Here is a 288,358-nt window from a genome sequence, read left to right as displayed (position 1 = left end):
ATTTAAACACATCGAAAAATGCAGATATCTCTAGGATGGTCGGAGTTAATTAATTATAAAGCATATGATCTCTTATCCCCTCGGCTTAAAAAACACTTATCTTACACTTCAGTACACTTCGGTCTGCACTACTGTCTGTTTTTATTGGGTGCGACCACAAAAACAAATTTAGAGAACCTACATGTATGACAGAAAGAAGTTTTGCGCCAAATAAAAAAAATTTCCAGCCCTTAGCACTCTCCGCCCCGTAATCTCAAAACTGCCGAGTCACGTTTCATCTCTTTGTAACACTGCTAACTGCCGCGTTCCGGCGTCAAGGCTGACATGTCGCTGGCTCTCGTATCAAAGATGGGTAGGGCTGGCCGCTGGTACAAAACTAAAAGAGAGAACGAGGGAGAGAATCGCTCCAAAATAACGGTCCTTAATTACCCTAATTTTATGCCTCTCGGCCATGACTCAACATACGTTTGCTTTGTCAAGCGAGGTGGCTCGTAGAGTTCAATGTACTCCGCTCTATTCATGAGTGGAATGTCCTTAACGGCCGGAAGGTGACGCCGCGGGGCGCACAGCCTCGCTCTGACTGTTCGCAGCGTTGGCCGAGCGCTCTGGGCTCTGACGTCAATGCACCGTGCACACAGGTTATCCCTGCAGCGAAGGGCTCGGCAGGAGTTTCGATGAACTCACGGTGATTCTGCGGTAGCAGAAACGTCTTTGTGGAGGAACATAGGGTGCATTTGTTGTCGAGAACAAATGAAATGTAGACCGGACATGTAAATGGGGAGAAAATGGGACGACGAGAAAATTTCAGTTCAGAGAGATTGCATTTGCTGGATTACCACTTCGAAAGTGTGAACACAGCTCTTTGAAGGGTAATAAATATCCCCTTTTGCATTTCTTGCCCTTCAGTTGTTGCTTTTGTGCTCTTGTGCTTTCGTTTGAATTTTCTCGTTTGCATGTTTGCCCTCGATAGTAATTATCCATACGACTCACTCACCCACCCACTCACCCACCCACTCACCCACCCACTCACCCACCCACTCACCCACCCACTCACCCACCCACTCACCCACCCACTCACCCACCCACTCACCCACTCACTCACCCACTCACCCACTCACTCACCCACCCACTCACTCACCCACCCACTCACTCACTCACTCACCCACCCACTCACTCACTCACCCACCCACTCACCCACCCACCCACCCACTCACCCACCCACCCACCCACTCACCCACTCACCCACCCACCCACTCACCCACCCACCCACCCACTCACTCACTCACTCACTCACTCACTCACTCACTCACTCACTCACTCGCTCGCTCGCTCGCTCGCTCACTCACTCACTCACTCACTCACTCACTCACTCACTCACTCACTCATGCACGCTCAATCCCGCTTCGCCTATGAGGTGGAGCGAGAGGATGACTATGAAAAATGGGGCCAACCAGCGAACAGTACTGCTGCTGCCCTTATTCCCCTGCTTAGTTGTCCCCATACGTGTTTTTGGTAGCTCGGTACATTGGCTGATATCACTTGATACTAAATTTGCAGTGGAAGCGCACAGTTATAGGAATAAGAATTAAAGTAACACGTGATAATTGCGTATTAACACACAAAATTTATGTACTCGTACACTGCAACATTGGAAGTGTGACCATCAACGTCCTCCATTATAACTCTGGTGTAACAATGAATACCAACCGTTTGTCCGAGCTAGCAGGTGTGTTGTGCATAAATCACTATATTAATGGTCTGCAGCTAAAACCACCGCCGCTAAATCATAAGGTAAGCAGCAATGCCTCCGTTGACACAGAATACGCGACATCATTCAACACGTCTGTTACTCGTCCAATTGTTCAATCACTTGTTTTTTCTAAAAATGACCGTGGAGCCAATGTGCGCCCTATTAGTGTAAAGGTGTAAAAGTATTGGACCCTCGAGGTACGGAGCGAACGAAGTCGTTGCATGAAATGCTCACACTCTTAACACTGCGTTTTTTGCCCACATTTGTTGCCCGATGCCCACATTCGTAAATTCGAGAGCTTAGCTATGTGTTTCGGTGTTATTTTACACACTGCCGCTTGCAGCAGATCAACAGGAGGCGTAAATAAGTTGAATCCAGTTGTTGATAATCGCATGTGAGTTTCACTACTAACCATGATAGTACAGATTGGCGCCCAGCACTTCAAAGGCTGCCGGCGTCCCCCAGTACCGCGTGGGGCAGAAACTGATCTTTGTTCGAACAAATACAGGTTGAAAATAAATCCATAGGTGAAGATAAACAGCTAGATGAACTGGAAAGAAATGGAAGCAGACATGAAGCGATACTGGCCAAACAGGAACGAATGGGTTTCTTCTACACGCAATGCAACGCTCTACACGCAATACTGGACAGTGTTTGCATATACGCACACGCAGAAGCTCGTATCATTACCGTTGTATCGGAGAGCTCGTAATCACAACCAAGGGCAAGAGCCTCTCTGTATAGTATACCGGCGAGCAAGGCAAACGGCCTGTCGCCTCAAGGGTATATACACCCGATCCGACTTCCGGAGGCTTCACCGTAAATGCTGCAACGGCCTAGGGAACAGCAGCGTCTGAATGCATTGATAGCATCGCGCCTTTCCATGTAGTCGCCGTAACACCTAGCGAGTAATACGATGCCCGGGAAGAAAGGCCGGAAATCTGAGACCTTGCTCTCAGATGGAGGACGCGAGGGCTTTATCAGCAAAGCAACGTGTCCTAGAATGTTCACTTTATCTCGAATCATTAGATGAGCGATATCGCGAGGCCCGTTTCTCGCTCTATACATGAAGCCACGGCCGGTTATCGAACCATCAACTTTTTGCTTGGTATGTGATAGCCATAGGCGGAATTGTATAAACCATGGTGGGTCACGCTATCGAAGAGGCCTTGTGACCACGGGGCAGCAGTATTCAGTTGCCATCACTCTTCGTTTTGCCATGAAAATATACAAGGCGTTGGGTGTTTCACCTAAGACTTTGCCCGATTTCTAAAAATAGGCTTTTTGAGCTAGAAGAGCGCTTTTTCCTGCATAGCATTGTCAGCACTTTGTTAGATCAGGACACAGCTAAGAAGTGCTAACTAGCAGGCTGGTTAACTAATATTCAATAGTTAACTTTTAACCATTACTGTTAAGCTCCTTAATTGTTGTGAGGCTGCAGCCCACGTTAAGTAATATCCATATGAGTTTCTAAAATTTTGAAAACGATCTTACCCTCGGCGCTGTGGCTCAACAAATTTTGGTTATTTCGCCGAGTTACGTGCACTGGAGGGTTGCTTTGCCTGCAAGCTTCTCCAAAGCGCCTGCATTTTGGCGCGATGCAGCCAGAATTTGTTGGCCCACAGCGTCGAGGGTAACTGAGTTTTAGAAATCCTAAAAACTGGTACAGATCATTACTTGCGGTTTGCTATATGTCTCTCAATAATTAAGAAGCCTAACAATAGTAGTTAAAAAGTTCGGTATTGAATATTAGTTAACCGACTTGCTACTTAGCACGTCTTAATAGTATTGTGATGTACTACACGCTGCCGATGCTATGCCGAAAGAAGCACGCTTCTATACAAACGGCTTGCGATACCGTTTTGGACAAATTAACAGTCCGCATTGTGACAACTGTGCCTCGATAGGAACTGTGGAACATATCTTGCTTGAGTGCCCTGCGTATGCTAACGAGCGTGCGTACTATGAACATTGCATGCAGAAGCTCTGCCCAGTGCCCCTAACAATGGACAAAGTTTTAGCTCCCTTAGCCTGCCTTAGGCAACAGAGACTTGCAGTGAACTTTCTATTTACATATTTAAAAGACATTGGACATCTCGATAAGCTTTAAATTCACTTGCACGTTACCTTCATGCATTCTTCATGCAGTAAACTTCGTCAGCCCATTTGTCGGACTATGCGCTCCATCATTCCATAGGTTACATCAATACTCGCCATTGCATCCTTAGTACCCATTTCATGGCCGCATTTTATCTTCGTTTTTTTTTTACCTCTTCCACACTGCTCTCCTTCTGTCTTTATCTCCCAAATTCCCCTCCCTACGCAGAGTAGCATGCCAGCGATTTTTTAACGCGGGCTAAATTCTCTGTATTTCTTTAAAGAGTCTCTCCCTCTCTCTCTCTCTCACTCTTCTAACTCAAAGTGCCTATATTTAAAAATTATGTAAAGTCACCCTGTATAGCGCACCACAAGACGATCGAAGACAGCGAAAAACGATTGGAGTGCTGTTGTGTCTCCTGTCGTTCTTCGCTGCCATCCTTTTATGCTACATGTTTTCATGACATGTCATGCAACAAGCCCAAACTTCCAAGACTTAACAAAGGAGCAAGAACTCCCCCTAAGAGAGAGATTTGATATATGCAGGAAAATTATGCTTAACCTCAACTTTTAAAGATGTAAAAGAAACATGTCCTTTATACGAGACCCCTGCTCCAGAATACCCACTCCCGGACGTACCCATAATTCTAGCCTTGGTCAAGAGGGGCTCTCAATAAAAGTGAGCATCGGCATGTAGGGGATAGCAAGGCATCTGGTTTTTCCCGCGGTCTATCTCTCTCAACACTTGATTCTTTCAACTCTCTTCTGTCCACTTCACATAGTCACATTCCACCGCTGTGAGCAATCACTACACCGACAACCTCTGCGACTACCTCAGCGGAAGTGGTCTTCACTCCTTCTTTTAACTTTCTATCTCCTGCATTCTATTCCCCCTTTCTCAATTTATGCCTCATGGCACACTTCTCCAATAAAAAAAATACAGACTTTGTTCTGTCCTCACGAGGCAGTGTTAGTGCCCTATTGGTGCCAGTTGGCAGGCCTGTGCGCTTTATTTTTTTTTCCTTCTTACACACATTTCCATCGTACAGTCCTCTACGGACAGGGGGATATTGGTAACTGGGGTATCTGCCCCTGAAGCACAACCGTCGTAGTCGATTCAACAGACACGGTTGCTACATGCGACGCGCGTCTTTTCTTTCGATCTTTACGCATCTATTCTTTCAACTTCCTCCCGTCTGCAGCGGCAGAGATAGCGGCAGAACACTCTGAGAAAAGTGTTCTAGCTGCCGCGCAATAAAGTACTTCACAGCATTCACACCGCTTCTTTCTTAACAGTACCCACGGACACCGCAGTGAACCTTGAACAAGGTGTCGTGGGCACCATGATGACATTTCCTGCCACAAATAGCTTTTCGCTGGAATAAGCCACGTTAAGTCATTAGCATAACCATTTCTGCAATTATTTACGGATTTCATGGGAGCAAGCTGAGACCATCCGCGGCAGGTAAGGTATGCAGGTGTCGTTGTTGTACGTGGAAAAGAAGAAAGACGGACTCTTGAGCACAGTACATGCAGCTTACCAAGGCTCGCTGAATGAGGTTGCGTTGGTGATAGCAACCTTATGCCCCAGTGGGGCAAGATAAGCAGGCTCCTCTCGGTGTAATCAACCCCTCTATTCTTCTCAGTTCAATTCCATTCGTTTTGTTTTTACCTGTAAGAATGCCTGTGCAGAAAAGATGTTCAAGGCAGCTTGACCTGGCCGAGGAGGCCAAAAACTGGCTTTATTAAATGAACCTTTACCTCCTCCTTACTTAAAAAAAAAAGGCAATGCCCAAGTTTGTTCTATCCACTTTTTCAGTCAAGTATCCAACGAAAGATATGCCAGTCATATCAGAGTACATAGCAGGCTTCTGGCTCTGAAACACGCGGCGTTGTCGGTGAGTTTTTCTGTTCTGTGTGGAGATGTTTTCCTATCCGAGCGTCAGACGCTGTTCCCGAGGCGAGTGGCTATGCAGCGGAGTGAACGAAACAGCTAAAGGTAGATGCTTGCATATTTAAGTGCGTCTCTGCGTGGAAAGGCAGTGGCTGTGTCAAGGCGCCCAATATGGCGCCTGAGATATGACCCCGATTTCCAATGACTGAAACGTGCGCCATCTGCATGCTCGGTGCGAGTTTATATTACTTGGATGCAAGTTGCATATTTTGTTTCTATCTTTTATTTGATTCCCTACAGCGTAGGCTGTTAAATAGGGTCACATTAAGCAGGACAAGGACATGATAAGATTTCATGGCTGAAGCTGGGTGTACTGGCGAGGCTGTAAGCCAAATGTTCCCCATTCGGGGGTGCAGAGCTAGAGAATAGCGACAATGAGGTGGTCTGTTTGTTCACACGACATAAAAAATAAAAGTCTCGGCAGTCACCTCCTCACGGGAGGAGCATTTTAACAGCAATTGGTATTGAGGAATTTTTTTCGAAGTTAGCGGCTCAGATATAATATGTCGTAACAAAAACTCGCTATTCCCAGCTTGCGAAACAGCGCTACCTAAGTGGACCTTACCCGTCGTAGTGAATTCGTGGCTTTGGCGTTCGGGTGCTATGCCCAACGTCGCGGGATCGAATCTCGTCCACTTCGGCCACATTTTGATGAAGACGGAATGCAGAAGACATCCGTGCGCTGCGCGATGTCAGCGTACAGGGGCACCAAAAGTAAATCGGAGCTCGCTAGCGGTGGCCGAACAGGTAAAAACTGCATGCCAGCGCGCTCTTTCAGCAGATGCGCAGCAGAGAGTGATGGGGTGTCGGCACATCCGGCTGACCCATCTAGATGACCTTATGCTTGTCTTATCGCTGACACCAGGGAAGCCCCGCTGCTACGATCACTGCTTGACAGAAGCGCTTTCAATGCTTCAAGCAAGGGTATATTGTTTGCCTGCATCGTGCAGTAAAGCTGGCTTTAGGCGGCGTGCGCTTTCTGCTGCGTCAGGAATGGCACCATTTTCAGTCTGCGTGACCGCCGTGGTTTGCGCTTCACTTGGCGGCGAGTTTGTTTGGTAAATAGGGTCAAAATTTTGCTTCGATCTAGGGAACGCACGAAAAAAGACTAGCACGCATGTATTGCCTTCGTTGTCTTTGTGATACAAATAGATGTTCAGAATATCACCGATCGAGGCCGATTCAAGCAGAGACGTACTTATTTTCTATGAAAATTTGTTCAACATTGTTTTCTCCCGTGTAAGAAAGCCAATTTGTGCTGAAGCAAGTGGTCTTTGATTACCTCACTTACTACGCCGTTAAGCATATATTTATGTCATAAAGTCAACGGAGCCAATATATGCATGCTAATCTTTTTTTTCATACCGAATTTGCGAAACCGATGCAGAAGCGTTTATATTCGATAGCGCAGCCAACCCGCCGCCAAGTGAAGCGCGAACCACGGTGGTCACGAAGACTGCAAATGATCGCATTCTTAACGAAGCAGAAAGCGCACGCCGAAGGCCAGCTTTTCTGCACGATAGCCTTAAGTCTCGTCGTACGCACAGTGAAGTGTAAAAAAACTCAGTGCGCGGGCGACAGGAGTCGGCGCCAAAAGCCGCTGTGGGGCGGCACAGACAGATGAAGTAGGCGTGTCTAGATGCTCCTGATCTTTGAGGAAGTAGGTGGAGCGAGGAATAAGGTGCGCGGAGTTGATGGCTGTAACGGCATTCGCTGCCATCAGCATGGTCTGTCAGACTGAAAGTCGCTGGCTCTATTCGCGAAATACATGTCTTTAACTGTCTCGGTGGAAATAATGGAGGCCTAGCGTAGTTTTTTAAATGTAAATTTATCTCTCAGGGTGCGTGTGTATGCAAGGGGAATGCTAAATTTCAATTACACCCTGTCGTCCTCTTAAATTAATTAGGCAAGTTCCTCTACGTCAACACCGAGCGTGGCTGAGTAGGCGCTACCAGTACGGGGAGGGCCAAAAGAGTCGTTCGGTGAGGATTTTCTCAAATATGCAGACATGCAAATGACGTGGAAGGTCTGGCTACCACATCTAGATTGTGTGTGTGTTGGTAGGGATTTGACCCTGCCAGCTGGAACATTGAAACAACATTTTGTAGTTTGCCCGAAATCATAGTATTTGATTGCCTTTGTACTTCAAGATTTCATTTTCAGATGTGCGGTAGCCATACGTAAAGAGGGTAGCAGAAGTCTACCGGATAAGCCTTGCGACATTTGCCTATCAAACAGCTGCATTCTCATTTTCACATCTTCAGTTTGCACGTGTGATCTTATTATAACCGCACTGTGGACCTAACTCAATATTTGGATCACTGTCAGAGAAGAGAGGCTAAAAAAGTTTGCGTCTATGCATTGTTCGATAATATGCTATATACCGGGAGCCGCAGTACAGCTTTGTCAAAAGTGTTTAGCACTGAGTGCTTCAATTTTAAGCCCATAAGTACGGGGGTTTGTAGCATCCCTAGAAGCCCTAAACAAAAGAAGGGAGAGGGCGAGAGTGCATCGTTCCTTCAAGACATTTGGAACCCTCGGGATGAATAACGAGCTACAGGGCGTGGCCGATAAGCCAACCCCCCACCCCCTTCCAGTGGTCTCTAAACTTTTCTCAAAGGCTGTACGTTCGCAATGACGTCAATGCCCGCCACCTGTACGAAGCGTATCACAGCGATCTACTGCTTCATGAGTAACGTCAATGAGGTTTCAGAGAACGCCGAGCGCTTCCCCGAACGCCGGGAGAAAAGACGAAGGGGGGAGGGAACACTCAGGAGCCGCAGGCTTCTGACGCAGTCGATGGTCAGCACGCACCACGTTATAGCGTGGACGGCGCAAAGCCCGTCGCAAAACGCCCAGTCTTCTCGTCGTGCAGACCGTAGAGCCGACGTGTACACGTTCGGCTCAATAATATCGAGCGACAGCTCCACCCACAAATGACGTGGCAAGACGTCATATCCACGTCATCTGGACATCGGGGCGCCGGTATAAACACCTGGTTCTGAGGAGGAACAATGTGCGTTAGGCTAATTGCGGTTTCGTGAGTGCTTTTCGTTAGGCGTTCTTTTCCTTAATGCGTGCTCACGTGGCGAATGCGTTATTCCGGGGAACAAAGTAGGGCGAATAAAAATAATACGTTAGCGTTTGTTTATCTGTCGGGACAACAAGATCGTGTGCGCGTTTCGTTGCGTTCGTCGTGTGCGGGGAAATTACCATTGACATCAAATTAAATCTTGTTTAGTTAGATGTGGTTACATTGTTGCATACAGAAAGAGGGCCCAAGGTCGGCGACTGTACAGGGACCTCCTGTAAACGACATAAACAGCCAAAGTGTAAAGCAGCAAAGACAGATACTAACATAAGCAATACGTGCTTACAAAATTCATTGCGAAAACCAGATAAGGTTATCTCGTAGTTTTGTGATAGCGTGAAAAAGATGTGCAAGACATGAGATCGAAGTAACATCACTTCTAAGAAAAAAAAAATGGACGGAAAGAATACATACAGCCGCACAACACACAATGAACTCAGCTCTGGAAATGGGCCGAAGGGGTAATAGGAGTACGAGAGTATTGAAGTATGTAAATAAAAAACAGTAAACAACGATCATCTGGATATTACAAGTCATTTTCTCTAGATAAATAGAAACTTTTAAGTCTCGAAATAAATTCCTTCTATTTAGTAACTTGATGATGAGGGGGACGAGTTCTAGAGTGTGGTAGTTCAAAAACGAACATTTTTTTTTATTGCCATAGTTAGTGTGAGCTTTCAGTTGTAAATTATTAGTCCTTGCGAAGCGTGCTTGTTAATTAGTGAAACTTTCAGGATAAACAATGCTGAAAGCGCGCCATTTTATAACGTGTACAAGAATATGCCTATAGGATGTATTTGACGAATCCAAAGACTGTCAAAATGTGTCATGTAGTAATCGTTTAGTATTAGGGTAGTTCAAGTTATAAGTATGTGCGCGGTTCTGAATGACCTGAAGAGAGATTTCGTGTGCTGTAAGTGTTGTCCAAGTTTGACGCAGTTAATGAGTGGGGATGAGTGCGTAGTATAAAGACATCAGTGCAGTGTGAAAAGAAGGCACGGGCCTTGACTAAAATATATATTTCACATGCTAGACGGGTTTTGATGTGCAAAGTATATGGATAGAATTTTAATTTCGAATCTATTTTAACGCCTAACGCAGGGACCACTTGCTCGGATTTTGCGGTGGTGAGCCCGAATAGACGCGGGGATTCCCTCATCTTGTGGATCTTATGGTAAAAAACATGAATACAGTTTTCAAGAAATTAAATTGAAGTATGTTTTGATGACAACAGTTTGAACATGAACAAGATCATGGATTATGTTGTTAACAATCGTTACGGATTGGACGGAATTGAAAATTGTGGCATCTTCCACATATAACATTCAATTACAAGAGGCAGTTTTGCAGGCCGTTAATGTAAATTAAGTTAAAATGTGGGCCTAATATAGAGCTTGATGAAACTTCTATATTAATTATGTTTTCTTCAGAGTAAGCTCCTGAAACACTTAGTGTTTCAGGACACTTAGTGAAACACTTAGTGAAAGACTTGGTCAACACTTAGTCAAACACTTAGTGAAACACTTAAGTGTTTCAGGAGACGAGATACGACCCGAGCCCTTTTCTCCTGTTTTCTGCGCTGCTTAAGCATGTACCCATACCAACTCGCCCAGTTTTCCTTTCTCGTGAACCTCATCTTCCCGCCACTCCCATGCTGAATATGTGCTCATTAGGAAACATGCACAGACGTTGGTGCCTCTTTTCCCTCGTAGTAAGTTTGAGAAACTCTCTGCCAGGTCCGAGCTCCCCTACATAACTATAAAAATCACCCATGTCGTTATTAGTGTCAGTGCGTATTTCGCCGAGCAATACATGTACGGCTGCGCAGGTAGCATGATAGGTTATCCATATATCCAGGTGAGCTTGACAGAAGAGGAAGAAGTAGTAGGCGAAGAAGCAGCAGACGATAGGGGTTAGCTATGACGAACCTTTGTGAGTCTTGTGGCGAAACTGAGTCCATAGATCGCTTTTCCCCTTCTTCCGGCCGGCGGTTCGCTGCTCTGCGTAGAATTTACTTGGAGATCCCCCTCGCTCGACTATGGCTTCCTCTATCTATTCCGATTCTCCTCTACTTCGGGGCACGCACCAAGGGATATGCGAACCAGTGTGCGATTATATTCACGACTATACAATTACATCAGGTAGATTCTTCTGCTGGAATGAGAATTCACTGCTTTTTCTTTTACCTGCATGTTTTTTTTATTTTGTACAAAATTTGGTTTTAAGTCCCAAAACTATCCAGATATTCCACTCCTTGCACATGAGTGCGTTTGCATCCGCTATGCACCTTAGCCAAGCTAAGGTGCATAGCGGTCAACCAAGATGACCATGAAAAAAAAAAAAAAGCGGAGACACACGCGAAACGTTGGGTGCATGCAACTGCTGCAGAAATGCATTCCCGTCGATGATGATGATGTCCTCAGGCTTAATGCACCTATGCATTATGCTATGCACCCAAGCTCAGGTGCATAGCATAATGCATAGGTGCATCAAGCCTGAGGACATCATCATCATCGACGGGAATGCATTTCTTCAGCAGTTGTATGCACCCAACGTTTCGCGGGTGTGCCTGCATTTTTTTTTTCAAGGTCATCTTTGTTGTCGGCTCTATACTGTGCTCTTTTTTGTGTGGATGAGCGCCGCCCTGCGGACCGTATAGGCAACCTGCAGTGTAGTTTGCAGGTACATGTGGCGCCGTCTCGTGGCCGAAGAGACAAGCACTGAGTAGGCAGCTCGGCGCGGCCCTGACCGGCTCCGCTTCCCGAGGAAGGCGCAAACAGCGAGTTTGTGCAGCTTTGCGGATTTTCTGGAAGCTTTACCTCGGCCATCCTACGCCATGGATGTCGGTCGCACTCGGGAAAAAAACCAACCGGAGATACTGTTGCGTGAAGGACTGTCATACCCGAGAGGGGAACGGAGACGTGAAGCTGTTTCGTTTCCCTGCAAGGCCGTACGGGTCAACCCGGCGACTGAAGTGGATCGTCGCAGTGCGTCGTGTCAAGGAAGTTGCACTGGTGTTATAATTCACGTGAAGCTAAGAGGAGAAAAAAAGTGTAAATGTGGAGCGGCTGAATGAAGCTATAATATTGAGCGTTCATTAAATTCGCCGCTAGTAGTTCTCTTGCTTGGTATCGTCGAATTGCGGTCGCGCTCCCGCGTTGAGAAGCCGTTTTCTGGTTCTGTCAGAACAACGGTCTTCAAATCAGGATTCGTCGCGTTCGAAAGCAGGGCTCTTGGTCGCGGTTTTGTCCTATACTGGTACTCAAGTACGTGCGCTCAACGTTAGCGCGTACGTGTCGAGGTACCATGAATTAAAGGCAGCACGCCTCGCGGGGTGAGTCGCAGGTGATTAATTCAGGTCCCACTCCCGTATGTCGTTCCCTTATGTGTTTGCCCGTCTCGCGCAGATTTCCATGCTTTGCCTAAGGGGTGAGTTGATTTTGCAGTGCTTTGTGTCATACAAATTTGGTTGCATTATATTTTAGTGGTGAAGACTTCTTCAACTGCAGCCCAAATGACAACGCAAAAATATGTTCAATTGTCCGTGGTGAAAACAGTACCACTGAAACGCATCCCGGTTATCTCCCGACAAGCAAGGTCATACATGAAACTGCCCTAACATTATTAACAACCTTAATTCAGCTGTAAACACCTCGATACCGCGGGAGTCATAAAGAGGCTCACTGTGTGGTTGATTGGACGTTCAGTCTGGGCTCGATAGATGCAATTCTTTCTGTACACCCACCACTGTTTACTGTGCTTTCGATTACACGCTACGGGAAAAATTCACATAATCACGGGTCCCGTGCATCTAAACTTTGTCCCTTTATGTTTTTCAAAATCTATTTTCCAGATCAGTTACCAATGCAAAGCGGCGAGACGGTTGCTTACACATGCACTGTACATGCACAAGTTGAACGTCGTACACGTGTTTGCCCCGCTGAGACTGACACTTCGCCGAAATTTCAGCGCCGTCCGTTTCCTTCACTGAGTGAACATGGTTGCTCTCGTAAAGGCGACATCTTTTTAGAGCTCCGGTCGCCGAAAATACACACCGATGACATCAATAGGCTTGAATCCGCAATATAAAACAACCGACATTTTCAAATTCCTACTGGGCATGCACGCCGCAAAGAACGACCGCCTACCCAGTACCAAAAAAACATATGGTGGCGGCGCTGTAAGCAGCGCGACAGCGGCGCCGCCTGGCTATTGCATGTTGCCTATACCAGGTCGACGCACCGACAGAAACAGCAGCAGCTCGGAACTTCCTGAAGGTCAGACGAAGCTTACGCAAGCGACCACCACCGTCCGCCTTTTCAGTGGCGATACGTAAGTAGTTGTGGAAAGCATTAACGTCAGGTATTAGGGCTGTTGTGTTTCTACCCCCCCCCCCCCCCCCTTAACTCTCTTTGTGTGTTCCCGTCACACCTGTGTCCACTCGGACCACGTGGGCCCGATCATGCAGCTACCGTGAACATTCATCGAGGTCGACAACCTCGCGACGACCATGGGAAGTTGGATGCTTGGAATGCCCCTCCGAGCCTCAGCGGATTAGTGTGGCAGGAATGTCAAAGGCCATTGTCAGCAGTAATCCCAGCGAAATTCCTTGAGCAGAGTGCAGCGGCGACGAAGGCAGGCGAGGCCCAGGAGCTATTGTCCGAGCAACCACCGTGAATGCGGAGGCGACCTGGCGGCGCCGGTCACGCTGGCGGATAATTGAAGAATTCTGTGTCCCCGACTCGCGTTCTGGGCAATCGGCGGGGAGGCAAGTTCATTCCCCTGCTGGAGGACTTCGGGAGATTCCTTTCCCGCAGTGCTGGATGAGTCAGCATTCTCCCCCTCTCATCGGCCCAGCTGTGGGAGAGTGGAAAAGCTCGCACCTGCCCAGCCGTGGGTGGTGACAAGAACGTCCCCTTCGGTCCATCCGATTGGACAGTGCTCGTCGACCATTATTCCCCAGCCAGGGATCTGGGGAAACCGAACGATATTTAACTCGGCCGTGAGTGTGGCCGAGGGAAGCCTGCTAGCTCCAGTCGACTACGGTTGACGAAGACGTTGCCCTTCCACTGAGAGCCATTCTCAGTCCCGCTCTATGTAAATATTGTAATTATGTGAATACAGTTTTTTTCCTTCTCTTCCCCTACTCCCCGTCTCCGGCCCACGTTTCCTTCCTCCTTCGGCACTGCGGCGGTGCTCCTGGACCCGTTGCCTGGTGGGACACACAACTAGCATCGACAAATATATCAACTGGTTGGCAGCGGCGGGATCTTCCACGCTTGGTCCTGGCTTCAGCAGTGGTGAGCGCTTGACTTTCTTTGAGAATCTGCCAGGCTTGATAACTCTGGAAATTTATCACTACCTGTAGATTGTTTTTCTGCACGTGCTCGCTTAAGCATTTCACGTAGCAGCTTATTTTTGAAAGTCCTCGTTCGGGAATTGCCATGGATTTGAGCAAGCTAAAGAAGCCAGAGTTGATGTTGCTGTGTGAAAAGCTGGGTATTGAGGCCAGGAAGAGTCACAGAAAGCCGCAGCTGATTGAGGCTATTAAGGAATGTGGTGCTAAGGAGGGAGACAAAATTTTGGAGACCTGGGAAGTCATTCAGGAGGGAATCAGGAGCGCTAAGGAGGAGGCCGACAGGGTTGAAAGAGAGCGCAAGGAGGAGTCCGACAGGGTTGAAAAAGAACGCCTTTACCGCAAGGAGGCCGCTAAGAAGGAGGCCGACAGGGTTGAAAAGGAACGCAAGGAGGAGTCCGACAGGGTTGAAAAAGAACGCCTTTACCGCAAGGAAGCCGCTAAGAAGGAGGCTGACAGGATTGAAAAAGAGCGCAAGGAGAAGGCCGACAGGGTTGAAATAGAATGGCAGGAGCAATGCCGTAAGAGACGCGCTGAGCTCGAGGAACTACGAAAACTAGAACAGCAGGAGCTCATACGTACGACTCAATTTCTCAGACGGAAAAGGGCCCGAGATCGGTTGCGGACTTTTCGGAGAGGCGAGAGCTTCAGAACGTTCCTCGCGAGTTTTGAACAGATATGTGCGGAAGAAGAACTAGATCAGGGCGAATGGTCAATGATGTTGCTGGCCATCCTTCCTTGCGATGTCAGCGCCGTATTAGCGCGACTATCCGATGAGGATGCCAGAAACTACGACAAAGCGAAAAGTGCCCTCTTCCGACACTTCAGAATTCGTGTACAGACCGAGTCTAAAATCCGAAGTGATAGCAGCGAGCAGCGCCCCCATCAGTGCGTCAGCGACCAGCCAAAGAGCCCCGCTTGGTCAGCTACGCACAATGTAGTTGCTCAGAAGAACAGTGGCAGTCGGGAAATTGATGTGATAATCTGCGGCACAGAGCGTCGTTGTCTGCCACCTGACAGCGACTGTGGCGCTCCAAGCCAGAGCGCGGCGTTAGATGAAAAGCGCGATGCCGCGCAGATTTTCCTTGCAACCCAGATAGGCGTAGGCGCAGCGCAAAAAGGTAGTCCTCCAGAAAGCAGTCGCGCGCTGAAAGTGGCAACTGCAAGTTCTATTGTAAGCGAGGAATGCGCCTCAGCGCTGCCTCGAAACAATGATCAGCTCAACGATCAGGGAACGACAGCCGCTCGCGACCAAACACCCGAAAATGAGTTATGCTCCACTGAAACCAGCGTGTCTTTGCCCATTGCCAGCGTCGCGATCGAGAGCCCGCTCGGGGTGCGTCTGACCGAGGCAGCCGTCTCCCAAAACCTGCCTAAGCAGCATCCCTCGATTTTCTCAAATCGCTTGGATATGCTGCCTAAAGAAAAAGGCCTTTGTTTTGGAGATAATGCTGCGCAGGTCCTTACCATTTCGAAGGCTCGTGAGGTCGCAGCGCCAGCAGAACACGTTGTTGAACAGGGCAAACCTCAACCTGTAAGCCCGAAGCCTGTAAATTCTCACGGTGATGAGCTAGAGCAGGCTTTGTTACAAACAGACGATGAGACGAACGCCGGCGATGTAAGCTGTGACGGCTCCGCGCTACCTAATGACGAGCCAGCCCAGGACTTACTCACTTCTAGCACAGGGGTAAAGAGTACCGACAGTAGTGCAGGCTATACTGAGTCTTCCGAAGCAGGCGCAAGTGATGAGCTGGGGCTAGGTGAGGAACTGATTACGAATCTAGTGTTGCGCCACTCAGATGGCTTTCTCGAACTCCTTCGTGTGGACAGAGAAACGTTCACCGCTGAGCAAGAGAAAGACCAATCTCTAAGCAAGTTGAGTCCCCAAAGTGACATAGGTGTGTCACGGGAGAAAATACCTTTCCAGCTCCGTTCTGGCCTGCTGTACCGCCAGTATAAGGATAGGAAGGGTATCCAACACGACCAACTTACTGCCCGCGTCGCGATCGAAAGCCCGCTCGAGCTGCGTCTGACCGAGGCAGCCGTCTCCCAAGACCTGCCTATGCAGCATCCCTCGATTTTCCCAAATCGCTTGGATATGCTGCCCAAAGAAAAGGGCCTTAGTCTTGGAGATAACGCTGCGCGAGTCCTCACCGGTTCGAAGGCTCGAGAATTCGCAGCGCCAGCAGAGCACGCGGGTGAAGAGGGCAAACGTGGCCCTGTAACCTTTATAAACTCTCACGGTAGTGAGCCAGAGCAGGCTGGATCACAAATTGGAAATGAGGCGAACGCCGACGACTTAACCTGTGACGGTTCCGCGATGGCTAGTGACGCGCCCCGCAAACCAACAGCGAGGGTTTCCACAGAGCGGCAGCGTATAGAGGTGGCCAAACGGGGAATGTTAATGAAGGGGAAAGTGCGGCCCTTGTTAACTGCTCGACTGAAATCCGAACCGCGTAGCTGCCCCAATCTGGCACCTCGGTGCTCAAGAGTTCGCACCCGCCCCGTGGGAACACAAGCCAAGAGAACGCAACGCGCGAACCCAATCCGAGAGAGACGGATACGCTGGCACGGCATTCGCACTCGTTCGCTCCCTTCTCGCATTCTGCTTTCTGAGCGTCAGCTAAACTTCAGAACCGCGAGACTTGGACGAAGAACAGTGCAGGGTCCCAAGCTGAAGTTCCTAGCCTTGTGTAATTTTGCACCTGCTAGAGTAGCTATCGGACCGCGGCCGCGCAGAGGGCGGCTGAAGAATAGGAACCAGTAAATTCCTCTAATCGTAACGCTGTTTCTGGACGGTTTCGAGGAATAATCCTGTTCAGTTTTTTGCTTGTTTCTTTTTGTTCATTTAACTCGCCTGTACAGAAATTCAAGCTGGAATTCCTAGCATTATGCAATGTCTCATCTGCTAAAGCAGCTGTCGGACCACGGCCGCGCAAGGGGCGGATATGACGCATAATCTTATATTGAGTTTAATGCTTGTTTGTCTTTTGTTCATTACACTCTCCTATGCGAAATGAGAGCGAAATTTTGGAGCTTGGCATTGCGGGACTCAGTTCACTGGCGTTGCAGAAACGTAAGAGATAATGGCAACGCTGATGGCCTCAGCCGAAGCTTTCCCGTGTAATGCCCTTTCCTGACTCCCCAGACGTTAATCCGCTATGCAAATTTGTATTTTGTTTTTTTTTGCTTTAGCGGGAATCATTTTTGTCTGTTTTGTATGTGTGTTCAGCAGCTCCACCTTCCCTTTGTGCTCTCACGGGCGGTGGCTTTCTGTGACATAAACCGTGCTACGGCACCCCCCCAAAATTTTAGGAAATTTTCCTCCCTTTTGGCTAAACAAGCTCTGTGTATTCTGGTTTGGTCAAACATGTCAACTTTCGGAGGAGGACGTAAATTTCACGCTACAACTCATTTTCTCTAAAGAGATTTTGTTGACCGAAAACAGCTTGGCAGTTCTTGAAGTCAGTTTGGCGCTTTCTGCTTGTTGGGCTTTGGACTTTGCTGGTTGAGCTCGTTACAGCTGTCAACGAAGCAAGAAGAACCTTTGGGCCCAGCTGTGACCAAAGGCCGAACGGACACAACTCCAGGTCTCTGCGCGCAGCAGCGTTGGCTGCAACCACTACGAGACCTCTTCGGGCGGCGGACGTGCTGTTGTGTTTCTACCCCCCCCCCCCCCCCCCCTTAACTCTCTTTGTGTGTTCCCGTCACACCTGTGTCCACTCGGACCACGTGGGCCCGATCATGCAGCTACCGTGAACATTCATCGAGGTCGACAACCTCGCGACGACCATGGGAAGTTGGATGCTTGGAATGCCCCTCCGAGCCTCAGCGGATTAGTGTGGCAGGAATGTCAAAGGCCATTGTCAGCAGTAATCCCAGCGAAATTCCTTGAGCAGAGTGCAGCGGCGACGAAGGCAGGCGAGGCCCAGGAGCTATTGTCCGAGCAACCACCGTGAATGCGGAGGCGACCTGGCGGCGCCGGTCACGCTGGCGGATAATTGAAGAATTCTGTGTCCCCGACTCGCGTTCTGGGCAATCGGCGGGGAGGCAAGTTCATTCCCCTGCTGGAGGACTTCGGGAGATTCCTTTCCCGCAGTGCTGGATGAGTCAGCATTCTCCCCCTCTCATCGGCCCAGCTGTGGGAGAGTGGAAAAGCTCGCACCTGCCCAGCCGTGGGTGGTGACAAGAACGTCCCCTTCGGTCCATCCGATTGGACAGTGCTCGTCGACCATTATTCCCCAGCCAGGGATCTGGGGAAACCGAACGATATTTAACTCGGCCGTGAGTGTGGCCGAGGGAAGCCTGCTAGCTCCAGTCGACTACGGTTGACGAAGACGTTGCCCTTCCACTGAGAGCCATTCTCAGTCCCGCTCTATGTAAATAATGTAATTAATGTAAATACAGTTTTTCTTTCACTTCCCCTACTCCCCGTCTCCGGCCCACGTTTCCTTCCTCCTTGGGCATTGCGGCGGTGCTCCTGGACCCGATGCCTGGTGGGACGCGCTTCTAGCATCGACAAATATATCAGGGCGAGCAGATTTTGTGCGGCGGAAAGCGCGAGGGAACTGACTGCGCGCCCACACTCCTTCTGTGAACTTGCGAAACGGATGGCGCCACAGAAGTTGCGAAGTGAGTTTTTGTGTCGTTTCACAAGCTTCGCTCCGCGCGGTCTAATCCTGCGTGACTCTCATACCCTTTGCAAGTACTTACCAGCACGCACACACTGCGCACGCCGAGAGGCAGGCGCCGTCCCTCCGTCCTCGTGCTTCTTCAAGGCGCAACTGTGCGATCGCTGACTCCGCGCAAATCACATGATGACGTAACGAAAATCTCGCTTCCCGGAGCACGCATGGACAGGTTATGCAAAAAAAAAGCAAGTTATATTTCATATGCTGAACCGGTGAGCACAAGTTTGCCTGGGGCAACAAAGTGATATATTGTGCTATGTCCTGGTTACAGGGTAGATTAATGTGATGTATGATTATCGTTTCCGTTAGAGCTTATTAATAGGCTGAAACAGTTTATGCGCCGCGCTCCAACGCGTTCGCACTAGCGTATTTTACCGTGAGGCCGAGACGTAGCTGACGCAGGCCGACGTAGCCTTGGTGGCGTCATATTTGCGAAGACGCCTTTAACTAATGAAAAGCAGAACTATTGAACGAAGTGCAGGATATTCTGGCGCGAAAGGCTTTGCCGCCGCCGACAAAATCACAGTACGTCAACTTTGAAGGAGATGCAGTCTCACATCTTAGTGACAGATCTATTGTGCTTTGTAAAACATTAAGATGAGGCCTCAGCTGCTACGGGTGTGCGCAACGCTGGAACTTCCTGTTATTGTATCCGGGAATGAATCATAATGTTAAAGGAATGCCTGGTATCTACTTATCTAGTTTCTCAACAGCACATGTTCCATGAACAGATTGTAGATACGGCAATCAAATTCAGTGGATAAACTCCAGGACGCTGAGCACGTTGAGGTTGGCCTTTATCAATAGGGTACCCCATCCCGATCACGAGAGTTCTAATCACAAAATAAACGTGTCTTTTGCTGCGAGATAAACATCAACATATGCAGAAAAAGCCAGTTAACCAATTTTTACTGAGACCAGTAACTGTATGGAGTTGTGCTCAGTCTCCCTTAAGACCCCTGCCCTTTACCTCGGGTTAATTTCGAGGTAGTCCTCATTCGCTGATGAGAAAATCTCCTCCCGTGCCCTTAAATTGTCTTTACTTTGCCACTTGTTTTCAAGTTTACAGGTGTCACCAGTAGTTAGCTACATTACGTTTACCACTGTGTCGTCTCGTCTAAAAGCTGTTTATTCGGTCGGGACGACTTGCACTGTCATTAACTGCTTAATTCACATTTGTAATATGGCTTTCATTGATTACGAGATAGCATTTGACTCGGTGGAAACCTCAGCAATCATGCAGGCATTCCGGAATCACTGTGTAGGACAGTCTTATGTGAAAATATTGAACGATATCTGCAACGAATACACAGGTACCATAGTCCTCTATAAAGTTAGCAATAAAGTTCCGATAAGGAAGGGTGTCAGGCAGGGAGACGCGATCGTGCCAATGCTATTCACCGCCTATTGGCCGGAGGTGTTCCGAGGCTCGGATTGGAGATAAGAGCTAATGAAGAATACCTTAGTAATATGCGATTCGCTGATGACATTGCTTTGTGAAGTTACTCAGGAGATGAACTACATAGCATGATCAATGAGTTAGAAAGGCAGAGCAGCTTGGTGGGTCTAAAAATTAACATGCAGAAAACTAAAGGAATGTTCGACAGTCTCGCAAGGGAACAACAGTTCACAATTGGTAGCGAGGTGCTGGAAGTGGTAAGGGAATAGGTCCAGTCAGGCAGGTAGTGACCACTGATCCGCATCATAAGAGGGAAATAACTAGAAGAATAAGAATGAGGTGGAACGCATTTGGCAGGTTCCCGCAGATAAAGACTGGCAGTTTACCAATATCCCTCAAGAGGAAAGTATACAACGGCTGTATCTTACCGGTACTCACCTATGGGGCAGAAACGGGGAGGCTAGCAAAGAGGGTTCAGCTTAAGTTAAGGACAACGCAGCGAGTTGTGGAAAGAAAAATGATGTGTAAGGTTAAGCGACCGGAAGCGGGTAGAGTGGGTGAGGGAACAAACGCTGGTTAATGACACCCTGATCTAAATCTAGAGGAAGAAATGGGCTTGGGGCAGGGCATATAATGCGAGTCAAAGTAACCGCTGGTCCTTAAGGGTAACTGTGTGGATTCCAAGGGGAGGAAAGCGTGGCAGGGGGCGGCAGTAAGTTACGTGGGCGATGAGATTGAGAAGTTTGCGGGGATAGGGTGGCCGCAGCTGGCAAAGGACAGGGTTAATTGGAGAGACATGGGAGAGGCCCGTGCCGATGATGATGATTAGTCTGGGTTTGTTTAGGTGTGCGGTCGTAACCGGTATGGTTTTGAGGGTGAGGATGGATGTGCGAGTAATGGAAGTTGTCACTTGGTAACCCTTTAAATATTTATGTTGATGGTTTCTGTTTCTTGTAGGGAAGGACGTAAGGAGTTGCTGACCTGTAGAAGCAGTGACCCTGGAGGGGGGGACAGTGGTTCCGTAGCGTCCGTTCTGGTGCCATTGGTGTCCCTGGGTGGAAGAGAAGGCGGACAGAGGATGTGTCGGAGCCATTGTTTGCCTGCTGAGTGGTACGTGAGGTAGAGTCGCCTATTTTGTCCTCCAGTTTTCCTGAAGGTAGGGACCTATTGGAGGGAGGAAAAAGATGGCAAGTGGTTTGTCTGATTGTCTGAAATGCGATGGGGGGGGGGGGGGGGGGGGGGGCGAAGGAGAGGAGTGATGGGGTAGTTCAGTTGGTTGGCTGAACCCTGGGAGTCGTGGGCGGCGTGGATGTCGCCCCTGTGGTTGAGAAGATGTGTCAGTGTTGTGGTGCCGCGTTGTGGAGGACCCTCGCGCTTGGTCCAAATGGGCGATCGACGGTTTGGTAGGTTTGGCTGGGTTATGGTCGCTTCTGCCTGAGCGGGTCATATCCACTGTTGCGTGGTCATCTTTGCCACAGGTGAGGCAGTGTGGGTGGGCAGGTGGTATGGTATTCATCAGGGCTTAAAATTCCACACGTAGGGCATCGCCGTTGAGTAGTTTGGACATAATGTCTCGTTGGTGGCCCAGTTGCAGACAGAAGGTGCAAATTTGGAGGACCAATTTCGCATCTGTATTCGCCACCTTGAAGGTAGACGTACCGAGGCACTCGTTTACTCTCAAAGGTATAAAGTCAGGCTCCTTTGCTTCCGAAGGGCCAGGCTTGGGGAATAGGAATGCCTGCAGGGTAGGCCGTTGTGTCGCGAAGCTCCCCTTCATGGGGAATCAGTAGGATTTTGGATATAATACCCTTGCGTGAGTAATCCGGGGATGCCACACGTATACCGATACCGGATATTCGATGGCGTTCATGGTTATACTGGCAACCTTGCAGAGTTGTTCCGCCAAGCTGGCATCAGATCAGATCAGATCAGATCAGATCAGATTGGTCACCACAGATGATAGTGTCTGCTAGGAGGTGTCCTCGTAGGGCGATTTGTATTGCGGTCCGTAGCAATCGTGCTGATTCCACTCGGAGGGTGAGGCCGCCATGAACGCGGAGCGCAACCTTGTGATCGGAGCTTGGGAGTCGGGGTAGACATTGATGGATGCGTCATTACTTCTACGTGTACACAAATAGGATACCGTTACCAAATGCTACCGTTACCCATGGGTAGTCGTTGATGGATGCGTCTTTACTGTTGCGTGTACCCAGATAGGGTACCGTTGCAACATACTATCGGAAACATCTCTGTCGCGCATTTTTGTGCATTTTCATTGGCTTCTCGTTCCTGCTCTCTCTGCTCCACTGAGCCCCACCGCACCCTTCCACCTCTTTCTTGTCTCGCCCAGCTTCTTTGTCACACCGCGCAGCAGCACTGCACCCTCTCTGGCTAAAACGGCGCAGCAGCTTGGAGAAACCTACGAAGTGCTTCGAGACGGTCGCCTTTTGCAGAGCCGTGAGTGGTGCCAAGTTTGCACAGTTCATACACAGCGTGTTCGTCTCCCGATAGACTCAACAAACCATTTCGGTTTCACCTTGTGCCTGTACGCCGTCAACAGCTCTTCTTCCGGTGAACAAACAACGTAGAAATGCGTGCGCCCGGCAATATATAACACGGCGTGCTTCGAAACTCGCAATGACTTTCCTGACCGGCTGACGCGAAGCGTAGCTTTGGTTACGCTGCACGCTTTTACCGGCGGAGCGTAGGAGCCGCCGTCAGACGCGGGACGCGGGGCATGCCATGCGCACGTGTCCTATTAGCGCAGCGACCGCCATTAGCTCGGCGGGGAAGAGGGCGCGCCGTGGGATCCCGAGGCTTTGCGCACGCACGAACAGCGCGTCTTCGTCTCCAACGGGGGCCGCGGCGGCGGCTTTGCCAAAGAAAACAAGCCCAGGCTGAGAGAAGGCGAGAGCGGCTCAGCCGCCCGTGGCAGACAATTCCAGGACTCTCCACTCTTATCGCCCCCCCCTTGGTCTCCCCGCTGGTCGCTTCGCAGTGTGTGCCCGCCTTCAGAGAACGGCGCTGCTCATTCATGCGCGGAGCTGTGCACGCACGAACTGCCGCGCTCCGCGGAAGATCAAATGCGCCATCGGCCTTCGATGAATGCGACCGGCGGAAACGAGGGGGAGCTATGCGCACGGGTGGTGCAGAAAGTCGGCTATCTAGGGGACATTAGCGTTAGGAACAAGAACCACGATAGCGATCATCATCACGGTGAATACGACGATGATAGCGATAGGGGGGTTGGATGGGGTGGTGGGAATTATGGTTGTCATTCTTGGGCAGCAGCGTTGCCTGTGAGCGACATTCTCTGGCTTTTAAGAAAAAGTTACGTCATAGAAATTCAGCATCCGCCTCGTTTTGGGAGATCCTCTTTATTCGAGTCATGTTAGCGCCAGGAACCCGCTCATTTTATACTTAATGATCAAGCGGCCCGTGTCCTGGAGCTGAGCTTCCCACTCCCCCTCGTTTAAAAGATGATAAAATAACATTCAACGCCCCAAAATTCCTCACCTACACAAGCAGACCTAAAAAAAAAAAAACCTTACACAACTGAATATGTGTGACTACACTAACTGCGATTTTTGCAGTGGCGTGATAACATTCAATGCAGAAACTGTGTGGGAGCAAGAAATACCAAGCAAATCAGGAATTTTAAATATAGTCGTCCAAAACCAGAAAAGTGAGCTGTTAAACCAACGTACAGAGGGGAAAAAATAATCAAGGGAACAAATCAGTCCAGAATGCAGTTCAGATAATTCTGGAGAAACTTAAGCATGTAGAACTTTTCTTTTAACTCGCGAATATTTAAGTGCATTAGCTGCTGAAAAATTGTTTTCATTCTTAAATTATTGGTCATCGTGCCTTTACGTGCAGAACCAAGTTTCAACGCTAATACAGTGCAGGCCCAGTAACAAATCTGCATTCTCCTTGCCCTGACTCCTCAAAGTAGTTCTTCCGAACCACATCATAATCATCATCAGCCTGACTACGCCCACAGCGGGGCAAAGGTCTTTCCCACGTCTCTCCAATTAACCCTGTCCTTTGCCAGTTACGGCCACCGTATCCCCGCAAACTTCCTAATCTCATCCGCCCACCTAACTTTCTGCCGTCCCCTGCTACGTTTGCCTTCTCTTGGAATCCACTCCATTACCCTTAAGGACCACCTGTTATCTGGCCTTCGTATTACATGCCCTGCCAAAGCCGATTTATTCCTCTTGATTTCGAATAGAATGTCATTAACCAGCGTTTGCTCCCTCACCAACTCCACCCGGCCTCTTAACGTTACACCTATCATTTTTCTTTCCATAGCTCGCTGCGTTGTCCGGACCACATCGAAGGGCAACGAGCAAGGCTGCTAGAAGCCATTGTAGACACCCACAGAGACTGAGGAAGTAATGTCCGACAGGGACCTCTGGCGGTCGCAACCGCACGCTTTGTCCGCGTGGTCCTAAAAGGGTAATTTCTTGACTGCCCTTCGAGTTTTCCGTACACAATGTGAGCGATGCGAGACCAAGGTAAACGTTATTTTGCTAAAGGCCAGTGGTGATTTAATGTATCCACCACATATGGCTGCTCGTCGTCGTGGCTGACACCTGGAGGTTTGGAAGTGAGGCAGAGTCACAGGCGATTGCTTTCTTTCCGCATTTTCATGCACATAGAGGCCCGTGCAAAACGCAAGGGGACTCTTAGCTCACGGTCAAGAACCAAATTTATTTTCAGATTTGTGAACGACTTGAAAAGGTGGTAAAGGAATCAGGCGTTTAAAGAAAAATTAGTCCGAAAATTACAAGAAACGCGATTGCTGCCCACGCATGGATAAGTTATCGCTGAATGCAGAGCTGAAAAAGTGCTTCCTTCATACTGATTCAACCTGTTCATGATTTTTTCTCCTTCGTGCCATGCACACGCATGTCCTTATCTGGCGGAAATGCGTTACCTGTATCATATCACTCACATCATTTCTTTCCAACTTTTCATTCATTCTCGAAGTGCAGTCAAATTACTCGTATCAGAGAAGCTGCACGGATGAGATATGTTTTCTTTGTTTAGGTAACTTATTTAACAAGGCTGCGTGTTTTTTCTTCTTTTTATCAATAAGATTGCAACTGACTACTACTCGTACTAAACGTGCTGGTGGGCATTGGGCACCTGTCATGGCGTCGCTTCCTCAATGTAATGGGCTTCCAAGAGCGAGCGGGACATCCGTCGCTATGTGAGAGTGATCAGAATGAAGTACATTGCCGTGTCGAGTTATGTATCCGGCTGTGAGGGCTCATTGACACATCATGCGCCATAAACAACAATGTTGCTTTGGCGAGTAAGTATTAAAAAATTGGCAGTAGTTCTATATATCGCTCCTCTCTTCGCCACGGCTTTCTTGCTCTACAGGTAAAGCACGTGGCGATGAAAGCAACTCGGCTGCTTGAGCAACGGTAAAACATTTTCCATGTACCGCGGCGCCAGGACCCGCGTTATATTTCAGCTCGAAAATAAAGCTCATGACCGTATCCGTGCTTGATAGAATCACAGGACGTTTACGCTTCGGGCGTAAGTTCGGTTGGCAGAATGTTTTCTTGTTGAATGCCCAATTCCGTTTTCGAAAGCATCCGTGGAATTCGTTTTTTCTAGCTTACGCAAATATTTCGCATAATTTCGCATAACGTGCCCCCATTCGGCGTCCTATCCGTATTTTGAACACAGAATAGCTCTGGCTGTGCTCACCAGCAAGCGGCTTTGAGTATGTGGTTTCAAATTTCCGCCACTGGCACCTTGTTTTAATACTCGAACAGGGTGAGGTCGAAATATAGATATATAGTTAATAATAAACGAACGCTCGTATCATGCTGCAGGTTCAGCTATATCTAGCAGTCTGGATATGGCGAGGAGGCCTTTTCGCATCCTCCATTTCGTCATAAGCGGTCTGCCCCAAGCCCGCTTTCAAGAATTTTTTATTTATTTTTACTCGTTCGACATGAGGCGTGCAAAGGAATTTTTGTGCCGGACTATTTCGGGTGCGGCCGGCTTTCTTTGGCTTTCGGCGGGTGGCCGCAGAGAACAGCAACTGGAAGGCATTTCGTGCTTTACTAAACGGCAGGGGAAGTGCATCGCAGTGCGCAAAAGCAAGACGGACGCCTTCCCATCGCGTGAACCCAGCTCGGCGGACGCTCGATATGTGGGACAGGGCCCGACCCTGAGCCAGATGCCGTGCCTGAGCGGTAATAAGCGAGCGAGCACTCACAAACACACGCACGACACCGGGGCCCACAAAGCGGCGATCAGGCCCTTCCCGCGCCCTCTTTTTCGGGAACGCGGGCCGAATTCGCGCCGCCGTCGACCGACCCGGCCTTGACGTCAGCGATGACGCTCGCGACGCTAGCAGTGTGGTTGCGGCCCCTTCAGTGACGTCGTTAGACGCGGGGCCGTGGCAGAAGGGCCGAAGGAGGCGGACGCTTTTCGGCCAGACAGCCCAGAGGGAGAGGAGAAAGCGTCGATGGAACTAACCGAGGAAAAAGAGAAAAAAGCGATTACGCGATTTGTTGTTTTTTCGTCGTGTGCCTCACACTGCTCGCGGTTCCAGACTATAAACATACGGTTGCTATAGTCAGCGCATCGTCCTGTGCATTTTTTATAAGGTTTCTTCTTGTATGAGCACTGTTTTCTTCTACCAAAAGAAAAATGACTATGCCTCTACCATTTGCACCGCCGTAATATCGCCGACTTACTATTCTTGGTGTTAATGTAGATTTTATCAAGACAGGCAGAAAATTGCACTAGGCACCAGAGCGAACAATACACTCACTGTCGATTTGATGACCGGTGCGGGAACGCTTTTGCAAGTATTTCGACTTACTGGCTAATACTTCAGTGGGACACTCTACACTGTAAATACATTCATACGATTACATCCTATCAAATTTATATTCTACACACCATGCTTGTAGATAGACGGGCAGTTAATCTGAAATATCAGAGCCGCCGGATCCACTATTGCTACTGTTTGTTATAGCGTGCCTTGCTGCTTCAGACAGAAAAAAAAAAGCTTATGAAAAAAATAAATAAATAAAGGCACCGAAATGAGCCCGAAACGAACTTGCTTACAACTGGCCTCAAAATTCAACCATATTTTCCCTCCCAGTCTTCTTACTTGAAAGCCTACAAGTCATAGCTCACTCGATTTTTACTTCTTGGAGTGATTATGCGTCTAACGAAAAAATCCGCACCTCCCCCCGCCCCTTTAGAAGCTCGGCGCAGTAGCCATGTCTAAAGCCAATGCGAATTTCTGGACAGTAGCAAGATAACTCTCCGATCTGCACCTCGTAGCATATGGACCCGAGAAAAAAGAATAGTTCAAACACGAGCGACTTGCTTTTCAATCCTTGATTTCCCCAAACTGGACACAGTACATCGTTTTGTTTAATAAATATATTCGTTCACTGATTCCAGTTCCGACCTGTTTTGTTCTCATATGCTATCATCGAGAAGAAAAGAATCGGAGAAGTGGTGTATAATGCCACTGTCACAAGGGTCAGTATAAAACAAAGATTATTTGCATTCGATTCTATTGCATCTTGTATTTGAGCGGGGCCATGGTGTTGCTTGAGCTAAGAACAGCAGAAAAGGATGGAAATGGAATATTGCTGCAATTTATTCGTTATGTTAGTGCGGTCCATGCCAGCTACAGCAGCATGCACGCGCTGTCGACCCGGACGCCGCCACGCCAGGCGAAGACGGGACGAAGCAGAGCCGTGCGAGACGTCGACGTGCGACGCGGAAGGAAGGTGCAAATCGCTCGATGAGCCGCGAGGGAACGCAATCCTCCCCTTCGTTCCCGCTTCCCCCTTTTCCTCTTCACCGTTTTCCTTCTCATCGTCCACGCTTCTTCCCCGCGTATCCCGCTACTTGCGCGCGATAGGGAAGCGTAAAACCATTCTTCTCTCTTTCCGTCTCCAGAAAAAACAAAATAATAGGCTGAGTTCAAGCGCTTTCGTCTAGTCATGACCAGACGCCATTTCGATTAGTTTAGCCCCTGACGTCAACGCCCGCGAACCATCTAGCGCGAAAGGTCACGTGTTAGGCAAGCAGGGAGAGCCGCTCGAGTGGTGTTCAGAAGAAGGCCCCGGAGATTAAAGAAAACAAAAAGGGCAAAACGAGTTTCGGAGCCAAGTATAACGAGCTTGTCCGTGCTGTGGAACGTGCGTGTTGTTGCATTTCCTCTGGGAGCGCAGGATTGAATTAGAGAGCACGCAGTGAGCTCGACGTCTCATGGAACACCGTGCGCTCGTGTAGAAGTGCTTACTCGTGAAGAGATTAACTCGCGGAAATCTTGGAAGTATGATAGGAGATACGGTACGGCTTCATTTTACAGCACCGACTCGAAAAGAGTAAAGGGACGAGGTCCGCACTCGCATCGTACTTGGCACAACGTTCAAGCACGTATACTGCAAGCTATCTGCGAGCAATTAAGGCCGCCATCAGTTTGTTAGCAGCACGTGAACCAAGTTGCCTGTAATGGCACTCAAAAGCAGCGTTTCACCATCACCGACAAGCTAGTGCCAGAACATTCCGTTTAACAGTGAATTCTACAATGAGTAGATTCTTAACAATGCGCATGTATAAACATAAGGCACAGTTCTTCACATAACATAAAACAAAGTTAATAATCTGTGAAAATGAAGCTGCAACAGTACCGTATTGCTGATGCTCGTCTAATGCACATGATTTTTTCCCCCACAATTTAGTTACGGTTGATTAACTGATTTATTCCTGAACTTTCGCCCTTCACAAGGGCGAAAATGGCCGCAGTAGTGCGATTTCTTAATCGCTCCCTTTTTCTTCATTATTGTGTTCTTTGTTGTTTTGTAAGAATTGCAAAACAAAGAAAAAAGATTAATGCGAAGAACCGAACTGAACTGACCGCGTGCCTGGCGGACGGTTACGTAAACCAAGGCACACCCATCCCTTGTGTGCCTTCTGCCGGCGAAGCGGCAAGCGCTGCCTCTTTCGACATCCCTTTCCAACGGAAAAAGGGAACGTAAGAGAGAAGATAGGAAGCCGCGAAACGTATACTCGCAAGGCCGTACCGAGTACTCGGCGCTCATTTACAGCAAGGAGACATGACGGAATGAACCCAGTGAAAAACAGACAAAAAAAAAAGGACTCACGCCTGTCATTGAGTGCTAGTGTGCGCAAAGGGTGGAGGTTAGTATGGGCAGAAGGAAGTAGGGGGGGGGGGGGGGGGGGAGGAGAGAGAGAGGACTTGAAGAGAAGACGCCCGCATTCTCCTAGCGAAAGGCCAGCGTCGAGAAAACAAATGAAGCGGGGCGCTGGCGTCGCCGCAAGCAAGACCCCCTTCCTCTTCTCCGTCCTCTCTTTGCCCAACCCAGCCTTGAAGAGGCGCGCCGCCCTGCCTTTGTCCCGCTCAGTTCGGGCATCCATGCGATCCGTGACCGCCTGAATGGCTCCGGGATCCGGGACACGGGCGTGCGAGGGCGTCCTTTGGTCTCGACGTCGTAAACAACGCCGGGACTCGTGGACGAGCAGAGGCGTAGAACGCGAGACGCAAGTCGAGGTGGCGTGGGGGTGGTGAAGACGACGGGCGCGCTCGCAGCTAATGACCCACGCGCTACTAACGACCGCTAGCACGGAGACCCGGCACGAGGGGACGAGGCTCGGAAGCAGACGAGCTCCTCGTTTAGGTCGGGAAGGAACGACGAAACCCGAACGCTGAAATCTGCGTCCATCGGACAACGCGGAGGAATTTGGACGCAGTCATAGAGAGCGCTTAGCACGTAGAAAAGGTGCCGCATAAATTGGCGAAGCGTAACCCTGCCGGGTCTGCGTGCAGCTGGCATCTAAGCGCCGCTTTAGGAGCTCACACCACTGGAGGCGAGCGTAAAAGTGTGAACGAGATGCTCAGGTCAGCAGATTGGGATCGTTAATACGACACCCTTTGGTTAAAAAGCTGAGGCTACGGTCAGGAATGGATAAAGGCGTCAGTTTTTCAGAGGCTGTCCCGGTTGGAAAAGGGTAGCAGAGGCACATTTTTTTTTGCGCTGGCAAAATGGTTCAATAGCACCAGCTACTACTGGTACTGCTACCAACACTACCTCGACTACCAAAATCACTGCTACCATCAACATCACCGCCACTACTACTGCTACTACAACTACTACGACTGCTACGCCTACTACAACTACTACAACTGCCACTACTACTAATAATAATAATAACGTTACTGTTACTACTGTTGGTAGTACTTCTACTGTTGTTACTACTGCTAGCACTGCTGCTGCTAGTACTAGTACAACTACTACTACTACTGTTGCTAGTACTTCTACCGTTGTTACTACTGCTAGCACAGCTGCTGCTAGTACTAGTGCAACAACTACTACTACTACTGCTACTAATATTATTGATGCTAGTGTTACTACTATTATTGCTACCACTGTCACTCCTAGTAGTCGTAGTAGCAGCAGAAGTAGGAGCAGCAGCAGCAGCAGCAGCAGCAGCAGCAGCAGCAGTAGTAGTAGTAGTAGTAGTAGTAGTGGTAGTAGTAGTAGTAGTAGAAACAAAGTATTCAAGTTGCCTCCACTAGTACTCAGTGACACTCAGATAGAAGTTGCTAAATCTGTGAAAACATTAGGCGTCTATTTTTCAAAGAATATGACGTGGGATGCCCACGCAGAAAATTTAGTCATCAAGCTATCACGCATAATTGGTTCCCTACGCCAATTTGCTCAGTATTTCCTCTTTCAGTTAATACTTTACTAGCTTTAGAATTCACTCTTTTCCTGTATTGCTCATTAGTGTGGGCAACTACAACAGTAGTAAATATCACAACTATGTTCCTAATTTCATGCTATCATACTAATCTACTTACCTCACGCACACTGGGCCAATAGTTATGCAGCTGAAAATCGTTAACCTGACAACTTTGTACAACTACAGACTTCCCCTGCGATATAAGTAATTATCGAAAACGACAACACACTAACACTATTAGCACCGCTTCAAGAAAACGTGAGTACTTACAGCCCTCGTAAGCCTGAACGTTGCCACGTCAATGGCTACCATACGTACTACCGCAAACAGGTGCTTCGCTTGAGGCTTCCTACATTCCAAAACTAACACTACCCCATAATGATGGAGATCTTACATTTGTTCCAATAAAAGAGCTCGTGAAATGTTTTAATGAAAGGTTGCGCATGTTTCGATCTGAGCTTTTGCGCTGGTTTTATGCTGTCCTACTACTACAAGCATAGACTATCAAAATGCACAATTCCACAAAGAACACAGTACTTTCTCGTACTTATTGAAGATGTGTTTTTTTGCTACCGCGCTCCGGATAAAAGCTATTTCCAATAGTTAGTGCACGCTCTTTTAAACGAACGTTGTTTTCCTCCGCGTGTTTCCTTGCATTAGTTTCATGTTTTTTGCCTTAGGTACTTCGTTGTGTTTCAGCCGTAAAATACCGTCAAATACAGAAGCAGTCACCCCGTCAAGCTGCTCTTTGCAGCAGGTTTCTCGCGGCTGATTCTTTCCTTGTACCCCAAGAATAAATAGATAAATAAATAAGTAAAAATAAATAAATAAATAAATATAGTAGTATTGTTGGAATTGCACAAAAGGGGGTACCAGCGGATTCAAAAGACGCGTGAACAAGAAAAAAATGTTATTTTTATTCAAAGAATGTGAAAAATCTTGTAACTTCGTTATTGCATATTTATTCCACTGCCATTGCTTCTCTGTTTTCTTGTAAGCATTAAGCAAAAAAAATTTCAGGCAAAATTTGTTTTTAAAGGAAGGATTGGCGCAATGTATACAATTCCAGTGCTTTCACTCATCCTAGTACAAACGAAGTGGCTTAAGTTTAGAAATTAATTTTTGCGTCGCCGATTTAATTGTATGGGGTTGCAGAAAGTCCAAGTCGTAAATATTTGCGCTGCATCCTCCATTCCTTACGTACCTTCTTTTCGAATTTGACATCATGCTCAAATGTGCACAGTGTGCACAACCCATCTCCCAACAGTTATTGCTGTTTTAGATCTGATAGGATTTTTCTTAGAAAGTGACGTCCCTTTAGCCCCTCAAGAGACTTAAGGGCACAGTCGTATTCGTGGCCTCGTCCTTCTTGACCTTCACTGTCAAGATGGCGCTAAGTAAGTAATTCTACAAGTGGGACGTGAAAATTCTACAAGTGCCCCGCCCCGGTGGCTCAGTGGTTACGGCGCTCCGCTGCTGACCCGAAAGACTCGGGTTCGATCCCGGCCGCGGCGGCCGAATTTCGATGGAAGCGAAATTCTGGAGGCCCATGTGCTGTGCGATATCAGTGCACGTTAAAGAACCCCAGGTTGTCGAAAGTTCCGGAGCCCTTCACTACGGCATCCCTCATAGCCTGAGTCGCTTTGGGACGTTAAACCCCAATAAACCAAAATTCTACAAGTCGGACGCACACGTGAGCCTGGCTCGTTCTCGTAAGATCGCGGCCGATAACTTCTTGCAAACAAATCTGATGTTTACATCAGCGCCGCTATCATAAGTGCTCAAAAAAAGAAAAAAAAAACAGCTCGTTTCCGAGAAGCGCCGGCCCATTGTTGATAGCCTAGATGCGCGCCAGAAGCCAGAAACAGAATTTTTTTAATAGACTTCAGCTTCCTGTCGAGTAAAAAAAAATATCGACTGACGAATTTACGTTGTGTTTGCCATGAAAGCAAATCCGGATCGGGCTGGATGATCGTTGCTCGTGATTGGAGACTTAGCTACAATCTGCCCGATCTCCTGGGGGTTAAATGGCTAGTGCAAAAGTGGCCCCATGCACCATAACTGCCTTACTGAACGGAGGCTATGTACGGCTGAGTTATACCGTAACCAGACCGACTGAAACTGTCCGTTCGTAGCAACATACATGGTGAACACAAATCAAACTCTAATACCAATTAATTTAAGAGCTCCAACACACCGATTTGCCCAGCAGCAGAGCTGTTCCTATCGGCCTCACTTGCGTATTTCTTCAAGCTACGCATATTAAAAACAGTCTGGAGTTGGTCTAGTAGGATAATTTGGCTGGCTGACATTAGCGACACACACAACGCTGTATTTGCATCGTTTCTCTCTTGTCCCATCTCTACACGCCATATTTTCCTGTCATGCATACGCATAAGGGAGTAATTACTCATTGGCATCCACCCAAGCGCAGCCATAAGGCTACAAAGGAAAGCTATACAGCTTTCTCAGAAACTTCGTAGTTAAAGAAAATTTCGTCCTGGTCCGGGGTTCGAACCCGGGACCACCGCTTCACCGGAGTAGTCGCTCTACCAACTGAGCTAACCGGGACGGCAAGCTTATGTGTAATATGCATATTACACATGAGAAATTTCATTTTTTCGGCGGTGAGAGACCCACAACTACATTGCTCGAACAGAAACGTTTACCCCAACTGCCCCCTCCAACAGGCACCCATAAATCTGTCTGTGCAATGGTGCGGGTGAAGCCGAACGCCACTGTGTAGCAACTGCTAAAGCTGTTCAATTTGGCTGCCATCATTGTAATGTCGGAATCCCTGTACGCGTGACCAGCGTCGTGAAGTTCTATTTGTCTCCTACAGTCTCCAATGCGTTTCAGATTACTTACGGCAGCTTCTCCGCCGAGCTTTAAAGCTGGTGGGTGCAGCATAACTTGCATTAGAGCAAGGCAGAAAAGTTTACCTCTTTCTTTCACCTTAATATAAAGGAGTGCGTAAAAACTACTGGGGTGCGACACAGGCACGCGTGTAAAGTAAAGTAAAGTAAAGTAAAGTAAAGTAAAGTAAAGTAAAGTAAAGTAAAGTAAAGTAAAGTAAAGTAAAGTAAAGTAAAGTATATACAAAAGAAAGATAATTGATTAGGCTTCTGGCGGAAGCAGAATTTAAACTGTCGAGCTTTTTTTCTTGAAAAAAAAAAAGATTTTGGAGTGCGACAAAGAATAGCATTTTTTTTATGAAACGAAATCAAGAGAAAAAAGAAAACAAGAACTGCTTGTTTTAAGCTTAACTGGTATTTTATGTAAAGAAACACCAACAAAATGTATCTCTTCCACTTAAATTCTAGACGTTTTATGGCAGCCTGCAGAACTGCTGCCCAGAGGAACAGGAAAAATTAAAAAACAAAAAATCCCGTAGCCTACGTATGCTTCCGTTTCCTACATATGTGATAGAAATTTGTTGGAAATATAGGTTTCATGAGAAATCCTTATAGGTTTCAAGAGAAATCATAAAGTAAACGCCTTAGCGACAGTACCTGAGGATACTGACCTTGTTGGGGCCCGCTTGGTCACGTACGAGCGTGCCTGTAGCAGCTAGATCCAGCTAGTCAGAACGTATAAAAAACAGCGCTATTGGTTTAGGTGATTGTGTGTATTGCGAATTCACCGTGATTTCAATTTCACTCCCAAAAATAGAGAAAATTTCTGCAGGTTTTATGCTAACGGCAATTTTTGATTGTAAAACATTTTATTCGCCTGGAAGAGCTTGGCAAGAGGTCGCGTTAAGTGGTCGAGAGCACATAGCCCTCGACGACTTGCAATGCAATGCAATGCAATGCATTGCATTGCATTGCATTGCATTGCATTGCAATTCAATGCAATGTAACGGCAATGTAATTCGTCGAGTATGGAGTTCGAAAGACGCGGCAGCCAGGCGACGCGATGGCGTGTTCTTGACGCCACACGAGGTGGCGCCATCGGTCCGTTGCCTAACCGGCGGCTGGAACGCGGGCAGTGCGAACTAGGACGGGCGGATCCGGGATCCACGTTACCAGAATAAACTGTCTGGGATGCCTTGCACGCGTCGCCGTAGAGGCCATACTAGGAGACGTCAGATGGTCATCCTTCAAGTGAAAGAGGCCAGCAGCAAGCTAGGACGCAAGGAGGTAACTTCAGATGTTTCGATACCTGCAGCACTAAAAGGTCTCCAAATGCAATGTTGCACCAGTGTAAGAATTGCCCATTCCACCCGAGGGGCTGGGAGCTGGACTAAACAAAAGCAGTGATAGTAGGAAGACACTGTTCAGTAGCAGACCCGACTTTTGTGTTGATTAAACAAACGCTGCTGCTGCTGCTGCTGTACCCAAGCCATAGTTCCTAACCTATCTATAACGCTCTAGAAAACTGGTTCTTTTAGAGCACCATAACATAGGTAGAATTGCTCTTGCTTCAAAATCAGCTGTAGCTAAAAGTACATCGGTCGTACTTGATACATTTTTTTTTTTTCGAGTACGTCGCTCGGATCCGATCGTTGTGTTTTGAGGCTGAGGCTGCAGACCCGCTGCTTTCCTGAGTCCAGTGTCAACCCCAGGTCCCAGAGATATCTCAATCATAGCTACCCATTCTCATCTCTTCTGGTACTTCCGAAGGATGACCTAGGGATATCCTTGTCTTAGATGCAGGTTATCCGGTGAATATCACCCTCGGCCTTATTGCGAGTACATTATACATCATAATGCCCCCAGGTGTCCCCGGGCGGCGCCCAGAGGACGAAGTGAGGGACTCGTGTGCTCCCGCATCTGGGACTCTGGTTCTGTGCTTGCGGCCCGTGCCTAGTCCTTTTGATTCCGGTTCTATTTGTGACAAAATAATCCTTCTTGTATTTCTGCGCATATATATGTGATATTTGATTCTATAACACAATCGTTGTAAATGTTAAAACTGCAAGTCATGCATTACTAGGGTGCGTGGTTATGGCTATGGGCATTAAGCCATTAACGCTATCGCGCCATACTCTTAAGGCGAAGCTTAATTAAGCTTAATTAATCTCAATTCGTGGCCCAAAACAACATAAATCATTGCTTTGAATGTCTGGTTCCCTTTAGATTGCCGAGGACATACCAAACACCGGCCAGAGTGATGTGTATGGGATGTGCCCAGATGATTTCAGGATCTCCCTGGGATATCCGTATGTTCTTTCAAGACATCCCGCAGATGTCTGTTGGATGTCAGTGTTCTCACTGCCGTACATCGCACAGGTCCAATCACAGCTTTTCAAAGTCGGATGTACCTCACAAAATTTTCCGGTAAGGTCAGTATTACGGATAAGGTGTGTTTCCGTCCCCAACTTTTCATAACAGGGCAAATTCAAATTGACACGGCTGCATAATGTTCGGGTCGTGTGACAGAGTAAGTTCGTTTACTCACTGCATTACCCATGTCAACCCATTGCCTGGAATGGGTTGACTGGTGTTCGGTGTGCGTATTCGAATGCACACCAGCAGTGCAATGTTCGTGCCGCCACATGCATGACAGACACCATGTCTTTCGATTCGATGGTCGGTTGGTACACATCGTTCTGTAGCAGCGCGCGAACTGCAAAACTGTCCTGGCCTTTTTCCAAGCAAACATGAGTCACATGTGATTTTATGCCGTATGCCGAAGTCCGCTTCATGAACATTGAGGGTCCTAGCAGCGAGCCAGCCGTGTTCTCCAGTAGTTCAGTGCGCGCCGCATCTCTGCTCGCATGTGGTGACGACTGAGTGGGGACCGTCCGTCGGACTCGCGCTCACCCCGAATCCGCTGAGGTATAAAGTCCATGTACGTGAATGTTCGCGCGAAGACAAAGCTTCGGGCTGGGTACTTGCCTAGCCTCTTCCAAACAACCCAAACAACGCCACTGTTTACCCGGAAGAAGATCGTCATACACTCTTCGGGCTTTCCTGTTGCTCCCTCGTGCATTGTGGTGGAGCACGTCTTCACCTGCGCAGGTTCGCCGGCCTGGTCATCGCCGCTGAACAAGGGCAGTCTTCAAATAGATTCGACATGCCCTTTGCCATGGCTGGGAAGTAGAATCTTTTTTTTTAGCGATATTTCTTGCAGATTACCACGTATTACGGACGAGTGTTCTTCACGATTAGATGCGTGTTCGCCGGGCATGGGTGCTCGATGCCCAGTACGTATTCATGATCCTCACAGGTGGGTGCAAAACCGCAGACGGTGCAAATAAAGTGACTTAACTTTACTTTATTATAAGTTAAGGTCACTCAACTTTATTTTGTTATAAGCGAACTATCTTTTGCAGTTCCTCGAAATCGCGAATGTAGCGTCTAACTTGCGTGCGCTTTGCGGGGTAGAGCACGTAGCAAGTATCATGACGAACCTACGTGCATACCGTTGCACGTGACGTTAACCCTGGGCCTACAGCGACGTCTTCTGTACCTTTAATGAGAATCGACTGGGTACGCCGAGCGTATCTTTAGGCGTTCTGTTCAAAATTCCGTAACAAATTTGCAGTTTTTTCTCCACGGTGGCAACACCGTATTATAGTCTTTCGCTTCTCAAGAATGTAAATGAATAAACGAGAGGCAAGGGAGAAATCCCTGACTGGAGTCTGAAAAACAAAAAAAAACAGCCGACGAGAAAATTTACGGTTAGACAGACGAAGCGTGCTTCGGAGAGCATTCAAAGTTGGCGATATCGACGATGAAGACTCCTGTGCAGCGGATGCACGACGCAACGTAATTTTCTGCATGTGGTGCCGCACATAAACAATACCCAGCGATTATCATAAGCCTTACGCAGATTAAAAAAGTTGGCCAGCCATTATCGCTTGAGTTTGAACTGATATGGCAGCGCGCTTTGCGTTTCGTCGTGCTCAACTAGTGTTATTAAGCACGTTATGCTTTAAACATGAGTACAAATTTCTAATGGTGTGTACCGGCAGAAAGCGAGAACAATGAGGTCGCCTTTTCAGCACAGTGTTTTCTCGGAGGAGTTAACCGCGCCTTGCGCCCTCAGCGTGTATGTAAGCAGTGGATGGACGACACGCATATTTTCAAAGGCTATCCTAGTCCATGCAAACCGTCTTTTTAGGAATAAAGGCTCGATGTCTGATAAGAATTGCGCTGTCATAGTCTTGGAAGGGTTCCGACAACGAAAAATCTTCTTAACTCCATGCTCTATTTGTTGTGCGTTCACCAGACAACTCACGTAATGACACTTAGGAGTTGTTCTATCAGATTAACTGGCAAACGTTCACGTAACAGCGCTCCAAGAACATAATTTTATAGAAAAATTCTGACAACATCGTCTTAATGTGAACTGCGTGGCATTGCTCGCGGCGGTCCTACTTGGACTAGTTAGCGGCGCCGGGCGGCGTAGCTTCGACTTCGTGAAAACCGTCAATAGAGGCTGCGCTTTTCCGGGCATACGGAGAGAAACACCAACTAACGAAAAAATTCGTTCTCCGTTGTGAGCGACTGCAGCCCTTTCAACCAGAGGGCATTACCATGCGCCAAGCGCTGGGGGGATGGGGTTCACCACACCATGCCTTATGTTTTTCCTTGCCTGCTCTATACGTTTCGAGAACTGAGGCTTTGAAAAAACACTTGTGGTCGCCCTTTACAAATGTACGAGGCGTATCGTAGTCATCATCACGTACGACGCGCCGACAGGCAACACCGCCGCCTCCCACGGGAGAGCTGGCATCGAGGTAACCTGGCTGAACGAAAAAGTAAAGCACCTTGATTTTTCCTTGAGCAAATGACATTTCTATTCCCGAATCACATTTTGCTGCAATGAGGAACTAGGATTAGTGGGTAAACATTTTGAATGACAACAAGGGAGGAAAAAAAATCATGCACTGAACATCGGCCGAACTCCTAGCCACGTAAGTAAAAAGTCATCTACAAAACCAACACGCAAAAACTTGTCACACGCTATAATACTTCAGAAAGGTGTCCAAGCAAGGAATCACACTGATATATCGTTTTCCGGTCATGCACGACGAATTATGCGCTAAAAATACGTTAACGACCGTTACGCTTCGATTAACGAACAACAACACTACGTACTCCCCATAAAAGCAAGGAATACGGCTGTCGTGAACACGTAGCAATAACTCACTGCGGGAAGACTGAGGGGAAGCCTCGGCACGTAACAAATCGAGCACTCTGTCGAAGAAAAGAAAAAAATAAAAGAGGGAAAAGGAGAAGCGGAGGAATAGGCCGGAAACGGAGCGGGCAGGGTTCCTCTCTCTCTGTTTCCGCTTCCGCCGTCCCGGTCGTCTTTTCCTCGGGGCTATTTTAATAAAGCGGAAACGGAGGCGCATGCTGCTCCCGCGCTCAAAGGGCAGTCGCTCCTCGGCGCGTGCATCTCTGCTCCCGGTTTCCTTTTCGGAGCCGCCGGTGCAGATGGAAATCATCCCAAATGTCTCCGGGGGCAAGCGCCGCGAACGTAAATGTTACGGCGCAGGTGGGATCACAATGGGCGGCCCTTGTTCTTCTGCGGGAGCGATGACAGAAATATAGACGGCGCGTGTTTTTTTTTTTTGTAATTTATTATTTCTGCGGTTCTACGCCTCATAGAGCTCACCATCAAGGGTCATTTAATCTTCGAGTAACATCAGGATCAAGCTAAATGTGCAGTAATACGCAAACTTTGTGCCAGAAAAAAATTACACAAACAAACGCGGAACGCTGAATGCAACTGCGGCAGAAATGCAATCCCAGCGACTACGCGCATGAAGCTGAATCTCCCTCTTTATCTTGATCTAATTTTAAGCTCACCTGGATATAACCCGAATAACCTATCCAGTACACCTATATATGTTAGGTTAGGTTAGGTGTGGGGAAAGTGTATGTTCATAGAGACATGGATGGTCCTTATTGTTACCCAGGTAAGCTTGAACCAGAATTTTCATCCAGAAAAGCCTGTGCACTGCGAAGGGAAAAGTGTTGCGGCGAAGGTCGGTCGCAAAATTGAATCCACAAAAATCTGCTAAAAAGCGTGCTAAAACTACTTTCGCCCCGCCGCGGTGGCTCAATGGTTACGGCGCGGGTTCGATCCTGGCCGCGACGGTCGAATTTCGAAGGAGGCGTAATTCTAGAGGCCCGTGTGCTGTGCGATGTCAGTGCACGTTAAAAACCCAGGTGGTAGAAATTTCCGGAGCCCTTCACTACAGCGTCCCTCATAGCCTGAGTTGCTTCGCGACGTTAAACCCCAATAAACAACCAAAACTATTTTTGTCACGTGATTCATTGGCCCCGTCTGAAATGAATTCTGGCCAGGGCATCTTCCCGAGCCTCCACATGCAAAGGCTGCCTGTCAACATAACCGTGGTGCAGAGTGACGACTTTACTTTCTTGGGTTACTTGTTGGTCTAGCTGGTTGAACCCCGCTGGGAAACAAAGCTCAACGCAGGCTTATGAACGAAGACGAAGACGGACAGGCACTGCGCTACGGGTTACGCCGCGCGTAATGTAGTTACAGGCTATCAAGGTTACGTCGCCACGTCTCCTCTTTGAGCGCGGGTTCTTTGTCGCGACAATTAAGGAGACGGGCTTCCGATATGAATTGTCCTTGCTATAGCCCAGTAAGGGCCGTTGTACGATCGCTTTTGAGCAGATCCGCCAGGCAGGCGGACTGGCGGACCGCCCGACCAGACAAAAGGCATCCGCCCCGTCCGGCGGGCGGAAGGAAAGTTGGTCAACTTCGTCTTTCGGGCGGATGAGCGGATCCGCCTGGAGACCGGATTGCAGCGATTGGCTGCTTTTTACGTGACGTCTGCCTCCGCTTTTGCCGGTGCAAGATGGCCGTCCGTCGACTGAACTGGGGATCGAGGCGTAGCTGGTTGCAGCTATGCCGCGAAGCATATTTTATTGGCCCCATGTTGATAATACGAGTGTTCAGAGCGACTGTGAACTTCTCCGCGTGCAGCAGCGGCGAGCGACAGTTTCCCGAGTTGAATTCTGTGATCATCGACGCTGATGGAGTTGACAGAGCGCCTCTTCAAACCGGCGCAAGGCCTACGCGTTGGCGGTGTCACGAAGTGTTTTTATGGAGCTGTTTGTGGTTGTTGCAAGCGTTCCTAATTCCTGCGAGGGTCATCACGCACAGCGGCGAGTAACAGCTGCTCACAGTGAACTTCTGTGCGTGCATGAGCTGCCTAGCACAGTTACTGGCGTCCGCGTAGTGAAAGTGATTGCGATCGGAGCGAGTGCTTTTACGCCAAGGCAGTGAAATGTGCACCTGCGAGAGCTCACTACGCACGCCGTGCTTTCCGAATGCTGAAATGAACGTGGCGCTGTGCAGCTAGTCGCATTCGTTGCGATGGTTGCAGTGATCGCGACCAAAGCGTGCACATGACGTTGTTTCTGCTACGCATTCATTACCATTTTGATCGCGATTTGTGTTGGCACTGTGCTTGAGAATTGCCGTGTGTGCGACGTGACGCGAGCTTGGCTGCACGGCTGTCGGACTGTTTTCTGCGGCAACAACAGCGATGTCGCCACCCATCTGCGCCTTGGTCCTCCATTCAATACATTTTGTGATGATGGGTGCTCGGGTTACGACTCGCCGGAGGAACTGTGTAACCTGTGTGAAAACATCGGTACAGTGCAAATATATCTTCGGGAGCGCGATTTCTTTTTATTTCCTGCCGGCTGTGCGCACATTTGCCTGCAATAAATATATCGGCGTGATGAATGGGTCACTGAACACTTCCTCTAGCCTTTTCGGTTCAGGTTGTGACAACATGGTATTATGCGATTACAAGAATCACTGCCGCATTTAAATCATGGCTGGTTGACAGTGTACAAATCTCTAGTACGTGCCAACTCATAAGTCTGTTTTTCATGAGCATTTCAATTGATATAGCGCAGGAAAAAAAAAGTATGGCAGCAGCTTATGCGATCAAAACTGTCCACAGAGCAAGTTGGGCATAACGAGTCTTGATGAAAAACGAAAAAGCCAATATTGACAAATGTCTGGCAGTATTAAGTTGAAGTGGGATGTTGGTTTCCACTGCAATCAGAAAAATGCAGTGGTCTTGAAACGCCTTTTGGGCAATGACAGTGTTTGTTGTTGATTTTGCTCACGGTCCCTTTCAATCAGGAGATCAGCGGTACGAAACTGGATGTGTTCACAATGCTATAGTTGCAGAGTTGCTTGCGAAATGGGCTTTATTGGTGTTAAGCGGTTGTCCAGCCGCACTTCCTGGGTCAGCCACAGCAGTTTGTTCAACAAGACATTCTTGAAGCCTTGAGATGTCGTCGATGCACTTGCATATGTCTATCTGCTACCTTCATTTGCCCGTGAATGCTTGCTGCAGACATGATTACTTGCAGAATGCAAAATAAGCCCTGTGCAACTGGTAAAGCTATGCTAGGAACAAAGACGACGGTAACTACAAGGGTAGCAATTATTGCTCTGTCGTCGTCCCTTAGCACAGCTTCGACATGCCAGCTTGCCACCGGTGCACCCCACAGTACGCTATGATCAACTTCTGTGAAATTTACAGAAAGCAACAACGGGAGAGGAAGCAGGTTGTGTAGTCATGTCTAGTGCATGCTGTGCAGATAGCTTCCTGCCTTATCATAGCTTGGTCCCTCTGTGTTTCTTACCCTTGATCACCCTATTTGTGGCATTGGCATGTGCTGCAAATCACCAAACACATTTCATGCTCTTGCCCCTGCTAGATTAATTGGCCAATTAGGTTGTTTCATCCAAATTGGCAAGCTTTTAGAAAACATTTCTGCAATAGCCAACTTTCTCTTGTTCTTCACGATATGCACCTTGTCAGCAACATCCCCCTATGATGCTTTTTATGTTTGCTTTCAAAAAGCCCTTATTTATGTAAGGCTTGTTTTCTCGTGCTTTAACTTGCATCCAATAGCTCTAAACTGGATCCAAGCTTAAACACCCAGTCGTCAGCAGATTTCTCTTGCCAATTCTTGTGCATCCTGCATTTTCCTGCAATCTCGGACGTCCCCCGAGGCACTCCCTTGGGCCTCAGTTTTTTATTGCTTGCATTATTACCTTCCCTTCAGTGTTTTGTCACATGCCTTCACTGACAGCTATATGGGGTCTGCCACATTGCGATCAATACCAGCATTTCAGTTCTCTAAACAACATCTCTGGATTGGCTTGTTTGCTAATGTTACTAAGAATGCACTAATTTTTTTTTTTATTGTCAGGATTACATTTTGCCAACTTATAAGGCCTTCCCATAAAGGTATATTCACTGTATACTGGTTCAAATACTCACCTAATAATCCTCATACACCCACCAACAACCTATGATATTTACACCACGACGTGTCCTTAGTATCACCGTCTTCCAAGTTACTTGCGTTCAGATCCCCTGTGTGGCATTAACTTGGGTATTCTAATGGCACATGGCACAAGTCTAACTTAACTAGAATCCTGGAATGAGTTCAGACCTGAGCCGCTTGTTTTATTCTCCGACTATTTTTGTAACAGCACTAAAGGTGAATCTTCAAATTTTTGCATGTCGTGCAGAAACTGCAGTTTCTTTAACTGTTTATCGTCATGTAACCAACTAATCTGTTTCGACTCATGTTTCCTTCTGCACTAGTCGCACAAGCAGTGTTATGCCTCAGTTAGCTCATGCCACTGCATTTCAAGATTCACTTTTGGTTTTGCCACAAAAGGCTGGAATTGCCTTCCAACTCACAGGGTTTACTAACCTCTTGACCTTTGAGCTAGTCACTGCAGAAATCCATGCAGTTGGGAAGAAAAAGATGGACCCCTTCGCTGGACGCCGATAAAGAGGACATCATCATCATCGCGCAGATCGTGTTGGTCTTGGTCGCCCCGCTCCATCGCCGACCTCGACGCCGTCCCCGAAGTCCTTCTTCTACATTTGGTGGAGGTGCTGCCTGGTCTCCTTGCCTCACGTATGCCAAGACGAGCTCGTATGGCTGAAGACGAACAGCCCCCAGCCGCCCCGATGACCCAGCCGGTTGTCTGCTCTGGCTCCTTACGCCAGCGCGACCCTGCGCTCTTTAGCGGCACCGACGACACAGACTGCGACGACTGGCTCGCTTCATACGAGCGAGTGAGTTCCTACAATAAGTGGGACGACGTCACTAAGTTAACAACTGTCATCTTTTATTTGACCGGAGTTGCCAACTTGCGGTATCGAAACCACGAAGCCGACATCACGACGTGGGATACATTCAAGGCTAACCTTACCACCGTGTTTGGTCGTCCTGCTGTACGCAAGCTCCGCGCCGAACAACGCCTGCACGATCGATCACAGCGGCTCGGCGAAACATTCACAAGTTACATTGAAGATGTGGTCCATCTCTGCAGTCGCGTCAACGCACAGATGTCCGAAAAAGACAAGATCAAGCACATCCTGAAAGGCATCGAACATGACGCCTTTCAAATGTTAACGTCCCGGGATTTGACTTCCTTCCTTCTACACAGTGAATGTTGATGTTCATCCACTGAATTAGGTAAATCCCCCAAGGTGAAGATTTCTGATAAGAATTGTGAAGATTGTGAAGATTTGTGATACTCATTAGCATCAACTCAAGTGAAGCCATAAGGCTACAAAGGAAACCTACAAAGCTTTCCTTTGTAGCGGTATGGCTGTACTTGGATGCTAATGGTTAATTACTTCTTATTAGTAAATTACAAACTCATCAAGTTCCTACTTGGCGTATCATGTTAGCTCACCACTCAAGTATTGCCATTTAGTACTGTTTAGATATAATAAATGTAAAAATAAGTTCTTCTAATGAAATGCTTAGCCACTTGCTCAGATCAGCAAACCAATACAATGCTATCTCATGCGTAAGAACTTTCCTCACAATCTATTTCAAGTATTATAAGGGCATATTTACACAATAGTTTTGTCGGACGGTATACAGTTGTATTTAGGCTAACTTACACGCTGCACAAGCTAGGTCTAGCCAGCTAAACTCGTGCACTAAAAAGCTAAGCATACATTACTGTCCCTATCTGTGTCAGACTTTCCTTGGCGCTTCTCTTTTATCGTCTCTTCAGCTAAGCAAGACATCGACTTCATAACATGGCTCAGTCAGAATGCTGCAAATGCATACTTATGCATATGACTTTTATATATTCAGGATAGTGTTAACAGGACTGCTGGTTCATATTAAACACAAAAGCCGTCAACTTCAAGTTGTAGTATAGAGATGCCAGAAACGACATATGCCATCACTGCATGCTTTTCTGTTTTCCTTCGGCCTAACTTCATATTGGTCTTTTCCAAATTTCTGTTGCCTGTCAATACCTCAGTTAATTTCTTTCTCTGAAAGCAGACTGGCAATGATATAGGTATATTTTGCTGAACATGTTGATAGTCAGCAACTAATACACTCTAAAATTCAGCATATGTTAAGTGGTATGAACATCAGTTAACAGTTCGCAATGCTCACTTTTGCTTGCTACCTTGGGAACTGGTCATCGTTACATTCAGCCATTCTACATTTTACTGATCAGTGAAAATAACTTCAGACATTGCTTTAAGGCTGTATCAGATAACATATGCATATATACCCGTCACATACTTAAACGGCTTATTTGTAGTTTCATTTTATTGCACGACATCATATCTCCCTTACTGGAAATCCAATTTTACAAATTCTGCTTGAGATGGTAGTGTTTGCTCGAGATAACCAGATAATATGGTTATTGTACCCTGTTTCCCTGACTATACAAGTATTTTTTCTCAGCCGAAGCAGGGAGCCGTGGCCATGTAAACCCTTCAAATTGGTTCTTGCATTTACTCTACCTGTAATCAAGTTTACTGGCTCCGACATCTCATTATATTTACATTAATGAGAATGGCGTGTACAGACTTTTACGCAATACAAAGGCACCCACTCTGTTTTGCATTCACAGCGACATTTGAGAATGCTTTGGAGTTGCACAGAGTATATGCCAGCTTGTTTTGTACATAGAAACAATGACATGGCCTTTAGCAGAAGTTCCCATACTTGTTTTCAACACTGCATTCAGGCTTGTGCAACTGCAATATGAGCTCAGGAAGGAATGCTAAACCACAACTAGATGGCCCGCTGTCACTGTGCAGAACAAAGCCATACACTTTTAGCAGCCACATAGTGCTATTTTTGTTTTGACTTTAATAATGGCCGGAAGAACATGACAAAAATAAATCACTATTGTTGTAGTGTAACTGTTCTGTGAAATGCAGAACTGCTTTAATTACTACTGATTTTACCTGTTCCAATTAGCTGGAAACATAATTTCTCATGTCCAATTTGTGTTTGACAGCAGTGTTGTGGTAAACTGTGAATGTTAAATGCATGCAACAGTATAGGGAGGCAAGGAGAAGACTGTTTACATATTACAGTGACTGTGCAAAATGCTTGGGAAACGCCGCAAGTGCAATTATTTTTTTTTTTCTCTGTAAGCAATTCAAAAACACTGCAGTGCTATTTTGAATGACTAAAAATTTTAAGCATGCAATCTTAACTGTTTAAAAAAATGTGATTATACCGATTGTAATTACGGACGGTTGTTAGCAGCCTGTACTGCGTCGGGGCAGCGTAACTTTCAGAACAGGCAGAATTCTGTTATTTGGGGGCAGAAATCACGGGCCGTTGTGAGAACGTATCGTCGAACGAGGAGTACTCGATTGCGATGTGACGCGTTTTTCAGTCTCTTGGGTAGAAATGGTCCAAACACGTATCGTTTCCGACGAAATCGCTTCAGATGAGCAGACTCGCCTTCGATCTTGCGAAGTTTTGTAGCGAATTGGTTCGCGGACGTCGGGGCCATCTGAACCGAGATCCGTGCCGTCCCAGCCCAAATTACAGCCTACCACGATTCTACCTTCGACGAAAATCCCGCAGCAAAAGAAACGTTGACGCAACGGATATTGTCTTGAATATGCCGCAATTAATATGGGTAATTTCTACCGCAAGATATCTGCGTGTTTCGTTACAAACACATGCCTGTACCGCTGCAGGCGACTAGACGGGCGGCACTGCCGGGAGCGCCAATCGGAACGTTCGAACCATCCGTCTCGTCCGCCAGCAGCAAAGTGATCGTACAACACCACTCAGCCCCAAGCCCGGGCGGAGGCTGAAAGCGAGCCGTCCGCTCGCTGGCGGATCCGCCCAAAAAACGATCGTACAACGGCCTTAAAGCGAAGCAGTGCGGTAGTGTTGCATAGCTGGCACGGTCAGTGGAAGGCGTGGCGTTATCGCGAAGGTTCGGGTCCAACCAGTTAGAACGACGACATTTCAAGCAACAGTGAGGTCTCCTCCTCCCAATTTTTGGTATTTGTTCATCATCCAAGTTTCTATCTAGTGATGAATTCATTTTCTAAGCAACTCAAAGGCACGGCATAGAAAATACCGGGGATTTCATTTATTTTTACAAAAGCAATATATTTTGTTCTTCCAAGTTCTTGCGGATGTTTTCGCTGGAAAGACCTTTTAAAACACAAAAATGAAAGAAGAGCTAATAAATGACATCCTGTCTGTGAACTTGTTAGCTCTACCTAAGCAGTACCGAGTTGCTCTGTTCTGTCGTTGACACCATGACCGACACGAATTCGTCGGGAAAAGGGTTCTCAGCGCATCCGGGCGGATCGGAGACGCAGTAAATTTTTTATCAGGCTCGCCCACAGTGCCATTGTCAAGGTGATTAAAAGAAGAAAACGTCGTTTACTTCAGGATATCCGTCCAAAAGTGGATTATTTCTGCGGTTTATTATGAGGCTACATTTTTTTTTGCGTTTGTGGCTCTACTGAATAAAAAAAAAGCCTGTTTCGCCAGTAAGTGGGCATATATATACGCTTTCTATATGAGCATAGATGGACGTGACACGCCGTGTGCTGTGCATTGTCAACTCAGGCTAAAAAAACCGAGGTGGTCGGAGTTAGTACGGAGCCCTCACTTAAGCGTCCTTACTAGCCCAAGCCGTCCGGATAAACATTTCTTGGATTGAAACAATTTGTTCATGTGTAGTTAAACCTGTAACGCCCTGCTATAGTGCCCTACGGGGCGATGCAGGTAACTAATAAAAATAAATAAATAATAATAGTTTCCACGGCTGCCAACAGGAGCCATGTTAATCTACTCAACGTTAATGTACGTACGTGGACGATATAGTACTATATTAGCTAATAGCCAGGAAGATTTACAGACCGCGTGGTTAATTCTCGTGGATACGAAGAGGGTGCTCTAGGTTTCACTTCTTGCGCAATCATGTCTGATGATTTTCAGCGATTCCACTGATCAAGTGCTTGCAATAAAATGTCACGAGGTAGAATACAAATATCTGGCAGAGTACAAATATCTAGGGGTATGGGTAAACGAAAGTCTGATTGATATACATGGAAAAGCACGAACAGACTGTTGGCGCGAAGGGGCGAAGATATGCCGCTGAGAATTAGGGGGTACAAGTATGAAGTACTGAGAGGTATTTGATATTAGGCGCGCACACGCGCGCACACACACGTATACATACATACGTACATACATACATACATACATACATACATACATACATACATACATACATACATACATACATACATACATACATACATACATACATACATACATACATACATACATACATACATACATACATACATACATACATACATACATACATACATACATACATACATACATACATACATACATACATACATACATACATACATACATACATACATACATAAACCAAAATACAAGCCCCCGCGACCCCCCTCCAAACAAGAAATTTTACATAGAAAAACCACGCCGAACCTCATTTTTCCGCCCAAAAAGTCGGAGAAATACATGGCACATGCGGGAGCGATAAATCCGCCCCTGTTCCATGCCGGCTGCCCAAGTGTTAAATATAAATTTCGATGCCGCGCTCTGGGCCAGGAGCTGTCAGCGACGATGTTTAGCGCTTGGAAATGGCGATATATGCGACTCATTTTTGCTTGCTTTACGCATCCGACTCATTTTTGCTTGCTTTACGCATCATTTGGAAGGCCATTCACGTCCATCATCCTCCTAGGCTGGCGCCCAGCCTGCGCCGGCACATCCTGCTTTCGTTGCATGATTGCTACGCAGGCAGCTCTGTTTACGCGCCAATGTACGCAGACGCACACAGCTGCATTCGACTGGCGATGAACACAGCTGTTACCGGCACGCAGGCTTCGCGCGCATACATGAATTTATTTCCTTCGTATTCAAGGCTCCTTTCTGCTTTGCCTTTTGCATACTCGGCGCAATTTATTTTAATCTGATCACCGCTTCCGCCCTCGATGGTAGCATCCGTTTCCTGTCCGAATGAGATTATTTTCCGAGGTTAAGAGACGACAGTTCATCATCGATGTTCAGTGGACAATTGAGAAAAAAGAAGAGAAGACAGAGTGCCCCCCCCCCCCCCCCCGGTATTTCTTTTTGCGTTATCATGTCGCAGGCAGCAGTCACGTAGAACGCATTGACATACTCGAATTGCTTTGAACAATTGGACGATCGGACGACGTGTCTAGAAAGCATGCACCGCACTATCAGTATGCAATAACTCAAGATGTATGTACTATAGCCTGCGTCATCAGGAGTTTGTCGGCAGGCCTGGCATCGAGGGCTAACTTTTTGCTGGAGCAAATTTTCGCGCATTACGAATTTAACCCCGTACAGTGCAAATATTGCATGGACCGCTGAAAGTACGTGAAAAGTTTGTTACAGAACCACACAGAGCATCAAGGCACCTCCAAAGGTGTAGACGTGCGCCCTCAAAACTACTTTTTTTCCTAAATAAATTTCTTGTACCCAGCCGACCGTGTAAAATCTCGCTAAAGATCCATATTGAGGCCGCTCACCAAGCTCACACATAGAGCGAATGCGTCTGTTCTCCGTCAGGTAGTGACGCGCAGTGACCGAACGCTCCGCGTGTGCTACCTTGGATGATTATCAGCTGGACGCTGTTGCGACCTGGGTAGCATGGCCGGGGACCGGTGATGGGACGAGGAGGATGGGAGGCTGGGTTTAGAGGAAGGTAACGAAAAACTTTATTCAGTTATTTACATTATTTACATAGAGCGACTGAGAAAGACTCTCAGTGGAAGGGGAACGTCTTCGTCAACCGTAGTCGACTGGAGCTAGCAGGCCTCTCCCGGCCACACTCACAGCCGAGTTAAATATGGTTCGGATTCCCCAGATCCCTGGCTGGGGAATAATGTTCGAAGATCACTGTCCAATCGGATGGACCGAAGTAGAGGCTGGTGTTACCACCCACGGCCGGGCAGGTGCGGGCTTTTCCACTCTCTCGCAGCTGGGTCGATGGGAAGGGGGAGATGCTGACTCATCCAGCCCGGCTGGAAAGGAATCTCCCGCAGTCTTCCAGCAGGTGAATGAACCTGCCTCCCCGCCTGTTGTCCAGAACACGAGTCGGGAACACAGCAGTCTTCAATTAACAGCCAGCGTGACTGGCGCCGCCACGTCGCCTCCGCTTCGCTGTGGTTGCTCTGACAATAGCCCCTGCGCATCTCCTGCCTTCGTCGCTGCTGCCACAGTCACCTGCACTCCGCTTCCGCTGGGGTTGCTGCTGACATTGGCTCCTACCTTCACCGCTGCTGCCGCGGTCCCCTGCACTCCGCTACACTAATCCATTTAGGCTCGGAGGGCGGCATTCCAAGCAGCCCACTTCACCACCGCCATCGCGAGGTTGTCGGCCTCGTCGATTGTTCACGGTTGCTGCTGGTCGGGCCCACGTGGCTAGAAGTACGGTCACGACAACGCCCCACTCCAGCTATACTGCGCATTGTTTCGTGCGCGCGTGCCCTTATTCTACTTTATAATCACGCCCGCCCAACCTGTATATATGTTAAAATGTAAATAGATTACTTGTACAGTGCACCTCTCCTCCCTATACTTTTCTAACTGTTCCCTCACCTCTTTCATTTCATTTCTCCAGTCTGCCTTCTATCCCTCTATTTCCGCTGCCCCAGCTCAGGCGCTTCCTGTAGCGATGGAAGATGCCGGGGTTAGCAAAAATCTTTTCCTTCCTTTTATTATTATTTTAATAAAAGCACTATTACTACTACTTGCAAACATGGCGACTTCGAAATCGAAATTTCTCTCCTCATATTCCGTATAAGGCCGCCGTTGCAAAACTGCGCGCTGAAACTCGCATTTTTTGTCAACCGCTACCATTCTTTAATTGAGACTTCTGACGTATTTCTGAGAGCTAGAAATGCTACACGATTATGCTTTCTCAGTAATGCGCTTGACGAACGATGGTGTCTGTGCCTTTTCGGTGTACGGCGAAATGAAGGCACGCCACCAACAACTGTGCGGAGCGCGCACGGATGGCTCCTTGCTGCCGGTGCCGGCAAGTCCAGTAATGTCACCGGCCACATGACGTCACTTCACAGTCACGTGATTTTACACCAACGCTCGACGCCGACGGTTACGCCAGAAATGAGCCACCGCTAAGCTTGCGGGCTGGTTCCTGATACGCCTGTATCGCAGTATATATTCTAAATGGAGTAAGTACCTCCTCTTGCCGGTCACAGTAACAGGAAACTTCCCGTAGCGGCACTGCGTGAACGGGATCGTCATTCCTCAGCTCTGCGGAGAGATGTCAACGTTACCTGCGTTTCCCGCACCGCTAGTCACGTGTCACCTCATCACCGGCAACATTATGCTGAATCGCCATTTGCGAGCACGAGGGGACTGCAGCCGGCACTAAACGGTGGAAAAAGCGTCTCTACGTAGCGAATGCTGTTGCCTCCCATTGGCTATTCTCAGCTGCAGAATGGGAAAAATAGCTCCTGGACCCGGGACTTTAGCGGAGCTCCAAAAGAGGTCCATGTGTAAAGCTGTTTAACTTCCTTAGTGCGCTACTCATGGGTGCGAAAAAAATCGTATACAAAAGCTACACATGCAAACAGGGCGCATATTCTTGCAGTATGTTATTCAGGCTTGTAAATACATGGGTACTCCTTTGATACCCAGGTAAGCTTAGACATGTATTGCTACGCTGCTATCTCCACGTATTATAGCGTTATCTCTATAATACACTTTAGTCTCTTTCACGTGGTTCGGCCTCCGCTCATGTGCAGAGTAAGGGTACAATGACCTTTGCTCAGGTGCCCACCTATGAACCTGAACAGGCGGATTGCCGAACGAAGAAAAATGAGCCGACACGAGAAACTCAACAGGGAAATGTCAAAAAATAACCGCAAGATGATTTTCATGCATGAACGCTATTTGATTTGTGTTAACAAACTATGCATCCAGTTAAACACAGGAAGCACTCCTGAGTCGCCAGGGAAATCGACGAAAGTGATGTTCAGCTCCTACAGGCTCACTTACTTGTTTCAATAACATTTAGGCTCAACTAGCATGATATACTCGGTACTTGAGCAGTCCCTTTGCACCCAGAGCACCGCTCCTCAGAGCGGGCAGGTGCATAGATGACACCCAGAGGTGAACGTAACATCAGCTTCCATGAGAAGGAGGTTGAGGCGAGGAGGAAGAAGAATGGCGTTGTTGTTTTGTCTAGCGGCTTCTCTTCCCTCTTTCTCGGTGGTTCAGCTCCTTCCAGCTACGGCGTTAGGGAGCAGCAAAAAGTTCGGGAGAGAAGGGGGCGAACCGCGCAAAGGGTTTATCGGAGCTCCCGGGTTCAAGGCACCCCTCGGAGACCCTCCTGGCCCCATTTTGCTGTCGTTGAACCCGGCGACCTTCGATACACCACCCCGCGACCGTACGCCTGGGTGCGATGTCACGCTGCTGTGGTAGCTTCTTAGCGGCCGAATTAACAAGAAGAAATAGTAATGACGCCGAAATCGGGTTACACACGCAAGTCTGATGATGCCTTAGCTGTCCACTATGTATAAATGCTGTTCCACACGCAGCTTGCAGAATTATGCGGAAAGTGAACATGCTCTTCTACCGGGCAGGTCTCCGTGACAAGTATCCCTGCAAATTCTCAAAGCGCTGGCAATTGCAACTGCACTGGTGAAATTATTGCCACTGCCTTAACTTCCATAGTAGGAAATAAAATCGGGTAGGAAAGCACCTGCATGTGTTTTTATGGGCATCCGTGTCGTGTGTGTGCGCGCGCGAGCGTGGAAGCGTGCATGATCTGGAGATTGCAACAAGAAATCAATAATGTCTGCGATACCTGCCGGTGAGCTCGCATCTCAGTTGGGTGCCTTCTTCTTATACAGACCTCACTTCATGTAGCACTATCGTTTTCCTTCACTGCACCTGTATTAAGACGCCGCTGAATGAGGCTGTGGGCAGACTCGGCTCCTAAAGAGAATGGTAGATAGACTTGACGCGCCTAGTTTGGTGCAAGGTTTTCTAGGTGACACATGGCATCATTTGAGAGAAAGAGCGGCGAGCCTCGATAGATCTTGCGAATGCATTAGCATTTTCTGTTGTTCCTGATCCTGCTGTAGCTAATGCCCATATTTTGAGAATTGGTCATTCTCTACTTTACATTCATAGATCCCTGGGAGTCCTCATGTCACTCCTGGTGCAGTGGTGATGCGCCACTGCCCCTTGAGGAGGCTGTTTCAAACAGAGCCACCAGTGGGAGTTGTGAGCACCAGGTTGCTGTTCCCAAGCAACATCTCACGACCAACCATTAACTGCCACCTGCCACGGTGGGCAGTTTTATCACAATCCGGTGGGCAAGTTGCCATCTGCCACAGTTGGCAGGTTGTGATGACGTCACAAGGTTCGTCACAAGGTTGCACAGACCCTTATAATCCTAACACATTAATGAATTTCAAACCACCGGAGAGATAAAACACTGCGCGAATACGCGGGTGCGGCTTACACCAATCCTTCAAGAGGACTTCGCAGTATGGCTCGAGAACTGGGACGTCAAGTATGCGAGTTTCACTGAAGGCAAAACGTGGGACAGAAGTGAGGTGTCGTCGCCCTGCACGTCGGCAACATTTAAAGAAAGGTCGTAACCTTTCCGAACCAACGTCGCCAACATAGTAAGAGGCTCCTCGGCGTTGCCCACGGCGCAATCGCACAGATGACACACAAAGGTCAACGTAACTTCCGCTCCCATGAGAACCAGGCCGATGCGAGAAGTAAGAAGTATGGCGTTGTTTTGTCTAGCGGCTGCTCTTGCCTCTCTCCCGGTCTTTCAGCTCCTTCCAGGTACGACCTTTAAGGAGCAGGAAAAGGCCCAGGACAGAAGGGCGCGCATCACCTCTTCCCCTTGCCGAGAAAGGGTTCGATCGGGCTCTCGGGTTCAACGCACTGCGCAGCAAATCTCCGGGCCCGCTCCGCCGCCGTTCAACCCTGCGTCCTTCGCTGTGCACGCGGCGACCGAATGCACGCGTGCTACCGTGCACTCCTCCATGCGTCGGGGATGCGCGAAATAAAAAAAAAAGAAAATGAATGGTGGAGGGGGGGGGGGGGGGGACACCAAACAAGCGCCCCATTCTGGGGGAGCCGTTCAATGCGGCGCCAGCACATCTTATGCATACGGCACGCAAACACAGCGCGTTGATGTTCTCGGGGCCAAAAGGGGGAGAGGAAAGAAAGAGCGGGGAAGGGTCGTGAGGGTATAAAGAAGCGACCTTTAACAACGGGTCACCAGCAATTCGCGAGCTGTTGTGTGTCGACCGCGCTAAGTAATTACCCCCCGGGTCCTGGGAGCATCTCTCGCGGCTGCCCTCGCTACGAGCAGCGGCGGGTTTTTGCTCGCGCGAGGCCTCCCTGACCCGCACCGACGCCTGCCGACTGCGGGCCACAAGGTGGCAGATGGTGAGCGCGCTCCAGGCCTTATGCCGTGCTTGACTTACGAGCGCGGTCCTTTGACCCCTCCAGGAAAAAGAAAGCCGAGAAAAAGGGGCTTTAAATTTGCTCTTTCAGCGAACCTGTCATCGCGGCAGCAAGGTTAAAAGGACGGAAGAGATAAGAGCGCTTTCAACTACAACTGGAGAGGACAGATGAAAGGTTATGAGAACGTGTTGAAGCTGGGAAATGCAGACTGCTGTCTCAAAAGCGTAGCTGGTCAAGGCGCGGAGCGCGCGGAGATTGTTTTCTATGTAACAGCGACTATCAGTGTTTCTGGAGATGATAGCGTCTGGCAGAATATTTTATGCAAGTCAGGGAGAAATCTGACTCGGACCATGCCGAAGTCAATGTGCATACCTAGAGCAAATTGTAAACTCGCACAAGTATTCACAACTATCGCGATTTGCCTCGAGATACTTTCTTTCTGCCATGAATTCAAGCCTTGATTGAAGTTTTGAGCACTCCAGCCTCGACTGACCACGCGGCCGGGCGCAGTATAAGATCCGAGACTGGTTTGCTGAAAAATGCGGTAACAGAGCCATCAAGGACTGTCCTGAGGCTGAACTAACTGGCGGTGAAATCCGTTCCCTTCATTCTGTTTTACAGCGATAGTTATAGCTATATACACCTATCGTAACCTAAAGCTCTTGTGTTCACGTGCACGAAAATGAAAGTGCTAGCCCGCCGAACCTCTTTCTCCAGTCCAGCACACCCTGTCGGTTCTACCGAAGGGCGTTCCGCAACTGCTCGGTTTTGCGTATTGAAGCCGCATAAACACCTGGAGAAGGACCTTCATTCGACTGCTCGACGAGTAGCCGTATGTCCCAAGATCGTCTTTTACTGCGCATCTTCACCTTCCAAAAGCACATCTGTACGCTGTAGAAGACACCTTTTGGAAAGAGCGTTTTGATTAATTATCCCACTTCGAATCTTTAATAGAGGCTCTTTAGCTTTTAACTGACACTGAGATGCTGCCAGTGTGCCATAACTTCAACTTGCGAAACTGTGTTCATAAAAAAAGAAAAAGAAATACGGAGAGCACTTAAAACTGCTTGCGTGCTTTTAATGCGAAAGCATTGTCTCATCGTGCGCTCTGTTGCGAGGCTCATTAAAGATTCCTTCCTTTCTAATGACTCTTTGGTATACAGTCGTGAAGAAACGTATACACTACGTTCACCATTATTCATCAAGTAACGCGGTTTTGCGGCCTACTTATTGGCGAATAAAGGCCAGAAGCGGTGCTCCCCGTTCCTGGCCGCTTCGCTGCTCCAGGGCGAGCGGGGCAGAGATTGTCGCGTGGTACATACGTCACGGAGTGACGCCTGCGGGAGGTGTGGGGTTCGATCCCCAGTGCCGCCGGGTACCCACCGGTGATACAATGGGTACAAACTTTCCCCTGGCCTGGTGCTCGGTTTCTTTAGGGTGAAACGCTTGGGAAATGGGTCTTTGACCCCACCTTGAGCAAACGGAAATACCTTGTGCCGTGGCGCTCTTTGGCCTCAGATGCCCTTGCGCCATAAAAATTCACAGTCATCATCATCGGAGTGAAGTGATATAATTGACGTCGCTTTGCGCTCCCTGCAGACGAGCGGTTTTCGAATGACGCCAGAAATAGCCCAAATTAGTTGAGCCACAGCGACGGCGGTAATAGCTTTTTCAAAATTTTAAACTGATATGGCCATTATTAATGGCCGGCTACAAATATCTAATTGCAATCAGGCGCTTATGGTAATAGTTAAAAAGGTTAATATTAATTTAGTTAATCACTTTACTAGCTTACATGATCTGTCGGTCTTTGACGTTCGCCAACACTGGTACTGCTATGCCGCACAAAGCTTCTCTTTATCTGAAAAACCCCATTTATAAAAATTAGTGGCCGGCTTTCCTGAAACACTCGGTATATCCTATGCGTTAACCCTATTGAGCATTGCCAGACTACACAGTAGTACCTGCAAGTGCTGATTACAAGCTATACAAAAGTTTTTTTATCTTGTTTTTCTGAAGATCGCCGGCAAGCAGAGAGAAATCAAGAGAAATTCCAACTCATGTTTAATTACTTTCTCATTCAACATTGGCGAGTGTATCAGTCTGCACAGTTAGAAATGCGCCAGAATGGGTAGCGAAAGGACTCGAGGCGGATGGAAAGAGTATACATTCAGTGTACTCCGTGTCCGTGACTCAGCATCCCGAGCGTGGAAAGTGAGAGCTCACGACGTACGTATTAGATTCTGTGATCGTATTGTCCACCTGTAACACTACAATAAAGCAACTCGCAATCGTGGAGACCTACTCCATCAAGTATAGGCTCCAATGGTAGAAATTATCGGAACCGCATGTGGAAGTTGCATCCATTCAGTTGCATCCAAGTTGCATCCAAAAGTTCTCTGTGATACGTGATCCTGAAGAAACGAAAATGAATGGCGCTTTGCGAAGCAGCCAGTGCTGCTTCCCGTGAAATCACAAAGCGAGCATATCGTTCCTCGCGTCGAATAGCAGGCGCGTAGCACTTCAGCGCTTCCGTTCTTGCGTTCTTTTGTGATGAAGCGTTCGCCGACGAGCGAAATGTGTTCCTCACCGCTCCACCAGAGTGCCAACTCAAAACTAAGTCGATCTACGAAAGAGCTCTTCGTTCATCATACTGAGACGCAAATGAGTTCCTGTTCTACCGAAAAGCAACAGCCAGCGACCGAAGCGAAGGCCCATGGCGAATCGGCAAAGCATGCGAGTCTGTTATGACAGAATACGTGCCTGAAACAAGTTAGGCAAACTGCGACGCCATGGCTGTCACGAGGGCCGCTGCAAATGGTGCGCTTCCGGCAGGTGCGAGCAGCATCCGCGACTGTTTGCGTCACGGGCGCTCCGACTGCAAAGCACCCCATCTGACGGAGTGGCCATGGGCTCTCTTTGTGCGTGCTTTTCCTGCTTACGTGGATGTTGGGCGCCTCTAATGACTGAGAAGCCCTTCAGTCGGGAACCTACAGAGCATCTCCTCATGACGCGCGCATGGCAACAAGCCGGTATAGGGCACATTTCGTACCGCAATGGCAAACCCCGCCGCGTCTGCACCTGCTATACGCATAGCAAACGGATGCGCAGCGAATGCCGGAAGCGCAAAACTCCACCCAGCTTACATTTTTCTCTTTTCATATAACCAAGCGTGCATGTAACTAGCGCTGAGGTGCACACGGTCTCAGTTACAGTACGACCCTTAAAAAAACCTAACGCAACAAAAGCAGTGAATACGACACATCCTCAGCACTTTTTACAGTTTTCGGACGAAAACCACCACCTTTTCATTCTGTTCTAACGTGATCCATGGTCATCAGAAGTTTAGTGCTCTTTTGGGCACATCCTTTGAGGTTCGTTTCTCTGTATACGGAGCCCTGCAGGATGCTGCTATACTGCAGCCACACTTAGCAAACTGCAATTTTAGTAAAGAATCCCCGGTGGCATTGCCCCACGTCTACAATGGGGCTCCTGACCGATGATTTTCTAGGGCTAACAGACGCAAGCAACGAGCCGTTATATGAGCCGACCCGTTACGCAAGCAACGTTTACATGAACCCTACAGGCTAATTTCAGCCCGACAGATCTATTCCACCCGCTATTGTTGGGTTCATGTAAACACCCAGGCTTTCAAGTAAAGGAGCTGGATTGGAGGGAAAGGACAGAAGAAGAGGAAACATGTCTTGCACAGGCGCCTGCACTCATCTTAAACTGTACCTCTGTGAAAGTGGCGGTGCATCGCATCATGGACAAAGCCTTTCTACTCTCGCACTCTACAGCAACATGCCGAACTATTCGCGCCGGTCTTGAATCGCCTTGAGAGCGTTCATATAAACACGCTGTCGCCGAGTTGGCGTAGCCTTGCTCATACCGACGCTTGACTCGACCCACTCCTGGCGCGGGTTCATGTAAACGAAGGCTGGGGAGCAGCTGATTTTAATAATATGACGCCCGAATCGCGTGGTTCAGTAGTAGGGCTCAAAATTTCCCACCCCAGACGAACGCGATTAGCTTGTAAGCTACTTATTTTGATGGTTCCAAGCAGAACGGAAACTATTTAACGCGGAGCGGTGCGGAAATATAACCCGCGTTCAGTCTTTGCAGACACCATTTCCAGTGAGACAATGCAATGGGACATCGGCGTTTTCTGGAGCGCACAGAAGTCGGACCCGTGTATGCCCACGCTTCTCAACATCCACCTCCGTTCTTTCTCCTAAGATTTTTTTTTTCATTCGGCAGTTTCCCCATGGCACACACACGTATACATTCACGGACATCAGGAAACAGACCGAATGGGACGCAACCTGAACGAAAAAGGGACCGGGGGTGCGAACACAAAGGGGGAATATAAAAGACGCCAGGGAGGGCATCAAGAGCGCCAAGGGAGGAGGAGAGAGATTAAATGCTCTCCCTCCCGCAATCCTCCTTTTTCTTCCGCGGCAAAAGAAGACGAGGCGGAAAGGGAGGAAGGCTGTCGGCGGCAGCGTTGCTTCGCGGAGCCTCCCCTCTCAAAAATTTGGCAATTCTTGCTTCGCGCGCACAGACGCACCTGGACGAGGGAGGGGACCGGCGCGCGTGGCCCCACCGTGCACCCCCTCGCGAACAAAGCTGACGGAAGGCGCAAGCACCGGATGCGGGGAGGACCCCTCCCTACACGTCTTCCTCCTCTTCTTGCATCCTTTTCCGCCTCTCCCTCATATTTTTGGTGCGCTTTTACACCATTCCCGTCGCCTCGCTAACGCGTGTACAAGCCCCTCTCCTTGTCCTCTTTACGTTCCCTTACCCTCTTATTTTCTGTGTTTTTTTGAAGTGCTCACCGAGGAAGCACTTTCCCTTTCTGCGAAAGCACCGGCTTTGCCCCCGGACTATTCTGAGACATCACCTATACCCCTCAAACTAGCTCCCCTGCAGGCTTGGCCCACCGCGTCACATATCATTTTAATATTTTTTGCTTGAACCCATCAGCTCTACAGACGCACGCACGGACGAACTTGTCCCGCGGCGTCGCACGGGCTCGCTTCCCAGGCCGCGGCCCCCCGTCCCGTCCCTCTCCGGCCATCCGCTCCAGTCCCGGGCCACGGTGGGCTGTTGCTACGATCTCGGCTGAAACCCTTCGGGCGCTCCGAGGACCGAGACAGAGCACCGGAACTCTCTCCGCGGTGTTCGATCGCGAGCGTTGATTCCGACAGATCTCCGTTTCCCGGAGTCTGGTGCTGCTTCACTGGGACTCCTCAAGATTTGAGCAGTTCTCTTCGCCAACGTCAGGGCGTCGGGATTTTGTGTGAAGCTCCAATTGCTTGGGCCCTTACAGCTAACTGGGAAGGAGCGTGCAGCCGCACGGGACGTCCTGCCTGCCTGACTTCATTAGCAGCGAAGTGCACAAGACGTCGACCGAGGAACGCGTTCCGCACCGTGCATCGCAGCGAGCAGTCTAAGCCGAAGGAAGCCTCGCGAACTCCCCGCTGTTAGGAGTAGAGGCGACGACGAGTAGAGGTGAACGGAAAGAACAAGCGGACGCTTTCCTCCGCCCCGCTGACGCACTGCTGCATTGCCACGGCCGCGTTGTGCAAGAACTGCGGCTAACAGGAAGTGACTGTCGCGTGCTCTCTTGGAGGGCGCTGTGATTTCCCCTTGGGGCCGGGGTGACAGCAGCTGCTGTGCGGCTTGCTTTCCGAGGAAGGCAGACGCGAGGACATTCTCGTGAAGAAATTCCGAATCGGCTTCCCAGCTCGGCTGCTCGCCTTCCAGAGTCAAGCTGGAGCAAGTCCTCCAAGGGTCGGCTGGTAACTGCGCCCACACGGACATGGTCCATAACGTAAGTAATATCAAGAGGATTAATTTGGGAGGACTCTCTTATGGTTTTAACGTATTATTTTTGGAGGATTGCCTTCTGGTTTTAACGCGGACGTTAGTTGCCTACTCCCGTACTGTTTGAGCTGGTGCTGTCTACGCGTTCGGCGTGCAAAAAGGAATAATAATACAGACCTGCTTCCAGCTTGTTGTGACACGTGCGTACGTACAGCCTTGGTCAAAAGACTTCGGCCATACAGTCTGCTTTTGAGCCGCGGCTCGCTTAAACCCCAAAGATCCCTGAAAGCTTATGCAATGGTTATTCTCGCCTTACATAAGTTTACATCTTGACGGGTGCCGTGAATGCCTCACTGCATGACATGGTCCTGCGGCCTGACGACTTTTGACTTATTGTTTTCTCCCGCAATGAACACTATGCGCGAGTATCTGACAGAGTTCCTAGCGGCAGCTACGCGAAGCACGTGCGTTTGCTGTGGGTACGACGCTTAAAATACAGAGAGAACGAGATAGAAGAATTCATCTTAGCGCTTCCTTACGGCTACAAGTCGGAGCTACGTAGCCTTCTCAAAACCAGCTAGAGACCAGATAGTGCAATGATTGAAACCCAGCTGGGAAGTAGTGGCCAGTTAGTCGTGTCCGTTAACATAATTACGTATATCCAATGGGCTTCAGCAGATGGTCTCCAATGTAACGCTATAGCGTTTAAAAATTCACTCTTTTAACCGATAAAATAATTTCAAATGGAGTCATTTGCTTCACTTTGTTGCGAAGGAGGAAACAGCCCCAAAATGAAGCTAATGAAGCTTCTAAGGTGGCTTGGCCTGGTGACAGGAACTAAAACGGCCTGTCACTCTGTACATGGGGTGCCGAGGGCGCTTTTAGTGCGAGTTAAAGCCGTTGAACGGAAACGCAAGCTGCACTGCAAACGGCGACCACATTGAACGACGAGCTTCATCCCAGGCCGCTATATGCATCGTTAGCGCGTACACGACTGGTGTAACCGTCATCGTGGTATGACACACACGCACACACGCGGCAGCCCACCGGAAGAGCCCTTTTGATCACCGGAAATGAAGCGCCGGAGACGGTGCTTCCGTTCGGACTACAGGCCCGCCTTCCACCATGTTTCATTTTTTTTTGTACTTGTTTCCTTTCGCCTCTTTCCTCTAGCGCGCCATGCAACGGCCGCTAAACGCGCGCGACATTACTGCTGGCAGTCCATCCGATGCGCACTGCGGGCCGACCGCCCCCCCCCCCCCCCCCCCCTTTCGGTTTCGCTTTCCGCTTATAACTGTTCGGCCAAGGCGACGCGCTGTCGCGACGCAGAGAGAGCCGCGTTTATTCAGTTTTATTATTTATTCTCTCTTTTTTTTTAAATCTCTGATGCGTTGGTGTAACTTCCTCTGGACAGGCAAGCAGCGCTGTGCATCCGTTACAACAGCACCGGCTGCTACTACCCCAGAAAGCCCGCGGAAGCAGCTTGAAAAGAAAACGACCGCTTTATTGGGCACGACCGGAAACGAAACGCTTCTTTACAACGGCGCGATGTTTTACGCGACGTTTTAAGATCACCGTGGATATGTTTGGTAATTTAGGGAGAGAAAAGACAAATAACAACGGTAGACATGTCTTACACAGGAAGGAGGTAAGTTCGAGAAATTCGTTAAATTTTTCCAGCTCTTCCGTTAGCAAAAATGGCAGTGGCAGTGGCAAAAACGGCAGTCCCTGAAAATGAATCACCTCCAAAACCGTTGCTTCGCTTTTATAATGCTGGAGAGGGTGAATAAAGGTCGCACTTGAGTACTTTACAAGACTCAAATAACTGCACGAAACCAGATAATAGAGATAGAAAGAAAAAAAAGAAATGGCAGAAGCACGCACGATTGCATCGTTCTCCGTAAAAAAATATGATGAGTGGTGCGATGGTTATCTCACGATTTTGCAGGACTCGTGCACTTTGAACAGGGCTTTGAACATACAGGCTTAGTATTTACAGGCCTCGGTCTCCCCTTCAAAGCAAAGCTATAGAGCTGTACTGATGACCCTACTTGTAGGATCGTAGCCTTCTAAGGCAAAGGCTATCTGACTCGCATTCATCGTCAGTATGCCGTCAAAGCTATGTAAGCGGTGAACACTTCTTTGCCAGAGCTACATAGAGATTGCTGCAGCAGGTACGACCACGTGACCAGGTTTATATTTGTGCCTCATCACATCTTCGTAGAAAATTCGCCGATTCTTGCCAAAAAGTCGAAATCGCCAGTCGTTGCAACAGCGGGGGCTGTGCAGAATGAGACAAGCATCCAGTGGCGGCCGCAGCAGCGTATAACGTGTAAAGGGTTCCTATCCGATTCGTCGAACTTTCAAATTAGTAATTCTGTTCATCGATTACCTTGGTACTCACCCCTGGTACATGCAGTGCTAAATATGCTCGAGCGAGACGGTCGTGAACAGCGATGAATATATTAATCGCCCCGCACGGTTTTAAGTTCTGTAAAGGAAAGTGACTGGCTGAGTGACTTGTCGAGTTCACTGTCATGTTCTTAGGGAGTAGGCTGTGATGCAAAAATAAATACGCACTCAGTTCAAAAACGACGAGAAGAAGGCGAGTGCGTCTTCAGGAGGGTACGCAGGGAAACGCATCGCGTTTTGTAATATACATTGGGAGGACCGGATTCAAGCTGCCTCAATGAACAAGAGGGTTCAGCATTTCCGTTTGCCTTCGCTAGCAAAACCCAGCCGAAAGGCGCCAAACCGGCTCACAACTGCCCACATGTGCCCGCCCTTAGAGCATTGTGACCACTGACCGGCGCCAGTGGCCGCCACACATCGGCTGTAGAAATAAGGGCGCCGGTTAACGCACGGCGGGGCGGCAGACGCAACTATATCCGGAACACCTATTATATGCAGCCAAGTGTGGCCCACAAATGTGGGTCGCCAGTCGTTCCACATTCGGCCGCGGAGAGACGGCAACCAAGGAAGCGGGAAGAGAACACAGCAGCCATCCAGGGAAGGAGCCAGTCAGGCCCTCGCGGCCGCGAGAATTGAACGGGGGGCGGCACGGGGAAAAAGAAGAGGTCTCCGAGAGACGTGTTGTGCAAAAGCAACAGTCGGCGCGACCGAATCTGCCCGCGAGACGAGGCGAGGCCCATCTCAAGAAGAAAGAGGTCGGCGCGTGCGGAGTTGTTCAGGGAGCGCGCGCACAGACAACAAAAGAAATGGCGGGGGACGAAGACGGAAGTGGTGCAGCAGCAGCACTGCACACAGCGCACCAGAAGAGGAGGACGCGGCTCGCACGGCTTCCCCTCCGCGTGTCCCTCCGGCGAGGAGCGCGCGCGCGTCTCCGGCGACAGCTGTTCCTCGCTGCGGTGGCGGCTGCTGAAGCCACGTGACGTGGACAGGTGGCCCGGACGCAGGCTGCTGCCGCCTCTGCTGCCAGGAGCGCCAGCTGCCCCGGGCGGAAACCGACCGCGGCCCCGCGGCTGTAGACTGCGACGGCCAGCGAGTAACCAAAAGAGCAAAAAAGGAAGCGCGCACCTATGGTAGGGTGGAGAGAGGGGTGCCCGGGAGAAAGAGAAGAAAGGAAACAAGCCAAGGAGGAAACAGCGCAGCCAGCGGCGAAGGAAACGAGAAGAGGAGAAGGAGGAAAGCTGGGTGAAGCATGGTAGCAGCCCTCAACGGCAACATCAGAGGACGGCAGCAGTACTTGGACCCGTGGTTCGCTGAGGAGAAGTCGTTGGGAGCTGCCCGGTCCGGAGTCGGCGACGGCGAGACGCGAAAGCGGTTACCAGTGTCGCGGTGCCCACGAGGAGGAGGACGACGGCGCGTTTTTGATCCAGTGCATCATCGCGCTTCTTCGGACAACCCAGTACCGGCCTGGATGCGTGGGGTCGAGAATATCCTCCGCTCACTTCGAAGATAGCGGATCGTTCTACACCCCACCGGCAGGAAAGCCCGTTTCATCGAGCCTGCCTGTTCTGTATGAACTGACATCCCTGGGAAAAAGCATTGGAAAACTCTCTCAGGATGTATGACGTCCAAGTTCACAAGCAGTGCGCGATGCCGGTAAGTTCGTCTGCGGGCTGCAGTCACACTGTCTTTTCGTTTGAAAATCTAACGTTACGACGTGACTATAGAATCGGTGTCCGTCGAGATACTCAAAACATGTGGTGCTTCGCTCTAATCTGGTCATCTTTACTGAGGCGCTCGAAAAACAGCGGAAACTACGTAGAACGCAGCGGACCACCGACCACAGAACTGTACAGCGAATGAGAAATGCTTTATTATAACGGCTCCCAGGAGTCTGGAGCAACTGCGGTAGTATCGAGGCCAGGGAAGCATGTCCCGAAGAGAACGCGCGGGAAAAAAGCAGCCGATATTACTGTATGCTACCGCTATCAGCTTCCGCATCAACACCCATGCCGGCGGAAGTCATTCATCACGCGCCGAGCGATAACCGCCGGAGCTGACAAGACGCGCGCGCCTCTGCTTGCCCAATAGACTGGGGACTCATCAGTGCCGGCCCAAGAAAACAGTTCCCTCCGTTCGCTTATGCTTATTTGCAGTTGTCTTTTTTTTTCCTCTGTATTTTTTTTTAAACAGGAGCTTAGCGTAGACATGCCAAACTGATGCAAACCGTACGCAGGCAAGGAGGTCACAATATTTCTATGGTAACGAGTTTCCCTTAGTACCCACTAAAGCCATTTTAGTGGGGCTTTAATGGATACCCGCAGGGGCTTTGCTACCTTTGATAGCACCCAACATTGACTCAAGCACCCTCTGGAGAGCGCTAGCGCCCCCTATCCTTTCCGGTGACCCAAAACTTGCCGCGCACCCAGTCTGCGGGTGACGATGGTGTTCGTTGCTCTGCCACGTCAAGTGACAGCGTCTTGCAGAAGCTCCGAGTTTATATCAGACAATCTGAAGATCTGAGGTAGGCTGAGGAAGGCTAAGAGGCTAAACAACTGCCTGGCAAACAGCCCCCTCCCCCAGTGTACACACGAGTGCAGAGCCCAGCCCAAATCACTAGAACAGATAACTATTGGTGCTGATAACAAAATAGGTGAGTAAATAAATACAAAAATTCATTAGTAGACTACAGAGGTTGATAACAAAGTGAACTCAGCACTCACATATGAACAATGCATATGATACGTTGTTGAATACAAACCGCTGTTTGCGCACTCGGATGATTTTCTTCATGTCTGTTGTTGCACTTTGCCCGGGAAAATCTGCTAACTTGAAAGTCTAACCACCATTTCGAATGTTCCCTTTGTTCACGTCCCCAGCAGCACCCGAGTGGTTTTCCTGCCGCCGACGAGATCTGATGCATGGTTATATTCGTTCATGATCGAGTACTATCGCCAACAAGCGCATGGTATCAGCATCAGCGCGTCATTAGCTTTTGTACAGACAGTGGTATAAGCGGCTGAATAGCTTTTCTAACGGAAGACACAAAAAGTGATAGCTGCAATCAGAGTTAAGGCGTAGTCGAACCCGGATATATCGAACTCGAAGGGGGTCGCGAAATAGTTCGACATATCGATAATTCAATACATATTAAGTATGAATAGCTAAGCCTGGCTGTAAAATTTAGAAAAAAGAATACGTTATACCAAAGCTAATTATCCGTTTCTTGCAGCGGCGCGCTGCATGCTGCGTGCTGGTAGCGCGCCGTTCGCTAGGCGTTTCTAATGCGTACTAACCATGCTGCACATCGAAGCCGCCGGGTATGGTGTTTTGCGTGTTCGATATAGACAATAATTCGAAATATCCAGGTCCGAAATGTCCCGGCTCGACTGCAGCACTACCGTGTGTAGAAGCGTAGTATTAACAGAAGCAACCAGCTTTAGGCCAGTATAAGGAATGGCTCAAAAACTGCCTCTCGCGAATAGGGCATACCAACCGCGACGCTGTGGGTAGCGGGGAGGTTGAAGTGCCTGTGGCCTCACTATATTCGTCACAAACGTAAAGAGAAGGGTAGTGGTAGAGGCTACTGGTCAGTGCCTCACGTCTCCTCCACGAGTGAAAAAAACGCAGAGTTAAAGGAGGAGCCGTGGTTTGTTTATTATTCACTAAATCTAACTAATGTGTCGCGAATCCGTCACGCGGCAGTGCGTCAAATGAGCAATGGGTGCGCTGGCAATGCCTAGACCTTTTCCGACGAAACCTCCCGCGTGACAGAAGACATCACGCATGTTCGAAGAAGTTTGGCTGCAATTGCTCTATTCATTCGCTGTACGTGTCCAATGCCTTGGAAGCCGCGACCTCATTTTATATTCTGAAATGTTGCTCAGTTTGAAAACGCCATCTAGGCTCAATACTGTATTCGAAGGGAAAGCTATCGGCTCTTTGAATCTCACCGGCGTATTTTCTTCTCGTGCAAGAGCTGGCGCAAATGCTGCTCGTGTCGTTTTCCGTTGCTTGGGAGAGGTAACTCCTGATATGCTTATTTTGCAACGTCGCTGGCAGGTTTGCACGAAGCCAACGTTCTTATCAGGGCAGGCAAATAAGGCTCTTTCGAGAGAGCTCTGTAAGGACCGGCCAATGTAACTGAGTGCAAATGTTGTTCCTTTGCCGAGGTCGAGGCTGCACCTCGATGAGAGCGCAATGCTGAAACGCTTTCTGGTGAGATTTGGGTTGCACGTTAACTTCTCCCAATCTTTCGACATGACACCACTCACGACGTTCCTCGTAGGCTAGTTGGTTCCAGACGCAAAAATCTACCGATTACTCTGTAAACGCGCAGTTAATCACTCAATGATTAAAGCCGCCCCTATCTCACGCCATCTAGCTGCTGTTTTGACAATAACATCGAAATAATAATAATAATAATTGAACTCTACAGTGACCGCACTTTGACATCAAAGGCTTGAGAACAAATTTAAACTGACATGTATCGATAGATTACTGTATTCTGATTACAGACGCAATGGAGCTTTTATAAGCGGAAGAGATAAAAAAAAAATGAAATACAGGTGTCGCCATGAGCGACCGTTTTCGTAACCGGTGCGTTAAGACAGCTTTTGTCGTGCGCTTATCTATGAGGAGAGGCTAAAGCGTCATTTGCTTCCAAAAGATGGCTACGGAGTCCGGTCTTGACGTCACGGATTTTGAATCTAGAGGCAGGAAAATTTTCAAATCAAAATGTTTCTCCTCAATAAATGCGTCCTTTGCGGAAGAACAAACGTAAACACAGCAAGAAAGGCACGTAGTCGATTTTTACTGAGAACAACAGTTGGATCGAGATCTCCTCAGCGTCCATGCGAGCACTTTCTCTACGTCAGCTGCGCATCCTTTAGAAACACAATGGGTGCTTGAATTCATGTGGATACTCGATGGAAGGCACCTAACCCTTCGCCCGTCATCTCGCCTTTGTGCAGGAGTCGTACCAGAGGATGAGTCCGAGTACGTGGTTTGGGCCGGCAGCTGGCGGCTCTCCCGAGCAGCCACCTTTGCCGGCGTCCGCCTACCGAGGCCTGTACGCGCTCACCGTACGCTGGCAACCGCCCGTTCCTCGCGGAGAGGCGCCCCACCATCGGAAGGACTCCGCGGCACTGCCCACAGGTGAGCCCCTTGCATTCTGCTCTCTATGCAGTGAAGTGCTCTAGTTTGATTTGGTTTGGTTTGGTTTATGGGGTTTAACGTCCCAAAGCGACTCAGTCTGTGAGGGTCGGCGTAGTGGAGGGCTGCGGGAAATTTTGGCCACCTGGGGTTCTTTAACATGCACTGACATCGCACAGTACACGGGCCTCAAGCATTTCGCCTCCATCGAAATTCGACCTCCACGGTCGGGATCGTACCCCCGTCTTTCGGGTTGCTGTAGTTTGAGATGGGGCCAAAATTCGTTGTCGGTCATAAAGTTTGCCCATTGGCTCGAGGAAAGTGACGTCACCAGATCAGAGCATTGTCATTGACTGGAGGGAAGTGACGTCACGATACCGGAGATAACGTAACTTCCGATAAATTGCCCCAACAGCTGCTTATGCTATCACATTAGCATTAGCACATGGGATAAGCGGTCCATATGAATTTTTTCTTTGCTCTTTTCCGCGATGTTTACTTTAATTCATTTCGTGTAAGGCATTAAAGATATTTTGCAATCATATAATGCATGGTATATACGGGTATTGATTACAGTGGACCTTTTCACCAACTTAATGTGGTTACTCAGCCACTGATGGTATCTACTATACATGGCTGAAAAATGGTACATCAGGAGCATTTGAGCCCATCTCCACATTTATCTCGAAACGGTAGGACGATATACGCGTTTGTGAAAGTGACCTCATAATGGCTACTATATGTAGTTATGATAAGCACGAGGCCGCGTCTATTCGATTATGATACCAAAATGCAGAGAACTCCCCATAATTTTTTTAGGTAGCATGGAGCTCAGAAATTGGCTTCAGCGCAATCCATCAGGTCTAGCTCTACTGTTCAATGGTGACGTACGAGCGCGGTTGTAATTTCATTCGTACCATAAGCTTCACATTATCCACCGTGCCAATTCTGAATTCACCAGCCGATTAAAATCGGTCACGCAAACATTTCTCATCAGCTGGCGGCCTCTATCTGTTGCTGCAAACAGCTCCAACTTACCCGCCACGTTTCGTATCTTTCGCGCCTTCATTCGCCAGCCATGTTCCACTAGGAGCCGACAGATGGCGAGCCGAGTATCAGAAGAAAAGCTGAGCAGCCAACCGGCGCGGTTCTCAAAACAACGGCACTCGCGCTTAGCATGAGGAAGAGGCCCACCATGGAGGTGGAAGGACTACCCCTTTTCGTGACCCCAAATCTTTCTGCAAATAAAGTTGCTCTATCTCTCTCCATCTCATGCGGATGGCAGCGTACTGCTATGATTTAACTGTGTATGGGCATGTCAGTGGAACAGGATCCTAATTATCGTAGCACGCACGTATATACATGTTAAAGAGAGACTGAAGACGAACTGAAGTTGGCCTGTATTGATTGATTATCGCATCCTAACGACAAAGACGCTGTTTTCACTTTCTAGCTTTTAGAAACTAGAAAAGACCAAACATTTAATACAGGCGTCATTACCAGCTGAATTCGAATGTAAACTATGGTGCGTGGACATGGATTAAAAAAAAAAAAATCGCGGTCCTCAGTGGCCATGGAGGCTACACCCGCCATTTATTTCCAAACGGTAAACGCCGAGTCTTTTCCGTTCTTGACGTCACGAGTTTGAACCTAGGGGCGAGAAAATATCTAAATGCAGTTTTATCAGTAATAAATAGTTCTTTTGCTGCCGAGCTAGCATCAACATACACAGAAAGAGCCACACTAGAGACGAGTTTTACAAAAAAAAAAAGCTGATGGAGTTTTCCTCAGCCTCAATTCCCTTTATGTTCAGGTGTGTAGCAGTTCTAGCTCAGTCATTAACCGTTCGTGATTTTGTTCTCTTCTGTTCAGATCCTCGCCAGTGGAGCCGGGACGACGTGGCCGTGTGGCTCGTGCACGTGATGGACCAGCACCGGCTGCCCGCCGTCTCCACCGACCGCTTCCTGATGAACGGCAAGGCGCTCTGCCTCATGACCATGGAGATGTTCGTGCAGCGTGTGCCCCTTGGCGGAAAACTGCTCTACAAGGACTTCCAGCTCAGGCTCAGCAACGTGCTCTACAACTGACGTGCGCTGGACTCGCCTCTTCTCCTGCACCCTGCCGCCAACAGCGAGAGCTACCGTGCGCAGCACAAGCACCAAACAGTTCTCCGCGCCAACTCGAGCGCAGTCTATTCTGCCGTGGGTCCGACGTTCTCTTCTTATCAACCAAACGCGGAGGTACACAGCCAAGAAAGAGAGCAAGATGTCACGTCTAGAGGACTGCAGCACTGGCATGCCTCCCGCTTGTTACGCAAGTTCCAAATGAACCCCTAAGGGAGGCGTCATGGCCTACAGATCACGTGAATTGCGGCCTCTGTAATGCGCATTTGGGATGCGTTGCCTCGTGACCCCTTTAGGGGTCCCATCTAGTCATGCTACTGTGGACACTTCATCGAACGCTGCCTAGCCGGGTCCGTGGGTGCCACTGCTGCACTCTGACTGCGACCAGTGCATCGGAACTTGTGGGTTCACGTGTAAATAGGGGAAAAAAATATGCGTACACATGTTCACAAAAGACTGGTTCCATACACCTTTGCTCATCAACATATTTCTGATTAAATCAGGGTCTCATCGTTGCGGATTATGCCGTCCTTCAGTATACATCAAGTTATTTTGTATCATTGTCTATACCAGTGCTTTGGAAACCGTGACTACGTCAGCTTTGTACAATTAGCGAGCTTGGAATTTGATGACCATGTAAATAATGCGGAAGACGTTTGAGTGTGTGTGTGTCGTGAAGGAAATGTGAAATTGTTTCGTCGTGGATGAATACTTCAGTATTATTTCCGAACTGACTTTTCGCAGTGAGATGATGTGTGTACTTAAAACGGAGCGGTCGCACCTCACTAAAGTGTTCCATATGCACGATAACACAGTACCTCATTAACTGCAGTAAAACTCTTCGAAAGCCTGTATAGTTTGTTGAGTCCACCTCATTACGAGCAACAATGGTCGCTGGTCAACATCAGCGTGATGTCACCTGTCCGCTCGAACGCACTGCGATCATAATCGCAGCAGGCAGCATCGGCGAAAGCTTGACACTAGACCGTAATGCATGCTTTTAAAAATACCACGGGAGATTTTATGCTATAACAAGTTATTTACTAAAATTACAGCCCATACTCACTGAGCTTAAAATGCAGCTGCTTCACGAGAACGCATCCCTCAGTGCGTTCTTAGAATGGGAGTAGGCGCCATCTGACGTAAATATAACAAATCCGACGGGCCATTTTCGAGTAGTACTTATTCTTACACTAGCCATTGTACTTGCCTGCATCGACAAAAGCACCGAGAGGCGCGATGACCTATATGTCAGCATTCGATCCCTAGTGCGTTACCATTGGTAGAAATTTGACAGGGTTCGAAACGACATTGCTTGATAAAGGTTTTCGAAGAAGGGTACACCCGTGACGGCTTGGATAAGATCATGCGTTGCTGTATATGGCAACTTACTCAGGTTAAGATGGCCGAAATAACACGCGAGGTATTGCGACGCGATCGCCAATGAAGTGACGTAACAGTGTTTGCGCCAATCCTGCGTTTCTTAAAGAAGCAGCAGCTGTGGAGTGTGGCCGGGCAGTCTGACAGTTCCTTAACAGCTTATCCTATAATACGCAGACACGTATGATGTTAGTTTAAGTGTGACCTGCGTACCCTGTGCACGAGAAAATGTTTTCTTCACCGCAGTTTTCCAAAGCTGCTGCGGCACACTTACTGATTTAGCTTAGTGTCAGCCTGACCCCTACCATTATTGTACTAAGATGCACATCAGCGTTAGCCACACACCAAATAGCTGAGTGTTCAAAGGCGAGGCTGCTTCTGAACACGAGAGCGCGTGCAAAATGAGAGATCGAGACAGAGAGAGTACACTCCACCGTCCACGTCGCAAGAACTTGTCACTTGTAATTCTGAATAGTGGAAGACGGCTCCAGCGCTCCTTGCTTCAATTTTATTTTGTTTGTTGATGACAAATCAGGTCATTATGAGAATTAGCCTTGTCACAAACAATAGCACAAAACTCCCATCAAAGATGTGAAAACAGCGTCAAATTAGTTCAAATTTTAATAAACTTCAAATGGATAAAAAAGACAATTTTATTACCCATGCTTACGGTAAAAAAACAATTGAATTTATGCCTACTTGAAGCATTTGCAGTGCACCAATTATTCTTCAGAAAAGCGCTTTCAATACGACCGTTTTTCTTGCATTGCATTTTCCATGCATTCGAAGCCGTGCTAACGTCATTCGCGACTTAACGAAAGTACTACTTCGCACCGACAAGCGAAAGGTTATTTTTCACAACAAAATGCTGCTTGGAATGATAAGTGAGAAACTAGCAAAACAGTTTTCTAGAGAAAGTACTGTTTTTGACAGCAGTCAAATGTACTGATATGTCCGTGAGGCCCTGCTTCGCTTGCAAGATTGAGGATGTCGTTATGAAGAAAAGAGAGGCTTTAGTCTCCCTTTTATTCATAACGACATCCTCATCGAGACATTCGAGAGTTGCCCATAGGTAACTATACAACTACGTGGGAGAAGTGGTAAAGAGGATGAAAAACTGTGTGCGTGTGCGTGTGCGTGTGCGTGTGTGTGTGTGTGTGTGTGTGTGTGTGTGTGTGTGTGTGTGTGTGTGTGTGTGTGGAAAGGGGGGGGTAGAGAGAATGGGACGTGCATGTACACACCACGTCGCACGGCCTATGTCCTGCGTCCCACCTATGCACGCTGCAGTTAGTGACAAAATGTCGCCAAGTGTAGTAAAAGAAGGGGGAAAACGATTGACGAACTCTATTAGGTTTTACAAAAGAAAACTGCGAGGAGTCCAGAACACGGCGTTAGCATCGCGTGCAGCTGTGCAGGTCAGCAGAGGAAAATCTTGCACCAGAGGGTTACCAGGCCCAGTACATATGGTGTTCAGAACCCCGGTGGGCCACCGGTAAGCAGGGCTGCTCGGTGACCAAGTACTGGGTGGGCATGCACTCGCTCCTGGCGTTGGTCGATTCCGGTGACTTGTACGAGGCGAGTGACGTGACGACAGTCTCATCGGAGCCCTCGATAGGACGGTGGCGAAGCGAGCCGCACAGGGTGAGCGCGAGCAGTACGCCCGCAACCGTGATTACCACCGACGAGACCATGGTCATCCTCTGCGACAGGGAAACCCGTGAAAGTGGCGGAGTTGCACAGAAGAGGTAAGAGCATATTGTCGCAGCTGCTCTACTCAAGCCAATTAACTTCCGTGCGAGATTGGTCTCAACACTTCCAGGTGTCTATACGATGAGCCCAGCATCCGATCCCTCCTGCCCTGCCCCAGAATCGGTTTGCAGTAAACTACAGTAGACGTACGCTAAGTTGCGCGGTCTGTACTGAACATAGTGCGCTCGCACTTGATGAGGTCACGGGCAGGAACTGGGTTTTCGTTGTCTTAGCTTCCAGGCTTCAAGGTTGTCGCGTTATTTCCCGCCCTCCTTCCCACATAGCTCATTTTTTTTCTGCCTCCTCGGGAAACAGGAAACACGTAACGAAGTTGACTAGAAGACGAGACACGGGATGGCAGCGGCCCTGTAGGGCATGACATGGAACAGCCTCTGCGAGCATACATTAAAAAAAGCAAGCGGGCACGCAGGAATATGGTGCTTTCTCATAATCAAAGACGATAGTTGAGCTAGTTGGTGTCTGTTGAGTCATTCAGACGTGGTAGCGAGAAAAACACACGAGGAGGGGAAGAGAGTTTATAGTGGACGCAGCTAGTTGCTTTGATAGTTATTGCATGCCCCGGCCGGTTTAAACCATTCTTTTCGTCCCTGTTGTACTCCCTCAGAATTTTGGCGTCTAGGATAACCCGCCCAGTTCAATAGCGTTGTGTTACGATTCATCTTGAGACCGGAGATGAAACGTGGCGGCAATTTTGACGGGTCGTTGTACTTCAACTTGACCCCACGATGACCTCGCAGAAAAGGGTGACTTTCTGGGAAGTGGCCGACGAGGCTCTTCCCACACTCGGCTCGGCGAAAACGACCTCCCCTTCGAGAAGCAACCGACGACAGGAGAAGAAAGGGTGTCCCTCGTCTTGAAAAAAGAACCCGGAACGAATCAGAGGAAGCCTGCGCAGCTGCGGCTGTGACGTCAACACGACACAATGCTATAGGAATGCGGACTGCGGACTTAGGAATGCGGACTTGCCAGTTCCCACGTGCGGGCTCTAAACAGGTGTCTTGGCCAGCTGCGTCTGTGAGGTGTGGTGGCGATCTTTTGTGCCCCATGAGTTACCGCCTAGTGAGGGGGCTCAACAGGTCTTCGATGGTGGTGCTGGTGCCGATCTTTTGTGTCGCGATGGAAGGTCCCCTGGTGCAGGGGCGGAGTCTTGGGCTATATAACCTGCGACCAAAGTGGGCACGAACGCTCTGGACCTTCGGTAATAGGTCCATCCAGTGTGGCTCTGGACCTACGGTAATAGGTTCATCCAGTGGCTCTGAGCCTTGGGTATCAGGCTCATTGTTGTGTTTCTACACCCCCCCCCCCCCCCCCCCCTCACTCTCTTTGTGTGTTCCCGTCACACCTGTGTCCACTTAGGCCATGCCCAGAGGCAGTGGTCGTCATGAAGCACGTGCTCCCATGCAACCTCATGACAGGTGGAAAACGAACAAGAGGGAGGTATTCAACTCCTGGATTCCTGGTACCACCACTTCGGACCACGTGGGCCCGATCGGGCAGCTACCGTGAACAATCACCAAGGTCGACAACCTCGCGACGACCATGGGAAGTGGGATGGTTGGAATGCCCCTCCGAGCCTCAGCGGATTAGTGTAGCAGGAATGTCACAGGCCATTGTCAGCAAAACCCCAGCGAAATTCCTTGAACGGAGTGCAGCGGCGACGAAGGCAGGCGAGGCCCAGGAGCTATTGTCCGAGCAACCACCGTGAATGCGGAGGCGACCTGGCGGCGCCGTCACGCTGGCGGATAATTGAAGAATTCTGTGTCCCCGACTCGCGTTCTGGGCAATCGGCGGGGAGGCAAGTTCATTCCCCTGCTGAAAGACTTCAGGAGAATCCTTTCCCGCGGGGCTGGATGAGAAAGCAATCTCCCCCTCTCTTCGACCCAGCTGCGACAGAGTGGAAAAGCTCGCACCTGCCCAGCCGTGGGTGGTGACAAGAACGTCCCCTTCGGTCCATCCGATTGGACAGTGCTCGTCGACCATTATTCCCCAGCCAGGGATCTGGGGAAACCGAACGATATTTAACTCGGCCGGGAGTGTGGCCGAGGGGAAGCCTGCTAGCTCCAGTCGACTACGGTTGACGAAGACGTTCCCCTTCCACTGAGAGCCATTCTCAGTCCCGCTCTATGTAAATAATGTAAATATGTGAATACAGTTGTTTCCTTCACTTCCCCTACTCCCCGTCTCCGGCCCACGTTCCTTCCTCCTTCGGCATTGCGGCGGTGCTCCTGGACCCGATGCCTGGTGGGACGCGCTTCTAGCATCGACAAATATATCAACTGGTTGGCAGCGGCGGGATCTTCCACGCTTGGTCCTGGCTTCAGCAGTGGTGAGCGCTTGACTTTCTTTAAGAATCTGCCAGGCTTGATAACTCTGGAAATTTATCACTTCCTGTAGATTGTTTTTCTGCACGTGCTCGCTTAAGCATTTCACGTAGCAGCTTATTTTTTGAAAGTCCTCGTTCGAGAATTGCCATGGATTTGAGCAAGCTAAAGAAGCCAGAGTTGATGTTGCTGTGTGAAAAGCTGGGTATTGAGGCCAGGAAGAGTCACAGAAAGCCGCAGCTGATTGAGGCTATTAAGGAATGTGGTGCTAAGGAGGAGGGAGACAAAATTTTGGAGACCTGGGAGGTCATTCAGGAGGGAATCAGGAACGCTAAGGAGGAGGCCGACAGGGTTGAAAAGGAACGCAAGGAGAAGGCCGACAGGGTTGAAAGGGAACGCAAGGAGAAGGCCGTCAGGGTTGAAAAAGAACGCCTTTACCGCAAGGAAGCCGCTAAGGAGGAGGCTGACAGGATAGAAAAAGAACGCCTTTACCGCAGGGAAGCCGCTAAAAAGGAGGCTGACAGGATAGAAAAAGAACGCCTTTACCGCAAGGAAGCCGCTAAGGAGGAGGCTGACAGGATAGAAAAAGAACATCTTCGTCTCAAGGAAGCCGATGAAAGGCAACTTGCTTTAATGCGTTTGGAGTTGCAAAATTTACTGGCGAAGCGCGCCGAGAGGAATTCGACATTAAATCAGGAGGTTTCGGCGCGAAGTGAAATTAAAATCGTGAATGAAAACTGCGTGTCTTTGCCCATTGCCCGCGTCGCGATCGAGAGCCCGCTCGGGGTGCGTCTGACCGAGGCAGCCATCTCCCAAAACCTGCCTAAGCAGCATCACTCGATTTCCTCAAATCGCTCGGATATGCTGCCCAAAGAAAAGGGCCTTTGTTTTAGAGATAACGCTGCGCAGGTCCTTACCACTTCGAAGGCTCGTGAATTCGCAGCGCCAGCAGAGCACGTAGTTGAAGAGGGCAAACCTGACAGCGACTGTGGAGCTCCAAGCCAGAGCGCGGCGTTAGCTGAAAAGCGCGATGCCGCACAGATTGTCCTTGCAACCCAGATAGGCGTAGGCGCAGCGCAAAAAGGTAGTCCTCCAGAAAGCAGTCGCGCGCTGAAAGTGGCAACTGCAAGTTCTATTGTAAGCGAGGAATGCGCCTCAGCGCTGCCTCGAAACAATGATCAGTTCAACGATCAGGGAACGACAGCCGCTCGCGACCAAACACCCGAAAATGAGTTATGCTCCACTGAAACCAGCGTGTCTTTGCCCATTGCCCGCGTCGCGATCGAGAGCCCGCTCGAGGTGCGTCTGACCGAGGCAGCCGTCTCCCAAAACCTGCCTAAGCAGCATCCCTCGATTTTCCCTAATCGCTTGGATATGCTGCCCCAAGAAAAAGGCCTTTGTTTTGGAGATAACGCTGCGAAGGTCCTTACCATTTCGAAGGCTCGTGAGGTCGCGGCGCCAGCAGAGCACGTGGTTGAAGAGGGCAAACCTCAACCTGTAAGCCCGAAGCCTTTAAATTCTCACGCTGATGAGCTAGAGCAGGCTTTATTGCAAACTGTCGATGAGGCGAACGCCGGCGACTTTACCCGTGACGGCTCCGCGCTACCTAATGACGAGCCAGCCCAGGACTTACTCACTTTTAGCACAGGGGTAAAGAGCACCGATAGTAGTGCAAGCTATAGTGAGTCTTCCGAAGCAGGCGCAAATGATGAGCTGGGGCTAGGTGAGGAACTGAAAACGAATCTAGTGTTGCCCCACTCAGATGGCTTTCTCGAACTCCTTCGTGTGGACAGAGAAACGTTCACCGCTGAGCAAGAGAAAGACCAGACTCTACGAAACTAGAGTCACCAAAGTGACATGGGTGTGTCACGGAAGAACATACCTTTCCAGCTCCGTTCTGGCCTGCTGTACCGCCAGTATAAGGATAGGAAAGGTATCCTACACGACCAACTTACTGCCCGCGTCGCGATCGAGAGCCCGCTCGAGCTGCGTCTGACCAAGGCAGCCGTCTCCCAAGACCTGCCTATGCAGCATCCCTCGATTTTCCCAAATCGCTTGGATAGGCTGCCCAAAGAAAAGGGCCTTAGTCTTGGAGATAACGCTGCGCAGGTCCTCACCAGTTCGAAGGCTCCAGAATTCGCAGCGCCAGCAGAGCACGTAGTTAACGAGGGCAAACATGACCCAGTAAGCGTGATAAACTCTCACGGTAGTGAGCCAGAGCAGGCTGGATCACAAACTGACAAAGAGGCGAACGCCAGCGACTTTGCCTGTGACGGTTTCGCGATTCCTAGTGACGCGCCACGCAAACCAACAGCCAGGTTTTCCACAGAGCGGCAGCGTATAGAGGTGGCCAAACGGGGAATGTTAATGAAGGGGAAAGTGCGGCTCATGTTGACTACTGCACGAAAAACCGAACAGCCGTGTAACCGCCCCAATTTGGCACCTCAGCGCTCAAGAGATCGCACGCACCGCATGAAGGGAACACAGGCTAAGGGGACGCAACGCGCGAACCCAATCCGGGAGAGGCGGATTCGCTGGCACGGCATTCGCACTCGTTCGCTCCCTTCTCGCATTCTGCTTTCTGAGCGTCAGCTAAACTTCAGAACCGCGAGACTTGGACGAAGAAGAGTGCAGGGTCCCAAGCTGAAGTTCCCAGCCTTGTGTAATTTTGCACCTGCTAGAGTAGCTATCGGACCGCGGCCGCGCAGGGGGCGGCTGAAGAATAGGAAGCAGTAAATTCCTCTGATTGCAACGCCGTTTGCAAGCGGATTCGAGGAATAATCCGTTCTTGAGTTGAATGCTTGTTTCTTTTTATTCATTTAGCTCTCCTGTACAGAAATGCAAGCTGAAATTCCTAGCATTATGTAATGTCTCATCTGCTAAAGCAGCTGTCGGACCACGGCCGCGCAAGGGGCGGATATGACGCATAATCTCATGTTGAGTTTAATGCTTGTTTTTTGTCTTTTGTTCTTTACACTCTCCTATGCGAAATGAGAGCGAAATTTCGGAGCTTGGCATTGCGGGACTCAGTTCACATGCGTTGCCGAAAGGTGCGAGTAATGGCAACGCTGATGGCCTCAGCCGAAGCTTTCCCGTGTAATGCCCTTTCCTGACTCCCCAGAAGTTATTCCGCTATGCAAATTTGTATTTTGTTTTTTTGCTTTAGCGGGAATCATTTTGTCTGTTTTATGTGTGTTCAGCAGCTCCACCTTCCCTTTGTGCTCTCACGGGCGGTGGCTTTCTGTGACATAAACCGTGCTACGGCACACCCCCAAAATTTTAGGAAATTTTTCCCTTTTGGCTAAACAAGCTCTGTGTATTCTGGTTTGGTCAAACTTGGAAACTTTCGGAGGAGGACGTAAATTTCACGCGACAGCTCATTTTCTCTAAAGAGGTTTTGTTGACCGAAAACAGCTTGGCAGTTCTTGAAGTCGGTTTGGCGCTTTCTGCTTGTTGGGCTTGGGACTTTGCTGGTTGAGCTCGTTACAGTTGTCAACGAAGCAAGAAGTACCTTTGGGCCCAGCTGTGACCAAAAGCCGAACGGACACAACTCTAGGTCTCTGCGCGCAGCAGCGTTGGCTGCAACCTCTACGAGACCTCTTCGGGCGGCGGACGTGCTGTTGTGTTTCTACACCCCCCCCCCCCCCCCCCCCCTAACTCTCTTTGTGTGTTCCCGTCACACCTGTGTCCACTTAGGCCATGCCCAGAGGCAGTGGTCGTCATGAAGCACGTGCTCCCATGCAACCTCATGACAGGTGGAAAACGAACAAGAGGGAGGTATTCAACTCCTGGATTCCTGGTACCACCACTTCGGACCACGTGGGCCCGATCGGGCAGCTACCGTGAACAATCACCAAGGTCGACAACCTCGCGACGACCATGGGAAGTGGGATGGTTGGAATGCCCCTCCGAGCCTCAGCGGATTAGTGTAGCAGGAATGTCACAGGCCATTGTCAGCAAAACCCCAGCGAAATTCCTTGAACGGAGTGCAGCGGCGACGAAGGCAGGCGAGGCCCAGGAGCTATTGTCCGAGCAACCACCGTGAATGCGGAGGCGACCTGGCGGCGCCGTCACGCTGGCGGATAATTGAAGAATTCTGTGTCCCCGACTCGCGTTCTGGGCAATCGGCGGGGAGGCAAGTTCATTCCCCTGCTGAAAGACTTCAGGAGAATCCTTTCCCGCGGGGCTGGATGAGAAAGCAATCTCCCCCTCTCTTCGACCCAGCTGCGACAGAGTGGAAAAGCTCGCACCTGCCCAGCCGTGGGTGGTGACAAGAACGTCCCCTTCGGTCCATCCGATTGGACAGTGCTCGTCGACCATTATTCCCCAGCCAGGGATCTGGGGAAACCGAACGATATTTAACTCGGCCGGGAGTGTGGCCGAGGGGAAGCCTGCTAGCTCCAGTCGACTACGGTTGACGAAGACGTTCCCCTTCCACTGAGAGCCATTCTCAGTCCCGCTCTATGTAAATAATGTAAATATGTGAATACAGTTGTTTCCTTCACTTCCCCTACTCCCCGTCTCCGGCCCACGTTCCTTCCTCCTTCGGCATTGCGGCGGTGCTCCTGGACCCGATGCCTGGTGGGACGCGCTTCTAGCATCGACAAATATATCATCATCCAGACGCTCGACGCTATGAACTCTTAACGTTTGATTCCTTTGTAAATTTTTGTAAATAAGTGTCTCAGTTTCTTGCCATTAAATCTGCTTGTTTTTGTAATCTCTAACCATCTGAAGTTCAGACAGTTCCTTCATCCCGGACGAGCCCCCTTCGTGCAACAACTACTGGCCACGCTACCTCGAGCCGCAACAACTGGTGGCAGCGGTGGGATCTGCTACCTTGCGTCCCAACAACTGGTGAACAGCGGTGGGATCTGCTACTTTGCGTCGCAACAACTGGTGAACAGCGGTGAGATACGAAGACCCAACTGGGATCCGAAGAGACTGGTGAGATACGAAGACCCAACTGGGATCCGAAGAGACTGGTGAGATACGAAGACCCAACTGGGATCCGAGGCCTGTGATCCGAAGCCTTGGGATTCGAGGCCTGGAAGTCCCGACATCTGTGGAACAAAGACTGGTGAGATACGAAGACCCAACAACTGTGGATCAGCGATGAGAATCTGAAGCCACAAGCGACAACAACGGTCGGCCAGCGAGAGTGCAGCTGTCTTGGACATGATCACGTGTGTGAGTGAGTGCTTGGCTTTTCCTTTGATGTGGACCAGGTTCTAAAAGAGGGTTAAAATTTAGAACTGGTAGACACCTGTGCTTAAATCTTACAGGTTTGGTATTTTTGCATAGTTGTTTTGGAAATAGCTCAGACTCAGAACTATCATGGACCTACGGAAACTGCAGGAGTCGGACCTGTTGCTGTTGTGTGAGGAATTGGGAATTGAGACAAGGGGTTTGGCACGAAAACCCGCGATCATTCAGGCCATTACTGATTTGGGGGCAGATGATGAGGAGCTCATTGAAGAGTGGAGTCTCATCGAACAAAAAAAGAAAGAGCAGGAAAAAGAGCAGCTCAGACAGCAGGAAGAGCGAGAAAGAGAGGAAAAGTGGCGTCAGCGCGAACGAGAGAGGGAAGCAAAATTACTGAAGAAAAGGGCTGAGCTCAGTAAATTAGAAGAAGAGTTGAGCGAGAGGTTGGGCTGTTGTCCCCAGCAATTGGAATCTCTTCTCAACAAGATGGCAGATGAGAGGGCTGAAAAGGTTCTGCAGCGGGCGATTGAGCTCCGTAACTTAAAAGAGTTGAGTGAGAGGTCGGGCAGTTGTCCCCAGCAAGTAGTACCTCTTCTCAACAAGGAGGCAGGCGAGAAGTGTAAAACTATTCCGCAGAAAAGCCTCCGCGTGGAGAAAGAACAGGAAGAGCGAAACCTTTGCGAGGAAAAAGAAAGGTGTGACGCGCGTACTGTTAGCCCTGAGGCAGATAGCGCGTTGGCAGATAAGACAGATGTCCCGCGCCAGAAAGAATGCAGCGAGGTTCGGTATGAACGCAATGACAAAGCCAGAGAAGGGACACCGCTGGTGCAGCTGGCGAGCGCTAGCAGTCAGGAAGTTGAGGCGGTACTAAGGGGCACAAAGAGTGAACGGGAATTGCCTGACGGCAACAGTGAAGCGCCAGGCAAGAGCCCAACGCTCGCCGGAAGGTGCCACAGAAACGCGATTGATTCTGTAACCCGAAATGGGTTTGATGCTGCTCCGAAAGAAAGGCAGCAGGAAAATGAGCTTTGGTGCTCAGATGGAACCACAGGAGTGGACGATTCAACAGTTGAGCCGCCACCTGGCACTGTGAGTAGTAAACCGCAAGTAGCGTCGCGGCGCAGGAAAAACCGCGAACGCGACAAGCGAATGAGGATTGCTAGGGCAGGTGTTAATGCTGATGCGAGGGCCGGCAAATTAACTCGGGACAGCACCGCGAGAACTGTTGAGGGAAAGGGTAAACCAACAGTGTCATTTTCCCGGAGGCGGCTGGGCCCGAGGAAAGCCAAGGTCACTGCCCTTGCAGGCCGAAAGCACCATTGTCCATCGAAGAAACATCGCGAACGCGACAAGCAATTGACAAGTGCCAGTGCAGGTGTTGATGCTGATGCAAAGGCCGGCAGATCAACAAGGGACGGCACCACGAAAGCTAGTGTGCGAAAGGGAAAATCAGAGAAATCTTCCCGAAGGCGGACGGGCCCGATGAAAGCCCAGGTGGCCCTTGCGGGCCGAAAGAGCGACAGACGGCGTGGTCGTTGGACACGAGACGCATGCTTTGCGTTACGAAGAATAGGGCTCTACAGCCACACAAAGGGTCGCCGCAGAGAGCGCGTGAGTCGGAGGGAGTCGCTGCAGGCAGGGACAAAGAAATGGTGGAGGCACCCTTTCCTCAGTAGGTCGAGCGGAGGCGGAACCAATCAAGCACCTGCTTGTGGACCGGCCATCCGACCACGACCGCGCAGGGCGCGGCTAAAGAATGTCCATTTCGGGGAATAAGTGTTTGCCTTTTTTTTGTGCATTGACTCACTGAAAAAAACGAGACAGGGGTGAAGGCAAACGAGTTCCCATTTTTAGTGGTAAAGCTGAGTGGTGTTAGTGGACTACAGGATTTTCACTCAGTTATGCAGCTTTTGGAGCTCTTTACTTTTTTTTTGAAGTACATGCAGGAAGGGACGCGGACTTCTTAGCTGTTCTTTTTAAGCAGTCCGGAATGCTCTTTATGAACCAAAATTGATACTAATAGTTTTTTCGTGCGTTTTTAAAAATGAGGGCGTACAGTAGCAGGTTCGGTTTATGTCAGCTTGCGTGGGTCCTGGGAGTTTTCAGTGTGGGCTATTCACAACGGCTATACTAACCGGATTATAGCACCCTCTTTTGGAACTGGTTTGCTCGGAGGGAAGTTGAGTGCTTGCTTGCGCATGTGGTTGAAGTTTCAGAGACGCCTCAAAGAATTTGGCCGGCGTAATAGAAGACCACGTTGCGAGCGGCAGAGGGCTTCTGGCATACTTCTGGCATGCTTCTGCAAGTCGTCTCTTCATGCAGCAGCGATGACTGCTACTCGCCGAGACTCGTCTGGCGGGGGAGGTAGCTGTTACGATTCATCTTGAGACCGGAGATGAAACGTGGCGGCAATTTTGACGGGTCGTTGTACTTCAACTTGACCCCACGATGACCTCGCAGAAAAGGGTGACTTTCTGGGAAGTGGCCGACGAGGCTCTTCCCACACTCGGCTCGGCGAAAACGACCTCCCCTTCGAGAAGCAACCGACGACAGGAGAAGAAAGGGTGTCCCTCGTCTTGAAAAAAGAACCCGGAACGAATCAGAGGAAGCCTGCGCAGCTGCGGCTGTGACGTCAACACGACACAATGCTATAGGAATGCGGACTGCGGACTTAGGAATGCGGACTTGCCAGTTCCCACGTGCGGGCTCTAAACAGGTGTCTTGGCCAGCTGCGTCTGTGAGGTGTGGTGGCGATCTTTTGTGCCCCATGAGTTACCGCCTAGTGAGGGGGCTCAACAGGTCTTCGATGGTGGTGCTGGTGCCGATCTTTTGTGTCGCGATGGAAGGTCCCCTGGTGCAGGGGCGGAGTCTTGGGCTATATAACCTGCGACCAAAGTGGGCACGAACGCTCTGGACCTTCGGTAATAGGTCCATCCAGTGTGGCTCTGGACCTACGGTAATAGGTTCATCCAGTGGCTCTGAGCCTTGGGTATCAGGCTCATCCAGACGCTCGACGCTATGAACTCTTAACGTTTGATTCCTTTGTAAATTTTTGTAAATAAGTGTCTCAGTTTCTTGCCATTAAATCTGCTTGTTTTTGTAATCTCTAACCATCTGAAGTTCAGACAGTTCCTTCATCCCGGACGAGCCCCCTTCGTGCAACAACTACTGGCCACGCTACCTCGAGCCGCAACAACTGGTGGCAGCGGTGGGATCTGCTACCTTGCGTCCCAACAACTGGTGAACAGCGGTGGGATCTGCTACTTTGCGTCGCAACAGTTGCCTTATCGCAGGGCGGGAACCGAGACAGCATAGCCCGTTCGTCAAAGTCGGCCTAGATTCCTCAGGAGTGCCACGGCCAGCGTTAGATAAGCGCGTCGCGTCGGCGGCTCACGCCTACCTGTCCCGCGCCAAGCGTGGCGTCGTCCTCCTCCTCTTCGGGGCCGACGAGACAGGAGTCGTTGACGCGGACGCGACCCTGGTCGCAGTCGCACACCGCCTCGGGGCCGCACACGAGGCCAGGCCCTGCGCAGCCGGACGTCGCGTCGCATGGCTCGCCGTACGAGCCCCAGCGTTGGCAGGGGCCCAGGCCCAGGGACTGCAGGCCCTCGGGGCACTGGCACGTGCCGTTCACGCACCGCGAGTTGGCGTCCGCAGACGAGCACGTCTCCGAGAAGAGGCAGGGCTCCTGCGCGGTGAGGTGCCCACGTGGGTGCGTTCTTGAGGGGCAAACAGATATGCTGTGTTTTAACATAGCTAAGACGTAGTAGAGTAGACGTTTCGGATTACCGGACGCCCGCTGTACATGTACAGTGGCTCCACCTAGCCCGCCCCTGCCACTGCGTGTGCGCAAGAGACGCCACGTCATTGGGTATACGTCTGCCCTTTTACGTCTCCACTATGTTAAAGCTCTCTGACATCGCGAGTGGGCTAAACAGACTTCGGCGTTTCGGATTAGCATAAAGGTTAGCCCAGATATCATCATTAGCCAGTTTGCATCCTCAGCGAGAAAGGAGTCCGCCACTGATCTTCCTTAGCCTTGTCCTGCATCACCCCGTGTGCCCACTCTATTCCAGAAGACACCTCATCACATTTCCATCCAAATCTCTGCCGCGTCCTGATGCGTTTCTCATCGTTTGGAATTCTCCTGCTCTGCCCCCCCCCCCCCCCCCCCCACCCCCCTCGCCGTAAACGGTGTCGCTGCGTGCGATTTTTTAGTTTACATGGGGAGTCTGAATCTCGCGGAGCATTTCCAAGGTTGCACATATATTTCCCAACTTTTTGTCAACGGTGGTCTAAATAAGTGTGCCACTATTCGGACCCTCGCTCCCCACACAACCACGTATCGACTCCACCACTCGCCGCGGTGGCTCAGTGAATATGTGGCGCAGGGTCTCTCACATCGAATTTGCCGGAAATACAAAAAAAAAAAACTCGCGTCAGCCATCGGCATACAGTTAAAGAGACTCAGGCGGTAGAAATAAATCCAGAGAACTCCGCCAACTCCGCTGTGCCTCATGGCCAAAAGGTGTTTCCTTAACACGTGAGGACCCATCAGCCATTAACAAAAAACATCTCCAGAACCGTGAAGCTGTATGCGCGATCCAATAGTGGGAACGAAATTAAAAGACCACAGCAGCTGCGGACGTTGACGACTGCGTGTCCACACCATCCTATGACTTGGGCGTGCACAATTAGCGGCGCCCGTGGCTTATAAGGACATTAGGGCTGGTTGTCTCAACTCGGTAGTCACATATAGGCAGATTGAATGTACAGAACACTCTAAAATTGCGAGAGAGAAGGTACTAACGAAGTGTAGGATACGCCTAAAAGGGAAAAGGGTTGCGGAGGACGCACGTGCAGGGTTCGGCCCCGGTAGCAGGTGTCGTAGAAGCGGTCGTAGGCGGCCCTGCTGTCCGGGCAAGAGCACAGGGAGGACCGGATCTCGGAGGAGAGCCTGCAGACGGCCCCGATGGTTTGGCACTGTTGCTGGTTGCATTCGCGCTCCATCTCGGCATGCACCTCCAGCTGAGGGTGGGCAAGGGCGGACTGCGCGGTGACCACGATTGTTAGTGATGAAACACTTACGCGCACAGCTGTGTGCGCGTGTGCGTGTGCGTGCGTGCGTTCGTGCCTTCGTGCCTTCGTGTGTTCGTGCGTGCTCGTGTGTGTGAATGCATCTTGTTGGAATATTGTATGCCGCTCTTGGAGGGGTCGATGGGGGCGAAGGGGGGGGGGGTCCCATTTGAACCGTGTATTTTGCGAATTTTTGTTCCAGAAAATGAGTTCAGCATGGTTTCCCTATGTAAAGTTTCTCGGTTGGAGAAGGCGAGCGCCCCCTCCTCCTCTTTAATCCGCCCATGACTGTCGGGATCAAAGCTGGTGTAAACCACCAGGGATGCAGCCAGGATATCCGAAATTGGGCTGTTGCGAAGGAGGAGGAAGAGGAGGCGAAGATAAAATTTGGTGCAGGTATCATGCTTCAGTGCAATATTGCTCCTCATAAAGATAAAATAAATAAAATGAACAAAATGCACCGCTGAGAGCTCGCTTACTCGCTTGCCAGTGACGAGGCCTCGTACGGGCTGCACTATGTGTAAATGTCCTCCTCGCAGGAGTCTAAAGGAGGCGCTTGCCCAATTCTTGGGGTGGCGCAGCAAACAGGCCGCCAGTCAGCGCCACCCATCGGACAACACATGGGCGCTTTTTCATTTCGCCTCCATCGAACAAACCTGTTGTTTAGGAAAAAGCACCGAGCTGTGATAGGACGGTAACAACAATCTTCCGCAAATGTACTTCTACTGCAGCACAGTCGTGTATTGCAGCAAAGGCGCATTTTCAGGCGGTGAAGTGAAACAGTCTCAGCGCTTCTGGGCGGTCAAGTGGCGCCTCCACGTGGTTCTTTTTCGCACCTGTATAGTGGCAGCGCGGGAGTTCCGTTTTGTTACCCTTTACTTGGCCCAAGATCACCTTTATGAAATCTTTATCTCTATTCGAAACAGAACAGCAAATAGCCAGATCAGTTACATTTTTGCTATTAAAAATATTTTTTAACTCATTCGCGACGTGCACAAGCTCGAGCGCGTACACTCGGTGTCACCCTTGAGCAGAGCGCTTGAGCACTGCGCAGCAAACAATGAGGACTGTAAATAGAGAGCAGCCCTTTATTTCAGGATAAAATGGGCGCTCTCACCATGGCGTCGCTTTGTATGCGTGGCAGTGCACCGCTCTAACGCTGATGAAGCAAGGTGAAGCAGCCTTTACAGGTCCTTTCAATATGAAAGGAAATAAAGTTTAAGCATTTAGCTAAGGATTGTTCAATAATTATGAGTGACAAACGCACTCCTTTTTTTATAATTAGTTCTCCTCTTTGCGTATATATCAAAATGCCATTTCCAACTTTAGTAGAGAAATAACCCAAAAAATCGTTTTTTTGTGCAAACTGGTTGTTCCCTTTTAAATTAGAGGAATATTTACGCAAGTAAGTCAAAATCTTTGTGGAAACGCTTCGCTGAGACAAAAATTACCTCTGAAAATGCGAAGTCGAACGCAGCGCCCTTGCGAAACGCACAGAAAAACGCAACCAACGCATAAATTTCGACAATGGAGGGTGACTGACACTGAAACTAATCCACCAAAGAGAATATTCTTAAAAACATGGAACACTCAAACCACGCGTGAAACTATCGGCATGTCGCTGAGGGCTCCGCCAACTGCGCACGTCAGCGGCCTATGCTAAGTGACCGACCTCAACAATGCGGTGGTGCTCCTGAAGTGGCTGCTGAAAGCCGTTCCATGCAGAAAGAGGCCGAACCGGTCTAGAAAAGTCGGAACCCTAGCCGGCACTCTCTCGAAGCGGTTGGCTACAGTCGTTATTGCTACTGTTACGTTTTACTTAGCTACGCAGATCTCCACCTCTTGTTTCAGCAACCTTGAACACAACGAGGGGGCAGAGCGCCAGTGCTGTGGCGGTGTGTGTGGTGTGTGGACATGTGTAATCCGGGCTAGTACTCTCGATGCGATGTGCAGCACGTGTGGGTCTTGCTGTAATACTTGTTTCTAATAAAGACACAATACCATCGAAAATACGAAGTATACGACCTGGCCGCCACGATGAAACCTCATTGCACACGCGATACGAGAAGCAGGCCGATGAATTTTTGTCTGACTGCGAACATGAACAGCCATGAGCGAACATGAGAACCGCATTTCGATGGACGCAATACACAGCGCGGATACCGAGATTTACCACAAATGTACCCAGAGATTCGGGACACGCACATTTTCAACGGTATAAACGATTTTTTTTTTCATATATCGTAAAACTCCGCGATAACAATCACTACACCCGCAGGTCTCCCCTCGGCAGGCTTGCATTTTTTTGCTATTAACGTTTTTGCTATAGTCAAAAACGTTCTCCATTGGTTTTATATAGAAGTCCAAAATACTCGATGAAAGCTATGGAGAAACTTTAGAAGGATTTGGCTACGCACCGGAAGAATGGACCATTTCCTTCAATACTTCAACAGTACCTTATAATATTCAACAGTTGGCTCACAATTAAAACTGATGCCCAGGAATCCTGGACTTGTGGGGCCCGAAATTAACTATGCCGGAGCCCTTCACTACACGCAGTGTCTCATGAGCCATCACCTACAGTGTTCCCGGGCGCGTGAAAACTCAAAAATTATCATCATCGCCATCAGTAATTACTACTATACTCTATTCAGCTTTATGGTGAAGTAAAGTTTTATTTCCCTCTCTCTCTGTGAAGCCATTAGTGTTCATGTTGCGCGCGGCGACGGGGTATACTTTTCGCTTGAACGACACCGCACTCTCCGCCATTTGATTAAGGATGCTCATTGGGGTCGATGAATAAAAACAAGCGAGTACCTTGAGCACAACCTGTGGTCCGCGGGGCAGACTGATGGTACAGGCGACACTCGCGTTTCGGGCCCTCGGGGGTGCCACGATGGCGAGCAGGGAATCTACGACCACCAGGGCGCCGAAGAAGCCCGTCCGCGAGTCGACGGAGACCACTCCGCTGTCTCTGACCGAAGACAGGTCCCAGGAGATGTTCTTCACCACGTCGGCGAGGGCTGTGGCTGCGGAGCAGCTGAACAGCGAGGGTCGGCCGTCAGCACTAGCGGGACGCAGGGCACGAAGCCTGTAGTCGGGAACTGACAAACTCTGTGGATCTAGGAGCCACTGTTCGTCCAGACCCAGGTGACCGAACGGGACGGTGGCGGTGGCTCCGGAGCCAAAGACACACGCAGTTACCAACAAGACGAACATAACTTCTTCTTCAGTAGAGTTGTTGTTGTTGTTGTTAGCCTTTGAAAATATGGCACATACCCACACCGGGGGATCGGCCAAGAATCGGGAGGCAAAGGTTGCTATTCACCTGTACATACTAAAGGTAAAAGAAAAGCACACGGGAGAGCAACACCGGGGGAGTCTACCACAAGGAGGGCAGGGAGTGAAAAAAGGTAGGAGTTTGGATTGAAGAGAAAGAGAAAAAAAAAGAACAAGTGAATAATTCAAAATATAATAACGCATAGAAAAGAAAATACTGTAAGCTTTAGCAAAGCAGTCGATGAAATTCCAGCAAGAAATTTTGAACAGCGTCACAAACAGACCTGTGGCTGAACCCAAGCGTGGTGGCGCCAAATGGTAGCAAGAGTGGGCTGCTCAAACTAAGGCCAAGATGCTGTAAGGCACCGTGCTGTAAGAGCAACTCCAGCAGTCTTCTTCTCAAAGAGGTGAAACGACGACAATGGAGCCAAAAATGATCGATAGATTCGGGCTCATGGCAAAATGCACAGAGCGGAGATAGCGCCAAACCAGACCTGTGCAGACAGAAATTTAGAGGGGGGATACGGCAGCGCAACCTCGTCAGAGATACTTCTAGCTGCCGAGATCGACAAATTTTCCTGCTTCAGGAATATCGCAGATGCTGATATTCCGCCTATGTTAAAAGAGCTGGGTTAGAGTTAATTGCTGGGCTAGTTGGTATTCTCGAATAACTTATTGAAATATACCTGCGCTTAAAAGACACGGACTTAAAGATAGCGACACACACACACAGCGCTGGACACACACACACACACACAGCGCTGCCAGCGCTGTGTGTGTGTGTCTCTATCTTTCAGTCCGTGTATTTTAAGCGCAGGTATATTTCAATATGGTAAACCAACTCGCCCAACAAACCACTCCACTCTCGAATAACTTCTCCGGTTCCTTGGGCCATCGATGAGAGCCGATCCTGTTTTTTCCTTTCTGTTGTTGTTAAACTCGTCGTTGTTTTATTTTTGACCTCTATTTAAATGCCGCCTACCCACGATGGCGGACCAAATCCTTTCCAGGAGGCCTGCAGAATTTTCCCACTTTAGTGCCCTCAAATGTCTGGCTCATATCCACCACAACGATGGCTGATGAACTGGTGAACGAGGGAAACTGCGTGCTACACTCCTTTGGTTATTTCCTGCCAAATATAATACAGGGAAGTTGGAATACCTTTAGCCATTAGATGACGCGAATCGACAATCATTTGTTGACTTTACTCAGTGCGTGTGGCGAGCAGATTCGCACTTCCGCCGGCATTTTTTTTTTAGTGCGAAAGCACTACTTAACACGGTCCCAGCCAAAAATCCTGTGTGAAGCCTCGGAGTAGCTCGGATAAGCTCGGGTTAGATCGGAGGAGCGTTGGGCCAGTTGCAGCCAATGGGGGGGGGGTGACATTGAGGGTGACCTTGGCACCCTCAAGATCCAATGTTTTCGCACCTTCCAAGCAAGGAGTGCTTTCGCACTCCCGCACGTTTACTCGGTTTAAATACGTTAAAACTCTACTAGCCGTTTTCTCGGGCACACTGGTCTTATTTATTTTCCCCGTTAAGTAACCGAAACATCAGAACCTAATGGACTGGTCACACGACTTGCTAAGATAATGAAAGAAACAACTTCCTAGGGAAGTATTTCACAGCTGCAGTTCTCATGCTATGAATAAACGAATAAAGCCTTTATCAAGATATTCACGAATGAACGAATGAATGCACCTCTACTAAATGAAAGCCGTATTCAGGATTGATGTTCCATCCACGGAATTTTTTTCCTTCTTCAGGGAATTCGAAGGACAAAATTTGGCAAAAGGAAATTTTCACGGAGTCTGCGTCAGTTTTAAGAACCAAGAGTTGCTTCTTTTTTTTTTTAATTGACGGAGTTTTTAAAAATTGCAGAAGGGGAAAAGGGCCTGAAATAGGGGTATTTGTGTCTCTTTGTGGGATTTTTCAGTCACAGCGTGGGACATCAGTGGCGGTATTGCTAGCTGCATATCAAGCTTTGTCGCGATACCTGATGCCGCTGATATACAGCTGCAGACCACGGGGACGCTGTAGCTTCTGAAGCATTTAAAATATCCTTCTGGTTCAGGGAATCATCGAAAACATCGAGATGTTTTAACCTTGCCACAAAGCACAACACATTCTTTCCTTTTTCTCTAGAATTTTTTTGTTAGCAGTACACAAGGTAGATGACCGGCGCACAGCAAAACGGCCAGACAACCCAGAGCGCCTGTGCCTACAAGCCGCCGCTTCCTTATCATTTCGTGACGCGCGTAGGCGCGCCGTTGCCGTCAGCGTCTCGCCGAGGAAATTTCCACTCGCTCCGCGCCGGCGCATCACCGCTTGGGAAGAGGAAAAATGAAGCTCCTAATGTTATCGCCCTCCGGCTGTAGAGAAGCTCAGCCCCCGGACAGCCTTTTTAGCTCTCACTATTTCCCTGAACAACGCTCCTCGTCGCTCATCAAGAGTACGCCATACCGTAGAGCGACCACAACTGTTGACCGCATTTCCTTCTATACTGTCGACTGTGTTGTACTATACGCTATATTATGCTATATGCTATGCTGCGTTATGTTCTATGCTTTGTTGTACCCACAGAACAACGTCTCACGCCTTTCGCTCCTTTGTTTTCTCCGTATACACTGCACTAGTGTTTTATGCCATATGCTTGGCCGAATGACTGCTGCCTTTGCAGCTGGAGAGAGCGAGCAGAAACATTGCTATTATTGTTTTCTTTCGAGCTGATTTTTTAAAAATTTTATGCCGTATTTCCTTCTACTTTGTCATATTAACTATTACTAAGTTTCTTCCCCAAACTTAAACAAAACTGTGCTCTCCCTCATTGCAAACAACTTTCGCGGCTTTCACACATATCCCAACTAATCCTTTTATCTCCTCTGTCTTCAACGACTCCCAATTTCTTCCCCTGCCTATAGGCAACAGCACGAAAAAAATAAATTATGAAAGTAGGGCCTCCTTTGTCGCAGGCTCTTCGTGTCTTTAGCGTGTATGACTGTATAACAAGGACTACTTCTCCCTTGTTCTCAATTGACTACCGCGTTAAACATCATGTGTCTATGGTAACTGCCACAAGCGGCACTCAGATCACGAGGGCTTTGACGGGACAAGGTCGTCGTTTCAGGAACAGATATCACGGTTGCTTAGGTCGCTCTATTTTTACGCCCTCATCGTGGCGCACGGGACGATTATCAAACGGAAAAAGAATAGAGATGCACCGAAGCATAGAGAATTACGTCCACAGCCTAAAAGGACGAGCTGGCACTCCGCCTCTAAATTGATAGCGGTCCCCGTATCAGCGCGTTCGCAGTCTATAGACAAGGCCGTCCGCCGCCAGTTCCATATGCGAGCGGTCATTGCGCGACGCGATAATGGGGGCCGACGGAACTGCGCGGAAGTCAGTGGCGCGACAGCCGGACAAGGCCGCGGAGACGCTTTATCCGTGTATTCTTTCTCTCGATCATCGAGTGGCGAGCGACGCCGCCAACGATTTCCACATCTCGGAGAAACGCGCGCTATCTAGAAGAGCCGCGCCCCTTCGGCTCATTGAGAAAAGGGACGGGTCTGTGTTTCCCCCTAGAGTGCGTAGTAGTAAAGGCGGTAGTCGTTGCTGTGGCACTAACGTCACGGTGCTTCTTGTAGAGTCGGTTAGCAACTCCGGCCGGTAGCGGGAAATGTTTGTTCTACTTGTCAAGCAAGGAGTGGTAAATGGGCGCGGGGGAGGGGGGCGGGGGTAGCACTGCAAATGGACGATACGCGTGCTCATGCAGAAAAACAAGGAAGAAGAAATAGGAAATACCGCGAAAAGATTAAGCTGGAACTACGCAGGATTCTCCGACCATGTTCTTCCTGTCACGTAAACGCTGAAATCATACCCTAGTCAACATCCTTATTGTGTAAAAATAATATATAAATATGCGTGTTATGGGAATCTCTCAATGCGTTGTAGATCAACTCGCCCTCTCCCCGTCATCTGTAAGCAGTCCTGCTTGCGGCGGCGGCGGATAGATTCCCGGACGAGGATTTTTTTTTTTTCAACTGCGAAGTTTCTGATGTTTTGTAGTCGTACGGCTGCTCTTTGGTGGATAGTACATTTGTGATATGTCGTGCAGATTATTTCATTAAACAGTTATTTTACTCTAACACAACGCAAGGTGATGGAAAAGTTGTCATTGCATAGTGTACAGACTCTAGAAATGCGACCTTTGTGAGCACGATGTGTTGACGTGCTGGTTTCTCTGGCTTCAAAAATTCGTCGCGCTGCCCTTTTTATTAGTTTCAGGCTCAATCTAGCACTTATGCGTTCGTTTCACATTATAAGCACTCGCTGGCGGCATTTCTCATTGTGCTTTACGACCAGCATGGCAGACCTCTTACGAGGTTTGAATGCAACTTACACCAAGGCTCATACACAACGCCGTAACCTCGGACAAAAAAGAAAGGGGGGGGGGGGGGGGGGGGGTCTTGATTACGTGCCACCGCAAGATAAATTAGAAGGTCGTTATCCGAAACGAAAGCCCATAGTGGTACAATCAGCTGCGAGAGAATCTGTTCTAAACTTTGTTCCTGAAGAATATAGGCAGTAAAAAACTCACTCCAATATACTGGATGCCGATGAGAGGGTTGCAGGCCACCTGAAAGATTGTTTTTTTTTTCTCTCTCTCTCTATATATGTAAGTATTTGGGGCCAGAACGTGGAGTGCTGTCTCTGGCTAGTCATAAACGCTAAGGTTGGTGACGAAATGGCTCAACGTAGAAACTTTCGTGAACGCAATAAGCCCTGGTATCAAGTACTCGCTTGGGAAAGAAGCATTTATTTCGAGCTTTAAAATGGCACCGTTCCTTTGACATAAACCATGCTTATCCCTGTCACTTCGACGCTTACCCATAATTGTGGTAATCTTGTTATTGCAAGAAGGAAGCGAATGAGACACTTCACTGGTTTTCCCGTGAATAGCTCATGACGAATTGGAAGATAGCGAAGATAGCGTGTCTCTTTCCTAAAGCATAGAGATCAGCTTTCGCGACACGTACCGGACAGAGAAGAGTAAGAATAAAAAAAAAAAAAGCCTTCGCCTCAATCAGTCACGCCAGACACGGACGCCCCGCTCGCATGCATACTCATACGTTGCCGCGTTATGGATGTGGGGCGGACAACCTTCACACACTATTTAACCGCGCATTGTTACTGACGATAGAAGCATCCACGAGTATTCAGTGCGAGTATTTATGAGTGTTGATGACTATTCATTCCGAACAGCTCCTTTCAAACACAGGGTTATCGAAAGATCGCGGCTGCCATAGTATTGGCTAATAAGAGAACAGACGTAGAATCACAGCCCCTTCTGACTTCTTTTAAAACACTCTTGAAGAAGCTTATAGCAAAGCTTACGGCTTGTAGAAGACAAAGAACTGAGACAGCGGTTAACATACACAGCTCCAACAACATTGTTTGGAAAACGCACACCCCTTTAAACATGCCTCATTGGCGCAACATCAAAATAGCATGCCTGTATTATGGCGGGACCGGAGGTAATGTTCTTTCTCAGACAGATAGAGAGATGGAGTGCTCACGAAAGCGATTCCTAATCTAGCTGTTTTTCTCACCTCACACGTCGGTGCCCATCTTTGCTTTTTTGATTAAACACAAACTTATCGAAGAGCGGCTTCTATTTTTTTTTTTTGTTACGCATGTTGCTTGCGTTGCGTGGTCGTGCTTATCCTTTACTTGCACGGAAGACAGGCTGCGTTTTTCGCGTAGTTTTTAACAGTTAGCGCTCAATGTTCCAGCCTTTCTCTTCGTCCCTGTGTCTTCTGATGCACTGCAAGCTAATGTATACGACTTCACTCTTATAAAAATGGTCTTTAGAATTCTTATAGACTCCATTGCCTTCCTATAGATGTTTCTTTTTCTATTTATAGTCTTTAGACTATCTATAGACAAGTCTACTAAAAGTGTATGACCCTAACTCAATAGATTGTCTATGGACTGCCTATAGCATTTGTATTGCCAATAGACTTTTCTCTTGGGTTTGTCTATTGAGAGACTTTACAGACAGAAGTCTATGGACAGTCTAAGGATTATATAGACATTTTTGTAAAGGGCAGTAAAACGCTGTCCTCCCGTAGTCTGCCATCAAATTAATTGGTATCTTGAGTCCAGAATGATTAATTTCCGTCTGCATGTCGACGTTATTTTTTTCCTCCACATACGAACAAATTGTTAAAAGAAGCCAAAAAAGGCCCTATATTAATTGAGTTGAGTTGAAAGTCCTTTATTACGTAAGGAAGGCGCATCGCTATGGGAAGGGGTAACGAGGAGTAGACAGAGTCGGCAGCTTTCACGGTCGTCAGTCACTTCACATTGTTCTGATCAGGCCATTAAGGGAGCCACACCTTGCAAACACCATTTGGACATCAGAATCAGTTTAGGCGGTAGTTCAGACGGTAGGTTCGGACCTCGGAACCCTCGGTGGCGAAGCCAGAGCAGTACCCCTGGAGGTGGGATATGCTGCCGCGCTTTAGCATCGTGCAGTGAAGGCACCTAATCATTTCCTCTGTACAGCGACGCCAGCGAGCCAGAATACGGGGCGTATAAGCCGCATGGACGAGAAACTTATTCAAAAAGACCTCCTGACATCGGGTGAAAGGGGTCTTGTGCGTAAAAAGTAGAAACCTGCACGACACACCCGTGCTCCAACTATCCAAGACCGAGATTAATAAAATCACAAAAGAAGTGTGGTCTTAAAGGCTTGTCACTCCATGCGCGTCGTGAGGAAACTAATGGCTCACAGTCGCTCAATGCTGAACATTCGGCGATGAAAGCAAGGTGGCGTTCTTAATTCTCTTTAGTTCAGCAGCGGTGCAGAAGCCGAGTTACGCTTGAGGAGCTATTGTGCTAATTAGCGAATACGTTAGCCCCCACTAGCTGCGTGGAAGACAAGAAGGGAAGCGCGTTGCTAAGGGTTATATGTATCGGCCATGGAACTGTATTTGCAAGAGGCGGGCATAGTTTATAACACCTAACGTTTTATCTTTAACAACAGTTCATTCTCTTTTCCCCCCGCCCTTTGACCCCCTCATTCATACGTATGCTCGCGGCACAATTGAGGCGTCCACCCTGAGTGAGCCAACTACGGGGCCTTCCATTTCCTCAGCCACCACTGTTCTTGCTTGAGTCTTTGGCGTGAAGCTGACGAAGTTGGTTTCATTGGTCTTACTAGTCCCTATTTGCAATATATCAAATATTATGCGGAATGCTATGTACAACTCCTGTGCCAAGTTAAAATAATACCATCCGCAATAATACTCGAAGCGTATTACTGTACTCTGATTGTTGACACAGTAAAAATACTGTTCCGTTCTGCTGATGTATCCTTCGATGAGGAGCCGACTCTTGCACTGTTATCACACTGCGAAAGATAAATCTTTGGTTTTCTCGCTGCAATGCAATCCTCGTTTCATGAGCCCAGCGGCTTGCTCTTCGAAACGGAGTTCTAGATACGAGCATTGCAAGAGGCTACCTTAACGGCATTTCACAAATGCTCCTCTCAGCGGCGTTATTCTTACGCCATGGCTCTGAAGCCAAGGCCCAGTTATTCGACGCGTGCGAGTGGAAAAGTACTGTGCCGGACGACGACCGCGGCGGCGGCTCGGATAGCGTTTCATTAAACGATAAGGAAACGACATCCGATACGCGCACAGTACTTACTCGGAACTTTGCTTCTTCTATCGCGCGCGTCCAAAGCTCCGTTCTTGCTTTCGCTTGCTAGAAACGTTACAGAAGGTGTCTTGGTTTTAGGCCTTTGCTGTGACAACTATCCATATAAAAAAAAGGCTGTGCACAGCTAAAAATGTTTTGTAACCAGCCGTGGCCTACGCACTGGCAGACACGAACTAATAGGAATAATAAATCCTAAATTATTACGAAAAAAATCTAAATTAATGTTCGACAGCCTCGGAAGGGAACAACAGTCCACAATAGGCAGCGAAGCATTGGAAGTAATAAGGAAATATCTGTCTACAATTAAGGCAGGTAGTGACCGCAGGCCCGGCCCACGAGAGCGACGAGAGTGAAAGAACTCGGAGAATACGAATGGGGTGGAGTGCGTTTTGCAGGCACTCTCAGGTGATGAAGAGCAGTCTACCAGTATCCCTCAAGAGGAGAATATATAACAGCTGTATATCAGCGGTAGTCACATAGAGTTTCTTACTATTACCTAGAGGGAAAGCTGGCGGCGCTGCACTTCAGCCACCATGGACGCTCAAAGCATCATGGGGCGGTGAGCTACTTGTTGCGGCACAGTCGTAATTTTTCGGGAACACGGAGTGGCACTACTAAGACGTTTCATTCCGAAAACGCTGTTCGTGTGTGCGCAGACGACTATCGCGCGAACGCAGTGTGCAAAACCCATAGTAGTGAAAACGCGACGACACACGACGCCAATAAAAGGTTTCACTTTTCTGAAATGCCATTAAAAACCTCTTATAGTGTTTAAGCGTCAACATTTTTTTTTGAAAACATATTTACTTTTAAAAGTGCACCTGTTAATTACGAAATATTAGTTATTGTAGTGTTCATTACTTGGCCAATAGGAGAGCTAGCCATCCCTTATTTTGGGCGAACTTTGCACTTAAATGCTTTTCTGCTCGTTTGTTGCAATTTAAAGACAGGATATTGAACGTTAGGACATTCTTGATTATCGAATAGCGTTTATTTTTGCATTATTTTTTGGCCAAAAGTTGAAGTTGTGCAGTCGGTAGCTCACCGCCCCATGATGCTTTGAGCGCCCATGGTGGCTGAAGTGGTCTCGAGGGATCTCCATGCAAACTCCCATAGAAAAGGCCGCCAGCTTTCCCTCTAGGCAATAGTAAGAAACTCTATGGGTAGTCACCTATGGGGCACAAACGTGGGGGTTAGCGAAAAGAGTTGTACTCGAACTGAGGGCAGTGAAGCGAGCTGTGGAAAGAAAAATGATAGGTGTAACGTTAAGAGACCGGAAGCGGGCAGAGTGGGTGCGAAAACAAACGCGAGCTGATGATATCCTAGTCGAAATCAAAAAGAAGAGATGGGCTTGGGCAAGGCATGTAACGCGAAGGTAAGATAATCGACTGCTCCCTTAAGATAACGGAGTGGGTTCCAAGTAAGGGTAAGCGTTGCAGGGGCGTCAGAAAGACAGGTGGGCGTATAAGTTAGGAAGTTTGCGAGGATAAAGTGGCCACACCTGGCACAGGACATGGTGAATTATAAAGATATGGGAGCGGCCTTTATCCCGCAGTGGACGTAGTTAGGCTGGTGGTTCTGACGATGATTATGAGGCCTAGGCTAATCATAAACCGTTGTCTCGTTTGCCCGGGACCGACTGATGATGCACGGACACCAACCAGACACGAACGTGGGCGACGGGGTGAATTAATCTGGAACAATATCCGCGAATCTTTCAGACGCAAGATTGAGTTTTGATTATACGGGGCCTTGTCTGTCGTTTCTCTGGCTATTGCGATTGGTTTACGGACAGACGCCGACCAATCACAAATGAGCACCACCGCCAGGAACGCCTTTGTGAATTCGTACCACCATGATCCTGGTCAGCGAATGTCCACTATGGCTCCGTTACACTGCCAAGAATCTCCACTCGTTCAGCGTTCAGAAACACCGGACGACACCTTATACAGAAAGTGAACAATGCTTGCTTAGCCAGATGGTATGCAACAACGAGCCGCTTATGTTGCAGCATCGAACGAAAGGCACGTTGAAACAATAAGAGTGCCTCTTGGAGCAACAGCGCAGTTAGATCTGCATCATCGCCTGTAGTTGCGTAGCGCGTAACAATCGCTCTGCTGCCATCGTACATATGCACTCGACTGCACCTGACGGGTATCGTTATAAACCTCATCGTGCTCTTCCTCGTAGTTCGCCTACAATAAGCATTGGTTGTGAGCCACGGTTTGTTTCCGGCGCCACTCTGTCGCTTGGTTGTGTCCACTCTAGAGGGCTTATACTATTATCGGGGTTTATTCAACGGAGCCTATAGGTTATCCATAGAAAGGGTAACGTCCGTTCAGCGTTAAGGGTGGCGCTGAGAGAAATACGGCGCTCCCGGAATCGTGGTTCACGCAAACAAAGCAAATCGCTTGGTCGCCGACTTTCTTAACGACACCCTATCCATTACTTCGTTTAAGCTGCAAGCGTTCTGCAGCGGTGTATCCTACTGTTGGGAAAACTCACCGTGAGTAGAGAGTGAAGAAAGAAAAGGGCTGAGGTCTGGACTTTTGAGGTTTCTTTTAAGGAAAACCTCGCCACAAGCGGGACCGTCGCGATGGCCTTCACTGCGGCGACTTAAAGTCCCATTAAAAACGCATTCAAAAGCATCGGGCTGCCACCGTCACACTTCAGGTGTTTTAAACGTGCCATCAGCATAGCGCAGACGGGCTCAGTAGTTCGCTTTTCTGGGCAAATGCATTCCCTGACGACAGTGTCTATAAATGGAAGCGCTTGGACGGTTTCAAGCTGCACATATAATCGCGACGTGTGTCTACCTCAGAGGCTTTATTGTGGTTTATTGTGTCAGTCGTTCCCGCTCAGACGTCACTTTACTGGTTCATTTTCAGTACAGAGAAAAAGAAGGCACCCACAACCTCTCACACTCTGCCATCAGACACTTGATTTATTTGCCTTGCAAGGAGTGGCATTGGCAGCCCATTATGCTCACGTCATCACTGGTGCAAGTGACGTCAATAGTAGTAAGGAAAAAAAAGAATATATCACAATAAATATCACAAGACGGTGACAAACGCAAGAAAAAAATAAACACTGACGCTGCCCTCTTTCCCAACCTCGTGAAAGTCATCTCTTCTTTCTATTTTAGACATGCATCGCCTTGCTAAGAAATGTGCCTTTTCGTAAGCAAGAGCGCATTCGAGTATGTTTCTTCTTTTTCCAGCGTTGACCTCCTGTTGACTTTCAACTCTGGCCTTCTGTTGTAGTTTGTAGCTTGTGATAACATCATACATCACTTGTATTTGATAGAAAATGTTGTGATCTCGAAAAGCTTTGTTGGGCACAGTGTCTAGGTTCGTGCAGTGCTGATCTGAGAATGCCTGCTCACAACTTGAGCCGTTCACAACTTTTCCCTGCCATCAAACATGGGCTCAGCAGAACATTTGTAGACTGCGGTGACCGAGACATTCAAGTAACAACATCCGTGCGTTGGCGCAAGCTTCTCAAACATGCCAGTTGAAAAAAGTACAGAAAGAAGACTCAAAGACCCGAGTGACCACAAACGCCGACTCTGTAACCGTTAGAACAGGGTGAACCAAGGCTGCGCCGTTTTACCGCGGTTGCAGCTCGCAGGCGGGTCGCCAAGCTTTCGTAACTCCTTTCTCCGCGCAGGCGGTCTTTGCTGCAAGCAAGGACGACGAGGCCTTCGGAGGAGCCATAAAGGAACCGCTTCAATCCGGCTCTGCCATGACAAGCCTTATCGCAAGGAGTGCACAGCTTTCCCACGACGCCGTCTGGACGCGAGGCGCGCGCCACTGCGTTCAGTTGGCCGCGTTGATAATTATATCACGACACTTTGTGGCCGCCCCTGCGAGCCTGCCAAGTCGCTAACCCGGAGCCGTAAGGATGCCGTAATCGGGTTATACGGCCTCTTCAGGGCAGGCCTTGCAGCCTCCGAAGCTATGTGTACAGTGGCTTCCACCCTGGCAGGTTATCATAGCGCGGCGCATCTTCGCGGACTTTGCCACTGCAGAGGGCGCCTCCTTCGCGATAAAGAAACCACGCCGAACGCGCGTGGCAATGTTTATAAATACCCAGCAAAAAAGAAAGAAAGAAACGCTTCTACTTTCTTCGAGCTCGAGTGCCGCCTCTCAAAGCCTGTCTCGTGCTCCACAGTGCTTATCCAACGATATGAACTTCATGTTAGCTTGGATGGGAAGAACACAGAGTATTGTGTTGCCATCCGGCTTATAAAAGAAGAACAAATATAAAAGAGAAATTTTCTTGCGACGACAGTTCGCGCTTCCCTTCTCTAAAATGTATCACAAGGATAGCGTTTACTTGAAAATGCGAAAGCAACTCGATACCACGTTGGTAGACCTTTGGGCGTTGCCAGGTTCAGTTGCTGACAAAGAATTACGGTTTGGTGTCGCGGGCTACGCAAGTATAATAGGGCGCTCAGTAACACTCCGTCGATAAGCAAAGGAAAGCTCGGTGCATGGCTGCGCACGCAGATCAACTCAGCTGGGATCTTCAGGCGCGCGGAAGCGCAGGAATCTGACCGGCTGCATCACTGGGAGGCCTAAGCACTTGGCTGGCGCCAAATGGATGGTGCCAATGTGGGCACTGTAGAGCGGACGCTGGACAGAAAACCCTGAGTGTGGGATCAGAAGGCGGACTGCCGCTGCTCGGCGTGTTATGCAAGAGCTAACCTTCCCCTCACTTTTAAGTGCGAACACTACGAGAAGACGTGCGGACTTGGGCATAGTACATACGTGCTGGCGATATACATTACAAAATAGAAATACTTTTTGTAACTACGCTAAACGCTGCTCCTCGCATGCGACATATGCCAGAAGAGTGAAGAAATCAAGAACACAAAAAATTGGTAGGGCTTTAACGGGATTAGACCCAGTAGACGGGTGAAAGCATGTCTTTAGCCATGTTGGCTCATGGTTTGCCATTGCTGGGTCGTCGGCACATCTCGCGGCGATATTAGACTCAGGTTAAGTTCTGATCGAGCTTAACTGATCTGATTTGCTGATGAAGACGACGATGTGCAATGCACAGCGCGAGAGCGTTTTTCAGTTTAACACGAGGCTTGATCGGCTGCGGCGACAGCGTAGTGCTAACTGTAAACACTGTGGCCAACGAGCCACCTACGATCACATCCTGTGGCACTGCAAAATAGAGCCACCTCCGAGTGATCTAGTTACCGCTCCTTCTCTCGAGCGGTGGGAGACCGTGCTGGCTAGCTCTGACCCCAGAACGTAAGTTTTGGAGGTGGAGTGGACTGACAAAGTCGTCGAGGGCTGCGTACTCTCGACCACTTAACGCGACCTCTTACCAAGCTCTTTCTGGCGAATAAAATGTTTTAGAATCTATGCTCTCGGGTTGTAGCCAGCGCAGCTGATCTTTTCCGCGGATTCGAAACCCAGTCGCGCGCCAATATCTGTTTTTCCTGGTTGGCCAAGGTCACCCTCAAAGTCTTTGGTTACAGCTGGTGTGAGGCTTCTCCGAACCTTACCCTATAGCTTCCTCCCATTGGCTGCAGCTTGCGTGACGCTCCTCCGAACTAACCCGAGCACACCCGAATTACTCCGAGGCTTTACACAAGGCAATTTTATTGCTCTGGGTTCGTTAGTCTGAAGTAGTGCTTTCGCACTAATATGTGCCGGGTATTCACATCACCAACGTTGATGATGTTCTTAATTGGTGATAAATATGCGCGCGCACGCACGCACGCACGCACGTGACTTGACCGTGTGAACGAGATATGAGCCGGCGTGATGCGAGGGATAGGAGTTCAAGTTTTTTTTTTTTTTATGGAAAGGTCGAAGCGATAAAACATGCAGCAGGGTTTTGGATAGCTTCGATGCTAGCGGCGAGGTATGTTTGTGATGTATTCCAGATGGCTGACCCATATTCGATCTTTGGTCTGATGAACGTTAAATGTGCCAGTTTTTTCTTTAATTTCTGGCGATGAGTTACTTAAATTACGTCGCATGTAGCCCAGGGTGCGCGAAGGTTCGGAGCAGGTGGTTTCAATATGCGTTACCCAAGATAACGATGGTGTGATACCAAGATATTTGCATGTTGTTGTGCGGGTAATAAGGACTGAGTTCCGACAGTAGGTAGTGTTAGTCGGGCTATGAAGGTTGGCAAATTTCATCACCTTGCATTTGTCGGAGTTCAAAGGCAAGAGCCAAATTTCACACCGAAGTGTGATAGCGTTTAGGTCTTGCTGTAGAGCGCAGGAGTCATCTTGGATGATTATGGTGCGGTATACGACGCAATCGTCTGCGAACAATCTCAGTTTAGATTCGATGTTAGAAGGCAAGTCACTTATGTGGATTAGGAACAATAAATGAGACAGTCCGGCACCCTGAGGAACACCCAATGTTGCGCTCGAGGTGTTACAATGAAGATATATGAGAAGAGTGAGCGACAAAAATAAGTTAAAGCACTAATTGAGCCTTTTAGTTGTATATATTGGTGTGATGCTGAAAGTATCATGGAGAACTCTATTCGGACATAACACTTCAACGTATTTTTCACTTCGTAAGCGATAATCAAGCGACGCAATGCAAATAAAACTAATGTATAGTTATCAACTGTGCATAATGGATGCCGTAGATTAGCTTGAGTGAAGCACCAAATGAACGGCATGCAAACTGCGTCAGGTGTTTTTTTCTAAGCGCCCTTATCGCTTCCAGACGGCCAAGAAAAGGGCAATTGTTTTCCTGAAAGATGATGTCAGTGTCGCTATGCTAACAAAACAGCAACAGCGCAGCGATATGGGGCCGCACGGCATGACGTTCACGTGGGCATTGATTGCGGCGCGGTCGTAAGCTGAACTCATCCACGCGTAGTGATTTTGCTTGCGTTCGGGCCAATGTTCTATTTGGTGACGTGTTTTTTCCAGCGCTGTTTCGTTGAAAGCATAATGGCGGAATGTTGAGGAAACAAACCAGTCTCACAGTTCGTCCTGATCGTAAAGTGAAAGAAAACCCACCTCGGCACGAAGGCGTGGTGAAATGATATGAATTCAATCATCATGATTTAAAATTTAGAAATGACGTAAGGTAATCCAACGCTTAATTGACAATGCCGTTTGTGACTAAGAACCATTGCTGACGTTTAGCTAAGGTATCTATTTATAATGACTAAACTTGTGCATCTTAGCCTTCGATCATTAAAATTTGTTTGCCGTCTCACTCCGTAAATGGACATTTTACATATTATGGGATATGTCTGTTATTGTTTTCTGTACTCCCAAACGGCAAAACTGTGGTCGACTGAAGACTGGAATGAGTAACCTGACCGACAAAAACTCTTCAGGCTGAGCTCGGCCGAATAAACATCCCGCTCATGGGGCCTGGCATTGGCTTTAGATCGGCCGTTCACCAGCAAACTACCCTTGGCCAAAGTGGCACAAACGCATCGCCGAGTTTGTCAACTACTGGCTGTTGTTTGCCCATGCATGACCCTGGAAATTACAGGCGGTGTCCAGTAGAAAAACAATTGTCTTAGTGGCATGTCTTCCCTCTGAAACGGGTGCTTCATTATAATTTTTTGCAATTGGAAAGACACAGATAGCGAAATGTACACGTTGACGCCATTTTCTTAAGGCGCATTGATGCTGTACAGTAACCACGCTGCAAAAAAAAAACAGGAAAAAAAGCCACTCGTTTTGAGCATCTGCATTCGCCGATGCAAGACGACGTCTGCTACAGCAACAGACATCAATGGCAACTGACACTTCCTATATAAAGATTCGCATTTAGCGCACAAAGGTCTGGAAGCTTGGTTAGCATATCAAGGCAACATGACCATAAAGTTCAAGAGCAAAATTTGTTTAGAGCCACCGATAAAAACTTGCTTGAAGCGGTTCACGAAATTGTTTATAGCCGCGTTGAGATGAGTGCGACAGAATGCGTCTTGAGTCGATTTTGCGATAGAGCTAGAGCAGGTTTTGAGAAGGAAATGCGTGACTCGTCCTCTAATCTCTTCGTCGACGTTTTTGCACTTCCCGTCAAAAACTGGACTGGAGTCAACTTCTGTCGTATTCATGTAACCGCGGCTTACGGCAATCAGCAGTGAACGCGAAACTCCCCGTGCATGAAAGAGCGCCCGCCTCATGAAGCTCCTCTCCTTCCAAAGAGTCTTCTATATGCGGGGTTACAAGTGCCGACAGTTGCACTTCACATCCTTGTAAAACAGCTCTAACAAAAACGGGTGAAAAAAAAAAACCGCGAGAAACACAAACAGCACGTTTCGCTGCTTTGTGAAGGATGTACAGCCTTTGTCAAAAGTTTGGAGCCCAGGGGGTTTGCTTCTGAACCACACTGCGTGGTTCGTAATGCATCTTCAGCGCTCCAAATTTCCTGAAGGTAGGAAGATTTCTGATCCTGCCTTCACCACTAAGTAAGATGTCCAAGAATAACACAGGAGCCCCACTACAAGGCTTAGAAGCAAACCTCTTGGGCTCTAAACTTTTGACAAAGACTGTACATGTACCAATTTACACAACAGACTGCCTTACTGATGTTCTACAGAAGCTGAGAATCATTCCTTTTGCAACCATAGTTGCTTGTTGTACATTTCCTGGTGTAGATGGCAACGATACCTTAACACTTGCACATTCACTTGCTGACTAGAATGTTGTCATAAAAGGAGGGGTGGATGGGGGTTGCAGAGCTGCTGAGTTTTCTTCCTGGAGAGGGTGATCATTTTGGCTCTTTCTTTAGCTTTTGCCATTCGAAGCTGCAACTTTCTTTCGGAGCGGGTAATTTAATGTCCATGCAATTGCGTGTATCTTACATCACACAATTTTTCCCCGATTCCTATTGAGTCTTGCAACTCGATGCGTTCGGATCGCTTTCTTCGCGGCTCTGACTCTGTTGTGGTTCACCAGTAAGGTTGTGAAAAGGGAAGAGTGGCGTGTCAACACGCTCATTTGATGCCACCATGACAGCACGCGAAATACTGACCATCGCAGTTACCAACAGAATTTAGGTGGTCCTACAGAGCCGACTGAGCTGAGGCTTAAGCTGCACCGAAGGTAGTTCACCAGGACATAGAAACTGACAGTCTTATCGATCTCATAATGGCTACACCGTTTTTTGGACGAACCACCTCAGAATCGGTATACGAAGCGATGGTATGCGTTTTGCACTCGCCTCTCTGATGGCCGTTTTTCAGTGACGGAGTGTTAGCCACGGGAACAGTAACTATGGATGAATAGCCACTTTGTATGAACAGTCACTTTGGATGAAGCTCGCTCAGTCCTCTGCCCAGTACTCGCCCAGCGAGTGGCTGCAAGATCTAACGGACTCCCGAAATAGGGGGACCGACCACCAGTTTTAGGTCCAATTAAAATGTTTTCATGATCATCATTGACCAGTGTGTGACGTCGTTCGACGATGAAGCGAGCGGCACAATAAAAAAAGTATGGTCAATTTGCTTAGCTTGGTCAAATGTGAATTAGGTGCGCTAGCAGATTGGTTTTCACTTCGGGTCCGGTGTTTAGATCCAGTGTTCAAGGAAGGAATGGTCGGATAGCGATGATGGGTTAGTGTCCAGATACACGGAACTGGTAATTCTCTACATTCATAGATCCCTTGGAGTCTTCCTCCCACTCCTGGCGCAGTGGTTCAGTGGTCTTCAATGGCAGGTACTATAACTGGTTTGACTTGGTTTGCTTGCTTGGGTTGCGACCCAGGTTGCTCTTCCCGAGCAATTTCTCTCCATTAATTGAGCTCTCGCCTGACACACCCCTCAAAAAACTGGACTGGAGTCAACTTCTATTGTATTCATGTAACCGCGGCGTACAGTAATCAGCAGTGAATACTAGGGGTAAATCGCAAATAAATATAAGTTCAACACGCGGGACGAAGGCTGCTTGTTATGTTTCCCAGTTTTTGAAATTCTATGGGGTATTGTCCAATTTGTTGAAATGAGATCTCAAGTTGGATCAAGCGTTTGCTTCGAACTGGACACGCGTTTTAACTTGGGCTGGCAGCTCCAAGTGGCCGCGTGTTGTTGCCTTTGGACTGCACGGCGCACGGATGAAAGCTCACGAAGGCGACAATTTCCAAAGCACAATGCGAGAAGCTGGCAGCATAGTTTCCTAGTACTGCCTAGAGAGAAAGCTGGCTGCTCTGCACGCGATCCGTCCACCAAGGGCGTTCGAGGCACACTGTGAAGACGAGGCTTCAGATTGACATGTGTTGGTTTGTTGTCTGTTTTACGGATTGGATTTCTTGGTTGTTCAGTTTCGTTTTCATTAGTGTTTTGTGAGCTTTTTAGTAGTGTAGTTATACACCTATGCACTGAGTTTGTTTGAGATCCTAGGCTTCCGGGGACTGCAGTAACTGCGTTGCAGTGAATATGGTCATCGTATAAGAATTCACAGGTAAATTAACTGTGCTTTTGGGTGGTAAAATTCACACACGTAAACTGATTTCGCTTTGAAGAGCTTCGGTCTCCTTAAGTGATGTCGCGCATCAGCTTACCTACCTGTGTAATGTTTCTGGCTGCACGATCGGAAAATGGAAGCAATCTTTTGTTTCTCTTTGGTGCGTGTTTCAGTGAGAGACTACTGACGGTGACCAAACTTTGCATTGTTTACGTCTTGAATAATGATAGCTGCTAAAAGATTTCTTCGAGTTGTCTCATTGCCGAAAGCAAAACACATGTTCTTAAATCGAGACGAAAAACGAAAATTAAAGAACATCTTCGCCAATACACTTTTTCCTTCAGCGTATGTGCCACGACATGCCGTTTCAGTGAGGAACCGTTTTATGAGCTGTTCTGGATGACGAGCACAAGTCCGCAGTTTATATATCAACTTCTACCGGCGTGGTTCATTTCAGCCTGGATCAGAAAATGTAGAAAAAGTGTTTCGGCGCGGAAAACAGGGACGATACAACGGAAGAAAACACATCACAGAGCGTGTTTCCTTCCCCCATCTTGTCCTTGTTTGCTGTGACCAAGCACTTTTTCGATATCGATCACCAACTGGCCGACAATGCAAATTTGCTAAGTAGAGAGGTTGCATGCATTAGCATGAACTCGGCCTTCACATGCTTGTGATAGGAAGAGTTCCGCTTGCTAATTCATTTTGTTCTTCTCGAAATTTTCTTTGCACGCGCAAACAAGTTTCTCATAGAAACAAGTTTCTCATTTTTCTCATGGTATGAACATAGGCCGAGCACCCGCAATAGCAAAGGACACCAATGAACCGTTTTTATTTTTCACTATGCGAAAACAGACGCTTCTAAAGTGAAAGATTTTAAGCACTAACAATTTTTTTGAAATAATATTTTTTTCTGAACAGTGTGTCTGTTAACAGCAAAAAATGTTTTTGATGGTCAGCTAAGTTTGGCGACATGAAGAGAAAGCCCTCTCTCACTATGGGCAAATTCAGTGCCCGTTTACGCCTATCTGCTTTTCTACGTATTCATTGCAATGTAGATTGTATTATTATACATTCTGATATTAAAACAACGTTTCCTTGCAATAATTTTTTGCAAAGAAATTCTAAGCATGATTACGATACTCCCTAATGCGAAATGTGAGCGCAGCTCTGTAGGCGTTTTGATTTTGCTATTTATTAAAGTAAAGAATTTCAGATACATGTATGTATGTGCAGTTACAATGCACTCTTTATTTTCCACGGACAATCTTTCTTAAAGGGACACTCCTCTCCCAGTCTTTGATTGTCATGACTGTGGCTTCGTGGTGGGAGAAATGGATGGAGATATGTTCAACCTGCTGCATCAATGCATGATCCATAAGCAGACGGTTTATACCAGGGAGACAACGTTGTGATTGGCGCGGCCGACGCGGGCAATCTATCGCGTGCAACCCATTTCACAGCACCTCCCGCCAACGAAGCGGAGCGTGGCGCGACTGCGAGGAGCGCAGCGCATGGGTGCGCGTGCCGCCGCAGAAAAATCTCCCATCCCCTAGTCATCTACCTCCGCACACATAAGCGCCGTTTACATGAACCCGACAGCGGCGGGTCGAGTCAGGGGGTCGAGTTGAGCAAGTTCAGCCCAACTCGACGACTGCGTGTTTACATGAACTCGATTTTAGCGAGTCGAGACCGCTTCAACTCCAGCGACACCAAGCGTCAAACAGCGCAAGCGGGAGAGGGCAGTGGCAGCCTCCAAGATGGTGGCACGTAACCGTTGTCACGGAGGCGCGACGGCGCAGGCGAAAAACAGGTTTGCATTTATCCTCTCCCCTCCCGATAACCCGACTCTTCGACTCAAAAGGCGGGTCAAGCGAGTTAACCTACCCCCTGCAGGCGAGTTAACTCGACTCGCTCTGCCGCTTGTTTTACTCGACCCGACAGCGTTTACATGAACCCGACAACTGGTTTTTTACCCGACAAGCAAACTAGACCCGACTCTATCGAGTTCATGTAAACAGGCTTATAGTGGTGATGGACGACAACGCGCACGGTGTGCACCACTCTGGTGCCACCTATGAGCGAGCGCCGGCACTTTCGTTCTCTCGGCACAACCGGTCTCGAGGGGAGCGCGCTCGTTCTCCTCCCCTCTCCTCGCGCTGGGCTACACCGACGGCGACGGCGGTGCGGTTCAACCCACGAACGGGCGCATAAGAGCTAAGCCGTAAAACTTATATTTCTGCAGTCGAACTTAAGTTTAAGGTTAAGGCTAGCCAATGCAAGCAACATACCTCGTCTGGTTTGGTTTGGTTTATTGGGGTTTAACGTCCCAAAGCGACTGAGGCTATGAGAGACGCCGTAGGGAAGGGCTCCGGAAATTTCGACCGCCTGGGGTTCTTTAACGTGCACTGACATCGCACAGCACACATACCTCGTCTTCCCGGCATTGCCATGGTGGTTGAAGTGCCCTTTTTAGAAACTCGCATAGACGGTGGCGCCAGCTTTCTCTCTAGGAAATACTTATAAACTCTATGCTGGCAGTTTGACACGCGGAGAGGAAGCCTGAGGCGACCGATGGCCGAGTGGTAAAATGCAGCTGCAAGCGAGGCTCATCTGTTCGCGCCGCCGAGGGTTCGAATCATGTTCGAGGCCATAAGCAAGGTGTTGTTGTTTTGGTGATATTATCATGCTTCAGGATCATTTTGAACTCCTGCAACAATTACAGATGCTCATTTTCCGCACGTTGTTTTGAGCAGTCGGAATGTAAATTCCAGCAGTTTAAAAAAAAAAAAAAACGTGCTGGTTACGCTGAGAGTGGAAAACTGACAACTCACTGGGCCCTACCAGATTTCTGGCCCAGCTATGCCGCTGCTTTCAGGTTAAGCTTTTATACAGGCGCTCTTGCTGAGGGTTGCGAGTGCTCGTACCCGCACCACCTTCACCTCGACCTTACAAATCAACTTCGCATCGCTGACGCAACTTATGGTCCGAACTGCCCGGCGATCAGGGCAGATACAGGACACGTTCCATTCGCTTACAACACTGTATTTACCTCCCTCTATTTCCCACCTCCTACCCCTTCCTTCAGAGTAGTCGGACAACCAACCAGCAGGCCTTAGCGAAGCAAGCGCTAATTTATACAGTGCCACAGTATCGGCTTCAGATAAACATTTTTCCCTCTTCCTCCTCCTATCGACAAAAGTACCTTGTTTCAGTGCCTAGCGCTGCTCGAAACAACGTAGGCGCAGTAGAAGCGGCAGCGTATAAGTATGCACCCTTTAACAATGCGCAAGGGCTTACACAAGAAGTTTGAAACTCTAAGCCTACGAATGCTCCCGCTCTCCGTTTACAAACAAGGTTCGCGTGCGCGTACGTGTCGCGGTCCAACGCCCCGCCAGCGGTCGCTCGGTGAGGCGAACGTCATTGCCACGCCTGCAGCCCATCCTCCGCCGCCACGCGGCAGAACCCGATCTCGACGAGAACGCGCGCGCGGTTTCCGGCTCGCGTGAAACGGGAGACCGCCAACAGAAAGAAATTCATTCGCGACACACTGGCGCGAGATAAGTAACACGACCCGCAACCAGACGGCGACCGACCCTGAGGGCCACGTGACGTCTCTTCCAACGACGCCGCTGGTTTCGTGTGTCGCGCTGGGTTGGCGAGCGCGCGCGGCCAGTCAGCCGGCCGTCTATCTCGCGCCTTTATAACGGGCTGTCCCGGGCGAGGCATCCTTCATTGCCGGTTCGTCGCACGGCCCACGAGCACCCAGCAGAGGACCCCAGCTATACTCCGTCGTTGAAGAGTACCACCCAGGCGAGATGGCGTTCATGATCCCAATTGTCAAGAAGGACTACAACCTGTACCAGGCGTCGGGAAGTCCCAAGACCTCATCGCCTTGCGGGAGCCTCCACAGCCGCTCCGGAAACAGCAGCCTCTCCTGCTCGCCCGGCTTCAACATGGATGACAAATTCAAGGACCGCAAGCATTCGTCCGCGAGCCGCTGCGATTCGTCAGCGTCCAGTTACTCGGTGGCGTCAACGAAGAGTTCCTCCAAGTTCAACGACGACCTTCTCAAGAAGCTGACAGGACAGAGCAAGAAGCCAAGGTAACGGTTGATACAGTTCGAAAGTGGAACACCCCCACTACTTACGCGACCAGAACACTGACCACTGTGCTCTGTAAAGCCCGCTCACCAATGTTGTTAACAGAGGAGCGTGCGTCGTCTCAGCCTTGAAGTCTGCACCAGAGGTGCCGCAAATCGTGGTCGAGCGCTCGAAGGAGAGGTCAGGGAGCAGAGTAGCGCGAGGCACTTTGCACCATACGACCATGCAGGGCAGTAGCAAGATATACCGTCGTCCCCTTCAGCCGATCTGTCGACGATGTAGATATGTATATGGAAGCGGCGAATCAACAGGCGGCCGTCCGAAGGCCCCCACCAAAGGCTATTGAAGATCTGACTGCTGCGACATCATGCAAGTCGGAAATGCGCAGCTGTGTACGCTAGGTTATGTTTTTTTTTCTCTCCGAGTCATGTATAACTGTTTCAAAACTTTGCTGGAGCGCTTTGTACAGTAATGAAACCTCGAACTGCACTTTGGCCGGAGATACGCCGGTTTTCACTGTGCTAAGGGACATTTTTTATCCAAGAAATGTGAAAGCCATCCTCTGTAATATTATTATTCTCTATTTAATTACTTGCGCGTGTTAATGCAAGCTATATACCTCTATTTATTTGTACATACAAGCATGAATAAAACTTTTGCTGAGGATAAGTTGAACTTGTTATTAATGCTGTGCGAACCTCCCTTCATGTGGCCTGCACAATTTCTTCGTAGTGGTAATTTTGACAGCAGCAGTAAACGTAACGTGTATTAAGAAAAAAAATATTGAAAGAACAGCCACACTCTGTTCGCTTTCTATGATGTCAATAGAATGTACCGTCTTAGCTAAAAGTATCCAGGCAACAGGGTTTGCTTCTCAACTGCATAGTGCAGCCCTTACGGTATCCCTAAGACGAAAAGATCTTCAGAGTTGAACGCAAGGGTTCTTCTTACTGTACATAGATTTAGGGCCCAAGGGGCGCCATAATTGTTCCATTGCAGTGCCTAGAAACAAACTCCGTTGCCCGGTTACTTCTGGCAAAGACATCACAGAGGCCGATCAAATACTTGCGCCAAACACATTGCCAAAAGGATCTATTCAGGCGTACTTGAACTGCAAGAGCTGCTGAATATCAGGCCAGCTTGGGGGGGGGGGGGGGGGGTTCTTTTCCCGAGGAATATTACTGAAGTTAGCTGGCTCCTGTTATATTCATCAGCAGCATCGCGAACGCATGCAACACGGGGTTCATCGCGGTACTCTCACGAGTGAATAGTGTGTTCAACAGCAGCGGAAGTATTCACCGGAGTGATTGGACGGCAACCCAGCCGATCTACCTTCGACAGCACTTTTGGCGACACATGAAAGAATAGAATTTTTGAGAAAGGAAGCTGCAGAACCGGTCACCTTTTCAGCGGTTGGTGGCTTACCTTTTTCACGTTTCCTAGAGAGCATGCAGCTGTGAATCTAGTTTTCTGAAACCAGAGCGAGAAAACAAAAACCAAAGATACCCTGAAAAATGACGACGTGGGCGGGTGTCATTAATGATGGAGAGCTCGCAGCATTACTCAAATGTCTGCTTCAAGTCAAGACTTGTTTCATCTCCAATTAGCCTAGCTGCTGTATCGTTTGTTCTTCAAAGAGCAGTAAATGAATGAATGAATGAATGATATCGTGGGGAACATGGAGGGCTTTTGGATAGCGCGCAGTCGTCTTGCAAACTCTTTTAACAGAAACACACATACCACGCTCCCTTCTTCGCTTTCCTTCGATTATTTCTTCAAATGTTTTTACTGTGTGTCAGTGCCTTATCCGATGAAGCTTTTTTTGTTTCATGCTCGGGGTGCTGCTCGGAAAGTAACTATTATGTATCGTTCGTAAACGCTGAAAACCGCCAACATTGTAGTCAGTCGGGGCGGTGGTACAGTCTGAGACTATAGGCGTAGGTCTTCTTACTTCTGCTCCCACGTATACATGAGCAAGATGGGATGTGCGTCTTGCGGAAAAAACAAACTGGTTCACACTATGTTTGCACCAGCCCTTATCCACGCCAGAAAGAAAAGCAGAAAAGCCTCGTTTGCCCTTATCGACTGTCAACAAGTACAAAGCATATGATCTCTTTGTATTGCTGACACCTACCCTTTAGAGACCTCTTTTTGCACAGGCACCCACGCACACATACAAGTAAGCATGCGCCCGCGCGCGCGCGCGCGCGCGCGCGCGCGCACACACACACACACACACACACACACACACACACACACACACACACACACACACACACACACACACACACACACACACACACACACACACACACACACACACACACACACACACACACACACACACACACACACACACACACACACACACACACACACACACACACACACACACACACACACACACACACACACACACACACACACACACACACACACACACACACACACACACACACACACACACACACACACACACACACACACACACACACACACACACACACACACACACACACACACACACACACACACACACACACACACACACACACACACACACACACACACACACACACACACACACACACACACACACACACACACACACACACACACACACACACACACACACACACACACACACACACACACACACACACACACACACACACACACACACACACACACACACACACACACACACACACACACACACACACACACACACACACACACAAACCTACGAAAAAGAGGCTATTCCTTTCGTGTTTGGGGAAGATAAATATTAAGTGTACGATCTACGTCAAATCTTCGTTACTTTTTTTTTTTTTGACGCAGGGAAGGATCGTCGCGAAATAGGCACTTGCGAAGGAAAAAGGCTGAACCCCGCCAGAGATCCTCGCTTTACATTTTGGGAGCGCAACTGACTTGTTCTCTCCGCAAGCAACCCACTTGGCGAAGTTCATGCACCGCCTTCTGTAACTCGGCTGCCCAAAGTCAGACGTTCTTATGCAAGGGGGCGTGTATGCATGCTCAACGAACAGCTGGGTGAAGGTCTGGAGCACGGTACATGTTTAGCTTTATTTTATTTATTTATTTATTTATTTTAACCACGGAACTTTCATAGAACGGTCTGCGAACTTACCAAGCATCCTACTGTATAGCGCTGTGGTCTTGTCTATCGCTTTGAACAAGTCTGAAAAAATAAATAAATGAAAGCGGTCGCCCATTTGTACAACAGTCAGTGTGTGGCAAGTTTGCACGATTATTGCAAGTGCTGTAGCCGGAACGGGAGGAACGCGGGGATGAGGCACTCGTACTGGTTGAAGGCGCCCTTTGCAATCTACGGGTCGGGCCTTGAGGAGAGGGGAGCGATCCGTCGAAGGCGATGATGCCCCTCATCGGATGCAGATTCCAGCGCTACAGAGTCACGAGGCGCGGTGTTTAGTTTGACTCAAACCTGACACATTGGATCGATATCGGGTCGCTGCGAAGGCAACGCCGGACTCTCTGTCAAGATAGCTTTCACTTCCCGGCGTTATCAGCACGTGACTGAGGGGCAAGACGGAAACTGTTGTGTCTTCTCTGTGTCTTCTCTGTGCGTTGCATCATAATCTCGACATACCAGCGGGGAAGCACGTAAGCGCTCGTGGGGAGCGGTATTTCAGCGCTACAGGAAATGATTGGTACTCGCCCGTTGTCCCGGGAAAGCACGCGAGAAAACGTGGATTCCTCTAGCTTTGTTCAGCGAATTCTAAGTATACCGCGGTGTAGTAACGCTTCTTTGTGAATCATGGTTTCGCTGCAGGAAATAAGGGTGAAGAGCATTCCACCAACGATACCCGTCGAAAGTGCCATACGTTCTCTCATGCAGGATGTTTCACCTAAGACTTTACACAATAGACTCTTTGAGTTAGAAGTTTGCTTTTTTCGACATAATTCTGTCAGCGGTGTGATACATTAGAATACAGCTAAGACGTGCTAACTAGCAAGCTGGTTAACTAATACTGAATAGTTAACTTTTTAACTATTACTGTCAGGCTCCTCAATTACTGAGAGGCGTGTAGCCCACGATAACTAATATCAATATCATTTTTAGAGTTTAAAAGACGTGATTGCAATCGGCGCTGTGGCCCAACAAATTTTGGCTACATCGGGCCAAAATACATGCGCTTTCGAGAAGCTTGCAGGCAAAGCAACCTCTCCAGTGCACGTAACTCATTAAAATAGTGAAAATTTGTTGAACCACAGCGCTAAGGGTAACGCGTTTTCGAAATTCTAAAGAACTGATATGGATATTGCTCACCGTGGGCCACACGACCCTCAATAATTATGAAGCAAACAGTAATAGTTAAAAAATTAACTATTAGATTTTAGTTAACAATCCTGCTATAGATAGCACGTCTTAGCTGAAAAAAAAAACGCTCTAACTCATAAAGCCTGCTTTTAAAGGTTGTGTAAAGTCTTAGGTCAATCACCCTGGATATCAGCACAATGCTGAACATGTCATCGCATGGAAGTGACAGCATACGGCTGAAACACCAAACTTGCACCACGTGAGTCTTGCATACGCAACAACAAGCGGCAAAATCTAGTGGACGCATCTGCCAGAGGAATGAACAAGGAAACAAACACTCACAGACTTCGCGTCATCATACCTTGTCTCTCACAGTCAATGACAAAGGTAGGCATTTTCTTCAGCAAAGCTAATTTACTTGCACTGCACAGCTGTAAAATGACCTGCCATGCAAGTCGAAGTATGGGGACCGTTATTTTTGGTCTAATGTAGGAGTACCAGCAACCTCTCTATCATGAGAAGCAGAACCCCTCATTAGCGTGCAAACCTGCGCTTGCACAGGCGCACGAAGCTGGATATCGCATGGCAGTGTCCTGTAGGAAATTTAGAAGATGACGGGAGACCTCCGTCATAATTGTCCACTTCCCACGCAGGTAAACAACGTCCCGCAGAGAAATGCAGTGCTTGACTATTATCGGTGCGTGTGCCCATGGTGACAGAGATCTGCCAGGTCGCTGAACTGTGCCATAAACTATTGCATTTAATTAATACTTAAGTGCCGCTACGGTGGAGCAATCAATTATCGGCGAAATAATCGCAAGGTTAACCCCACCTGTAGCTTCAAACAACCTCAACCTTCACACAGGCGGACGGTCCTTTCTAGCATGCCGTTCGAAATCGCTTCTGTTTCGCTCGTCTATAGATTTGTAGATCACGAAAGAAATTGCATCTTGGTTATAGCGCACTGCCACACAACACAGATGACAGACGATAAAATACAGACAACACACGTCTGTCATTTGTGTTGTGTTGTAGCGCGCTATCATCATCATCATCCTGACTAAAACCATGCAAGATGCAAAACCAACTAGTCCCTGTTCTAGCACTGCTTGCAAGAAATTGCGCAGTTATTTTCATGGTTCAGGGAGTTATGGGCCTACAGAGACGTCATGATGCGCGCTCGCTAGGCAGCGATGGGTGGAAAAGGCAGGGTGAGAGTGAGAAGGTGAGTCTAGATTAGGCTGTGCCATTGATGCTCTGGAAGGGGCGTTTTCACATCGGGTGCGTGCGCGGTGTATGGGCACAACTACCTGTTCTCCCAGAAGGCAGTTTTTAACTATTAAATACTATTTAGTCAATGGCTAAATAGTTGTCACGCATCCTAAAGCTTATGTATATGTTTATATTAACGTGACAGCGTTAAATAAAATCCGGAGTTGGCGTTGAGAGCGATAAATAGGGTGACACAGGGAGGGTGGCCCAGGCAGCCACCCCTTGAGAAGAAACCTAGGTCACGTGACCTTGTGACGTTATCACAACCTACCAACCTGATTGTGTGCAAACTGCCCACCCTGGGAGGTGGCAGTTAAATTAATGACTGGTCGCAGGAGGTTGCTCGGGAAGAGCAACCTGGGTCTCACAATCCCCACCGGTGGCAGTACCTGCCATCGCAGGGCAGCGGCGCATCCCTTAACCGCTGCACCATTGCGCAAGGAGCGGTATGAACGCTGTCACGGACATAAAAATATAGAATTTAGAATGACCGATGAGCTGAAGTGTCCCCTCCATTATTTTTTTGTTTCCTTCCTTGTAATTCAGAGCTTATATATTCACACACACTATAGGCCAGCTTTCGCGCTAACTGTAAGTCAGGCTTGCACCAGTCATTAATCTCGTGACGGCAAGAGCGTGATTAAAGAAGATTCGACCTAGTCTTTAGTGAACGTGGTCTTTAAGCTCTCATGATGCTCGGTTATCTGTGAAACCCGATCGAAATGCATGAAGCAGCAGGTTACAGAAGCGTCGCGGTTCGCTGCCATTTGTGTTCTCTCTCTCTCGTTCATTGCCAATAAGTAATGGAGAAAAGTTTGGGAACGCGGTTTCGAGGAAATATAATTCTTTCGTCGCTATCAGTCAAACTAGTTAACTGAATAGACTGAAAGGCTGGGGACATGTTCTATCGGCTTGAAGAAATGCCATCTGATTAGGAATAGCGATGCTACGCTGAAATTATTTTTTTTTTCTCGGAAACCTGTCTAACTTTTCTCCATCATTTTGTATGTGAGGATATACTTAGGTACACCCCCCCCCCTCCCGCCGCGCCTCTTGAAAGAGAATGGCAACAAGTCATGCAGTACCGCATACAGTAAGTCATAATACTTCATAAACCAAATTTCGTTAAGCTTTAGCTGCCACGTGATTCCTCTTGTCAAGCTTAAGGCTGTCCAGGCCACAGAAGACATAAGCTATCGCTGCGCTGCAGACACATGACTTCATCTTAAGCTTACGGAACAGTTGTCTTGCGTCACACGCCTCGAAATCCGTGCGCGCGTGCTCAGGTGTCTGCAATGCGTGCCGCACAAGCTCAAGTGTGTATATTGTGAAACCACGAGTTACTCGGGCTTGTTAGCTGTCGCGTGACTCCCGTCCCACTTGTCCAAGCTCCCATTCCTTCCCCGCCAGCTTTCCCTCTTTTCCGCTATTCTTTTGTGCATACTTTTGCAGGAAGTACAGCGTGCGGACAGGCCGCCTTGTCCGCAGGTAGCCAGAGAGATACCGCGATTGCCACTAGAGGGTCTCACCTCGCCCCCCTATTTTTAAAACGGCCCTCAGAGTGCTAACAAAGCCCGGTCCGCGCCGGCCAACGACACTGCATGGGCGCCGGTATCAGCGCGCGGACTGCCGACGAGACACGCTTTCGCAGCCAAGCAAACACGCAACGCACGTGCTATTCCGCGTGCTTGCGCCTTCCCTAGAAGGGCCAGCTGTCGACGATGGCGCTAGCAGCGGCTGCGGAGATAAAAATCGAGGCTGGAAAAAAAAGAAAACAGCAATACGCGAAAGGCGAGCTCCTTCGAAAGTGAAACTTCAGCGTCCTCTAGCGGTTTTCCCTGAGCGGTGATAGTAGAGATCGATGGCGGAAGTAGCGGGCGCCTCACGTGGAGAGAAGCTTGCACAGTGAATGGGCTGGCGGTGCCGTTGTTCTTAACATTATATTCCATGATGCCAGTTACCCTGAGAGGCTTATCTTTGCGAATATAGGAAAATGAAAAAAAAAAAAACGGGTAAAGTTTAAGGTAATCGTGCTCTAAAGGTGCATTCACGCTCGAGCGTCCGGAAGGGCGCCGTGCGACCGACAGAGATTTTCGACCGAAGAGCGGGTCGCCAGAGCCGACGGTCATGCTAGTAAGTGCGACTTGCGGTGTCGCTTTCCCGAATGGTCTCTTTCGGGACCACAGTTGTGTTCTTGTATGTTACGGGCAACGAGAAGCTAGATGTAGAACAAGTTTAACGACAATTCCGAGGCGCCACTGCGGTTTGTGACTCGCGGTCGCAAGAGTGGAAATTGCCCGCGACCATCCTGCGACTGTCGCTTTTGGACCGAAACTGCCACACAACCTTCGCGACTAACCAGTACGAATGCACCACAAGGCTGACTCGTTTCGCACAGAGAGAACGACCGAACTGTGTGTTCCGTAGCTACCAAAGCCGTTACGACCAGTGGGGCAAAAATGACGATGAAATCCTGTGCTAAGGTAGAAAGACGGGCTAGTTGGTTTTGGTACATAGACTATATTTTTTCAGCGCTAAACACAACGGGACAAACAAAGGAGATACAAGCAAGACGTCTTGGTTGTATCTCCTCTGTTTGTCTTGTGTAACTAGCGCTGAAAAAAAAAATGAAATCCTGTGAGTTTAGCTGCACATGCTTGCATCCAGACCATTTTTAACCAAACGTTATCGCTCGATATCGTGTGTTAATCCCGAAACACGCCCATAACGTGTTCTTGACAAGCGTTTTGGCCTTTGTACGGAATACACTACGTTCTTGCCTGGTTCTTGTCTCCCGAGCGTAAATTTGCAGCACTAGTGAAATGACGATGAATCAAACTATTTCCACAATATTTATTAAACCTCTCCCCCAAAACATGCATCCCACCTACCACGAATCCCGCCGCAGAGCTCGCGCACGGGCGCTCCACAAACACTATGGCACGGAACCGTATGCCGTTTGGGTGGATGCCGCATGCACGGGCGAGGACGCGGTTGTAGCCATCACGAACCCCTCCCTCCGACCCATTGCCACCCTTCACATAACCCCTACTGCCACTTCGGAGGAGGCCGAAGAGGCCGCCATTGCCCTGGCCATCACCCGCACGGAGGCCCGATATATACTGTCAGATTCCAAAACTGCCATACTAAATTTTGCTCGCGGGAGAGTTCACGTCCCTGCATTTCGCATACTGGACTCCCTCGCCGCGCACCCTCCCCGCCATGTGGAGCTGATATGGGTGCCTGCCCACTCCGGGAATCCCGGAAACGAGGCCGCCAATGCTTTAGCCCGAGCTTCTCTCAACCGGGCACCGGCGGCCTCCGATCTGGGGTTCTCGCGGGAGCGCATGCACTCATTCAGTGAAATGACGCAGGCCTGCAAAGCCGAGCGTCGGCTCTACTTCTCACCTCATCATTCCCTCGACAATTACCATCAGACACTTTGGAGGCGGCTCCAAACACGAACTTTGCCCTCCCCTTATATACGCTCGCGATATCACCCAGTCCACACGAACCCTTCCTGTACCCTCTGCCACCACCCCAAAGCCACTCTCGACCATATTCTTTTCCTCTGCCCGGCGGATCCTCCCCCGCGGGGCCTGGAGCACCTTACCACTTGGGAGGCTTGGGAGACCCTACTGCGCTCCGAGGACCCGGCCAAGCAAGCCATCGCCACCGGCCGGGCTGCCAGCGTCATGAACCTCCGGGACATGAACGTTTGAGAGCAGTGGGGCCGTGCGGGGCCCCAGGAACGACGTGTCCAAAACTCCCTTGTTACAAATAAAGTTTTCATCATCCACAATTAAAGGAAGGGGGTTAGGGGATGGTGGCTTGGGCACAGGCTGGTCTTCCCTGGACCTAGTCGGCTCCTCGGCGGTTGCCGTCACGTTTTGCTGCTTGCTCTCACGCGCTTCTGTCGATATGGACGCATCTCGCACCATCATCATCATCATCATCATCATCATAGCAACTTTATTGTAGGCAGAGGAGTTTGGGACTCGCAGACCCCTGGGCCCCCGCACGGCCCCACTGCACTCAAACGTTCATGTTCCTGCGGACCATGACGTCGGCAGCCCGGCTGGTAGGAATGGCCTGTTTGTCCGGGTCTGCGGAGCGCAGCAGGGTCTCCCATGCCTCCCAAGTGGTGAGGTGATCCAGGCCCCGCGGGGGAGGATCCGCCGGGCTTCTTGCGCCTCGATTAAAGCGCTAGCTGTCAATGCAGAGTTTCTCAGCCTAAACACCTACAGTTGTGACCCGTCCGTGCAAATAAGCGCAACTGGGAGTCGAGCGGGCCCCCGCAGTGGGCGCCACCTAACGGTGGTCACGTCACGACGGCATGCGCATAGCTTGTTCATCCCTCCTCGCGCTAACCCCCCCTCACCGTAAAAAAGGAAGTCATTTGTCAGGCACTCATACGGAAGAAATTCAGCAATTAAAAAAGGACAAGGAGGAGCAGCTCTGATTATTCGCATTTCCATTGTGTAATCACTGTTATAGTTTTGCCCCAGTGAGACGGTGGTCCAGGAACAAATGGAACGGCTATTTAGAGATCCTTCCTATAAAAGCTTAACAACTGACCTGATAATAAAATATTTAACTGGCAATGATATAGAATCACCTCGGATCACTCGCTATGTTGAGGAACACTTTGGTAACCATATGTCGGCAGCTCGTTCTAACTACATGCTGTAGCACAGATCGGATGGAAGAGCGAGACTTTCAATGTGTATTATAGTCTTTTATAACGAATGTGTTCAAGGGAATCCCTGAGGTGGAGTATATTTGAAACGAGAGATCAGTTGCTCATTATAATCCACCCAAGTGTATCCATGCTGCTACAAAGGAAGGTTATACGGCCTTCACAGATGCTTCGCAGTTGAAAAATTCGTTCTGGTCGGGATTCAAACGCGGGACCATCGTCTATCCGGTGCAGTCACTCTACCGACTGAGCTAACCAAGAAGGCTATCAGATGGCAGGGTGAGGCTGAATCGATCCACTCGAAGCGGGAACGGTATACTAGTCCAGTGCAGCTGTGATTACGGTTTAGCGGGAGTGGTGACCGGATATCCCAAGTTAAATTACCCGAAACTCTGTCGCGCTATTGGTTTAGAAGGAAGCCATGCTAGAATCAAAATAATGGTGAAAATGTGTTTTCAAAAGATAGGAGTACCGAGAGCAACAAACTGGCGCAAATAGAAGCAGGCATGGCGCATGGCACGGCACGTGGGTTTTATCGCGCCAAAGCAACGCATGGACAATAGGGAGTTCTAGCGCAGCCGGACAGCCACACGGCCAATACGGCAACGCTTTGCCGTTGGTACCATTGCCGCGCTTGCGTATCCTTATTTTGCCGCATACGAGTGAAGCTACCCTGTAGTTAGCGTATTTACCGCACGATGGTGCTAAAACTCAGCAATGAGCGACGTCGTAGTCGAAAGCTCCAGATTAATTTCGAACCATGTGTGGTTCTTCAACGTGTCCTCATACCGCCCAGCACATGTTCATTTCGACTCCACCAGAATGCGGTCGCCGCGGCCGGAATTCGTTCTTGCGTCCTGGGCTGAGCCGCCGTACGCTATAACCACTAAGCCACCGCGGTGGCTGAAGAAATAATAGCCAGCTAATTCCGGAAGTGCGACAATATTGATAGAGCTGCACAAGGCTAAATACAGAAGGGGACATTGATCTGACCGATTGTAGGCCTTCCACATGTCTGAACGCATCCCTTCGGCTCCTTGGCCTATCAGCGTGCGTCGCCCAACCGCTCAAAGCTGAGATAGGTGCTGAAGGCAAACTGTCGGCGTGAGTCGTCGGAAAACCCGTATCTCCGGCTAACGTGAACAACGCAAGGCTGTCGGCTGAGCGTGCGAAACCCGAGAGCGCCCGTAGAGAGGCGCCGAAGTTTGCAGTTCGCGTCGCGCTCACACGGCACCTCTTCGGCACCGGCGCCGGGGGCCCTTGAGGCTCGGTTCCGTATCACTGCGACGGGGCGCGCAAAGCTGCTTCTTCGCGTCAACGCAGTGCGACCTGTAATCTCGCGACTGCCCGTCTGGCTCCGCCCACGTCGCCTCCGCAGTGTCCCTCATTCTGGCGGGTCAATGTTTCTTCCCCGCACAAGCCTTGCAGCGAAAATGCGATTTGTCACGTGGTGCCAAGCGTGGGGCCATTTCCCGAGATATCGACTAGCTGGGTGTGTCAACAAATCGTGTTGGTCTCTTATCTGTTCTCTAGGTTTGCTGCCATCTGAAGGTTCCAGGAAGTCGCGCAATAGAAATATCTCGTAGCGCGGCTGTGTTCTAGAAGTTTGCCAAGCTCGCATTATTTATTCATCTGTTCCTTAATTATTTTTGATAAAACGTCAGGGCGAAAAACTCACTGAAGAGGGGCGTTCACTGCAGATGAAAGCAAATCACCATAACACATCATCTGTGGTTTCTGCGCCAAAATGCGCTGAATATTTGGCGAGATAGAAACTGATTCGGATCAGAGAATGCTAGATATTGCATTGAGAAACTGTGCTTTTGATGAACACAATGTCTGCGATATGCAGCTGCCCACCCCACCGAATTTGGTTGGTTGATTTATCGGGGTTTAACGTCCCAAAGCGACTGAGGCTATGAGAGACGCCGTAGTGAAGGGCTCCGGAAATTTCGCCCACCTGGGGTTCTTTAACGTGCGCTGACATATCACAGTATATGAGCCTCGATGCTGACACAAGTGCAAGAGCAGCATTTGTATTGCGCTCACAATATTCGTGTCAACCTTTTGATTATGCCAAAGTAGAAGCTTAGGCGAGCTGGCGGGTACTCGTTCTAAAACAGCGCAGACAAGACAAAGACGCCGGAAAGAAATGTACAACACAGCTCTCGTGTTGTACGTTTCTTCCCGCCGTCCTTGTCTTGTATGCGCTGTTTTATTAGAATGACTTTTGATTATTGTCGATGCAGTGGAACACGTAATGTGGTCAGAGGATGAACGACGTATAGTGTCGCTGCTTTCATAGTAAAACCCACTGAAGATGTTGTCTGTTTGCCGCTAAGTCACATATTTCTACACCAGCAAGACAGCTAGTTGCACGTGGATAATTTCTCACAGGTAAGCATTGCTCGATACCTATTTTCTACATACGCATGCAGTATGCATGAAGAACAAACGTCAGAAAAAGAGGTACTTTTACTTTCGACTCCCTTAGACCTTTAGTAACAGTGTTTGAACTTAGGCAACCATAAAACTGCTATTTATGTAAGCATGCTCATTGTGGCACGGTATTATTAGTATTACGCTCTGTGTATTCTGGAAGCTTGCTCTGAGGTAAATAATCTAGTTCATGACGTTTTAGCTGAAACTAAGCTGAAGAAGTGAACTTGGAATGAAGAGACGATGCGTGCAATAGGTAGCAAGGGCCCTATGCTAGAGTAGACGACGAGGAAGTAATGTAGTAAGTGGCATCAGGCAATCACGGCGAGGAGGTTGGGAAATACGAGGGTAGAGAGTGCTTCACACTCGCCGTCCCCCTTTCTTGCGCTGATATCTCAGTTCAGATAAGTAGTGTCAACAGCCCTCTTGTCTGTATGGTGGTAATTGTAGGAATATCATGGGGTAGCTTTTCTTTGCTCACTGGGCTTGATTCTGGCAATGGTTATGATACTGCATGGTGATGAAGACGACACCTGCGTCGCTCAAACGCATTTACAGCGTGGAAGACTAAGTGGTTGTCACTTCGCCCCTTTGTGCCGCGGCTGATGCGATGTGCCAGGATTCAGAAAAATAGCAATGATAAAAAGAACCATCGGCTGCATCCAGCTGCAACACAGCGAATGCAAGGCCTAGCCACGTCTGCGACAAATTAGAAGGAAAAATTAGCGGTGGTTTAACCCAGCTGAACCTAGTAAGACGATCGAAAGCTCGGTTAAGTTTGGTTTTCCAATCTGACGCCTTTCCACATCGTAAAGGTCATCTGATTCCACTTGACGGCGACGATACACGAAGCACTAGTTCCGACACGTCGCTCATCCACGGCTTTGTGTGAAGGTGATCACAAGCCACACGCTCTTATATAGCGAACGCCACGTCACACGATTTCCGGCAGTTGTGAGAGTGCCGTCGGCTCCGCATACGCAGCTGTGGCGAGGCGCAGCGAGTCAGGTGGTTCGATAGTTGCGAGGCGAGCGAGCGCTGTCGGCTCAACGCGCGCAGCTGTGGCGAGGCGTGGCGAGTCACGTGGCATGGCGTCAGAGCCAAGACTTCGTTCCTCCTGGTTTGAAGGCCAAATTTCGTAGCCACATGACCTTCAGCTGCTTTGTGCGGGAGGAGTAGAGCTTTCGCTCAAAAAAAAAAAAAGAACACTTATCCAGGTTGTCTCAGTACAGTACCTGCAACCACTGAGAAGGCAGAGGGACGAGATCACCAATACTGGCCATAGAAACATTACCATGTAAAAATAAGCAGTAATATTGCATTTACACGAGGCATAGAACGGGTTGCCCGCGATTGTTACCGCTGTCGACGATTTTCAGCGCTCGTTGACGTTGGCATGACAGCCACATGAACCTCAATTAAATTTGTTATATTCCACGATATACTTCACTAGTTATATCCTTATGAAGTTCCATCGTTTCGGGAGCTTCAATAACCTTGGGTGTGTAGGTCTTGGTACGCGTGCCAAAAAAAAAAACCCTGCCCCGCACATTTGGAACAAACAAAGGAACGAACAACTGACGTTTTGAACTGCGTACAAGCAAAAGTCAAGCTATTGCCGTTTCGGAAAATTTGTATTTTCTCATTCTTTAGTACATCAAGTGTAAGAAAAAGCACCTATTAAAAACAATAACAAGGATTAATCCAATGCTGCACATGCACACTGGTTCTTAAAGAGCAATGCACCAAAGGTTGTGCAAGGGTAGAAGAAAAAAATTCAGGCATGTACTTGTTTCAACAGTACTGGACACGTATCGCGCTGAATACCATCCTATTTCATAGTGAGGTCACTGGGAATTGATAAGGTGTAATCAGGACTGAATGCGTGAAAAGCTTTCCTTGCTCACCAAAGTAGGCTTCTTTTGTTTTGTTTTTTCTGTCCGTCTTCAAATCACAAGATGTTTACGTTTCCGTTCTTTCATCTGTCGAATGATGGGCTTTATCTATGCATCTTGGATTCCATTAAGCTTCCTTTTTTATTTCGATCCTGTATCATATTTGCACTGCCTTCTTTTAGAGCTTCTCTCCGTCATTACTTATCAGATACAGCCGTCGACGTCAATGGAATGGAAAAAAAAACGGGAATGAGGATGCCTTAGACGGCTAAATAAATCAATCGAGGCATGCAGTGAATCCTCAGAAAGCTGAGATAGTGTCTGATGCCTGACTACAAGACAAGTAGCATTGTGATCTTTGTGAGAAGATGTCCTTATTTGGCTAAAAGAGTCGTGTGGCGTTGTTTGCCCAAGAAGACCACGTGACTGAGGATAAGGTCACATGCTCCTTCCAGAGCTGTTCACGACAGGCTCGGCAGAGGCTCTGCTGACACATCTACAATGTAAACTCGTAGCAATCCACCAAAGATAACCTGTGCTATCGCAACAGACTGATTGCACCCGCCGCCAGCTGATAACCTACAGCAATCAAAGGCTGTGCGCAATTCTGGCCAACAGGGATAAGCCTGAACGAAAAAGAGAGAGAGAGAAGAGGTGCGGTCTTGGCCAGGACTGACGCTTAACTTGGCTCGCCGACGCGACGGCGGAGACGCGCGATAGCCGCCCCCCCCCCCCCCCCCCCCCCCCCTCCTACCTGCGTCACAAACACACATGACCTCAGCGGCGCACACTTTGTCGCACTACAAAAGGCGGCTCTCTCGGCTTGGCCGCACAAAGGCGTGCAAACCGCTCTGACAGCCCAGTCCGCCTATACCTGCCCGCACCATGGCGTTCATGATCCCGGCTGTTCGCAACGAGTACGACATCTACCTCAGCCGCAGTCCTCGGAACTCCGGGTCTCCGCCGACGCAGGAATGGCCAACCAGCAGCGTCGAGGAGTACCTCAAAAGCCTGCGCGGGGTTGCTGCCTGCCAGAACAACAACAACGTCCTCACAACGAACTACAACCTCGGGACTGGCTCCAGGGACCGTTCGCCTGGTTCCTCGTCCCCTCCACGCAAGACGAGCAGGGATCTGTGCAGCATGCAGGGAAGAATGGACCCGATTCTCATCGAGAAGCTGAAGAAGTGCGACCCGTCTTAGCGACGGCTCGCGCTTCCGCTTAGGTTCTTCAAATCCAAATCTCCCGGACGGGCCGACGTATAGCCCTGGCACCGCAGCTGCTCCTGGAGAAAGCCGGTGTTGCTTCGTCGAAGAGAGGAATGTCTATCAGAAGCCTGCCTCGCATGATTCCACGAAAGCGTATGCGCCGATGTCATGTCCTCAGAAAAGACCTGCAACGACTGGACGAAGACCGCAGAGCAAGTACACACTCCATCACAGCGACTTGCGCACTCGCCACGTAGAACGCTAACTGACGTCAGCTTTACGAGTTTATTCTGCAAGACTCTGCTTAGCCATTGTTTCACGCTGTCTACCAAGGCAATTCTGAAAAAAGTTTTTTCCCTCGCCAGTGATGTCTGATTAGCACTCGCTGTCTGCCTTCAGGGCCAAGCTGTAGAACACGTGAACTTTCTGTAGAAACGAAGCATCGGCTGCGCTCTCTGCAGCAACGTAAGGTGCGATTATTGCAGCCATTCGGTGCCTCGAATTGTATGTTCAAGTTTGTGTCTCAGGACAAATAAAATTTTGTACCGAATCCAACGCATGTCTGCTGCGTACTTTTCCCTGAAGGTCTTTCCTCGCCAGAAGAAAGGACCAGCAGGGGAGCTCACCTATGCTTTATGTTTTGAAAACTGTTTCTTTTCGGGCCATGTAGCTCCTCAGACTGCACATTCGTATGTACGCTTTTGCTGCAATATCCGGCTGTTTCACATCTCGACTACGAAAAAACGAGCAAGAAATTCTTCACCCTCCTTTCATAGCAGTCAACGGCAAGAGAATTGAGAAGCGCTGTCTCGCACATAGATCCGTTTAATTTCGACTCTGTTGCTTCTCGTACCGGCAGAGCAGCACATACAAGGTTGCCATCAAAACATCAACTTTTGATGCCTATACAGCAGGATCACACTAGAGTACAGCATCAAATTTTAACCGCAAGGTGAAGACTAATTAATTCCCTGAGCTTGTAGATATGAGTGTAAATCTCACAAGCATATTCTACTGCCGGATAAAACTCAAAGAATAAGCTGTAGATGCCCTTCAAAGGAGACCCTCCACCCATTGGCGTCACCCTATTTTCATGACGCCGCGGTTATTCCTATTAAGCCGTGGCTATTCCCCATTCATCTGCCACCACGCGGGATTTCACGCCAGCAGGTCCAAAGGGAACGGTCAATGGGGAAAGGAGGAGAATTGGTCAAAGGGTAGAATCAGTCGACGCCATTGGCTGGAGGGTCTACGTTGAGGGGCATTTGCCGCTTCACTCTAGAGTTGTATCCGACTATAGCGTAACCAATCGATGTACAGTCTTTGTCAAAAGTAACCAGGCTGCACAGTTTGCTTCTAGCTCGCACAGTGGAGCCCTTACAGCTTCCCTGAAGCTGAATAGGTCGTTAAAGGTAAGGACTGGGGGTCTTCTTACCTTCCAACACCTTTCAATGTTTAGGAAAGCCACAAAGGCTCCACTATACAAGCTAGAAGCCAACCATGCAGCCTGGTTACTTTTGACAAAGACGGTACACCACTACTGTGCTATATCAATGAAAAATTAAACAACCTTAGCTTCAAGAGCACGCCGATGTTTAATTCCTGCGATGCTCATAGACTTCCAGCTATATTCTCGTACATTTATCGTAGTTGAATGGAAATATCAGAGCATGGACGTTTAGGCTTTCATATTATCACCTTATATATGCACGGTTTGCTTACACCACTGCGGCTACATCCTACTACTTCTCTTCTCAATGAGCGAGCGTAAAAGAAATCCTTAATATCGCCTACATTCAACACAATGCGAAAAAAGGCGCTTATAAACTCTGCGAGGCTGTGTCGCATATAGAAATACAATGGACGGAGACAGAAGTGAACACACACCACGGTAGCTTCCAACAGATTTATTATTGGAAGGTACTGGCGCGGCCATAAGTAAAGGGAGCACGCTGTTCTGTTCCAAGTGTAATTGCACCTTCCCTACCGGAAGTAAGGAAACATTGTTTATCCATGATGAAATGCACTAGCGTCCTCTACCAGCGCTGCACATACCATACCTGGCACTTTCACTTAGGCAACGCGTGATGAATATCACAAGCCACTAGCGAACTCCATTTATTTTGTCCGCACCTATCCAGTTATTTGCACATGCACCACTGCTGTGACACAAGATGACATGCTTGATTTCTAGCTAGAACGAAGGCAAGCAAGCTCTTTGTCAGACAGAAAGACAGATGGGGTGCTCACGCAAGCTCTTCCTAGTCTAGCTTTTTTTCCAGCTTCGACGATTTCAACTGTGCGTTTATCCTTGCTCAGCCCTATTAAGGAACACTTATAAAATAGCGGTTTATAATGTTTGCACTTGTTGCGCTGTAGTACAAGCAGCGCGTAATAAGGGACCAAATGTACTCCCCCTTGGGAGAATTCCACTAAATATTTGACCAATACAAGCAGTAGGTCTTGTTTGTTTGTTTGTTTATTGGGGTTTAACGTCCCAAAGCAACTCAGGCTATGAGGGACGCCGTAGTGAAGGGCTCCGGAAATTTCGACCACCTGGGGTTTTTTAACGTGCACTGACATTGCACAGCACACGGGCCTCTAGAATTTCGCCTCCATCGTAGTAGGTCTAGTAGGTAGGCGTTGTGTACCAGCTTCAGCTCTCTTTCGGACAGAAATGCAGGCCGAACCATCGCTGTATTACTGATCACCTTCGTTAGCATAAACGGTAAGAAGAAAACAAAAATGAACAAGTAGGTCTTGTCCATTTTTGTTTTCTTCTCACCGTTTATGCTCACGAAGGCGATCAGTATTACAACGATGGTTCGGCCTGCATTTTCGTAAGAATGAGAGCGGAAGCTGGTACACAACGTCTTATCCCGCGAACTATGAACCAACAACCCCGAATTTGCGACATTACCGGTGTTTATCACGGAATGTTCCATACCTGTCCTTAATTTGTTATGCAACGAAACTGCCTTGCATTCAGTTTACCTTTTCTTTACCCCCGGATACCTGAACAAAGCATCAACGTTAAATGCTGGGATTTGCTTTTGGTGATACCTTCTTGAGCATAGACAAATATCAACGTATTCGTGTACTTAAAGTTAACTTCCACGAACAGCGTAACGCTAGGCGGCTGAGAGGGGTATTATCGCCACCTTTGCATTTGGCGCCTTGCTTCATAGCACTAAAAAGGTTCAGATTTCCCTCATGAGATGGCGCTGTGACATCAGTTGCGCTAGTTGCGCTCACTGCCGCTAAGGAACAGGAGATCTCGATGGAACCAGGAAGTGTGAGCTTAGCCGTAAGGAGTACCAGTCGGCGCAAAAAAAAGTGGTGCACGGAGAGAGGGTGAGTGTCGCAGACCTATAGTTATATATGAGCAAAGTTTTCGTGTATGTACTTAGTTTTCTGGCACCTGGTGTCGAGTGATGTCACGAAGTAGGAGGTGATCGTGTGCCCCAACGGCTTCACGAAGTCATACTAATAATATGATTACAAAGCAACTACAACAGCAGCGACATAAACATAATAAACTGATGCCTTATCAAAGCTCATTGCACTCTGGGAAGTTGTGTACCATTCCGACGAATAAGAAAATATGCGCTAAATAGCCAAGAGTTCAATTACGACGCATTCGAGTTTTATTAAGTCTGCTGCATGAATATTAACCTCAGAGGACCTTGTGCGCAGGGTGACGATCATATTTTTCGCAAAATTATTTCAGTACTAGCAATGCCACCTTTTTTTTTTTTCAGCAATACATGAAAGAAAAAAAAAATCTGATTTTCATGCGTAAGGCGGCTCTGAACGCTTCTAGCAGTTGCAGCGCTGTTTTGTGCACTTTATAGTCGTTGTTGTCGTTGTTGCTGTTAGCCTTTGAAAAGATGCTCAGGCGCAGCGTTTCCTTTGTTACTTCTCTTCTTTCGTCATGCAGCCAATAAGCGCAAATGTCTTAGAGATTCGATCACACCGTCGTGCAGATCACACTGAAGAGTCACTTCCTTTAATACAATAACTGTCAGGAAGGAACACTTAAGATGGCACCAGATTTTCACAACAATTACTGACATCATCGTGACTTACGCCTGCTTCTAAAGTTCCTTTGAGACTCAGATCTGGACTGCATATGGTGACAGCAGCACTTGATGCTATTGTGGACGACTATGCATGGCGACATAGATCTACCAGGTCACAGCTCTGTGCCTCAAATTCCCTATGTGAACCAACATTTGAGTGTCTCTATGGTGGAGCAACTGCCATCGAAATGATCACACCTAGTAGCTTACAAGAACCTCTGCTTAAGTCAACTCAAATATTTTTAAATGGGGCCTTGTAGACGTGACGAACAATTATGTCATCGGCGAGTGAGGAAGGAACCAGACACACCATGGAAGTTTTCCTCGTTGTAGAAAGAGGCTCTCACAGGAAGAACGCGCCAATGAATTGGAAAAGCTTGTTCGGAGAAATGCTCACGGCGAGTTCACAGAAATAGCCGCGTAATCCAAGCAGAGGAGGCGGCGTCTGCGGTCAAGTGTCCGCAAAATAGCATCGTCTCGAACCGTGGTTTATCTGTGCACGATACTGGCGCGGCTAGAAACTTCGGGAAAACACACGGTTTTCTCCAATCTTCCGTCGCGATCTGTCAGCGCTTGCCTCAGCGGCAGCCATCTGTGAGTGTGGGGAAGAACAGGAGAGAGCGGCAGACGATAGATAAGCACCGGGACACAATGGGACACCTAGAATCGCGGTCTTTTTAAATTGCATTCTTTGCGAATGTCCTGAAGGCACCAGGAACGTTTTACACGAAAACATAAGCGTCGGCCGGTAACCAGGGCCCACACAGACCCATGCGCTCGAAAATACGTTAATGAACACCCTTTCTGTTTGTAACCTCTGAGATTGGCATCGAGATTATTTTCAGCTACGAGTGGGATTAACCGCGTGTTATTCTGCCGACGACTGCTCCAATGTAGCTATGCCTAAATAATAATAATAAGAGTCCGTGGCACAGTTCTTTCACCTTTAATCATGCGCACAAATACCCAGAATAAGAACTGCGCTGCTAGGGTCCTGCGAGCATTCCACCACAGCATAGGAATTTCCTATTTCCATGCTCTTTGCGTATTACTGCCGCGCGAAAACTCGCGCAGTGGCACTGTAGAATACTCGGCTCAATAGGAACCTCCGTGGTTGAGAGATTCTCCCCATTTCTTACGACTGCTCTCTCTCCAAATTCGCTTAAGAATTTTGATGTTTGTATCCGCGGGAAATATTCAATAAACGTACAGCTGTTTCGTGGACGCAACCACAGAATTTTCGTAACTGTCACGCAGCAATTGAAGCATGTTGCATACCGCGGGTTTTTCTGCATGTGAATGTTCCTGAATGCACTATTTCCGGGTATCATTTTGAACCATATTCCTTGATTCATTTGTTTTCTCTTCTGTCATTAACAGACGCCGCCTGTGACACCACGGCTCATCCCTAGCCAGCAATATCACTCAGCATATCTGACAATCAGAGCCATGTGATGGTTCGTGTGATGGTCATTCAGGATAGCTGGCTATATGGCAGCCTAATGCACCGGCTAATTATGGACCATAATTTAGTACAGAGGCCTACGAATAGCTTTGTGAATGTGACCACTGGTTGACTGATACGGCTTGGTTTAGAGAAACATTATGTGGCGCGCAGATCGGGAGACTACAAAGTCAAATCAGCGCTGCCCCCCCCCCCCCCCCCAAACACCCACCCGCACGCACCCCCTCCCTTTCACTGCTCACGAAATCTGAAATTACGGACTGAGACATCGACGCACCCGGTACTTCAATGACAATGTTGTGAACGATTTTAGAAGCATTGAAGCTCAACGAACTGCTTATTGTGGAGAATATTCAGGCGGAATACGGTGAAAGGTTTCACTTCGCGTCTACCATAGGTTTTGCTTCCCCCGCTTTCGAAAGAAAGACAATGAAGGAAAGGTTGAAAAGAAAGTCGAGCTCACACTGACCAAACTACGAGCTGCCGATACAAAGGGCTTTCTTGAAGTAGGAAATTTGACAGTCGCAAACGACGCCGCCAGCTACTGACATCCATCGCGAGTTCATGAAGAGGGGCACATGGCTGCGGATCGAGAGTGGGAGCAGGTGCATGAATAGTCGCTCCCTCCAGCGATGGCACTCGTAAACCCCTTCCCAACTTCGGTGCCGTGCAGTGCTCGGTGCGCGGGCCTACGAAACACCACCTTTCCCGCCAAAGCAGAGAACCGATTGAAGGTTCGTCCGAACTGATCAAATACGGGGAATAGAGTTTCTGAATGTTTGTCAAATGTTCCAAACCTTGTAGGCTGGCGTCTGCAAAGTTTTGTTAACAAAGACGCCGCAAGGGAAGGAAATGCAAACAAAACATAAACGTTAGCAGACCAGGGGTGAATTTCTGGGTGACTCATGGAGGGAGTGGTCCTATGTGCGCAATTCATTTCCGGGATTTTCTGGGTCGAAGAAATAGGGCTTCGCTCTAGGTTTGTCCATAGAAAAATTCTCGCTTGCAACGGGGGCAGTGCCACTTCACGTACCCCCCGCCCCGTTTTTCTTTAAATCCACCCCTGTAGAATAAAGACTGCTGCTGTGCGCGCCCACGTACGTTCTCTCTTCCTCCACTCGCATTAAGAAAGAAACCGACCTTCGCCTGCCATTACAAAACTAAATGTCTGGGTCCGCCGGATAACGAGGCCTTCCTCTCTTAAAGACAGCTGCAGGATTTTTCAAACATTTTGACGACATATTCTCATCAGATTCCATGAAATGCCCTTGCCTCGCCACAACAAAACCGTTTTCAATATACCGAGCTGAACCATTTTAAAACATGCAGCGAAAACAGCAAGCCGGAATCGAAACTCATCCCGCGGTCAGGGACGATTTTTCTTGCGACGCAGCGATGACGCCACAAACATAGCTAGAAAACGACTCCTACTCGCGTTGAATAGCTGAATATGCGTCTGAAAACGATTATTCGTCCCAGAATGCCTGAGACGACCTAATAAAAGCCTCAAAATTGAGTAGTGAAGCGAGGAGCGGGAACGAACGTGCGAGGAATGTTTGTGTTGTAGAAAATTCGATGTTGCCCGTAGAACCCATCTGAACTGAGGCCGCGGAAACAGCAAAACTTCAAATTGGTTTGCGCCGGAAAGAAATGTCGCATGACTGCCAAACTTGATAGAAGTATTAAGGAACGAGGGAAAAAACTGTACGGTAAGTTTCATTCGAATGATATCACCTCGAAAAACCGCCGTAGCTGCCGTTAACGGGACAACGAGAACTAATTAGAGCTGGCCTGTATAGATCGGCTACAGTCCTTCTCAGTGTGGACGTGATAAATTTGAATAGAGTAGTGGGAAATTTGTAAATTAACGGTTTTAAACATGTGCCCAAAGAACCAGGGACCGATTTTTACTACTTTGAATAATTCCATGAAGCTGTCCTGAGTTTCTCTTTAGTATCTATGAGTGTTGTTTCAGGATGAAGAGGCCTCATTAGCTGGTTTTTAGTTGCATCCCAAGATACAAAGAATGAGATTATTAGCAAAGTCCCAACCTCGCATTCACCAGCTCAGCACCAACTTGCCTCAGATGGGAAATACTTGCTATCAATTACATTCGCTTCTGCCCTACAAGCAGCATCTCATAGACGCTATGAACACTCCCTGTCAATTTTACGATGCAATAAAAAAAAATTCTGGGACGTCTAACGCAATCCTGCCCTCTAGTACCCTTAGGGAATGAAGGCAGACATTACCCACTAAAGCATTCATGAGTATAATGAAAGCCAGGTATGTGCATCCTCCACACTGTTCAGCGATTGTTCGAATCACGCATGAGTTCGCCCCCTAGCACACTCCGTGAACTTGTGACAGGTTAAAGTTCGCAGAAAGTAATTCTAATATAACAGAGGTGCTTTGAGCGAAATCCTCTTGTGAAGGGCTGCTTTTTTACAGGGTCAAAGGGTCAAGCCCTCGCTACAGGATCAAGCCCTCGTTAAGTAACTTGCTCAAAACAAGAATTGCTTTGACTCTCGGGTAACAACATTGTAGTCTGGCTGTTACAATACTTTACAACGCAGACAAGTTTTGCCACCGCAACTACAAGAGACAGTTTACGAATGGTCGTGGCAGCATCGTAGCTCAGCTTATTCGGTGTAGAACTGTAAGCTTCAAAATTTGTTTTCTCCACAGCGACCAAGGAACTGAAAGCCGGACGACGAAGGGCAAGGTCACAACCTGCTTCTCAGAAGCGAGCGCAGTGTTTACATACAAGCTATTTATCCACAGAGTGTGCAACGCCTCTTCAACACGGAAAAACCCAAACACTGTCTAGCCGTCGCGGATACGAGGTATCTGATGATCTCACCGCTTTTCGCGCAATAAAAGGACAGGCAGCGTGTAACAGGGAGACAGTAAATACTCGAAGTAGTCGCGTTCGCACGCACGTGGAGCCCTCGTAAACGCTGATGCTCGCCGCGCACGGAGCAGAGCCCGTTTCGCGTCGACAGCGGAGCCAGGTTTATCAGAAACAGAGACAAGAAAAAAAAAAGAGGAGGGTGAAGCAACACATCGGCCTGGCATCAGCAGTACTTCCATAGAGATGCTTATCGCCCGCACTTTGTTCACTGATAAGAATAGAGAGAAGGAGGGAAAAAAGCAATGCTGAAACGGTTGGAAGGGAACGAAGATCTTTCGAGAACCAACTGGAGCCTAGCACGCTCCGATCACGTGTTGAAATTATCTATCTTCGCGGACTGTCGGCTCCTCTTCTCCGCTGCCTTCTCGCTGGCTGCGGCCCCCGCACTGTTCCAGGCACAGACGACAGGCGCGCCTCTCATCGATAGGCTAATCGTCCAACCGGACAGAGGGGAGAAAATAAACCGCACCGGTAGGCTCTTCAGCGACCCGTATATAAGCCACCGAAGCTAAAAGAAAAGAAAAGAGCTCTAGGCCCACGCCACTCTCGGACGACCTCGTTCATACCCGCCGTCTCTCTCGAGTGAAGAAGTCCTTCGAACCGTCGCCTCCGACACCGCAGCCTGCTCTGCATCCAAGATGGCGTTCATGATGCCCGTGGTCCGAAACGATTATGACATCTACAACCGGAGCCGACGCAGTTCGCCCGAGCACAGCAACGCCGGCAGCCCCCTTGGCAGCATCAGCTTGTCCACGTCACCCAACGTGCATGGCAGCGGCGAAGACGTCCGCAAGATGTTCCGCACCCACGAGCATCTGGACGCCATCAGCTCACACCGGTCCAGGTCCGGGTCGTTGTCGTCTGTCAAGAAGTTCCATCACCTGCTGGTGGATACCCTCAAGCGCGCCGCGCACCACCACCAAAGCCACAGCAACCTGGCGTCAGGAGCGCCCCCTCCCGCTGCCTCTGGAACTTCTTCCAGTGGCCACAAGAAGGAAGATGCAGACATCGACGACGAAGAGCGCTCTGCAAAGGAGGAACAGCAGCACCAGGACCATCAGTAGAGCGGTCTGCCAGCAACACTCGTTCCCTTGCGTTTGCCTGTTTCCAAGCAAATCACTCTGGGCAACGGCCATTCACTTGGCAAATAGCTGTTGGCAGGAGCTGAAGAAAAGAACGCCAATTTACGACCATGACGTCTACTGGTAAAGCAACAGAAGTCCATGATGTCCAGACTCGCCGTGGCAAGGAAGATAGGACACGGCCAACGTCCTTCAAAGCAACCTTTCCAGTGCCAAGAGCTCATCTGCGTGTTCTTCAAGCATCTACGCGCCCGCGAAACAGCTTCGAAGATGGCTGCTGCTGCTCGTGCAGCGGAGAGCAAGGACTCTTCAGCATCGCGAGGATTTCTGCTTGCCTTTCACGATCACGAGCTAAAATAAACCTCGCTTGATGTCAGTGCACAAGGTTGCTGCCGTCTGCTTTCACTTTGTTCTTGTGTTTGAGTTTCTACTGCGTGCATGAGCATCTGGCATTCCTACGTGGTGAGTCACATTGCTCTGCACGTCTCACCATGATGCATGTCTCACCATGATGCATATCCCTTTCAGGATATGCATGCATTCGACGAAAAGGAACGGCTATGTGGAGATCGCGACAGGAGCTGCGTACATGCGTCCTTTTAATGAACCTGAGCGGATGGCGCCGTAGCATGTAAAGATATCCGAGAAAAACAGAAGCTGTGTGTTTGTTCTGCTAGACGCATTTCAGAGGAGTCATGACGAGCATTTCTTGTTTGAGCAGCCTCCAAGCACTGTGATGTAGACTGTGTCACTGAATCTTATTAGTTTGATTCCTCAGACTGTGTCACTGAATCTTACTAGTTTGATTTCTCAACGCTGTGTATTGAAACATCAGGTCGTGTACAACAGCAACCCATCAACGAAAAGCCCTGCTAACCCTTTCTCGGCAAGCGATAAAATAAAACCTGGTTCCTGCGACACAATTGCGTGCCCTCAAACTCTTCGTTTTTTCTTCAAGCATAATTTGCTTTATCCTGTCTCGCATACTGCAGACAACTGAGGCTCACTTTTGTCGGTCAGTCACGCGATAGCTACAAGGAGCTCACGGAAAAGAAGAAAAAATCGATCACCCAGAAAAAGAGCGGTGGCTTCAGTATTCCCATGTCACTCGGCATAGCTGGTCGAAACGATGCCGCAGAGTTCAGTAATGAACACGAACTAAGGTCTCATCCCTGATGGGTGCTAATGGCGTTATGCTCAATGACACCCTTCTCTTTTATTCAGCTTCCGCATCCGATATCATAAAAGGTTGCGAAGACAAACGAATGTACGGACGCTTTTACCACTAAGCTATGCGGCTGTCTTCATATATTCACGCTGCAGGCATGTAGTTGCTCAGTGCGCAGCAGCACTTGGACGAAAAATATTTGGCGTAATCAAAGTGCCACGAGCAGCCTTTTCGTTTCGAGCTTATGTAAAAAATATGCTCTTTCCACAATAGGTAGTATGGCTTGAATCGCGGCACGAACACACTAAGGTGAGATGTACCTTTAATGAAAGATATCCACCAGTACTTTATACACATGATTGGTCCGTAAGTGGTCTAAAAGTTGCGAAAAAAAAAGTTGCAATAGATCGCTATAAAGTTTGTCATTGAAGCATGCGTGCCAACTAATAGCTCGTAACTACGTTGTATTGTTTCCAGCTGTCGTATAGTTATCGCAGTTGAAAGGAGGCCATTTTTAAATTAATCCATGGTTATTAGTCCTTTGATATCCAAGCAGCGAATACATTTATTTCGTTCAATAAAGACGTTTATTCCGCCATAGATGGAACCTCATTCCGGGGATCCTGCAGCGGCTGCCGTCGGCCTATCCCGGTCCACCTTATAATGCATGGTCATCGAGGTCCGAGCTAGACAACCTCATGCCCATTGGGGGGTATGATGTGGGGGATACGGAGTAATATCAGGTTGAGATGGCACTACCAGCCGGTATGGAATAGGAAAGGGTATTCACTGCTGTGTAGGCGTATGCTAGGGTAGAATATGGGGTGTCGTCGTTTTTGTATGACGCTCAGAAGAGTGTATGAATTAGTTTGTAGCTGTCGCCAGACGACGGCCTCGTCTCGCGTGAGTGGTTCGTGGGGTGGTCGACATTTATGTCTGCCCAGTCTCTGACGCTGGAGCAGACTTTCGAACTGGTTCGATACTAGCTCCGGTGAGAGTCAGCAGTCGATATCGATTCTTGGCGCCCATGTGGCGCTTGCCCTGGTGACAGCGTGGGCACACTGGTTGCCAGGAAATGACACCTGCTTCATCTTTATGATTTTGCTGATTGTACGTCGTACCTCAAATAATTAATTTCCTTTGCCAGCAGTTCTCACTTCCATTTCTGACACAAACTGTCTGATGCAATTAGTTTTAGCCCCACCTTACCGCCCAACCTCCTCTCAAGCAGACCTATCTGCCATGTGGCTGTTATCATTGGCCGGCAGTGGAAGTGGGAGATGGGAGCGTGCGTTGTTTCCGGCTCGACATACTACGCCGGCAATGTTTAACGTAATGGTATTGTTAAAATTTCACGGCTTAGCGCCTAGTCATGTAGCTGAAGGGGTGTGGACAGCAAACTTTTGTTGTGTGTGTCTTCTTTGGAATGGTGCCCAGGACACTGGTAAACATGAATCACCTTGGGGAGCCGTCTATGCCTGGTAAACAACTCTTAGCTGAATTTCTTGTCCAATGTCATTTCGGTGCCAGCAGCCGAGCGGTAGTTGCGACGTCGCAAGTAGGTTAGAGACCCCGTGAGCCCGTGAGGCACAGAACAATCGCTTCTTTGCTCTTATTTGCTCAACTGTTTGTCTAGCCTGCCCCGGGGGGAGGGCGGGGGGTGCGGAATGACAGCGAGTTAACAACAGCTATTATGTTGCAGTTTTCGTATGCCTCACGTGACCTAGAACCTACTTCTGACGTCACAGCCACCATTAAGCTCCTGAAACCGAAAAAAAAAAAAACGAAAGCTACACAGCTTTCACATAAACTTCGCATGTCATATGCTAGCCTTCCTGGTTAGTCTAGTTAGTAGAGCGACTTCCCCGTCCAGGCGGTGGCTTCGGGTTCTATCTCCGGTACAGGACGAATTTTTATTCAACTACGAAGTTTATGTCAAAGTTGTATAGCTTTCTTTTATAGCGGTATGGCTGCGCTCTCGTAGATGAAATTACTCTCTCATTTCAAACCCACTCCACTTATGGAACATCCCCAGGTTGGACTGAAATCGAAACTATTGGAAAAGAGACTCGATTACGAATTGTTCACTGGCTGTAAGCGAAATTTTCCGCGTAATAATCGATTTTCCAAAAAGAGAAAAACACGCAAAGAAAAGTTTGATGGTTCTATCCCTTCATTACGAAGGCGAGTGGGAAGCACGAGGATTTGCTTTCATTATGTAGTGACAGGCACTGCGCGGAGCACCCTTCTCAAACTGAAATGAGGCTGTACTCCTCTCCACGACCGAACGCACCATCTTTTGGCCGAGTTTTAGCGTGCTTTATACTTCTCTGCGAGTTTGACCGAGCGCCATGCGGTACTTGCAGAAATCGAAAGGCACATTTCGGGAATAAAACTTACTAAAGAATTTTCCGCGTGCTTCCGTCGGAGAAGGTGCCTCAAATGATAGAGCCCAAGGTAATGAGATACAGAAGAGATAAAGCATTGTACAGCAAAACTGATCGCAGAACAGTCCGATGTTTAGTACCTTCCAGTGGATGTTTTGACGCTTATTCTTGTAGTAACCCTCCCAATCAACCTAGATGCTACTCATCCCTGTGCTCTGCTAAGAACATCGCAGACACGAATTTTTTGGTACCTGTGTTCGCATCGACTTCATGTTGAAGTTCCGCCATACTGCTCTGTAGAGTGCCTGCATTGAAGCGTACCGGTTAAGTCCTTTTGTTAGCGTTTAGGAGACGCCCAAAAAAGTGAAAGGCCGGACGAAAGGTGACAAGCACACCAAAAGTCCACTGTCCCCGATGCAAAATAATATCGTACGCCCCGCCTGTCATCGCCCCTTTTATCGGGCTTAGTTCTAATCGCGCTTGCTGTAATACAGGCAATGTGAAAACCTGTCTGGCTCCCTTTTTCTATTCTTCTGGCATTGCATAACCGCACCGTGGAGGAGACGGAGGACACGTCCAGTCTAGGCAATTGTTCTTGGCTCAAGTCCCGTCGCGGTATAAATGGCAATCTCGTTCTACTGACAATCCGTACGCTGCCATTCTGCTCATATCAATCTCTTTGTTTAGCATCCGAAGAGTAGAACTAACGTACACCTGGGCACAGCCCGCATAAAGACACGATGATACCGCGGCCATAAAAGGGCCTTCTATTCTGCGACAATCGTTGTGCTCAGACGCTACGCAAGCATTTAATTCGATCACCGCTTGCGCGCCTTATTGGCGCCCGCCGCCATCGATCACCTATGCGAGAGGCACAACCGATAAGCGGCACGCGCTATCTGTCCGCGCACGGGCGGCGGCGCCTTATCTCACGCCGCCAGGGGAAGGAAGGCCACTCGCTGATAGCGGCTGACTCGTGTCACGCGTGTGGGAAACTGGCTTTACGCGCGTGCGCTATCGCGCGTGGGCGCTCTTCTCCAGCTGAGGCCGATGACGGCCCGTTCCCGGCGCAGCAAGGCTGGCGCGCCTCGATAGGATGCGACGCAGACGTCGGGACGTTACCTATCACGCCGATTCGGGGCTAGGAGGGAGCTGAAAACAACGCGTCGCAAGATGCGCGTGATGGTTCCCACGTACGCCGCACCGCCCGCCTGCAGACAGGAAGCGTCGCGGTTGTTGTCTGCGTCTGCGACAGGGTGTTCCGCTGAAATGGTGCTTCGAATACGTTATTTCCTTTCCGCGTACTTACAGGTGCCTGCCGTTCCGAGGTTTTCGGAACATGAAAGCTGAAGAAAAAAAAAGCAAGATTTCCTGGCAACGCAGCAAGCAGCCAGGACCTGAAGGATGTGATCAGCACTTCCCCTTCGTGGTCTGCACAGTGCATCCCGCGGTGTCAGGTCGCGACTCCAAGCAGCAAGAAACACTTTTTCGTGTCTTCCATGCTGTGAGAACTCCCGTGTGCAACGGTACACCTGGAATTCTCTTACAACAGTCTTTACGCATTCGGTGGCTTGGAAGCGACCGCGAGGCTTCCGAATTTGCATATATTCTAAACTGTCTTCGCATTCAAATCAAAGGCTAAGTTCCAACGCGCCTTAGCGCACGTATGCATTTGATTTGTAATGCAACAGCGCAACGGCACGAGGCCACAGGAATAGAAGGGACGAGACGCAGCGCGTAGTCCCGTCGCGCTGCTGCTCTACAAATCATGTCCGACCAACGTGCCCATCAGTTCATGTTGTACAGCATGTATGCAGCCTCTCGGCGATGAACGTCCATACGAGCAAAGGAGCGCCCGGAATACGATTCTGGGCGTAAAACACTTCATTGACACGTAGCTGGCGCTGTCCGTTAAAACTATAGTGCACGAAGTGCATTGGTGTACGAAGCCTATAGCGCCAAATTTTCCCTACAGACATTTGTGGAGCGACAGTTATCATAAACGGTTGTGGCTGTAATCATGCTGAAGAAACGAACGAACCAAAATAAATTTGTGAAGAGCAGAAGGCGTGCAGCCTTTGCTGGGTCAAAAAGCAGCCGCCGTGCCTGACACGGTCGCAGAGTTGGTGCTCAAATCGTCTTGCGCAACCCAATGTCGGTCACAGCAATCTCCTGCTATGGGGCAATCGAAAGTCGAGTGCTGCCCACATCTTTCGAAACACTGTGGATCGATGTGGGTAGGCGCGCAGGTGCTCGGAAATTACGTATGGATCAGCAGACGACTGACTATTACGTATAACCTCATAGAAACCATGCACTTCGCATACACTGAAGCGCAATGATGGTGATCCTCCGCCTATTAGCCCATGATAAACAGGTGCTTGAATACGGCTGTTCACTCCGCAATTAGTTCTGAAATGCGCGATGCAAGCAGTTGGGAAAGATGATAATAAAAGTAAATCAAATCTAATAAGAAAGAACCTCTGGCTGGCATAATGTAAATATTTCTTTCCAGTTTCATTACATTTTTTTCTCTTGTTCTGATTAAATCACTAAGCGACGCCACGGCTTGCGACCCGTCTTCGCCATTGGCTCAAGCCAAGCGATGACAATGGCACGGCGTCGCTAGGCGGAGTGACTTCTGGTCCAATACAACTTTAGCATTCTTTTTGTTTGCTTCGTCTTTTGATCGTAATGGCGTGAAATCTTTTTTGCCAATGTAAAAGGCGGAAAGAATATAAAATACCTGTGAAATAAGAATATAACCCTTAGATTATCCCGGACCTGGCAATGGCAGTAATGTACAGCGCCAAACTGAGGCGAGGAAACATGCACTAATCTCCAACCTTAAGAAGAGAAAAGCGTTTTAGAGAACATTTTACGACAACTGGAGACTGCTTCGACACCAGAGCACTTGTTCGTGAAATTGATTCATATTTTTTTTGTTTAAATTGCAGCGTTGTGTTTGTTTTGCAATGCGCTGCGGATGGTTGCCAGCTATGCCCCTGCAAGTTGCGATCGCCACTTTGCACACGGGTTGTACGAGCCAAATTCACCACGCATTCTTTCTTGATAAATGTTGTCAGAGGCAGTTATCATTTTCAATTTGTTATAAAAGGTGCTTGAAAGTGTTTAGCCTGCCTAAGAAATCGGAGCCACAAGTATAGTAACTTATCTTGGTGTTGTCCCTTTCGCGGTATGCATTACAGTCTTGAACAAACAAGCAGTCCGCATTTTCTTTTTCTGCAGAGCTCTGATCACTTTTAATACAGACGGACGCCTATAATGAATTTTACAGTCAGCACTGACGTAGACGCTACAGCGGCCCCAGCCACCGAAGAGCGCATTTTCGCCTAAGCATTGCATCTCTCCGTGGCAGGGCGTATTTAAATAGGCCGTAAAAACCAGTCATTAAGGCCATTTCGATTGCGTGATAGGGCGAGTAACGAAGACATGTGGGCATAAAAGAGTTCCTAATAGGTACTCTTCCATAGTGCGATGTCTAGAGCTCCTGAACAATCATCATGCAGCTTGCAGCTCCAGCGCCAAAAACTAATTCGAGATCGCACATTCCGTGTCGGCAGATTGCTCCGCGCTGTCCCTTTGTGTTTTTATATCCGGCTAAGCGCATTTTCTTAATTTGTTTGCTTTTCCTTTCTTGCCTTTCGTGCGCTGTTCTTATTCGTTGTTTTTCCTGTTTCGAACCTCGTGTTTCGTTGCATGTGAAATTAATGTCAGTTGCCGGTAAGCCCGTGTCCTCTGTTCCTCTTCTCGGTATACTCACTCCTCTCGTGTTGTGAGCCCTTTATAATAACGCTAGCCGCTGTTCGGCTCAAGGTCGCGGGTTCGATCCCGGCCGGGGCGAGCGTAGTTCGATGGAGCCGAAATACAAAAACTCCCGTGTGCTGTGCGCTGTCAGCGCACATTAAAGAACCCCAAGTGATCTAAATTAATGCGGAGCTCTCCACTGCGGTGCCCACAGCCCTTGTACCGCTTCAAGACGTTAAATCCTACAGTTTACAATTCTCCTTTATAATATCACTGTATCATTGTCCGCTAGTGGCGCTTCACCAAGCAGGTGCCTTTTTTGTTTTGTTTTGTTTTTGTTTTTTTTACAAAAAGAGATACGCTCAGCGCTAATGCATTTTTTTAAGTCTTTGCCTGAATAATCAGAGGCTCGAAACTTAAATTCTGTTGTGCTTGTTCTACTACAAAAAAAAAAAAAAAACGGGGGATCGCAAAAGACCTGTCGGACTTAACGTCGCACGTACGCATTAGGAAAGAGGATGGGAGGGGGTCGCTTGCTCGGGCGCGCCCTTATCTCGGCTGCACCGGCGTCGACAAACGTTGGGCCAAGGCCGCGCCGGCATTCGCCCTACACGCTTGTTATCGCTCTGCGAATGTACTGGAAGCACCTGGGATGCTCTGTTATGAGCTTAACTGCACGGTGCGTACAATGGCAACTTGCACACGCAGTATAGCCTCGGTGATGTAAGACGAGTTCTGGAGATGATTATGAAATATTATTGCCGATTCGAATTCACGTGACACCAGTCATGACGTACGAAAGTTGTCGTCGCTAGAGGTGAGCACAGCAGGAGTATATGAAGGTTACTTTCGGGCCACCTGTCATGTATAAAGGTTGCCCTGAATAGTGCAAAGTACTATGTGCCCTGTGTTGCACAAATACAACCCAGCGCATAAAAATTCATAATAATAAAATGAGCCGCAGCTAAAGTATTTCAGAAGGATCGATTGGTGGGCGAGTTGGTACATGACTAGATGATACAAAGCGCAAAAGGGACAGGACGAACAAAGAAACCAAGCGCCTTGTCCGTGTGGTTTCTTCGTTCGTCCTGCCCCTTTTGCGCTTTGTATCATCTAGCTAACGTATTGATGGTAGACAAAAAAAAAAAAAAAACGAATGCCACTTATGTGTTTAGTAGAAACAGAGACGAGGTGTTCATCTAAAGGAAATCCGGGAATCAAGGACTTGCTCGAACGTACTTTGAAGAAAAGAGGTTGAAGTTCAAGCCATCAACAAAAGGCGTGAGAATGCGAAATAGTGCACTGCTTTTGAGAACTGTCTGGTGTATAGTGGTAATGACTTGATAAAGCCGGTATCATCCGCACAGATCGTGCTGAAACCAATAAATTGCCTCCACTAAGCCTCACAGAGTGGCTACCCTGGAGCAGCACAGTTTCTCTTAGCTGGTGGTGATATCAGGGAGGATAAAGTTCGACTTAGTGACCAAAATTAAAAAAAAAAAAACATCTGGACATTTCCTAATTATTCAGAAAATTGAGATAAATGACAAGCGAGAAGCAGGTACAGACGGCAAAACACATCTCTAGAACGACCGAACTGCGCATTCCGCAGCTCCCAAAGCCATTGCGACTAGGAAGGCAAAATATTGCGATGAAATCCTACGAGCTTAACTGGACATGCTTGCATCCAGACCATTTTTAACCAAACGTTACCACTAGTTATCGCGTATTCAGCCCGAAATACGCACAGAACGTGTTCTAGACAAGCGTTTTGCCCTCTGTACGTATGACGACAGAGCTTCGTTCGTGCGATAATGCTGGGGTTGTCGCGTGTATTCTCTTTGCTGCCCCCATCGCTGTTTTTTTTTTCCTTCTTTCGCCTTAACCTTGGTGCCGTAGGAACGCCTTCAAGCTGCTAAAAATAGAAGCTAGTTTTATTTTTCGCACTTTAGTTCGGAAACCGCATATATTAGGCTCTCCAGATGTTAGGCACTCAACAAGAACAACAGCGCCGGAAACACTATCCACAGATGAACGGAATGCATTGCCTGCGCTCGTTCCAGCGCAGACAGCGCTTTCCGACTCTGCTGAGCAAACACGGCAGCAGGGGCGTAAAGCGGAAAACATGTTTACAATCGTTTGCGATCGACGGCCGCATCGGGCAGCCGACATTCGGCGAGCATCGCCACCGCACCCGCGAGTGATACGAGCAATTACAAAAAGGCGCTGAGGCTGCCCTGTGTACATACGGAGGCAAAAGCCAGGGCGATCCCCTCTGGACTGTCCTTCCAGCTAAGGAGCTTCAGATGACGGAGAGCCGATGCGAGCAAATAAACACGCTATTTCATCGAAAAGAGAAAAATAAAAAGATACGAAAGGTCACAGACCTCCGCTTATGTCAATCACTTTCGGGGTCGACGAGGACAACCTCATGAGTGAAGTTTTATGTTACACAAGACAAAAGAAAAAATATGGACATCGAAAAGGCTGACAAACTGACAGGAGAAGCAAAATAAACGACTTTACTTTCAGTGGATCAGTGAAACGTTGAACAGCCTAGAATAATTACGGAAGACATGGGTCACGAAGTGCACAGATATAAGAAGCTTATTCAAATATGCCAGAGAGTGGATGCCGCAGAACTAAAACGGAACTAGATGGCTTTTCTTATCCTTCAGTAATTACCGTGTAAAACAAGATAGATAGGCGCGCATGCTTATTTTTTTACTACTAATTCACAGAATGAGAAGCATCAGTGCGATATGCTGTATTAAGCTGGAAGGAACACCTTGGTGATGAAGAACGAAAAATAATATTAATTCTTCGTCGACTCTTAATATGTGCAACAATATTCTTTCGTTGACGCGCCACCCCTCCTCCTAAGAAAAGTAAAAGCTTATTTAAAACGCTCAGAAACCTGTTTTTAACGCTCACCGAGGTATTACTGCATACTAATGATGTCTCCCCTCTTGCGTTTCCCGCAGCGGTGGCTCAGTGGTTATATCGAGCGTCTGGTCACCCGAAAGATGCGGGTTCGATCCCGACCGAGGTGGCTGAATTTCGATGGAGGCGAAATTCTTGAGGCCCGTGCACTACGCGATGTCAGTCCACGGTAAAGAACCCCAGGTGGTCGGAATTTTCGGAGCCCTTCACTGCGGCGTCCCTCATAGTCTGAGTCGCTTTGAGACGTCCCCCATAAACCAAACCGAACCTCTTGCGTATGGAGTGTATGCACGCTGTTTGGCTTCAATGAGCAACATACTAAGCTTCTCCTTACTTTCGACTTTTACAGGCCTAACTAAGCACAAGTACACTGTTATTACATTCGATCATTATAATATGCCCAAACACTTCGCGATATCATCTATGCAACACTATTAATTTTTTCTACATTCACACAGTTTCGCACTACATGCAAAATCATCACAATTCACGCCTAAAAATATGTAGAGACGTGCGTGCTCCCGAACGTGCGATGCAACGTAATCTCATCGGTCGATAACCAAAATAATATTCACAATGCGCGTACACAGGTACTGAACGGAAACAAAACGTGGCTCAGCGTACTCTGTACGCTTATTGTTGCCAAACAGTGACATTACGACTGTGCAATGTTATCTAAAGGCGATGATGCACACAGCGAAGGAGTTTTCCAGCTGCTCTGAATGGCAAAACGAGAGCAAGGAATGAGACTAAGTAAACAGTGGGTCAGTGTTTACGGCGCCCTACATCCATCCGCATCACTCTCTTCGAGCGTCAACGGGCCCCTGATTGCAGGCGCCGAGAGAAAGACCAGAGAAAAGTGAAGAAAAACCACGAGGAACTGAAAGAGAAAGAGAAAACGGGGCGAACGGAGGGGTCAAATTGGCGCAATGACAAGTGCCCTTAACCGCAATCCGGATCCGCCTACACAACAACCACCTCGATAGCGCAAGCCCGTCGCGAGTTCGCCCCTATTGCCCTCTTTTTTCTGCGTGTTTCTCGAAGCTTGGAGCGAGCCCAAGGCCGGCCCGTTCCTTGATCTTGGCCGCTGGGAAATACGCAACCAAGCAGACAGCGCGACCTTCCGCCATTGCTGCACGTGCATCCGTCGCTTGTTGTTGTGGTTAAGCAATTGCCTTGCACACGTTTCCGGAGAGCGACGAGACGACCCGCACGTGGAGCTCAGGGAATGGGGAACGCATCGAACGGGACGGCACGTGATTAGGTGCGCGCGCGTGGAAGAGGTGCCGCGCGAGGAGTGTATCGATCGCGCGATTTTTTCATTAGAACACCTACGCGTCTCCTGTGGCTTCATTTAGGAAGGGGCTCATATCCTGCTGAGAAACGCCTCAGCCTTGTCTCGCTACTTGAAAGCTAATACTCCCGGCAGGAGAGAACCAATCCCGTTCGACCGCGGCGTAATGGCCTTCACGTCTGATTAGGAACACGTCATTAATTCATTCTTCAGTGCTTTCGATGGACGGTTGTATTTTCGAGGCTCGACAATATGAGGTTCAGGGCGCGAGGTTCTACATGTCTACACCTGTGTAGGTAACTGAGAAAGAAGGCAGCAGTACCGCCTAGGCCGCACTGATTGAAATCAACCCGCTATTGAAAATAAGAGAAGAAAAACAATCTCTTGCTCTCGTTAGTGTTTAACCTCTTTTAAATTTAGAGTTAAATGTCGTTTCAGCAAATCTTGATCGTGCTGTGTTGTTTTAGTAACTTGTTTTGCTCTTGTTCACTCGACATTAATCACAAGCACCGATGCGTATTTTTTTTTTCTAATATTATAGAAACGAAACAATCCTAGCGTCCAACCAAACTTACCCAAATTTTTCTCCAAAGTGATAGTCCGCCGAGAACGAATGCTTACTTTAAGGGAAGTTTGCGGGGCCTTGAACTTCCGGATATGCCCAACTAGGATAGGCTGCTTCTCTGAACCAGGATCATGATACAAGCATTCAGATCCAGTTCTATACAATTTTTAACCTTTTGTTCTTTCATCACTGGTTCAAGCGACACAATTCGCCTGTTTTTTTCCGTGGTCTACCACTTGACGCTCTCGAAGGTAAGGGTGACAAGAACCGAATTATCGTTATAGGACCGTCATAGCACAGTCGCTATGAGGAGTACACCGGCTCTAATCCGTCATAGGAATGACATAAGATGTGTCGAGATGTACACAAATAAAAAGTGGGAAACACAAAGGTTTCAGTCTGCATGACGTGTAGCAGACGTCACAACATGGAATTAACAGCAAATGATGGTAGAATCGATTCACCCGGAAAAGCTATATGCGAACCTCCGTATGGGGAACGACCCGAAAAGACCTCCCCCCCCCCCCCCCCCCCCCCCCCCAAGAAAAAAAGAAAAAAAAATACTTGGGAAATGATGCGAAAGGATGGGATATAAGAAAGAGGGGAAATTGGTTGCAAGGTAGGGGTTATGGAAATCGGGATGTGAATGGAGACTGAAATTTTTGACCCCGTTGCTTAAATTGACTTCGGTTTCTTTTCCGGACTCTAGACAAGGAGAGAAAGAAGACTTTTCTGAATTTTGCGGCTTGCGTGGTCGCTAAACGTCTGCCCACGCTACCCATGAGATGGAGTCCTATGTTAGAGGTTGCTTCGTGTCAGCTAAAGTCTTCTTAGTTAATTTCGGTTTATTTCGGCCGTGCTACGCGTTGGAATATGTAGTGCTGGATGCGCGAAGCGACAGACTCTGAGCGAGCGCTGACTCGAGAACCAAACACTCGGCTGTCCGTTGCACTATCAAAGGACGCGTCGTTTGGCACGCCCCCACGTTTTACAAGCTCGCAGTAGTTCCGGCTCTGTCCTGCTGCCGCCAGCCTCGAAAGAACTCTCACGTGTCTCTCCACGAGGTGTGGACAAAGGATGACGCATGACTGGAGAAGAGGCAGCGGCTGCCCGACGTGCGCAGGAAACAAGATCTCCACGCGTGACGAAGCTACCACACTGCTGCTGCTTTTCTTTAATTGACGTAATATGGTCTGGTTTATTGAGTTTTAACGCCCCAAAGTGACTCAGGCTATGAGGGACGCCGTAGTGAAGGGCTCCGGAAGTTTCGACCATCTGGGGTTCATTAACTTGCACTGACATAGCGCAGCACACGGGCCTCTAGAATTTCTCCTCCATCGAAATTTTACCGCCGCGGCAGATATCCAACCCGCGTATTTCGCGTTAGCAGCCGAGCACCATAACGACTAAGCCACCGTGGCAGCTAACTGGCCTGATATGAGGAAATAAGGATGTAAGGGCAAAAACAATAAACACCTTGGCTAAGCAAATGACGAAGAACGGAAACAATCAGAATGTGATGGCATTGAGATATCATGGCCGTATACTGTGCTGACCTGGAGTTAGGAACAATAAACTAGGCTTGAGTACGTACTGAACTCACAAGTATTCCGACATTAGGCGCCTAAATCGTTGACCACTGCGGACACATACACGCCGCACCTATACGAAGTAAAAAGCTGCAAAAACTAACGTTTTTGCGCAACTTGCAATGATACGTTCGCCGTGTACGTATGCAAATACCAGTACGTTCACTGGCGCACGAGCAGAGGCGCACCCACGGTTATTTCATGTGCGTTGTTGCATACGTGGACGTATGCACATGCGTCCGCACTTGGTCCTATATTTAGAGGCATCGTCAAGGTCCGCGAGGTGTGGCTGAGTGTTCGGTCCAGTGGAAATCCCGGAGCGAGCTCTTCGTACTTACTATGGAAAGATTCTAATGCGCGTTCTCCGCGGTCGCTGCGCGCAGCATAATGGCCCCCCATTTGGCTCGCAATAAGATGTTAGTCAGCTGTCTACAAAAAGAATTCATACTGGTCGCCTTTTGGATGAGGGCAAGGGGCACTCTTTAACGAACACGATAGAGTTTAGCCTGTTCGCGCTTTGCCGTGAAGGCTACCCCAGATGAGGGTGAAAAAGATGAAACGAGTAACATGTACACAAAACTCTCGCACACGCACAGGATTCTCACAGTGTCCGTACAAGATCCGTGTCCGTGGGTTTTCGTTCCTCATGACACCAGAGCTGCTTCACACCAGGGTCCAAGTACAGACACCATGCATAGGTTGCTGTTGACGTAATTAGGGTTTAATGCTCCGCGTGATGATGCAAACCAGCTGCAGCTGCAAATTAAGCAACACCAATTCATCCCAATTGAACAGTAGCGTAAAGTGTCGAAGGCTGAAACGATACCGATGAAATGGCTTCAACGCACCAAGCTCTTTATGACAAATTTTTTTATCTCGTCCGGCACTTCTCCTTGAGTTATCGGTGTTCCCTGCCAACATGACTTGGTGGCTAAGCGTCTACGACCCTCTGCCGTTCAGTCTACGATGGCGAGCGCGGTCATAGATTAAGCCGAAATGCAAACGACACATTTTACTTAAATTTGCTGGCACTTTGAAGAGCCCCAGGCGGTGGGTTTAACCCGAAGCCTACCCATGAAGGCGTGCATCACAGCGTAGGAGTAACTTGCGTGCGAAAAACTGTTCTTTTCATTTAGCTGCAAGATAAGTGCGATGGAAGGCTCGGACTTGAGCTGAAAAATAAAAGTTATCTCTCTCTCTCTCTCTAAGTGCGATGAGTATACCCGCAAAATTCCCGACATCCAAAACATGCCTGCAGGAATATTACGCTCGAAGTACATAAGGTAATGCGCTGTTTTCAATTTCGCGTTAAAAAATTGGAGGGAGCACTTAAGCTCCGCCTTCAGGGTATGGCGCGGTAGAGTTAATGGGTTAATGCCCACATGGGCCGAATTGATAATTCTCTATTTCACATTCACAGATCCCTGGTAGTGCTCGTACCACTCCTGGCACAGTGGTGCAGCGATTAGGAGATGCGCCATTGCACTGCGATGGCACGCGCTGCCATTGGAGGGGCTTCTGCGGCCCAGGTTGCTCTTCCCGGGCAACCTCTCGGGACGAATCATTCTATCATCATTCGAATCATTCGAATCATCTGTCATGGTGGGCAGTTGTCTCAATCCGATGGGCACGGACGCCACAAGGTCACGTGACCTGGGCGGCCCACATGCCACCTAGGCGGCCTCTCCGGGGATTTTTCGTGGATCTTTCGCTCACGGTCAGTAACGCCAAAGCCTACAACAGAGGCCGACGCCGGCTCTTGTGTGACACGGGTTTCCTAAGGATATCGCGTTAAGATCCGCTCGCGTGGAGTCAGAAGAAAGGAAACTACTTGTAGCTGGAGGCGTGTCTGCCCGTAAAGTGTTCAATTTGGCACTCGACAATGTCAATCTAAAACAATCTCTTCGCAATGTTAGACAAAAGCAGCGGTATGAGCCAACTTACGTTGCGTGGAATGGCCTGTGCAGTTGCAAGCGATTTGTATATAAACAAAGAAGAAAGCGTGTTTCCTTCGCTCCATAACAAATGAAAGGGCAAAACTTCTTACGGCTCAAGCGTGTAAAGGTCACAAGATGTAGACGCGACGGCGCTTCTGTTGACGAACCGTAAACAGGAGGAGATTTCACGCTGCGATATCTCGGCGATGTGCGTAAGTACATGTGGTTGTGGCACCTTCGACTTTTGACCGCGTATCTTTCGCACCTGAAAGAACGCGCGACCTGAAAAGACCCACGGAAGTACACATAACATGGTAAGTATTCCCTGAATGCTTTTAAGGGAGGGAAATGGCGGTCAGCCAAAACAGGCTCTAATTTTATCAAGCCGGAACCAAGCGGTCGCCGAATCCGGCTGCTGCAGCACTTTGAAATCGCTCCAGGAGAGGGTGCTATCACTTCGTCCCGCCGACAAGAAACCAGTCGCGACAAGACAAGGCCCAGCTTATCATTGCCGCCGCGCCGGCGCCGTCTGGACCCTGGGCCGGCCCGACGGTCCTATCGTCGCGTGCACTATCGTTCTCCCGTAGCGTCCCTATCTCCCAGCCGCGCCTCAACACGTACAGGCCACGTGATCGTCTTTGTCCTCGGACTGTCTGAAAATGGAGTGGCCACGTCGCGGACAAACGAGACCAGACAGATAAGGCGGGTTATCGGGCTACTTATCTGTCTGGATCTATCTCGAAACCAGACAGGTCAGTTGCGCCATGGTGCGAGACGAATCGTATAAATAGCGGGGTCGCAAGAGGAAACGGCATCAGACGACCACTGCTCTCTCTGGAAAGCATCTCGTCAGCTCCTTTCGGTCCCATTACCGAGACACCATCCAAGCTCTGCCATGGCTTTCATGATCCCCATCGTGAAGAAGGACTTCGAGCTGTACCTGGGCCACAGCTCATCGTCCAGGTCCTCTTCGGCCAGCAGCACCTCTTCTGGCAGCTCCGGCCACCTGAGCCTCTCCAGCTCTCCGCCAAGCAAGTGCTCGAGCCGCCAGTCCAGCCGCCCTGTTTCCCGCTGCATGGACGATGTTGCCGCACCTTCGGGCGCCTCCAAGTTCCAGGCCGTTTTCAAGAAGGCAGCCGCTAAGGGTCCTGGCCGCTCTGCTAGATGAGCCCTTCCTGCTCTCTCTGTACAAGGCTCACCTAGCGACCTGACGCCCAGTCTCCTGCGCTCGGCTCTTGCCAGAAGAAACCCTGGGCAAGGCCAGAATCTGCCGACGAGGAGGAAAGCGATACAGCTCTACCGCTTCCACCAAGAGAACGGCTAGTCCAGCACTCCGCAAGTGCGTTGCTGCCGCAAGCATGCTTTGCAAGGCTTCTGCATACTTTGAAGAACCCGGGCCCTGCTGACGTCCGCTATTACGACCACCTGCACGGATGCAGCGCCCTCTGTCTAGCTGCGTAGACAATCTAGAGCGACGACCGCTTTGCAGTCTCACATCTGCCACCAAGATGTAATGAATAAACACGCTCTGAAAACGCCAAAATTGGTATTTTTCTACTCTTATTTGTGTGCTCACCTATCGCGAGGTCCCAGACTGGTTGACCCAGAAAGGTGTGAACAAAGTGCTATTTATATCCTGCTTCTTTGTTTTGGTAGTGAATGGAAAACAGCAATCGTGGTCTTTGTGTCGAGTGTGAACAACACACAATCCACAACGAGAGCCCTTAGTGGGTTCTTCGTACCCAAATAGCACGTCTGTATAAGCAGATGTACCAAATGATGCTCTTCTGAAAGACAACTCCATCAAGACTCAATGATTTCAGAGCAATTGACTTAAGCGCACAGTCGAAGCACAGAGCCAGAGTAAATATTAGCGTTGTCTTCATGTGCTTATCTTCCGAGGAAAAAATCAAACAAGGCGCATTCCATCGATTCTTAAAGCATGTGGTCACCATTCGTAAACCCAACTAAGCTTTGTACTGTGTCACATCGGCGCTAAGGCACTGAGGCCATCATAACACTGTCTGTTCAGTTACGTCTGTTGACTGCAACACAGATGCCAATAAACGCCAATAACCTTCGCGTTGCGGCAACTAACACCATATTATTCCAGTTAACTTCCTCAGATCGGCGCTACACTTCACTTTCTGCCGGCAAACACTATGTTTATCTTCTCTTGGTATTCGCGCCGGTGTCCTAGGGAATCGTCGGTTATCGGCCTGTACACACCACACGCCCTATCCGTGCACTCTCATCGACTTGCAACATTAATATTTCATAACCTCTGGTCGGAGTTACAAACCAAATAAGAAAATGTTCACCCATATCCATGAAAACGAAACTATATCACTGATGTATCACGCCAGTACACGTACTTGGGACCCATCACATGGAGACAAAGAGGCTAGAAATGCGGCTAAGCATTGGAAAGGAAAATGATAGGTGCTACATCAAGAGAAAGAAAGAAGCGCACAACAGTGAATAAGCGAGATTGAAATCGAAATTGGAAAAGAAATGGAGATATACCTGTTATTTCAATTTCCAAAACTCATAGGGCTGTCCAAACTCGAATTTATAGCCTGTGTCCATGTCTTTCACACCATGTGTGAGTATTGGCGTGATGCATCAGTTCTATAGTTTCGTTCTCAGGGATAGGTAAAAATTTTATTTGGTTTGTAAGCTTAAAGCGCCAGTTATCTTAAAGCGCCAGTTCGCGCAGTTTTGTTTCGCTCTAATCATGAACCGAATAGCCCAACATCATGTCTTACTTCGATACATTTCTTCTACTCTGGGCTCTACCACTCTTCCTATACTGCGCTTTGTGTGTGTGTATTCGTGCCTTTCTTTTGTCCCGTCTTCTTCGCGCAGTTTTGTTTCGCTCTAAGTTATCTCCACTACGGCCCAAAGTTATGAAATTTCGAGTCGATGAAAGGTCACGCAGAACGCTCGCAGGTAGAACGAAAACTGAATTCCCAAAAGTTTGCTTAAGGGAGCTCTGGCTGGCACGCGCCCTTGACGATCGTTTCAGTCTATGAACAATAGCCTAACTGTGGAGGCATGTGATAAATGTGCCGGCGAGTCACGAAGTGAAGATTCGTAAAAAAAAATTTGAGAATATTGCCCCTAGAGCAGCTTAGAAGTAAACCCCCCTGGGCTCTAAACATTGGCAAAGGTTGCACATTGATTCTTCCGAACATTGTTCCATTTCCATGTATAAAGCAAAGAAAAAGTAGCTATGCCTTCCCAAAGTTGAACATTATATTACTCAAATAAGTTAAAATTTCATCATTAATTCCCGAAAATATAACTCTAAATTATGAGGTAGTACGGGATACAAAGCGAGAAAAGAACTAGTCCAAAGAATAGGGAAAAAAAACTTCTTCCTGCCGTGCTGTGCATCCGATATTCTCTTCTACTAGCTAGTCCAAACCACTACTATTTAGTAAATATTGACCTCAACGACACGCTCCTTGTTAACTCACCCTTTTCGACGTTATCAGGCGTTAAGATTTCTCGCGCTGACTGCTGAACTTCCTTAGAGCAGAGAGAGCATCACAGGGTTACAACAGCATCAGGAAGGAAGCGACGAATTCAAGTTAACGCGGGGACAGGTGAGGTGGTGACACCTTCCGTGAGCGGTCGGCACTAGACTTGCGATGCTTTCCTGTGCAGCGAAACTTAAAGGAACAAAAGCAGGCGTGCTCTGTGACTGAGAGCAAGTGTAGATTCCGCCGATTTTCGTTATTTCAATGCTTACAGCATCACAAAAATTGGCCCAATTATTGAGGATTAATTTTGATTAATTATTGAGATTAATTTTGGTCAGGACGGGGAGAATGCAACGATGCGGTCAGGGGTCTGCACGCTACGCTAGTGATGGTGAACCCAAAATCCGGATTTGCATGTTCACTAATGTTTGGCTTGGCTTTGAGGTCACATGCTCGCTTTGTGCCAAGTCTGGAATGAACGAACTAATTCGAGTACGCTCAGAAAGAAAAAAAAAAGTGCAGTGCATTGCGGTGAAGGCCATCTCATTCGTTTTCCAGTTCCAGTGTCGGTTCAGTTTGTCGCTCAACATCGAGTTGAAGGGGCTACAACGGGCAATTTTGGAATAGAAACTGCTTATTGCACTTTATTCCCATTACATCCGGAAAATATGAATTCATATGGCGCGGGAGGTATTTTTAAAACAAATTTTTTCCTCTCATTTGCGAACAGCTCGCTAGTATGACAGTGTTTGATCGCTGACGTCAGAAGCGCATACCCTTCCCACGTCGCCTGCTGCACATTGATACCATCATCATCATCATCATTTATTTTTCCTTAAAGGCCCCAATGGGGCATTACATAGGGAAGGGAAGGCGGGGTGGGGGGGGGGGGGGGTTACAAATGGTAAAAACGGGTCACATAGGTAGAACACAAATATATATGGCAAGCACAAATAAACACAGTAAACGCATTGAAATTAACAAGGCAATAAATAAGCGAATGAAAAGGCTTTCTACAGGAATTGAGAAAAATGAGTGATCAATAAGTGTTTAAATTTTACTGGGTTGATTTCATTGACAATACCATCAGGAAGTACATTCCACTCTGATATAAATACTTTATTGAGGTGCTTGCAGGCGCGCCATGACCGCCGGTCGCGCGATTTTTTTTTCTTGCGAATTAACACTTGTTTTCTAATTTTTCTTTTGGGAACCCTTCAGCAGAGTACGCGAGCTCAGTAATTCTAGGAGAAGTGGCCTTGTTCGTGGCGCCCGTCTTGAGACTCCCGAGGAAGCAGAAATCGATCGGCTCAAGCTGCGTGATTAAAGCATATAAGTATAAGCTTATTCTTCATATGTCATGGGAGGGGTCCCTTTTTATCTGGCAGGTGGCCCAGTTAGGCCGTGGAGGCAGCGTTGCAACTATCAAATTCTTGGTGCTACTGCGTCGGCTCGATTATTAAAAACTCAAAATTAATACAAGGTGGCACTAGAGTAACACTTGAGATACGAAAGGCACTCAGGATATAGAGAAAGAAGTAATAATCGCGGAAAGTGACATATTTAGCATTAAAGGTCCCCAGGGGCTCGAAATTAAACCGGAGCCCTACAATACGGCGTCTCACACCCGCTTGGGTCGCTTCGCGATACTGAACCCCGCTTAGAACACCATAATATTTGGGGTGTTTCAGCAAACAAGCGCGCCCGGTTCAAGGGGACCATCTTCACACTACACCTGACATGTTTTTTTCCCTCTCTTTGCTGTTTTTGTCAGCGCACTAAGTGTGTTTCATAAATGGTAGAAAAACAACCTCCGACCTTGCGGCTGCATTACACTACTATACAGGGTGGTTTACCGTAGACTTTACACAATTTTTAAAAATAAGCTTTTTTTAGTTAGAAGAGCGCTTTTTTTTGGCGTAGCATTGTCAGCGGTGTAGTTCATGAGAATACAGCTCTCACGTGCTAACTGGTAGGCTGGTAACCAATATTTAAAAGTTGACTTTTTAAATGTTAGAGTTAACCGCCATAATTATTGAAAGGCGTGTAGCTCCCCGTAAGTAGTATCCATACCAGTATTTAGAATTTCGAAAACGCGGTTGCCCTCGGCGCTGTGGACCAACAAACTATGCCCACATCGCGCCAAAATCCATGCGCTTTCGAGAAGCTTGCAGGCAAAGCAAGCTTTCCAGTGCACGTAACTCGTCGAAATGGAGAAAAGTTGGGCCACAGCGCCGAGGGTACACGCGTTTTTGAAAGTCTAAAAACTGATATGTATATTGCGTGTGGTGGGCTACATGCCTCTTAATAAGTAAGGAGCCTAGCAGTAATAGTTAAAAATTTAACTACTCAATATTAGTTAATCAGCCTGCTAATTAGCATGCTTTAGCTGTATTCATATACCGTTGACAATGTTATACCGAAAAAAGCGCACTTCTCAATCAAAAAGCCTATTTTTAAAAACTGTGTAATGTCTTAGGTAAAACACCCTGTATGTCAATGCGGAATTCCCTGCGCTACAACTCTACCCGTATAAGGGGCTCCAGTAAGTCATTGCTGGAATTGAAACGAGTTGACTTTTCAGACAAATGGAGCTGTGATCGAGACAAACATACAAAAAGTCGCACGTTATGTCACTTCACTCAGAGTTGAGAGATGGGCGAGTTGCAATCCACAGATTAAGACAAAAAACTACAGACTTGTAGAGACGAGGCACAAATGAAAAAGCTCCAAACTACAACTTTTATTTCTATGTGTGTATGCTATTCAAAAAGGAATTTAATTTGCAGATAGTAATACCCCGACGACGAAATTCCTCGCAAGAGATTAGATCCGGCAGCTGCATATTTATTTTCGAAATTCTTAGACGATGACATTCGCTGAAAGCGAAACAGTCACACACGCGAGCTTCCACGTGCGCTATACGACGAAGCGTGATGTCACCTCTTGTTTTCCCTTTCGGCGGTACTTTTCCACCGGAGGTCGATACTGCTGTCGCGTTTCGCTTCACGGTAGGCCCACGGTATACAGTTACTGCGATACGGTCACGAGTCGATACCGGACAGCGGAAAGAGAGAGCGCCCGTACGAAACCACGCCACAGGTCTCCGTGCCCAGCATCGTCCAGCCTATGTCAAGCAGTGAGTGACCTTGAATAAAGCCGTCCGAGAAATTCTGTGCAGTAGTGTGGACGTAGCGACTGAGGCTGGCTCGTGCAGGACCGAGAACGCGTTAAATCGGCGACGAACTGCGCTGTCCGACCACCGACGACGCATTTAAGTACACTTGGCTGTGGTATAGCCAATCATGAGTGGCGAGCCCTATAGTTAACGGCGGTTTATATCAGCCTCCACACTGCTCGGTGTACGGGAACGGTCCAGTTCTAACTGGTGCCTAATTAGGTGCGTGTGCGTCAGCTCTAACCAGGCGGAACAGAAACATTTAACGCGATAAAGAGAACTTCAAAGAAGCTTTCCAGCTCACTATTCCCTCTATCTAATCACTGGTTTGACGTTGCCTCAAAAGCTCACAGCTTACCTCGCCAGCACGAATTGAGCAGCTGTGAAATAGGCGTGGTGCGATGAGGATTTTGCCTTGGGCGTAACACGACGCCATCAATCTGCTGATTAAAAAAAAAAAACGATCGTCTTAATATGATTCCAGCGCTTCACTCAGCTGGTTCGCTCAAGCCACAACGATACATGCCGCCTATGCGTGTCAGCAAGTCAAGGCCGGTATAAACGTGCGTCGCGTTTACACACAGGGGACGAATCGTTTAAGGTGTTTCCACAGGGCAGTCAGGCTGATGATGATGACAGGGCACAATGCTCCTGAGTTTCGTGATTCATTCTCGACGTCCTCAAAACGAACCAGCGCTAGAATGAGTAATACACCACGCTGCCTAGAGCAATCGACATACGACGACGTAGGAAAAGTACGCAGAATAAGCCAGCGCGGCGTACATGCAGAAATCGACATGCCCGCCGGAGGCTTGTCTTCTGGTTTATTTATAGCGCTAGGAATGATGTCGCGTAAGCGGCATTCACGAAAGCAGGAGGCGAGGTGCGGATGGGGCCAATCCGTTAATGTAAGCTCGAGCCGTTCTTAATAGACGACAGGTGAGTCGCGTTGCGCAAGCGTCTTGCTGCGCATGCCTCTTCATCTTAGAGACTCATATATAGGAGGGGCTCCGCATTGCCTTTTCTTTGATTGCTCCCCGTGCAAGAAGGAAAGAAAAAAATTAAAACGAAGACGGCGGTAAAGAAATGTGGACATGCGAAGAAGCCTACAAGAATGCTGTCCAAGGAAGGGGAGGAATGCTTGCGTAACGAAACTCAGTTCCTCTTTCAGCAGAACAGGTTTTCTGTCGGGAGAGGAGCAGGTATCGCATGTCTGAAAGCGATGTCGTGTTAACAGACTCGGCGCTGAAGCACCGGGTCTAATTATCGGGGGGTTACGAAACTCGCCGATGGCTCTATTGTAGATTCGCCCACAGTCGCGAGGAACCTTCTTTCAGACAACTTGAGATGAGGTGGACACAAGGAAACCTGGCGTTGTCTGGCATATGACCACTTGAGCGCCTTGACCTTGAGCCCTTTGAGCTTTCGGTATACGTACGATTAGAGCATTGAGCAAAAATCAGTCAGTCTTGCACACCCAACAATTCTGGACAAAAGCAATTTTGAGCGGGAAACCTTTATGAACGAAATTTTTTTTATATATCATTATAGCAATCAATATATTCGCATATCACCCTACGGCAGTCTTTAATTTTTTTTCTATTAACATTTTTTCTATCGTCAAAAGCATTCCCCATTGGTTTTCTATGCCAGTCCTAACTTTCACTGCGATCGACGGAACAATTTTAAAAGATTTTGATCAATATCAGAAAAATGGACCATTACCTTCAATATTTTCATAAGATTGTCTTACAATTTTTCAATTTTCGAAATTTTTGTACGAGATTGTTTGACATGATGGCAGGACTTGCAAGTGTTACAGCTAATGTTAACCAAGGGAGAATAAAACTGAAACATCTCTAATGCCGGTCGCACTCCGCTAAGCGGCGCAAGCTTAGAACGGAACTCTTCGCAGAAGTTGCTTAAACTTTACCAGTTAACCATTACACAGAGGAGCTTAACCAAAAGCGTCATTTCAAATGCCGTAGAGCGTGAAATGAAACTACAAACAACGGTATTTAAGAATCGCTCGATTTATTATGAACGTTTTTGTCACACCGTGAAGATGCTGTACAAAACAAAAGAAATAGCTAAAGAAATCAGTGAACTTGTGAGCTTCAAGAACGCGGACACGAGGAGAAAAAAAAAATACGAGGCTGGAGTGCCCTTCATTTCTTTTTTTCTGTTGGCTGTTGTTCATTAAAAAAAAATTGCTATGGTCCTAACAACTGGGTCAATTCGTCACTATTCTCAGTTATTATACGTAGACTTAAGCCGTTCAAAATTGTAAATGGCTACTTAATTTTCGCGAAGACGTAATTTCCGCGAGGGCCTAATTTTGATCCTTGATCCGCGTGTACTCTGAGAGCGCGTAATGGAGAACCGTCTGACTCAATTGGACGTTTTCTCATTTTTTCAACTCTGACGATGTTCAGCCACAGATAACTATATGATTTTTGTTATTATTATTGTTTTCATGACTAAACTTAACAACTACAGAGTCATTGGCTGAGGTTTCAAACAACTATTTAGCAAGAGCCGCCGCGGTGGCTGAGTGGTTGTGGTGCTCGGCTGCTGACCCAAAAGACGCGGGTTTGATCCCGCCCGCGGCGGTCGAATTTCGATGGAGGCGAAATTCTAGAGGCCCGTGTACTGTGCGATGTCAGTGCACGTTAAAGAACCCCAGGTGGTCGAAATTATCCGGAGCTCCTCACTACGGCGCCCCTCATAGCCTCAGTCGCTTTGGGACGTTAAACCACCATAAACCAAACCTATAGAGCAAGGTCTTCACCGAAAGCCGGCAGGATGAAAACTTCCTTTCCAAGGGTTCACAGCAGTCTCGAGTTAGTAAACCTCCCAGAGAGGCAATAGCGGGAACGCGATCCTTTTAGCGAATGCTGGAAAACAACGTCATTTCCAGGTCGCTCGTCCCGCTCTATAAGGAAGCACTGACACGCGTCGGTTGGATTTGCGAAAGGGCATTGCACGTTTCGCAAACAAACCATTCCCAGTGTTTGAATCACGTTTACGTCTTCTCCGTAACGATTCCTCACTGGCTTCTTAGGTTCGCTTACCCCCGCTGTTTTTGCATGTAAACTGTGAGCGAGTCGACAACGGCTAGATGGTTATGGTGTTCGGCTGCTGACCCGAAAGACGCGGGTTCGATCCCGGCCGCGGTGGTTGAATTTCGATGAAGGCGAAATTCTAGAGGCCCGTGTACTGTGCGATGTCATTGCACGTTAAAGAACCCCAGGTGGTCGAAATTTCCGGACGGCGTCCCTCATAGCCTGAGTTGCTTTGGGACGTTAAACCCCATAAACCTTTGTGCTGTCTGGATCTGTCTGTCTTTGCACGAGCACAAGTATGCAATATCTTCTTGGTTTGAAAGCTCACCTACGTCATGCAAGCCTTGCAATCTGCAAGGAAAAAAGCACAGGCGAGGCATAGAATTTCTGTGACTTTTTTGTGGCGCTCTCAGTGGGAGCCTGTGCGTCGAGACAATTTTTTTCGCCCTCCGGAGTCTTGTGGAGCTGGTCTTGAGAACTTGTTTATCTATCAGCCTGTTTCGAGGTTTTTCTTTTTGAAACACCAAGACATCCCTTCCTAGTAGTTGTGTTAAACAACTGATGAAGTGCCTATATGCTTACTTTGTTTGCGCCCGCTGGTCGCAGACGTTAGGAGCCTGTGTGGGGTTTTCTGAAGGAAGTTGCCGACACATCCCGTTACCTCACTGTACGTTTTTATTCAGTATGCTAGTACAGACTATCATATTGGGAACAGCGCCAAAACAGGATGGAGCAAGAACACAACACAGCGCCTGTGTTGTGTTCTTGCTCCGTCCTGTGTTAGCGCTGTTCCCAATGTGATCGTAAACCAACAAGCCCAACTCTTCACTCTTCTTAGTACAGACTCTCTAGAAAAGAGGTGATAAAAGTTCTGATTGAAATGTTATTTCCTGTACCTATGTATTGGCAGCCTTACCTCGCCTTTCTAGACAACAGTATGTTAAAGCGGGCTCAACGGATGTGCGGCCTCAAAGACTTTTTTTTTTAAACGTGGCGTCGTACTAAAGGGTTGTTTATGCCATGGTCAGTGAACTGCTGCCTGTGTCAGCAGCCAGAGACTGCTGACCATTGCTTTGTGTTTTGTCGTGATGATGTGTTTCTTTCGGACATTCTTTAACAGACTCTCAAAGAGAAAATTGAGATCACGTCCTTTACTATAAGATTTACGACTACAATGGAAGGTTCTGAGGTTCCATGTGATCTTTTTACGCTAAAGGGCCCGTTTAGCCTATGGACGATCCGCATGATGGATCGCCCCGCTTTGGTGCAGGGCGTATATGACACGCAAGATCGACCTACTTTCTGGGTGCCTCGATGCATGTGTCTCTCGGAATTTTGATGTGCGAGCAGAGTGGCAGCAGGATGCTAGTGTGGCGATGTATGACGGGTTCGCGGGATGCGACCTCGTTAAGTAAGGCTAGAAAGAAGGCTGTCAGTGTTGTTGTACTTCCATGCAATAAAGGAGAAAAAAGTGCCTCTGTGGCTTAGGGGTAACGGCTGTAACTCGCAACCCAATGGTCAAAGTTTTTTCCCGACTAATTACCCAAATTTTCCTTCCAGCACAGTTCATTCACTACATATACTTACATATCCTAAGGACGTTTGAGTTACGTTGGCACTTTCTAATCATCAGTTTCTAATGTTTAAATCACTTTTCATTCTACAGCTCTACGTGTGACGTCACGATCTTCTCGACTAATCCGGCTTTTCCGCACAAACCCGCGATTACGCCGGGTTCGCCGCTGAACGATACCCCTACGGCTATCGCATTAAAAATGAATGAGCATGCTGTTGACATTAAGTATGCTGTTGACCTTAACAGAGATAGCGGCAAAACTGGTACTCGCGATAGCGTAAGCGATGAAAGAGACCGCCAACAAAGAGATCAAGAAGGACGAGCTGCGAAGTTCGCGAACTTCGCGAGTGAACTTCAGCTTTATAAGGACTAAAATTATTTGGTTGGGTTTGGTTTGGTTTATTGGGGTTTAACGTCCCAAAGCAACTGAGGCTATGAGAGACGCCGTAGTGAAGGGCTCCGGAAATTTCGACCACCTGGGGTTCTTTAACGTGCACTGACATCGCACAGCACACGGGCCTCTAGATTTTCGCCTTCAAGAAATTCAGCCGCCGCGGCCGGGATCGAACCCGCGTCTTTCGGGCCAGCAGCCGAGCGCCGTAACCGCTAAGCCACCGCGGCGGGTCGACTAAAATTATTTCAATCTTAAGTTTTCGCCTTTCGTGGTAAAAATGAATAACATAAGTATGTAATTCTAAAAGTTCAGCGACTCAGCTTTCGTCATTCCTCCAAGTGCCACGATCCAAACGCACCCACAGTGCAAACAGTACGTGCCTCGGAACAACCATGGCGGTGAAATCGCGCCTTATCGCGGTCGCTGCACTCGTCCGAGCTCCTCTCATCTTCTGCTGGCATGATGCAACTCGCTCGATTGACCGCCCGGTCACAAACTTGTCACGTAGGGCATGGGATCTTGGCTGACCCCGACGATGCCGAACACTGAGTTGACTCAAAGCAATCACCACTAAGGGACCACGAGGCGCGCAATTTAGCGGTTACGCGAGAAAATACTTCAGCTTATTGCTTTCCCACGACTCTCCTCCCAGACTATCCTTCTCGAAACTGTCCTTCTGGCAACGACCGACGCATTTACACAAACTGATTTCACTTGCGCAGCCCCTCCCTAACTTGCCACGATGGTATGTCCTTATTACACCTGCAAAGTGTCTGCTTTTTAACGCATGGCTTCACACGGTAAATATCTGACCAATGTGGTGCAAGGCAATTTTTGCAACACTTTCGTACTCTGTATCACTCTGCCCTAATTGTGGAAATAACGTTCCGCCAGCTTACACGAAAAAAAGAGAAAGAACCACGGACACCACTTTTTGGGGAGAAAATTAGACAACTTCAAACGTGGTCGATGAACAGCAAACAGCCTAACGCCCATGAAGCAATTATAAGCCGCCCTCGGGCAGTAGGCAGAAACGTCGGCAAGGGCGGTGAACTGCTGCTAACTAACAAAAGTGGCCGTGTGATCAAACTGATGTCTCGAGCGCCCGTAGTGGCAAACGATGCACTTTACAGTTCACCGTCCGTTGCCCCGTTGGCCCTTGTTGACAGGACGACAGGGAGAGAAAATTTTATCTTCAACGCCTAGACCGGAGATCTACCCATATTTTACCTCCTCTCTCCCAGCACGTGCTTGATTAGGAGCGGCAGTAAAAACTACTGGTACTGTTTTGTCAGCGGTGCGAGCCACCTCTCCGAAGCAGATAATGCAATTTTGGGGAAGGTGATGAGAGGTGTCAAGTAACAGTTGGTCATGTGTGGGGGCACTCCATTATCGCATTTGATAACAAGTGCGCTTCTCCTCTGACGACCGTTCGACAGTGGGCGCTTTGGAGCACGGTTAAACATATATACAACTCAGAAATGTGGATGTCGTCTCTTTTAAAATCTGTTCTAAAATACATATTTACGCCACAGAGTTACTCGAGTGTTATGAGAGAGGCTGTGCCCCGCCGTGGTGGCTCAGTGGTTACGGCACTCGGCTGCTGGCCCGAAGGACGCGGGTTCGATCCCGGCCGTGGCGGCCGAATTTCGATGGAGGCGAAATTCTAGGCCCGTGTACTGTGCGATGTCAGCGCACGTTAAAGAACCCCAGGTGGTCGAAATTTACGGAGCCCTTCACTGCTGCGTCCCTCATAGCCAGAGTAGCTTTGGGACGTTAAACTTGGGACGTTGGGACGTTAACCCAATAAACCAAACCAAGCGATGCTGTAAAAAGGAGGGCTGTGCATTAACTCAACCAACAGGGCTTTATTTCAGTCACATCGAAATACCAGTTCGTTCTGTGTTCACGTTGTACGTGGCTGCAGCGGGCGGGCACCAAACCTAACCTGTAGTGTCGCGTATTGCAGCAGTGTGTCGTAGTACGTGACCAACTTAGGTGACCCGAAAGGAGTAGCACCTGTGGCACTACAGCACTTAGCTGATCCGTTGACCCGTAATGAGAGCCCTTAGAGCATCACGGCCGTCCTCGAAAAAGGATAAGAGAACGGGGAGATTATTACGCCATACGTTACGTACTTCCGACGAGTATAGCGGTTGTCATGGAAACGCTATGATCCCGAGGCCACGTTCGTGTATTTTTTGTCGTGGTCGTCGCAACTTTTCCGACGAAAGACGTCACCACGTTCTCAAATAAAGAGCAGGTTGCAAATAGATGTTAGCTAAGGCACTTGAGAAGAATGTGTCTCTCCGAATAGCCGTCTAGCTTTGTCTTCATCGCATATTACGAATGTCTGGTTCGCTACATATTGGGATCCTTGGGATGCTTTTACGTCACCGCTCCTAAGAATCTGCCGGGAGACTTTTCTGCACTTTGAGCACCAAAGGTTTGGTTTAGCGACTAAGGCTATGAGAGACGCCGTAGCGGAGGGCTCCGGAAATTTCGACCACCTGGGGTTCTTTAACGTGCACTGACCGCGGCGGGTAGCTCAGCGGGTAGCTCACCAAAGCTTAAAGCAAGGAAAAGGTACAGGCTTTGCGGACCTCGCCGCATCGCGCCGTTGCACGTTTGTTATTGTAGTATCTTCTGCAGCCATGAATGTAATAAAAAAAAGAGTACAAAATGACTTGGTACAAATACAAATCCTTCGCAGAGCTGTCATTGTTTACTTGTAATGTTCGTATTTCATATTGTTCAGAAACGTGGAGGCTAACTAAGAGAGTTCAGCTTAAGTTAAGGACAACGCAGCGAGCTATGGAAAGAAAAATTATAGGTGTAACGTGAAGAGACCGGGAGAGGGTGGAGTGGGTGAGGGAACAAACGCGGTTAATGACATTCTAGTCGAAATCAAGAGGAAGAAATGGGCTTGGGCAGGGCATGTAATGCGAAGGCAAGATAAACGCCGGTCAACGGAGTGGATTCCAAGAGAAGGCAAGCGTAGCAGGGGGCAGCAGAAAATTAGGTGGGCGGATGAGATTAAGAATTTTGCAGGAATACGGTGGCCGCAACTGGCGAAAGAGAGGGTTAATTGGAGAGACATGGGAGAGGCCTTCGCCCTGCAGTGGGCGTAATAAGGCTGATGATGATGATGATGAATGTTCATATTTTGCTATTTTGTATTAAAACAATTCGCTTGAAGAAGCGCATTATTCTAACACGTCGCCTCGTCAGCATATATTTAGAAACACACAGCATTGAATAATTACTATCAGCAGAGTTGTCCTTTGATAGCACGCTATAATCGGACGTGGTGCCAGTTATATTTGGAGCATGTTGTATGTAACTCAGTGCGGCTGCTCTCATGTCAGTTTTTCACAGCACGTCGGTGATAGGAGATGAAGTATTTGTGATGAATGTTGCATGAGCCAACTCTTACGTCAACGCCAGTTGGACTATACGAGCCGCCCTGCCAAATAACGCATTTGCCATTTTGTCCGCCGAGTTATAAGCAAAACTGACAACAAAGGTACGAGTGGCTAAGAACAAAGCAACAAATTTTAGAATATTAGAGCTGGCGCAAAACGACATGCGATGGTAAGCAGGAATACCTAAAAAATTGGCAGTGGCGTAGCTCAGCTATGCCAGCATATACGTAGCGAGAGGTACGCAGTCTCTCTCTCGGTCGAAGGAGAACAGCGTCGGCGCGCGGAGCCGGCAGTTGTGACGTCACTCGGCTCCTCGCGCATGCGCACAAGTGGCGCTGCAAGACCACAGCGAAACGGCGAGGCGGCGGGTAATGTAGCTCTCGCTACAAAATGCAAGTGGTAGATCTGTGAAGTTCATACGAACGTACGTCACGTAATCGGTCTTGGGAATTCGTACAAACTACGAAGCGTGTATGCGTGCACAGATTTGAAAAGTGTTTAAGATAGTGCGACCGCCTTCTATTCTGTTTCTGGCATCATGGAATAAAGGTGCCTTTCCACGCGCAACTGTGGGGACCGTATAGTCAATTTCGCACCGCTGAGATATCCCGTGGTCGCACGCTCCGGCTAATGCTAATGGGAAAACTTTTTCACGCAGTAGACATTCGGTCAGAGCGTGAGCCAGAAAATGTAGTTCAATGCAGGCGCGGTGCTGATGACTATGACGAAGAGGATGATTTTTCATTTTTGTTGTTATGAGGCCGACAACAACATTTCGAAAAAAACTATGCATCAATTTCCCACAGTATGCGACTGCTGCAAGGCAAAATCATTTTGTTATCGTCCCCACTGGGCGATCGCAGCACGGCTCGTCAATACAGTCAGTTTTCGTGCGCGGACGGGTGGCATATCAGGCTGGCACTGTCGGTACGAAGACCAGAGGCTGCTGCACAAGAACCGAACGCCTTTCCACGAAGGAATCCCCCGCAAAGGAATCTTGGGAATCGTGGCTCCAGCGCGGCTGCGGTCGGTCGCCACAAGGCCAACGGCGTTACCTGGACGTCGTCCCGAAGACAAGCGTTCCCTTCGACCGATCGAAAACACCAACAAATCGTTAGCGGCAGTCGGTTCGTCTCGTATCCGCACTCCTCCGGAGCGACAACTTGTTTTCTTAGCCTGCCAGGATTCACCCACGAGTGCTGGGAAAGTCCAAGGCCGGTCAGTGCTGTCCGCTGAGTTTGTAATTTTGCGCGCACCGCATGTTTACCTCATTTCTCCTTTCCTTTCTTCTTTCTTCTTTTTTTTTTTTTTGGGGGGGGGGTACAACATCTTCAAGCGCATCAATGTTGTGCGTGACCGAGAAGCTGTGGATATGCAAGATAGCAGGGCTCGCCTCAAGCACTGTTGCGCGAAGGCCACTTAGCCCTTTCGATAACGGTACTGACCGTTCAGCACACTCAAACACACACACACACACATACACACACAGACATACACACATAGACAAGGGCGATCCGCGTCGGCCTGGCGGTCGCCTGACAGCCGCAGGATATCGCGTTTCGAACCCGACAAGTGGCGGCATGAAAACAAACAGACCGCGGTGGAGCAGCACGCGGAGCTGCCGGGCAGAGCGCGCCCACCGTAGCGCATAGAGTTGCCAGCAACCAAAGGTGAAGCACGTAATGTCCAGCTTTGAGCACTATGTTTTTCTCCAGTTCACATGATGCACTCGTTTGCGTGTAAAAAAACTGGCTAATTTCGGCTGCGGCTTAGTTGAAACATTTGGCTAGTGGCGCCGTGGTTTAACTAAGCCGCAGCCTTGTTTAGTCAGGAATATTTTTTTTTTCATTTCACGCGTCATGACGGCGTGCATAAATTTGCCCCCCCCCCCCTCGTTCTCCTCTTCTTTCTGTCTTCTTCTTCTTGCTTCTCTTCTACTTCTTCCTTCTCTCTCTCTCTCTCTCTCTTACTTTGGCTTGGCGGAGGGCTGCACTACAACTACAACAGGCTACAGTAACACGACCCTGGGTGAGCTCCTAATAATAGCCCTCGCCGTAAGAACCTGAAATAAAAAAATAACAATTTTCCGGTGCAACAGTCGAAGGTGCGTAGACTGGCGTGAGCAACAGAACGCATGCAGCGCAGCCAGATTCGCTTAACCTGTTTCCTCACGCGAGAGCGAACAATGTTTTATTTTTATTTTCAGAATTTACGGCTTTCTGGACACAAGTGGGGCGACGCCAAATGGTCGCATCAGGGAAAAAATAAAAGGGGGATGGCAGTGTACACAGGACTATCTTCCTTATCGCTATTGAAAGTCGTCATGGTCTTGCAGTGACCAGTGATGCATCTGCTATGAGACCGCAACCTGGACTTCAGTCCGTCCTTTCTTTATTTCTCCTTATCCTAAACATGACAACGGCCTGAAGAAAATATTCATAACGCAATAAGCACTGTCCTCGCCAAAACGTATCCCAAAGATTAACTGCGTACAGACAACGAGTGGCGCAGCAGAAACAGACTTCATGTAGCTATCTCCATGGCGCCTTTATATTTGCAAAAATGGTTTAACTGTCACATTTAAATGGCAACTTTTGACAGCGTTGAACGCGAGGACTGCACAAAATAGTTCAGTTTTGGGCGAGTTTGCGTTGCACACTTCTTTCATAATGGTTTTTGTAGCACAGAAAAGGCAAGGAAAGCAGCGATACGTGCACCTCTGTTCGTCGAATTTCTGTCGTTGCCGTAAGAGGCGTGTACACTAATGTTTAGAGCACTGAAAACAATATGAGTGGTCTGCAACCTAGTAAAATCATCATTTCCTAGCCTGCAGTCCTGCATGTAAACACACACAAAGACCTACGCTCTCAAAAACTCTCCCGCTCCCTCACTCAGTCGCTCGCTGACACTCACAAAAGCTGCCGCGGCCATTAGCTGCTCTGGGCGCATCCTTGACGCGGTCTTTGACAGCCGCTGCGCAGTTCGGCCAAGGCCTACCAACCCTTTAAACGACGGGAGCGACCCGAGGACGCGCACCCTCGCACACAGACGCGGGTGCCCCCCTCGCTGACAGCGCCAGCATGCCGCGGTATCGCGTTGCGCAACCCACCGGACACGAAAACAAACAGCGGAGACGCAGGGCCGCTACTCGCACGACGCCCACCGTCGAACAGCGGGTGCGGGGTCACGCGACCGATAGCGCCGTGCGTCGGTCCGAGGGGGGCTGGAGGAGGGAAGCACCGCGGGGCACTTGTTAACCACCTGCAGGGCGGTTATGCGCAGCAGCTAAGTACGTCTACAGCTGCCGAAAGACATATAAGCATCTGCAGAAGTGTACTGAAGTGGCAGACTGCATGGCACTCGGTTTGGAAACAAAGGGCGCGACCGCTGGTATAAAACGGCTTTTTTCCTTTGATTCTACACGATTCCTATCATCCCAGATCCCGGAGTGCCCGGGGCGAGGCTCGGCTTCAGCTAATGACGACGGGCAAAAAGAATCAAGATGAAGCGTACGTAACTGAAATGGAATCCGTGTATCACCCCGGTCAGCGCAGGGCGACATGACAAACAAACGGCTATCAATTAAATCATTGCAGACTGAATCGACTCCAAGGGTTGCTCACCTCGGATGGCACGCGGAATGTTTGATGGGTGCTTCGCCGTGGACTTCGCCGTGCTTCCCCAAAGAGAACTGTATTTGGACATGCGCTGATGTGTGTCTCTTACTTAAATAACATAACAATGCAAGTTCATCGTTGTACGATGATACATATAGCATGCTGATGCAGGTATTTCTACTTCAGGAAGAAAACATTTCGTTCCATATTCCATGCGAGCTCTTGTCTCCACATAAACCTGACGATGCTGCATTTATCTCGAATTGCCACTATAAGTACGCAGAACGGAATAGTTAATGGGAATAGTCTCTACCTGATCCCTTACCCCCGCCAAAAATGCGTGCTCAGGAGATTTGAGAGCATGTGCTCATATATGAAGAGATGTCTCTTCGTTCACGCTCGCTTTTGTTAGTCTTTATATTACTCGTGCTTTTCCACTGCACAATCTCGAGGTCCTCGCCAAACGCCATTATGGTAGTGCAGAGGTAGAGGCTCGTGAGGGTATGCGTTCCTTTTTTTTTTTTGGCCGGGGGCAGTGACTTATGCAGGGAGTGGAGCGTAGAAGTGAAGGATTCCAATTGTTTGGATTGTAATTGGAGGGTGGTAAGAATCTGGAGAACCGATATCTCTAGCTGAACCACTCACTTTCTCACCTCACTTTCTCTCGGGGTTCACTTTCCTTTCACTGGCAGGTGACAGCCGAAACTCTGCTCAGTGACCATTTTCTCGTCCATATTAGCACCTCTCTTTCTTACATCCCTCGATGTCATCCGGTCACTCACACTGACTGCAGGCCTTCCGCGCTAACCTCGCCTGCGAATCCTTTCAATCCTACGACGACTGGACGTCGCGCATCACTGCAGCGCTCACGTCCAGTCGCCGTCGCGTTCGCTCTCGTCACCCATTCCCAGACCCAGATCCTCACTTTCTCCGTTTATGGGGTCGCCGTAAACGTCTTCAACGCTCCTTTCGCTCCCAACCCCACAATGCCCAACTTTCCTTCCGGATCACTGCTCTGCGGGCCGAGATCGTCGCCCACTGCGCCTCACTCGAGCACTCTCGTTGGAGTGCTCTTTGTGACCATCTTGACTCTGCATTGCACTCGCGATGCACATGTCTCTCTTCAAATCTCTCCTTGGCACTAAGCCTGCCCTTGCTCCCACTCTAGCTAAAGCCCTCACTCAGGGGACTCCCTCCGAAGTTTTTGATCAGCTCGCCTCTCCCTACCTCCCGCCCCCTCTGGCACCCTCCTATCCGATGTACTCGCGGACCTAACCCCGATCTGGACGACTCCTTCACTCTCCGAGAGCTCGAATCGGCTCTGGCTGCTAATGCTACACGCTCGGCTTCCGGTGAGGATGCCATTACATACACCAAACTTCGCAACCTTATTGACTGCGCCAAAGAATTCTTCCTTCAAACGTACAATGAGGCCTGGGACAGCGGCTGCCTGCCGAGCTCCTGGACCTCCTCCCTCCAAAGCCGGGCAAACCTCCCTCTCTCTCTAACCTCCTCCCAATCTCCCTGACATCGTGTGTTGGTAAGACCCTTGAGCGAATGGCCTAACTCGCCTCTCTAATTTTCTCGAGGCGAGGGAGTTTTTCCCCCCTTCTCTCATCGGCTTCCGACGCCGCATCTGCGCAGGACATCGTTCTGATTCTCCAACACACCTTTCTCTCACCTACCCCCACTCAAGTTCACGCAGTTGTGACCGTCGATGTTCGCAAGACCTTCGACGGTGTTTGCCGCGACCACGTCCTTTCCCAACTCACCTCCCTAGGCTGTGACTCCTGTTATATCAGCTCATTCCTCTCTAAACGTGTGGCTCGCTTTCGAGTAGACACCCATCTGTCCGACCCCCACCACCTCACCCGTGGCACTCCTCAAGGTGCTGTTCTCTCTCCTACTCTTTTCAATCTTGCTATGGCCCCTCTCGCCTCCCAGCTAGCTGAAATTCCCGACCTGCATCATATACATGTATTTTACGCCGATGACTGGTGTTCGTCTGGATCTCCCGGTAATGTACAGGACCCCCTGCAATGTGGCCTAGATCTGATCAACTCCTTTCTCACCACCGCTGGCCTCTCTCCTGCTCCTGAAAAATCCGAGCTTCTCCTTCTCAACCATTCCCCATACCAGCGCTCACACAACCACTTCGTCTCTCTCCACCTTTCTGGCTCTCCCCTTCCTGTCGTCCCGCAGTGCAAAGTTCTTGGCTTTCCTTTGCATGCGGCCAAGAACGTGCAAGCCCTCCACCACGCTGCCACCACCTGCCACTCGGTAACTCTCCTTCTGCGGCGCGTGGTCACTCGGCGCTCAGGTCTCCACGAGGCTCATGCGTGCCGAGTTGCCCACGCGCTAGCCCTCAACAAGGCCTTGTACTTTGCACCCTACGTTTCCTTCAATCACACTCAACTTAACGCGCTCGAGACCAATGTTACTGCTCGAGACTGCCCTTATCGGCCTCTACAAGGCAGCTCTCAACCTCCCTATCACTATCTCAACTGCTAAGATCTTTGCCACAGGCCTCTTCCATCCTCTCCGTTCTCTTCTCACTCCACTCTGCATCGTGACTCGCAGCTTGCCTGGCTTTCCCTTTCCCGTCAGGGTCAGTAGTTACTGGCTCAAGCGGGTTTCTCGCCCATCCCAATCTCCCCGTTTACCTCTCCTATTCCCACCCAGGCTCCCAATCGTCGTATCCTCCCCCTCCCGACCAACCTTTCCCCGTCCTGCACGCCGGCCGTCGTCATGCGGCCGCGCAGCACCATTCCTCTCTCTTTGATACCCAGGGTGTAGCCTACACGGATGCCTCCTTCATGGCTCCTCGAGGTTCCTGCGGCTACGCCCTGTACCATCCCTACCTCCCCGCTCCTGAAACCCACACCAGCGGGCCGTATCTACGCCCTCCGGATGCATTAAATTATCCCTCGAGGTCCTTGCCATTGCGCATGCCCTCCAGTCATTTGCCATCCTTTCCTCTCTTCAAGAGTACACGGTCTATTCAGACCCACAAGCCGCTATACACCACATACAGAAACGCACCCTAACCCCTTCTCTCCAACAGGAGGTCGAACGAGCGGTCCTCGCATTGCAGCGTTCCATCGTTTTCCTCCGCTGGGTCCCTGGACATTCAGGGATTGACGGCAATGAGCTGGCCCATCAGCTCGCCCGCGACACACTTTTCCGGGCACCGTTGATCCCCTGGCCCAAGCCCTCGGAGGACGGTGGGAGTCTCACCCTTCGCCGCACCATAAAAGAAGTCTACCTCGAGCTCCGCCTCGACAAACGCCTTTCCCCTCCCCCTCATCCATCACTCACGGTGCCGGAGGCTCGCCTTCTTCGGCACATCCAAATGAATCCAGTCATCACCCCGTCTCGCCTCTTTCTCTATCGCTATCGATCGGACCCTTCCTGTCCCACCTGCCCCTGTATCTATGCGGATCTGGCCCATTGCCTTTTCTATTGCCCGGCTGCTCAGCAGTCGGGTTCCTACCCCCACTTTCTTTATCCATCACCACCTGGCTCGACTGGCTTGGCGCTGAAGGGGTGGAAGAACAGCGACTTCTGGTCGCCCAGGCGGTCGACATGCTCGGCCTGTAAATTATGGCCGAATAAAGGTCTTCTGCTACTCCTACTACTACTAGAGCTTTCAGAACAATGACACATATTCTCTGCTGAGCCAGACGGGTAGACCGGTCTCGTCACGAAGTAGAAGCCCTGCTACACGCGTCGCAATTGCAGATATTGTAATTGCGGGAGTTTGTTCGTCACGCCGTTCATGGCTTCAAGCACAGAAGAACAAAGTTATTAATCCATATAAAATGTCCACACTGCTTTGGAGGCTGCAGCTTAGGGTGGATTTGTGGCAGATATCGGCGGGATTGGGTTCTCATCCGTGACCTCGCCATCGTATAGTCTTCGCAAGGTGCCCTGGGCGTCAGGTACAGCACTAGGCAAACATGTATAATCGCCTTTAACGAGTACCACCGTCACCTCCCCCACTCTCGCCTTGCCCTCCTCCTCACACAGGGTGCCAGGTAGGGTGCAGAAAAAAAATGCTCCGGAAGATACGTTCCCGGAAAAAACGTTCCCGAAAAAAAAAGTTCCCTGAGGAAGTGCCCACCAGGCAAAAGGTCCCCAAGTAAAAAATTACCGAAAGAATGAATTCTTTGGGTAGCTACTTGACAAAAGTTGCCCTCTTTATTGGACTATTCCTTGACTTAGAGCATAGATGTAAGCATTAATTATTTTGCAGTACTAGATCACACTACGGCCATTTAGTGCAAGTAATGCCAAGAAAAGTTGCACCACTAAGCACTTCCACCGATGACTTCGCTGAAGCGCCCAATGATCCAGGGACGCAATTGCCCTCGGCTACTCCCTTTCCGCCACCACCATTTTTTTTATGGACGCCCAAAGGTGAGTGGTGGTGGTGGTGGTGGTAGTGTGAACGTAAAGGCGCGATTAGACTTAAAATGGCCTGTTGGCAATTACTCCGCCTGAATTGTGGCTGCTGTTGGGATTCAGGGTAGCGTGGTCGGGTCGGAGAAGGGAAGTGGAAGATCGCAGACGTGGTTACGAGAAAGACACTGAATACTTTATGCACATATTTGCATTCTGTACAAGCAAAGAGCAGCTGAGAGAAAAGGCAACGTCTTAGCACAAGGGAGTCTCGGTGAGAGGCAGCTCCTCGGCCGTACTCGATGCCGAGTTTTATAAGGTTTTCGTTCTCTGAAATCCCTGGAAAGAGGCCGGGCCTTCCGAAGAAGGCGTCCTGAAAAGTTCACTTTGGCACTCATCACACACTCTCTCATTAAGGAACATGCCCCGTCACGTGTTGAGCGTGAGGGTGAGGAGGATTCCAGCGATGTCACGCCGATACAGGAAGGTCCGCGAGTGACGCTCCGACGGTCTGCAAGTGGTCGCACGTATGGCCTACACTTGTTCATAAGTGCAAGACTACAAAGGTAAAGCCCCGGGCGACGCGCAAGGCCACGCGGTGAGGAAACCGCTCGCCGGAAACTGCTTCTTTGACGACGGACGCCGCGGTCAAGCATGGTGACTAGACCCAGTTGACGCACATATCCTCTCGGGAAGGTCACTTACGGCTGGCCTTGGCAACTGTCTGGCACAGCTGCGCTGGCTGCTTTCAGAGGAGGCTTGCTGTCGCCGTTGCCGTGTCTACGCCTGACGAGAGTCCACGCTTTAATTCATTTAGGCTGGAGGGCATACCGGGCATAACACTGTACCACTGTTCCATAAGACCAGTGCCCTCTAAAAATTTCAAAAGTGAATGTGACACTGATTGCTGCACAGTCCAGGGTACTTGATGGCAGCCAAGCGCGAGATCAACGCCCGGAACCCGTTCGCTGTTCAGTCACTGCATGCCGATGGGTAGCATCGCTGTAGCGCACAATGTTGCACGGTGTTGGCATCATGAGTGACCGACTGGACGTTCCATATCGCAGGCGGATAAGTTGAGGGCGTTCACGGAAAGTTGCTCTGTTTTAGCCCTGTTTACCCACCTGTAGGTACCGGAATCATATCATGTGCCAAAGCAGTCATGTACTATAGCATCAGGCCAGGGCAAAGCTCTTGCCCATTATAAAACAGGTGAGTACTCGGCCGCATTGGGGATCGACCCCCATCACCCGCATGCGAGGCGGATGGTAAAATCATAGGGTGTTACGTACGGGGCGTTTGGTGGCATCCGTTTGGAGACATTTTTTCCTACTTCGAGAATGTGCACGTTTTCCCTGGGGATGTTTCTTTCGGGGTAATTTTTTCCGGGGAAATTTTATCCGGGGCCGTTTTTCACGGCGATGCTCTTCCGGAGACGTTTTATCCCTAACCCCGCCAGATAATTGCAGAAAGTTATAAAGTGAAAACAGTTTAGAAACATTAGTTCATCACTTACCGACGCAGGCTATGTCTTGAGCCGTATAAGCTACACTTCAGAGTAAAAAGTGAATATAAAGCCGGCGGAACAGAAAAGGTTCCAAAGAACCGCCTGAAGTGAGGTGCGCAAAGAAATTAAGTGAAGTTCTTTCATTGCAATGCGCCACGTTTCTCACGCGGTAGATTTTAGAACCAGAGGCTGTCGTCGACATTCATTCATTGTCGAGCTAGTTAAAAGATGATTGTTCAGCACGAAAATAAACTGAGAAGAAAATGACACTAATGCGCAACGAACTGTTCTAGAACGCAGAAGCAACACTGCCGAATGTTGTGGCCTGCTTGCCTCACAACCACACCTAATGATGATGATGAAAACGTTTATTGAAAACCAAAAAGGCTTGGGATACGATAACACGTTCTGTTACAACAGCATTCACTAAGAGAATATTACGCAGGAAGCATCTGGAGCGCAAATACTATGAAAAGCTGCTCATTCCCCTAGAGTCTCTATTGCCGGCATCGTGAGCCACTATCGTGGATAAAACCCCGACAGACAGTGTCATCGAGCCTACTGTTGACACGACACACCCGTGACTCTATTACGGACTTGCCCTGACTTGCGTAGCGCTTATCGCGAAAATACAAAAGCAAAGCGCTTCGAAGGTTACGCAGAGCGTAGTGTTTATGTCTGGCTGGCGCACGGGGCGCACTTAATGCCGATGGACGATTGCAGCATTCGCCTTTCGACGTACACGCGCAAGAAGGAAGGAAAAACACGGATCTTTATAAGTGTATACCTGTCACTATTTCAAAGAAGAAGCAACAAAGCGCTCCGCGTCGAGAGAGTACAACGACTGAGGAGAGAGTTGAGTGAGAGGGGAACGAGGGAGGAGAGTAAAGTTCGCCTTTACGCTGAGCCTTGTCGGTTGTAACGAAGTTGAGGGGTTCGATGCTATACTGGGCGCATCGGGCACCGCTGAATTTGCAAGATAAAAGGAGGGTGACGAGCGCGATTCTCGCGTCAACGTGCAGGCGCGCAGACAGACAGTTGTTCTTATCGGCGGTCGTCTGCTGGCAGGCTTGCGTGAACCGGCTCGTCATACATGGATGGCAAGTGCGCCTTTGAGTGAGGGGTGGGGTCTTCTTCTACGGCTGGCCAGCCGAGCGCCAATCAAGGGAGGAGAGTGCGGCGATTGAGTATAAAAAGGAAGCGGCCGGCGCCGCTCCTCGTATGCGTCTCTACCCAGCCTCCGAGCCGTCGGGGCGACGCAGAAAGTCGATACGCAGTCACAACTGGCGCTTGTTATTCCGCCTCCGAGCGCGTGCTATTCAGTATCTCTATCTACGCAGCGGCGTCGGACGTGTCCTACACGGCTATCACGTGCTTCGATCGCCAGCCCACGCGCCGATAGTGTGAACTTGATAGAGAGCTGGAGCGGACATCAGGAGCATATCTCTTCACTGTCTCGGGACACAGTGCCAACTATTGCGTCCGTTACTGCGATACTAGTGGCCGAGAGGATCGGAAGGATTCATTGTCGTCTGGAATTCACTGCGGCTCGCTGGATTGCTGTTCAAGCCTTGTCTGCTACTAGTCCGCAGTTTCTGAAAGAAGACTGCCGTCGGAAGACCTGAGGTCCAGAGTTTCGCTTCCCAGCCACTCAAGCCCGCCTCTTCAACGTAAGCTTTGCGAAACCACCCGCGGACCTACAGACGACGAACAAGGGACGTTAGTGCTTTCGATTCCGTTAGCCATGGCGTTCATGATGCCAGTCGTGAAACAGGACTACGATATATACTCTGGACCCAACAGCCGTAAAAACTCCGTCTGCAGTACCAGTCCGGGAACGAACAAATCCCGCAACAGCAGCCGCAACAACAGCGTCTCGTACTCGAGCTCGCCGAGCCAGGTGATCACACCAGAAGAGGCGAAGAGGATTCTAGAGCGAAGGCGAAGCCGCGGCATGTCCGAGTGCCTTCCTGACCTCAGGGCCATCGACAGCGAAGAGCCGCGCCCGCGCAGAAGGAGCAGCCTGGGAAAGATCTCCTGGTCGTCGTTGCACGCCGCTCTGCAGAAGCTCAAGCCGGCCGAGCCCAAGAGCAAGTCGCAGACATCCATCGAGGAACAAGAGTCGTGATGATCGCGCGCATCCTGCCTGCGCGCTTTGTGAATATGAAGTGTACATAGACACGGGACGATTCGCCGCATGCCGTGCTGTAGCTTGCTTTTCAGCTACTTCCGTCATTTCAAGCTTCACCCACGACGAACTGCCCACGTCACGTGTTTTACCGGCGTTAACCGTGCCTGCCCCGCCATGACATCTTCCCCAGGGACCTGTCCCTGCACGTATTTGCATCAATGTGGAGCCTTGAAGTGATCTGACTGCGCTTGAACTGTGTTTTTATTTTGTCGTGCTGACTTTCAGTGATATCTCACGCCGTAACCAATAATTCTCACCATCATACCTCAAAAAACCATATTTCGAACAATTCGTCTCCGCGGCAGCTTGGAACCTCCGCCAATTTGGAAAAAGTGAGAAAATTTCGATTCTTAAAGTTCCCTGAAATACAAGAAGTTTTTCGAATGGAACATCACTGCTTACTTTGCCAGCATATTGTACATAGTGTGATTTTTGCGTGCGCGAAAAGTCCTTTGTTACTTGCATGTCTATTACATGTTACTTACATGCCGACTTTCATGTCTATTGACTATATACGTGACTGTACACAAGTAGATCGCAATTCCTAGCATGCTGGCTTCTGAATGAGAAGGTACTGTCTGTGGAAAAGAGGAGACCAAAGTTTTGAACACCGAGTTCTGAATGCAGCTGTATAGCCTTTGATACACTTTTACGAAGTTACTCTTTGCTATCCATCGTTTATGCTATGTAATAAAAATAATGAGTCAGTCAGATTTGGTTATTGTTTTGTGCATGCGGTCGGCCATGTGCTGCAACTGCTTGCAACCCCTTAATGCAAAGCCAACGCTTCCTTCCATCATTTCAGCATTTTACTTTTTTTGTGCGTGTTTTTGTCTGAAGGGCGGGAAGAAAAATTTGAAATCGAATCTTCAAGTCTTCAAAAACAACCACAAAATGCTAAAACGACCAGACCGAAGTAAACGACACCGCTCTCTTCCTTTTCTAGCGTCGTAGGAGGTTGAAGCTCTTTGTTAATATAGATCAGGTAATACGCACTTTGGTTCTTGCTCTGATTTTCGATACAGCTCAGGTAATACGCACTTTGGTTCTTGCTCTGTTTTTTCCGTTAGCAAGGGCAATTAGTCGTAGTTTGCGGCTAATCATCGAAAGCACTAAGAAATGAACGTATTGAGAAATCCGGTAACGAGAAAGGTGTTTCGATTTCTTTGCTGCTGGAGAGGCCTTCTTGTTTCACTGCCAGCAAAATGTGACCGCCCTAAATTAGACCCAATCCTCAGGTGCAGCGTCTTTCGTACACTGTACTTTTTTTCCGAGGCGCAGTATCGCATTATTTGTTCAGGTGTAAGAAAGGTAAAGACGAAAGCCGGCCGTGCCGTGTAGGAGCGGGGGAAATTATTGCGCTCCTCAGAGCGAAAATACGGGGCGGCGTTTCACCTTGACTCTACGCCGTTTCTATCACGCTGCACTCCGTCCTCGTGGCACGTGGTATAGCGTCACCCAATGATGTTATCTGCTGCCCCTTCGAGCCGATTTCAATGTACCGAGATTCGCGGCATATCACCGTGCCTAGGAGGATGAAAGAACAGAGCGCGCGCACAATCCTTTTTTGTGACTGAGTAGGCTTCGCATTTTATTCCGATGAGAAGATTTCTCACGAGCTTAGGTGAGCTTTTTTTATATTAACTCATCGTCACCAGCATTCACCATCAAGCTCAGTCCAGGTTATATATGTCAGAGGAGGTTTTTCTCGTGATCTTCAATTATTTCCGATTTCTGAAAGAAAAATAAATGTCAAATTCAACTCGAATTGCCTCGGCCCTGCGCACGCCTTGGCTCCCGTAATTGATTTCACAACCTGATCACTACATCCTACAATCAGACTCTGTTGACCGACTACGTTTACAGTCTTGCAGTCAGTCATTCTAGACGACATGTCATCTGATCTATGAATCATGCTCTGGCCAAGTAAATATCTTTGTCTTCATTTCAACCGCAAATATCGCCAAATCGTGTTCGTTTCGTCTGCCATATTTCCCGCATTGTCCGTCGAAGTAACGTGACAGTTAGGTACGTCTTCTCTACACGCCTATCCACTTCGACGGCTGCCGCCGCGGTGGCTCAGCGGTTATGGTGCTCGGCTGCTGACCCGAAAGACGCGGGTTCGATCCCGGCCGCGGCGGCTGAATTTCTTTGGAGGAGAAATTCTAGAGGCCCGTGTACTGTGCGATGTCAGTGCACGTTAAAGAACCCCAGGTGGTCGAAATTTCCGGAGCCCTCCACTACGGCGTCTCTCATAGCCTTAGTTGCTTTGGGACGTTAAACCCCATAAACCAACCAACCAACTTCGACGGCTATAAATTTGCATGCTATTTTGTGATGAAACTGCAGTCGCATATTTCCTTAATCTCCAGGGCAGGAGTGGATCTGCGTGAAGCGCGAGCAGGTGCAAACTCAGGGCACCTAGCGCATTTCTGTCAGTGCGAGGAGGAAAACAAAACTTGAGGGTTTGTTTCACTAGGAATTCGCAAGTTTTAATGCCATGGTTTCCGTTCTTCCGCGGGACAACAAAGATGTGAGGTGCTGGACAGCAACGAGGGCAGTGTTGCCCCGTGACTGGAGCTAGCCGGGTGTGCGGGGGCGATGACGGAGCTGGGCCGAAGGGGGAGCCGAATGTGATCACCGGTGTGCGTGGCGACGGAGCCCTTTGGGCAGTAAAGCGGACTTCCGAGTGTAGACTGAGGTGTTTATTTAGTCATACTGTTAACCCTCTGTATGAGTGTCATTACAGGGGCATACAAGATACAAGTGCAATTCTCTTCGCTAAGAAACACTCAAATACACAGAATTACAGATTTGCACAGCAATCTTCCAGGAACGTGTTCACACCTATCACAAATTTGTCTACATCTGTTTGGTCCACAACGTCACTTGGTAGTTGATTCCAAATTTCTACAGCATCGGGAAAAAATGAGTAGCGATAGACATCAGTACGTGTAATAATAGGTTGTAATACCTTACTGTGATTTTTCCGTAGGCAACGCTTCAGGGGATGTGTAACATAGTGTTGTTTATTAATTTTGACTTTATCATTCATTATCAGAAAAAAAAGTTTCAATTTCTGCTATGTTCTTCATATTTCTAGTGACTCTAACTGACATTGTTTTAGCACTGCTTGACATTGTTTTAGCGAACAACTGCTTTAGCATTGTTGTGGTGCGGACCATCCACGTGAGACGGGTGCAAAAAAAAAACAAACTAGTTCCAGGCCTAGAAGTCTGCCTGGCTAAGAAACAGCTCTAGTAGTACAGCAGCACCCCCCACCCCTGCGCCTAATCAAAGAAGTACGTCAAGCACAAGCCCAGATGCCCGTTATAGCTTAGGCTTATTCGACGACTATTCTTCTTACACGACAGCAATGCTACTATGCAACTATGGTTGCAATACAGCTGTAAATGCCTATCGAGTAAATTCCGGTCCGGCAGCTGGCACCCAGCGAAGCTACTGACTCCTGATAAAACAGCCAACTTCCATTGCTTGCTTTCATTCCCGAGATTGAAACACGAAGGTGAATGGCAGTCTGTCCTCTCTTGGAATTTAATGTGATTGTCGGGGCTGGATAAGCTGGCTTTGATAGTGTCAGGAATCAAAGAGTCTCTAGCGCGCTAGCACTTATAGCGGACACTCCCCGCATTTAGCCGCATTTAGCTGCGTGTATGCGCACACGCACACCTGGACAGGTTTATATATATATATATATATATATATATATATATATATATCGCCAGGCCACGTCATAGTAGAAGCCATGCAGTGTGCAAGCGGCGTCCGTACTCTTCGCCGCTGGAGTCAACTCGTCCTCCGAGTACGATGAAGAAGCTGGGATGCTCATGTTACCACCAGAGCACGTGGTGCGTGTGCGCATACACGCAGCTAAATGCGGCTAAATGCGGGGAGTGTCCGCTATAAGTGTCCGCTATATGGACGTTAACCCATCATCCCCATCCGAACAGCTGCCATCCTTGAACACTGGATCTAAATACCAGGCCCGAAGTGAAAACTGTGCTAGCTCACATAATTCACATTTGAGCTAACACAGATCGACCATATTTTTTTTATTGCGCCGCTCGCTTTATCGTCGAATGACGTCGCACATTAGGTGATGATGATGATGAAAACATTTTAATTGGACCTAAAACTGGTGGTCGGTCCACCTATTTCGGGAGTCGGTTCGATCTTGCAGCCGCTCGCTGGGCGAGTACTGGGCAGAGGACTGAGCGAGCTTCATCTAAAGTGACTGTTCATACAAAGTGAATTCATACAAAGTGGCTATTCATCTACAGTTACTGTTCCCGTGGCTACTACTCCGCCACTGAAAGACGGCCATCAGAGAGGCGAGTGCAAAAGGCTTGCCATCGCTTCGTACACCGATGCTGAGGTTGTTCCTCAAAAAAAAAAAAAAAAACGGTGCAGCCATTACGAGAACGATAAGACTGTCAGTTTCTATGTGCTAGTGAACTAGCATCATTTCAGCTCAACCCTAAGCTCAGTCGGCACTGTACGACTACATAAATTCTGTTGGAAACTGCGACGATCAGTCTTTCGCGTGTTGTTATTGTTGGCATAAAATGAGCGTGTTAACACGCAAATTTTCCCTTTTCACAACCTTACTAGTAAACCACAATAGAGTCAGAGCCGCGAAGAAAGCCATACGAACGCGTCGAGTTGCAAGGCTCAATAGAAATCTGGGGAAAATGGCGTGATGTAAGATACATGCAACTGCATGGACATGAAATTACCCGCTCCGGAAGAAAGTTGTTGCTTCGAATGGCAAAAACTAAAGAAAGAGCCGAAATGATCACCCTCTCCAGGAAGAAAACTGGCAAGCAGCCACTCTACAGCTTCCCATTCGCTCCCTCCCCTCCCTTTGCGACAACATTCTAGTCAGCAAGTTAATGTGCGAGTGTTAAGGCACCGTTTCCATCTACACCAGGAAATGTAGAATGTACAACCATGGCTGCAAAAGGAAAGATTCGCAACTTGTGTAGGACAACAGCAAAGCAGTCTGCTGGGTAAATCGGTACATGCGCATCCTTCACAAAGAGGCAAAAGGTGTCGTTTGTGTTTCTAGCGTTTTATTTTTTTTCACCCGTTTTCTTTCTCTCTTAGCGCTGTCTTACAAGAGTGTGAATGATAACTGTTAGCACTTGCAACCCCGCTGATAGAAGACTCTTTGGGAGGACCTTGCGAGAGGAACTACATGAGGCGGGCGCTCTTTCATGCCCAGAGAGTTTCGCAGATTCGTCAAAATGTGTTGCAAGGTCGTTTAATCTTTCTTCTTTCCACGTGAAACGCACGCGCCTCAATGTTCTCACTTCTCGCTAATACTGACTTCTTAAGATTGCAGCGCTCACAGTCAATGCTAAGCCTTCTTTTGTTGGCATGAGGTAAGCGGTGACACCATTTCTCGCTCTTACATAATATGTATCTCCCTGCAGCACCAAGATAAGCGGAGGCAGGCGCGAAGGAAGAAGAAATCGGGAGGGGAGTACGCTGCTACGTTCTTGACATTTCGGTGCCGGTGCCAACGTCCACGCATGTAGCCGCGGTCGTCAAGTGTCACGAGTTCATGCTTGGCGGGTGGCCGACAAACAGAACAAACACCACCTGCCGCTATCTACCGATGTAGGGCTGAGACCTCGTGAGAAAGTTCAACTCGTTCGAATGGTCTCTGTGCCATTCGGTGGGGCGCTTAGAGATAAGCTAAAAAGGTGTACACACACGGATAATATCGAAGTGCCAAACCTCGATAGCCAGTGCGGCGTGGACGTCACTGGAAGCGATAAAGGCAGCAGTCACGGGACGTCTCATAGCTAAGATAAGCAGAGTGGTTGCTCAGAAGAGCAGATAATCTCGCAATGCGTCGCGCATTTCTCCATTCAATAAGAGCGGATGTGTTGAGACAAGTTCAAACGATCAATCATTGCGAAGTACTGTACAGAAAGAGACGCGGAAAAGTCGTAAGGCTTAATCGTTGCATAAAGCTATAAATCATAGCAGTGTTTCAGTTAAACGAAACTCTCGAGGAGGGAAAGTAGACATGGGAAGCCGTTTCACTTCTTTGAAGGAACTGATAACAATGATAAGCAATACTATACAGTGGTGACACGCGGGGAGAGTATTGCGCATGCGCACTGACATAACGCTCGATTCGAAACGGGCTGCCTTTTGTTGAGGCAGCGGATGTTGCGTTACGAAGCAATGATTTCACAAGGGGAAGTAAGTAGCCATTGCACGCGCGGAATGAAAGAAATCTCATGCTTCCATAGATGAGTGTGCATGATGCTTCGGATGTCCAGAGGGACGCGAAAAGGATAGCTGAGTAGATTTCGCAGAAGACACGCAGTGAGCTGCTGCGAAACAGCGCTCTTCCCAAAAACCGTGCAAAGGCGCGGCTATTTCGCCTTCATGCGATTTTGTTATTTTAGGCCAGTTGTATTCTGGCACTGCCATGTCAATAATGTTCATTATCCGCCGCGGTGGCTCAGTGTTGTGGCGCTCGGCTGCTCACCTGCGGTTGCGATCCTGGCCGCGGCGGTCGAATTTCGATGGAGGCTAAATTCTAGAGGCCCGTGTTCTGTGCGATGTCAGTGCACGTTAAAGAACCCCAGGTGGTCGAATTTCCGGAGCCCTCCACTACGGCACCCCTCGTAGTCTGAGTCGCTTTGGGACGTTAAACACCAATAGACTAATAATGTTCACTAAGCATGAAACAATGCTCAGACCATACAGTGCACAAGACATCGCGATCCGTGCATTCAATCGATGAATGAGCGAAATGGAATTTTCGCGATAGTGTAAGCGCGAGACGATATCGCCCGAAACAGGCAAATAAGTCTATATGCTGCCTTTGAATGCCCTTAACACTCACCCTCTCGACTGCTCAGTGAGCTGAGCAAATGCAGCAGAAGGTGAGCTGCTGATACAAACACAGCATGAATCCGCACTCCAGGTATGAGCAATAGTGACCTCAGCTTCGTATCGTAACTGCGGTATTTCCACAACGGAGGAGGTGTTGTGCCTCTTCGATGGCAATAGGGAGTATTCACTGACGTCACCGCGGCCGTCATAATTTGTTTTCTGTGGAGCACTGGGAAAGGCCGCTGGTGTGTCTAATGAGATTATCCCCTCCTGCACTGGCCTGCACTGCCGAAGCTGCGTGCTGGGCAACAAAATGGCGCCCTTGACATCACGTGAATATCCCATATTCGAAGCTTCTTAATTCTTTCTCCTTCGTGTGACAGTTACCATTGTTTATGAACCGGACAAATTACTTGATATTATCCGTCAGCTTCATACATATCATCAGCAACTCGCACTGATGTCATGAATGAATGCAAGACTTTATTCACCACAGTGTCCTCAGAAATAGTTATGTCCAGCGCCGCTCAACGCAGCATATTTTCTCTTAAATAGCAAGTTTATCCACAACCACCCTGTTTAGTCGGCACTGCCCGCCATCCTCCGCTCATCCCCTCCCTCTCATTCAAGCCAGTTGGAAGTGAACTGCCTACAGCAGACTGTAGACAGGAAACTGGGAAAAATAATAATTGTTTGCTTGAGAATTACTGCGTGCTATCTGCGGGGTAGCGTATTCAAGTGCAAGACGGTTTCAGATAAGTGTCTTCTGTGACGAGGGAAAAAAAGAGAAACTATGTGGCAGCCACGGACACGATCAATGAAACCTAAGGCAGGTCATCCTTATTGTATTTATTATGCTTATCATCGTTACCGATTTACTGATAACTTTCAGGCTTCGTTAAAAGGAAACATCTTGGGAGCGCCGGTCGCTTAGCGGCAGTGACCATGACGTCGTAACCTTAAACAATTACAGCACGACTTTAATTAAGTATTTAGTACTATACCTCGATCTGATTTGGATGTTGTGTTGTTACTAAAATTCAGTAGAGCACTTCCGACCGTTCATTGCGGCGGGAACAACGTGATAATTTCCAGAGCGAACGTGAAAAGTTTCACCGTGCAACCGACATGTACAGCCGCCAAATCTTTACCTGGCCTGCGTGACGGCAGCGTTTTCCGTGCTCCTTCAGCTTATAACGGAGCAAACTTGTGAAAATATCAAATCTAATCGCAGGCTCACTAAGCCCGTGCTCAATATTGAGCTTGACGCAAGCTTGCTTCGTCGTAAAGCGCAGGAGCCCAGAAAAAGCGGCCGTCACACACGCCAGCTAAAGATTTGACCGGCTGTACCCCTCAAGTCTCCATCTCTCTCTCTCTCTCTCTCTCTCTCTCTCTCTCTCTCTTTCTCTCTCTCTCTCTCTCTCTCCCTCTCTCTCTCTCTCTCCCCCTCTCTCTCTCTCTCTCTCTCTCTCTCTCTCTCTCCTTGTCTTTCTGTCTCCCAGTCTCCGTCATTCACCGCCCCATGAGTGACAAATTAGCTGTCGCTTATCCTGTGCGGTGTTATCTAAAAGATCCAAAAGAGAGAAAAAAAATTCGCCGTGGCTTAGCTTGGTTAAGCCCGGTAATTGCGAAAGCAATATCAGTACCTACGCCATGGTTCAGCTGGTAGTGTAGCTGGTGGTGGTGCTTGTGGTTAGACTTGTGGTGATGCATCGGTTATACAATCCAAACCAATCCAATCCAATCCAATCCACTCCAATCCAATCCAATGTTATCTAATCTAATCTAATGTATTTTATTCTAATCTAATTAAATATAATCCAATCCAATCCAGTCCAATCCAATCTAATACAATCAAGGTCAAATGAAGGTCAATGGTGGTCACCGCTTGGCACGGCAAAGGCGTGAAAGTGCAAGTTGTATTGCTTTCGCAATAAAAAAAACTTCGGTCATGTTGTTATGAAGTTTGAAAGCGTAGGTTGTCCGCTTTCACTTACGGATGTATGTATTCAGGGTTTTTGCCACGTAAAAACACAGATTCAGAGAAAGTGCAGGACGTGAGTGACGACAGCTCACTCGCTGAACCTCGACAGCCACTGAAAGCGCTTCAAGCAAGGCACTGGTTGTGCACAAGCTTACACCTTTCATTGCCCAGCATGCCTTGTTATGCGGTAAACTATACGTAAGAGTCTTGAAGTTCTGAGTAACAGAAGCTCGCGCAAGGGATTCGAGAAACGCTCCTTAAACTCTCGTCGTGCGACGACTACGCTGACCAACGATTCGAGAGCGCCATGTTGTGTCTGGTCAGCAGCGCCAACTTCCGCGGTTATCGGCGTCGCAGGCTCGCGAGAATGGCCCTAACCTTTTTGGCGTGCCAAGTTTACCGCTGCGTAGCGAGCCAAGATTCCACTCGGGACAGTCAAATGCGGTCGAGGGCAGATTAGATAGACAGTCAGGAACGCCACAGAGATAAAGCAGCCTTCTTGGATATCTGGAGCACGAGAAGAAAAGGGGGAAATAGTACTCGGCGCGCCTCTGTTTCGGTTTACTCCGACCACGTGTCCAGATTCTGAGTTGCTGCACCTGTCTGTTTCCAGCGCACTGTGGCTGAAATGTCAAGGATGCTGAGATCACATCACCAATCAGCTCTGAGAACAAAAACAGACACTAGAGGGCCCTTGTGTGTCCCAAAAAAAAAAAAAAAAAAAAACGGAGCTACCGCCAGCATAGTTAGCGCTTGAGACGCTTCTTAATTTCTAAGTTCTGACCTAGGTGCTGCACAATGCTACGTATACCGCACAGATGCATCCTTTTTTTTTTAATCCTCTATCTGGTCAGAGGCAGCTGGAAGTAGAGAATGCTCCAAGGCGTGCATGGACACTCCGAGCATTCTGTACTGTAAAACATTTTCAAGCATTTCCAAGCATTACGACAAGTAATAGTCAGGCAAACAGACTCGGGGACAAATTATAAAGCAAGGTGTTTATTGAGCCAATTTGTGCCCGCAACAAAAATAGGTAACACACTGGCAGCGACGGTAACACAAGAGCTCGCGATACGTTCGTTGAGGCCATAATAACTGTGATTCTTGGCGGCACTTTATTAAATACGATGTTGAAATTTCTTGATAAGCATCCAGCATCATCAAGAGCCTGCTAAGCGTTGTTAAATGACACGTAGTTATGATATTTCGCGAACGAACTAGTGCCGCCTCGCGAAGATTAGATGGAATAACTCGCCCCTTGAAGCAAAGCTGGAAGTGGAGAACCATGCACTTTACGACGATAAGTGATAATACTAACTGAAAAAGCAAACATACCAAAACATCGCTGCTGTACGAGCATGACGTCATCATTTGTGGTGACGTGACGCAGTGCAGACAGAAAGCTCACGGGAAAAAAATTGGTGCTCCCCGCGAGAAAGCCTCTATGGGCTTCTGATCTAGCATGAGGGTATTTGGACTTCTCAAATCCGAGACAACGGAAGGGAGTCACGCCGCGTGTAGTATTTGTATAAGCCTTATCTCCCGAGTTTGCGCTGTTTTTTGTCAAGAAATATTTTGGGGCGTTCAAAGAGGTTTCCTCCGTCTCCACTTATCAGTGCATTGCGTTCATCTGGTTTCAAGACAGCTTGGAAAAGAATCTGCTTCTTTACAAAACGGACCATAAGGTTTTCTCTGAAAATGCTTAGAGATGGCCCCGCCGCTGTGGTTCAATGGTTGGGGCACTCGGCTGATGAGCCCGAGGACGCGGGTTCAATCTCGGCCGCGACAGCCGCGTTTCGTTAAAGACGAGACGAAGGTTCCTGAGTTCTGTGCGATGTCAGTTACGTTAAAGAACCTCAGGTGGTCGAAATTAACCCGGAGCCCACCACTACGGCGTTCCTAAGAGCCCGGGTCACTTTAGAGAGCTATGCATTCCGAATAACTGCCGAGAAAGTTTACATTGGGTGGCGACGTAACTTTACCCCTTGACGCGACGCCGTTCTGAGATTTATTAAAGTAATCATTTGTCTTAATCAGTTGAAACAGTGCTTTGAAATAAAACCATGGCCCTAGCCGAGATACGCGTCTCCCAGAAGCAACTTCTTGCCGACTTAAACAGCCTGTTATAAAACAACCAGTTAATTCCCAACGGCAAGTTGTAAGGACACTGTTAAATGGTTCAGGAGCTAGGATCGTGCAGTCGTTGGTTGTAAAATGCATTAATTTAGCAGAAGCACTGTGTGGTTCAAAAATACGAAATTGCACACCCTCACTATGGAGAAAAGGCCAAGAGTCGGACGGTGACATCTTAATGCCTAAAAACATCTTGAAAACATAAAAAGAGGAGTAGAGTTTATTAAAGCCAATCTTCAACTGAATTTCGTGACGTAGATAAGTAAGTGATGGTAGTGGAAAGGTCTTAAAAGGTATTGCTCGTGTACATCCCCCCACGTGGGTATGTGCCATTACGAAGAGGATGAAGAAGAAGAAGTGGCGGTGGTGGCTGCGGGCCGGCCATGGCGGTCGCGGTGGGCCGGGTCGTGCTGGCCGCATCGTGCCACGCCGGCCTGGTGTGGGCGCGGAGTGGTCCCACGGGCATCTCCGTGGGGCCGCACTACCGGCAGCCGGATGGGCCCGAGTGGGGCTCTCCCTCCTACCTCAAAGTTCTGCCCACCAGGTATTGGCTTGAAACACAACACCCGCTAATTTTCTCCGATGCGAAACCCTCGGGACGTCTAGGAGACACCGGGAAACCCCTCGTGTGTCGCATAGCTCTGTCTCAGCCAATCTTAGGCCTTCGTTGGTATTAATGTTCACTCATCAAGCACACGCTGCCGCAGTATGGAATTGCATTAGAAATCGCTGCAGTCCACTGCCAAACAATGCTACCCCGTCGTGCTTCTGCTAAGTCCGCTGGCGAGAGGGACCGGACTGTAGCTTAACGCGACGTGGTACGGCTCCATTTCCGTTCTGTACAAACCCTGCAACGCTGGAGCATGATGACTAACTGCACTGATCACACTTTTCTGGCAGACACTTGACACATTCTATAAAGTTTGAACTCACTGTCATCTCGCCCTGTCCTGGTTTACGACAGCGCCCCTAATACGTAGGCACTGCGTTGCCTATCGAGGCATAGGATTACAGTTACTTTGCAAACCAGCACGTGGTCACTTCTAAACTGGATGAAATGTGCATTGCCAGTGCGCCGGTGCAGCTGACTCGCCCACTTTCTCCTTTCATTCTGTTGTCTCAGTAAAGACTGATGACTGTCGTGCCTCGGACGAAGTACAGCCACAGAGTAGAGGGCCATTATCTCGGATACAGATACCTGTGTTTAGGCTTATTGTCACAGACATTTGACGAGCACCACGCTCTTGATGCGCAAATAAAATAGCGAGATGAAGAATGAAGTCTTCAGACGCCCTTTTTTCGGCTTCTCTTTCAGGGCAGAGCAACTAGAGAAGCTGCGCACCACGCTGGAGTTCGACATACTGGTGCTGGGCGGCGGCTCCATCGCCTGCGGCGTGGCGCTGGACGCAGCCACCAGGGGGCTCAGCGTGGCGCTGTGCGACATCGAGGTATTTGTCTATGCACTTACTTAGAATGTCAGTGACCTCTTTATCCGTCTGCTTATTTGTTGAAAACTCCCGGATTTGCCGGCCTCACGAGGGGAGCAAAAGTGACAGCGCTGTAGGTCTACCGCACCGCTCCCCAAACAAATATTATAAATTCTTTTAAAGTGACCACAATCATTAGACAGTCTGTACACCGTCTATCATGTGACCACGTTAGACACATTCTGCAGATCATGTGCTCCCTACTCTTCCAGATAGCGTTCTCATCAGTCAACGCGCTTACACGAGAGTTTTCGGTGCGATATACGAAGGCGACGCTGAAACTATGCATGGTAAACCACATGGTAAACTACATGGTAAACACATGGTAAACACATGGTAAACACATGGTAAACCCACGGAATACATTATGGCATGGCAGCTTATACCTACCAGCAACAACGAATCAGGTGCCATCTGGAGGCTTCTGAAGTAGGCGAATGGAGTGAACAAAGTGAGCTCGAGCACCGTGATCCTGCAACGTGTTTGCTTAAGGCTGAATATAAGATACAAAGGACAGCAATGGTTACAGCGATGTCGCACAAACACAAGAGATCATCAGAATAGGACGACAGTTTGAAGACATATAGACAGACATAATTATGTCTAGCTCATCGCGCAAAGTTAGACGCTGAACGTGATAAAATACAAATAAATGTTATCTGAAAGAGAAACCATACATAATTATAGAAAATAAAATGCATTAAAAGGCACTGTTTGTACTCATCAAATTTATTGCTGTTAATATAGCAGTTACTGCAGGTTATCAAGGCTGCAGATAACGCATCTCTTCCCTTCAGGCAGTAAATGCGGCTTAGCGACTGTCTCTGTTGTATTAGTTGCCGTGAACCGATTTTCACCAGGGCAGTAATTTGTAACAATTATTGTTCTGCTTTCCTCTGGTGGCACTCTCTCTGGTATCGGCTTACCGGTGACGTAGGCCGCGTAGGACGACGTGATGCTTGTATTTATCCATAACCACACGTACGCTGCTATTTTTGTAGCGTGCTTACGATAACCAGGATGAGTTTTTCTGGCTGACAACGGGTAACTTCATTTCAAAAGAATGAAAACTGCAGTACCGTGGAAGTTACGGACAGGAGTAAGAAACTTCCATATACAGTGCGTTTCACCTAAGACTTTACACAGTTTTTAAAGATAGGCTTTTTAAGTTAGAAAAGCGCTTTTTCCGGCATAGCATTGTCAGTGGCGCAGTACATTAGAATACAAATAAGACGTTCTAACTAGCAGGCAGGTTAACTCAGTGAATAGTTAACTTCGTAAATATTACTGTTACGTTTTTTTTTAATTATTGAGTGGCGTAACCCACCGTATGTAACATCCACATCAGTTTTTAGTATTTCTAAAACATGGTTGCCCTCGGCGCTGTGGCCCAACAAATTTTGGTTACATGATGCCAAAACACATGCGCTTTCGAGAACCTTGCAGGCAAAGCAACCACTCGATTGCACGTAACTCGTCGAAATAGCCAAAATTTGATGGGCCACAGCGCCGAGGGTAATCACGTTTTCGAAAAACTAAAAACTGATGTGGATATTTGCTTACAGTGGGCTTCACGCCTCTCAATAGTTCAGGACCCTTGTGGTAATAGTTAAAACAACCAACGCAACGAAAACAGAGCAGCTTCGTACCCCGCTGCCTCAAAGACACATCGGCCTCCGCCGCTGCCCATCGTGCTGTGCGCCGGAATCATTCACTTTTAAGCATCCGTTCTCTTCCAGTCATCAAGTGTGCTGAACTAGTTGAAACCTAAAGTAAGCGGCGTTTCCTAATCCGGCTACGGACACCGGCCGCTGTAGCGTGTTCTGTATGTGTCCTGGCCAACCGACGCATACGCCGCCATGTGAGCGAGGACGACAACGTATCTGACACGAAACAGGCGCTCATTTTCGGCACTACTTCCGTCTCGCGAAACACGCCATTTGTTGTGCGACGAAGAGACTGACGAATAAGTAGCTGTGTGGGCTTCCCCGCTTAAGACTGAAAGAGCGGTGTTGTGCGGTCATCGATCGGGATCGAAAGCGTACGGCAGACGGAAGTTAATTATCAAAGATGCACGACAACAGACAACGCAGCGTCTTGACGTCAACCGTTTTTCTGCGTGCCGCCATGCCTCCGTTCGACGCTCACACTCGCAAGGGAGGTTCGAGCTAAATAACTGCGATAAAAAATAAAACGCGGTTTGTTACGATAAGAAAAGCAGCTTATTGCGGTTACTGGTCGAGACGCGAAAGTAGCCAAGAAGACCACTCGCGCTACCTCTTTCGAAGAACAGAAGCGAGCAAAGACTTGGCACACTCAGCAACCAATAAACTTCTCCGACACCTGAATGCGGTTACTACCATGTACAAGGCGCCCTAGAAAGAGCTTCGTCTTTCTCGCAAAGCATTTCATACTTATGCCTACTCTCGCCAATGAGACGAACTGCGATTTTAAATCACTTTTGCTTGCGTTCACACTGTAACTGACATTTCTGAGTAACTTATTTTACTTTCTGTGATATATGGCCCTTTGGTAATAAATTTATGAACGACATTTTTGAATATAGCTTGGCCTCCGTGATCCGTCGTCTGCTTCCCGATCTCATGTTGCGTTCCTCAATAATTCACCGTTTTCGCCAAATGTAGCGCCCTCTCAAGAGTGCGCGAAAATTCCTCTGCTACACAGAAAATCGATAAACGCCTCAAGCGCAGCCTGATTCCGTGCGATGCCAAATGCGCATGCGTAGTGCAGGCGCGTGCTCCAAGCTGCCGCCTGTGCCTGTCTCCAACACGAATTGCGCATGTGAATCGCTCACGATGAAGCGATATGAAGAACTGAACAAATCACCTCAAAATACGGCCTCCGGACTAGATGTGGGCGCAAGCATGCTGTTATGCAGCAACTCGGAATTCTCAATATTGCTTTCTATTGCCTCTGGCATACTTGCGGCCCGAGCGCGCAGTCTGAACCTACAGCGTTTGGCAGCACGTGCGCCAACTTCTATGTTGAGCACTGTCAGCTCCTGCGAAGCTGTCCTGACGAGCATCACGAACGAAATACTCTGATTATGTGGCGTTTCACCCATTCAAATGTTTTATCGAAAAACGGGGGAAGAACATTCAATCGATCGGCGCCTTTCAGACGTCATCATCGTGAAGCGTTTCATTTAACGCTCAACAGCGAAGAGAGACTTGTGCCTGTACTCCGTGGTTAAATATCTCGTTGCATCATTATTCTTCATTACTCGGCCTCTTAATTACGGCCTACAAGAAAAACCGCTCTTGCGCAAGGTTCAATTACGCAGCCTTGTTCCGTCTTTGCGTTTATTATGTCTTTACAGCATTTATTAAGTTTTTATACTTGCGTCAGGCATGCTTTACACGTGCGGGCGGGCCAATGAAGAAACGACGCCAGCAGCCCCTGCGCGCTTGCCTTTTATTGTTTTTTTTTTATTTTACAATCTATAACCAACGAAAAGACGCCGGTGCTCTGCTAAGCCAAGAGAGCGCGTGTGGGAAGCCATGAGGATAGAACGTGTCTAATCTCTTTCCGTCTCGCGTCGATCGGCACGGCGGACGGCGTGGGACACGCACGTGGGCTGCCCTGGGGGATCGGGGGGTCTGTATTGCGCTGTTCCTCCGGGAAGGATACATCTCGCTTCCGGGGATTGTTTTCCCCACGTGGGGATTTCGTGTGCGCACGGCCAGGCCGTTTGGTGAGCGTTCAGCCACCACCACCCGGAGGAGGAGGAGGAAGATCAGGAGGAGGAAAGGCGGAGAGGTTAACCAGTAGCTGGAACCAGTTTGCTACACTGGGGAAAGAGAGGAGAGAATATAAATTTGAGGGATCTATTCCATGTTGTCTGAGGGCCGAACGATAGATCTGTGTATGGGCGAAAATTTCGATGATGGATTAGTTAATCGGTTCCCACCTGTAAAAGCAAAAGTGTGTGGTATAATGGTGGGCTCCGGATTAATAATGACGACCTGGGTTTCTTTTAACATGCAGGTGTGGATTTAAGTAAGCGAGGTACGGTATGCACGCTATCCCTAACAGAAATGAAGAAACATGGCGTGTCCACGAGAAACCCCAGCAACGGTCAATACCAGCATGCACGCACCTTCAAAACCTCCTAATTTCAATTAGGCAACTCGTAAAAAGTGTAAGGAGGCTATAGCGGGCTACTTTTGCCCCCAACTTTACACAAATATCTCAGCAAACGGCCTTTCCTTCATTTCGCGTTCACCAGGAAGACGCTGAAATGGAACACAAAGATGTTTCTCCTATTGTTTCCCATTCACGACTAAATAATGACGGCTACCAAACCCCTCTGACGGCTGACGGCGGCACCCCTGCTTGGAAGCTCACCTAGGAGGGACCGGCAGTTGCAGCATCATTATCTTCAGCATTCAGCTGCAGCGTTTAGCGTTAAATGTCGAAAGGCGAATTATATGTAAACCGAGGAATCCAAAGCTGACAAATTGGAGACATTGGCCTTTGCTTTCTGCCCACTCATTATTTTAGTAACACCCACTTCCATGCAACCATAAAATGTTTGCGAAAAGTTTGTTGTAAGCCATATAAACGCAGCAGTTTGGACGCAGGTGTACAAGGAACGCCATAAGAGCAAATCCCAGCTTTTCGGCACGAACATTACGGTATACTTCAAAAGTAAAGCAAAAAACAAAGCAAGTTTCTGGTCAAGTTTATCTCTTAACTATGTCAAGCACAGGCTAGTGATAGCAGAGTTTACCCTCGTTTGCGTTCAAAAATGATGTGAAACGTTCTTTTATCAGGTATATTAGCCGCAGTGGCACAGAAAAGAAACAACACTCCTTGTATTATTTTGTTTCTTTTTTTTTGGAGGGGGGGGGGGGAGGGGGGTGGTTGATTGGCAAGGGACACTTGTTATGTCAGCGCGTTCTCATTAATTTATTCAAGTTAAAGAGACTTCAGAATTCGGCACATGTAGCCTGGAGTACTTTGTGTGCTTCTCGAGTTAAGCCGATTTATATGTAGGTATTGTTGTGTCGTCCGTGGGGATCATTTTTAAGGAGAAATGACAAAGCAAATCAAATATTAAATCGGATTTAAGCTGAAAAAAAAACCACATTCGCTCTCACTTTACGCACCCCACCTTTTATTCGCTTGCACATTCACATACACGGATACATTGTCTCCCAGTGGCTGATGCGCAATACAGCCTGACCCACTGCGCCTCCTAAATGTTATCTGTTGAGTGCTAATTCGTTCGAGTGAAGTTGACGGACATGGTGACATCATGTTTCGCTGGAAAAGACTTAATTCAAGTGGCAGCACTGCTTAATGATGGCAGTGTTAGTAATTCATGTCCGAAGGGGCCACTACCAGCCAAAAGAGATGCAAACACAACAAAGAATACGCAGAATATAGGCTGGACTAACAAATGAAATTTTTATTGAAAGCAGACCGCCGAGTAACAGCCACGCATGCGCTGAAGCAGGACAGGTAATCTACGTATGATAATTCAAAAACCAATTTCCTTTAACGTCAGCGCTATTGACGATGAGCTCTCACAAGAATCTCCATGTTTCGCTATCTGGAAGGCCTGAAATATTTCGCGTTCCTCACGTGTTTCTTCGTGGCCCTGAATAAAAACAGCCTTGAAGCATGAGATACATTTTCCGGCACATCTGCTGCAGTGCAAGGCAAGATTACCTTCTTCTCCGGTACCAATTTTTGTAGGGTGCTTGCACATCCTTTCGATCACATACTTTTTTCTCCTGTCTGATAAGTCACATGTCAGCGGTACCTAATAAATGAAATTCGTTTCGCATTTTGAGCACACGTTGTTATGAAACACGCAAAATGGTTGCGAAACACAGTCAGTCTCGGCCATGAAAGGCATATTTGCATGCATACCGCATATCTGACGAATCAAAAGTACAGAAAAACACAATCACATTTGAACAATCACATACGCAGCACAGTTGCAAACGAGGGATGTTAAAAAGGTCACCGGAAAGTCTAGCCATTATAGAAACCGTTTTCGTCGTATATTATGGCACATAAGGAACTAAGGCTATCACGAGCGAAACGCATTATAGAAGCTCGGCGCCGATTAGTGCAGAATGCTGGTAAAACAAGTGAATTCGCTAAAAGGTCAAAGGGACAAACGCTGGAAAACACTGGCCGACCTTGACAATCAAAGAAGTTTTACGGTCAAGTCTGTTTACATCCAATCTGAGGCCAAGCCGGCCTGCTTCCACCCTCATTCCGTCTGACATGTGTGGGCGTCGACGGAGGAGGAGAAGAAGGAAAAGGCTTTAGTGTCGGGAAGAAAGGGGCCGACCGGAGATCAGCGTAAAGGAGGCGTCTGGCTAATTGGGAACAGATAATGAAAAGCGACCGTGCGTCGGAAGGTTCTCCAGAACGCGAAGTGTTTGCCTCCACTTTCGTTGGCGAGCGTAGGTGGTCGGATTCGGACACCTACGCTCTGACTCTGTTTGGAAGGGTGCAGCGTGAGCAGAAAAGGAGAACCGTCGAGGAAGATCGACAGGCATCTCTACGCGACTGCTGTGCGGGCGCGCACGATCACACGACGCGAGTAAAGGGAAAATAGTCACGTTGCTTCTGAAGCGTCCGTTATCGTTACTGGTCAGGATGCGCGGAGTGGCCCTCAACAAAGAGTTCAAACGGGACAAGTCGCAAGACCGGCGCAGCGTTCTGTGTCGAGACTGGTCAGAGAAAGAAAACTGGCGATCCACAAAGCTGATTTGCGGAAAAACAGCGCTGTGAACTTTGCACCGTGCCTTAACCGATGCAATCTCCAAATGTCGACAACAGTGCACGATTATGGCGAGAGTAAAAATGAATGCCACCGCGCTTGTCACGCACATGCCCACAAGCAACGGTTAGCGGTTTCAATTTGCCCCTGTACGGAGATATTGGTGAACGCAAAAGAACCTCATGCAGGTGATCGTAATTCGTCTCTGGTCTGTTCCCGTAAAGCGTGCCTCCTAGTCCGGAAATGCAGAAACAGTTTTTGTTTTTTCAAACAGTATTACGTGAAAAATGCTGAGACTTATTCAGGACAGCCGCACACAGGAATAGCGAGCTGTACTTTTTCTTTGATCACATCAAGAATACGCAAGCCAAGGAAATCTTGACAAAACTTGTTCAGTTTGCACTGTTGCCACCATGTGCCACGTGGCGCTGAACACTCAGAAGTAGCGCGGGAATTTCGGATGTTCGGTCCATCCCATTAATTTTCTATGGCCGTCAAAATAGCCGATGTGAGCGCAGAACTATTTTGCAGCGAGTAGCAAGAGCCGTCCATGGTAGTCACCATGCTCGCGCAAAATTTCACCCCACTCTGTAGTTTTCTCAAATTTGCAAGTTAAAAATATCCCCATTTAGTTACATGGGGTTGGCTACTTGACGCGAACAGATGACACCAATTTTTGGTACCTAGGAATGCTGCAAATGATAATTGATGTGTAGTGCTGCGCAAAGATTACGTTTCCTGAATGTTTCGAAAGGACGAAAAAAAGATTGTCTTTATGCTCAAGGTGCCTGTCCAGTGTTGGGTGGCAATATATTTCAGTACGCGCCGCTTGCAAACTAGAATTTAACTACTTCTCTTACATAAGGCCAAAGCGTATGCCAGTAGACATGCAGTTCTTGTGATAGACAAAGCTGGGTGAACTTTTTACATCACTCTCTATTCGCGAATGTCTCCCCGCGCCTCACGAGCAATGACGCTAGAAAGTTCGCGGGCGAGAACCACAAAAATTCTGTTATGTAAGCGCTCGTCGAATGACTTCTCGTCGAATGTCATGGTTGCTAGAGCTATTACCTCGTTGGCATCCACCGTCGCCGTCGCTGATGCACAGAGGGATCCGGTTTTCCTATAGCCACGCTAACGTGCACTAATACAAAAAGGAACAGAAGGTACGAGGCATAAACTATAGTTTATGCCTAATACATTTTGTATGAGGCCATATGAAGCCATTCAGGGTTTATATCAGTTTACGCTCTATGTGGTGTAAACTAATATAAACCCTGAATGACGCCTCTAGCAAGTTTGCTTTAGTTTTTCACGAATACGGTACGCCAAAACAGGTTGTTAGCTGTTGACTTGTACGGCATCAATGGGCGCCAACGTGGTCAGCTACGGGCGTAATTCCCTTTCCCCGGTCCGTCGTTCGCATAGCAAATTCACATGACACACTGTCACGAGTGATATGACCGATGACTCGTGTGACAGAAGTACTGGCTCAAAGGTCCTATTCGACCGCCTACACATGACCATGACCCCATGCACATACATGAACCCCATGACCACCCTTACCCAACATATGGCCCTTTATCAGCTCAGGCTAAACCTAAATAAGCAAGCTAAGCTGAGCAGGCTAAAGCATGAGCTAATCATTTGTGTTTGAATAAATAGAAAAGAAAAATCATCTCGTTGTCCCGTAAGAAACAGCCTTTGCGTTACAGCTATCATTTAGAAAATACCTCTCGCGCTGAACGAACCAAACGCTTGGTTGCGCTTGTCAATCACAAACTCACTGCTGCCCAACTGCTGGAAGCGTAGATTCTTTATTTTGTCACGATTTGATAATTTCTTTGAACTTTTCATGCTCATTAAATAGAGTTTTGTTCTCCTGACAATATTGCGCCTGCGCGGTGTTTTTTGGGCATGAATTAAGGACTGAAATGAAAAGTGCAAGTTTCCCTTCGTTTTTTTTTTTTCTGTATGCGTGATTTTTGCCCAAAGTATTGTTTCCTGCGCCCAAAATTAGGGCTATAAATACAGGACAGAAAATATGGCATGTATAGAGGGACTGGATTCCACGTTTTTTTCACAGCGGAGTTTCATCATACCAAGACAGCGTCTTGCAGTATCACAAAGACTTGTCCTTACATAAGTGCTTCGTGCGCATAACCGCTAACAGAGCACAAGTTGCACGATGCAGCAATAAAAATACATATCCGTAGACACACGGGTACATATGCGCGACATGGAGTGTTTGCGGTCAGGTATGATTTCACTTTCTCAGTTTGCTGCCTTCGAAAAAAAAATGTGCCACTCGCTTCTTATGTGGCGGATCTTTCATGGAAAAGTACCCATGCTTTTCTTGGAAAACCGCTTCCACTCCAGATTGCACACTCCGGCCAGACCTCAACCCTGCCGGTGTCTGCGCAAGCAAGCAGATTAATTTCGCAGAGGCTTTGCTCAAAAAAGCGTTCGGTTCATGCCAGAGGAGAGGCAAGCAAGCAAGGAGGGATATGATGCAAGTTGTAAACATCGCATCGCCACTGTGTTTAGACGTTTGGCAACCCTGGATCATGCTCGGGAACTGGTCGCATATTGTGGGTCCTTCTGGGCTTCTTTTGCCGATGTTCTTGACTCACGCGGTGTGGCACTTCTTGGCAGATTGATTCTTTGTTTTGATCATTTTCCTAAACAGATGCATACAGGATTTTCTCTGCGTCAAAGAGCTTCGGCGTCATAATAGGTCGTAACCGAAGAATCTGTCCTAACGAGCGTAAGTGCCGAAAAATGAAAATACAAATGAGAAGCGGCAGCTGGGTAAATCGCGCGCTTGTACCGTAATTGCCATTTAGCATCAGCCAGAAAATTGGAGCTGTACCGGCAAGCTGTGCGGTAACGGTGTCGTGGCGAAACTGCCGACGTAAATCGACCCATTGGAAGAGAGGAAGAAGCGCCTCCTGCGCATGCGCAACAGGGTAAATCGACGGTGAACGTTACCGGACCCGTTGCGCCCTGCAAGCCTCATCGCGTTCGTCTGGTCCCCGTTTCCACATAGACGATTGCGCCACGGCGGGTGCGGCGGCGGCAGCAACTGTAAAGGCAGGAAAGGCGCCATCCGGGGCGAGACGCTCTCCTTATAATAGCAGTCAATTTCCTCTCCCCTTCAAACTCATCGACCTTGCATCACATTGTCTCGCAAGTAGCCGCGCCGGCTCGCTGTCGGGTTGCGTCGCGCTGTCTTCGAAGCGTCGCCGCGCGGTGCCGCTGCAGTCGGTGCTCGACCGAGCCGTTGTGCCGCGCTTGAGGAACTCGACGGTTGCGTCAGCGTCTTCAGGGTAGAGCTGTAGCTGCGTGGAGGAGATGATGCCCACTACTAGCTGCCGTGTTCTCTTTCGTAGATTCCTAAGTTATCGGATACGTGATGCCAGTCAGTGCATAAACTTTCACCCCCGTATATTCCACGCTTATTCGGGCAAAGCAAATTTATAAACAACGGAAATCAAGGACGCCGCTATTCCAGTACGTTCACAAATACCCTCGGTTCAAGCACTTGCTAAACAATCAATTAATTGCCATCCCAAATAGAGATGAATAAATGCTCCTATATTAAGACACCTTTTTTGATTGTGTGGCCATTACACCTTAATTATTTTCAATAAATACTCTTATCGCTTTGTTCATTTCCGCCGTTATCACAAAACTCAACTATTGTGCGATGACGCAAGAGCCACAGCGGGCATGTTCTAATGGAGAGCAGGCTGATGCGTGCATTTGAAAGGAAAAATGCGATCCGCAATTGAGCGGCTTACGTAATGAACGGGGAAAAAGCCACTCCATCATCCCTATGTATTGGCCAGTTTTGAGTTGCGCAACAGCCTGCGGGAAGTCCTTTCTTCCCCACAGAAAGATGTTCTGGGGATCGTCACTGTTTTTTTTTTCTCATATCTCTCCAAGATCCAGGGCTTCGGAGAGGATGTCAGAGCAACTGTACTCATCATAATTGTATACTTAATCGAAAGCACGAATCTCGGGTCTGCTTTGATTAGTGCCCAATATCAATGGAGAGGCAGAGTAAAAGTAACGTTTCCTTCTTGTTTTTCTGACCAGTGCTACGAGAGCAATCACGCATGACCGCATTCGCGGTCCTCGTTACGCAACGGCCCATAAAGGTGGCAACAAGTTTCTGCCAAACGGCTCCGGCGCATGCGCGCAGCTCAACATAATCCTTTTAGGTGGCAGTGCAGCCAAGTTTCTTTTTTTTTTTTCCTTAAAGGTCAGTTTCATAGCTCTCTAAATGCCGCATCCTCCCGGCACAAAAACGAAAAAGTGAAAGTGATCACCTGCAGTCTCGATGTGCCCTTTCACCTTTGGTTCCTTTCATTTCTCGTCGTTCTTCGTTTGGCGAAGAAGCAACGACATCATCTCCGGCAAGCGGACTTCCCTTTGCGCAGGCCTGTAATGAGGAAAAGCCTCTTACCGTAACTGCTGACGCACGAGCCATTTGTTCGTCCCCGTCGCCGTAACTAGAAGACTCTCGAAATTAAGGGAAAAGACATGATCCAATAGGCTTTCCCAGCAGCTATGTGCACTTCGGTGTACGTGCCTGTCGACTGTTAAATACAATCTATTGCTCATGTTAATCATATCAAGGTGGTCTGGTATAACGCCTTGACATTCCGCCCCATGACGGCGTACGCATGACGGTTATCTGTGTTCATCATTTTAAACAAGTGTTTCTGAGAAAATAAAAAACCGTGCGCACAGAGCAGGATGTAACGGTAACCAAGATAAGCTGATTATTCGCCACTGGACGATGTTTTTGTCAGCGTGGCTTGCTAGATGGCCCATTAAAAAGGCGCAAAGTCAAGCCCTTCTGCCGGCTTTTCCAAGCGTACTCAACCAAATGCGATCTTTTGCATAAGCGTTGTTCGTCGAAGTAGCTCCATACCTCTGCCAGCCTTCATATGATCATTTGTGTGCACGCGGTAGCAGAGTACTTATCGGGCCACAGGATGATGACGCTTGTCAGTTCTAAGCGATGTCCTCAAACTGGGGAGCTTTTTTCTCGTTGTCATTCGCGTCTCGTTCACGACGGTGAAAGTGAACTTTTCATGCTCTCAGAGGCATTGATGGCGTCGTTGGGTCAGCCCGGCCACATTAACTATACGAGCTTCAGACAGAATTGATGGGGTAATTGCCATTTCGTGTTACATGTATGGCGCCAGCATCTCAGGACATCATCCCGAAATCACCGCTCTTAAACCAGCGTGAAGTCTCGCGGGCCGCCATGAGGGTGATGCCTTTCCAAGTGCAGCGCATGTGGCCCAAAAATACGATGCTTAGTCGAGAACCTGCGGTATTTATGTGGTGCGATTGACAGTGAAGTCCGTGCTGCGTACGCATGCAGCAGTAGGGCCTCAAGGCGGACTGAACGTTCAGGCCACTGACTATATAATCGGTAGGACAGAGCCCTTGACGAGCGCGACTCCCGCAGGACTTCGGTGCCGGTGCCAGCACTCGTGGAAGCAAACTTCTGCCAGCTACCGCACGCGGATACAACGAACCCATGGTACCATTCCACCTGAAGCTATTCAGGGGCAACAACCAGGTAAGGAAGCACACGTTTTCAGCCCCGCTCGCCTCAACGATCGTTTACATTTACAGTTGTAGCGCCCGTTCCTGCGTTTTTCGTCGGTGTAGTAGCAGCAGTAGTCGGTGTAACCGGTGAACCAGTGGGTTGTTGCCATGGTAACGAGCAAGGAGGGTAAGGAGGGTGATTAGAGTAGAAGAAGGCCATGACAAGAGTGGAGGAATGCGTAGCGCAGCAAAAGGAAGTGAAATTCAAAATGACTGCTTGGTATTTATTTATTTATTTATTTATTTATTTATTTGTTTGTTTGTTTGTTTGTTTGTTTGTTTGTTTGTTTGTTTGTTTGTTTGTTTGTTTGTTTGTTTGTTTGTTTGTTTGTTTATTCATTCATTCATTCATTTATTACAATACCCTCAGGGCCCCCAGGGCGTTATATGCCTATATATTGACAAGAGAGTTCATCAATCTCAAAAGGGAAAGGAAATTCACTAAGGGGTCGTCTCGACCACGACGGTAACAGCGGTAATGAGGCGAGAACTTTGGCGAAGTCTGGTTTCATGCCTATTTCTCCGTGGTTAGTGCCTATTTGTGCCTACAAAGCATCGTGCCTTTATAGCAGCGTTTCATGCTTATTAAATCTTTAAGGCTGAGTGAGCAAATCTTCTGGAACGATGTCCGAAAACGTTGCATTCCAGGCGATTGAGGAGCGACAGGCCATATTTGCCACGGCGCCGCACCTATGCCACTCGGTGTTCGTGGTGATGCCGCTCTACGACTGGCGAAAGGCGCTCTCCGTCTGGTTTTACTTCAAGACCCATTGGTACATTTTCAGAAAGCCCAACCTCAACGAGAACTACTGGATCAGCAGCACTAAGGTTGGTAGCTCATTCAGAGCTTTTGCGTCCATTTTTAATGCTTTAATATTACTACTGCCATCTTCCCAAAATCTGTCCGTCTGGTGCTGTGCGATGCGGAGAGGAGGGTAGGGAAGAGTGGAGAAGAGGAGGCGCGGCGGCCAATCAGAAAACAGAGGGGAGGGACATTGGAGAGGAGGAAAGCGCTGTCAGAGCGCAGTGGGGGAGGTGGGCGGACAGCGGGGCTAGTGGAAAGGATGAGATAGTGACTAGGGTAGTCAAGTGAAGAGAGGTGGTAAGCAAAGAGGGGGACACTGGCCTCCGCCGCTAGGTACGTGGTTTCCGCGAAGGGTATACGCGGCGTCGTAAGGACGCACGGCAGACCATGCGTACGCGACGTGCCACATGCTAACGCATACTTTGCCGCATGAGTGTTTGGTTTATGGGGTTTAACGTCTCAAAGCGACTTAGGCTATGACGAAAATTTCCGGAGCCCTTCACTACGGCGTCCCTCATTGCCTGAGTCGCTTTGGGACGTCAAACCCCGATAAACCATAAACCATTTCAGCTTTATAGTGAACCGTGGGTGGTCGAAATTAATCTGGAGCTCTCCACTACAGCATGCCTCACAATCCGTACAAGGCTGCCTTGTCATTGTCTCGTCGGCAGCGCTGCTACAGTCGTGTGCTCTACGCGCAGATGCAGGAGCTGTTTCCGCTGCTGCGCAAGGAGGGGCTGGTGGGTGGCATGGTGTTCCGCGAGGCCACCATCGACGACATCCGCATGAACGTGGCGCTGGCTCTAACGGCCGCGCGCCACGGCGCCGTGGTGGCCAACCACGTGGGCGCCAAGCGTTTCCTCAAAGACAAGTCAGGCCGCCTGCGCGGAGCCGTGCTACGAGACACGCTCACCGGCGACGCCTGGCCCGTCCGCGCAAAGTGCGTCGTCAATGCCACTGGATCCGGCGCCGACTTTCTCCGACAGGTGTGGGCGCCATCCACAAAAATGTGTATTCCATGTGTAGCGCCGGGGAGGGTAGTGCCGGAGCCAGCCAACCACGAGCCGAGAGTTCACACTTGCCAGTAGTGAAGGGCATGCGACCGACTGTGATTTGTACCAAGGAGAGGCTTGACAGTACCTGCGTTCATAGCAGAAAGCGCAACTTGCTGGTCACTTTCCTAAATGGTCTCATGCGTAACGAGAATCGTCGGTCTTGACATTGCCATCTAAAAGAAGCCGGATGTGATAAAAGCTCGCGTCATTTCCGAGGCGCCGCTGGTTGGTTTATAAGCTTTGCGACTCGATGGTCGCAAGGATGGAAAATCGAGCAGCGCGCGACCGTCCTGCGAGCGTGGCTTTTTAACCAAAGCAACTCTTTGCGACTACCGCTCCTCAACCAAAACTGTCGCTCAACCTGCGCGACTAGCAAGCGTAAATTAGAGGGAAACACTCTGAAAGCCGCTCTGGAATTTCTCCACCCTCCTCCTGTACCACCGGTGCCCGCAGATGGACACGCGTTCGGCCAAAACGATCAGCAACCCTGTGCTGAGCACGTACATGGTCCTGCCCTGGCACTTCGGCCACAAGACGTACGCCATCCTGACGGCCAGCGAGAAGGGAACTTTTATCGCCGCGCCCTTCCGGGAGCAGTGCCTCATCTCCGGCTCGCACAAGAAGCTCGACTTCGCGCAGGCCAGCAAGCCGACGCAAGAAGCCGTGGCCAGGCTGCTCAAAGAGTGGAACGAGCATCTGGATATGAACACCGTCACCCCGAGGCTCAACGAGGTAGGTGGCCCGGCAGTCGTGAATGAAACGTATTGCGCCCATTGAGTCGCGGTCGTTCGCAAAGTAGGGAACCAGCTATATAGAGCTGTATAATTGTTTCGATTTGTATATGGCGTTTAACTTTCCAAAGCGACTCTGGCTATGAGGGACGCCGCAGTCGAGGGAAGCACCATAACTACTGAGCCATCGCGGCGGCTTGAGAGCTGTGTGAAGCAAAGAGGAAATCAGTACCGACTTCGGCATTTAACCTAACTCACTCAAGACAGGTGCTTAGAACTATGTTGACACGAGCACTTCAGGCTTGGGTGGTTGGCTTCCCAGGACGAATTTTTCTCCTTTAAGTAAACGCTAGAGAAGAATTATGGAAAATCGACACGGAATTGTACGACACGATAGTGCCAGCAGAATATGGCCAATGAACTTGTATCGCTGAGGTTCCAGGGACGCGTATTAGCACATCTGAGGCAACGAAACCGACGAATTCGTCTAAAAACGTGACCCGTACCTCTGAGGTCAGAGTGCAGAAGCCATGTAACCAGGAGTCACGTTAATAAAACATGACTCCTGGTAACATGGTTTGTGCCCCCTTTAGCTTAGTCTCTTGATCAGATAGGGTTTGTTGGATGGACACTACAGTGATGTAAATTGGCTTGTTATGTTACCTCTGAAGCAATGCTTTGCAATATTAGAGACCCTTCCTGTTGTCTCAGCACATAGCTCTTTGCGGGCGAGGCTATCAGCCAGCTATCGCGTCCTCCAAGGGACACACCTGGGAAGGTACCCACTGACAACGTTAATAAAATTCTCTGATGGGCAGCTGCTGTGTCAAGTACAGAGAAGCACGGTACAATCTCTGCGAGGAGAAGTGGGGATTTCCAGTTCGTCAATGATAACACAGGTTGAGCCAAGCAATAGCTATGTTTCCAAAGGGTTCCTTCGATGGCAACACTTTCGCTCGCGTAGGATGGGGTTAGGCGCATATAGACTAGACAGCATTCAAATCAGGTGTTGTGGAAAGCCGCTGTGCTAGCTCCACAAATCCTTCACAGATAGTCACCAATACAAGGTGTTTCACCTAATACTTTGTACAGTTTTTAAAAATAGGCTTTTTTTAGTTAGAAGAGCGCTTTTTCTGGCATAGCATTGTCAGCGGTACAGTACAGAATACAGCTAAGATGTGCTAACTACATGGTGGTTAACTGATTTTGAATAGTTAAATTTTCAACTAATACCTTTAGGCACCTTAATAATTGAAAGGCCCACCGTGAGTAGCCATCGCGACGGCTTGCGAGCTGTGTGAAGCAAAGAGGAAATCAGTACCGATAATACCTTAAAAATTAACTAATACCTTTAGGCTCCTTAATTATTGAGAGGCCCACCGTGAGTAGCATTCATATCTGTTTTAGAATTTCGAAAACGCGGTTAACTTCGGCGCTGTGGCCCAACAAATTTTGGTTTGGTTTATTGGGGTTAACTTCCCGAAGCAACTCAGGCTATTATGGACGCTGTAGTGAAGGGCTCCGGAAATTTCGACCGCCTGGGGTTCTTTAGCGTGCACTGACATCGCACAGCACACGGGCCTCTAGAATTTCGCCTTCATCGAAATTCCGCCGCCGCGGCCGGGATCGAACCCGCGTCTTTCCCAACAAATTTTGGCTATCTCGGCGTGCTACGTACGCTGGAGTGGTTGCTTTGCCTGCAAGCTGCTCGAAAGCGTATGTATTTTGACGCGATATAGAAAAAATTTGTGGGGACACAGCGTCGAGGGTAATCGCGTTAAAAGTGATATGGATATTCCTTACGGTGGTCAACACTACTCTCAATAATTATGGAGCCTAACAGCAATGGTTAAAAAGTTAACTATTAAATATTAGCTAACCAGCCTGCTAGTTAGCACGTCTTAGCTGTGTTCTGATGTACTACGCTGCTGACAGTGCTATGCCAGAAAAAAAAACGCTCTTCTAACTCAAAAAGCCTGTTTTTAAAAAATTGTGTACAGTCTTAGGTGAAACACCCTGTATAAGGTAACGCAGAGCAGCTGCGAAATGCGGTTGAGGGCCTTGATTGAGAACGATGCCGTATTAAATAGCGAGGCTGGTGTAGAGTGCGCGTGTGGAAGACGAAGAAGAAGCGTTCGAAGCGAGAAGAAGAACGAGGAGGAGGGTCAGGCGCCGAGGCGGGAGCTCCGTTCAAGCCTGAGGATATCATCATTAAGGGTGGCGCACTTCGGCCGGCCTTTTCTTGCTGCCACTGGATCCCATAAGGTGAACCTTTGGGGCTGCTATTGATATGCTATAGCGCGGACGTTGAATGCTTCTCTTCCGGAGCTGCATTGTTCCAAGCTTGAAAGCGCGAAGTGAGCAGGTGACCGCGAATTGTTGCCAATTCTTCAACGACTGTGATCGAGAAAGTGGAGCATCCTTCCTGCCTTCAAAATCCCACTGGCTAATATTTGGTTAGAAAATTTACTCGGTTCCTTCCATTATCTTGCCTGTGGTCAGCCCGCCCAAGCACAACTGCCTCTAACACGGAAGCCAAGAGGCATGCAGATATTTATGGCTCACTACCAGCCGTGGTGCCACAAGCGGTGTCACCAATAGTGGAAGGGAAAAGAATAAAATTTGGACGACGCTTATAACCTACCCGTGTGAGTAAAATGTGATATCGTTAGATATCCCTCCCACGCTGGTATTCCTTCTCTTTCAAAGACTCATATTTCGCGGGGAGTCCTCACACCACTGCTGGTGCAGTGGTGCAGCGGTCAAGCGATGAACAAATGCCCTGGCAGGTGTGGCTGTTCCAAACACAGCCACCGGTAGGGCTTGCGAGACCAAGGTTGCTCTTAACCGAGCTCCCGTGAGGTTCACTTTTGCGCAGATAGTTAATACGGTGCCTGTCTCCGACCAATTAGCTAAGCAGCTGTTTCACGGTGGGCAGGTGACAAATGCATTGAATTTATTTGAATTGATTTCATTGCCACCGGGCAGGTTGCCACCTGCTCTTTCGTGACACAGACGGACGGACTTCGCCTTTTCTCGTGAACGGGGCCTCTAAAGCCATCACATTGATACTGTAAAAAGAGTAGTTACGAGATACGTCCCAGTATGTGTCGTGCAGATGACAGCGCATGCTCCAGTAATCGCCTTCTATACATGTTACAGTCAGTGCAATGGACGAAAAGAAGTGTGCTTGTCGGTGAAGCACCAAATGTATTGTACAGAACTTGATTGGCGTCACATGCCCGTTTAGACTTGTTAAAGACTTGCTTCCAGTGCAAGCGTCACGTGGCAACAATCACTGACAAACTTCAAACGAACAACAAAGGAGATTTCATTTCTTAACATACACTTCTGTTTTAGCTGCTGCATCTGTTAGCTGCTGCACCTTTCTCATGTGTATAGCTAGCCTTTCTCTCTCTGCGATGTCGAACCTATCTTGCGTCGCCCTCTAAGCTTATACAACTCTATATTGAATCAAGTGTTCTGACGCGAAGCTCAGCTCTCGCGCTTTGCCATACAACAGAGCGCTACGCCACCCAAGCTAACCAAAGAGGTAAGAGCGCGTAACTGCCTCACTCTGTCGAAAACTGCTGTCTGGCCTCTCTCTTTGACTTCCTTAGGTGGATCAGCGAGAACCATTTCCCAGGAAAGGAGAGACAGAGAAGAATGAATTTCGGCAGATGGTGGTTGGAAATCCGTGTCAAACGCTGTACTGCGCTCCTCTGATTAGTTCTGCAAAGTATGAGCTCCCTCTATAAAATGACAATCACATGTCACCTCCTGTAACGACAGGGGCTCCCCCTGTAAAGTGGACCAACGCTGCACTCCGACCGTGGTTAATTTTGTTTCGAGCTGTCAAGAGACCATGCGTCTTCCTGCCTTCTTTCTACCGCATTTACGAAAATCATCAGTGTTTACAGTTCAGGATCCCTGCTTGTGTGAGAGAGACCGCGTTTTCGCGTCAGTGGTGTGGACGATGGGGAAAAACATGGAAGAGGGTATAAACGCCTTGACTTTTTAGAAGCGACGCCGCGCCACTTAGCGGTGAATACGCACACAACGACTGCGTTCACAGAACTTTTCGAAAAGAGGCGCGCGCATGCCAAGTGGAGTCTACGTATACCCATGTGCCTGTGTATAGCACGTTTGAGATCAAAAGTGCTCCTGACGCAGACCAATGTGCGTCATATTGCGACAGAAGACGAGCACATCATCCCAATGTGCAGTGTAGCGTGATTCCGTGGAATTAGGCACCCGTACTACGTTCATGTTCGAGTGTTTATATGACACAATTAAGGTGAGCACAGCACTCATTTCAGTACTCCTGACACGCAGCTCACATATACTATAGCCGCGGCAAATGTTCAGTTTGCTCTGACGCGGCTGCACCTATGTGTCTGACTTCGTACTATAAACCATTTGAAGTCAACCCACCCCGCAGCTTGTTGTTCAGAGGGAGACAGCTACAACTCTAGGAGCAGGTAGCACTGCGTACCGGTGGGCTCATGATCTGACCGCGCAGATTTGGTGCCTCGTGCGCGTCACCTGCCGATCGCCACCTACGTGCCTACTCGTGGTCGCCCAGTTGAACCGTAGGTCTTGGCGTCGCAGGTGCTGTCAACGTGGACGTCGGTGGCGTCAGTGCAGGAGAGCTCCACGGGCCGCGAGAAGCCGGTGATCGAGGTGAGCCAGAGCGGCCTGGTGACCTGCACGGGCGGCACCTGGACCTGGTACCGGCTGCTGGCCGAGCGCGTGGTGGACGCCGCGGTGGCCAGCTGCGAGGAGCTGCAGCCGGCGCTGCCCTGCTGCACTCGCAGCCTCAAGCTGGAGGGCGCCGAGAACTGGTCGCCCACGCTGTTCGTGCAGCTGATGCAGAAGTACCGCCTCGAGGTCGACATCGCCAAGCACCTGGTCGACTACTACGGCGACCAGGCGACGCGGCTGGCGCGCATGGCGGCCAACTCGCGAAAGGGCTCGCGCTCGCTCCCCGGGCACCGGCTGCTGCCGCGGCTATCCTACATCGAGGCCGAGGTGGATACGAGCATCGGGAGTGCCGAACCGGGGAATAATAATACATAACGATGCTATATACTATAGGGACTTTTAGTATAGGGTTGAGGGATAGGGCAATAGAGGGGCGCCAATGCGCATGCGCAGGACAAAATTACGAAGTGCACTTAAAATCACTTGCATGCTCTGAATGCGAAAGCTTGCACTCGGGGTGTTGTGTACTTCGCCGATGGCGTACTATCATACTGCAGTGGTAAGCGAAGCTGGTCTGTTCGAGCCGGCTGGAGTTGGAAACCCACTGAAGGAGAAATTTTATTTAAGCAATTTCAGTTTTCTCACTTGCCTTACGATATAAGCACTGCCGACGACGTCATGAGATCACGTGGGTTTTTGGACCACCTAGCGTGGACAAGTACGGCGACACCGGATTTTCCGCCTCATGAGCCATATAATGCTTTTTCATTGAATGGAGTGGCGTTATTGTCCTGCGCCTGCTCACTGGCGCCCCGCTATTCTCCTACGCCGCTAACAAATAGGGTCATCCTATTATAAACGTCTCTACCTTTAGCATCGCGTGCCGCTACCGCTCACCGGGTACCGCACCCCGCTACTGCGCACGCGCTGACTGCTCCCGACGCGGCAGGCTCGTGCGCCGTTGATGGAAACGTGGCGCCATCTCGCGCCCTAAGGGTGACCTGCGCATGCGCAGTGGAGGCTCGCGGTACGCCGTAAGCGGTATAGGGGGGTTTCACTGAAGCTGCGCTCCCAGGCGGCGCTAGCGTCGTGCAGGCTAGCGCGCCATTTTTGAGGTCGTTGTTGATCGCACGTCCGTAACGTCCGCGTGCCTTCTGAAGTTCGCCGTGGGGAAAAGGCACTGTCCAAAGCGATCAGCAAGGTTACTGCACGGTGTTAAATGTGTCCGCGTGAATCGTCGCTCGTGGAGCTGTCTGTGCTGCGGAAGTTTAGTGCTTAGCGCCGCGTTGTCCAGAGCGGCTGTAGTGCGACAGCGATGGTGAACTGTGTTGTGTTCGGGTGTAGTAATCACTCAAAAAAAAGGCCCGGGGAGCAGAACGCTGCTCAGCACGGTTTTTTTTGCATTCCCAAAGTAGTTTATAACCAGTGCAAAAAGACTGAAGAGCTTACAGCAAGGCGGAGAGCGGAATGGCTTCGGCGCATCAATCGCAAAGGCTTGGACCCCGCGGCAACTCACTACAGAGTATGCGGCAAACACTTTATTTCAGGTGAGTACTTCCAACGCTTTCAAAACAGAAAATGGATAATTTTATGCGGTAACGTCAGGCATTGAGCAGCGCCGTCACTCTTGCTTTGAAAACATTGGCACAACGGGAAAACGCGCGACCTTGTACAACCACGGCCGCTTGGATCGGACGTACGAGTCGAATGCGCGCCGCGCGTCCGATCCAGGCAGCCGTGTTTTGTGCAACACTTGCGATGGCGTTAACACTCAACACACAGTGTGACAGGTGCACGGGCTACGCATTAAAGCCGTCTTTAAGCGGAAGCGAAGTTGTGGTCACAAAATTATCGGTTACTTTTTGCAGGACGCCCTGCTTACATGATGGCAGAAGCAGACCCAGACTGGGCACCATCTCTGCATCTAGGGCACGGAAGAGAAGCGAACAGCGACGTTTTGGCGTCCCGGTAAGTATGCTTGCTTGTTTGTTTTTTTTGTTAATGCGATGTTGGTTGCCTCAGGGCATACAACGGTATGTAATGATAGATGAGGATGCCGAAATAAATGAGTAAATGTTCGCTGATTTAATGAAATCGAGCAGTGAACGATGATGAGGTCCTTGTGTCTAAGCAGTGTATGAAAAAATATAGTCGGGCGAAAGACCCGCTTGTTGCTTACAGTCTGAAGTTTCAGGCATATTTTACCTGATTTTTTATGCCACCCTAGACTTGAACGAAAAAGAACTTTCTTCACAGGTACAAAAGAAAGTTGAAGCGGTCACAGAAAATGCAAGACACATTCAAAAAGCCACGGGTGAGAGTGTCCGACACTGATGATCCTGATGCACCACCGACTCGAGATGCATCTCCTGCTGAAGAAGAGGCTCAGGATGAAGCTCCTACTTCCAAAGGGGAAGAGACATGTAGCGAGGTAGAAGCTTCTACAGAAGAGTGCTGTACTGTTGGTATGTATTCAGAGGTGCTGTTGAAGACTAGGATACAGCAAACCATGCTTGCATGTGCTTGAGAAACTTGATGTGATCTCATGACTGCACATCTTGCATAGGTCTAGCTTGCTAATGCAACTGTAAGCAGGTACTTTTCCTCCAAATTTCAGAGGCTAGAATGAACTGTGGTTCCATGTGCTTGGAAGAACTTGATATGATGGCATACAGCTGCACGTCTTTCATGGGTTCAGCTTGCTAATACAACTGCAAAAAGCTGTTTTGGCTAAAAAGTTCAGTAAAAATCTGAGCATCTTCTGTTTAGCTCCACTTGCACGCACTCCTTACAATCGTTTTCCCTGCAAGTCATCTTTAGCACATTAAACCAAATAAACATGCACACTTCATGGTGAATTTGCATAAAAGTGATAATGTTCATGCTATAAAATATCACGGCTAGTGTGCCACAAAATTTTGCATGAAGAATGATAAGCCATGTTTTTCTTCTGTGCATCTTTTCAGAGAAGGCAGATTTTGCACAAACCACAGATTTAACAATGGCTCAAATTGAGTTACTTGAAGATGAGAACAGACATCTCCTTTCTGAGCTTGGGGAGGTGAAAAGAAAGCTAGATGCACATATGCTCACAGAGCAGTGCTTCAAAGAAAGCCAAGAAATGGTGCAGTTCTATACAGGGCTGCCAAACTTTGCCCTGCTGATTGCACTTTTTCGCTTGCTGGAATCAGGCGTGTCACACACGACCCGAAACTCATTGACCAAGTTCCAGGAAATGATTGTATTCCTTGTTCGCCTGCGTCTGAATACGCCTCTCCAAGATTTGGCCTACAGGTACCCGCTGTACTGCATTTGTTTTTCTTTTTGACACATAATTGTTGCTAAAACCAAATTGCACATTTGTTTTTCTTTTTGATACCTCATTGTTGCTAAAACAAGTCTTGAAATTTGCAGGTTTCACGTGTCAAAGGCAACTGTATCGAGGGCTGTGAACAAGTGGCTTGATGTGGCTTCTGTGCGGCTGTTACGTGCTGTTAGATGGCCAGAACGTCATGTGTTGCACATGACAATGCCAATGGCCTTCCGGAGATCCTTCGGCACCCAAGTAGCCGTGATAATTGACTGTTTTGAGCTGTTTATAGAGCGACCAACGTCAATGCTGCCACGAGCGCACACATGGTCAACCTATAAACACCACAACACAGTCAAGTACCTTATTGGCATCGCACCCCAGGGTGTAATCACATTTATTTCACGTGGCTGGTGTGGACGGACCAGTGACAAAGTAATCGCTGAAAAGTGCGGTGTGTTGAACAATCTCTTGCCAGGTGACGCAGTTTTAGCAGATAGGGGCTTCACCATCTCAGAGTCTGTGGGCTTACATTGTGCTAAGCTCGTCATCCCAGCATTCACAAAGGGCAAGCCACAACTGTCGGCTCATGAAATAGAAAAGACACGTAAGCTGGCCAACGTGAGGATACATGTAGAGCGGGTAATTGGTCTGGTGCGCAACAGGTACCGCATTTTGAAATACACGCTACCAACTGAAGTGTTGGCAGCAGAGCAAGATGGCCCTACTGTGCTCGACAAGATAGTTTTTGTGTGTGCAGCCCTCACCAACTTGGGGAGCTCTGTAGTACCATTTGGTTGAAATGTTTCTAAAGGCCTTTGTTTTAGTGTACATAATGCTTGCATCTTATGCTGAATAAAGTTTGAGATCTTTTGTGTTTGAAATGACGACTTTATTTGTGCTCAACACGGCCAAGCCAAATGGGCGAGTTGGGGACATATTCCAAAACTACCTTCTGCTACCGAGCTTGTGATGCCAACCGCAAGTTTGCTTCCAAAAGGCAGTTCGTGCATAATCGATAAATTAAGAAATTCATCATCAGCTGGAGCGGATGAAATTACTGCAAAGTTTCTTAAGAACACCAAAGACATTTGTTCTAAATTTTTGTGCTTGTCATTTTCTCAGTAAGTCGCCAATTTTTTCTCCCATCCGAACATTTTGAAAGGGTCATTCAGGCGAGATGCAGCCTGCTATATTCCTTCATGATCTTCATTCTAATCTCGATCCTAACATACAAACTGATGCAATCTTCTTAGACTTCGCTAAAGCATACGATAAAGTTCCTCATAAGTGCCTACTCATACAGATTCCCGATCTAACTTGCACCCAGACATTATTTCATGGATAAACGAACTGCTCACACATCGCTCACAGTCCGTTATCATTAATAACTGCCTCTAACCGTATACCAATCACATCAGGCGTTCCAGTTAGTTACTTACAAAGTTGGTTGCTCACAAATCATTAATCCGGTCGAAACTTGAGCACGCACCCGCCATTTGGAACCCACAGCAAGCATACCTCATTGAATCTTTAGAAGCCATACAAAACAGAGCTGTTCATTTCATTCATCGCTCATACTCATGAGCTCTCAGCGTCTCATCTCTCAACGAGCAGTCCCAATTACCAAACCTTTCCATCCGTCTCTACGTTTCTAGCCTGTGCCTGTTTCACATATTTTATTACTCTCATCTCAATCAGGAACCATACATCTGTGCACCTCTATCACGCACGACTACATTTTTGAAGTCATTTTTCCTCCACGCAGCAAGTCACTGGAACGACCTTCCCCACAAAATTGCAGCCATCACCTGCCCATCCACCTTCCTAGTCGAAGTCACATCGCACTTGTCATCATGAAAATATGTTTATGCACTTATGTTAACCCCATCCGTTATGTAATACTCTCAGATGGGGTTCTGTAAGGAAATGAAAATGAAATGAAATTTCACACTTTTGCGAGAACCTTGCAACATGCCGGACAGTACCATTTGCCTTTCGGTGCCCTCTTTATGCCGACACACTTGAAGTGGAACCACTTATACTGACATGTTCCATTGTCGCACATTATCATATCACCCGACTCGGCCTTGCGGCAGTGGCAGTACAATTCGTCAGGCGTATCAGATCCTTCTGTTTCAGCTACTTCGCTGCAGCTGGCTTTGCCACTCCAGTGGTGAAAACAAAGCTCAGGGAGCAAAACAAGCTCAAAGTAGTGTTTGCAGCGCTCTGCCATCTTCATGCAAAATTGTACATCATTATAAATCCTCACTGTTACAAAGTCTTTTGTTGTCCACAATACAAAATCGCAGTACTTTCTTTTGGAAACAAACATTTGCAATTGTATCTGATAGTAGTAAGCATGGTCAGTGTGAAGCTTGATGTTCTCTCCATCTAAAAAGATGCAAGCTGTCTTGGATGCTGCTAGTGCCCTCACAGTGCTATCGCGGCCATTGTATGGACACTTAATCTCAAGCACGCCCTCACCACAGCAAGCGCAGCTGACTAGACCATCGGGTGTCGCTGCTAGAAATGGTTGGTCTGCAGATATTAGAAGCCCTGATGCTGCACACCTGAAGTCTACATGAACGTTAGTGGAGACTGCAATGTATGCGTCTCTGGCTTTAGATTCATGCTCTTTACCCCATGCTGTCTGAGGCGACCAAAACTGCACATCTTCAGGATGGCAAATCTTATTCAGCAATGAGAGTGAAGGACTAGTCAATGAAGTGCGGCACACTGCTTTAGCATTTGAGGCTGTAATGCGCCCAGTCCGGAAAGTGAACCACTTGGAGGATTTCGCCTGGGCCCTTGTCTCCTCCTCCACCAAGGCAGCAACCTACAGCCAAGAAAAGTTTGTTCAATTAGTGTCTACCCACACATAAAGGCACGAGAAGTATAGAAAAGTTCATTTCTGGTTTTGTGCAGCACACAGCAATTCAAAAACAGTACCACAATATGGTGAATGTACCTTCGGTTCAATTGCCAGGTTCCTCATCATCTTTTGGCAGTGGTCCAATATTGCTGCCCAACTTTGAGGAGTGTCATCTTTGTACAGGTTTGTAAGCATCACCATTGGGAACTTAGCTGCAACCGGCACAAAATCAGTAGCATAATTTTCTTGTAGAGAAAGAAGAGCGGACCTGCTGCCACTTTCATAACATGCAGCTAAAAATGTGCTCCACTCTTCTTCTGTCGTTTCCTCAGTAGGTTTTCTCTGGCGCTTCTCTAAGCGGCTTGTGCCTCCTCCATCAAGCTGACGCTGCTTGACTTGTGCAGAAGCAAAATCAACTTCTGCAGCACGCTTTCCTTCTAGGAACCGAACTTTAGGAGGCAGCCATGCATTTTCCCTGTCTGTACAGACTGTTGATTCTCTTCTCCTTACTGCAGCCTCAATGAAAAAAAGAACTGCTCCAATGTGTGAGCAAGCTTCCCCTAGGCCTGCTTTGCAAGTGCAGTGCGCTGCCAGTACTTCGCCGTCTTCTTTCACTAGAAGCCATGGTTCCAGCATCTTTTCATTAAATGATTGGGAATGGCGCACCTGAAAAACAACAAACAGTGATCACTGACTGACCATCTGTGGCCGACCTTGCAGCCGCAAAAAACAAAAAAAAAACGCGTTTGCAGCAATGAAGGCATGGTAACATGATTCTCGAAAATTGTACCGCCACATCATGTAAAATTTCTGATTGCATAGCACACTGCACACCAGCATAAGTATCCGTTTTGCGCGTACAACGAGAGCTGTGCAAGTCGCAGCATAAACACACTGAGGTGTGGGGCGCTCAACAGACTGGTCAGGGAAAGGAAAGCAGACACCACAAGCGTTTGTGGGGTGTTTTGTGGTCATCGTCTGTAGCGCTACCAACATTCCTGCACGTACTACAACCAGTTCACTCAATTTTTCGTTCACGCAACATGACGAAGCGGCACATGAAATAACAGCCCAGTTACAAAATGCGCCCGACTGCAGCAACGCATTTTGTAGCTGCAGTAGGCTAGCTGGACAAGCTTTACCGACGCTGGTCGAGCACGATAACAATAAAGCACTTGTGCTGCTGTATTTCAGCAGCTGTAAAACGGTCGAAAAAGAGCTGTCACTTGCTAGCAGCAGGAATGGTAGACTGAACGAGAACGCTTTGCCGTTCCGATCAGTGCTGCGTGTACTGTGCTACTAATGCACACGACGCGGAATCGAGCTTCGGTGAAGCAGTACTGACACTTGAACAAAGTGTAAAGTGGGGCTGGTTGGTGCATAATCTTTCGGCAAAAAACTGCGCTTGCACGAAACGATGGCGGGTGGGAACGGCGCTTCCCCACCAGCGTCGTCCATCCCCGTGTGTCCCGTGTAGAGCAGTTTTTCGCTGCAGCACTAATGCGCAGCGATTCCGCTGGACCAAGCTGTAGCCCGTCGCTTACGAGTAGATCAGAATGGCAATATTTAAGATAGCTACGTGAGCAGTCTCGCTGCAGGTCACTCACCTTTCCAACAACGACGCGTCGGCCGTCGGCAAGCACTCTCACGCACGGCTCTTGAACCCAGCCGCTCGTGAGGAAATTGTGGGCTTCCATAGATTTGTACGCTTTGAATTCATCTCTCGTCACAAAACTTGTTCCGTGCACAAGATAGTCCTTTATGTCCGTGAATTCTACACGCGGTAGCAGTCCCACGTCCTGCACCACGTCGGAGTCTCCGTAGTCGTACGGATCGACGTTTCCGCACAGCCGAACCTTTTCAAGGTATCGGTTCTTCTCTGCTCCGCGCAGATCACGGGCGTAAACACTGAGTCGCATTGTTGCACACACGTTATTTACGGCGAGACGTGCAAAACAGTAGCAGCATCGCGGGTCACAGTCACAACCTATTGCGGTGTCTGTAACAACACGGCAGCAACGACCACGGTCATGGCGGACGGCCCGCTAGCCACTAGCGCTCCTAGCGGATGACGTCACGTGAAACCCCCCTATAGCGGTACTCACAGTGCCAAAAGTATCTACTATTCTAATTCTGCCTATGCCGTCGTCGCGGCAACCATGTGGTTGTCTGTTCTACTAGTTTCTGCAACATTATATCCTATCTAAAATGACTACGCCATCTATTTTCTCCTCTAATCCCTACAACCACAAAAATGCTAACATTCTCCAACCCTTTCCTTGCTTTCTGTGACTATTGGCGTATTTGGTATACATGCTGCTATCGTTACTATACTGCTACAACAGCATTACTATCATCATTGCTGCCACAACGATTACTATGGCGATGCCACAGAGCCCGCACTGAAAGAAAGTGAGAGAGGAGGGAAGCAAACGGGGCGTTCCCTGAACTTCTCAGATCCGCCACGCGGTGCGACACGAGTACGCGTGCACGGCCGTGGACGTTCTCGCGCGGCGGCTGGGCGTGGCGTACGTGGACGCCAACTCGGCCGAGTGCATGGTGCCTCACGTCGTGGACATCATGGCGACCGAGTTGGGATGGACGGCGGCGCAGCGCGAGCGCCAGACTGCGCGGGCGACTCGCTTCCTCGAGGAGAACATGGGCCTGTCCGTGTGCCGACCGCACCGGCACGCGCCCGTGCTCAAGCTCAGCTCGAACGAGTTCGGCCGCCTGGTCCGCCTCTTCCAGTACCTCGACCACAGGCAGGTAGGTAACGTGCGTCGTTTGCCCTATACGTAGGCACGCACTTGAGTGGTCCGAGCTCATCAGGTTCATTGTGCATCCGCAGCTTCAGCGGCTTCTGTCTGTCTTCTCCCCTGTCCTTTTTGTTTCTTCTTCTTCTTTATGTTCGTTCGTTTTTATTTGCCACACCACTATAGAATCCCCCACCCGTCTTGCCGCTCTGTGTGTGGCGGCCCTAATGAAAAAAGCTGTATGATGCTATAGCCTCACGCAGGCTTTGTCATACAAATGTCACACAACTTACATGATTATTGCACGATCTTTGTTTGACGAAACTAAGGTATTGTTGTAAAAACGTATCAAAAATGGATGACATTTGTATGATAACTGTATGACATGTGTATGACAAACATGTATGCGGCTAATTCATCATACAACTTTGTTTTCACTTCATCATCATCATCATCAGCCTGACTACGCCCATTGCAGGGCAAAGGCCTCTCCCATGTCTCTTGTCCTATGCCAGTTGCGGCCACCGTATCCCCGCAAACTTCTTAATCTCATCCGCCCACTAACTTTCTGCCGCCCCCTGCTACGTTTGCCTTCTCTTGGAATCCACTCCGTTACCCTTAAGGACCAGCGGTTATCTTGCCTTCGCATTACGTGTCCTGCCCAAGCCTATTTCTTCCTCTTAATCTCAACTAGAATGTCATTAACCCGCGTCTGTTCCGTCAACCACTCCGCCCGCTTCCGATCTCTTAACGTGACACCTATCATTTTTCTTTCCATAGCTCGCTGCGTTGTCCTTTATACATTTATGTATAAAACACGTATTCTTTGTCAACTCCCTCGCGAGATCTGAGAGACGTCTCAGCAGCCTCTTCCATTCTTCACTCGAAGAAAGTCTGTGCTTTCGTCGCTAATCTCTCTCCGCGCATGCGCTCCACCGCAGACGGGCTGGGTGTCCCTGCGACGGCTGCGCCCATACATCCTGGCCGAGAAGTTCCGTCCCGAGCCGTGGCTGCGCGTGATGATGCGCCGCCTGGTGGATATCGCCATCGCCGACGACTCCGAGGCGTACCTGCACAACGAGCACTACGTGCCGCCCCTGTACAAGGCCTCCGTCGACAGCGGCTCCACAAAGGGGACCGAGGTGTTCACCGAGAAGGTGCGCGCTTAACACTGATGTTCTGTGAAGTGAGCGAGAAACACTTATTACACTAAGGTAGGGACTGCCCAAATTCTGAAGCATATCTCAAAGCCACACTCTGGAGGAATCCCATCGTACGCAAACAAGTTCACTCGAGGTCTATCTCCCCTTCCTCCGACTCCTCTACCAGAAGAGCCTAGTGTAACACGTCAGGGCGACGCTGGACCAATAATAGCACTGGGCCAGGGGCTTTAATACAGTCCCTTGCATGCACACGACCCCTGCATACCCTGCAGGGCACCGCACCTGAATTGCAAGCCGTGGTCAGGAAAACACCAATGCTCGCCCCTTGCCACAGGAGCATGCAGAAGCCAACGGAATGCTTAACTGTAGGAACGAAAGGAACCGCATGAGAGCAACCACAAAGCAGATTCGGCACCAAAGCAGCCGTCCCAGAATGAAAGGAATAAATACGAATGAAATGAATGAGGCGTAATCGGCCAACAGGTCTGATCTCAATTTATTCCGATATTTATCAATTAGCTTTCTTAAAGCTGAACTTGGCATTGCTGTTTTTTTTCCCCTTAATATGTATTTCTAATGGTTCAACGTGGAATCTTTTGTGTTTTTATCCCACACTTCTCATAGGGACACAGAAGAAAAACTGAAGCTGGCCTCTTTGTCGACAGATTCCCGCATTATGACAAAAAAAAAACGTTAATTTCATTGAAAACAATTTTTATAAATCAACTGCATATACGTTTTTGGGTGCAGATCCCGGAGGCTAGGCTGCACCGCCATTCACTTCAAAACGGTGATCACGGAGTCCTTCTGTGAAGAACTCCCGCGTTTGATTCGACTAGCGGGAAAATTGGGGTTTTCTGAGTAATAATTAATAATACGTGTTTTTCTGTCGAATGGGCATCGATATAACCAGAGAGAAGCACAGAATTGATTTTTACTATGAACAAAATTTAGATGAAGCTTTGAGCACATTTTTCATCCCTACAGGAGCTTTTTAAATCTATCAAACTTTGTCGCAACGAGGTGATGAAGCCACAATGCAGGCGAACAGCACCGTCTGCATGGATGCACTTTTTGCTAGTCGACTTAGGAGCCTGATTGTCCCTGTTACTATACACGAGCTCTATGAATTCGTTCTAGAAACTAAAGCTAAGCGAGTACTCATTATTTTCTACTGACGTCTAGCCGGCAAGTTGCCTGTCATCTTACCCTCCTAATCAAGCTCAGCCCAGTGAACGCAGTGAACGCAGTTTCGCTCTTGCATTGATTTGCTATTTTACTGGATCGACAGCTCTCCTAATAAGAGCCCCGACGGATAAGCAGTTGTATGGTATTTCTGTCTCATGTGTCTAAGGGCGTCATCGATTGCTTGCTAAATACGCACCGCACAAAGCACATTTAAGCAAGTTTATTTTTCTTTTCTTTGAAATGCGAAGCATTTCTAAGACTAAGCCTGATAAATTTTTCTATATCCGGCATAGCCTTGGTATAATAAAAGTGGGCCTGGGAGAAAAAGTGAAATGGAGAAGGCGATCGTGGTCTCGACAGAAAACGAGAGCTTTCATGGGAGCTACCATTCTGATACATATATGCGTTGTTATAAGTGCTCGAAGTATTTCTTTTCCGTGCTGACGTCCACAGTACTGTGCACAGTACAGTAAGTGCGACGGTCCCTCAAATGCTAAATATTAAAAATTCATTTAAAAAGACAGCTAGTTTTTTATTGTTATTATCTCATTCAAACGTTCCAACCTCTAAAGAAGGGAAAGTGTTTAGAATTAAGGATCGTTTGCGTTCAACAGTATTTTTTTTTTTTGAAGGAAGTTATTTACACGTGCTAAAGGGGGTGGGCGAAAGTTGGAAGTGGTGTGAATCGCGGATCACTTGGTACCGAACTAATGCTGTATACATGTAGATGCTGGCTATTCCCAGACGACATGCTAGTTTTGCGTGATCCGTCAAACGCTTCTTTCAGCATCTTATCGCGCCACGGCGCACACGGAATCGCAAAAAAAAGCTAGCACTGAATTCCACTGGTCGATATAGCGCAAATTTGTTCTCGGTGTCTGTTACGAAGAACGCTTGTCCGGTTATTCGATCCGGAGCAAGATCCTCTCTCTCGCTATCTCACTCTCTCTCTCTCTTCGCTCAAACCGATGTAGCTGTGCTAACTGGAAGTCGGCTCCGCCGAGACGGCTCAACCGGGCGGAACTTCATCGCAACACGGCCGGCAAATCCGCGTTTCGCGAGATTGTGTTCTCCCCGGCGCGTTCCCCAATGCGGTGATGTTTTCTGGTTTTTTTGTTAACTGAATCTCCCGAGTAGCACACGAAGCGCTTCCGTATTCCTGGGACGCATTTTCGAAGCGCTCGGGATGTCGGTAACCATGGAGACGCGAATGGGGCGGCAGTGAATACGTGCAATAGTGGTTCTGTGTAACGGCGTCTGCACGGATCTGCCGAGGTCGTGGTCTCACCATGCTGGACGCTGCTGGTTAATTCGAACTGTGAACGTCATGGCGGATTTACCGCCCACCTGCAGATTTTGTTCAGTGTTTCAGTCCAGCTGTCGAACTTCAATTACAAGGTATACGAGAAACAAATGCGCGCGGAAGTTTTAGTAAAGAGAAATACCACATCTGTCGGCCCCCACCAGGACGAAGTGGTGATGGCGGTAGCTGTGCATGCGAAGCCACCCCCCCCCCCCCCCACCCCCCTTCTTTCATGGCCCACGAGAGGCGTCAGCCTAATGCTGGCATGGGTGACGTCCACTTTGGTCACGTGACCATACAAACTTGAAAGTGGGCTGGTAAAAATAAAAAATGAAAGTGCCCTGCCCGCATCGCCAGCTATGTGACCATACATAAATTAGTTTGGGCAGATGAAAAAGAAATAAAGAGGGCGAATTATAGGTAACTCTCTTTCCAACGCCCACCTGTATTCTCATTGATCAGGATTCAGGAGCTTTAGGTCACGACATAGAAGCGCGTAGACTCCGTCCACCCAAAGGAATGTAAACCGTAAATTTTGGGTTTCAATATCCAGAAGCGACGCCGTAGTGAGGGACGCCGTAGTGGAGGGCTCTGGGTTAATTTGGACTACCTTGGGTGCTTTAACGTGTGCTGACATTGCACAGCACGCGGACAATTTTTGTATTTCGCCTCCGTCGAAATGCGGCCACCGCAGCCGGGATTCGATCTTATGACCTTTGAATCAGCAGCCAAACTGCAAAGTCACTGGGCGACCACGATGGGTCTAGGTGAATGCCTTGTGTGCAACGGCCGATGCAGAGACGGACAAATTGGCAGGAGCTCACATTTCAGGGAGAGTCGTGAGCATATGCGTTTCGACTAATTGCTTTCAGGCATATAAATTACATATGGTGACAGTGCGACTGGTGACAAAAACAAGAAAAGAGGTGAGGTGAGCGTTGATTGGAGGAGGACGTCGCGTTGCGTCGGTCATCGTGCCACATACCAATCCGAATAGGGGTGCCCTTTTAACACTATTGTCGACAATAGACTACGCGCACTTTTTTTTTTTCTGCACTGGTTTCACTATAAGCCCCTTTGACGCTCGACCACATAAGAGTGAGTAGATAAGCTGGATCTAAACTGCTCTTTTTTCTTTCTTCAGCATTTTTCTTTGGAGCCTGGTCGAATCCCAGTTCTATTCCCGTTGTATCCACTTTGTCCTTTGTAATGTCCATATGTAGTCTCACACTGAAGTGGAAATCACGGCTTTGAAACGGAATTCCAAGAGCTATTCGCATATTAGAACGGCAGGGAATTCACTGGCATTTTGGTTCTCATACGCAGTGCTTAGCGAAGTGACGGCCAGAAGGAAGTCCTGAACAACTTTTCACGAATAAGGGAATTATGTAATTAATTAATTGATTAAGTGATTGATGAAATTATGCAGACAATGCTCAGCTTCACTGCCTAGAGCATAAATTTTCTGCGACAGCCGGATTTTTCGTGCCTGGCTGTGTACAGGGAAGCTACAATAAACGCACGTGCTTGGCTGTGTGTTTCTTTTTCTTTCTTTTTGCTTACATAGCGCAGGGCGGCTACAATAAACGCAGTTGCGTTATGCTGTGCTAAGTATGCACACTGAACACACGTGATATTTTGCAGAATCCTTCTTTTTCTTACTCTTTTCGCGTACTGCAGCGATATCTTTGCTGCAACGACGACTTCTACGCTGTTGAGCCCGGCGTTGGACGAGAGCTTCTTCGTCAGCCAAAACACTTGCAGAAGTGCAGCTGGAGGGCGCGCGTGGCGCTACGACACCCTCCTCTTGGCTCCAACTACGGCCGCGCGAAGGTTCTGGCTTGAGGCAGACTTTAGCTCCCATCATCTTGTTCCCCTTGGTTCTACCTTACCTTAACCACCTGTTTCTCCTCTTTAGATTTGTCTTATCTCAACCATATGATTCTCCTTGCTTCTTTCTTAATTTAGCCGCGCTATGGCATTGGCGTAGCGCCAGCTGTGTCGTCTGATTACATTCGTGCCCCTTTAATATGACCCCCGTTAATACGAAATGCTGGTATAACCAACAGTTTTTCTCGGGACCTAACGTTACCAATGTATTTACGCCTCGCTAATATGAAATCTCGCTGTACAAAAAATGTAGTGGGCGAAAATGCACAAAGTCAATTTGTGCTCATGCATTGGCTCAGTGGTTATGGCGCTCGACTGCTGACCCGAATGACGCCGTTTCGATCCCGGCCGCGGGGGTGGAATTGCTATGGAGGCGAAATTCTAGAGGCCCGTATACTGTGCGATGCCAGTGCACGTTAAAGAACCCTAGGTGGTCGAAATTTCCGGAGTCCTTCACTACGGCGTCCCTCATAGCCTGAGTCGCTTTGGGACGTTAAACCCCATAAACCAAACCATTTTTGTCGCGTTAATACGCCAGCAATAAGAACAAACTCCGACTGTTCCAACCAGATCTTTCTTTTTTTCTATTTTACGTGACACCCCGAGGGACCCGTGTCGCAGAAAACCCGATGTCGGCTTTGCCGTCGGTATGACGGAAAAATATAAATTTGTCGAAAAGGTGGCTGTTACAAGCAGCTTTCATCAACATTACAGCGGCGCATCAAATCTTCAGCAATCGGAGCTACGCGACAAGCGCACGGGCCGTTGGCCGCCGCCATCCTCCTCACCCTCTTGTAAACACACAGCAGACGACGGTTCACGTAACAAGCGTCGCCTCTCAGGCTGCTACGCAGCAGACCCATGGATGTATTCCTCGTAACCGCACCTGATCCTCGGGTTGCGCGTCAAACACGCTACCGCTACGCTACGCAGGCGCGTTCGTACGGCTTGTTAAAGCGAGGCTTTATATGTATGTAGTGCGGTCTTACACAAAATGAATTGTGATTGTGAAAAAGGAAATAATTTCCGTGTCTGCAGGGGCAAGAAGAAGCACTGTCTCGTCATACCCTTAAATGCGGAGCTGAAGTGTCCCCAGGACACTTCAGTGCATGCAGGACAGCTGCTCACGGCAGTGAGAAAAAGCGCGAATGCCTGAGTGATAGATAGCCTATTTCTTTGTGGTCTCATGCCTTACACCGTGAAGGTGGCCAGTCAGCCCGACGTCATGACAATCAGTCGACGCCATCGCCTGGAGGTTCTCCTTTGAGGCGCATTTGCCGCTTTGTTCTTTAGTTGTACCCGAACCATAGTACGTACAATACCAGTAACCGCTACAAAGCACTTTAAAAAATAACCGATTCCCTCAACAACGTAGGTGGAGGCTCTCTCCAAGGCGCTGCAGCTGAACACTGACTCGCTGTCCGAGATCCTGGACGAGATGGAGGGCGCCACCAGCGGTGGCATGGAGCTGGGCGACTTCCTGCTCTTCATGAACAACCTCAAGGTGTGCCTTCGGGCGCAGAAGATGCGCGCCGCCAAGCGCGACCCCAACATCACCGACCTCGTCGAGCTGAGCGGGAGGGACATCGTCACCACCGGGGCGCCCGCTGGACCCACCGCCTACGCCGCCTGATCTGGCCGACGGTCGCTGCCGGCGCTAAGCCCCGCCCTCTTCGCGACTATGAAATTGGACAGGGATACGCGCGCAGCACGCAGAATCCAAGAACTATCGCGGTGAAAGGAACCGAAGAAAAATTATTCATGCTTCGTTTATCGGTACGTGCCTCATGAACATTCATATGTGTGCCCTCTATATGCTTGCGAGGTACGATGTGATTAAAGTTGTTTCTGCAGTACGTTCGCGTAGCGGGGAAAAAAAAAAGAAAGGAAGGATATGCTCTATGACCTTGAAAGTAGCTGGAACACCGCAGTATCCCTTTATTTTTTCTAGGCACATCCGGATTTTGTGTCAAAAATAGCGCGAGCAAGACGGCATAGGAAGAAGCACACGGATGTGTGCTTCTCTTGCTGTGTTTCCCAAACGTCTATTCTAACGAGTTTGTTCGTTACGTGCTGCCATGCGCCGGCTTGGAAAACTTTGAAAACTTATCACATCGCAGACAAGGGCACAAGAATGTAGGACGACATACCAAACGACGTACGTTTGTCCTTCATTTCTGTCATATCGAATTGAAACGAAAGAAACGTTGCTCATTTCAGCTCCTGCGTCTGCAATGTTCTCAACGAACTTCATTCGCCGCGGCTCTTCCTGCCTTTTCCTGGCAGCCACCCACAATCGAATGCGTTCGTGTGTAGACGAGAGACAGCGTGTATCGAGCGTCAGCCACGCGCGGAAGCGTTCATTTCGAACAGCCTCCCAGTGTTCGAGGTGTGAGTGAAAACATACAATGCATTATCTCTTGGCCGGATAACGGACCTCGTATACGACGCGCGCGCTGGCCGCAATGAAAGGTTATCGCCGGCTGCAACCTCTCGAGATCGCGACCCTGACAGGAAGGGGGCGTGCAACAACACACACACACAGCTCGCAGTCGCGTCCTAAACATGGGAAAAGGAAACAAGAGCGTCACTTCGCGTTGTTTTTTTAGCGACGCTGGCTTTTATGTGCACACGGCGAGAGCTCACAGAATAACTTCGCAACCCGTTATTGCATTGTTCTGGTGCAACCACTCGTACTGGCTGCAACTGCGTGTTTAGGAAGCGGGCGCATCGGCACGAGCCATGTTTTTCCCTGAGGCGCCGCGAAAGCGAAAGGGCGCACTCAGCGCTGCGTACGCATTTCTTATCTGCGCGACAGAAACTGCAAGCCCTCTTGGCAGACACAGCGGACTGGTAGCTGATATATGTTCCGGGTTTGGCTGTGTCGCAACGCAGCAGAACGCTGATCTCGCAGGAAGTAGGCGTCCGGGAATTCCCGGATGCCTTTCATCATGCTTGTACAATATATCAGCATGCAGTCGGAAATTAGAACACAGCTATTAGACTTCTCGCTCCATGTCCTTTGTTGAAAGACAGTGTTCAGGGTTGACTCGTGGATTTCATCCATGTCGCTCCTAGAACGACCTGGCAACACCACATGGCGGTAGAGGGCAGGGCAGACGCCCAGGACACTCAGTTCACCTATCCTGCACCTATCCTTCACTGCCATTTGGTATTTATTTGTTGCATTCACCTTACTACTACTGTTCATCTAATATGCACCTTGCAATGTCATTATGTTTTTTTTTATGCGAAGCATACTAGCCGCACAACCGAGCTCTTCCTTGCTGCGCCGCGCGCGGCCGCGTAGCTACCACTTGACCTTCATCGGCGCACCACGTGATATGACGTCACAACAGCTGTGAAAGCTGGGGCTCAACTCGTGCGCTCGCTTGCGGACGCGCAGCGCAGCCTCCACCGGCGGCCTAACTCCCGCTCCTTCCGCTAGGGGCGCTGACGTCACAACAGCTGTGACGTCAGGGCATTATGGGGCATTATGGGGGTACAACAAATATGAAGTACTAAGAGGTATTTGGAAAGGAATAATGGTGCTGGGACTTACTTTCGGCAATGCGGTTCTGTGCTTAAGGGCAGAAGTTCAGTCGAGATTAGATGTAAATCAGAGAGCTGTTGGAAGATTAGCACTAGGTGCCCACGGCAAAACCACAAACGAGGCAGTACAAGGGGATATGGGCTGGGCATCGTTCGAGGCACGGGAAGCTAAGAGTAAAATACTATATGAAGAACGCCTGAGGAAATTGGACGATAACAAATGGGCAGCTAAGGCATTTAAATATTTATACAGAAAGAACGTTGACTCACAGTGGCGGAAAAGAACTAGAAAACTAACCAGTAAGTATGCCGGTCATGAGGACGGAGAAAGAAAGAGCATTAAACGACAGGTTAAAAACGCGGAAGTTAAAAATTGGATGAATTCAATGGAAAAGAAACATAGTGTAGAACTATATCGATTCTGGAAAAGGCAGATCAGGAAAGAAATTTTCTATGATAACTCAAGAGGCAGTGCCCTACTTTTTGAAGCTAGATCAGGGTGTCTTAGAACGCGCAGCTACAAAAAGAAATTTAACGAAGAAGATGACACATGTGCAGTGTGTGGTAGATCTGTGGAAACAATTGAACACCTCATAATCAAATGTGATGGTACCCATCCGGATGTCGATGCAGGCACAGTCACTCTTTCTGAGGCCCTAGGGTTTAAAGATAACAATGGTCATGTAAATAAATCTGCAGTGGAAGTCAGCAAAAAGCGATTGGGGGATTGGTGGCTGAAAAGCAGAGATGTGGCATAAGGTTAGAATTGTAGGAAACCGTAGGCAAAGGTGATGGAGAATCTTAATGAGAATTGCCAACACAGTAAACAAAAAAATAAAGAAAGAAAAGCTGAGCATGGTGGCAATTGCCACCAGCCCGTTTCACAGGGGGCGCTCCTATCCATCCATCCATCCATCCTGTGAAAGCTGGGGCTCAACTCGTGCGCTCGCTTGCAGACGCGCAGCCTCCGCCGGCGGCCTAACTCCCGCTCCTTCCGCTAGGGGCGCTGACGTCACAACAGCTGTGAAAGCTGGGGCTCAACTCGTGCGCTCGCTTGCAGACGCGCAGCCTCCACCGGCGGCCTAACTCCCGCTCCTTCCGCTAGGGGCGCTGACGTCACAACAGCTGTGAAAGCTGGGGCTCAACTCGTGCGCTCGCTTGCGGACGCGCAGCCTCCGCCGGCGGTATGCTTCGCATCCTAGGCTTAACCATAAGCTAAGCCAGGCCATTTTTTTATGAGAGTTCTGCCCAGTACTATCCATTCTTTTCTATTTTCTTGGCTTGAATTTTGCCTTGAAACTTTCCGAATGCTCTCGAGCCCTGTAAGGAACTTTGCCCCATATTTTTTGTGCTCTGGAGTTAGAGCCCACGTGGATTAACAGTGATGATTAGGAATTGAGTTGAACTGCACGCTTTTCGTTGTTCGGCCACGTATACGCAAATGCAAATGGCCTTACTGTCCTCTGGGCAGCTCGCAGTACTAGAACTCGTTTAAATTTCGCCCCAGCAGAAAGCGGACGCGCGGTGGCAGGGAATCGAAGCAGCGGTGGCCGTGTTAGCAGACACCACACCAAAACAACTAATGTGCTATTAATACGTTGGCGGTTTGTTATCAGGACATTAATCCGCCGCTCAACGGCGACGGTAGGCTTTTCTTCCCTCATTTCTTATTTATCCTCCATCCTCTCCGTACCTTCTCGGCCACCTATTTGTCGTTACAGAGTAGCGACCCCCCCCCCCCCCCCCCCCTGCCGATGCCGCGGTCACCGTAAATGAGCGCGGTTTTTCCCCTTTCTTACGGCGCTGAAGGCGATGGAAAAATCTGACGACCGGTTACTTGCCCGGGTTCGTAAGAATGGAGACCTGCCGCCGCGTTCTAGAATTTTCGACGCGCTGTTCCCGCTCCTCTTTTCCTCCGGTATATCTGCCTCCCACGTTCTAGTCAGACTGAAATGAGGTAGACAAAGAAAAAGAATAGTGTTTGTTGAGAAACAGGTGGTCTTACTCCGCGGATGCACCTGCTTTATGCATACAACTTAAAAGCATGTTCAGTCACGGGAAGTCCTAAGAAGGAAAGCCTGAGGCTCAGTGCTGGTGATTACATTAACTTATTACTATAATACTAATACTTAATACTATAAGTTATTGAATTGTTGAAAAATTCCAGGCTTAGGCCAATTTGTCGACAGAAGGTTACTGGGGCCGCGAATCCAAGTGAGTGCGTCGTTTACGTACGCATACGCAATTCATCGCTTATAGTGGATATGTGCTTTTCCAGTTTCTGAAGGGAAAAAACATATGTTCGGTTATTTTCTCCCCCTCTCATATATATACTTATTTTGTAGAACGAGACGCAAGTCCAGAACATTATGCACCAGAGAAAATAGACATTAGTAGCCCGAGAAGATGGACTGCTTTATTCCGTGCTCCGTGACATAATACTTATGAACTTCCTGTGCTAAATAAGCGATGTTCTGTCATAATTTGACGCAACAATATTTTCCCAATACCTCTCTGTTCGGATGGATGCAGGCCAGCCATGAATAACTCCCACATTTGTGACTAATTGTAACATTCGTAATTCTCACATAATTCTCACAATTGTCACTGCAGCTTTACAATAAACCAAGCAAAATGCAATTGATCCAAGACCTTTGTGGTAGACCGCTAATTCCGCGTCGTATACACACTGGCGAATGGATGGGGCTTACTCTACGGCCGGAAGCAGACTCGCCGGCACATTCCTTTTCCTTCTCGAAGCTTCTCTGCAAGGAGTTGTGGCGCTCGTGGAATTTATTGCGCCGTACCGGCCGCACTCCCGTGTAACGGCGGACTGCGGCGCGCAATAAACATAACATGCCGATGTGCGCGGCATGAAGCAACAGGCCGCCGCTCTGCGCGAACCAAGCAGCTTACGTTGGCGGGAAAACCTCGCAGCGAGCAGTTTTCCAAACGGAAACGCGCATACCCACATGCCAGCGGCCTAATCGCTTTTTGACCGCTTGTTTGGCAACACTTGCACGCGGTGCGCACCTTTAGAGGTCGGCTAGCCGGTATCGCTGTGCGCGGCATCGCCTCGAGGCGCGTGACCGTAATCGCGGAACTTGCCCTCATCTTGCGATGTCAACAAAACCCGTACGGACCTTCGGCGGCGCCGCTCTGAACGTACGCGATGCGATCACAAGACCGAAAGCGAAACGCCATCATAAAAGGAGACGCGAGGAGGGCATATTTCGACGGCGCCAGGCTGTCGCGCCGAAGGGCGCGTGCCACGTTTCGCTGTCTCGCCGCAAGGAGCGCGGCAAACATCGCCTCCTCTCCACCTTTCATGACGTACCGAGCTCCGCAGCCAATGGCGAACAGGCGCCAGAATGGCGCCTTGGCCATCTGCCGAGTGAGACCGGACGCGGCGCAGTTTGCGTCCGAGCACGTGACCCGACGCTCCTAGGGGAAGTCATCAGAGCGCGCCTCCACACACCCCTCATTCATTCTCGGACCGTCGCTCAGTTCGCTTCTGGCAACTCGTGTCTTGCACTCAGCAGCCATGGCCTTTATGATGCCCGTTGTGAAGAACGACTACATGATCTACCAGCAGAACAGCGGCAGCTCGAAGTCCCGACGCAGCTCGTCCTGCAGCATGAGCAGCCGTGCGTCCCGAGGCCCGGCTTCCGGCCAAACCAGCCTGTCCTGCTCGCCCGGTAGCGACGTCGAGGAGCGGTTACGTGCCGTGGAGTCCGAGCGGGGTACCCGGAGAGTCTCCCGCTGCTCGGAGGCGCCCGTGGCCCCGAGATCGGCCTCACAGTCGTCCCTCTATAAGAAGTTCCACAGCAGGGTCGTCGACAAACTGCGGAAGACGCTGCGCTCCAAAGACGACTCCGTCGTTAGCACCGAGGACACGTCGGTCGTGCAGAAGAGCGGCCTGGCATCGTCGTGATGTTGGCTTTCCCCGCTTAGTCGTTCCACTGCACCATAGACTTGTGACTGTCTCGCGGCGTCCGTTAGCACCTTTCGTTACGCGCGAACATTCTCTTTTGTGGGACCATCGCCTGGTGCTCGCGCGGCACCGCGTTCCTTTGGTACATAGCCGCCGTGTACATACGTAGCGCTTCGGATTTATCGTGCCCTGCGGCGCAGGTAAGGGAGCATGCGAACGCCCCTGTCGTTTATGCTCGCCCGTGACTGTAACCTACCGGTGCTTACCTGCTGCTGCCCAGCATTTCTGTCTGCGCCGCATTCAATCGGTCCAGCGCGGCCTCACACCGCCGCGCCAGTTGTGCTACTGCTCACTCCCGCGGGCCTTATGTAACGAACGCCGAATGCATTTGTATATATGTTCTGTATGTATTGTATATCGCGACGATCTGATCTTGTGCTGCCGACCAACTGCACAGAAGAAGGCAAAAGTTTCAATAAACGGCGCGGTAGATTGCGTCCCTTGACTGGGCGGGTCTGCCGGCCTTAACCGAGAACCCGATGCAGCCTCTCTTTAAAATCGTATTCCGCGCTGTGGGATGCGATGTTGCATGCGGCGTGCGCAATGTTTCTCTTCCAGATAACATATCCAACGGCCAGGATGGGCCGCACCCGTTTAATCTTATCTCCTGCGGATGAGGAGGGCGTGGGTGCGGCCTAGGGCGAATGAATGGCGCGGTGGCGTCGACCACAGGAAGCGACGTACCGCCGCTCCGTTCGCTGGGTTGCGCGGAGTGGAAAATTCCCGGCGCTTGGCGCCTCGCGTCCCATTGGTCGACGGCCGCCGCACCCCCGCCGCGGCCCGCTGGATTGGGACGGCGTGGCGGAAAAAGAAACGCAAGAGTGCAGCGTCTTTCCTCCGCGTCAAACTGCGGTTAGAAGAAAACTCTGCTCTCTCCCACCGACCCGTTTCTCCTCTACACTGCCACCCCCCTCTTCGATCCGTTCTCGCCGCGCGATTTGGAATGCGTGGCTGCTCCGTAAAGGGGTCAATATTTTTTTTTCTCCACCCATCTCTCGCCGGGCTTGTCTGGGCTGTAGCACCGCGCCGGAGATGCAGCCGCCACGCAGCACGCCACTATTAAAACTTTCACGATGTTCATTCATGTGCGATGGGAGCGCTGAAGTGGCTGGACCCGTTACTTCCCCTACGCTAACTCCCCTGCGTACCATTCACGCTTGGGTAGTAAGTAGGAACGCCTTGCATGGCTGAAATTCGGGATGACGAGCTGCATGCGAAAAGGGAGCATACCTTCATCGCGTGTGTATGACGCGCAGTTTCCTAAGCAGCATGAATGTCAGCGCAGTCCTTTTCGGCATCTGAGTGCACGTCAAATGGACGTCGTTGGCGAGACATGCACTGTAGCATAGGCTACTTTATTGCTCGGCTTGTACTTTATCCTGAAGTCAAGCTCGCGGGAAGCTCATGCGCTGACAAACGCAGTGGTTAATTTTACATCCAAAAAAATAGGAGCTCTGCGTTCTCGCGCATTATTTAGTGGAAAATACGCATTTATTCCCAGCCACCACCTTGGCAGCGATTCGCCGTCCTAAACAAAGTTAACTGGCTGTCTGGTACTTTTCGTTACCCGAAACGAACACATACCGCTCAAGTTAGCCACTTATTTGACAGCTGTATTCGCGCGTTTTTCTGCCAGCGTGGAATTGGCTGCCAGGGTACGAGAGGTACGATAAAATCTTGCTTCGAAATTTCGGCCTAGCGATATTACAGCCAGAAATATTTTTCTGGGACGACTGCAAAATTCGTTTCGGTAGAGGGGAGCGGGTGAAGAGGAATTTACGCTTTTATCCGAGGGGCGTCCAAATTCGGGAACCTTTGCTAACCAGTTACCACTTGGATATTCTCCTGTTCACGACTTTTAAAAATACTGATCGATTCGGCTGTACGGAATCGCTATGTAACCAACGCTTGAAAAACTGGTTTTGATGCTGGCAAGCGTCGACTCTGAAAACTGCCTGTGTCGAAGGAAAAGCATTGAAGCGATAAGGGTAGTACGTGGTTTAACCGTGTGAGTGGTACACGCAGAACTCCGTGTATTTTTTTTTTGTCTTTTTCGGACGGAACAACGCAAGTTACGTGACAATTTTTGCACAGGTCGGAGACAGTTGTTTAAGAATACCTGAAGTTAAGAATATGTTCGCTTTGTTAACGTAACTTTAATATCTCGATGACTTCGGTTCTGAAATACGTCTGCAAAACTATAGTTCTCTGCTATTCTTGAGCCCTCTGAGCTAATAAGGTTTAGGTTAGTACTAGCGTCAATGGCGTATGTTAAAAATAAAGCTTTATCGATAATGAAAACATTTACGGCAATCAGGCCTGCAGGTTCTACCTACAGTCTCTATAACAGAGTGCATCGCAAAATATTTTCGCTCAGTGGCAACATGTCAGGAAACAATCTTCGCTCTGTTTATACTATAGTGAAAACCAATAAATGCTCTCACCAAGGAAGTTCAAAAACTCATTCAGTTTGAAACAAATAGGCCTGGGACCGAGTCGTAATAAATCTGGATGCACAACATATGACGCAGTGAATTAGAGTTCCGAACGCGTTTCCGGAGCGGAGCAATTGACATTGGGAAGTCTCGTTTGTTTCATGCGATACGTGCCCAGACAAAATATTGCGGAAATCTTGCGTATACATTCATCCTATAGTGCAGCCGCGTAGCCTTTGCATTCGGGGCCGAGCGCGCATCGCTGAGCTGTACATGTGAACACTAGGAGAACATTTCCATGACATTAACTCGCAGGGTGTGTGTGGCGATGGGGTCTTCCCTGTCACCGTACAAAGTGCAGACGGCATTCGCCCTTGGAGAACGGCGCGGTACACTGCGCGAGAGTCGAGTTGCGCCGGTTTTTTTCCGCTAACGCCGGGACGTTGCCCCATTACAGTGTTTATGGCGCCGCGCTTTTACACTCAGTGGATGAAAGTTCGTTTTGAAACACAAAGTTAAACAGAGAGGCAGACAAAGCTTCAGTAACCAAGAAGCTGCTAAATAGTTTGCTTTCATGGACATACAAGTTTTTAAGCGCTTGTTAAACACTGCGCCAGTAGCGTCCAGACCAATGCAAGTACTGTCCAGAGCCATTTGAGAGAGAACAAACTTTTTTGCATAAAAACTGCGAATTTCCTGATTATTTCTTCATTAAATTTCAAAACAGCTTTTGGATATTTACTCGAAAGACGTAGGTGTGCTGTGCGATGTCAGTGCACGTTAAAGATACCCAGGTGGTCGAAATTATTCCGGAGACCCCCACTACGGCACCTCTTTCTTCCTTTCTTCTTTCACTCCCACCTTCCTCCCTTCCCTTAAGTCGCGGTTGGGGTGTCCACCGAGGACCAAAGAACAAACTAGTTTGAATACCGAAAAAAGCATGCATGCTTATCTCATATAATTGTATAAGTAAAAAATAAATGAACGCTCGATCTTTGTTCCCTCTCATATTTCTCACGAGTGTAAATTGCAAAGATCGAAGCAGCCTCATATCACACGCTTAAAATTTTCTCCTAAATAAAAAACTTACTTTCTTACTTACATAACTTTTCTCAGCTGAAATGCGGTCAACATATTTTGTCAAGGGAGTGTCTGCTATAAGTGACACAGCTAACGTATATATGCCGCGTGTTTCGAAGCGAAACGAAGAAATTTTGTGCGAAGATTGCGTTCGCCCCGAGATCGATACAGCGATATACGGAGTATGGCGCCACTAAGAGGCGTTCGTGAACTCAATGCGGATATTTTAAACTTGTACTTTTGAGAAAACTAGGGCGTCCCAAAAGATTTTGCCCGAGCAAGGTGATTGTCACGGCCGACTCTTCCTCATCGCTGCAAAATTTGACTTATAGAATGCTTCCTGCGCCCGCATCATTTGTTTCTGACGGTCATAAAAAAGCAATTGGATATATCGAACATTCGAAATTCCCGCGCGCTAATTTTGGGGTGTTCAGCGCCACGCTGCGCGTGGTGGGAGCCGTGCAAACTATAATCGCTTGTCCAGATTTGCTGGGCTTGACTGAGGGCGGCTGCGGCCGTAGATAGGCCTGCGGTGAGATGTAAGTTTCGCTTTACACAACAATGCGGCAGCTGCTGCGCGGAGCCGGTGTTTCGTATTACGGAGGCTTGCGAGAGCCCGCGGTGCTGACCTCTAGGTGCAACAAACGTGTGGCGTGCATGCCGATCACTATTTCTTCCTAACTTGATGCGGCCGCTCGCCTCGTTGCGCGAATGTTGAACGGCATGTTCAGCGAAGAGAGAGGTCGCCCGGCTCGCATGGAGGACGCTGCTGTGTATTTATCAGGAGCATGCTGAACCGCTTACGAAGGCAACCGCGCTTCGGACTTTAATGCAGAATTAGGTCGATAAGCAAATAAACAAAAATCGAGAAGAGATTTTTAAAAAATTCTTCAAGAAATGCGGAACGTCTATTGGTTAAGTCACGCAAAGTGTACTCTCCGTGACTCCTACGTAATGGTTTAATGATTTCAATTCGGGGACAAAAGGAAAAAACGAGTTTTAGAGCACGATTGCACGTTTTCAACGCCGCAGCCTTGTCATAGTTTTGCATAGTTGTTAATTATATTTAGCAGTGAAATATGAAATTTGCCATAGAGAAGAGCCACCAGAATGAGAGTCACCATGACAACGGGAGGGGCATCCTGGACAAAACAATGGGTCCTCCTATTTGCAAGTTTTACTCGTTGCAGAAGCTATCGGTCGCATGCGAGTGAGTGAATTCTCCTTTAAGCGCGTTTCTCGCGCCTGAAGGCATGCAAGCGAGTAAAGCCTAATTAGAGGTCACTATTTTAGTCCATTTGCTGGAGCCCTTTCTGTCTGAGCAGAATAGCCCGAGGACTCTCGGCTTCAAAGGTTTCCAGCTTTTGGCATGTGCGTCACGTTTCAGCTTGCTGTGAGCACTGTGTTTTACCCTCACCGCCCAGCTTTATACGCTGTGCTGTAGGCCACTAGACATTCCACCGCAGCTGGAGGAGTGCTTTCAGCGCCTAGCAATGTTGGTAAAATGAATGCATCTGTAAAATTTAAAATATTGATAATTGCAGCAAGTTCTCGAGACTGCGTATCGCTGCCAAACTATCAGCTACATTGTTGACGAGTGGTAAGCTTTTGTCAACGGTTATATAATGGTTCCATACGCATGTGTCCACTATCTTTCTCATATGTACACGCACGCGCATGTACTCAAATACAAATATTTCACTTTGTTTTTGTTCCTGTTTTTTTTTTAATTTATTGGCAGTAACACACACAGGCATGTAAATCACTCCAAGGCACTCTTAAGACACAATCAAACACATTCGCGAACTAAAGGGGGTTAGTGTAAGCTGTCGAAATTCAAGCGAAAATCAACGAACGAAATAAAAAGGTGCCGGCAAATTAAGATTATGGCACAAATAAAAGTCTGCCGACACGACATCCGTCAAAACAATGCTCGCTGCCATGTAACGAAAACCTGTGTTTGTACCACAGTTTTTTGGCCTTCTCCCTCGGTTTCTTAGTTGCGTTCAATTGCGAAGCGAAGGCAAAGCAAATGTCGCCCTGCGCGGACTTCACTCCTTGACGCTCTCAAATATCAAGGGAAAAAAAAAACACCAAATGAAGATGGCAGCAGGATAAACCTGTAGGTGGGCTGAACAATTCTAGATAGCTGACTGCAAGCCGCGTATTGCTTTTCATGTTCGTGTTGGTAACTCCTGCGGGTTACCATGATTACCAGGACCCTAGGTAGTAGAAATTAATCCAGAGCCTTCCACTACGGCGCACCTCATAGCACATGCGCTGCTTTTGGGACGCTAAACCCCATATACTAAATGCATCGAACTTCAGTGCTCCGTCACATGCGTGGGAGGTCGAGACGGAATTGAATAAAGGTCATGCAAATGCAAAGTATTAATGAGAACAGGCAAAAAAGCACCCCCAAGGAAAGTGAAGATCAGGCGCAAAGAAAGTCAGGGATCCCAGCCTGACCACCTTTGAGTAGGTTTCTTTAACAAAGAAAAAGGACTATAGTCCTTTCCAGACACTAGGTCTCTATTGTGTGCTCGACCTTCTTTGGAAGTACTTGTCCCTGTGAGGTATTACGCAGACTGCATTTTTCACTCTCGTATACTGAAAAGAGAGCACCGAAGGCCAGTGACCAGGTGATTCAATCAGGTGCAATGTATACCAATGCCCCTGCAGTTGCAAAACGTCCTTAGAACTCTTCGAAACTCGCAAAATCTCCCTACCGAGAATTTCGCGCGAACACTTTTCAAAGGCCGGCATTGTTTCCTCGGCTTTGCGTAAAGCCGCTTTTATCCTCTTCTCTGTAAGACATGTCTATAGAACGTCACGTAGTGCACTACCCATTCCGTGCACCTGCTAGAAATGAAGTTTTTTGTCCAGAGAAGAAAGACCGCTGTAGCCGATGGAAGAAGTGCTGCTTTATGGCTAATAGTAGGTCGACGTTTATGCCTCGAACCCACACGTCTTATTGACCGCGACGTAGTGCATTCACAAGTCACTCCGATTCTCTCTACAAGGTAATACAGAATCGTTGGCACTGCGCTATACAAGCCGAGAAAAACGCGGACTCACAGGTCCTCTTACACAACGTCCCCTGAAGCCTTTGACGCGCTATAGTTGAGAATACGTCGGGTTACTCTTTATCCAAGCTCTAAAATTGATCTTGCTCAATGTATATACCGTGTCTTTCACGCGTTTCCTCTAAAGCCTCTCGACAGAGCTTGCCGCGGAAAGCTCTCGGGATTCTTAGGAATATCTTAAATTTTCACGGTTCAGAAGAATCTTGAGAATTGCACTTTCGGCCTTCTTGATAGAAGTATCGCTGATGGGATGGGAATCGCCTCATATAGAAGCTATATAGGGCGGCGTTGAGGCGGTTTCTTGCCTCATGCGAGCGCTGTTCACGGGCACTAAAACAGGCGGCAGCCCCTTCTAACTTAAATATAGGCCCTATACGAGCCGCATTGCGCAAGCGAGCCTACACATAATGACTATGAAGAGCAACCCGATTCAAGCCTCCTCTAAGGATTTTATGTAAGCAGATGGGCGTTTATACGTTGCTCGTACTGTTTGCACTCATATTCTTAAAAGTACACATAGCAAGTGCTCGAGACATATATAGGGATGCTAAAGACGATTTTACGCATCGTTCGCTCGTTCCGAGAACCTGACAAACAGTGGCCGTTTTTAATTAGTTTCGCGCTAGCTATGGCGCTTATTCGTTCGCTCTGTATACAAGCATTATCGAGTAATTCATCAGAATTTCCCGCGTTCTCGAAACAGTTGGGGACGTCAATCGTGACACAGGAACGAAACAGAAACTACCCGAGAAAAGTGACACTGTACTTGTTTTTTACGAAGAAAAGTCTAGTCCGATGTTTGCCTTTGGAGTGAGATACGAAGTAAAGGTAAAAAAAAAAAAAACATTTTATGGGAAAAAAGGTTAAATACGGCGGTACTGAGGCCAAGCGTAATGAGTGAAATGCTTCTGAGTGTCAAAACTTCAGAGTGTCATGCTTCAGAGTGTCGTGCTTCAGAAATGCTTCAGAGTGTCAAAACAGAGTGTCAAAACATTTAGGATATTACTAGGCAGTACAACATGACTTGTGGGTCACCAGCACCGCAAGATGCATTTTATATATTATTTTAGGTTTACTGTCTAATGATGACCTTTGGAGCTTACTCTTAAACGTAAATGAAAAAGCAATGCTGTCTTTTAAATTCTAAAAAAGCACGGCCTAGTCTAGCTCGCGTACACTTTAAATTCCGTGGCACACGAAACAAAGTTCTCGCCACAAACGACTACATTCAGAGTTCAAAATGCCGTAATGCAAAAGGACCAAGTGCTTATCTACATGAGACCCAGCAAGTAAGGCAAGTAATTGTGTCTAGGGTTTCGAGACACCGTACAGGCGGAGCCCCAGGGCCTGGGCAGGTGAATCTATACCTAGAATGCAGAGAGAAAGAAGATGGTCAGCTCTTTTATCCAAGACTAAGTCGGGCGCTGTTAGACGTCTAGCATCCTTTCTATGTTTGACCAAAAACACTTGAAACCAAGTTCCTGATGATCATCATAATCCTGACCACGCCCACGGCAGGGCAAAGGCCTCTCCCATGTCTCTCTAATTAACCCTGTCCTTTGCCAGCTGCGACCGCCATATCCCCGCTTAATCTCATCCGCCCACCTAACTTTCTGCCGCCCACTGCCATTCTCTTGCAAGCCACTCCGTTACCCCAAAGGACCTGCGATTATCCTGCCTCCGCAATACATGCCCTGCCCAAACCTCAGTATAATGTCTCGATTTTGGAAGATAATATGTTAGCGTTATGTGAATAAGGACGTTTATATGACAAGTGCAGGGCTGTGATTAAAGGTAAATAAAAAGTTCGTAACACAAAGCATGCTTTTTCCAAGTTCGCCGGCCAACAAGTCAACACCACTGTCTTTTTCACTCGTTTTTCGACGTCGTGTGCAGTGAATGCAGTACAAAAATACTTTCAATAACTCTACGGTGAACAGCTGCTCCCCTGAAAAGTCACATGTAACGGTAACAACTCGATGATGAGTACATCTTTTTAAGTTTGACTTTTGAGAACCGGCCGCCGCGGTGGCTCAGTGGCTATGGTGCTCGGCTGCTGGCCCGAAAGACGTGGGTTCGATCCCGGCCGCGGCGGCTGAATTTCTTTGGAGGAGAAATTCGAGGCCCGTGTACTGTGCGATGTCAGTGCACGTTAAAGAACCCCAGGTGGTCGAAATTTCCGGAGCCCTCCACTACGGCGTCTCTCATAGCCTTAGTCGCTTTGGGACGTTAAACCCCATAAACCAAACCAAACCAAACTTTTGAGAACCTGGAGCTGCTTGTCAGGACACCGGTGCTATCCTCGAGCATACTTGAAGTGGCGAGAGCCAGACGTCCAGAAATCGAGATGCGGCGAAAAGATGTTCGCAGCAGTTGGCACATGCATATTCTGGGCACGTGTTAGGCAAGTACCGCCTGCGAAGGCATCTGTCCTTCCCTGCTTTGCAGGCATCCTCAAGGTGAGGTCGTTATCTGCTTTGGCGCGAGGGACAGTTTTAGCGTGGAAGACGGGCGCGAGTAGTTAAAAAATGTAGAAAGCGAAATTTGTGCGTCGACTAAAGCTCAACAACGCTACACGTTTATTTTCTTGTATTGTTTTTATATTCGCATATAGGCTAGCAAATGTAACGCTTGCGTTGACTTAGGACAAAAATCAAGTTCGGACCATCGTAGCGATATTTTTGTTGTTGACATTGCCTTCTTAGTCAGTCCTGCAAGGAGACTTTGTAAATGCACCACTTACAGTTGTAAACCTTTAACACATAGCGCACATTTAGCACATCATCTTCACCGTGACATCCAGGATTTCAGCCGTTTCATAAAGAAGAATCCTACAAACAGTACAAAATCCACGTGTAAAGGGGCGAAATAGTCATCGAGCATCCTATAACTAGCCTATTAAAGGAAGTCATCAGTATTTTATTAATTAGCACAACAAAATTGCTAATAGCAGCTTAACGACGCCCCACGAAGGAAAAGTATGCAACCAGCCAGAAACTGAACGGCTAATGAAAAGCTTGAAATTAGTTTGATCGGGCATCAATTTACGGAAACGAAGGTGATCGGGACAACCCTAAGAGACAGACTGCAGAATGATTGGAACAGAAAAGAGGGAGGCAGAAAAAAGGAAAGTTTAGGAGGTTAAGCGGGCAACGCCCGTTGGCTACCCTACACGTGGGGAGGGGGAATACAGTGAGCGAAATAGAAGACGGAATGAAAGTCAGTTAATTTCACAGCGCAGAGCGCGTAGATGTAATGCTTTAGTCTGTAAGAACACAGAATGCACATATAGCGCCCATGGACAAGAACTAGGGGTAATGTGATATCCTAGCGCAACTAAAGAGAAAACGGGCTTGAACGGGACATGTACCAGAGAGAAAAGATGACTTATGATCTCTTGTGCTTCCAAGGGAAGACTGACGCCGCCAGGGATGACAGTCAGTTTAGGGATATAAGGAAATACGCTGTGATAGGAAAGCCGGCCATTTATTGGTGTAGGGAACGTCCAGAGACCAATGAGGCAGACCTCTGCACCACAGTGGGCGCAACTTGGCTGAAGATGCCGACGAGAGAGAATAGACAGCTCCGCTTAGACGAGGCTGGCGGGCGAAGATCCTGATTATGCATCACATCAGCTGTCACAGTTTAACGTCTGACACGCCGAGGCAGCCGTCGGGCGCCTGCTTGGTGAGCAGGGCAACGCGCCAGTGACACATTCCACACCGCCGGCGACCACCTGTCGGTGCGAGACGAACAGGCTCGTTTTCGTTACGCAAGGAAGGACGGCGTGCGACCTACCAGCTCCGTCGAGGCGCCGAAAAGAAAACAATAGTAATAAAGCTGCGCCAAAGCGTTCCGGGCGGCCACGGTCGACCTCATTCCTGCGTTTGCGAAAGGTTGCTCCAAATTCTCCCTCGTCATCCAAGCCCGCACGGGAGAGGTGGCGGGCGAGTCTAAAAATACTGGGCTTGGCCCGAGAGAGGCAGGCCAGCCAGCAGCAGCTGAAACGGAGAGCATTCGTTCTCGCGCGGGCACGATAGAAACGGGCGAGAGAAACGGCAGATGCTGGCAGATGCCGCATCTTCCTTCCTCCAGCGTCCCGAAAAAAACGTGGGCGCGATTAGAAAGCGAAAAGGCTTGCAAGAGCAGGAGGCGAGAGAACTTGGAGAAGCCTGCCAGCGAGGGAGCGAAAACGAGGGCGGCGGCGGCGGCGTTGCAACAGCGCCGGCGCCGCATCGTCATCACGATCAATGAACTGAATGACGTCATCAGCAGCCGTCGCCATGGAGACGGCTCTTGCTCGATCCCCTGCTGGCTACCTGCGTGGCGGCGGTGGCTGCGGCGGGCGCGCTCCGCGCTCTCGAAAATACAGACGACCTTTCTCCCTTGCCGTCTCCCCCTCTCCCAGCGCAGCGTAACCGGCCCGCCAGCGTGGCAGTGCATGCGACCGATGTAAACACGCCGCCTCCTTGCGTCGACGGCCTTGCCGACCTAGTGAGATGTGTGCGCCGACGGCGATTACATCCTCCTCGCCCGTGGTTGCAGTGCTTACAAACAACAGAAAAGAGGAAGTTCGGGCGAACACGAAGCAGGAAAGCCTTTACGAGTCACCGAGAGTTTCCGGTTGCACACTTGTCGCGACAAGTAGGGAGGGGCACAGTGGAACATGTACTACGCATTTGAGAGTTTTGTTTTCGTATGAGTCGCAAGTAGGGACTGATGTTTTCAGCACAAGTGCAAAGTGGAGATCAATGGGAGGGGCCTTATCTATGATGATCATAACCATTCATAATTTGGTATTCACATTTATCGGCATCAAAACGCGGTGCCTGCCTTTACAATCCGAAAGACGTTTCCGTTCCACGCCTGCCATGCAAGGAAAGTCGAAAAATTCACGCACCGGAGAAGGAGGATCGCTCTGTGCTAGCGCGTAATTTTATTTGACACGCAGCCCACGCCTGTTCGATCTTTCAACAAAAGAACATACGCGGGGGCATAAGCAAGAACAGTCACACACTTTTCACTCGTCCACCGTCCTCCGCCTTCATGCTCACTCTTTAGGCCTTTAACATTGTCCTATCGAAGGCATCAAACAAGGGAATAATAGCACATTGGCATTCACATAATCGCAGTAATACGGCTAAAAAGAAAGCTGTACAACTCTCTGGCAAGTTCCTCAGTTAGCCCCATGCACTGAAGGGTATCCCCTAAAGAGGTCTAGACTGTAATTTAGGAGGTAATTATTAATTAGTATTCACACGCGGATAGCCATACTGCTACATATTAAGGAGTAATTAATTCATCCTGGTCCGGGGCTCTATAACCAGTGATCCACCGGCAGTACTGCTATTGTTGACCATCATCATCATCATCATCAGCTTTACTACACCCACTTCAGGGCAAAGGCCTCTCCCATGTCTCTCCAATTAACCCTGTCCCTTGCCAGCTGTGGAAACCGCGGCCAACGTTTCCCCGCAAACTTCTTAGTCTCATCTGCCCACCTAACTTTCTGCCGCCCCCAGCTAAGCTTTCCTTCTCTTGAAATTCACTCCATTGCCCTTAAGGACCAGCGGTTATCTTTCGTTCGCATTGAATACCGTGCCCAAGCCCATTTCTTCCTCTTGATTTCGACTCATATGTCAATAACACGCGTTTGTTCCCTCACCCACTCTGCCCGCTTCAAGTCTCTTTACTTTACACCTATCGTTTTTATTTCCATAGCTCGCTGCGTTTAACTTAAGCTAAACCCTTTTCGTTAGCCTCCATGTTTCTGCCCCATAGGTACTCGAGTACCGTAATATACAGCCGTTGTATACTTTTCTCCTGAGGGATATTGGTAGACTACCGTTCATAATCTCATGATTCGTCATTCATGATTGATGATTGTTGGGTGTTAATATGCAATTACTCCTTTAATTAAATCTACTCCACATGGGAGTCGTTCAAACGCATTTTGCTGAGAAAGGCATTAGCAAAACGTCCCGCACCTTTTCTCGCACGGCGTCTGTACGGCCATCACCGGACAGGGAAGAGAGTCTGGACGCTTTTCGGAAACAGATCCCGTACAGTGCTGACTGTGCGCGGCCGCACCCCCTCTCCCCCTTGTGGCACGAGGTGGCCGCACTGGAGGCGCGACCCACTTCCTGAGCGTCTGGGAATGCAGACAGCAGTGAATGCGGAAGAGAAGACCCGCTGCCGCCGCGACGTCCTTATGACCAGGCCAAAGCGGAACGGACGTTACTGCCAGGCGACGCTATACGCCACGACTTGCGGCCTCCAAGTAACGCTGCGACCTGTTAGCACCGTGGAATCTGTTCGTTCAGAAAGCGCGCAGTTGTCACCCTTCCACCAAAGATGCGTTTCTTTATCTTGGAATTTGGTTAGGGGTATACCGCAGGTTGTACCTAGCGCAGTACAGGCCAAACCTGAAGCTCAGTAAAGCGTATATACCACGGCATAGAGTTGGTTAGCTTAGTACGCGTTGAGACAAGGTGAAGAGCAAGATGACGCCGGAGTGAGAAAGGGAATGGAGAAGACGAGTGCTTGTCTTGCGTGCTTCCCTCCGTTCTGCGCTGTCTTGAGATCTCAGCCAATCAGAGGTATTTGACCCCGAAGTCACAATGGCTGAGAAAGTCCCGTGCCACCTCGCCTGTCAGTGTGAGCCACGTCTGCTCCGTCCGTGCCAAGGAGCCATCAGACACGTGTGATGCACTTGTCTAAAGCTTACATGAGCAGGGATCAACTTTCATTACAGCTTTAATATCATTCTACGTACGGACACTCATGCACAGTGCGTTTTAGCAGTTATGAAATCTTGTGCCAGTTTTGAATAAGCTTTCAGTGGGATTCTTATTACGTTCAATTACAAATCTCTCAGATTTTGAAGGGAAGTTCGCCGGCAACTTCGCATGTGTATGCAACTGTCAACGCTGCCCGCGCTGAGTGACGCTTCGTTGCGGTCTGGACTGCACGTCCTCTTCATTGCGGATAAGTATTTGACATTTCAAAATTCTAAACAGTGAGGAGGGAATAAAGTTTCTATGAGGACTTTCGAGAACCACATACGAAAGATGAACGTGCCCGCGCTTTGTGGACATTTAGCTCAAAGGCGAGCTGGCCTTGAAGCTTTTTAAAATCACTTATCCATGCATGGCGCAGTTGGAGACCTATCCAGCCTTCAAAGGGGCAGCATTTTCAGCTGCTATAGTCCCATAGATGATGTTCTGGCTGTGATGGCACTTGATGGACGGCTTGAAGGTCGTCCTCCGTAATTGTATGTTCATCTTTAAAGCTGTACTGTGTCCTGAACAAAAAAAGGAACAGCACGAGGAGGACTGCACAAAGCCTAGCAATTGCTATAATTTCACTCGGCAGAAAGCAACTAAACTGCAGGGATTTACCGAATAGGCGACAAACACAAAAACAAACTGGACCAAAATTGCACGAAAATGTTTATTTTCTTGAAAGCTTGTCTTAAAGCAGTTCTGGGCGTAGTCGTGCCTTCTCGAACGGGACTGCTGGCAAGATTCTTTTGGTGAGAATCGGACAGCATGAATGTCTTCAGGCTCCTCACAAAGGTATAACCGTTCGTCAAATATAACACTGTCGGTTTCTGAAGGACCCCTTAAGACATGAGGTGAGGGACAGATGTGGTGCTTTGCAGACGCGTCTTACGGCTCAGTAAATAAAAGTCTGAATAGTGAATGTCTTACGAAATGTACGCTACATTGAGTTCTCAATGCCTGATTAAGAAATAACAGCGAATTTTTTTTTTCGGCCACAGTGCTGCAAAACATGTGCAATGAACATTTTGAAGTTGCTAAAGCTGTTAAACGCTCTGAAAACTCCTTATATTCAATCTGAACAGATTCTGAAAAGTAAGTTTGCAAATTACATCGTCAGACCGACAAGGGGGCACTGCTGTCGCAAGGTACTCACTGTTGACAACAATTTTTCTGCTTGCTTATGGTGAAGATTGAAGTTGCTGAATATGGTCTCCCTGACAGTAGCCCCTTGCACGTGCGCGGTGCGGGACAACAGGAAGGTAATACCGTGTACACTCAAGTAAGGGCGGCGCTCGTATAAGGACCGCTTACCCCACCTTTTTTGTCGGAAACCTGACAAAAAAAAAAAATCTCGGCAAAGAGCAATTGCTCTTCACATGTCTAATTTTCCGCGCGCGACATGTTCCGCGGGGAGTCAAAACTACAGAATAAACTAATCTCGTAATAATATGAAGGTACGATTCATTTCCGCGATTCATTTCCGCGAGACCCGCCTCGCACCGACGACCCATGCACGCGCGAAGCGCCGTTTCAAACTGCCAGCCAAAACGTCGTTGTGCTCAGGTGCAAAATCCAATGGCTATACGCACATGTCCCCACATTAATTATTATTCTAAATAGCTTGGGTGGGATGCTATGTTTGCCCTTTAAGTGATATATCTGCCCAGTTTATGGGGGGTGGTTCCCGCCAGTCATCGTATCATCCAAAATTTCAAATTTCAATGCGTTATCTCCGTAAGTGCTCCTTTAAGCCCACGCTGAATCATATGAAAATATGGACCGTCGCACAAACGGGATACCTGTAATGAGGGTTCCAATGTAGGCAGTAACATGTAGTGCAAAAATAATACTAACATGTAAGGGCCGCACTCCGTCAAAACCTGGAAATAAAACGTGCAAACCTTACACGAGTGAATAAGCTATTTTGCTTGGATAAATAGTTGGAGTCGGCCATGCTATCACGCACTTAGATAGCTGTTCGTTCAGTGCAGGAGAAATGATTGCTTAAATAAATCTGCCGTACAAAAGCACGTTGCCATCGTACTATATAGCGCAGGCAACCGATTAGCCATAAAATATGTCCAACGGTCAAATGGAAATTCCCGTGCAAGGCTTATGGGCAAGAGCACTGCGTCAAGTTGACCTTGAAAACCGGAACCGCACCGCTTCGAAGTGGCGACGCGAGCAATGTCAGTGAATCAGCGCCATCTCCATAGATAAACCAGAAATCCTTGCGGGTCACGATTTCAAATTAGTGCCGACGTTTAGGCCTGAAGGCGCGAGGCTGAGTCCAGGGTGTCCCATTGCTCTTTATTTCAGCAGTCTTCCTCCCCTGCTATCCTCTCTACTCTGGGTGCTTTTTACTTCTTCCGGATCCCATTACCTCACAATGAAGTCCTCTGTGCTTTTTAGCTGCGGGCCATTAGGTCAACTGCAACTTTATTGCTGAAGTCTGCTTTGTCCTATTTTGTTCATGCAGGATCGTGTTTGCCTTTCTCTGCTATCTGTTAATACATAGCAGCTCGCGTGGACTGGCTTCTTCAAATCAACAAGAATTAGTGAGAACTCTGTTCACGTAAACTCTTCTAAAGAATCGACAGTGGTTCCTTCTCGGCAAAGTTTTCGCAGTGGAATGGCGGATGAAAACATGCCCGTAGCATGTTTCCGTTCGCCTAATAAGCAACAACAATAGTAATTTCCTACGCTAAGCTCTAAACTGTTTATTATAACGTATGGGCATGCCCTCTTACTATAGCGAGGTATGCTGCCGGACGAGTTGGTTGGTAATCATTCTGAGAAAGGCATGCATCGCTGGAAGACGAAGGATGAGGACAGGAAGGACACCGCAGTTGGGTCCACATCTTGTCGTCGTCCGTCAGCTCTGCCTTTCTCAGAACTCCTACTATAATCACGTTCGGATATAATATTCTTGAGAAATTGTTTAGTCGTGAGCATTTTCATATACAGAGATCGTAGTAATAAGAAGGCGTATTCAGAAGAACGCATGTCTAAAGATAGCACGCTCTACTTATTCATTTCCAACCATATCAGCAGAGTATAAGACAAAGAAAGAAATCTTTGGCTGCGCCAAAGATCACGACAACTAGGCTAGGTTCACAGCAGCCTAAAATTTCACATACAAGCTTAGTGCATTGTTTCAAAAGCCGACTCATGCAGCACTGAACGTGCGCAACAGCTGCCTTCAGCTTCCATTGCTAAACGTTCCAAGTATGCTAGTAGGCGTACTATTCTATCGTTAACTCCCACCTTTTATTACATGTAATAGGATCTGCGATGTGACGCAACTCAGCCGCGTCGGGTGCAGATCAAAGAAACAAGGCTCTGAAACATATGCCCTATTCCAGGGATTCCATTCAGTATCACAATGCGCAGGCATACTGTATTCTGTCTGAGCGCTCTCGCACAGATGACAAAATGAACTCAACAGCACTCGTTTTAGACGGTCCACAGAAAGAGCAACGCCAGCGCTTTCTTTTGAAAAGAGGACTTTACGGAGCAGTTGCATAATACCTGCTTTAAATCGTCTCTGCGAACCTATAGAAATAATCCCTCACTTTTGACAGACCAGGTGCACATGCAATAATACAGCGCAACGGTAGAAGACGTTTAAGTCACGGCGCATAGGTATGCACAAAAAAAGTGCTTAGCATAAGCGACGTGCTGCTGTAACAATGCACAGAACCTTTTTTACACAGTCCTTTCTCAATAAAACATGCTTTTCGTTCAGCTGGAACACGGAGGCGTTACGTATCCTTTTACAATCGCAACGCAAGTCTTCCGCGGGGCAAACGCCTCCATAGTAAAGCAGGCTACAACGCTCAGATTTGAACGCTTGTACATGTCCGTATAGTCTTGAAGAAGCGATTGAAAGAGTCCTTCCTGTGAACACCTGTCGCAATCCAAAGCCTGCAAACCGCGGTCGTTGAATTCATCTCCCAGCCTTTGCTTTCCATTGCTCAACAAGGCTAGAAACTGTGAACAATGGCGATACAGAACACGTTCTTTTAATCAGAACGACGTACTGTGTTGCATAAGCATCTCAAAAGGATTAGTTCGTTTCTCGTGAAACCTGCATTAGTAGCATAATGGGTATCACCAGGCTTCCATACAGAATCTGGGCAGGCGTGTCATTCACTTGAAGCCTCTCCTGGTTAATTGCAGAGATGCCTCTTTGTTGAAAACCCTTTTATTTTTGGTGACCACGTGGCGCTCATGCCAGCATTCTCCTGCGACGATGCGCAAGCGCAGAAAGCTGCGCAGTTACTGAATTTCTAAACCTATTCCTTTCTACAGAATGGTGTTCCGTCTCTCACTGAAGACTCGCGCCAATGCTTGGTTTTGTGGTAAGGGAGTGAGCACGTGAGAGAAGCGCATCATTTGAGGCTAAACAAGCGAGACCTTTGCGTATTCATCATCATTATCATCATCACCATCAGCTTGACTACGCTTACTACAGGGTAAAGGCCTCTCCCGTGTCTCTCAAATTAACCCTGTCATTTGCCAGCTGCGGCCACCGTATCCACGCAACTTAATCTCATCCGCCCACCTAACTTTCTGCCACCCCGTCCTAGGCTTGCCTTCTCTTGGAATCCACTTCGTTACCCTTAAGGACCAGCGGTTACCTTGCCTTCGCGTTACATGCCCTGCCCTGTAATTTTCCTTTCCATAACTCGCTACGTTGTCCTTAGCTTTAGACGAAACGTTTTCGTTAACCTCCACGTTTCCGCCCCATAGGCGAGTAGCGGTAAGATGGAGATTTTGAGGGGTATTGGTTGTGGGAATCTGGCTTTCCGCCGTCGCCTTTGCGCGGCTGTGCCGGCCGCCCGCGTTGTTTCTCCTCTTTCCCTTGCTCCCGCCTCAGGCGGTGGAGAGGCGGCTGGGTGACTAATCACTGTCATTTAGCCACAGCTCCGCCCCGGCTCCCCAAGGGCCTTTGCCATTGACGCCTTTTGGCGGGATTTCGGGACCCCGCTTTGGGCGGCCGCGCGCCGCGCGACCGTCCGAGCGGGGCCCAGAGAGAGGGATCCCTCCGAGACAGCGTAAGGTGCGTACGTTACTGTTTGTCCCTGCCGGCCTTTGCCGCTCGGACCAGTGCTTACTCGAGCTCGCCCGCACGTGTCCTCTGACCTGCAGCGGCTCGAGCCTGTCCAGCGGGGTCCAGCGACCTCAGACAGGCGTACCTTGCGTTGATTGCCCTCTCTCTCTCGCAACCGGCCCAACGGTCGACACGAGAGAGAGATCACAGCACTGCCGCGGGGACATTCTCCTGCAGCGGCGTGCTAGCGGCGCATATTGCTCGAGTCGCTTCGTGCGCGCTGCGGAGCCTTGCTCCTCGCGCGCCCCCGGGACGGGGTGACTATTGAGTGTGTGTGTATCAGCTGGAGGACGATGTGAATAAACGTCTCCTTTGTGAACTTGGAGGCCTATTTCTTTGCGGCGAATCGCTCTCCTCCCAGCGGAGGTTGAGTGCGCTGCATCGGTGTCCCAGTGGTGTGTGGTGACGGCTGATCGGGGCCCTTGGCTCGCGCGAAGCTCGAACCCGCGGTGGGTGGTGGCCTTTGTCCACGTAGAAACCCACAACTGGCGCCCAACGTGCTAAGTCATTGGCGCTTACGCCTTTGATGGCACATTAGCCGAGCAGGTTGCCTTGACGATCACGCTTGCGCACCGTGTCTACCACCCCCAGCGCGGCACTCGGCAGCTACATGTCGGCTCCCTACGGAGTTGTAGCGTCGTTTGATCCGCTGGCTGCTGTTCCTTCGAATAGCTAGACACCGTGGTTGGCCACGGCCCCCATTGGGGTTTACGGCGACACAACCCAAAATGTCGACCACGCGGCTCCCATTGGAGCTGTATCGGAAGCACCCTGCGGTGCATCCGCTGGTCGCATGCCTCAGCTGTGCATGCTTTCCGGCCAGTGCGAAAGCAGTTCGTGTCACGCTGCCGCAACCGGCAGTTTCGAACAGCAGCAGCCGTGCCCCGCGAGCAGTCAAGTCTGCTCTGGGAACGGCGAGGCGCTGGCCCGGTTCCCTGCGGAAACCGCGCCGCTCAACGAACTAGGAGCCTTGCCTCCCTCGTTCGTGCAGCCCGCCCAAGCCTCCACTGAGGCAGGGGTGCAGTGCGCTCAGTTGGCTGATGCGGCTCCGCGAGCCTGCGGGTCGGCTGGCGCGCTGGGCTCTCCTGATACAGCATTACGACTTTTCCGTGCAGTGTCGAAAGGGGAGCACAAACGTGGTAGCTGACGCGCTATCCCGTGCCCCACTCGCCAGCGGCGCCTTGACGCCTGTAGGCGGAGGGGGCGAAACAGCGGACGAGCCGCCGGGCGGCAAGGAGGGGGAACCCGCAAACGGGTTAACCCATTCCGCTAACCAGGCGAGCAGCGCTTCGCAAAGCGGACGAGAGGCAAAGCTCTTCGTGAGCGCCTCGGAGGTGCCGACGCGAACGGAAATTTTGGCTGCAAACCTGAGTGGGGACGAGACCATGCTCCCCTCTGGGATGACTGGAATCGTTTTCAGCCGTAAGAGCTACTGAAAGCCCAGCAAAATGACCCCTTTTGTCGCGAGGTGAGCGACGGTCTCAGGGAGACGGAGCGCCGTGACGCTACTTGTATTGTAGCGGGCGCAGGGGGGCAGAAGCCAGCGTGTGTCGCGGCGAACCCCGGGGAGTCATATTTGCTGGACCATGACGGGCTCGTGCTGAAGTACATAGCCACCGATGACGAGTCCATCGACCCGTTCTAGGTGGTTATCCCCAAAAGTCTAAGAGGCGCACTTTTGCGATTCTCTAATGACGAACCGCTGGCCGGTCATCTGAGTGGCTCCAAAGTTTTTGCAAAACTGAGTCAATCGGGGACGTGGCCCGGCATGAAGCGTGACATTTTCCGCTATTGCCGTTCCTGCCATGTCTGTCAAGCGGTGAAGCCACGGGGCGGCAAGCCGCCTGGAATGATGAAACCGATTGACAGTGTGCGTCCGTGGCAGATGGCCACCTGCGATTTGATGGGGCCTTTCCCCAGGAGCAAGCAGGGGTTCAATGACCTGAAGGCCTACGCGTCACGGTCTGACGAGCTTGCGCCGGTACCCATTGGTATCAAAGGCAAGCGCAAAGGCACAACTGGTGCTGCGGAACGCAAGCGTACGGAGCACCGGTACAATCTGAGGCGACGGTCACCGGTGTGATTGATGCCGGACGGCGGACTTTTCCGCAACCGAAGGCACGCAGCCTCAGCTAGCTGGCGAGCTTTCTCGTCAGGCCCTACCTAGGCGAAGCACGGTGTGTTATTTTTTTTTTGTTTTTGCAGCATGGTCAGTTCCAGCCTTGCGTGTTTATCTATTTATTTATTTGTTTTGTTTGAGTCAGTTTCTAGCCACTTTCGTTTCCCCGCTTGCTCGTCTGTTTTTGTTCGAACGTACCCAGATGTACATAGGCAAACTTCAGCCCGCTCGTGCTTGCTCTTATCTTCTAGAAGGAATAGATTGGATTAGGTGTCGTTTGTACAGCGAGCCTTTTCTCATTTCCGGCTCGACTGTGGGTGGTGGGCTCGTTAAGGAGCCGTGTGTCGCGGTGCGAGTTTTGTGCGGCCCGTATGGAGGGGAAGTTGGCGGGGCGTTTGGGACGATGGGGGGGCGGAAAGTGCACCCTTTGACCCTCGCCGCGGCGCCTCTGGACGCTTCTGATGAGGGAATCGTTGTCGCCGACCAGCGTCCGCGCACGTGCCGGTGTATCCGTGTTTGTGGCTGTGGCTGTGTGCGCGCGTAACCATGAGCCAAGGCAACGCCTGTGAGTTGTGCCGTGTGCTTCTGCGTGAGCGCGAGGAAGAGAAGGACCCCTCGCTGTGGACAAGGTTACACATCTGGACGCCGCCGAACGTCCTCGCCCGTTTCAGCCGGCGTGAAAGGGGTGCACTAACTTTCTTGTGCCCGAACGTGATGTCGTGTCCAAGGGCGCGAGGTCAGTGCTCTGCCGCGGCCCCGTCGTCATCAACGCACCCTACATCAACGGAAAGAAGACCGCCATCAGTCGTCGGCCCTCCCAACCTGTTCAACTTGAAGTCTGCGAGCGGTGAGTCGCCGACAGGCCCACTGGGCCGCGCCACCGAACTTTGAGGCTGGCATCCACCTGTAACATAGTTGTACAGTTGTATTCACATCTTCTTGTGTACCGTGTATATAATCTGCAAGCTGTTTTGATTTACTGAAGCGTATGCAAGTGTTTGTTTGCCTTATTTCTCCTTTGTTTGTGTTGTTTTTTTACATTGTTCTGGCTGGAACTGATGTGTAGCTAGTTTTTTTTGTGTATTCATTTCTTTATTTTTGGAACTGGAGGGTAGCTTATTTTTTTGTGTGTATTGATTTCTTTATTTTGGCCGCGTGCTTTGCCGATGGGTAGGAAGGCATTTAAGGAGAGGGGGATGTGGGAATGCTGGCTTTCCGCCGTCGCCTTTGCGCGGCTGTTCCGGCCTCCCGCGTTGTTTCTCCTCTTTCCCTTGCTCCCGCCTCAGGCGGTGGAGAGGCGGCTGGGTGACTAATCACTGTCATTTAGCCACAGCTCCGCCCCGGCTCCCCAAGGGCCTTTGCCATTGGCGCCTTTTGGCGGGAAGTCGGGATCCGCTGGGCGGCCGCGCACCCCGCGACCGTCCGAGCGGGGCCCAGAGACGAGAGAGATCCCTCCGAGACAGCGTAAGGTGCGTACGTTACTGTTTGTCCGTGCCGGCCTTGCCGTTCGGACCAGTGCTTACTCGAGCTCGCCCGCACGTGTCCTCTGACCTGCAGCGGCTCGAGCCTGTCCAGCGGGGCCCAGCGACCTCTGACAGGCGTACCTTGCGTTGAATGCCCACTCTCTCTCGCAACCGGCCCAACGGTCGACACGAGAGAGAGATCACAGCACTGCCGCGGGGACATTCTCCTGCAGCGGCGTGCTAGCGGTGCGCATTACTCGAGTCGCTTCGTGCGCGCAGCGGAGCCTTGCTCCTCGCGCGCCCCCGGGACGGGGTGACTATTGAGTGCGTGTGTACCTGCTGGAGGACGATGTGAATAAACGTCTCCTTTGTGAACTTGGAGGCCTATTTCTTTGCGGCGAATCGCTCTCCTCCCAGCGGAGGTTGAGTGCGCTGCAACGGTGTCCCAGTGTGTGTGTGGTGACGGCTGATCGGGGCCCTTGGCTCGCGCGAAGCTCGAACCCGCGGTGGGTGGTGGCCTGTGTCCACGTAGAAACCCACATGGTAAACTGCCATTCATGATCTGAAACAACCTGCCTTATGCGCTCCACCTCATTCTTATTCTTCTAGTAATTTCCCTCTCATGATCTTATTATTCGTGCCTTAGAAGTACACCGTGGATTACGGTGATCACTGTTGTGGAGGGTGTCTTTGGATCGATTTCTACCGCACCGAAAAGTCAGTTCCCTGACGTTTACAGCAGCAGCTCTACGAAGGGTTAATCTCCGTGTTAATCGGCGTAGTCTGTCGCAACCAAACATTTCCGCGTTATCCCCGGCCTAAGAGAATTTAAAGATTCAGCATAAAGTGATCCGCCACCGCGAACTGGGTCCTCGAGGCGCCCACTCCTGCCACTGGGTTGGCGAAGCTAAGTCCCCGCGACAGCGGATCACGGTAGCGGACCGTTGATCGCACCATGCTATATCTCTGTAATGCTCTCCAGGCGGAGCGACGACATGAGAGATGTGGTCAGAAGAGCGAACGTTCTTGAGAATACGACATCCTTGGTCATGCCATGCTTTCCACGTCTCAGGGGGAAGTGCAAATCTTGGGAGTTTTGCATTCCATCTCCATGAAGATCCTCGCGCGGTCATTGCACGAATTGTTTCGCCTGTATTCAGTAACGCAGTGTACAGCGTATATAGTAAGAAAATGAGCGCATTGTGTTCATCGCGCAGTGCAACTTTTATCTCCCAACCTACCTTCCCCACGCAGAGTAGCATGCCAGCGATTTTTAAACGCTGTTTTTGTTTCACTGAAGGGTCCCTCTCTCTCTCTCTCTGTCGGAGGGTGCGCACTTAGCACAGTTATCGGACTGCTAACACGTCCATGGACACAATCAGCACACAGCGTTCACCGCATGAACGCTTGCACGCAAAGCATGCAAAGGTGTCGTGTTCATCAGTGTTCACAGCTTTTCTGTAACCGTTCACATAAGGGCGTTCTTGAACGCTTGGACACGAAGCCATGCGTTATACTTCTTTTACGGCCTTTTTCTTACAGTTCGGGCTATGACAACTTCAGGCTTACTCTGTGACGTTAATCATTCTTTGAAGCGTTTGATAATTCTTGTAATCTCCGTTACAAAAACAGAGCTGGGCAGATGAGGGACAAACCCTTATCTCATTTCAAGCGCCGAGTCCAGCTCCATCGAATTACCCCTAAGCAACCTCTCACAGCGTAACTAGACGGATTAACTTTATGTATGAAGGCCAGGAAACTATAACATACGCGTAGAATGTCAAGCCTTTCCTCCAACTTCTGAGTAACGCCTATGAGTCCCAACAAGAATACACGCAGGACTGTAGACTTAGTCGAAGCTCGCAATCGGCTCTTGCTAACCAGGAAAGAGCACGTGCGCTAGGCCTAAGCAGCAGTAAGCTCAGTAAGCTCAGTAAGCTGGAGACTGGCGGCTTAATAACAGGGGACCGCCTGGACTAATCCGCTTGTTGAGATAAACTGGCTTATCCTGCTAACCATATGGACGCGGGAAATGCCACTACCACATGGCTGCCTTTTTGTAAACACCTTCGCCTTCTGATTAAGCTGTATACAGGTTCGTGAAACTGACGTTTAGCACTATATGGGACCTAAAACAAGTATGAAGAAAGCTGCTGGGCGTAACAATTTCGCTAGAAGCAAAACAGTCGAAGATGCAAGTTGCGTAAGCCTTGGGAAGGCGGAAACACCGACCAAACGCTTTGAAGTGCCTGGAACCCCTCATGGCAGATTTTGGTGGGAAATTGCTAACCCGGCCTGTGATTCCACTTCCTTGCATTTAACACCGTTAATACGGGTAGGATTTGAAGCTGCGTCCCTAGAAATTATTTCGACGCAAAAACATCCGCGTGTTTAATCGACGAAATCCGATAGTACAATTTTTTTGCCCTTATAGAGCAAGTGCTAAACAAATTGCGCTTTAATTGTTTGAGCCATGTAACTTTAGCTTAGCTTTTTGAAACGTCATAACTGCCATGACACACACGCACAACACACACAAAGACAAAAGGAAAACTTGGGAAGGGCTGCGGCAGTGCTACTGTGGTTTAGTTCCTGTTTTCGTGCCGAGATTCAGAGTTCATTTGGCACATATGTACGCCACAAAAGGGAGAGCCTAATTACCTGAGTTTCATCAGACCCACTAATTAGTTACGGCGATTGGACGTTGTGATATTAAAATCGCTCTCGGCAAGCTAGGTGCGCATTTCCTAACACGGTCAAGGACGCAGTACTCTTACTGTGCTATATTTCTTACGGTAAAATTAACCTCGGAAATCCAAGTTCACGGAGCCGTGATTTCCCATTGGGCGCGTATAAATACACTGGAAATACACTATAAATACACTGGAATTTCAACAAGTCGGCGCAGATCAATATATCAAATGGGCAAGAAGATCAACAGTGATGTTAAATGTGCGCATTTCACCAAATACAAACTTTTTTTTTCTGACACATAAGCATATTAGCAGTACCTGCACTGACTGACAACACACTTTAACGCAATGAGAAAGGTGACGGTTTTGCAACTAGCAAGTTGTTTGGCCGAGTCTCGCAAAATTGTGTGTCGTGAAAGACAAATTCGATATATTAATAACGAAAATTTTCGTAAAGGACACAATGTCTGTTGCCAAAAAAAAAGGTGAAGATATATCTATCAAAGGCCCAGCCAACTGACAGCACAAAAGCACGTGAAACCTTCAGAAGTTGACGTTTTCTGCCTTTTAAACCTCAAATAGAGAAACTTTACATTGAGCTATCGCTGGATGAGCCGACAAGGGTGGGTACTTGTGATCTAGTTTAGGTTGCTCCTGGCTAACAAGTATGCGAGATGTTTCACAGAGTTTCTGCAGTGTGAACGAATCAAGAGAAGCCATGCAGCGCATGCCTGCAGCGTATATTTGTGCCGAATGTCTCAAGAGCCACTGCGAAATGATGCACTACATTGGCTGCTGCTGCTAGATGCCCCAAATATAGTCCCCGACCTTATTACACGATGTTAGCAGGTGCGTCGTTTATTATTATTATTATTTTGAATAAGCCATGGTTTTCAAATTTCTCATTTAATTTCGTTCCACCGTGGAATATTTTTGCTTTTCAAATATAGATGTAGGAGGAGGTTATTCTTGGTCAGCTATAGGAAGACGCGTGCGTCAGAACAAAGCCTTTCAAGAGACGCATCCCTCCAATACGGCCGCCTCCAGACGCGGGACGCCCACTGCGGACGCTACGCGCAATTCCCCAGACAAAAAGCGGCAATTTGATACCAACGGGGCCGTCTCGATTTCCTGTTCCCGAGCACGTAAGCCGACGCGCGCACAGCTGTGCACGGCTTCCTCCGTACGTGATCTCGCACCACGCGAAAACTGCGGACACATCCGGCCAGCGCATGCAAGTATACGCGCCCGCGCGCTCCGCTGGCTTCAAGACTGCTTGCTGGTCACCCCCGTACGTCGTTCGGCTCTCGAAATGCATGGGCTCCGCTTGTTTGTCTTCGAAGTCGTTTATAGAAAGCGTGGAATGCTTAAAGATCACGCGCGGGGCGTGCTTTGCTTCCGTCACCCAGCAACCCTTCATTGCTGTAGCTGCGTATACCTCCGTGTTTTTCCGCGCGTTCCGAACGTGGACATGACGCCATGGGAGCTGCTAAATAAACCTAGCCTTACTTGTGCGCGTGTCTGTGCATAGGTGCTGAGGCGTTTCCGGATTCCGGACTCGCGTTGGAAAACAACCAATGCAGAAATCGCGCGCTGCTACTGCTGCTGCTGCTCCGAGCAACTTCCGAACTGTTGCGAGAACTCGATGTTGCTATATTTGTTGCGCAGCCCGAATAGGGCTTCTACGCAACCTATAAGAAGGTAATACGTCAGACACTATAAGGAAGGTGTGGAACGAGGTTTCGAAAGCGAAGGAATATATGAAAACAAAGTTAGGCTCGCGCGCTGCGTATTGCACTTGTTATGTAGAGAGTTAGCAGACGGTGAGAAGTGTAATTTGATTGCACATATTCTTACATATTCTTTTACACGTATTCTTACTTCATTTAGGTCTGCCAGATGTGGCCGTAAATGATGTATGAAAATACTGAAACAGATGTAAAGCGTACGTGTTCCCGTGTTACAAAGCTGTCCCAGTTACATTCTACTACAAAATATGACAGTGTGGGTGCAGTAACGTAGAAGCATCTTTGCCCTACTACTTCCATTCGTTATTTATACTGATTACGATAATCTTCATACATGCTATAAATCAAGACTTAAGCATGTTGGCCCTGCGGATGAGCCAGGGGCTTAAAAAAATTGCTTCGTGAGACAGGAATATAGCAGACGACTCCATATCTGCGGCCAATAAGGATCTCTGGCGTGCGCGCGGGACGTTCAAAGCACGTGGTCCTGAAGCGGACTGAGTTCGGGTTCTGCGTGCATTTTTCACGTTCACGCTACGGTTGCGGGTACCCAAACTGTGCCATTAGTAATTCAGTTTGGCGAAGTACAATCTTGTAATCGCAAAGTTCTATCTGCCGATATTCGGCAACAGAAAATTCTCAAATGCATCCTGTGTCCCGCCGCATCACTTGGTATACTCGGTATAAGGACCATAGGTGAATCCGTGCGCAAAATAAAAAAGCAAGAGGAAGACAGAAACGATGCGGAGAACAAGCGATGTGCAAAGAGGAAATAGAACAAAAAGTTAGGAACATAGACAGAGAGAACATGGAGAAGCATAAAAAACAGCAAAAAGATGAGACCATTGCTGTATGAAATGAAGCCAGACATCTGTGTCGCCCCATTGTAGGTTTTCATATAATCTGCTGGCATGAAATTGTTTCGTAACTAAGCAACTAGGTTGTTTTTACTTTGAAAGTCAGATCATGTGCAAGTCTGAATAGTTTTGCCGTCGGCATGGAAAATGAACAACTGATGGCTGGCACCGAAACGTCAGCGTAGTGCGTCAAGCACACACATGTGCGAGTGTAACAAACAGGAATATACAAAAGAGGATGTTTTCGATGCTGGCTACAGTGTAACCGCGGCGCCGTGGGCGTTTGTTTTCACAAATAGTAGCCCTACTTCATCTCCTCCTGCTTTTGTTACTTAACTTTAAAGGGAGACTGAAGCACTTTTTCTGAAAATCGGGCTGGCAGCGGCGTGCTATAGTTTTTCATGCTGTATACTGGAATATCGCGTCCAAATACGGCAAAAACAAGCGCGAATTGCCTTTTTTAGCCGAAATATGCGGCCTGTGCCGCGGGGCACGCCGCGCGGCGCGCCGCCGCCCGTCATTGGTCAAGAGAGATCGTGACGTCACTTTGAGGACTGGAGAAGCTGCCGACGCGGATCCGGCGCTGCGTTGAGTGCAGATCGCAGCTTTCCGTGTCGTTGTAAAAGCGAATACGGCGACTGTTTTTTTTTTACTGACCACCGAAGAAAAGGATACTACAGTTTGCTCATTCCACGTATCGCCTGAAACCAAAAAAGACACAAGCAAAAAATTCTATGCCTAGCACAAGCATACGCCAGCTTCAAAGACGCGATGCAGACCATGCGTAAAAGGTGCCAGCACAACCTCGGCTCGTATTCTCGGAAAGGAAGGGGTGCGAACAATACTCAAGTCAATTACCACCACCGGACGCCTCCTGGCTCGCCCGGAAGAGCGTCATCCTAAAGAAAAGGCCCAAAAAACTGTGTACAAGAAATCCTATTCTCAGTACCCAGCGTTGCAGGTTGGGGCAAGAAAGAATTTTAAGGAAACGATGAAGGAGCACAAAGTTGGTGTCAAAATTAGCGACGCAATCATGGTGCGCTGGAAACCAAGCCAAATACGCGCACAAGGCTGCTGCTTCACTCCTGGCGCGTTCAGCAGATGCCAGAAAATATTAATCGCTGCCTCGGAAACGTTCGCCCTTCCTAGATTTGCAGTTTAGGTTCAGTGAAGTAGTTGCCAACTATATGTGTGTTTAAAAGCCAAGCTAGCTCCAACTCGCCCGCTGCCACAACTTGATGAAGAAACCGAGTAAGGCTGCGGTGTTTTTTTGCAAAAACTCGGTTGGCATTCATTTCTCTCATAAATTTGCATCCCAAATCAACGTCGAACGCTTTCATTTTAATTGCTTAGCTAGGATTAAACGAGATGCCGCATATGAAGAGCTTCGATGCTTGCTTGCTTTGCTTTATTGTGCTTTGCTCTGCTTGCTTGCTTGCTTGGACACGTCGAACCGAGTATAAAATCACTAACCGAGCCTTGCTGAGCACGTCTCAGGTGGTCTGGCCGCACCTAAGCTGAGGAGAGCGACACATGCTTAAGCCTCTATAAGGTTTCTTCAGGGGCTAAGTGAGCATGTTTCTATTTTTAAAAGAGGCGCTTCTTCGGAATGGTGACACGCCTCTCATGCGCGAGGAAATCGATGGAACTGTGTCATGGTTCAGCCGCGCCTTTTCGGCAGAAATCTCCAGAGATCACACTAGGACAAGCTCTGCCTGTAGCCGCTCTTACGAAAGTGTTTCGAGCAGAGTAAGCTTGCTTTAGTCGGCATGAATTCTTCGTCACAGCAGCGAGCGGTTGCGCTGCGAGCTTGTGATCGTGCGGAAAACAGTGGAAGACGACACAGTCGCAGCCGTAGTTGTTCGTGGACACGAACGCAGAGTAGTACCTGTTGAATCTGATTCTCAAGGTCGGCTGACACGCTTTGTACGTCACAACGCACGCAGTACGAGGAACAACGCATGCAGCACGAGAAACAACGCACGCTGAAAGCGCGCTCGGGTGCGCCGAAGCATCTCCGGCTCCTCAACATGACGTCACGCTGGCCGACATGGACCAGGTTTCCCTCTCCGCTGTTCCCGTCTCCTGCGCTCGCGCGGGGCGCGGGAAATTTAAACATCGCGTTTTTAACTGGTGATTGCGCCACTGTTCTAGCCAAAATCGAAAAAATAATTTCACAGACGTGATCAGCAATGACACTACTTCAAAACCATAGAATGTTAGCTGATTCGAAAACCGCCTCAGTATCCCTTTAAGCGTACGCCTTACACATTTGAGCTCAGCTTCGACAATCAGTGAGCTCTGTTCCCACTCAGTTGATCTTTGTTAAAAAGGAACTTCGTTACGATGTCATTTAAGCCGTAGTGTCACCAGACTGCTCAACTGAATTGCGCCGAATTCGATGAAGATGGCTTATTGGGTAGTGCATAGTCTGATACACTACAGTTTTCATCGGATAGATGAGCACTGGTCTAAACCAGTGCCTGTGGCCTTTATTATATATCTCACATACGATACAATTACAAGGGCGTGATGTGTTCGTGCTCCTATGTGCGCTTTCTGTCTCCGCCCAACGGGCGCTTCATCCTCTCACAACGTCTCCAATACGGAGTTAACGCGAATAAGGATCTGCTTCCTGCAAGCGTACAACGAGATGAAATCACTGCCTGGCCACGCCATTGCGGAAACAACGTAGGCACACTGTTTTGACAACATCGTGCTTAAAAAAAGCTTCTAACCCGCACTCCCGGCATATCACCACAAGTTTGCCATCAGTCCGCAAAATGGAAAGCAAAACGCGGAGCCCAGAAATAACCCGGGAATAAAAACCGTTGAAACTTCGGCCGGATGTCCTGCGCGTCGCATGATTTCCCGGAAGCAAGCGAGAGGAAAAGAAAGGAGAGGAGGAACTAATGAAAAGAATGGCGCGCTATTCGCCAGTTTGTTTATCGGAGCTCTCGACCCGATACAGCGGAAGTTCAGGGGTTCATGCGGGCAGCCGCCATCGAGTTTCTGCTCGAGCCTAGTGCGCGTGCTTTATGTGCTCTTTGTGCGATTGAGTCTTGGAGCGTCCGCCCTTCTCTCTCGGTGGGCGTTTCGCCGCCCGCTCTCCTACTCTTCCGCCGCGCTTCCATTCAGTCCGGCGGGATCTGTTATCGAGGCCGTCTTCCGGTGGTTGTTAAACGTGCGCAGGGTCACGACAGGTTGTTGACGACGTCGATGCGACTCGGCGGCGCGCCTGTCACGGCGCTTCGTTACGTGACAGGCAGCGAGCGAGGAAAACAACAATAGCATGAATGCACGTCAGCGAAGAACCGTGGACGAGGAAGGTGGCGTATCCTGCATCACTTAACGCGTAGTTCCACGCAGCAGAATTGAGGGCGCCAACCTGCGTTCATTCATTGACTTATGAACGCAAGCACAAGCCAGAACTTCTCCGATGTCAGATGTCTCAGCAGGCACTTATCACTATTGGCCATTCCAACACGGATTCAAAACTTCACTACACAACGTCATTCGATCAACCTTCGTAGCGCGGCAAGGCGTCAGAAGTTTTCCTTCATCATCCCTTCTGTGGTGGGTAAGGGTGTTTAATAACTTTATAGTCGTCAGAGTCGCTGAACTTCGCATCAAATTTCGGTCACCTAACTGTAGAACTGGTGAAAAAGAACCTGTGAACAAGTTCCTGCGCGTCAGGTGCATTGTTCATAGAGGGCTGCCAATTCACGAGGAGTACGGTCCTGCTTGGAAACAGTTGCTCCCAGAGCAGCAGCAAGACCTCCATGCAGCCCTGATCTCGGTCTGGCCATTTGCAAAGTGGCGTGGTTAACTTTCATGGTGCTGGACGATCAGTCAAAGGCTTGGAAAACTTTCCACACCACTCGATCAAGCGTTCCTTTGTCTCATACGCAGCGCAGACCTCTCTACTAACGCCTTTGATAAGGTCCATCAGGGTGACGTCTTTAATTCCTCTTCATCTGTTTGGAAGCATTCCTAGAAATGGTGCGGGAATTTTCGAACATTTCGAATACGAATCGAATATTTCTCAATGAAGAATGGAATGCAATTCTAAAGCTTCATTCCTGTCTATTTCGAATGTTCGGAAGGGTGCGAATACTCTACACACTTCTTTCTTCGAGCGAAAAAATTGCTTCGAAAAAAAAAAAGGCCATTGGATCCTCAATTTTCGGATGAGGCCAAAATTTAAAAAATGCGTTGTTCAACTACGGCCCTCTTCCCCCTCAGCCACCCCCTCCAATATTTAATTGCCCACAAATCCACTCCAGGTACAGAACACGCCGAGGGGCAAGTTGGTCCATGCTTGTAGAAGAAGAAACGCAAAAAAAAAAAGAACGAAAGACGAGGGACGACAGAACAAGTATATACCTACTTTTTCTATATATATTTCAATCATCCCAGGTCTCGGTTTGTGGTCGTCCTGAAAGAGTGTCCGTGAGTGACAAGATCTTGTACAGACTCCAAAACTGATTTGTCGCCAGTGTGTATTGTGTGTCCGCACCGTTCAGCGCATTCAAAGCGGCGGACAACGACATCAGCGCCCGGAAGATCGGATTCCTCTGGTCAACGCGCTCGGCAAACGGAACCCGAGACGTTCCCCTCTTCGGGAAACTCAACATTTTCGCTAGGCTGACAATTGTGCAAACTTCTCCCTTTCTTTTGCTGCCGTCCTCTTTCTTCACCGTGACACGTGGTGACCCAGATGTTTTCACTTACTAAGGCTCAGGTGCAGGCTAGTTGATTTTCCATCGTGGTGTACATCCCAAACATGCTATAGACCACTTGATGAACAGGGACGCCACAAGCGCTGTGCTGTCTCTGTTCTTGCCCATAAGAGTTTTTGTGCTCTTTAACACAAGAAAACCGTATTTTATTGAGAAAAAAATATTAATTTATTGTTCCATTCATATGCCTGGCGCTTTGCTGCGGGTCATGTGGGGCTTTGCGCTCTTAAACCGCGCTCAAGAACAAAGGCCTGTGTAAAATAATATAAAGGCTTTCAAATAAGCTCAAAGTACCTCAATAGCATGTAACGTTTTCAGCCTTAAAACGCAAGATTCTGGAAAAATGTGTAGAACCCAAACTATAACAAACGCAGGAACGTAACATATATGTATAGTGTATGCGCAAACTCGCACTTGTTACAGTTACCGCTGACATACAGGCGGCGAAAACGGGAAGTAGTTATAAGTATTTTCATACGCAGCATTCCTTTGGTTGTTTTTATGCATTCACCCAGCCGGCAGTCACGATCTGAAGTGAAACCAAGAATAACCGCATGAAAAAGTCGTACGGAGGGCAGAACGCTTGTCTAGAACTCGTTCTAGGCGTGTTTTGGGCTAAAAACTCGATATTTAGAGGTAATATTTCGCTAAAAATGGTCTGGATGTAAGCATGTGCATTAAACTCATAGTATTTCACCGTCATTTTTTGCCTTCCTGGTGGCAAAGGCTTTTGGAGCAGCGGAACATACAGTTCGGTAGTTGTAGACATGTGCTTTAATTGCCCTCTGTGTACTTCTCACTCGACACACACCCGCAGCCCACTAAGCGTGCGCCAGACTAAATATAACGGCAAAATCCTGCGTGTCGTTCGGTCCGCTGAACAGTACGTCCCCTGATGCCAGGAAGGTTTACGCTAGGCGTAAAAAAAAAAAAAAAAATACAGTGGTTTTTACAACGACATCGGGAAAAAATGAGAGCCTGGTTAGATGAATCTACCAAACCTACATGTAGATTTTAAATAAGTACTGACAGTTACGATTAACGTTTCAATGAGTCCAATCACGCTATACACAGCTTTTTCGAATCTCCACCATTCATCAGAATGGTCGTTGTAGCTCGTTGCGTGATGGCTGAGAACTAGCCAGTACTGTCATTCGCCTTCTCTGCTATCAAAAATAGGGCTAGGCAGTTGTAAAGAGGCAGAAGAGCGAACCGAGCAACGTATTTTCACAACATGCGGGCCCTGACGAACTTTGCTTTAAACAACGATTAATTGAGAAAGTTGTTCAGCTTTGCTCTGTATGGTGCGGCTGCATTCAGGGAAATGCTAATTTTAACTGGTCGCTTGTTTGAAACACACAAAGAAGTTTTCGTGCAAAACGACCATCAACCTCTTCAAGCGTACTGAAGAATATTCAATCCGGTAACGCCGACACAACCCACCTAAGATACCACTGCATGAATTGGAACAATGTCATCTACGTAGCTATCAAAAATCAGAGGCCCTAGTTTATTGTCGTAAGAGACTCTCCATCTTAATTTAAGGAAGGATTATAAAACCGCACCCATGCAGCTCACTGACATCGGCCCTACACAATCAATGAATTAATTAAATTATTAATTAATTAATCAGCTTTTATTTTCTTTGAAAGGGGGAGTACGGGACTAAAAGCTCGGAGAGCTTGACGAGGTCCCGACCCCTTCCAAGGTGGCAAACAGCAAGACAACGGCCAGTCATACACGGTAGTTACAGTAATAGAAAAGTAGCAGAGAGTGTGGACCATTGCGTAATGAAAGGGGCAAAACACTAGAGCAACAAACAAAAATAAACCCAATGCAATGCCACAAACTTCACATGTTTACTATTTATTACACCATGTATATATGATTATTACTGTTATCGAAGTCTATAGAAAAATTTATAGATATACCTCGTGCCATTTCTCTTCTTGGCTTGAATGGTCGTTGAAATCAGATATTTCTAACATCTAGCATCAGACCTTAACAGCGCAACAGAACAGTACACCTGCCTCACCTGTAAGTTGTTCGCCGGCCGCGTCGACAGAACAGCAACACATGCTTAATTCCGCCCACCGTGAGCCATTAAATAAATTCTCGTGTCGAGCTCAAACGGATTCTGGAAGCGTCATATATCTTGTTGCGACTCCTTCTTAATCGGAGCGAAAAACATCCTCGTCTAAATTGGATTCCGTGGACGTACGTAAGACAAGGGAACGAGAAAGACTCTGCTGCAGTATTATTTTTTGCGCGATGTACAAAACAGCAAAGAATCAACACGGTTCGTTGCACTAGAGGCGATGAAAGCTGCACCCGTATTTACGGCGATTCAATGCGAGACAGACATAAGGAAGAGAAGCAGGAGGTAATAACTTTGTCAGCATAAACTATAGATGCCTTGCTTTCACGATAATTATACGTCAGCGGAAGGGCATGACGTATGGCATGCCGTCGACGTATGTGTATGCTGCATGCCCCGTCTGCCGTATGCATGCCCGTCTGCCGTGCCTTGCACCTTATAGCTCTTCCCACGACGTCTAACCTGCAGTGACGCTGACTAATAGGGTCAGCGGCGAAAAGACGGACGCGCACTCCTACTCAACCTGCGGCACTGTGAACGTGGCATGCAGGCACTGCCGGCACCAAATAATCAATTCGAGTCAGCTTGTTTGCCTTGGCATAGGAGAGAACCCTTTACGGCGCGCGTCCTGCGTGGGTGGTCGATTGTGGTGGCCGCAGCCGCGCTGCGCCCACGTCCCTGACTGCGCGACATGGGCACCGCTGGCCGCACACTTGCTCGGCGGAGCGCGTACAGAAGCGGACGCATTGCTAAATGCAGCAACGCTATTTCGGTTGCCGCCGGAGATGTGCGCGCTACTATATGCGTGTCCCGGCGCGGTTGCCGAGCCGAATCGCGAAATGCTGTCGTCGGTCGCTTGACGCACGCCTGTCGGTTTGGCTGACGAGTGCGCCTAATTTCTTCATCACTGCGCTTCCCTAGTTTTCCTCCCCTCTTTTTAAGGGGTTGCGCAGATGTTTGTGTTCCTGCTCGAAACATGAGGAACAGCAGCCCTGTCCGCTTTTTGTTTGTTTGTTTTGTTTTTTGCATAACACCTCTCTAACGGTGTACTGCTGTAATGAACATCCGCTGTTAGTCCTTGTGGCCAACTAGGCAGCTGAGAGAGAGACTCGGGTTTCGTAGGCTCGGAGAACAACCCAGGTAGGGGAAGAGGTGGAGAAAGAGAGAAACTACTTTATTGCGGTCGCGACGTCAGCAGCAGGGATGTGAAGACATTTGTGGAAAAATGCGCAAATATGCGAGCTGGCAGACACCAAAAAGGGAATAAATAAGAGAGTTTCACCATAGCGTGATCCGCGATCCGCTTCAGCAGAGAGCTATGTGCGCATGCGCAGGTGGCACCGAGTGCAGCACGCTTTCTACTGCGCACGCGCAGCCTGGTCGCCGCGTAAGCAGATCACTGTAGCTGCACGGGGATAGTGCTATGCTAAATCTCTCTAATAACGCTTCCTATAGCGCGCACTATGAGTGTTGTTTTTAGCTTTCTCATCAAACAAGGTCCGAGGTCAGCCCTTCAGAAAACTTTTCCCGTTCCCATGCTACCGTAAAAGCGCCGCTTGTCAGCACATTCTGAGTATATATTATATTCGGTTTAGATGCTATATTTCGATTTTAGTGCGACCGTTTAAAGCGACGGAACGACGGAACTGTCGTTTCCAAAGGAACTTCAGTTTGCAAGAACATGTAGAGTCTACAGTTAAGTAGTGATCGAAAGTTCTCCGATATGCGCCGCGCTTCTTAAAAGAGAAGAAATGAGTTTATCCCTCTCGAGGTGTTTATTCTGCTCACTCTAGACAACTTTATTTGCTGCAGTCAGATACAGAACACATTCTGCAATTATGTAACGCTGTCATTACCTCACCTTATTTTCCTTACTCTCCCCCTCCTTCTTGGAGTTTTTGGCTACACCAGGCTTCGGCAGATAAACAATGGGCCACAGAGGGGCAAGCGCTCTTTTCCACTTACCTGGGAGTGCGAAAGAAACATAGCATTCCACAATTATCAACCACCGAGTGAGGAGCAATGGGAGAGCTGTCTCTCCAGCAGCGAGCTCGAGGTCCAGAGGGCCTTGGTACAGCACGCTGTTGAAGCGGCACGACTCAGTGGAGCCCTGGACTGAGGGCCCACCCTTGCTCGAAGACTCAAGTCGCCAGCGCCCAAGCAGGACGACCAAGAAGTCTTCATCTCCGCGAATCTCTTGAAAGAGCAATAAAAGTTTTCTCTCTCTCTCTCTCCACTGAGACGCTGGCCTAAATAAAGTTTTTCCTCTCACTTCTCTTCCCGCATGTAAACCGGAGGGACCTTGCTCGTGTCTGAAAGATCGACTAAGCACTGAATGGTTAGCGAGAAAGATACAGCGCGATTGAAATTTGAAGGCGTGGTCTATGAAGGACATGAAGCAAATGTGTCTTGCTTAGCTTTTCAGAAGAGTTATGTCGCACTGACCATAGCGTATAAGTTATACGAAACGGTCCCCTCTAGAGCTTGTGTAACATGAGACATATTGCTACAGCCTCGTGGCCTTCTTATTAATTTAAAACACCTCGCAGGGTCTTGTAGTAAGGGCAAAGGGTGTCGGGGGTGGGGGTGGTTACATAACGTGAAAGCACTTGCAAAGATTATGACAAATACAAAACAAAAATTAGAAAGAGCCTGTACAGCGCAGAAAATGAAACTGCATTTTTATGAAGCATGATGCGAATGCAAGCAGTTACAAAACATAAATGACCTGGGATTGGAACAAAGCTTGGCAGATATATTGAAAGCATGTGTCCGGACAAAAACTATAGGTATATAAATTGAAAGCATGTGTCTGAACAAAAACAAGCTTGAAGCCGTTTCAATTGTGAATACGCCGGGGCGTTCGCTATGCAGTTTCAATGGTGAAAGGGAGAAAAAATTATGCTATCGACCTCTTTATGAAGCAGACATAAAAGGGCAAAGTAAGGATGAATTTCCGGAGGGAGACGAGATAACATCAGTTTAATTTCACAACTGAAATAAAGCAGGCGGTACCGTTTTCAATGTATCCCATATCTGAGGACGATTGAAAACCATGCAGGTGTGACGTTTCACGGATGTGTGCATACGAGTAGAGTGGGCTAACCTCGACTAATATACCCAAATGTCTGCAATGCTTTGGCACAGACAGCGATGATAAGTATCGGCCATGTTTACGGCAGAAACAAGTGAGTTTACATTTAGTCGCAGTCAGAGACATATTGGCCGTTTGCCGCTCCAATTATGACGTTCAGATCACTGTAATGGGTAACGTAGTCATCGAAGTGGTTAGTCTTACGTTAGATAACGCAGCTGTCTGCGATAATTAAGACGGATATTAGAAAATGCTTTAGTTCGTAGAAAGAACTGCGGAGAATTCATGAGCGATTTCACTTAAGTGACTGCGTTCATGTTCTTGGGTTAATTTGTTGCGCTCTATACCCCCTGAGCAATGCAACTGGTGTTTGAACACGGTCATGCAGAATACATCTGCCTACAAGACTGTGTCCGATTAAAGTGACAGCGTACATCGATTTAGAAGATAGGAAATAAATTTCTCTCCCGTAAGCAAATGTGCTGGTACGGTCGGCGCAAGTGTGGTTCATTCACATGCTGCCCATAGAGCACCAGAAAATTAAATGGCTCCATAAATAGGTTCTACTACGTCCTGGCGATAAAAAAAGAGAAAAAAAAAACGCTGCAGCAGAAGTCGACGGCACCCGGCCCTAAGAGCAGAAACCGCAGAAAGCGCAAACACTCGTTCGTCGCGCTTTCAAGCGGAGTCATCAGAAAGAGTAAACTCATCAGCGCAGCGAGATCGCAGAGCGAAAGCACCGACGCCGGCGTCCGGAGCTCCGCTCGAGCCACGGGCAACGGGCCTGGCTTCATCCGCAAGAAACGCGCGGTGCCGCTCCAGATCGGGCGCGGTCTTTCTGACGCCTGGCGAGCAGCTCGGTGTCGTCGTCACCGTCACCGCCGCGGCCCCTTGACGCACATCCGGGCGCAAAAAGGTGCAGAGGACGGAAGACGCAGCTGCGGTCGCGGCGCTGCAGCCAATCGCGGAAAGCCGCGTCGGCGCGACGCCTCCGCTTACGTGGACCCGATTGCAAGAACCTTGGCGCCAGCGGCGCGGTATAAACAGAGTTGCCAGATCTCGGAGCGCGACGCTTTGAGGCGCCCTGTACAAACGCCGAAACCCGGGAAACACATGGGAGACAATGTTCACTGATGTGTGGAATGGGCAGCGCTGAGGTTACAATGAAACGCTAGAATCGTAAACCATTTCTCGACCGCCTGAAAGGCCAGCGGCGCCCTAAAATGCTTGGGGCTATTCTCTTACCTAGCTCAGCCCAATGAAGCGTCTCGGGCTGCCTCTTGTGTGACAGTGGTATGATGGTGTCTACCGCCCGATAAGCTGTCTGGGTATAGTTACGATATCCTTCAAGGCTAAACAGGCTTGGTTACCGTGGGTAGCCGGCTTGCGGGGCCCACAGAGCAGCGGAAAGGCATTGGAAACAATGCTGCCTGTAGCAGCCCTATCAATTATTTCGGCGTTCCTCCAGTCATTTGGGGGCGTGCGTTTCTTTATGTATTTTAGAGCTAATTCGTTCCGTTCGGGGCGCGTAGGCAGAACCTAGGCGACAGAGAAGAAGTACTTATTCGGGAGGGATCTGCTGTAGCATTGTACTCTAAAGGGTAGGTTAAGCGTTATGCGATGGTGAAAGAGAAAACGCTATCCGTGTCTGCGAAGCGATAAGCAAAGAAGATTCCAGGCAGCCGAAGATAGCCATTAACGTTATCACTCCACACCGTTAAGGCGGACATTCAGTGTCCCCTCAAGTTTTTTTATTACTTTTCTCTTCGTCCTAGTTAAAATATAAATAGAGAAATGGCTCACAGCAATGTTCTTTCGAGGCCTCAGAAGTTTTAAAGGGCGCGCTTTTGCAAAGCCTCGACGCACATTCATGCGGATCGAAGACTGAGCACCTTTCAAAGTTAGGTTTTGTAACGTCTCGTATGGCCACGCACAGAACAAAAAAAAAAGAACATTCCTGTTTCTAAACATGTTTGCAAACAGCAGCTATCAACACACGCTGGCGGCACACTTCTTGCAACTGCACTAATTTTCTCCGTTTCGGTTGCATATGCTGCTAGATTTAGCTCAGTCTCTTTTGCGAAAGTAAGAACTGAAAACAAAACCGCTGCTGCACTCAGCGCCAAACCTGCGCTTTTGCGTCGCAAGCTGCAGGTGGGAGGAGAACGCCAGCTGTGCTGCTTCGCAACCCCGCTCCCGATCGCCCCTCTTGTTCATCATTCCTTTTCATTTCCGTGTTGAAAAAACAAAAATAAGGAGGTGGCTTTTACCTGGCGGAGAATATACAGAGCGGTAATTACTGGCACTGTAGTTAAGCTCTTCCCAAAACACTCTTTGTGTCCCGTTCCTGCACTTAGTTCCACAACATTACACGCGGTTCTTCGCGAGGGCGCTACGGTCGTTCATCAGAATGCCGGCAAGTGTGAACTTGTTGAGGATTTGCGGGGTCGCAGCGGAGCACCAGAGCAAGATGACCAGCGTGGCAGGCTTCTAGTTCCGAACAGATGTTTGGTTATGTTTGGTTTGGCTAGGAGTTGGCTTAAAACGTGGATTCAGCTGAATTTTCTCACGGAGAGAGAGAGAGAGAGAGAGAGAAAATGCTTATGTATTGCTCATAGCGTCTTGGGAGCCTTCATGGGTGGGGTCCCTAGTCCTTTACTCCTGCGGCGGCTGCGACAGCTTGGGCCCGTTCGGCCAGTGAAATGTGATCTCCGGGCTCCCAGCTGGACAGCGCTACCTCCCACTGCTCCGGAGTGGCCCTATGTGTGACTGGTATTGCAGGATTGTGTTGCAATTACCAATCACACACAATACAGGAAAGCCTTCGGAAAGTGCCTTTCAGAAGTTCACGGATATTTTTAGTGGATTCGTGACTGTAGAAGCGCTATATTTTTTCCATTTTTATAATACTGTATAGGAAACATATTTTTTTCTAGATCGCAGTGCAGTTATGATTCCGCAGCCAAATGCATATTTTCGACCAGACACAAGTCAAGTCGAATGCGAAGTTCACATGTTTTCATGTGTGGTTCACATTTCCCGAAATTTCCGCGGTGGATATGAAGCGCTGCTTACGACGCTCGTATAAGCGGAGGAGCCTCCTTTCTCTCTACGTGTTTTTCAGATATTGTATGCTTCCTTCCATCGCGCTCCCTTTTTCGCCGCTACTGTTGACTCAGTATTATCTCTGTCATGCAAAACACGAGAGGGCTCTGTGCGGGAGGGGTAAAAAGGAGAGCGTTATACACGTACCTTCGAAGAGAAAATAAAGAGTATGCTTGCGGCAGATGGGTGCATGGTTGGCCAATGTCTGCGTGCGTTGCTCGCGTTTCTCTTGGCCTGCTGCCCCCATATGTGTACGGCAGCCCAGACCACTAGCGATGCAAACTTGAGAGAAACAGTTTCGAGAAGAACAGAAATTGCAGCGTCAACGATGACCTTTTCGGGGACCTTTCGGACGGATACAAAGGGCAATCCCTCGTGGAAGCTGCGCTTCGCGTCACATTCCTGGTTCAGCTTGCCACATACGCGATTCGCCACTTCTATGCATGCCGAAGGCTGGTGCTAAACCGCTGACGCAATTTGAATGTGGAGCACTGTCGGAGGATATCACATTGGGCGTTTGGCCGGAGTCTGGGGGATATGTCCAGATAGATGATTTGGGCGCTATTTAGCTTTTTTTTTTTTACGCAACACAGATGTCAGGTCGCTTCTGTTTGGCCTAGAACTTGGTTCTGCTGGTCTAGCTAACGGCATCGGCCACCACTACCTGATCCAACGTGATCGCCCCAATACCGCCAGAACGGCACGTGACACACTATTACACTTCACGTGACGCGCACTTAATCCAGGGCTGATTGGATGCAGCCGCCAGGTGGTTACTCTAATTTCGCATTTTCTTGGAGAAAACAGGCGTCCATGAGCACAAATGAAAGCTTAAGTAGTGATTTGTATATCGTACAGTTGACGACACGCAGCCATTATCGAGAATAACTTGTGCCCCCTGAGCAGGCTACACAAAATACAAATACAGCGAACGTACGAAATTCGACAGCAAGAATTCTCACACGATGTGCTACAAATGTTTTCTGTGTGCCAACAAAAAACTTGCAGCGATTAGCCGGCTCTTTATGCAGCTAGTCACATATCGCTGCTCACGTGAGATTTTTTTCCGCACTGAGTGTGGTAAGAATCATAGCGTTTGGCCTCTTCTCTCCAGATGTTTAGGTTCGCATATCATATGATCTCAACTCTGGTGATTTATAGTCGTGGGGGTTGTATGTATAAGCACAGAGTTTATAAGGGGAGCGGTCCATCACGTGCTGACAAGAGGAGTAGCATGACCCGAGTGACGTCAAGCCCAACCACGGAGAAGGAGTGTATAGCAGTGAAACAAGCTGTTGTACGCTTTCTAACTATCCCAATACCCAATGCAAGTGGCACTTTTAGCACATTGTGCAGCCAAACGGATGTTGGGTGCACAAAAGCCTGCCACCACATAAACACTCTATATTATGTAAAAATTGAAAAGCACAGGTTTTAAACAGATAGCACACTATTTATTTTCCGTATGTCGTTAGTAATGTTCACACAGAAGTTTATGTTGAACAGAACTTTAGTATTATCTTTAACAGAGCCGGCTGAGAATGACCAAAGTTAACTGATGATCATATTGTACGTGTCTGTTGTGCTTTTGCGTGCAGGAATATGTTGGTTGGTTTATGGGGTTTAACGTCCCAAAGCGACTAAGGCTATGAGAGACGCCGTAGTGGAGGACTCCGGAAATTTCGACCACCTGGGGTTCTTTAACGTGCACTGACATCGCACAGTACACGGGCCTCTAGAATTTCTCCTCCAAAGAAATTCTAGCCGCCGCGGCCGGGATCGAACCCGCGTCTTTTGGGTCAGCAGCCGAGCACCATAACCGCTGAGCCACCGCGGCGGCAGGAATATGTGATTGTTCCCTTCGACAGAAAGTATTGTTCACTGCTCTGAAAAAGCAATCTTTCAACGCGTGCGGCCGGTTTGGCATTGTGCACGCGCATATGGCAACAAGCAACGAAGTGGAGGGAACGAGTTTGGAGGCGGTCAGCGGATGGCCATGGATAGCACATGCGTATAAAAACTTGCGCAGGCAAACTGTGAGACCCATATCAAAGGAAAAAGTGCTTTCAGAATGAATGCTTAGGTTATTATGTTGGCAAACGCTCGCCTGAGTAATACTCTGGCAAATTATACGTTTGCAGCAAATGGTTCGGCCGAGCGAGAGAGTTTGCGGAACACGACAGCTACGAAGAATTGAAGTTCCCTGGAAATAAAGGCATGCATCATAGAAACTAATGGTGCAGTCTGCACCTGTCATAGAGAACAAAGCAGTGAAACTATTCACTGAGTGCTGCGCGCCAAAGCCGCAAGCAAATTATCACCACGTCTGCCTGGTCTGCACTGTTTAGTGACCGCACTGTGCATTCGTAACACCTGCAACGACGCGTACTCTGACATTACCATGCTGATATGGGGACTAGCATAACAATGCCTCTAAGTGCCTTGTCATCGTTTATGGCGCGGATAACAAGGCCCGTGAGGCTGACGCGTGCCTTTCGATAATGTCCCTTTCGGCCAATCATGTCTCTAAGGGACGTTTTCGAAATGGGCGCAAATTAGAACACAGGTAAAAAGTGAACTATGCTGAAGCTGTAGAGTTGTCTGTCCGCAGGAGTACGTTCAAAATGCTTGACTGGAGTTTCTGAAGTGTCCCGACGGTTGATCAACCACGGTGAAACTACGTGGTGACGTGTTAAGCATTGGCGTAGTGTGAAAAAAAAAAGGCCATGTAGCTGATGGTATTTTATATTTATCGGTCGGCGCCTCCGCGGGGTAGTTAAAGGACCAAGTGCTCAGCCTTCAAAGAGGTCGCGTTCCTCAGCTGCGCTTTACAAATGGCGACAACAATACGTGACGGTCCTAGCAGCAACCAAAGTGCAAGACAGCGATATTTGACGTACTTAATGCTTGGTTATAAAGGTTTTAAGTCTGTTTCCAACAGTGCACCAGCGCCTGTCAGCTTTGTCTGGCCCCATGCATGTAGGCTATTAGGGTCTTCCAGCAAAAAGGACAGCAAAGCGCCATGCTTGGTCGACAAAATTATGAACTGTCTCGCGGAAAGCTCAATCAGGAATGCCGTGAGGATTGGAAAGGAACGAATACTTCATTGCCATTGCGAAAAAAAAAAAAAAAAACGAGACATCGTAAAACGCGTTGGACTCGCCTACAATGGTTACGCGTTGCGGGTCACGTAGATGACGAGTACTAGCTTTGCTCCTTCACTAAATAAGACAATGCACGACGGGTATCAGACGGGTTAGTGTCACACGTCACAGCGGGGTCGTCAGAAACAGGCGTCGTCTGTGCGTCCGCAGGGCTCGTCGACTTTCTGGGACGCCTCACGGCCACAATAACAAGCTAGCCGCACGCGCGACGGAGCCCGCGAGCAAAACACAGCGCGCGTCCTTTTACGCGCGTGACGTCAATCAAAGCTAAGCGGCGCCAGACAGTGCTGCGGGCCGTCGCAGCTGACCTTTGCGTTCGACGATTTTTGTTACTTGCAGCTGCTCCTTTTACTTTGCTCTTTTCTAATCCAATCAAGCGTTGGCTCGCCTGGGGGCCGAAGGAGAAATCCGTCGTCTTGGGGAAGTCGCAAGGTCGTCCTCTTTTCAGCTGCAGCGCTCCCGCGAGTGAGCAACATTGTTATAGTAAAGTTTCGCCTCTTTCTTCTTCTACAATAACTAAAAGGCGAATAGGTTCTTTTCTTCTTCTTTCCCTTGCACCAGGGGTGCCCCGTCGGAGACGGCTTGTTATTACTTGAAGGCTGAAGGTCTATAGGAGATTATACTTGCAAACAACAGAGAACTTGCAGGGGATATAAATTGAAGCTTTATATACAATAGTTTACATATATATATACAAGTTGAGCAGTGAGCACAACAACAACATGGAACTGGCTAACATTTAGGGGAGGCCCCTACTCGGCATAGCCGAAGATGCGTTACATCTATCTCCGTAGCCCAGAACCCAGCTGCGACTGTCGCAAACATCGCCAGGGAGCGCAGATCCACTTTCCGATAAGAGTCGGATCACAATGGACTGCCGAAGCCGCCAGTTGTCCTCCGGGGTCGGGGCGGCGACATCAGTCAAGCGGCCGCCCCTGTCCCCAATTAAGCAGGTGGCAGTGCTCGTTTTGTGCGGCGGCGTCTTCTGCGCGCGGCCCGTTTCTTGAGTCCGCGTTGTCGTCGAGCCTCGGGGCTATCCCGGACGCCAGCCAGCTGCACCGCCGCCCACAGCTCCCATTCATCCGGACGCACCGGACCCCGCTTCGTTCGGCAGTGTTCTCTTCTCAAAAGAAAAGCGGTCGAACCTCCGAACGAAGCGTCCGAAACTTAATTGGGCCGCAAGTGGTATTTGTGAAGCCGCGCTGAGCTGTCGGCGTAAGATGAAACGGCGGCTTGACCTTTTTACGCTCTTGGTTCTTTGTGCACTGGTACAAAGCGGCCCCGGCGAAAAACACGCGTCCTTCCCCAAAAGGGGACAATGGGAGGCTCGGGCGAGCCCGCTCTGCGCTCTCCTCGCAGCCCCGCCGCCGGGGGCTCTCCGGGTTCTGCAGCGGCGACACCAAAGGCGACAGAAAGATGGGCGCTCCTAATGAGACCGCACGCATCCACATATCTCCCTGGGGCCCGCTCAACGACGAAGCCCCCCTTCCTTAGCCGCTAAGAAAGGAGGGGGGAGGGGGGGAATGAACACACTTGGCGCATGCTAGCCCTCTACACGCCCCCCTCAAAATTCATCTAAGGGTTGCAGCACGCTTAGATGAATAAAACACACAAACAAAAGGGCTAGCGGCTTAACTACAACGAACCCAAAAACGAAACTAAGCACGCACTTCAAAAGTAAAAACGTTTCATGCATGCTGTGGTCGTAGTACGGGTGTCCCGGTCCATTGGCTGTGCTTACAGTCACTGCCACACACGTGCGTACGCGTTTCACACATTCACATACAGCGCCTTGACCGAAGTCCACGCTGTCGCGCCGCGACCAGTTAAACCTGCATGCACAGCCCCGTCCTGCTCGCGAATGAGCACACATACACACAGACACTTGCAACTGAAGCACTCGTATGAGGTCCGCAAGTGGCCGCGTGAGCCTCCTTGGTCGCACCGACTGTCCCTGTGTGCATTCGAGCCGTGATGTGTTATCAACGAACACGGTTAACGGCTAACGGTCACTCAGCTCATGCGCCTGGTGCCGCCACGGGGCGAGAATTCAAAAGCTGCTGCCCTCCAGGATCGAAAACATCCCGGTCCGCGATGGGTCCGAATCCCCACGCACGTGATGCCCCTGAGGGTACGCTTTCTCCGGCGTGCCAGTACAACCCGCGCGAAGCGTAAGGAGCATAGCCCCTGGTCAGCCTAGTAACCATACCACTGCGGCCGGTTTTGCTGCACTTGCTTTGGCGTACTGCCGCACGGAACGTATTGCTCCACGCGCCGACTTTTGGCGTGAAAGCCACGCACCTGCCTCCTGGTACTATGCCTCGCTTGGAGCCATCTGCACCTTTAATGCACGGGCAAACCTTAAAATTGCCGCTCCCTGATTGATCTACTCCTGCCGGTTTCGTGGCTTCGTCTGAGACGGCATGAGGTTCCTCGCAGTCACCTGACCCGAATTTGCCCTTCGGCCAGTCCCTACGCATCTCCCTGTCCTCACCTGACCTGATCAGACACCCATTGGGTGCGTTCGACAACTGCGCGGTACTTCCCCTGGTCGGCCCAGCAGGCCCACCTTCATTCTCTGCCTCCGAAGAAAGGCTCTTGCCATCAGTAACGCTCCTGGGCACTTCCTGCCCTATGCCCGGCACAGTGTGCCGTTGCCGCAGCGGTAGCTCTCCTCCTGGCGTTAGCTCGCCAATCTTCCGTCTTTCGTTGCTGGCCGTTTCATGCCGAACGGACTCCTCTTTTTCGCAGCTTGCTAGAGACTGGGTTTTTCTTCCCGAACTCGTGCCCTCGTCCCTGGCCTCATCTGGGGTAGAGCTGATCTGAGCGGATTCCTCGTCGGAGTGCGCGATCACTGCCTCTAATACCGCGGCGCTCTGTTCCATCACTTCCACCGTATTAAACAAACTCTCTCCCCTATGGAAAGAACAGCAAAATACTTACAAACCACATAGCAAAACACTCCCACTATATCAGACCAACTCTCTCCCCTAAGGAGGAAGAAGCAAAACACACAAAACAACATAGCAAGACACTCCCACGTCTGTCTCCCCAGTACCCGTGACCTTGACGCTTCCCGGCACTAGGGCAATTGTCGGCCCCAACCCTTCCTTACCCTTGCAACGGAGTGCCACGGCCGTCAGCTCACTACGCCCGCTTCCTACACACCCCATAGCTACCCGAGCGGACAGGCTATTTGCGTTCTCACCGCGTGCCTTCGGGATGGTCTGGCTTGAGCTATGCGGACAGTTCGATCTCAAATGTCCTGTTGAGCCGCACCTGAAGCAGCTGATGGAGCGCGCCTTAGCGCTCGGCACCTGAGAATTTAGCGTCAACGGTTTACCCCTTTCCTTGACTGGCGCGATACCTCGTGCGCTGGGACCCTCGAAATTCTTCTGCTCGGACTTTTTGCCGGCGCTATTCTTCCCCTCCGCCTCCTCAAACGTTTGAAGGAGTGCGGCCATCTCGGGCGCCTTCACCCACTCCTTCCCTTCTTGAAGGATAATGTACTTTAGAGCTTCCTCCGACAGGTGGCTCTTTACCTGATCCGCCACCAGTAACGCGGTTAGTCCCTCTAGGGTTTTGACTCCTCTCGACTCAAGATACAAGTTGAGGTAACTCTGGATGCGCGTTACAAACGTCCGCCACCCTTCGTTCGCTCTCTTGTGCGAGCCTCGGAAGCGGCCGAGGTATTCTCCAGCGGAAAGCCTCAGCTCTTCCAGCACCGCCCTTTTGAGCGCGTCATAATCTCTATGCTGAGATGGCGTCAGCCTAGTTGAGAGAAACTGCACCTTTTCCGCTATTAGCGGGAAGATGATCTGCCCCCATCGGTCTCTTGGGACGTCGTACGCCTGGAGCGTGTTCTCCGCGGACTCGAACCACACCGGAACCTCAGCGTCCGCCGGAAATTTTGGGAGGGCTCCTGAGAGTAGCTTCGAGAAGCGCCTCAACTCCCCGTGCGCGTCCCATGCCTCTGGCGAGCCCGAGCTCTCTCCTCCGCCTCTCCGCAGCATAGACTGCAGTTTTGCAAGCTCAATTTGTCGCTCTACGAGCAGTATCTGTTTGTTTAACATCTGGTCCCTCGACGCAACCGGCTCCACCGGAACATCACTAGTCCCGGCCCCCTCACCGTACTCCTCGTCACTCATTTCCTGGAGTTTTTGTCTGTCGGGGTTTAAGTGACCGAAGCGTGTTTCCATGCACGCTGGAAGCCTTATTCGGACAGCGGCGTTCGCACCAATGCGAAGAACGAAGAGGACTCACCCCTTTGAAGCAGAGCACTGCTGTCCCTCGTAGCTCGTCGCTGTCCCTCCTGAAGTTGGCCGCCTGCGATCAGCTGTCCCTTGCCGCCCGGTGGTCTCGACTGTCGCCGCTCCACTGGTGTCGACGTCAGTTGACTTCCGATGACCAGGCCTGGCTTCCTCGACGGCTGCCGCTTCTCTCCGCCTGCACCTTGTCCTCTCGAACCGCCGATGTTCGACTTGTTGATGCCTGGATGTCTCCCCTTCTTTGCCTTCCCTTTTTCCTGTGCTTCCTTCTGTAGCAACAGGATCCTGTCGACTGCGCCAGTAAAGTTTCCATCAGGGTGCTTCCTTCACTTGAAATTTCAGTTTCCCGATAAGCTGACTCCCTTCTTGCTTCTGCCTGGCCGTTTTCGTCTCGTTCTTTTGACATGTCGGAGGTCACAACCTCCGCCATCAAGCCTGCAACAATTTGACCGCTGTCCTGTTTGTTATCGGTCAATTTGGTCTCGCTTACCCCCAGATCATCAGAATTTGGCTCCTCCCCTTCGTTACGAGCCGCCCGCAGTGGCGGAAAATCTGTGATACTCTCGCGCCCCTCAGGAACCTCGTCCTCACTTCCTGCGCTTTTTGCGGTCTTTTCGGAAAAAGAGGTGTTTCTGCCTACCGGCCGACTGCTTACAGCGTCCTGCCTGCTTCTTTCTTGGCCTGCGCTGGACAAGCATATCAATTTGCCCTCCAGCGCAGACGGCCTCACCTCTCGGGACCCGGAGCAGTTCTGTATGGCTAGTTGACTAGCTCTTCTAGACTCCCTGACCTTAGCCACTTCGAGCCCTAGCTGCTCAAGCTTTGCTGTTACCACCTCCCAATCTTGAGGCAGCGCCTTCCCAGAATTTTGCTCTGCAATTTGCGCCTGCAGGTCCGCTAAGCGCGCCTTCCATAATTCCAATTGGTCCCTCACATTGAGTGTGGGTCGGCATAGATGGCCCTCCATACCGCTTCCGTACTCCTCGACTGTCCTAACGGCTCGAAACACACTAACCGGGACGTGAACAATGCGACCAAGGAAACTCACCGTTTCGATGCGTCGTTCCGCATGGCCAGCTCCTTGGGGTCGCGTCCACAGCCGCTTTCCGCACGCTGCGATGAGCTGTCGCCGTCACCTTGCTTTGAACCGCAGGTGATCGTCGAGTCTCCACCTCGACGCGCTGCTTTCCTGACCGGAAGCCCTTACGCGCCGCTGGACTATCGCTGAGGTCCCTGCCGCTCACTTGCTGGCTCTTGCTCCTGAAGCTGTCCGCCTGCGATCAGCTGCCACTTGCCGTCGGTGTCCTTGACTGTCGCCGCTCCACTGGAGACGATGGCAGTTGACTTCCGATGACGGGACCTGGCTTCCTCGACCGCTGCAGCTACTCTCCGCCTGCGCCTCGTCCTCCCAAACCGCCGATGCTCGACTTGTTGATGTCTGGACGTCTCCCCTTCTTTGCCTTCCCTTTTTCCTGCGCTTTCTTCAGACAGCAACAGGATCCTGTCGACTGCGCCAGTAAAGTTTCGCTCTTCGCTTACCCCCTGATAGCAAAAAAAGCGAATAGGTTCTTTTTCTCTTCTTTCTTCTGCACCAGGGGTGCCCCGTCGGAGACGGCTCGTTATTACTTGAAGGCTGAAGGTCTATAGGAGATGATACTTGGCAAACAACAGAGAACTTGCAGGGGATATAACTTGAAGCTTTATATACAATAGTTTCCAGTATATATCCCCTGCAAGTTTCTCAGTTGTTGCCGACTATCGTCTCCTATAGACCTTCAGCCTTCAAGTCATTATAACAAGCCGTCTCCGACGGGGCACCCCTGGTGCAAAGGAAGAAAGAAGAGGAAAAGAACCTATTCGCTTTTTGCTATCAGAAGAAAGCAAGAGTGAAACTTTACTGTCGCAGCCTGTCGACTGCGCCAGTAAAGTTTCGCCTCTTTCTTCTTCTACAATAACTAAAAGGCGAATAGGTTCTTTTCTTCTTCTTTCCCTTGCACCAGGGGTGCCCCGTCGGAGACGGCTTGTTATTACTTGAAGGCTGAAGGTCTATAGGAGATTATACTTGCAAACAACAGAGAACTTGCAGGGGATATAAATTGAAGCTTTATATACAATAGTTTACATATATATATACAAGTTGAGCAGTGAGCACAACAACAACATGGAACTGGCTAACATTTAGGGGAGGCCCCTACTCGGCATAGCCGAAGATGCGTTACATCTATCTCCGTAGCCCAGAACCCAGCTGCGACTGTCGCAAACATCGCCAGGGAGCGCAGATCCACTTTCCGATAAGAGTCGGATCACAATGGACTGCCGAAGCCGCCAGTTGTCCTCCGGGGTCGGGGCGGCGACATCAGTCAAGCGGCCGCCCCTGTCCCCAATTAAGCAGGTGGCAGTGCTCGTTTTGTGCGGCGGCGTCTTCTGCGCGCGGCCCGTTTCTTGAGTCCGCGTTGTCGTCGAGCCTCGGGGCTATCCCGGACGCCAGCCAGCTGCACCGCCGCCCACAGCTCCCATTCATCCGGACGCACCGGACCCCGCTTCGTTCGGCAGTGTTCTCTTCTCAAAAGAAAAGCGGTCGAACCTCCGAACGAAGCGTCCGAAACTTAATTGGGCCGCAAGTGGTATTTGTGAAGCCGCGCTGAGCTGTCGGCGTAAGATGAAACGGCGGCTTGACCTTTTTACGCTCTTGGTTCTTTGTGCACTGGTACAAAGCGGCCCCGGCGAAAAACACGCGTCCTTCCCCAAAAGGGGACAATGGGAGGCTCGGGTGAGCCCGCTCTGCGCTCTCCTCGCAGCCCCGCCGCCGGGGGCTCTCCGGGTTCTGCAGCGGCGACACCAAAGGCGACAGAAAGATGGGCGCTCCTAATGAGACCGCACGCATCCACATATCTCCCTGGGGCCCGCTCAACGACGAAGCCCCCCTTCCTTAGCCGCTAAGAAAGGAGGGGGGAGGGGGGGAATGAACACACTTGGCGCATGCTAGCCCTCTACAGTTATATACGCGGTAAATCTCCATTGCGCGTTATTGTTCTTTCGTAACTAGAAAATATGGTCGAAAAGGTTGCCGAGCATCGAGCTGGCTACTGCAAACAGTCAGCCGAAAAAAACAAAAAAGATATCAGTGTGACTCAGGTGAGGAACTCGAAGAACACGTTATCGCTTTATGAAGAAATTAAATATGTGGTGACAAAAAAGTGCACGAAAGCTGCGTTTCTACTCTTTCGATAGTAATGGTAGAAAACACCGCGCAGGACAGGCATGAAGTTCAAGATGGATAGAGGCAGAAAAAGACAGAGAGAGAAAGAAAAAGCCACAAGGTACTCAGCCGCATTCAACCGGATTTTAGTGCTCGTGGAAGACTCATATAATGATAAAACGAACCGTCAGAGGACGCTGGCACAAAATATTGCCGCATTTTCAAACCACCTTTGGTGACTAGGCTGCCACCAACGCCTCCCCGTGCTCTTGGACGAGGCGTCAGACTTAGCATGTCTCTCTTGCAAGGACACGCTGCACGCAGACCGGTAGTTTGTACAGCGCCCTCCAGCATGAGCACATGCTGAAGCCGAGCTGTGCTGGGAGGGCCTGTGAGTCCCACCCTTGTTACTCCGAACATGGAGTAAACAAAGGGGTGTAGCCTCTTCTCGCCTCTCAGTCAAATAGGGAGTATTCACGCATTTGGTCTGTTGTATGGTGGATAACATCCCAAAGCGACTCAGTCTATAAGGGGCGCGGTAGTGGAGGACATATGTTAGAGTAATGTATGCCTTCCTGTATATACGACTTACCTACCCACTCCCTAAAACAAAAAATAAAGGAGCGATCAGTTGGACTGATGCGGAGGAAATACGAGAGCATTTTCCTGTCACTCGTCTATCTATTCAAATTCTGCGCCTATTTCAATATCGACTACTCAACTACGCAAAATGCGTCGCATTGATAGATCGCGGCGCGTCCTCACACCACTACCGGCAACATGTATTTCTACGGAGAGCGCCGTTCCTAAGCACAGACAACCCCGTGCACTTGCTTCCTATAGCAACCAGGCGTCCTTTTTTAACCCGGGCTAAATGCTAACCTCGGAAATTTGCTCCGCACAAGCGGTCGTCCCACGTCTCGTTCGCGCTCTCTTCATTTTCCTTTCGGTTTTTATTCTTTCAAACAAATATCTTTCCCCCATATTGCGAGCGGCGAACTAGAAATAGCTCCTATTAACCTTCGCACTTGCCTTGGCTTTACTGCCTGGTTGTTTCTTTTTTTTTTATTTTGCACTGACGTGAAATTTCGGTCGACAATGAACGCCAAGAAATGCCCCGGGGTACGAGGAAAAAGCCAGGGACGTTAGGCGCAATATCGTTCCGCTCGGAAATGAGGCCTAAACGGCACCTGACACGCACGCCGCCTCGCCGAAATGAGATCGATCCGCAGCTATAGGGCTTGAGCACGGTTCGTATCCCTAGAGCAACCATAATTTATGTTATGGCTCTTTCACTGGGGAATTTTCTCTGCCGAGAAGGTCCCGGTTAGGTTAACTCCCTCTTTTGCTTCTTCAGCTCTGCTCAGATAAGGTTAAAGTTTATATGATCACCAAAAGGCGCACCTTTGACATTAAACGACCTTCGAGTTTAAACTACTTTCAGAGTGACCTTTTGTGCAGCAGGGGTTCCGTCTTTTCAGGCTGCTTAGCGGAAGCATAAAGTACGGCTCGACTCGCCATTAAGCCGAAAAAATTGAATTCCGTGCAGGGATGACTTAGTAGTGAGGTGAAGCCGCAAGGGATAAAAGACCAGCTGAGGTTCCCGACCTCTTCCATCACCGTTGGGTTCGCTGACACGCTTGGATTTCCATTCAAACCTCAAGCGACGACCCGTGTGGAGTTCGGTCTGCTGCGGCTGGGTAGTTCACTTCGTCAAACGTCACGATGTTCCGGGAATGATGTGTCCACTTCCTTCACTGCTTTCAAACCGAAGAACTTTACAGTTAGTGTCATACTCGTGTAGTGCATTCGAGAGGCGCATCGCCCTGCAAACAAGAAACCGCAGCAGCTCCTACAGGTTCTAGAGGCAACTCTCGTGTAGAAGTAGAGGCGATTAGACTGAAAATGCATGTAGAGACGCACTTTACCCGGAAATCAGTTTGTTTTTATTGTCTCTTACCGTACGCAGTTGTACCAGCAACTCTTTGTTTTATTCATTCCTTTCGCGCACATCAGCTGACTGGAATCGCCTTACACATAATGTCCTTTTTCACAATGCAGTGTCACTTTTTTTTAACAACATGTTTAAGCTTAACATCATATTTCAGTTTGTACAGTTTGTCTTCGTGCTTTTTATCGTTTTGTATTGGAACCTCCTTCCATAAGACGTCCGGTAAATTACAGATCTTGTTCTTTTTCACAGTTCACCATGCCACCTCTTTTGTAGTAGCCTGATTTAGATTACCATCATATTTTAGCTTAACATCATATTTCAGTTTGTACTGTTTGTCTTCGTGCTTTTTATCGTTTTGTATTGGAACCTCCTTCCATAAGACGTCCGGTAAATTACAGATCTTGTTCTTTTTCACAGTTCACCATGCCACCTCTTTTGTAGTAGCCTGCTTTATATTACCATCATATTCCGGTTTCTACTTTGTTTTATTTCATGCTTTTGTCCGAAATGGGGAAGTACATATAATTTCGACCACGTGAGGTTCTTTAACGTGCACTGACATCGCACAGTACACGGACCTCTAGCAGTTCGCCTCCATCGAAATCCGACCGCCGCGGCGTGGATTGAACCCGCGTTTTTCCTGTAAGCAACCGACCACCATAACCACTGAGGCAGCGCGGCGGCCCGCATTTTGTTTGCTTTCGTGCTTTTTATGCTTTTGTATTTTCTGCCAGCACTCCCCTCTGTAATGCTTTTATGCGACTGAGGATAATCAGTAAACTGAAATGAAAGGTGACTCTGACCGGATATACCTGCAGTCGAAAATATATAGAGTGCAGTATAACCGGAAGATTTAATTTCAACAACGCCATCGTTGCACACAGCCCGTGATAAATATATGCAGTGCATTTATCTACATGCGAATTACTAAGTGCGCCATAATATGCCCTAAACGCAGTGTGCCCTAAACGCTGAGTAACTGAACTTCATCAACAAAATCGTTTTCCATAAACTTTTGACGGCGTGCGTAGATATCGTGCGCGTGGCGAACAAGAGGATGCCTTTCCCTGTGTTACACTGTCCGCACAAAAAGAACAAAGCTGTTTCAGAGCATTGTTGATGGACATCTGTCAATTGACACGCACTGCTACGACAGCTCAAACTTACAGCCTACCTCGAAAGTATCGGGTTGTGCTCGTCGGACTCATATGGCATTCCTAGCTTTCGTTGAGCTGCTGAGAGCTATTCTCGCTCGGTAGCGCTGTGGAGAAGGTTCGATATATACTCGTATTACTAGACAGAGCGAGCTTCGGTCTCGCGATCGGCGCTTTATAGTTCTTTGCATGATCTGCATCTGGACCAGACACGTGTCCTGGTGGGGGGAGGGGGCTCGGCTGTCTGTCGTGGCATCACGGCATGAATGTTCCTTTATTTTTTTTCCCCTGCACGCTCCTACCAATGCTGCAGTTCAGTTCCGCGCCAAGGTGAAATTTAGCAACATTTCAGAATCGCACAAGGTTCACTTTGTGAACGTCTCTGTGCCCAAATGATACATCCTGACCAAGGAGCTCTCCACCATGAATTCGTTCGCATATAGCGGCGGCCCTGATGTGCGTAATATGCCTGTCATATTTGATG

The 288,358-nt window shown here is 48.9% G+C and overlaps 9 protein-coding genes across 13 annotated transcripts; 7 read left to right on the top strand and 2 right to left on the bottom strand.

Annotated features, from left to right (window-relative positions):
* The first annotated feature begins 60,383 nt into the window (after positions 1-60,383).
* edl (ETS-domain lacking) lies at positions 60,384-71,237 on the top strand. 2 transcript variants are annotated; one of them, XM_089549114.1, is made up of 3 exons: positions 60,384-60,706; positions 68,082-68,265; positions 70,135-71,237. In XM_089549114.1, the coding sequence occupies exons 1-3, from the start codon at positions 60,695-60,697 to the stop codon at positions 70,347-70,349; spliced, it is 411 nt and encodes a 136-aa protein (XP_089405240.1). In that variant the 5' UTR covers positions 60,384-60,694; the 3' UTR covers positions 70,350-71,237. The 2 variants fall into 2 exon arrangements, with proteins under 2 accessions (XP_089405240.1, XP_089405239.1); XM_089549113.1 differs by lacking the exon at positions 60,384-60,706 and adding an exon at positions 64,027-64,764.
* LOC149340340 (uncharacterized) lies at positions 70,811-170,808 on the bottom strand. 3 transcript variants are annotated; one of them, XM_089549111.1, is made up of 4 exons: positions 170,709-170,808; positions 85,919-86,110; positions 84,462-84,749; positions 70,811-73,465 (listed from the first exon to the last, which is right to left on the bottom strand). In XM_089549111.1, exons 1-4 carry the CDS (start codon positions 170,742-170,744, stop codon positions 73,211-73,213), a joined length of 771 nt encoding a protein of 256 aa, XP_089405237.1. In that variant the 5' UTR covers positions 170,745-170,808; the 3' UTR covers positions 70,811-73,210. The 3 variants fall into 3 exon arrangements, with proteins under 3 accessions (XP_089405237.1, XP_089405238.1, XP_089405236.1); XM_089549112.1 differs by having other exon boundaries at positions 85,919-86,089; positions 170,709-170,787; XM_089549110.1 differs by lacking the exon at positions 170,709-170,808 and adding an exon at positions 88,955-90,074.
* On the top strand, positions 127,053-128,030 carry LOC149340342 (uncharacterized). Its single transcript, XM_089551225.1, has one exon. It carries the CDS (start codon positions 127,152-127,154, stop codon positions 127,467-127,469), a length of 318 nt encoding a protein of 105 aa, XP_089407351.1. The 5' UTR covers positions 127,053-127,151; the 3' UTR covers positions 127,470-128,030.
* On the top strand, positions 134,993-137,423 carry LOC149340341 (uncharacterized). The gene has a single exon (XM_089549115.1). It carries the CDS (start codon positions 136,575-136,577, stop codon positions 136,998-137,000), a length of 426 nt encoding a protein of 141 aa, XP_089405241.1. The 5' UTR covers positions 134,993-136,574; the 3' UTR covers positions 137,001-137,423.
* Positions 170,809-178,355: 7,547 nt separating the features above from the next.
* Positions 178,356-180,222, top strand: LOC149340339 (uncharacterized). Its single transcript, XM_089549107.1, has one exon. The coding sequence runs from the start codon at positions 179,065-179,067 to the stop codon at positions 179,446-179,448; it is 384 nt and encodes a 127-aa protein (XP_089405233.1). The 5' UTR covers positions 178,356-179,064; the 3' UTR covers positions 179,449-180,222.
* A 140-nt stretch (positions 180,223-180,362) lies between these two features.
* Positions 180,363-231,448, top strand: LOC149340336 (putative glycerol-3-phosphate dehydrogenase, mitochondrial). Of its 2 annotated transcripts, none has more exons than XM_089549104.1 (10): positions 180,363-181,135; positions 191,823-191,955; positions 204,249-204,362; positions 205,040-205,219; positions 205,898-206,182; positions 206,705-206,983; positions 211,594-212,013; positions 220,329-220,637; positions 221,566-221,781; positions 227,544-231,448. In XM_089549104.1, exons 3-10 carry the CDS (start codon positions 204,321-204,323, stop codon positions 227,799-227,801), a joined length of 1,989 nt encoding a protein of 662 aa, XP_089405230.1. In that variant the 5' UTR covers positions 180,363-181,135; positions 191,823-191,955; positions 204,249-204,320; the 3' UTR covers positions 227,802-231,448. The 2 variants fall into 2 exon arrangements, with proteins under 2 accessions (XP_089405230.1, XP_089405232.1); XM_089549106.1 differs by lacking the exon at positions 180,363-181,135 and adding an exon at positions 190,499-191,051.
* LOC149340338 (uncharacterized) lies at positions 213,845-216,882 on the top strand. The gene is made up of 2 exons (XM_089549109.1): positions 213,845-214,980; positions 215,101-216,882. The coding sequence occupies exons 1-2, from the start codon at positions 214,616-214,618 to the stop codon at positions 215,795-215,797; spliced, it is 1,062 nt and encodes a 353-aa protein (XP_089405235.1). The 5' UTR covers positions 213,845-214,615; the 3' UTR covers positions 215,798-216,882.
* LOC149340337 (uncharacterized) lies at positions 216,666-219,960 on the bottom strand. The gene is made up of 3 exons (XM_089549108.1): positions 219,479-219,960; positions 217,968-218,537; positions 216,666-217,835 (listed from the first exon to the last, which is right to left on the bottom strand). Exons 1-3 carry the CDS (start codon positions 219,788-219,790, stop codon positions 216,945-216,947), a joined length of 1,773 nt encoding a protein of 590 aa, XP_089405234.1. The 5' UTR covers positions 219,791-219,960; the 3' UTR covers positions 216,666-216,944.
* Positions 231,449-232,962: 1,514 nt separating the features above from the next.
* LOC149340335 (uncharacterized) lies at positions 232,963-234,189 on the top strand. Its single transcript, XM_089549103.1, has one exon. It carries the CDS (start codon positions 233,265-233,267, stop codon positions 233,652-233,654), a length of 390 nt encoding a protein of 129 aa, XP_089405229.1. The 5' UTR covers positions 232,963-233,264; the 3' UTR covers positions 233,655-234,189.
* The last annotated feature ends 54,169 nt before the right edge of the window (positions 234,190-288,358 follow it).

The sequence above is a fragment of the Amblyomma mixtum genome, chromosome 6, assembly GCF_055824585.1.
Source record: "Amblyomma mixtum isolate Tamu chromosome 6, ASM5582458v1, whole genome shotgun sequence".
NCBI lineage: Eukaryota > Metazoa > Arthropoda > Arachnida > Ixodida > Ixodidae > Amblyomma > Amblyomma mixtum.
This window is presented reverse-complemented; position numbering and strand designations above follow the sequence as displayed.

Excerpts from the sequence above, each read along its gene's own strand:
- edl (XM_089549113.1), top strand. The coding sequence starts at position 64,726 with ATGTATGACGTCCAAGTTCACAAGCAGTGCGCGATGCCG. Across the intron at positions 64,765-68,081 it reads ACAAGCAGTGCGCGATGCCG|GAGTCGTACCAGAGGATGAG; the intron begins GTAAGTTCGTCT and ends GCCTTTGTGCAG. Across the intron at positions 68,266-70,134 it reads CTCCGCGGCACTGCCCACAG|ATCCTCGCCAGTGGAGCCGG; the intron begins GTGAGCCCCTTG and ends TCTTCTGTTCAG.
- LOC149340340 (XM_089549110.1), bottom strand. The coding sequence starts at position 89,356 with ATGTTCGTCTTGTTGGTAACTGCGTGTGTCTTTGGCTCCGGAGCCACC. Across the intron at positions 86,111-88,954 it reads GACCACAGGTTGTGCTCAAG|TCCGCCCTTGCCCACCCTCA; the intron begins GTACTCGCTTGT and ends GTCACCGCGCAG. Across the intron at positions 73,466-84,461 it reads CCACGCTTGGCGCGGGACAG|AGGATGACCATGGTCTCGTC; the intron begins GTAGGCGTGAGC and ends TCCCTGTCGCAG.
- LOC149340342 (XM_089551225.1), top strand. The coding sequence starts at position 127,152 with ATGGCGTTCATGATCCCGGCTGTTCGCAACGAGTACGACATCTACCTC.
- LOC149340341 (XM_089549115.1), top strand. The coding sequence starts at position 136,575 with ATGGCGTTCATGATGCCCGTGGTCCGAAACGATTATGACATCTACAAC.
- LOC149340339 (XM_089549107.1), top strand. The coding sequence starts at position 179,065 with ATGGCGTTCATGATGCCAGTCGTGAAACAGGACTACGATATATACTCT.
- LOC149340336 (XM_089549106.1), top strand. The coding sequence starts at position 190,891 with ATGGCGGTCGCGGTGGGCCGGGTCGTGCTGGCCGCATCGTGCCACGCC. Across the intron at positions 205,220-205,897 it reads ACTGGATCAGCAGCACTAAG|ATGCAGGAGCTGTTTCCGCT; the intron begins GTTGGTAGCTCA and ends CTCTACGCGCAG. Across the intron at positions 221,782-227,543 it reads CCGAGGTGTTCACCGAGAAG|GTGGAGGCTCTCTCCAAGGC; the intron begins GTGCGCGCTTAA and ends TCAACAACGTAG.
- LOC149340338 (XM_089549109.1), top strand. The coding sequence starts at position 214,616 with ATGATAAGCCATGTTTTTCTTCTGTGCATCTTTTCAGAGAAGGCAGAT. Across the intron at positions 214,981-215,100 it reads CTCCAAGATTTGGCCTACAG|GTTTCACGTGTCAAAGGCAA; the intron begins GTACCCGCTGTA and ends TGAAATTTGCAG.
- LOC149340337 (XM_089549108.1), bottom strand. The coding sequence starts at position 219,790 with ATGCGACTCAGTGTTTACGCCCGTGATCTGCGCGGAGCAGAGAAGAAC. Across the intron at positions 218,538-219,478 it reads GACGCGTCGTTGTTGGAAAG|GTGCGCCATTCCCAATCATT; the intron begins GTGAGTGACCTG and ends GTTGTTTTTCAG. Across the intron at positions 217,836-217,967 it reads ACCTGGCAATTGAACCGAAG|GTTGCTGCCTTGGTGGAGGA; the intron begins GTACATTCACCA and ends TCTTGGCTGTAG.
- LOC149340335 (XM_089549103.1), top strand. The coding sequence starts at position 233,265 with ATGGCCTTTATGATGCCCGTTGTGAAGAACGACTACATGATCTACCAG.